The following is a 288,358-nucleotide window of genomic DNA, read 5'->3' as shown; positions in this document are numbered from 1 at the left end:
CCTTACTTTCTCTGCTCTGCTCCCAGCCAATAACTGAATAGGATAGGGTACAAGTGCTAGCGCATTCTTGACCAGTCAGGAAATATTCCAATGGGCAACATGTGCTCAGGAATCCCCATTGGCCTAGACTTTTCTTTTCTTCCCACCCCCCCCCCCCCCCGCCCAGAATTGCATTGTGTTCTGTGGCTCTTTTTATTCTATTATCCTTTTCCTCTTTTCTGTGTGTCAAACCTGCACCGTGGTCTTAATGCTCTCCCTATCTTCCTTGTTTCTTCCTTTTATGCTTTACACACATATCTTTTAATTAATTTTGTGCAGATCTAATCCAGTCTTGGTGTCTGCTTCTCAGAGGAACTTAATATACTTATCTGATACTCAGAGTGATTGACCAATCAGTATTAAAATGGGGTTTGGTGACTGGCCACCAACCTACACTTGGCAAGGAGCATGTCATCTTGAACAGAATGCGTGAAATGCACAATCTCTGACATAATTTGGTGGCTCAGTTGCTGAAAACAGAAATGGCAGTGACCTGGGAAAATTCACAGTTGCAAATCTCCTTGCTGTTTTGGTGATCCAGGCATTTAAAATAAATTAATTCAGGCATTTAAAAGAAATGAGACCGGGCGTGGTGGCTCACACCAGGAATCCCAGCACTTTGGGAGGCCGAGGCAGGCGGATCACCTGAGATCGGGAATTTGAGACCAGCCTGACCAACATGAAGAAAACCCGTGTCTCTTAAAAATGCAAAATTAGCCGGGCGTGTTGGCGCATGCCTGTAATCCCAGCTACTCAGGTGGCTGAGCAGGAAACTGGCTTGACAATCTCTAAAGGAATAATAAGAAACTGGGAAGGTTAACTCCAATTAAAGGTAAACATGAGAGCCAGAAGACCTCTTCTGTATCTTACTAAAGACCCACATCTCCTTGCAGCAAAAACACTCAACTGAAGAACAGCCATAGGATTTGGTAGTTTGAGTCAGAGAGCTTCAGTGATGTTGAAACACGCACCCTGGGCTAAGGTCGAGATTCCAGTTGAGGAAAACCACAGATCCTGAAATATGCTATTGAAAAATCTGGTTGAATGTCTCCAAGGATTTGGGCCCTTCAAATCCTCCTGTATCCTCCAACTTGCAAGAAGGGCTTACCCATTGCTGAGTAATATCTAGGCTTTCCTTGTGCAGGAAAAATATACAAGAATCTGTCTACAAAAGGAAGTATTACCCTCAGGAGCTTCCTGCACCTCCACTCTTGCCTGCCAGGCTGAAAACAAGACATAAATCCCAGATTAACCCAGCTGTAAATATGACAAAGCAGCTCTAGGAGGTAACTAGATGCATTACTGGGAACCAGGAGAAAACTCCTGGGAATGGATTTTGTGAGTGGTTGGTCAAGGGGACCAGAATCTAAGACTAAATAAGCAAGACTTCATTGACTTTGGGTCACTTTTCTGGAATATGGGATTTAACCCCCTTTATGGACTCCAGACAACTGGGCAAACTTGCAGCTAGAGTGGCCCAAAAAGCATAGAAAAAGATAGGGCTTATGCTGAGCAAAGTAGAAAACATGTGAGTTCCTCTAATGGATGGTAGAAGAAGAAATAAGAAGACTCAAGGAGGTGGGCATGCTGAGATGTATATATGATGTAAGACTAGAATACTGACAGATTGTATTTTGTAGGAGATTCAGAGGATACACCATTACTAAAAACTCTCAGAAAAGTTCTGGTGAGAAGAAAAACAGCATCACTAGGATATTCAGGGATGGATCTCTTCTGATGATAGCAGAGATGTCATCCTTTTAAATAGAAATAGGGCTGGCATCTTTATTAGAAATAGGGCTAATGGGACTTAAGTAATAGAAGCCCGGGAGTAATAGGTCCAAAGGTGCACAATTGCAATCTATGGTGATTGCCACTCTTCCTGAGTGTATAATTGGGAATGATGTATTTGAGAATTGAAATAACTCTCTATAGGATCCTTAGCATATGAGGTAAAACCTATTGTAATGGGGAAGGTTGAATGAGAGCCTCTGAGGCTGCCCTTTTCCTGCCTCCTTCCCTTGTAACCAAAGGAGTAAATGAAAAACCATATCCATAGAAATATGATAGAGATTAGTGATACCATTAAAGTTGTAAAGTATGTAGGAGAAGTAGTTTCTATTATATTTCATCTTGACCCTGGTAGAAACTAAATGAATCCCTGAGAATGACTGTAGATTCAGCCAAATAAATACCAGTACAGTAGCTATGTTTAAGTGTTTTCATTGCCAGAAAGCATGGCCAGAACAGATTAGCAAAGCCTTAGGTATATAGTATGTTAGCCATTAATTGGTGAACATGTATTTTTTTCTATTCCCATCAATGTAGAGGAGCAGCAAGAGTTCAAATTCATGTGAAATGGGCAATAATATTAATTTGTAGGTTTTCTGCAAGGCTCTGTTAACTGTCCTCCCCTTGTTAATTATATGGTTCATAAAGATCTAGATCACTTAGGTGCCCCTCAGAACATTATATGTATGTATTTTATCAATGGCATCATACTGTCTGGACAGAAGCAAAAAGTGGCTAGTTTGCCAAAGCTCTTGGTACATGTTTCAGAGATTGGAAGACAAACTACAAAGTTTCAGGGACATGCCACTCAGCAAAGACTTTAGAGCCTGATGGTCAGAGGTGTGTGAGAATATTCTCTCCACATAAAAGAAAAGAAATGTTTCACATTGCATCTCTATACCTCAGAGAAGAAACCACCTGGTAGTTTTATTTTGCTTCTGGAAACAGTACATTTTACCCATAGGTATACTCTTCAGATTCCTATATTGGGAGACATGGAGGCTGATAAATTTGGGTAAAGCTCAGGGAAGTAAAGTGCTCACCAGCAGGCCCAGCCTGCCATGCCAACAGCCTTGAAGCTTGAGCCATATGATCTGAGTGATTCTACTATTTTAGCTGTTAGTGATGAGAAAATATGTGCTTCAGAGTTAATGGCAAATTCTAGTGAAAGAATCACACAGCAGGTCCCTAGGATACTGAAAAGTGTCATGCCATTGACCCTGAGGAATTATACATCTTTTGAGAAACACTTCTGGCATGTTAACTGGGCCCCAATAGAGATAGATAATTTACCATGGGATACCACATAGTCATATCTACAGAACAGGTTACGGTAGCCGAAGAAGAGTGAGACTGGAGTGGTAGATAACAAAGGCAGAAAGGCAAATAAGAATGGATCATATGGAACATTATAGAACAGGCTAAAGAACTTCAAATGCAATGATAAGACTGGGAACCAACAGGGTCTGATATACAATTCTTAAAGAACACTCTGGCTGCTGTGGGAAGAAGGACCAAAATGGACCATGCAGAAACAAAATGGAAGTGGGAAGCAGGGAAATTGACAGGTGATGAAGAATGAGAGTGGTAACAAAGGGGACAGTAAAAAGGTCTCTCTTTTGCATTTGATTTAGATATAAAAGTAACAATAATGGCTGATAGATTTCGATGTAGCATTCCATATGAGGCAGTATTTCTCAAAATGTAATATTTATATGAATAATCCAGGGATCCTGTTAAAGTGCAGATTCTGAACCTGTAGGTTTGAAGTGGAAAATGTGATTTTGCATTTCTAAAAATGTCCCAGGTGATGGTAGTCCTGGATCACACTTTGAGTAGCAACTACTCAAGTACTTGAATTGAGAATGATTTTAGAGATTTTAAGCTGAGCAACTAGCTGGATGATAAAGTAATACAGGTAAAAGAATATTACGCTGTTGCTGGTTGGAGCAACAGTGGATTAAACATTTTGTTTTGGTCAAAATAAATATAAGATTGTCATTAAATATCCATGTTGAGATAACAAATAAGAAATTGAATCTGTAAGTCTGGAATGCAGAAGAGCAGTACAGGTTCTGTATTTTAGGATCATCAGTTTATAAATGGTATTCCAAGCCATGGCATTATAAAAGCTAATTTAGAAAGAATAGGTACACAGAAATTCTAACTGGGCCAAGTCCTGAGCTCTGAGTCATTCTTAAATATACAGAGTAAAATATAAACTAAGCTCACCTATTTTTAGGTTCAGAAGCTGTCAAAAGTATTTTTATTGCTGTGTTTTCCAGCTTTTGATGAAGGAAGAAAGCACAATATTGCAACCATCTCAAAACACACACACACACACACACACACACACACACACACACACACAGTGCTGGAGGGTTACTTTAGTTTTTGTTTAGAACAAAAAAAGGAAAGAAAAAAATGTACAAGTTATTTCATTTACACAGAAGTGAATAGCAGGTACACATTTTATTAAATAATGTTTTTCCTACCACCGCACTCCCTAAAATACATGACCCTTGAAAACTTTCTCAAATAAAACAATAAAAACTTTCAAAGTTAATATAAACCTCAGTGGTAAAGTTTATATTTCACATGACTGAAGGGAGGCACAGTAATTTCAATTGGAAGAAATATTATTCTTAACTTCTACACTGAAAGAGACAAAGATATAAAACAAGCACTCTGCCACTTACACCTGATCACAGAAGATGTTACAGTTAATTGTCTAGTGAAGCTCAATCTCATTAGACAGAAGGCCGGCTTTAATTTTTTCCTTTGTGGTTTGTAACTACTCTGACCCTTAGTTTTTCTGAAAAGCTAAAAAAACGTGATTTATATAGCAGAGTGTGAGCAATGTATATTTATATCTAATTGAAATACAGCACCATTATAAAATTAATACTGACTTTATATCATTAAATGGATACTTATACTTCTGATTTCATATTTTTCTTGATTAAAGAAAAAGATAATTGTCTATAAAACCTGAAAAAATGACAAATTATTTGAATTCCATTCTACTAAAAATAAATGGATCTTTTTTTTAAATGAAAGTCAGCTCATATAGACAGTAGAAAGCAGGAAGAGAAGAAGTGGAGAGGAAAGAGGGAAAAGTAAGGCAAAAGCAAAGGATCTTTAATAGTGAAACACTGGAAACCCTCTCATTAAAGGTCAAACAAAGCAAGGATGGCCACTGTCCATGTGTCTCAGTAACATTATTCTGGTCACACTAGCAAATGCATTTAGTCAAAATTAATGTATGTGTGTGTGCTTTGTATAAGTATGTAGTCTAAATGGATATAGTATTTTATATTACTAAATGAAGCAAAATATTATTTTTAGATTATATATTAGATCAAATGAGATATAGCTGAAAAACTCAAGAAAATCAGCTGAAAATTCATTAAAAGCAATGTGAGAATTCAGCACTGTGAATTCTTCTTTATATATAGAAATAGTATTTAGAAAAAAAAAAGAAAAAAAATGTCCTACACAAAATAAAAAATAAAACTCTGAAATTTTCGATGTTGAATTAAATAAATGTATGGAACATATAAGAAAATTTTAAAAGTGTAACAATGTCATAGAAAAATTTTACCAACTATTCATAGAAAAAATATCCTCTCTTTGGCAACTATTCAGCTATTTTATTTATATATTTTTATAATTTTTATATTTGGGGGGATTTTTCCATGATTTATTTGATAGTAGTCAATAAAATTATATTTGATTAAACTTTGCCTAGTGGCTCTTTGTAGGGTAAGCAGGATTTTACCTGAAACTCTAAATAGCACTTTTTTTCAAATTTTGTCTGAAGCAAATAAGTAATATATCAGAATGTGTTTAAATAAAGATGACCCAATTTGGCCATGGTGGCTCATGCCTGTAATCCCAACTCTTTGGGAGGCCAAGGCAGGCGGATCTCTTGAGGCCAGAATTTGACCCCACCCTGGGCAAAATAGCAAAACCTCGTCTCCACAAAAAGTTAAAATATACACATACATACATACACACACACACACACACACACACACACACACACACACACATATATTAGCTGCAGCATGGTAGCAGCTCCCCCAGCTACTTGGGAAGCCAAGGTGGGAAAACGATGTGAACCGCAGAGGTAGAGCCAGGATCTTGCCACTGTATCACTGTATTCCAGCCTGGGTGACACTGCAAGGGACTGTCGAAAAAAACAGATGAACCAGAAAGTGAGCCTTCACCAGACACTGAATTTGCTGGTGCCTTGATCTTCAACTTTCCAGACACCAGAACATAAGAAATCAATTTCTGTTGTTTCATGCTATCCAATGTATGGTATTTTGTCATGGCAGCCCAAACTGACTAAGACAAAAAGATTGTTTCAATATTCAAAAATCAGTTAATGTAATCCATCATCTCAAGAGTCTAAAGAAGTAAAACCATATAATCATGTGTGATATTAAGATATGTATATATATAGACTTTTGTCCACTGATTCTGGCTCATAACTCTCATAGCACTTGTTTATTATTTCCTTAGTTACTAAAACAATAAGCATATCTTTTGTTAAAGTATTTGGCTTTTTGTCCTTGGCTCCTGAAAAAGCTTTGAAACAGCTTTAGAGCCATAAAGGTGAGAGACAGTCTTTTGTTAAAATGTTGCAGTACTTTAGGCCTCAGAAAACAGAATTTCTTCTCTCTGACCTTCTTCTGCCCTCCTTTCAACTGTTCTTTTCTCTCCCCAGTTGAGACATGCAGTAGACACTAAAAATGTACTCTCATAATTCCCCGCCTTTCCGTTTTGGAGCTGGCAATAAGGACATTCTCTGGCTTACCTTGGTCTGACTGTAGGTCATAAGACCCCCATTTCAGGAGGGGTCCTGCCCCATACCCTGGAGGAAGAAATGCTGCATAGAGAGGCCAAGACAAATCTGAACACACAGTTCTTGCTGGGTTCCCCCCACTCAGACTGTTAGTATTAGATCATACCCTTTTTATCCACTCACATTTCTACAAAGTTATCCATACTTCAGTCATATCTATCCAATGAAGTCTCCATAAAAGGCCCAAAGGGATGGAGGACAGAGAACTTTCAGGTAGCTGAGTACATGGAAGTTCCTGGAGGCTGGCGTGACTAGCATGCGCACAGAAGCTCCATGCCCCTTCCCATACCTTGCCCTATGCGTCTCTTCATCTGTAGCTTTTGTTATATTCTTTATAATAAACCAGTAAACTTAAGTACGTGTTTCCCTGAGTTTTGGGAGCTACTCTAGCAAATCAATCAAACCTAGAGAGGGAGTCGTGAGATTCCCAATTTACAGCCAGTCAGTTAGAAGCACAGGTAAAACAACGTGGGACTTGCAATTGTCATCAGAAGTGGGAGACAGGCTTGTGGGACTGAGCCCTCAACCTGTGAGATCTGATGCTAACTCCAGGTAGATAGTGTCAGAATTAAATCATAGGACACCCAGCAAGTGTCCACTGCAGAACTGACGCTTGCTTGATGGTGGAGAAAACTCCCCACACATTTGGTCACAGGGGTCTTCTGCATTGATTGCTGTAGTGTGAGAACAAAGAAAAAACAGTTTAAGACTGAGAAAAAGGCAATGCTTTTCCCTCACCACTCCTATTCAACATCATACAGGAAGTCTCAGCTAGTGCAGTATAAAAGGTAAAAGAAATAAAATGTTCAATTGATTTGAAGAAAGAAATAACGTTCTTTGTAGATGACACTATTACCTAAAAGAATATCTCAAGCAATCATCATCAACAACAGAACCATTGAGCAATTATAGCAAGGTTGCAGTATACAAGGCTAACATATGAAAGTCAACTGACTTCCTACATGCCAGCAATGAACATTTTGGATTTAAAATGCAAAGCATGATACCCCTATCATTTGCACCAAAAAAGGAGACATACTTAGGTGCAAATCTAACAAAATATGTACAAGATCTACATAAGTTAAAAAAACAAAAAGTTTGAAGAAAGAAATTTAAAAAAATCTAAATAAATGGAGGGATATTCCTGTTCATATATAAGAAGATTTAATGTCATTAATTTGTCAGCACTTCACAAATTAATTTATAAATTCAATTCCAATTAATGCCTTGACAAATTATTTTGTGACTATCCACAAAAATAATTCTAAATATTACACAGAAAGGCAAAAGACCAAGAATAGCTAACAAAAAGACTGAAAAAGAAAGATATAGTTTGGGGACTAACACTAGTCTTCTTTATAAATTATTATAAAACTACAGTAATTAAGAGAATGTGGTATTGGTGAAGGAATAGAAATAGGTACATAGATCAAAGGAATGCAATAGAGTGAAGACATGGACCCACATGAATATATTCAATTGATCTTTGATAAAACATCAAAGACAAATTAACAGAGAAAGGATGCTCTTTTGAACAAATGATTCTGGAAAAACTGACTATCCATATGCAAAAAAATTAATCTACACACCGATATTGCACCTTTCACAAAAATTAAAGTAACACAAAACAGGCCAAAAGTAAAATGAAAAACTATAAAAACTCTAGAAGATGTCATAGGAAAAAATCTGGATGATCTTAGGTTTGGCAATACATTTTAAAATTCCCCACCAAAAGCTTAATCAATGGAAGAAAAAATAGAAAGGTTATTAGACTTCTGTTATGCACATTATATTTTTAAATTGATACATTATATTTGCATCTATTTATGGGATACATGTGATATTTTGTTACATACATATAATGTGTAATGGTCAAGTAAGTATATTTAGGGTATCCTTCAAGCACTTATTATTTCTATGTATTAGGAACATTTCATGTCCTCTCTTGTAGCTGTTTTGAAATATACAATATATTGTTATTAACTATTGTTACTCTGTTATCTAACATTAGAATTTATTCCTTCTACTTAATTGTATGTTTTTACTACAGTCCCAAAGAAAATATTTGCAAAACATATATCTGATAAAGGACTTGTGTTTAAAATACAGCACAACAACAAAAGGCTTCTTACAACACAACAAAAAAAAAATTAATAAAATAGACAAAAATTCTGAATAGTCACCTCACTAAAAATATATAGAGATGTCAAAGAAGCATATGAACAGTTGCTCAACATGATACATTCTTAGGGAAATGCAAATGAAAACAACATTGAAATACCACTACACATGCATTAGAAGGGCTTAAGTCCAAAACACTGTGCGTACTAGTTGAGGACAAGGATATGGAACAACAGGAATTCTAATTGATTCCTAATGGAAATAGAAAAAGATACAGCTACTTTGAAAAACAGTCAGTTTATGACCAGGGTAAACATAGTCAGCATATGATCCAGTAATTTCACTCCTAGATATTTACCCAAATGAATTGAAGACTTACTTCCAGGAAAAAAAAAAAAAAATGTTCACATGAATGTTTGTAGCTGCTTTGTAAGATCCCCTTCAATATGTGAATATATACATTATTTTACATATATTCATACAATGTAGTACTATTTAGCAATAACTAGAAATGAGCTATCACAAAAAGATGTGGAGGAACCTCAAATGCATATTGCTAAATGAAAGTAGCCAGACTTTTAAAAAGCTACAAACTGGATGATTCTAGTTACAGGACATTCTTGAAAAGGCAAAACTACAGAGACAGTAAAAAGGTCAGTGGTTTCTAAAAGGTCTGGCAATAGATGGTTAATAGCTGAAGTATGGGAGATTTTTAGGACGATGATACTATACTGTAAGATACTGTGATGGTGGATACCTGACGCTGTACATTTGTCAAAACTCATAGAAACCTATGACCCCAAGAGTGAACCCAATGTAATCAACAGACTTTCATAATAGTGGGTCAATTTTGGTTAATCAATGGAAACAAATGTATCACACTAATATAAGATGTTAACAATAGGGAAAACTGTAGGAAAGGGTTTATATCAGAACTGTATGCATACTGCTCAATTTTTTCTGTAAACCTAAAATTGCTGTAAAATGAGATATCTGGATCAGCACTTCCTTGGAGATGCACTGAGAACCCCCAAAATAAATACCTAATATTCCACATAGTAAAAGTTTTAGTTCATCTCAAAAACAGCCTCCAATATATGTTACAAATTTTTCAGCCTTATGCATGTGTTATGTAATAGAAAAATACAGATCAATAGATAGAAACTTGATCATATTAAAATAGTTATAAACTTTGAATTTACACAATAGTCTCAGCATCATTCTAATTATATTTATGTAAGAAATCCACACTCAATCAAGGACTCAGCATCTTCAATGAGAAAGAAAGATAAGATCTTTCTAACAATACCTAGATGAGCCCTTTCATGTCATATTATTCCAATATGACACATGTGCATGATTTCTGGTGGATTAGGAAGAAGTGCAGCTGGTGGCAACCATCAAAACTCAAATCCACATCTGTTGTGATATTGCCAAAAAGAACTCTTCACTAATTTATTTGACAAAGCATCTTTTATCCACCACCCCTTCTCACAGAAGCACAAGACATTTTCAAAAAACATCTGGACCCTCTGCTAAAAGGAGGCATTTCTTATCTTGTAAGACATTATTTTCATTAGATTTTACTATAATTTGCTATTATTATGCAATGAAACACTAAGAATAATATATTAGTGACAGATTCATGTTAATTCAAAAATAATTTTTTGGATTCTTTTGAAAATCTTCCTTAACTATTCCAACTGTCTCAGGCTTTCCAAGATAAAAAAAAAAGAGCAAATTACTTTCTTTTTCTAGTTCAGCAAAATTTTTAAAATCTCTTATTTATTTTTCTCAAGACTTGGCATTTTTAAATCTGTAAGTCTCCAAATGTTGCTTTAAAATAATTTTAGTACACAAGTATAAAATCCACTGTTTATAGTCACAGTTTTTATGATGTTTCTAAAAATCTATTGTATTTGCTATATTGCACAGTAATCATAGTGTTTATTCATTCTTAAATATATTAGACTGACCACATAGTAGATGATTGAGTTAACCTTGATCTAACAGTTTTAACTTAAGCATTTTCAAAGTACTTAGAGTTTACTACTCAATATTTATCAGTTATATATGACGCAGTATCTGTTTTAATTATCATGTAAGACATTAGATGATATAAAATCATGAGACACTACACTGAGATATGAAAAGTATTCCAAGAGTAAAAATAATTTCCTAATTAGAGATGTGTGTTAAAGCTCTGAGACTTTTCAAGCTTGCAAAATTGTTTACGCTCAGAAATGTTAAAATGATCACATGATTAAATTTATGTAACATTATACTTGTGTGCAAATCATAAATTATTTCCAGCTGTGTTTTTTAAAAACTCTTACACTGTACTTTCAAAACTGTTTTTGTGTAATTAGTTATAAAATAGCTCATAAAATTTACAAGGCTGGTCTAGTCAAGTTGGCGCTGAACTTAAATGCAAACTGTTAATCTGATAAGGAAATAAATACCCATTTTCTCTCCCAAATATCGCATTAACTATGTAGAAAAGCAAATAAACCAATAGGTTTGTACAGCAGTTTTTGAGAGGATGAGAAGTAGGAAATGAGTCAGAGACCCATGATCTAAATGAGGTAACATAGGTCCTTTTAAGGAGTTTAGACTTAATTTCAGTTAGGGAAGTAATTTGGAGAGATTTAGGCAGACAGTTTCTTCTATATTTATCTTTTTTTTTTTAATACTCTTTCTAATATTTTCCAAAAAAGTTTTAAGTAGAAAAGGGCAGAATCTTGGAGGTCAGAAAGGAGGTGATGTTCATGTCAGTGACATGTTAAGTCAAAATATATATTTTTGAGAGCTAGCCCCTCAGTATGTTTAGGTAGCACAAATAAATTACACAACCATGTGTCCCAAATTACCATGTCAACTACCTCTCTTGCATCAATATCTCTCCTGCAGCTGACATCTATGGCCTCATTTAGTTTCTTTGTGATAAGGAAAAGATTTAGGTCCGGTTTAAGATTTGGTCACATCCATACGTTAGTAGAAGCCAAATATGGGCTGCCGCCAATGACAGCCCCACAACTGAAAGACAGTGGTTAGAAGAAATAATATACAGATTTTCAAGCACTCCACCTGGTCCTCAAGTTTGTGTGGAGGAAGAGGGAGTTATTGGTAAGTTTGTACATAGACTCATGGGCAGATGTGGATGCCTTAACTGCTTGGTCTGGTCCTTGAAGATGCAAACTTGGAATTTCACTAACAGAGAAAAACTTGGGGAAAGTCTTGTGGACCAATGGGAAGCAAAAGTGTATGAATTGTTGTGATTCATATCCTGAAAGCATTTAAGCATCTTCTACAGAAGACATACATAACCATTATATACACACACAGATATATATACACACACACACACACACACATATTTATGTATAGGTATAGATATATACACGTATAGGTATATACACATGTAGGTATATATATGTTTGTGTGCACGCACACACATGCACAAACATACACAGAGGGAGAGAGAGAAAGAGAATGGCTCATTCATGATGATGTTAACCAGTCTCCATCCTTAGTTATCATTTTTGTGCTTGCATAACAGTCCCATAAATAAAGCTGTCATGATGCATGACATCAGGTACACAGAGTGTGGGTGAGTCCAATAGTATAAGCTTCCTTTCACCAAGGTTAACCCAGCTCCTGCCAATCCTAAAGTCACCAGTAGAGACCAGTTAGGCCATAGATGAGAGTTGAGGGAGAGATGTTGATGCAAGAGAGGTAGTTGACACAGGGATTTGGGACATACGGTTGTGTAGCTACATTACCTTTCTAGCAGACCAATCATCTATCTGATGATGGCCTCTTTCCCCATGGACAGAGCAAAGATTTATCTTTAGTGGAAATATATCTATTTTATGTATAAAGAAGGGATGAAAACATCAATTGTGGCCTTGTAACCTTTAATTTTTAACATTACTATTGTAATTATCATTCCAAAAGTTGTGATCATCTATCACTGTGGAGAATTAGTGACTTAACATAATGAATAAATCCAACTTGTAGAATGAGTAGACCAGAGCACAGAAGATCCTGTTGGTGCTTCCATCTGGATTGTCGTGTCACATATTCCTTGTTCAGGGTAACCCAATTGTTTCTTATTGCAAGTGAGTGCTCATCATTTCTGCAAAGATTCCTGTGGATGTCAGAGCAGACTCAGCCTGTACATTTGGCAAGCTAGAAGAGCCAAGGAGTTGATGACCCCAGAAGCTCACCTCAACCAATAACTGATAGAAACCAATGGATCAATATCCACAGTTGAACGTTGCTTATAAAACACATGCTTCATTAACTATTTTTTTTGTTTGTTTTTAGACAGAGTCTTGCTCTGTCCACCAGACTGGAGTGCAGTGGCATGATTTCGGCTCACTGCAACCTCTGCTTCCTGGGTTCAAGCGATTCTTCTGCCTCAGCCTTCTGAGTAGCTGGGACTACAGGCATGTGCCACCATGCCTGGCTAATGTTTTGTATTTTTAGTAGAGATGGGATTTCAGCGTGTTAGCCAGGATGGTCTCCATCTCCTGACCTCGTGATTGGCCCACCTCGGCCTCCCAGAGTGCTGGGATTACAGGTGTGAGCCACCGTGCCTGACTTAACTATCTTCCTTATATCTGCTTTCTGCTATTACTTTCAAACTAAAGTATTTTCACTCATATCCTTGGTTCTGGTTGGCTTATTGAAGACAATGAAATGCTTATTTCCTGCTTCATGTTCCCATAAATACGTAGGGCAATGCAAGCGAGAGGTCCCTTTCACTGTGATTCTGGTTATGTCTAACATAGCACACCTCTCTAAAGAATCATGAAAGTTCAGGGGATTGAATGCATTTTGATACATTTTTTCCTATAAGTATTCCCTTAATTCAATTTATTTCTTATTAAAACTCTAAGGTGCAAGTTGTACGTGTCTATGCGCCCTTTTCCACGATAGTCACTATATCCAACTCATGGTGACAATATTCATTCCTCTTCTAACTCAATACTACACTGGTGTCCTAAACTAAAGATTGAACTTTAAAGTTTGTATAAATATACATGTTATTTGTTACTCATGGACATAAAGGTGGCAGCAATAGAAACTGCCGACTACTTGAAGAGGGAGGGAGGGAGGAAGGCAAAGATTGAGAAACTAATTGTTGGATACTATGCTCAGCACCTGGGTGATGGGATCCTTTATAACCAAACCTCAGCATCACACATATACCCAGATAACAAACCTGCACATGTGCTCCCTAGATCTAAAATAAAAATTGGAAAAAATTCATACAGATTATATAACAGTAAAATAGGAGAGGAGAATCTGGATTTTCTGGATCACATGGTTCAAGGGGCAGGGCTTGCCAACCACTTGATACATTGCCAACATATGATATCTATTACCTCTAAAATCCAAAAACTTTGGCTCTTTTTTAGGGGTAGAGAGAGTGCAACAGTGCCACAACTGAAATTTTAATTTAAAGGCAGTATTTTTGTATGTCCTGACCACTGCATTCCAGAAGCTACACTGTACCCCAAATTTCGTGTTTTATTTCTCCCATCACTTGGTACATATATGTATGTCCAGGTTATCTACAGTACCAGCTCTGGTTTTCCAGGGTAATTATTAGGCTATACAATGAATATGATGAATCTGGATGATGGCTCCAAGATGAGAGGTGCTCAACAATCCTGTAGACTAGATTATGGCAAAGTAAAATAGTAAGAACCATTCCTGCTATCACTGGATGAAAACAAATTGTAGTACTGTGGGTTCCTGGAATAGTAAATATATGATTCGATTGAAAGCTTTGCAAAAGATGACAAGAACTATAATGATAACGGGCAAGTAAAGAGACTGTATCAGGAAACTATCTTCGATTACAGTTAATATCGGTTATGTTTATGATAATCCACTTATACCCTTCAAGGTTCATTTGCTTTTTATATACAATATGTCAACTAAAAAATCAGGGAAGAGACAGGAACCACCAGTCCTCAATATTTTAAGTTCTTGATACAAATTGAGTACCTCTAATCTGAAAATCCGAAATCCAAAATGCTCCAAAATCCAAAGCTTTTTGAACACCAACATGACATGATACCACAAGTGGGAAATTTTACACCTGACCTCATGTGCCACATCACAGTCAACATGCAGTCGAAATTTTATTTTATGCACAAAATTATTAAAATATTATGTGAAATTACCTTTGGGTTATGAATATAAGGTATATGTGAAACTTGAATTTTGGGTTTAGACTTAGGTCCTATCTCCAAGATATCTCATTATATATAAGCAAATATTCCCAAATCCTAAAAATATTCTGAAACCCAAAACACTTCTAAGTCTATTTTTGGATAAAGGACACTCAACCCATATTGGTATAAATGTCTGAAATCCAGAAGAGATGTGGTATTGCCTGTTTCTTATATTATTTTAGTAAAGAATTAAAGGGATTGCACTGTGGCTCTCTTATTACAAGGAGCCCGTGTAGATATTCTGCCAGGTTCTAACTATGGTTAATTCATATTTGTGTGAGAAGTGAAAGAAATAAACAAGAATAGAATCAGAAATGTACTCTTAATATTTTATGAGATATAATTGAACCAAAATTTCATTCATCTTTTGCCAAACCACAGTGACTTTCCATGACCCAAAAGATCCGTATCAGCTCAAAGTCCATGAACCACATTCTCTGCAGGCTGCTTCCTCTTCTCTGCATGTTTACATGTGTAGGTGGCCACAAGTCACACAAGCACACCTGTGACAATGTCAGAATGTTCTTTCTCATAGGAATGCTGTTTTCCCTTTATTTAAGGAGCTTTGTGTCTATAAACTGACTCAGGTTTAGAAATGGGGTGAAGAATCCTGATTCTTCACTGTAGTGACTTCAGTCAGGTCACTTTTCTCCAGACCTGGAGGTTTTTTGTTTTGTTTTGAAATTTATTTTCTGTAAATTTTGTATGGCCAGTCTAACAGGACTTTATTAAAAAAATTATTCATCTATTTTAGTTCTAGGGGTGTCATGATCAATTGGCCCCCACCAAAGAACCTGCAGTTGACACCATTTTGATTACAGTGCTGACCGTGCTATTCACACCAGTAGCCATGCCGGTTCTGCCTGTAGCAGTTACTTGCCGTGGTGAATGAATATGCAAGTACAGAATCATTGAAGAAGAATACGGAAAATATAAAACTGATCTAGTTATTTCTCACAGAATATAATTTAATACAAGCAATTAGGAATAGGCCTTAAGTTCATACCCATGTTGTTATAACAGAGAAGTCATTAAGTACTGCAGCCACAACTGCTATTTCTGAGACTCTCACTTTTAATACTGCCTCTGACAAACATAAAGCTAAGGCACTAGAAAACAGAATCTAGATATATCTATTTCACATTTTTACTTGCAATGATCTCTGCCTCCATTCTGCTTCACCCCTACCTCCACCTTTACAATTGATAAATAAGAATTGTATATATTTACGGTTACTCTCAGTAAATTTCAAGTAGACAGTACAGTATTTACCACGCTGTATATTATATCCTTTCAAGCCTTATTCTGTTGAATCTAATTGAGGCAATCTATTTTTCATCTAGAAGTTTAGTTGCAAAAGTTGTGAAAATGTACTTTTTGTTTTGAATCCTTTCAATATAGCAAGGTAGAGTCCTTTCTCTAAGAGTTACTTTGCCTCTAAATACTTTTTTTTTTTTTTTTTTGAGATAGGGTCTCGCTATTTCTCCAGGCTGGAGTGCAGTGGAGCAATCTTGGCTCACTGCAACCTCCGCCTCCATAGTTCAAGCTATTCTCCTGCCTCAGCCTCCTGAGTAGCTGGGACTACAGGTGCGCGCTACCATGCCCAGCTAAATTTTTGTATTTTTAGTAGTGACAGATTTTCATCATGTTGGCCAGGATGGTCTCGATCTCTTGACCTAATTATCCACCCGCCGTGGCCTCCCGAAGTGCTGGGATTACAGGCGTGAGTCACTGTGCCGGGCCTCTAATTACTATTTATTTGCTTGTGCTTTCATTATAATATCAGTAGCATAAAAAGTTGTCAGCAAGATAATTGGCAAAAAATGATGAAAAATTATAATTACTCTTTTGAAGATTTGTGGTATGCTAAGCACTGTTTTTAGTACATTGCATGTATTAACTCTTATGGTTTACAACAACTTTACTGAGTACTATAATTACTTCATTTTATAGGAAAGTAAACTGAAACATGAAATATTAAAGAAAACATCAAATATGACAGCAGTAAGTGGCACAACTGGGTGTCTAATATAACCAGTGTGTATTTCCAGAACACGTGTCCTGAACCATGTTGGGAGATGGATGTGATATACCATCTCCAATTTAATATTTTCTAAGAATGAGGCTCCACCTTGCTGGTCACTGATCATTCTCTTGGCAATCTCTCCACAACTATAGCAAGAATTCTACATTCTATAGCTTTTTGATGGGGTTGTTGAAAAGCTATAGAATGTAGAATTCTTGCTACAGTTGTGGAGAGATTGCCAAGAGAATGATCAGTGACCAGCAAGGTGGAGCCTCATTCTTAGAAAATATTAAATTGGAGATGGTATATATACACTATTCACAATATCAAAGACTTGGAATCAACCCAAATGTCCATCAGTGACAGACTGGATTAAGAAAATGTGGCACATATACACCATGGAATACTATGCAGCCATAAAAAAGGATGAGTTTGTGTCCTTTGTAGGGACATGGATGCAGCTGGAAACCATCATTCTCAGCAAACTATCACAAGAACAGAAAACCAAACACCGCATGTTCTCACTCATAGGTGGGAACTGAACAATGAGATCACTTGGACTCAGGAAGGGGAACATCATACACCGGAGCCTATCATGGGGAGGGGGGAGGGGGGAGGGATTGCATTGGGAGTTATACCTGATGCAAATGATGAGCTGATGGGTGCTGACGAGTTGATGGGTGCAGCACGCCAACATGGCACAAGTATACATATGTAACAAACCTGCACATTATGCACATGTACCCTAGAACTTAAAGTATAATAATAATAATTAAAAAAAAAGAATTCTACATTCTAAAACATTCTGAAAGTGTGGAGTCTCTTAACCTGTATTTTTCAGTTCCTTTTTAAGACTTCCTAGGCACTCTTCCCTATAATCACTAAATTAACTAATTTCATATATTCTAAATAAACTTAATACCTCACTTTCTTAATGGAAAATTTATTAAAAATAAGGATGTCCAACATGTATTCAAATATATCAAGTATTTATTTATTTATTGACCGATTTATTGTGAGTTCTGGTGACAGAGACAATCATGTTAAGTTTTTGCAGGAAGAAGAGGTATATAACTTTTGTATTTGAAGTAACTTTAGAGGTTATAAAACTAATTTTGGACATCAAAATATATTTCCTAATACATTGTTTTTCGTTCCATTATAAAAACTTATCTTTCACTATCAGAGTTGTTTTGGGATAGTATATACATTGAATTAAAGACTGAAACAAAAGAGAAAGAAGGATAAATATAAACTAAGATAATTAAAAGAGGCAGATGTTAGATAATCTGATGTAAGAAAGATACCTTTCAAGTTAGAAATTAATTAATTAACTTTCCTGTAAATATATGTAATAGAAGCATTAGGATCATGGCATATGTGTGATTCTCTCAACAGGGAGAATGTGGTCAATCAGTTGACGCTCTAATGGGGACAATGTGGGTAACCCTTGCTTGCATATCTGGGTTGCCCAAGTAACTGGTAGTAAATGAAGTTAGAAAGACAATATATATATCATTGTATATAAGCACAAATTTGCAAGCATTTACCTTATGCCCCATGAGGATAACTGTGACACAAGTCTGACTTCTGTAAGCCCCAAATGTTTCATTTCTGAAAATAGACCACTGTTTACTAGGATTCCTTAAAAATTCTCTGAAATTCTACTAGTTGATAATATTATTCTATGTAGTTGAAAGGACGGATGGTTCAATCCTCATATTTTGGTATTTATATTTCTTAAAAATAACAGAATCAAAGAATAATTTGACTTAATTCATAAAGGTGACATCTACCACTGAAATATTTGGGATTATCATACACTTCCACTCTGAGGGACTTCTTTGAACACAGTAGCTCTTATATAAAATATAGTGTTCAGCACTTCACTATCTCAAAAGCTGATTCTTACTAATTCTACTAATTGTTTTAAACTTTAGCTTCAATATTATCAACTCAGATTAGAACTGTCTGATAAACTTAATGAACAGAGCTTTTTATATTTTATTTATATTTTATATTTTATTTGATATTTCTTCCAAAGAAAGAGGACTATATTAATGTTTGATATTTTTCTATTTAGATGCAACTGTGAAACCTGGACCCTTTTTTATGTTTAACATCAAATATAGAAAATAAATTTATTTTATGAGACTGTCCTATGATATTCTTTCACTAACCAGACAGTTCACAATTTTATTAATAGAAATGAGTGAATTTAAGGCCAAACACTATGAGTCACACCTGTAATCTCAGCACTTTGGGAGGCTGAGGTGGAAAGATCACTTGAGCCTAAGAGTTTGAGACCAGCCTAGGCAACATATTGAGACCCTGTCTCTACAAAAAAAATAAATAAATAAAATACAAATGAGCCAGTTTATTGCCATTGCTTCAAAAGAGGCTAATAAGGCAAACAAACATTTAGTAATCACTGTAATAAGTAGCAGTTATGAGTAATTAAACTGTCTAGATATGATTGAATATATAAAATAACCAAAACATTTTATGCATACTCTAGAACATATAATATTAAATAAAAATTTTTGAATCATGAGCCATTGCATCAATATTCTAACTGGTATACTAGTTTGCAAGAAGTAAAAAGCAAGGTCTAACCATCCTGGTATATTGCAATAATGTGTAATAAAAATTCCCTTCCTAAACTCTTTTCGGCTATTATAGAATATCTTTCTGTGTCACAAAAATGCCCTTTTTCTGTCTTGTGACACTTGACCCAACTCTAAAAATTAAACTCCTTTAAGTTGCCAACCTTTTTGAACTCCATTTTCACTGAACACTATTAATTCAATTAATCATATCCTATTTCTATTGACGGATCGCACCTTGTCATTCCTGAGGAAGTAATGGAACTGAAACTGACATTTTTTTATTTCCTTTTATATTTTAAAACTGCAATAATTTGACATAGTTATGTCCCGTTTCCTACTTCACACATTTATGGGAACTTCATTTAAAAACAGAGATAACTAAATTCATTCTGGGCAATGCCTGTCACAGTATAAATGAATCCCTTTTGAATTTTTAGGTTAAGGAAGATTTGCAATTATCAGCTCATTAAGTATAATTTGAAAATTTTATTGGATAAATATGCTATTTTATCTGGTATATATTTTTAATTTGGTTACAGATTATTCTGGATACCTTTTACTGTTATTTGTTGAATTAAAATTCTTAACTAAATCTCCTGCTTCAGAAAAATTAACTTTGGCTTTTCTCCTCTTTTTAAATTGCAGAGAATCCAATTGAATGCTACTATAGTTTGGACATTTGACGCTCCAACCAGCATGTCGAAATTTGATCCACAATGTTGGAGGTGGGGCCTAATTGGAGGTGTTTGGATCATGGTGGTAGATACTTCATGAATGGCTTGCTACTGTCCTCCTGGAAATTAGTAGGTTCTCATCGATTTTCTCAACAATAGCTAGTTGCTAGCCCCTCACCTCCCCTTCTCTCTTGCTTTCTCTCTCTCTTGCATGTGATCTGTGACCATGTCCTGCTCCCTTTGCCTTCCACCATGAGTGGAAGCAGCCTGAGTCCCTCAGTAGAAGCAGATGCCGGTTCCATGCTTCTTGTGAAGCCTGCAGAACTGTGAGTGAAATAAACCTCTTTTCCTTATAAATTACCCAACCTCAGGTATTGCTTGATAGCAATACAAATGGACTAATATAATTACCTATTTGAAAACATGCTTAGCTATGCGTATATTTAGGCAAAACTTCCAATTAATTATCAATACTTGTTTGCATGATTTATTTTTAGTGTTTTCCTTCTTATTTTACAAATAAGATTACAAAGATGAGACTCTAGCTTTCAAATGTGATATTTATGAAAATGTATTTAAAAATTGTGGCATCTCACGAATATTAGAAAAATTTTTTAAGGAATCTACTCTCAAATTTTTTATTCTAATGTAATGAAACAAGTTTAAATACACAAAATTGAATAATGGTGGTTCTCTAGGGTTTTGTCTATTTTCACTAAAAGCTTCAACATATTTTTGCCACTGACTTTTTATGGAGAGGTGCTTTGAGCCAGTAAGTATAACTGACTTGGTTTCCTTCCTCTCTTTTTTACACACTAGTCTTTAAATGTCTTTATTAATAAGCAACTATCTAGCCAAATATGAATATGATAAAGGAGATAAGTATTTGTAAATAATTTTTTAAAAATGGCTTGTCAACTTGAAAAAAACCAAGTGTTGCATATTAAAGCAGATCAAAACAAAATAAACCATTTTAAACAATTAATTGTGACTTACAAGCAAAAACTCAAACAACGTGCTATTGCAATTGTGGACTAGACTTTGTTTTCACATATTCAGTTGGGTGGATACATTACATTCTTATTTACTGGGGTAGATTTTAAATCCCTTTACCAGAATCTTAACAATTCTTACTCTACTTTCTATGCGTTACTCTGCCATGACTCAGTTCTATAGAAGATAAAAAACAGTTGTTTTTTTTTTTTTTTTTCATTAAAGAATGAAGTAACTCCATTTACAGGCAAAACCTACAAGTAGTTGTCAAAGCAAGAGCTTTTAATCTGATAGTAAACCATGAACAGTTTTTTTTTTTATAAACTTCCTTTGCAATAATTTAGTTTCACATAAATGTTACAAAATTAGTACAGAAGTTTCCTGTATACTTCTCACCCATTTTCTTATTATAAACATCTTGCATCAATATGTTATATTTATTCCAACTAATAATATATCATTGTTATGAACTAAAGCTCTTACGTATTTAGATTTTCTTAGTTTTTACCCAATGTTCTTTCTCTGTTTCAGAGTTTCATGCAGGATATATGACATTTAGTTCTCATGATCCCTTAGGCTTCTGTAGCCTGTGACAGCTTCTCAAACTTGCCTTGTTTCTGATAACCTTGTCAGTTGGAGGAGCATTGACTAGCTGTTTTGTAGAATGCTTCTCAACGTGAGTTTGTCTGATTTTTTTTAATGGTTAGACTTTGGTGATATTTTCAGGGGGAAGGAGGAAGATTACAGAGGCAAAGTGCTATTCTCATCACATCATATTAAGAATACATGGTATGAACATGTCATTAATAATATTAACTATGATCACATGGCTGAGGTAGCAGTTCTCATTTTTCTTCACTGTAACACTACTTTTTTCCTATTTTCACACTATATTCTTTGAAAATAAGTCCTTTGAGCAGCCCACACTTAAGCAGCACTTCTTGAGAAGGTATTACCTACATAAGTTATTTGGATTATTCTGATGTTATATTTATCTATTCTGTTCTATTCATGTATTAAATCAGCTGTTTATATAAAGATGAGTATTTATTTTAAACTTCTGGTTTTAATTCAGTTCTGTTTTTTGTTTCTCAAACTCTTCTAGCTTTGGCCACTGGAAGCTCTTCCAGTTGGCTCCTGTGTCCCCTTGACACACTTTTTTGTGTCTTTTTTTTTTTTTTCGTCTTTTTGTTTTGTTAATCCTTATTTTCTGGTACTACTTCAGGCCCAGTGTCTACATTTCTTGTCTCAGTTCTAGAATTAACCATGGCCTCAAGGAGCCCTGGGTCCTTTCACTGAAATGTGTTATCAGAAGGGCTCATTGGTACTGGTATGAACTGATATTGAGGGAACAAAACAGTCAATGACTTAGAATTTCATAGATAATCTAACTCAATTGTCCCTGTTGAAACCTCTAACTCGTGTTTAGGGATAGTATTAAATGGTTAGCTTCTCTGCCCCTAACTATGTGTGTGACCATAAGGATGTCAATATAACTTTTAGAACCCAATTACTTCATCTGTAAAATAATGAGCAAAATTAATAAACAGTGACTCTCTGAGAAGACAAAACAATCTTATCTTTAGTGTTTGGTGAATTATAGAATTTGGTCTTTTCCATCATGTAAATGTCCCTAAGATAGCTGATTTGCAACTACTGATCAAAAATCTTGTAAAAATTCCTTAAAATTGAATTATTAGTTCTCTTGAGCTGTTAATGAGTCTTGCAATACAAGACCCAGCCAACAATACAAGCAAGTGATAGACATGCAAATACTCAAAAATACATAGATGCAATTCACATAAAAACAAACCACATGTGCATATGCATTTTTTAAACAATGACAAAGGTAGTTTTAGTCTTTAGCAACTAATTAAGTGTGCCACCATGGACTCAGGGAAGGGGCACCTGTGCCAATGCCTCTCTGTTCCCTTGCAGGCATTTTCCCACCCTTCTCCATCATGGTGTTTAAACCCCAGAGGAGGTACGTAAATGTCCACATTCCTCAGAACAACATTAGGGCTCCCCAAGTGTGGTTAGGCTTCCAGTGGCCCAGGAGTTACAGTTTTCTCCTGGATGAAAATTTGGATCCTGGTTCCCACTGCAGGCTTTTGTTTTTAAGGCACTCATCATGAGGTAGATGTCGAGAAGTGGCCTCAGAGCATCAGGGTCACCCGTGTTGCCTGCAAAAAATCCTGGTTGAGCACACTGCTGTCCTCTTTGACATTTGAAATGGAGAGGCTGGTGGAGGTCCATGGGGCATTTGTTGACTAGCTCCTTTTGAAAAACAAAATTTTGAGTAATGCAAACACTACTGGCTTTATGTCCTCTTTCACCAGGTCAAGAGCCACTGACTTCTAGACTTTCTTGATGGAGTTCCACTGCAGCCCTGGCTTAATTTTCTTTTTCTGTGGCCAGGAATCCTCCTAGATGATGAGATAGATGCCATTTGCTGTGTTCAGCAGCTCTTACCTGGACTTCTCTTCCAGATGCAGTAGGTATACAAACTTGTGTAATTTTATCTTTATCTATTCAGATAGATAATTATCTAGATATAGATCTATCTAGATAATAACAGAGATTATATATATGGAAAATGACTAACCAAGTTAATCAGAGAAATGAAAGAATACCTGACAATAGACCATTTCATGGCAATTTTGGCAAAATTAATATTTTTCTTAATTTTAATTTCCACTATTAGCAGAAACAAATAAGCCCTCACATGCTGCCATAAACTTAGTGAGAGAATAAATTGGTATGGCATCGTCAATGAAATATGAGGCAAAATCAGTCAAGAGTCTTGCAATTCTTCATATACTTAAATCAGTAATCTCATGCATTGATGTTATCCTAAATTAAATATCAATAAAATACTATTAATATGAAGAGTGCAGGCATAGAAATCAATATCTTAGATTTGAATCTTAACTCTTAAACCTCAATTTTTTCTTCTGTAAAACAGTTATTGATAATAGTACTGACTCATAGGATTATTCTTAGTATCACATAGTAAGCTATCAAAAATATTAACGTTTAAGTAAAGTACAATTACTATAGTTTAATTTATAATAAAATTTCTATATATAAAGGAAGAAATTTATATGATAAAATATTATGCAGACAATGAAAGCTGTTTTGAACATGACATTTATTTATTTCCTTATACATCTTTCTATTTTCAAACTTTTCTACTGGGATCATGTATTATTTTAGAAGTATATATTTACAGATAATTGTGCCATTCATTGTCAATACAATGAAATGATAGAATTAGTGCACATTATGCGCCTTCCAGCTCTTAACGCAATATTTCAACTACATTTACTTAAAAATGTGATTAGCGTATAAAATGAATGCACACTTCTTAATGTTATTATACCTATTTTGTACGATTTTTTTTTTTTTTCTCTCAAGCACCATTTAACTTTGTGTATTTTTTGGTTTCAATGTTTCCCTTTCCCTAATGAGAAACATTTTTTTTCTGTGTTCCTCTCACCTCCAGCAATGTTGGTTTCTTAACCTTTAAGACCAATGTTAGCTTGACCTTTCAGACACCCAGTAACACCCAGATGTGTTGAGCAATTATAAAAGAGACTCCCTCATTGGGAGGGCTCTCATATCATCCCACATATAAAGTACTTTCAGCCTTATTTCCCAAGTGTGGAAATAAAGGGTAGATGGAACGTCTGCTTTTCACTTATTCTCAATGCTAAAGGCACACTTTATTTTCTTCTGTGGTCCCAAGTCCACCTCAGCTTTTATGCTTTTGCCACAGGAATTCTGACATGCACGATGGCTTAGAAAACAAATAATGTCAGATCTATTTGTCATGTTGCCTCACTCTCTTACAGCCAAGATTTAAACCAAGTATATTTTTGGTTTTATAATTCATATAATCAGAATGGCTTGGAGTAAGTCAATCCTCCTTGTGCCTCCCCGCCAACCTTTCTATTTTGGCCACATTCCTTCAATTTATCCTACTCAAAATCTAAATGACAATAAAAATACTTTCATGTAATGGAAGACTACTTTCTGACTCCCTCAGGATTAGCAAGTTTTTCAAAACGCTGCTTTATTTCTGTTTACTACAGCTTCAATTTATACAGGTACTGTGTAAACAACAAAAATGTTTTAAAAACAGATTCTTAGCCAGTTGGAGGATACAATGCCTCTGATTTTTGTTTTCTATTTTTAAAATTAACGATAATCATTCACTTTGGGTTTGGAAGGTTTTAGAGAGCACAATTAAAGAGTAAGATATAAGTACGCTTGCCAGGTATCCTCTATACACAGAACATGACCTGTATTTAATGCCTTTATCTTATGTTTTGCAATGACTGTCATGACTCCATAAGCATCTCACATTCAGATTGTCAAGCTAGGTAACAGCTGTCAAAGGTAACAGCATTCTGTGTTTTACTTAGTAAATCTGGCAATCCCAAACATAGCCCATTTTACTATAAATACTGATTAAACAGGTTTTAAAATATAATTCATCTCTTTTGTAATTTCAAATTCTTTTAGGTAAGATAAAAGCATACATATTAAATATTTATCTTAAAAACATAATAGAAACAAATCGGCAAAGAAAGGGAATTTCTACTTTTACATTTATTTGATTAGGTCATTAATCAACTAATCACCCTTCCAGCTGGCATTACTATACTCTTAATATTGAAGCCTGTGATATTGTCTAGTCTCTAAAATGTAAAAGACATTGCTTCTCTCATTGGGCCACCACACTGCAAGCATTGAGATGTGGCTACTCTCTGTAGCTCTCCTGTCTTAAATTCTATGTCTCCTACATCTAGTAGTAGCTGTATGCAAGTCTAACCGAGTTTTGCAGATGCTTGTTTGAAATCTTTGTGATAGTAACAAAAATATCAAGACAGAGTGATAGACAACCTAGGAAGGGAGACTTCGAGGCCTGAAAAAAAAAAAAAGTCAGACAAGGAAAGGGTGCTTGGGTAGTTAATGTTGACAAGGTTTTAAGTTATAGGGTCTGGTCTGCCTTCCTTTATATTCCAGAGAATAATTACCATCCAGACCCCTTTCTTTCTTCCATAGCCCTTTCCAATAGGATACTTACTGCTCAGTCACTATTTTCTCACACTTTCTGCTCTCATTCTCTCTTACTGGCTGTAGGATTTTAGGAAGCGCTATGGACTAAATTATGTCCTCTTCTTTCCCCCCAAACACATGTTAAAGTCCTAAATTCCAATATGATGCTATTTGGGCATTTGGAGGTGCAGCCTTTTGAAGGCAATTAGGTTTAGATGAGGTCATGAGGGTAGGACCTCATGAGGAGATTAGTTGCCTTACAAGGAGAGACACCTAAGCGCTCTCTATTTTTCCCCCTCCCTCTTTCCCTTTCTCCCTCTTCAAGCGAGGAACCTGATGGGACATGACTGGATCATGGGAGTGGTTTCCCTCATGCTATTCTTGTGATAGTGACGGAGTTCTCACAAGATCTGATGGTTTAAAGTGTGACACTTCCTCCCTCTTTCTCTCTCTCTTGCAGCCATGAGAAGACGTGCCTTGCTTCCCCTTCACCTTCTACCATAATTGTAAGTTTCCTGAGGTCTCCTCATCCATGCAGAACTGTGAACCAAACCTCTTTCCTTTATAAATTACTCAGTCTCAGGAAGTGTAGTGGTGTTAGAACAAACTAATATAGCAGCCCAAAGGGAGCATCCTCAACTAGACACCAACCCTGTTGGCACCTTGACCTTGGACTTCCATTCTCTACAATTCTGATAAATACATTCTGTTGTTTAAGCTACTCAGTCTTTTGGTATTTTGTCATGGAAGCTCTAATAAACTATTAGGGGTGGTAGCTCTGTTAAAATTCTTTTATCTAATCACTTTTAAAAGTACAGTCAGGCTTCATACTGCTGAGAGGATCCAAACTACCATCACAAGGGACACAGCTTTGGCCTTCTCATCATGTTTTCAAAACTTGTGAGACTCTGCTTGGGACAGTTTTCATCTTTTAAGGAATTTGTGTGTTTTATGTAAGTTATTAAATTTATGTTTTTTAAATAGTTTGTAATACTTCCTTATTATCGTCCAATGTTTGTAGAACATTGCTGTATCTGCGTTCTCTCACATTTTTGGTCATTCTTGCTGGAGATTTATTTGTATTGATCTTTTTAAAACAATAGCCTTGGTATTCACCGATTTTTCTTTCCTTTTCTTTTTCTTTTTCTTTCTTCTTCCTCTTTTTTTTTTTATGGTGTCTCTCTCTGACACTCAGGCTAAAGTGCAGTGGCACGATCATAGCTAGCTGCAGCCTCAACCTCTCAGGCTCAAGTAGTCCTCCCACCTCAGTCTCCACAATAGCTATTGAGACCCTTACAAGAGTCATCTTCATTGTTCAGTCTACACTATTTTTAGACATATTGTATATAATTTGTAATCCTTGTGGTGATATCAGGCTTCTATTAGAGAGCAGAGTTGTAGGAGTTATTCTGAGATTTAGTACAAGAAATTGGTTTATGTGATTGTGGGAATTGACTAAGCAAGTCAGATAGTCTGAGAATATGAGCAAGACGAAAGTCGAGGGGGATAGGACAAAGCTGCTGTTCACAGGCATAATTTCTCTTCTTTTTTAAGGAAGCCTCATCCTGCTTTAAATCCTTTTAACTGATTGAATCAGGCCCACCTAGATTACACAGTGTGATCTTCCTTACTTAAAATTGCCTAATTTGAGGCTTTAATTACATCTGTAGAATACATTCAATCAACACCTCGATTAGCGTTTGAATTTTGATTGAATATCTAGGAACTATAGAGTAACCAGGTAAACATACCAAAAAAAACATCACAATCTTTTTGTTCTTTTTTCAGGATTTTAGTTATTATTTTTGGAAGGGATGTCTGACAGGAGAAACTTAATTATCACTGAAGATCAAACTCTTTAATTACTTTTTAATTTCACTTTTCTTTCTGATGTGTTAGCTTTCTTGGCTTTACTTAGTTTTCCGTAGGATCTTATCCTGATTGTGCTCCTTCCAAATTCATCTACGTTGTGTGATTATTTTATTTTTTGTTTCTTATTTGTACTAAGCTCTTTTAGCTTTGTTTTTATCTCACTCTCTTTTTAAAAATTTCCCTATTTTCTCTCTTTGTTTTATGTCTCTGAATTTTTATTTCTGTTTTGTGTTGTTGATTCATAAGTCAATTTAATTCATTTAGTTCTTTTAATTTATTAGAAAATAGCTACACAAAATATATCTACCACATTTGGTAGCATTTTCATATGTGGTAGCTTGTCTGCTTTTTGCTTCTTTTCACATATTCCTTTTCTATGTGGTGGCTTTTAAAAAATGCAACCTCAGATGCACAAAATTGGATTATTTATAATTCTGTGTTCATAACCCATTTTTAAAATTAGTTTTTGCATGGGTCATTTTTGTCCAGTTAAGAACTTAAGTTTAATAATATAAAATAGGCACCCAAAAGACCACATCCAAAAAGTGAGATAGAATATTGAAAGTAAGACATATCTTACTATTGCCAACCCATCTCCTGCTTCCTCTCAGCTTTAGACCAGGAGTTAGCAAACTACAACCTATAGGGTGGGCATCTGCTTTATAAATGAAGTTTATGTATGTACTGTCTGTGTCTGTATTCAGAGTTGCATAATTGCAGTGGAGACCATTTAGTCCACAAGCTAAATTAGTTACAATCAAGCCCTTTAAGGAAGTTGGGTGACCATGCATTAAAAAGCTTTATAATTTATGTGATTTTAATGAATTTTTAACTCATTCCTAAATTGCACATGTATACTTCGGTTGTTTTTAACTTTATAAAATGAATAGCATTACATATTTTTTTGGTGTAATATTTTCGCCTATAATTACATCATAAAAATCTATTTATATTAATGTGAATTATTTAAATTCACTCATTATTACTAGTGTATATTCTGCTGTGTAAATATTTCACAATTTATTAATTTACTCTCCTTTTGAAGGTAATCAGACATTTTCTGGATTTTGGTGTTATGAAAATTTCTGTACTTTCACCTACTACATTGACTATTAACTAATTCAACTGAAACTAGAATATACATTGAGTTTTTTTTCTCCTTTTTAGTAAATATATTATTTTCAGTATTACAAAATGCAACAACTTCAGAGTTCTTACATTTAATATTCGAGTGACTACAGTTTTAATGTTAATGTATAATGATCTGTAAACACAAAAATATTTAAACAATTGATTTCTATTAAGGCCTTTATAAACCTATTCATTTTGTGAAAAAATTTATGAAAATTTATCTTTATTTTCTAAACTGGATCATATTAATTTAGTTTGTATATTTCCCAAAAAAAAATCCAGCATGTGATTCTAACTCTAAAAAAAATCCTGAAGTTCTTATGAAGAATTTCCATCTCAATACTTGGATTCACTATAGTCACATCTTCCTTTGTATTTACTTTGCAAAATGTAGAAAACTTTCATTTAGATTCTAATATTTATTGGAAAAGTTTATGGTTCATGATTGTTATGAGCACTATAGAAATCAAAATATGGCAATTATTTGAGAAATAAAATATACATTTTTAAAACTCAAGTGAAGTTGATATCAAATATAGATTTATAAGTTTTTCTTATTCAGTAGAAAACATTCCATTATTTGGAATGGGTAAAACACTATTTTGAAATCTGTTTTGTACTGTATGCAGGCATTTTCTCCTGATTAGTAATTTACACGAAGTATTGTAAAACATAAAAATTTTGTTGCTGTGCAAACAGGGTATCTGGTTATAATATATTTGAACAATTATATGCATATGCCATTTCCATTGTATATCTTTAAATAAAAATTAATTAGTCATAAAATATAATAAAACATCATATTTTCATTACTGAACTTTAGTTATTATGATTTTTGTGTATTAACTTAATGACCAGAAATAATTAAGTAAAACTAGTTAAATCCTACACATGATATGGATTATGCTATTTGGTTGATCATCCAAGATAAAAATCCCAACATTCGTAAGAGCTATTTTCAGTTTTGTTAAATAACTAATATTTTGAAGCAATAGATTTGCCTTTCTTTTTCATATATGATGAAACTTCTAAAGAATTAACTCACATTTTAATAGCTGTGTTTTGATATGCGTCTGCTCATGAATGGCTGTAGCATATTATTTCTTATTATGATTTGAATATATGCTTGAATGTGCTGAACTAGACAATTCAGATCTTAAGTTCATTCATTGCATGGGCATGTGCTCAGGGAGGATACAAGTTATCTATATTACACCTAGAGCATTGTACATTATACTTAAAATAATGCAAGTATAATTTAATCAATAGTGGTCCAGTATTTTCTGCTGATGGATCTCTTTTTCTCAGGCAAATCTAAATTTTTGAAACTTTAAATGAATATTTTCTATTAGCTCTTATTATGAACTCTTCATCTGTTGCTTTAAGAGATTCTCTCCCACTGGGTATGGTCACAGCATGCCTGTAATCCCAGCTACTCGGGAGGCCAAGGCAGGAAAATGGCTTGAGCCCAGGAGTTGGAAATCAGCCTGGACAACGTAGCAAGACCCCATATAAAAAAGAAATTTTTTAAAAAAGATGCTCTCAATAAAACTTGGAATCTTTCTGGAATTTACTGTAGGGCGCTTTCAGGAATTTTTCATTCTCTGTGTTAGATATTTTTGAATCACAGTCATTTTCTCTGTTTTATTTACTCTGAAACATTTTTCACACTTAACACTTGTATCTTTCATTCAGGTCCTTAGAATGACTGTCAATACCTAGATTTATGTTTCATAATTGTCCAGCACTTCACCAAAGATTGCTACATCTCTTTCAGCAGCCTAACCAGAATATATAATACTAATTATTACATATAATAATAACACATAATTAAAGACATAATTTTAGTTTTCTTTTTCTTTGGTTTACTTTTCTACCAATCCAATTTGAGTCTGGTCTTTTTCCTGATTTTCTAAACAAACCTCATTTTTAGATAAATATATTTTGGGAAACGAGTCCTTTAAATATATTTCTTAGACTTTGAATTCAAAATACTTTACTGATTTTTAAATATCAACCTCCAAAATGTAATAGTACCTATTTAATAAAAAGGAAACATTCATACATACATCCAGTGCTTTAAATTATCCCCTAAACACTGCTTTCAATGTATCCCACAACATTTGATAAGTTGTATTTTTATTTTCATTTAGTTTTAAGTATTTTAAAAATTTCTTTGTAGACTTCTTATAATCTCTGTTTTCTTTAGTAGTATGTGGTTTGATCTCCAAATATTTGGGGATTTTCTAGCTATTATTCTGTTATTGATTTCTAATTAATTCCATTGTGGTCTGAGGACATACTTTGTATGATTTCTATTCTTTCACTTCTTTTAAAGTATGTTTTATGGCCCAGAATGTGTTCATTCTTGGCAAGTGTTACATGTAATCATTAGAAACATGTGCATTCTACTGCTGTTATTTGTGAAGTTGTTTATAAATATCAAGTAAATCAAGTTGATTAAAGGGGCAATTCAGGTCAACTATATTTTAATGACTTTCTGCCTGCTCAATGTATCAATTTCTGAAAGGGGGTTGTTGCATCCTCAAGTATAATCATGGATTTGTCTATTTCTCTTCTTGCTGTTTTGTCAGTTTTTGCCTCAGATATTTTCACCTCTGTTGGTAGGTTCATACACGTTAAGAACGATGATGTCTCTTTGAAGAACTAACCCCGTTTTGATTATGTCACATCCTTGTTGATAATTTTCTGTTTTCTAAAATCTACTCTGCTTTGTCTAATATTAATATAGCTTCTCTAGCTTTTTGTTTTATTAATATTAGCATGGAATGTCTTCTTTTATTCCTTTACTTTTAACTTATTTGTAATTTGTATATTTAAGGGTTTTTTTTTAGACAACAGAGTTATATAATATTTTAAATCTAGTCTTCTACTCTATTTTTTAACTAATACAATTAGATCATTGATATTTAAATTGATTATTGCTATTGTTACTTTAATATTTGCCATCTTTGAATTTTTTTTAATTGATTATACTTGCTCTTTTCTTCCTCTCTCTTTCTGGTTCTGGTTGTGCATTATTATGACTGCATTTTATCTTCTTTGTTAGTATGTCAACTTTACTTCTATTATAACATTTTTTAGTGCTTACCCTAGAATTAGCAGTATACATGTCCAATCAAAGCCCACCCACAAATAATATATTAAGCTTCACGTGTAATTAAGGTATATTATCAGGGAGTAAATCCCAATTCATTTCTCACATTTCTTGTAATGTTATTGTCATTCACTTTACTTATTTATTTATATGACATAATGATATATTACTGATATTAATATTTCAACAGTTATTTAGATCAACAAAATATTAGAAAAATATTTTGTTTTACCTTTCTTTATTCCTTCTCTGATGTTCTTTCTTTAGTAAGTCTGAGTTAAGATCTATATCGTTTTGTTTCCTCTGAAGATTTTCCAACCATTTTTTTTGCACAGCAAGACATTTGAGAAATTAAACTGGCAGTTAATTATCTGTTTTTTAAAGTTTGTGTGACAAGGACCATTTCTTGTTCACAATGAAAAATAATTTTGCTGTATGTAGAATTCTAAGTTGGTAGAGTTGCGCTCAATTATCTTATTTGCAACGCTTGTAAAGAAAAGTGTAATATAATTCTTTCCCTTGTTCTTCTATGTCTAAGGTTTTTTTCCTCTATTTGATTTAACATTTTTTATTTACTCTATTATTGTTTATTTATTCATTTTGCAATTTAAGCCTGATAAACTACACACTGGTGTAGATTTTTTAGTAATTGCCCTGTTTGGTTTACTCTGAGTTCCAGCTGTGGCTTGGTTTGACATTAATTTTGCAAAACTCACACCCATTATTACTTAAAATATTTCCTCTGCTTATTTCTCTTTTCCTTTCTTTTTTTAGCTTTTATTTTTGGTATTTCCATTATGAAGATGATACCTTTTGCAACTGTTCTACTGTCTTTGAATATTCTGTTCTATATTTTAAAATTTGTTTTTATTTTTGTGTTTCAACTTTACTCATGTCTACTAATATTTCAAGGACACCAATTCAGTGGTGGTCAGTCTACTGATGAGTATATCAAACATATTCTTCATCTCAGTTACAGGTTATTTTTGTTTGTTTTTGTAGCATCTCCCTGTGACTCTTTTGTGGAATTCCTACCTCTCTTGTCCTTGTAGGCTGTCTACATTTTCCATAGGGCATTAAATATTAAAATTAGTCCATTTATATCCCTAAACTGATGACTTCAAAACCCCTGTTGTAACTGAGTCTGGTTCTACTGCTTTATTTTTCTCTTCAGGCTATGAATTTTCTTGTGTTTTAGCATGTTTTATAATTTTTTTGTTGAAAGCTGAGTATGATGTATCTGGTAATGAGAACTAAGTTAAATAGCCCTCTGGTGTGGGTTTTGTGTCACTCTGGCGAGGAGTTAGGCTATGTTTTATTTCTACTGTAGCAGTAGGTGTCAGAGGCCTTAATTTCTTCTTATATACTTTTTTTCTTCTTTATTGTCATTGGGTTTCCCTAAAAACTGATTTTTTAAAAATAAATTTTGCTTTTTGCAGCTCTTTCAGTTGTATCGGCAGCTGAAATGCTGCTATGATACTGGAGTTCTGTTCATGTGGTGATATGGTGGGATGGGAGAGAAGCGTTCTGTAATACTATGATAAATCTTAGTCTTTAGTAACCCTGTATTACCGGTCCTAATCTTCATAAGTATTTTTCAGTTATTTTTCCCCACCTTAGTTGAGAAAGTAAGGCTAGAGGGGTTGGAATTGGGTAAGGTTTCTCCAATGTCTTTGACCTTTTTGAGTGGGCCTTTGCCACAAAGACTGCTCAGGGTTTGCTCAAAATGATTACTTTTCCCAAGGGTATTCTTGGCCCCTTTCATTGTGAAAAGAGGTGGGGTTACTGGAGGAAAAGCCCATGACAGATTAGAGGGAAAAACCTAAGACAGAGTTCCAGAAAATTCTCACTTTCACTCTAGTCTATACTCTGTCTCCAGCAGTGAGTCTCAGTTACCATTTAAGTGTTCCTACCAGTTTATAGCTCTAAAGGATTTTAATCTAGATAATCTGATCTCAGAGGCGGGTCTCTATTTTCCCGGATCTCTATCTTGGTGGTGTTAGTTTGCCCTATGACTTAAATGTTCTGATAGCTCTCAGAAGAATTACTGAGTTTCAGTTTGTTCAGTTTTTTCTTGGTTTAAGGACAAATGTGACAACTTAAAAGTTCCTTAGATGTCTGACTAAAACTGGAAGTCACAACATCCATTATTTTTTTCTCCCCCTCCCTTTGATGAATTCATGACTCAGCTGTGGTTGAAATTTTACTCTTGGTCTTTGAATTTCAAAATTACAGTCAAACATAATATCATTAAAAGAACAGATCCAATTTGAGAGATTATGCCTATGACTGACTAAATACTCATAGGCAGTCACAGGAATGCATGTACTGCTACTCTGAGCTCTTTCTTACCATAAAATCAGCAACTCAAAACAGGAATTAAAAAAAAAGAATATTGAAATTGCTAGACAGCTAACCTAAAGCCTAGACCTTTATTTATCAATTTATACTCTTATAAGCCATTCAGGGCTTATAATGAAAAAAATCTTGAGAAATTTTAATGTGAATCCCTCTACCATTTCTACCTTGACCAAGGATAAATTTTCATAATTATCTCTTGGATCCTAAGGCTTTTCATTTACTCTTTGTTGACTACATCACCGTCTTTTGTAATTGCATTTTGATTTGCATTTATTTGCAATGTTTGTGCTATCTGTGGACCATTTAGGAGCAGAAGCTGAGTAATTTTTTATTGTTCTTATTCTAATGCATCTCATATATCAGAAAAATAAGTATGCCTTTTTAATGTCCTTAAATGTAATACATTTCCACAGAGCACTGCTTTTATGGCTTTGAGTTACTTTGATTTAGAGGCTTTGAAATGAATTGCATATGATGTAACATATTTGAAAGTGTCTATGAAGGTAGAAAAGTTTCTGAATTAATTCACCTTAAATGTTAAAAATATTCTAGCTAATGAGAATGAACTTTTTACCAAATAAACAGAAAAAAATATGGATATACCTTTTGCCAAGGGGTTAGAAAAATTAGAATCATTTAATTATAAGTCCATGCATATATAGCACATGACATATAATTGCTTAAGTAAGGATTAATGCTGTAAATAAAATTCCATTATATAAATGAATAAATTTCTTTAACACCTTGTTATTGTACAATTCATTTTACCATAAGATGATACTAGAGAATATTTTCAAATGAAGCTCCATATTTCTAAAATATTAATAAAAATAAAATTTCAAAATGTTACTTGTGATGAAATTTCAAATATTTGGAAAGTTTGTTAAGTTACCTTGTTCTATCTAGTTGTTAAAACTATGTTCTTTGATTATAGATGTATAAAATTCTTTAACATGATTTTTAAAAATTCATTTCAATTTACTCATATATAGTAAATTCGTATGTAGAAGAAATACATCAAACAATTTTTCCATTAATTTTATCTTATTCAGGTTGAACCCATTATATTTTTGCATATTAATTGACTAAACATATTTGTAACTTGTAGCTCTTTTATTTTTACTGCTAATAATAAAAATAATATGTTAGATGCTTTGTATGTATTAAATCACTGAATCTCTCTGCAACTTTAGGAAATAGCTTATATTAAACCCATTTTATAGATGATAAAATTGAGTTAGACAAGTTAAGTAACTGCTCAAAACTTTATATACACTAAATATCAGAATTTGGCTTTATCTCAGAACTCTGTGACTACAAGATACAGGAAATTAAGAACTATTATACTGTCTCTATTTCTAAATGTAATAAAATCCATACATTTTAAATATCTTTAATGCCTTACATTAAAACAAACTACATCAGAGAAAGTTTGTTGTGTTTTTAAGTATTAGTTGGAAAAAAACTTAACTATGTACATACATATTTAAAACTATCTGGAATATGTTTTCAACAATAGAAAATCAAGTGAAGTAATCAATGCTGTTTCGAATATTTGTCCCCTCTTCAGACTTTTATGTTGCAATCTTAACCTTAAGATAATAGCATTAAGAGGTAAGTCCTATGGGAGGTGATACACTGATGGGGACATCCCATTAAGTAACCAATGGGATGAATGCATTATTAAAGAGACTAAGGGAGCTCATTTGCCATTTCTGCAGTGTGAGGATACAGCAACAAGGTGCCAACTATGAAGCAAAGAGCGCTTACCAGACAATGAATCTACCAACACCTTGATCTTGGACTCTTCAGCTTCTCAAACTGTGAGCAATAAATTTCTGTCATTTATAAATTACTCAGTCTATAGCATTTGTTATACCAACACAAATGGACTCGAAATATTAGATTACAACAATTCTCACATTACAGTTGTTTTTCTTTTCTTTGTCTTTTTTATTTTTTGAGGGTGTATGCATAACAAAGTTTATATAGCGTAAACCAAAAATAAAATTCTAAGCCCCTCAACCAACTGATGGACCCTCCCCTTGGCCAAGGGCTTTCCAAAGTTAACCTGAAAAACTAGTTCAGGCCGTGATGGGTATACCCTAGTCCCTTTGGAATTCAGGCACAACTGACCAGCATTAACATCAAAATAAAGACCTTAAGACTGATAGAATAGACTCTTTAAGTCTGATGGGGAAAATGTATAATCTATTCTCTCTGAAGCCTGCTACATAGAGGTTTCATCTGCATAACAAGAATCTTGGTCTCCATAACCTCTTATCTTAACCTGGACTCTCCCTTCTATTGATTCCGGTCTTTAGATAAAAACTCCTTCAACCAATTGCCAATTAGAAAATATTTGTATCCACATATAGCCTGGAAGTCCCCACTTCTAGTTCTCCTGCCTTTCTGGACCAGACTGATGTACATCTTACATGTATTGATTGATGTCTTCTGTCTCCCTAAAATGTGTAAAACCAAGCTGTAGCCTGACCATCTTGGGCACATACTCTCATGATCTCCTAGGGCTATGTCATGGGCCAGCAGCCCCAAACCTTTTGAAATGAGGGACTGGTTTCATGGAAGACAATTTTTCCACAGACTGTGAGGATGAGAATGGTTTTGGGGTGATTCAAGCACACTACATTTATTGTGTGCTTTATTTCTATCATTACTAAATTGTAATATATAATGAAATAATTATATAACTCACCATAATGTAAATGCAGTGGGAGTCTTGAACTTGTTTAACTGCAACTAGATAGTCCTGTAACTGGTCACTGGGTTCACCTTGCCTGCTTCTTAGACAGAGTCAATTTCTCAAGACAGAAGATTTGCAATAGACCAAGAGTAATTCACTCAGAGCGGCTGTGTGGGAGATTGGAGTTTTATTATTACTCAAATCAGTCTATCCAAGCATTTGGGGAGCAGATTTTTTAAGGACAACTTAGTGGGTGGGGGGAAGCCAGTGAAGCAGGAGTGCTGATTGGTCAGGGATGAAATCCTAAGGAGTGGAAGCTGTCTTCTTGCACTGACTCAGTTCCTGGGTAGAGGCCTCAACATCAGATGAGCCAGTTTATCGATCTGGGTGGTCCCAGCTGATCCATCAAATGCAGAGTCTACAAAATGTCTCAAGCATTGATCTTAGGAGCAGTTCAGGGAGGGTTGGAATCTTATATCCTCCAGCTGCATGACTGCAAAACCATAATTTCTAAACTTGTTGCCAATGTTAGTCCTGCAAGGACAATCTAGTCCCCAAGCAAGATTTCAGAAAGGGCTGTTATCTTCTTTGTTTTAAATGATAAACTAGGTTTCTCCCAAAGTTAGTTCAGCCTATGCCCAGGAATGAACAAGGACGGCTTAGAGGTTAGAAGCAAGATGCAGTCAATTAAGTTAGATCTCTTTCACTATCTCAGTCATAATTTTGCAAAGTCCATTTCAGTCCCATCTGGGGGTGATGAAAGACAGTGACAGATCATAAGGTCTTAGAGTCTCATAAGGAGCACGCAAGCTAGATCCTTTACATGCACAGTTCACAATGGGACTGGGGCTCCTGTGAGAATCTAAGGCTGCCACTGATCTGACAGGAGGCAGCGCTCAGGCAGTAATGTGAGTGATGTGGAGAGGCTGTAAATACAGATGAAGCTTCCTTCGCTTGCCTGCCCCTCACCTCCTGCTGCGTGGCTCAGTTCCTAATAGGCCATGCACCAATACTGGTTCATGGACCAAGGCTTGGGGACCCCTGTCATAGGTTACTGGCCACTCATATTTGACTCAGAATAAATATCTTCAAATATTTTACAGCGCTTCATTCACTATCTTTGTCATCAATAATAAAAACCATGGGATTTTTGAGTTAGGTAATATTCTAATTTTATATTCAATGTCTGTTAATCCATAGCTAGATAAGTTAGATATGTTTCTTATTGCCTTTGTGGCCCTGTGTTTTTAGTTTTTAAAGTGTTTTTAGATTTTATTTTTCATCTTTGTTCTAGGGTTACCAACTATATCACATAATGATTCTGAGGATTAAATGAAAAAAAATGCAATAAGGTAAGCATTCAGTGAATGCTTCTTTTCTTTTTCCTTTTTTTTTTTTTTCCATAAGGCAGGAAAATTCAAAGCACTGAGAGTATGTATATATATTTTTCTTCCTACCTTTACTCCTGCGTTGGTGAAAATAGTTATATATGAGGCACAAAGTACAACATATTTTATCTTGTCATTGTTTTCTGTTTGAAAGAAAAATTGTAGTACAACTAGGTAACCAATTAATTTTACTAAAATAATTTAACGATATTTATTTTATGTGAAAAAAATGTTCTCATCATGGTTAGGTTTAATATGTTGTATGATACATACAGTAAATAAGGTCAGTCTATAGATATTATGGATAATATTTCTATTTGTTTTTATGTAAATAATACACGCATTCATACATATTTAGTGTTTGTGTGTGTGTAAACTTCATGTTTGAAGTGACATATTAATAACTGAACTTTTGAATCATCTTGTTATGCTACATATAGAATAATAAGGTATATAAGGGCAATAATGGTTCAGATAACACAGCACAATTGCATATGATTGAGCTCCATAGACATGACCCGAGAGAATGGTACTCTTGTAACAATCATGCAATAGGCTAAGTGACTTTGAGAACATACAAAAAGTGAAATGACCATGAATTATACTGTCAGAAATGTTTCATTATCCTCGTAATGAAAGAGAATGGAATAGAATTTATAATGATCGCAAAAACCAAAGCTCTTCATGTTCTTCTTTGTCATTAATATGAATGAGACGTAATGAACAGCAAATTTGTCTTAGAAATACTGAGGTCACTGAAATAATTTCTGAAACATCTTGCAAGTAAATGTTTGTTAGTTTCAACAAGTTGTGAAAGTTGTTAGTTATGAACTGACTATTATGATTTATTTTCCACTGAAATTTTCTTAATGATTATTCAATATATCATTTACCATTTTAGAAACCTGGTTGAAAACTCCAACTACCTTTATTAGTCCATTTTCACGCTGCTGATTGACATATCTGAGGCTGGGTGATGTACAAAAGAAAGAGGTTTAATTGGACTTACAGCTCCACGTGGCTGGGGAAGCCTCACAAACATGGCAGAAGGCCAGGAGGAGCAAGTCCCATTGTACGTGGATCACAGCAGGCAAAGAGAAAATGAGAGCCAGGCAAACCAGTTTTCCCGTGTCAAATCATCAGATCTCATAGAGACTTATTAACTACCATGAAAACAGTATGGGAGAAACCCACCCCCATGATTCAGTCACCTCCCACTGGCTCCCTCCCACAACACATGGGAATTATAGGAGCTACAAGATGAGATTTGGGTGGGGACACAGAGCCAAATCATATCATTCTGCCCCAGCCCCTCCCAAATCTCATATCTTCACATTGCAAAACCAATCATGCTTTCCCAACAGTCCCCCAAAGTCTCAAGTCATTTCAGCATTAACTCAAAAGTCCACAGTCTAAAGTCTCATCCTAGACAAAGCAAGTCCCTTCTGCATATAAGCCTATAAAATCAAAAGCAAGTTAGTTATTTCCTAGATACAATGGGGGATACAGGCATTGGGTAAATACAGCCATTCCAAATGGGAAAAATTTGCCAAAACAAAGGGGTACAGGCCCAAGTAAGTCCAAAATCCAGTGGGGCAGTCAAATCTTAAAGCTCCAAAATGATCTTTGACTCCATTTCTCATATTCAGGTCATGCTGATGCAAGAGGTGGGTTCCCATGGTCTTGGGCGGCTCCACCCCTGTGGCTTCAAAGGGTAGAGCCTCCCTCCTGGCTGCTTTCACAGGCTGGCATTGAGCATCTGTGGCTTTTCCAGGAAAAACGTGCAAGCTGTCAGTGGATAAACCCATTCTGGGGTCTGGAGAATGGTGGCCCTCTTCTCACAGAACCACTAGGCAGTGCCCCAGTGGGGACTCTGTGTGGGACTCCAACCCTACATTTCCCTTCCGCACTGCTCTAGCTAAAAGTTCTCCATGAGTGTCTTGCCCCTGCAGCAAACTTCCTCTTGGGCATCCAGGCATTTCCATACATCCTCTGAAATCTAGGCAGAGTTTCCCAAACCTCAGTTTTTGACTTCTGTGCACTCACAGGCTCAACACCACATGGAAGCTGCCATGGCTTGGGGCTTGCACCCTCTGAAGCCACAGCCTGAGCTCTACGTTGGCCCCTTTCAGCCATGGCTGGAGCAGCTGAGTCGCAGGGCACCGTGTCTCTAGGCTGCACACAGCACTGGGACCCTGGGCCTGACCCATGAAACCATTTTCTCCTCGGCTTCTGGAGATGGGATTAGGGTGAGGACACAAAGCCTAACCATATCATTACCCATTAAAATCCATAAGTGTTTTTGAGCTTTTATTCCTTACTTGTGTTTTTACTCTTACCAAAAATAACTTACCTTATTTTGGAAGAAAAATATTTTTTAATCTAGCAAATGCCATTGGAGAACATGTTCTATTTATGTTTCCGATTCCCATGACATCGTATCTCTAACTCTCTCTCTCTTTCTCTGTTAGGCTCTACTTCTATTTCTTTCTCTTTCTCTCCCTAATCTTGTTCTTTTTTTGTCAAGATGAGTATATATTTATACAACAATATTTCTTAAATATCAAAATGTAAAATCAACTTTAATAATCTTCATACGCTCCTAATGGAAAACTTCAAAGCAGTAATCAACATGGCTTTATATTTTTATTCAAGATACTTATGTAAGGTTAGATTAAGTTGTTTGAACTTCAGCCAAAATAAATCACAGATATTGTGCTTTATTTTTCATGGTTTTAATTTAATGTTTATTATTTCTCTTAAATCTTAAAAAACCTGCCACAGTGTTCAGATCGAAATTGGGCTTTATGGTAGAATTCTCTAGTCTACATAGTAATAATGTAACTATTACTTTATCAATCATTTTCGTGAGTAGATATTTCATCAGCTTATCAGACATTATCCTTGAGATGCTTACTTAATGCCTACTTTGCTGCCACCCCTCCTTCCTATACCAGCACAATGCCGATAAACAAATGTGTGAGTGCAGATGTTTTTATATTGCAGAAACTTACTGAGTATTTCAGCACACTGTCATATAACTGCATCTGAAGTTGTATTTATATATCCTATCCAGGCTTCCAAAAGAATAAACAAAAAAGCTGTCAAATATCATGGACACATTCAATAAAGAATTATTTTATATCAGTGATAGGACCCTTTAAGGTAGCTGCCACCATGGTCATGGATGGTTTCATAGAACCCCTGCAATGCTAAAGAATCCTAGCTTTTGCATTAGTGGTCATCATCGTGTAGTTGCCCAGTGTTTTTTTCTTGCCCCCTGTCCAGATAAAGCTGATTTATCAAGGTAGGGGAAATGCAATAGAGAAAGTGGTTAATTCACAGAGCCAGCTGAATAGAATACCAGAGTTTCATTTCTACACAAATTAGTCTCCCAGATAATTTGGGGGCTAAGGTTTTTTAATGGTACCTTGGGTGAAGGGGTGGGAGTGTCTAGACATTGTATGCTTGCTACTGATTGGTTGGGGGTGCGATCATGGGAATGTTGGAAATGGTCCTGCTGTGCACTGAATCTCTTCTGGGTGGAGCCACAGGAGCAGTTGGCAGGTCCAAGCAGAGCCATCAGTCATCAGACATAAAAACTGAGACGATATCTCAAAGGGCCAGTCTTAGGTTCTACATTGGAGATGTCATGCACAGGAGTAATTTGGGGAATTTGCATATCTTCTGACCTCTGCAATAATGACTGGAAGTTGTTTATTTATACACGTTGGCAGAATGCAGGCTTCTCTATCCTCCTAGCCTGGTGGTGTCTCATTCGCTTTACAAAGGTGACAGAGTTTGTGGGAAGGGCTTTATCATTTAAACTATAAACTAAATGTCTCCCGAAGTCAGCTTAGCCCAACCCCAGGAATAATTAAGGACAGCGTGAAAGCCAAAGGCAAGATGGGGTTTGGTGAGATCAGATCTTCTTCACTGCCACAATTTTCTGTTATAATTTTTGAAAAGGTGGTTTCAATGATAACGCATAAAAAAGATACAGATTTTAGATAGTAGCATATGCTTAATTTTATTACTGATTCTTCTCTGGTTGTTCAGTAAATATCTTGTGGGACACTAATCAACCAATTTAAAAAGGCAAATCAATATTCTCAAATTGTCCTTGGATATTGGGAAGCAGAGTATAAACTTAAAAGCAAAATTACAAATAATGTTAGGACACCCCTCCCCCAAAAAACAAAAACAAAAACAAAAACAAAAACTTCTCATCCAAAAGAGAAAGTCTTGCAACACTCTCTTCCAAATGAGTAGTTGTTACTAGATTATGCATCAGCCAGATCCTCCTGGAGAGGTAAAAGGCCTCAGGCATCAGGGAAAGACAGACTCCTGGGATCATTCATGAATAAATTCTTCGCTGGCCTCTCATAAACAAGGACACGCCAATTACAACTTTATGTCTACAATCCAAGTCTAGCTCCTAATGGACACTGAAAATGTCCATTAGAAGCTTATCTTCCCAGAGGTAGAGCAGAGTCAAGACTCCTTCCTTCACCTACCTAGAACCTTCTGCATAATTGACTCTTCTTTTACTCCTTTTCTCTCTTCAGTAATTCACTTTATCTTAAGAGGAATTAACCTAAGCACCTACCTGCCCCCATCTGCCTTCCTCCTCCTCTCATTTAAGGAAATGTATGAACACTGAGCCTTTTGAAAACCTCTTCAGAAAAACAGCCACAGATTTGTCTGTGACTTATATTTTTTTCCTGGGATGTGCTCAAAAGTGGCTTAATAAACCTCCATGATGGAGACTTATGCCTCAGTCACTCATTTCCATTGTCAATCTTACTCTAAGAAGAAATTTGAAAGGCCAGTTAAATAAGAGGTATACATGCTTTTTCTTTTTTTGCTTAGTTTTGCTAAATTTTTCTTTTCTTTCATCCTGAGGCAAACTAATTTTGATACAACGGATGTAAGTAACATTCTATAATAGCTACAGAGCTAGTTTAGGGCAAATCAGCTACAAAACCCTTTCCTAAACTCTCAGAAGAGAGACTTCTCTATAGTTCACATTTGGTGGAAGAAAATACAACCAGCAAGGAGTTCAACATCATTAGAGTAATGATAATTGTAAAACAATCATGCTGAGCCAGATAATCTTTACACACAGATGACAATAGATATTCAAATGTTCTGTTAGAAGACAGAAACAACCTTAGAGGATCAAATGAATGCATTCAACTCATTTGCAAGCAGTGGGGATCACTGAGATTTCAAAAAAAATGAAAACAAAACAGAGCATTAGGAGCACTGTCATTGGAAATAAGATGATTCCCTCTAAATATACAATTGCCTGAAATTTAGCCTAAAATTCAGAGCTTCTAACAATGCCAGTCCTTGAAAATATAGTTTAGAAAAAGAATCCTGTCTTTCGTGCCCACCTGACAGGATCATTATGAATGACTTGAGAAAACATTAAATGATGAACATGATAAGGTGCTAAATAACCACCTCACCAATTGAATCAGACGTTTACTAAAATCTCTAGTTGGACTCATTGCAAAAGATGCTGATACCTTATTGAAATACTACCTTTACTGTAAACACATATACTTATATGATGGCTGTTCTGGAATAAGGAGATGCCAAAAAAGCTAAGCTTAAAATAACGCTATATACTGGAAAAGGTATTTGGCAAAGTTATCAGGAAACTTAAGTTTTGCCACTGATTAGCTTGCTTCTTAATTTATTTTGTTTTAATTTCCTTAACTGCAAAATGATTTTTACTCAGTGTTCTCCCAGCATTAAATTATGATTCCTGAGATTGTTCCAATCACATCATAACAAATTTCACAAGTGTAGGAAGAGTTGATCTGAATAAACATAAGCATAGCCTTAATTCTGTGTGTTGATATCTAATGGTAATTATCAAAAAGATCCTTGGGGATTTGTTTGGTGGCTTTTCTTTAACCAAACAGTTCATTAACAAAATCGAGTCAATGCAATGAGTACTGATGAAAGTCAAGATATTTTTAAGACATAGATAGGACCTGTTTTGAAGATAAACTGAGTGATTGAAAACTATACAACACATACATCAATTATGAAAGAAATCACTTAAATAAGTATAATCATTTTACACCTTATATCTTACTGCATTCCAGTAATTCCTTCTGATAATCTCCTGGGAAATATAGATGCTAAAGAGCTACAATAGAAACATATCTGATCTATAATCTCGAAAGAAGTAGAACAATAAAATTTAGGAAAATATTTGGAGAAGGTAAACTACTCTATTAAGAGAGCAACAGACTTGTCCTCAACTCCTTTCTCTCTCCCTTAGGTACAGAAATATGTGTCTTCCGGATGAAGTATTGTCTTTAGGTAGAAAGATTCTAGAAAAATACCAAGAATTTCCGTGGGTTTCTGGACAAGAAAAAAATACTAGCAAGAGATAGGCTTTGGGTAATTTACAATTTTCACCTCTGTAGCTGGCATCAGAGACAGATTCACTCAACATACATTCCAATCCCCTTATAGCCCCTTCCTTTTACTGCAAAGACCAGGACAATTTATAGGCAGAATAATAGAAGTTCCTGGTTTTGCTTCCCTGAGGCAGTTGTTGAGTGGATAGTTTTATTATCTGGAAGTTGTTACTGGTCCTTTGCAAGCTTGCTTTACAGATGGATACACTTGATACTGTAGGGATGTTATGGGTATTGATCCTGGTAGTTTCACACTCTAAGGTTTGGCACAGATTCATGATGTCTGAACCAACTGGCAACTGCAGACTTCAGTACATTCATTTATTGTAGTCTTATAGTAGGGCCAACTTTCTTGTTACTGCTCTGTTTCTTAGTGAATAGACATCATAAAGCACAAAAGGAATGTATGTGTACGTGTATGTACATGTGTGTATGTGTGTGTGTGTATGTGTGGTTTGGGGTGAGGATGCAGAATAAGGGAGTCCTATAAAGGAGACAGAGAAAAATAATACAGAAATAAACTAAGGGCATTCATATTAAAACTATTTAGCTAAAATGATGTTGTCTATTTAAGTCTCACTGCTAAGATTGTGAAATAGGATTAAAGTAGAAGATTCGTGGAAATGAAACATTATATCGGCTTAATTTGACCAATTAAAATGGTTTTGAATATTACAGTTCTAATTTTTAATATTTAAGTAGTAATGAATTATTAGTTGTCCCTAAATTTTCACCAATTTTTGTGGCACTTAAAAAAAATGGCCCTAGAAAAAGTCCATGCTATTTTAATACTTTTCCTCAAAAACAAGCAAGTATTGGATTAATTTCTAGATATTTTGTTTTTGCTGTGTTTTGCTGTTATGATTTCTTATAAAATATCAATGCAGTGTACAAAATGTGCGGGTATGAGATTTTAAGCCTGGCTATAGAGAAACGTATGGATTAATGTTGTGAGGGGCATGCAAAAAGGGTATAAAAAAGTGAAAAAAAAGTTTGGCAGATGGAGCTGTAATGAGTCACTAGAGGTTAGAAACCATGAAAATGTAGCAGAAGCTATTGGTACAGTTCTGTTAATTTCTCCAGAAGCCCTTACCAGTTCAAAAGTTAAAGGAGAAAGCAGATGGTGAAGTTTTGCTTGGTTCAGAAAAAAAGGGCAGGAAAGATAAGAAAAAGGAATGAAAAAGATGGATACTGTTATCCCTACAAAGCTGAAACCAAGATTTTCTCTAACTATGCTCCTTCTGAGAAGAAACATTTACTACATAAAACTACTCCTGCCCTAATGTCTGAAAAAAAGTGTATATGATACCAATTTGGGTGAACAAAATTTGGCCTGAGATGACATCTCTAAAAGCTAAGATTTGCTTTTGTTTTTAAGTTTTGTAGGCGTGGGGCCAGTTTTGTGATAATCTTTCAGTTTTTGTTAAATTTTTGAATTTTTTTAAAAAAAGAAAAACAAGGAAGACTTACTGCTGAACTAATTGAACTTTTATTTAAAGAATCCATTTCCATTTCAGAAGACAGTCCAGACTGTAGGTGTTGAAACAACTTTATTTCTCTGGGGGAATCTATGTGAGCAGCCTGGGGCTGAGACCAAGCCAAATTAGAACTGTGGAGAATGAAAATTGATGTTAGGCTTCAATATTCTTTTGGGCTTTAGTTCAGAAAGGACATATTTTGATTTTGGTTTTAACTCCTTTGGGTTCCAAATGAAACATTAAAAATTCCTTCAAGTTAAAACAAAGAAATTTTATTTTATTGAATTCTAAATTATAACATTTTGTCTCTGGGAAATTCAGAAAGTTAAAGCCATGTTCAGATCATTCAATTCTATATGTATAGGGGAGTGTGTTTGAGACACATGTTAATCTAAGTTTATTCTGTTGGGAATGCTGATTTTTGCTTAATTGCTTTTCAGCTTTACAACATGTGTAATTTTAACCGAGGAGTTAGCGTATGGATGCTGCGTAGGCCTGGTGGAGGACTTGTTTCTGATGAGTGGTTTTACATTTGTTTTGCTGGGAGCTTATAAAATGTCAATATTCAGGGCCTGGTATTTAAGATAATTTTTCAAGTTAGGCATTCTGAGTTAGCAATAAGTAGGGCATACATTTCAACTTCAAAGCCATGCATAGTATAGCTCATGGTTACAAATTATCTAGACAGATTTTTTTTAACCTAAAAACCAGGTAGTGATAGAAAGCTTCTTTGCCTTCTTCTGCTGCTTGTTGGTGAGTTATTATTTTTTTGATAGTTCGCTTTTTTACTAATTAGTAAGCCCTTCGAGGATTCCTTCATCACATAAGGCTCTGAGATCAACCTTCAGCTCCCATGGGCTCAAATCTCATATCCTTCCTCCAATACGTGTTAAAACTCAGACCCTTTGGTGACTAGAACGGTATTCTTTATATCATTCTAGATTAGCCAGTGCATCCTCCTATCTGCTAACTGAACTGGTTTCTGTTTTTCTGTATTCCTGACACCAAAGGTTTAATCTACTCTAACTTGATTTGAAGCTATGCATTTAAAAAATGTTTAAATTGTATGTAATATTTCTACATATTTGCCTGGGGAAGTGTTTCTGGCTGTCAAGTTAACAGGCTGCTGGAATCGGAAGTTTTTATTTTAGTATTAGTGAATATTTAAACTCTTAAAATAGTTTCTTCTACACTAATTAATCTATTTAAGTTCATTACTTCCTGAGAAAATGTTGATAATTGATGCTTTACAAGAAATATTCTAATTATTTTATATTTCCAAATTTCTTATTATAGAATTACAGTATATTGTTAAGTAATGAACAATATTAAGGTTTATTGAATGCCTCACATGTTCTAGGCACTGTTGTATGCACCAGGGATACAGCGATAAACTAAATAGTGCTTTTCTCTGCCCTTCTTCAGTCTCCATTCTAGCAGGGAATTTATAATGCAAACAAATAAAATATAAAAAATATAAAGGACTTAAAAACAATCCTTAGGCTACATTTTGTATTTTTGCACATATCAAAGTAATAGTGGTTTAAGACATAAAGACAGAAAACTATCTCACAAAAATATACAGAAGTAGGCAGGCAAATGTGAGGGCAGGAGTTCAACTATAAATCAAGGACCAGACACTATTTCATCACCTGCCATCTTCAACATGCTGGTGGTGATGTTTATAATAATGTTAGTGTTGATGATATGGTTTAGCATGCTTATTGCCTTATGCTGTCACAGTTTGAAGAAATTCAAGAGAGTGAAGTATTTTAGCTCATAATCAGTGTTTGGAACGTGTATTATGTATTCCTGGAGAGTCTATCACTAATCATTTAGAAAATAAATAAATATATCTGACTTTAAAAATCCTATTTGATATTTATGTAACCTATTCTTAGGGAGTATATTGTTGTCCATTTGGATTTCATAATAGTTGGGTAGATTAGTAGCAGGATTCATTGCTTATCACTGTTTCCTCTCCTCTATATTTAATTTTAAGACAAATTATTAAAATATCTGAACCTCAGCACAGATGCAAGTGAGATGAGATAGTTCCCTTGACCCCTTCACGGAACTTTTAAAGGGATGGCTTGCTTACTCAATCCACAGTGCTCAAACCCCTTGAGAGGGGAGGATCACACAGGAGCCAGGGCAAGGGCCTTTAGGCGCCGGCAGAAACAAATCCCATACCTGCCCACTATGGTGTCCAGGGTTGCCTGTGACCTCTGGAGCCCCAGAGGGCATGGATTACAGTGTGCTCCTTTAGCTTTGTCCTCTGTGGATGGCTTAAGTGTTAAACAGCTCAGTACAGAGTCAGTGTGACAGCCTCTTGCATTCACATCCAGTTCTTTGTCCGGTGTCCAGGAGGAATGAAGTCTGCAAATCAATTGCAGAGTAGTAAATGCGGAGGATTTTACTGAGCAGTGGAAGTGGCTCTCAGTGGGAAGGAGAGCTAGAAGGCAGATGGAGTGGGAAGATCATCTTCCCTGGAGTTCAGCTGTCCCCGGCCGAACTCTTCTCAGAAGTCCCGCTGTCAAGCCATCCCTCTGAAGTCAAGCTGCTTTTTTCTAACATCCGGCTGCTTCTCTTCTCTCCTTCTCTGCCTCTCGCTCTGCACTTCTGCCAGTGGGGCTTGGGGTTTTTATGGGTACAGAGTAGGGGGCAGGGCAGGCCAGGGTGGTTTTGGCAAAGGCAACATTCATGTGAGAAAACAGAAATGCATGTTCTTATTTACAGCCACGGTCCAGGCTTGAGGGTAGAGTCCTCACGAGAGACCTCACCATTTTCTCCCTAGTATTTCCCTGTCATCTCTCTATATCACATGTCAGTGAAGTGTTGTTTATATATTGATTCTAGACACATATCTAGAACAAGAAATAAGAACATTCTAAGTAAACATATGCATTGGGACTAAAACAATGAGAGGGTTTGAAGAAAAATAATTGTCAATCTGACAGGAGAAATTCAGGGCTTGAGATCTTTTAATGCATGTATTTCCAGTGATATGGAGGTTTAATGCATGACCCTGCCAGAAGGCTGCTGATGTGTATTGGAAGGGTATTATCAATAAAATTATTTTTAAAAGTGATTTTCAAATTTTAAAATAATATAAAAATACAGAACAGTATATAAATCCATTTATTTCCCTTTCTTTTATTTTTAACTTTTCTGTTTTCCAATTCAGTAATCATTATATTATTTAACTATTACATTGTCAGAGCAAAGTAGCAATATCAATATTTAATTATAAATATTAATCACCATGTGTAATTTGAAAGTTTAACATTTACTAAATATTAAGTGTGTTTTCAAAATAACTTCTAAATAATTTGTAGAAGGTTAAATAGAAGTGTAACTATAAAATATAAACTTCAACATGATTATCATTGTCATCTAAGTATCAGCAAAGTAGACAAAACATCAATCTCATGTAAGTGACAAATATTTATTCAGCCATACTATTTAAAGTAAAATGGTATGTAATTTTATTGTTATTCTTGGATGTAAATTTGTAATTTGCGTCACAATCCAATCTGGATAATATTTTTTACTACTCTTCCAGTTGCTAAAATTGTTCTTTTAACTCTACTCCACAAGTAATGATGAATTACTTATACTCTAATTCCAAATACTATTTTTTTCATTCCTTCATCTTCAAACAATACTATCTTTTGCTTGATACATCTGAGATCTCCAGAGTCATTATACAGAGATAAATATTTCAAAATAGAATTCATTATGTTACTTTTAATACCATCATGTTAATTTTTCACATAAGGAAGTCTTTACACTAGAAAAAAAGATATCCTTGTAATACACAATTTATTATCCTTTTTCCCTTTGAAAATTCTGAAATTAGAAGATAATGCACACTTTCTTGATACACAATTTTAATGTGTACTTCTGAAATGACACATTTTTAGATTTTATATATTTGTTAATATATAGAAATAATGGAATCTTACACTGAAACTGTGGATGCTGTGTAACCTGCAGTGTATACTGGAACACAGGAATTTAACAACTCTGATACTATAGTCATTATAATCAGTATTCTCATCATCATTATTATTTTTATATTTTGAAAAATGTTGCCAAAGAACAGGGTATAGTAGATCACGTGTAAGCTCTGGAGCCTTTATGAAAGAGGAGAACATAATCAAAAAATCAATTAGAAAGAGAATGGTAAAAGTAGACAGAAGTAGTCCTTACTAAAAACAGACATAGACAGTCTTACTCTGTATGTCTAACTACCTATCTACTTATCTATTTATCTATCATTTGGGCACCAGATTTTTTTCAGTCTTTGAGGATGAAACACAGAAAGACTAGATTTTTTTAATGTCTATAAGTTGGTACTGTAATTAGAGATATAAAAGATACAACAATAAGATTACCATTTAATTGTGTGAGGTAGACCTCCAGACGTGTGCTCATTCATTCCTCGTGTCTTGATGCTGCCCCTACTCTTTACATACAACTATACACAATCACAAACACACAGCCACACGCACACAAACTGTTGGAGACACTTTTTATGGGATGATTTACCCATTTTCACTGCCTCCTTGTCCTCAGTCACCTTCCAGCTAAGAATAACCATGTAACACATTTCCGGAAAGTTTCTGTTTCCCAGGTGGCAATTACATTGTCATCTCTCACTTGGATTGTTTAATAGAAACTGAACTTACCTATAATACTAGGCGCCTCCAGGGCATATTCCATATTACAGCTATTTTTAAGTTCCTAATCTGATTCTGTCAGCCTAAATCATAAAAGTGGCATTGTAAACAAATGAGCTGAATAACAATGGTAGATATATCAGAGGCAGAAAGAAAAGCATGCAGTTAATAATGAGAAATGAAGGATAATGCATGTGGATCAAAAAGGAGAGCAAAGTCAAGGGTACAAAAGGTTTTCTGATTTCAAACAACTGGCCAAATTGTGATTCTATCAAATAAATTTGAGAATAGAGGAGAATGAACAATTTGGGGAAAAGATAGCAAGTTACATAAATGGCTTCCAGAAAGAAGGATGATGAAGATAGTGAATGCTCTCCACTGAGTATAGAAAAACAGAAGTAATTTGTGATATTAGCAAGAACATCATATAAGGAGTAACAAGGCAGAAGAGACTATGGCAAGCATTGCAGAGTAACAGGAGAGTGAAAATTGAAAATTGTGAAGATTAAAATACTTTTAACATTATTAGTTGTTAAAAATGTTGGATGCAGAAAGAGTATGGGACCGAGGCAAAGATTTTTTATTGTTTGTGTTTTTATTCATTTGTTTTTAAGAGGTGACAAATATGAATATTTTTAAATGTAGATGAGGATAAGATAGAAAAGGGCAAAAGACATTGACATAACAAAGAGACTGAGTAAAAAATGTACAACTGTTAGAACATGATCCTAGAATAGGTGAGAGTCTTAACATTTCCAGAACAGCAAAATTGGGGAACTGAGATTTGAACAGGAAAAGGTACATATATTTTCAACAGTAAAAGGGGAAAAAATAAAATAGATGAGTATATGTTACAGAAATACTGTGGATTTGTGTGAAGTAGCCCCTGGCCATAGCTCTATTTTCTCACCGAAGAAGAAAGAATTGTTGTTCTTAGTGAAGAATGAATAAACTAGATGTTCAGGAACTTGAAGATTTGAAAGACAGTGTGGACAATAGGGTACTGGTTGCAGAAACATGAATGGACTCCCTGTATCTTTTTGAGATTGCAAACTGTATTTTAAATAAATTGGTACCATATTTAATGGCATATTACTTTTTCTGTGTATGCTTAATAACCCAGGATTGGATGAAAATGACATAGATCAGGGCTACTAGAATATTTAACTTTGGAGAACCATTTAAAATACGGGGTTTTTTTAAATAAAGAATTATCTGATCCAAGTCTTCATTCTTTTTTGTGTTTACTTCACATTCTATATTTATCACTGAAGCATTTTTCACAGTGTATTAGACATATTTATTTATGTCCTATCTGAGCTGATAATAATAAGGCCCTTTTACTCCTAGTGTCCAACACAGTGCTTTGCATTATCTGCTTACTACTGGTTAACAATCGACCAGCTGAAAGAAAGTACTCTTGAGATTTTTATCATGATTGTTTCTGTCTAGGATTAATCTCTCAGGTCCCCACTGGGTTACAAAGGCAAAATCTGGAGTGAATTCATATGGTAGATTATAATGGAAGCATTTTTATGCTGAACAGTAGATACTGTATTCATTGAGATATCTAAAATATAAAGCTCTGCTGTTCAGTGTATTAGTCACTGTTAAGAAGATGCTCCTGAACACTTGAAATACAGTCAGTTCAAATTAAGACGTGCTTTAAAAGTAAACTATAACCTAGCATTTAAAGAATCAGTATGCAGGAAAATCCCACATATGTATTTAATATATCAATTGCCTGTTAAAATGAAAATATGTAGATATATTGAATTAAATAAAAAAGTCATCAAAAGCAATTTCTTTTAATGACTTTCTTTTAACTTTCTTTTTAACGTAGCTGCCAGAAAATTTAACATTATATATGTAGTTCTCATTTATGGCTCACGTTATATTCCTATTTGATAGTGTTGATATAGAAAATAATACTGAGCTAAAATTTATAGCTGTCTCTTTTATTAATATTCTTATTTTTAATAATAGTGTTAATTTTCTCTCTGGTATCTTGGATAATCCAATTCCCAAGCATTACTAAAGAGTTTTCAGAGTTTCCATATTCCTCACATGACATCCCACATAACACATTCATTTTTTACACTAAATTCATTAAAATAATTGCTAGAATTATAATGAGTATCAGAGTCCAATTATTTAATTATATGCTGAATTAATATTATTCTCCAATTAATTTCCTATGTGTTTGATATACTTCAGTTTCAGCATTTTGTTCCTCTAAGTCATTGAATTTCTAATTACAATCTATAGGAAGGTTGCGATCACTCAGAAAAACGTTTATTCCTGCCCAGAATGATAAGTATGATATCTTTTTAACATAACAATTTTTAAATGTATTAAAGATAAATTTAAATAACTTAATACCATTTATTGATCATTTCTATAATAAAATACACATTTATAAATTTTATTTATGAGAAGTAACCAGGGCAACATATATAAAAAGAAATATTTATGTAACTAAACACCACCATAAAATTACAGAAGACTCTACTTTCAGTAAGTAGTCTGCAATACTTTTCATAGATACTTACAATGTTAAAAAAAAAAGTTCTATAAATTCATGTCATATAGATGAAAAAATGTTAGCTGTTTTATGAAAGAATGTATCATATTTGTTTCTATATATGTGTATTTGTTTCTATATATGTGTATATATATATAACGCTAATTATGTTTAGCGTTGCTACCACTGCTGTGAAAACTGAATTTATATATTGGAAACAATAATCTGAAACTTACTGCTAGAGTTTCATAATATATCTTAGACCCAACTTCCATTTCCCTTACACTTGCCATCTGTCTATAATGCTGTTAAGGCTGTCCAAAATGCTTTGACGCCATGAAAGAAACCATAAACAGGCAACAGAAACAATTCATGAAGACACTTTTGAATACATAATTCAGACACATTCAAAGGAATCCTCATTTTCTTATATTTTTATACTTCTCATAATTTTTAGAAGAAAGTATCTATACCACTGAAGATATTACTCAGTTTATGTATCCTAAAAATTCTTCCAAGTTAAACAAATGACATGCACAATGAATTTTAATTTTACATTTATTTTTACCATAAGGAGTAGAGTTTTGTATAGAAATGTCCTCAACTTCGGTTAATAATGAGTTATTTAACAGCCTCAACACTGTTTACTGTTATTGAATATCAAGACTGTCACATGGATAATGATTTAGGTCTTCTCTTATATACCACTGGAAGCAGAGTGAAAGAATCCATTGCAACCAGAAATGTAAAGTTAATAACGAGAAGCAACCATAGAGAAAGGAATTATGGAAAAAATACAAATTTTCAAATACCTATCATAGTGACCATTTGTCTTAGTTGTAGCCATACGACATTTTTGACTACTTACCTTTATGTTTTGTATTTTTCACATTATGTATCTCATCTTCTCAAAGGTAAAGTCAGAAAACCATGTTTTCATGACCTCCTTGCAGGAAAGCTAGGTTTCACCCATCACAAGCATTTCTGCAAGACGTAGCAGCTAATGCTCTGTAAAAGATAATTGAATTAAATGGAGCCTCAGCCACTGGCCACTTCACTTCCAAGTATTTTTAACTCAAACTTAGCAATTATATTCAATCCACCTATTTATGTCTTACAAAAATGTTTTACAATTTTTTTTTTTTTTTTGAGACGGAGTCTTGCTCTGTCGCCAGGCTGGAGTGCAGTGGCACCATCTTGACTCACTGCAAGCTCCATCTCCCGGGTTCACACCGTTCTCCTGCCTCAGCCTCCTGAGTAGCTGGGACTACAGGCGCCCACCACCGCGCCCGGCTAATTTTTTGTATTTTTACTAGAGATGGGGTTTCACCTTTTTAGCAAGGATGGTCTTGATCTCCTGACCTCGTGATCTGCCTGCCTCAGTCTCCCAAACTGTTGGGATTACAGGCATGAGCCACTGTGCCCAGCCTACAATTTTTAACGTACAAAGATTTATCATATTTATATTTTGCCATATAAATTTTGTCAAATGTGGTGCCTCTTTTGTTTCTTGTAGACTAAAATTTAGAAATGTATATTTTATGGTAGAACTCAAAGAACACTACAGACATTTATCATAAGTGATCAGGAAAGCCAAGGTTCATGTCAGAGGAAAGAACATCACACATAGTTTTATCTGGAAAATTCTTACTTAGTAGATTTCATTTAATATTTGTACAGAGCAATTCAATTTAAAATACAATAAAAAGTCCTGCTGAAAAATATATTTTATTTTCTATCCTGAATGAGACTAAACATTTTGCTAATTGATCTGTATTACCAGTAGATTGCAATAGGAATTCAATAACTTGGAAGAACAAAACACTGACATTTGATAATATCAAATATGAGGGGAGCCATTTTGACAATAATTTTATTCTAAAAATTATTAAATAATTGGGTTATGACATTCTCATTTATAACAAATTTTAAATGTATAACATGTAGGAATTAAGTGCTATTATGTGCTATATCTTATGGAGAATTAGAATATTTTCAGTCACTCTTTTACATTGGATTATTAGAAAATTAACACTATTATTGAAAAATGTTACTATTACCAAAAAATAGTGTAACCACAAATTCTACTTTGGTATTATTCCCCACATCAGCATAGTCCAACAGAAAACATAATGTGAGTCACATACGTGAGCCCAGTATGCAGTTTCCAGCTTTGTAGTATCCATATGAAAAAAACGTAAAATAAAGCAGATGATACTAACATTAGTAATACATTTTATTTAACCCAATATATCTAACCTATATGCCTTTAAAATTTAATCAATATAAAATATTAGAAATTTTATGATTTTTTTTTTTGTACAAGGACTTCTAATTCCACGATTTATTTCACACAACACACCTCTATCTGGACAAGGCATATTTCAAGTTAAATAACATTATGCAGCTAGTGTCCACTGTTTTAGATGGTGTAGCATTTGCCATGGTAGACACATCCTCATAATCCAGATATATGTCCTTATTTTTGTGTATGGATTATTAATTATGAAATTCCTGTAGCACAAAAGAATTTCTGGGGGGAAAAAAAAACATGAAAGGGTTTAAGAAGGCTGGAGAGCTGAAAAGTAAGGGATGGCCTTTGTTCCCCACAGAATCACTTGATTTTGATCTGAGGCCATACTAATAAAGAATTAGCAGGCAGTTACTTTTGCAACAATCTGGGCTAAATAACGAGGCCTTTGTGGAATGAAGAATCCTTTTCTCTCCAGTTGTACATGGAACTCATTACTCTCTACGACCCCAAAGAATTGAAGCTATAGCAGTATCAAGGAATTACCTTATTATTTAAAACCATGAAAAAAGTATTATCTTCACAAGGGCCAGAGAAACATCTTCATGATATAAGAAAACAAAACAAAAACAGGAGCTGGAACAGAAAAGGAAGAGCAGGGCGGACCTATAGTCAAGACCATAACTGACAGGTTGGTTGAAGAGATACGGTCAGGAATTCAGTGTGACATCAGATGAGAGGAAGGATGCGGCATTTTGATGTGACAGTCTGACAGGTAGAAATCCCCCTAAGAAGAATGTGAGGAACATTAAGTACCTATATACTTATGCTGTAGGTATTTGACACTAAATAGCAACTTTTTATATTACTCATATAATAACAGTAAATTGAGTATTGGGGAATGGTTTTATTTCAAGTACCAACATTAATGTATCTCCATTTCTGTAATTGATCTTATTTAAATACAGTAACAGTGTATCCTGGAAGATAGTTTGATGTTGCTGAAGCAGTACTCATTTATAAAAGTATTTGTAAACGAGTAACACCAAACTAAAGATAACATGGCACATGTATACATATGTAACAAACCTGCAGGTTGTGCACAGGTACCCTAGAACTTAAAGTAAAATAAAAATAAATTAATTAAATAAAATAAAAAAAAGAACACATTGACAGCAAACGTAGAGAAGTGATAACAGTGGCACATTCAAGAGTTGTCTGTACACGGTGAAACCCCGTCTCTACTAAAAAATACAAAAAACTAGCTGGGCGAGGTGGCGGGCGCCTGTAGTCCCAGCTACTCGGGAGGCTGAGACAGGAGAATGGCGTAAACCCGGGAGGCGGAGCTTGCAGTGAGCTGAGATCCGGCTACTGTGCTCCAGCCCAGGCGATAGAGCGAGACTCTGTCTCAAAAAAAAAAAAAAAAAAAAAAGAGTTGTCTGTGTGAAAAGATGAGGTAGTGTGACCACAAGTATGAGATATTAAAACAGATGAAATCCTTATGTCAACAAGACAGCCAAGCTCTGGCTTGTTTACAAAAATTGATGGTGAGAGTCACAACCTGGCAGTAGTTTTAATAATGAGGATTTATATTTTAAGTGAGGCTTTGAGAAAATACGAGTCAAACAAAAGCATGAGAGACAGCATTACTTAATAGAAAAATAAGGTCCAAGTAAGGTTCCGAATTGATTATTAATCAATGGGCAACATTCTATGAACTAGCAGCCACTACAAATCCTATAGACAGACGATTCCGTGCAAGAATATTCAAAACATGACTTATAATACTAACATCTTCAAGTGCTGGAGAACTGTTAATGGAAACAAATATAGACACTCCTTGAATATAATGTGTTGTCTTCTGGGTAATTAGTTCCACATTAAAACGATATGGTTTGAAAATCATTGTTCTATAGAAAGAGTACCAAAATGCTATTCCTGTCTTGATCCCAAGACATTCATGAATGTCAAAACCCGTAATATTTAAAAGAGAAAAGTATGTACAATGTAAAACATAAATATTTCTAGTCATAAGAAAGTAGTAACTTTAAGTAACTCATGTTTTCTTTAACTCAGTGAAAATTCAGTGAGCATTTCCTGCCTATACAGGCTATGAGTTAAGTTTTGTAAGGTAAACAACAATGAATAAATTTGTGATTCTAGCTTCAAGGGCTTTATTTCATATAGCACATAAATAAATATATCTCATCAATTGATTCATAAAAGCATATAAAAAATTAAAGTGTGGAAAATGGAGCATTTATATAAATCATAACAGGGCAAATCATTAGCTTTTGCTTCCTTTTTACCAGCCTGACTAGGTACTATCAAGCAAGCAGAGAGAAGTGAGGCTCCCTGGGATAACATAAGGGTGATACCTTCTGTCGATGATTTGGAGCTGCAAGGTGGAGAAATGCAGCCAAAGCCGGAATGGCAAACAATCATCCTGTTTTGCTTTCCGACTAACTGGTACAATACTAACTTTATGGATAACTGTTATGGAGATAATTGTAGGCATAGCAAAAAATATTAATAACCAATTACCCCTGTACTATCTTCAGATTTGGGCTCTGAAATAGTGATATCTTGCCTCTGCTGCAGTCTAGGGTAATAAGCATGTACTATCACAGAATGAGAGGAGGGAAAGTCAGAAATAGATAAAGAATTTCAGAACTGCAGAAAAAGAAACAAAAAGGCCTGTGATAAGAGGACTAACGGGATCATATTTTATTCATATAATACTACACTGCACTGTAAGTTTCAAGTTTTGCACAAATTTTGTGCAATTCATCCTTATTTTTTTCTCTATTAGAAAGTAAAATGAAACCTTCAAAAATTGTTGAAAATTTTTAGGATTTAGAAGAGTTTCCTTGGGGATGTTTTGCCAAGCATCTTTGGGAATACTATTGGAAAAGCATTCATTAAATGGCTTGAGAAAGTAAAGAACATAACCTAATTTGTTCTTCTTTTTACCTCTTTTTTAAATAGTCCTCTAGAAACTGAAAGTATTACTGACTTAATAGCTGGTCTTTCTTCTAAATTTAATCCTGTGATATATTTTTGTATATATTTTTGGGCAACCCATGTTAATTTATATTCCTGCTTATATAAGTGGTCTCAGCAAGTCGGTAAGTATAATTGGATGAGCACTGTATGGATCTCTCTAATTAGAATTTTCAGTAAGTTGAACAGGAACTGCTTCTACTCTGATATGCATGTGTAATTTCCACTAAAGTGAGCAAGCATAACTAAGGACAATGTTTTCCCCTTTGAGCACTTTGAATTCTATGCACTCCAGATGCTACGGAAACTCCTATGACTATTCCCTTATTCAAGCTGTTGATTTGTCATGGCAATATAATTCCTTGTGAAATCACTTTTGTTTGTTTAAATGAAGTTTTAGACCCCTCCAAAGTAATATAAGTTCTGCTTATGGAGGCGTTAACTTTTCAGTGATGGAAGAAATATTTGTTAAGTGAAATGAAAATACTTGTCAAGGCCATCCTGCTTCTAGTTTGATGATTCTGGACAGGATGCTGATACTAGCTGGCGGAAAGATACGAACATCTCTGCAGATTAAAATGCAAATTTTATTGCTGAAAACAGCAATACACAGAAAGGCCATAGAGCCTTTTAGCTTTTTTGACAGCAGCTTGCAGAACCAGTGCACTGAATCACTCAATATCTTTAAGTGTCTATCCTATTCTGGAACTCTAATAAACATCTGCTCATACTGTGCCCATGCCAAGTTCCAGTTTTAAGAATATACAAGCCTCAACATTAAATAACTGTTAGGCGAGCACTTTCTGTGAGTAGATTGTGGTTAAATATGCTCTTAATTAAAAAAAGAAGGTGAGGTAAAGTAAAAGGTGACATACTATAGAAAATCATATGGAGATCTTAAGCCTTGGAAATATAATTCTGATGATGTAAAAAAATTACAATTGGGACTTGATTGATTTATACTGAATAAGAACGTTGTAGTGCATGCAACAAATGAAATATTTTAATTCTGAAAAGGAAACAAGAAATTAAGGGATTAATTCAACAAGCACGTATGACGTGATGCTTGTTACCATGGCCCCTACTAGTTTGAGAGGATACAGTGAGAACAGTAAAATAGTCTACACTTCAGACACTTAAGAGTTTAGCAGGGAGATACCCTCATAAACAACCAATTCCAGTAAAATACGGTAATACCTTGTTTTAAGGGTGCATTCTATGCCCAAGATTGATTACTGTTTTTGCAATCTCTTGATATAGAGAAGCCAAATTTTATTCTAACTTGGTCTTCAGTGATATGTATTCAGAGAAAGTGAAGTTAAGTAGATGATCATAAAATCTAATGCTGTCATCTTTTAATGACCTGTTGTGGTTTAGAATGCAGCAATTAAGAATACCAAATTTGCTCTTGGACAGGGTTGGAAACTTAGTGATGAATTTAGGTCTCCCTTTTTCAGGCTTCATGCTGACTTAGACTTATTAAGGGGTAAACCCTGGTCACTTAAAGGAATAGTATGTTCACTCAGATACCCATTAATATATTACTTTTTTTTTTTTTTTTGCAACGGAGTCTCTCTGTGTTGCCCAGACTGGAGTGCATTGGCTATTCACAGGCATGATCTCACCACTGATCAGCACAGGAGTTTTGACCTGCTCCGTTTCTGAGGTTAATATATAATTTAATGGAAAATATTACTTCTGGAGATTACCATTAGTATCATTATTTTTGAGAAGGAGTCTCACTCTGTTTCCCAGGCTGGAGTGCAGTGGCGCTATCTTGGTTCACTGCAACCTCTGCCTCTGCCAAGCAGTTCTCCCACCTCAGCTTCCCAAGTAGCTGGGATTACAGGTGCACGCCACCATGTCCGGCTAATTTTTTGCATTTTTAGCAGAGATGGAGTCTTATCATGTTGGCCAGGGTCTTGAACTACTGACCTCAAGTGATCACCTGCCTTGGCCTCCCAAAATGCTGGGATTACAGGAGTGAACTACCACACCCATCCACTTCTAGAGATATTAAACTCATTCTTTTCATTCCCTCAAATTACATACTTAGATGACTTTAATTTCAAATATATAGAATACCTTATTGTTGCCATATGTACTTCATAAAATATTGTATTCTCCACAATAGCAAAGACTTGGAATCAACCCAAATGTCCATCAGTGACAGACTGGATTAAGAAAATGTGGCACATATACACCATGGAATACTATGCAGCCATAAAAAAGGATGAGTTCATGTCCTTTGTAGGGACACAGATGCAGCTGGAAACCATCATTCTCAGCAAACTGTCGCAAGAACAGAAAACCAAACACCGCATGTTCTCATTCATAGGTGGGAATTGATCAATGAGATCACTAGGACACGGGAAAGGGAACATCACATACCGGGGCCTATTATGGGGGGAAGGGGGAAGGGATGGCATTGGGAGTTATACCTAATGTAAATGACGAGTTGATGGGTGCTGATGTGTTGATGGATGCAGCACACCAACATGGCACATGTATACATATGTAACAAACCTGCACGTTGTGCACATGTATGCTAGAACTTAAAGTATTAAAAAAAAAAAATTAAAAAAATACCGTATTCTCCCATGTACTTCAAAACTTTTACTTTCTTCTGAACTTTGAACAGTGTAGTCAAAGCTAAGTTGGCTATAGATAGTTTAATATGTATCATATTTATATTAATTTTTATTAACCAAAATAATTATAGGTTACTATAAGCAATTCATATATCAATTTAATATGGCTGGGCAACATGTAATTGTAAATGTATGTATGTAAAAAAAATCCTTTATTTTGAATACAAATAAAAATGATTAGAAAAGTTTTTTTTATTATTTACTCTTAAAATGTATTTATGCCTCCACTTTTCTTTATCACTTCGAATAACCTAGAGGTAATTGTATTTGCCTTATCTTTAATTTCATTCATGAGGGCTTTCTTCCTGTCTCTTTCTCTTCTTTTATCTCTAACTTTGATAGAGGATTTAAGCTATATTTTACACAGCATAAGTAAGTGTTCTTAATACACACCTGACATTTCCGTACAGCATTCTTTGTTGCCAATATTTTTATTATATCACCACTGATTCTGGAAAATATAAAACATATATTAAATTTTACAGATCCATTTATAATTTACATGTAACATAAATTATTTCATGTGTATTCTGGACAGAGTGGCTAGAAAACAAATGCATATGAAGGCTATTATTGTTTAATAGCTAAGAATATGTATCTTCCCTTTACATGTGGAAAGAGGCACTATGAAAGATAAGATTACTGGATATTTACCAGTAATCTGAAGAAAGAAAATGACATAAATGAATCATAACAAACCAATGCTGACTTAGTATTTTTACTCTGAGAGAGAGTTCAAATATTAAAACTTAACAAATGTCGTCCTTATGCATTAAAGACAATAGTAAAAAAAAAATTCATGAATGTATTTGTTGGTTGCGGTATAACCCAGCTCTCTCTTAATGGTTTTTGTAATTAAAACTGTTGAATAAATGAAGGTATGTGGCCAATAAGTGGTCATGCATGTCAATGAGAGCTGGGCCCATGGTCATTGGCCAGTATTTATGGGAGTGAAAAGGCTTCAAAAATATAGTCCTTCATCTAAAGATCCTTCTATGAAATTTTTTCAAATCAAGGATAAAAAAGAGTTAGAGAGATTTTACCAATTTTGGGATTCTCATATGTGTGATATTTAAAAAGGGTTATGTGAGGATCTTGTATATGTCTATTCAAATCTAAGAGTTGGAGAAGAAGCATACACAGACATGCTTCTCACATCCCACACACACTTACATTCAGGTAGTCATGGCCTCCTTTGATATTTTCCCCTCTAAATCTTTTATTGATCATTTAAAACTCAGCCTCAATGTTCTGTTTCATCCAACTGATCTGATTGAAAAGAGGAACGAGGCCAAGCATATCATTAGCCAAGAATTCATGGTTCCGATGCCACCAGAATAAGCCTGGTCACATTCCAACCACTGCCACTCTAATCACATCGTTGTTGCAAGTCATTGACAGGGTATAATGAACACACGGCTGATACGCTTTGAATGATAATTCTTTCATCTTTGTCTTAGGGATCCAAAGGCTGTTCATTTTCTCTGAAAAAGCATCTCTTACAAAATTCTGTAGTTGTAATATCCATTTTGAAACTACACGTTATTATATCTAGGACATAAAATATATGATATTTTAAAGTAAATTCTGAGGGGATATGTGCCATTATGGCATTTTATCATAATTTGGCATCTATTTGCTGAATTATGAAGATTCAATACTATTAATCCATCTAATAAAAATAATGTACAGTTGAACTGGGTAAACAATATAAACATGGGTATAAAAGATATGTATTCTTATATTTTTAAAAGGCAATGCAGAAAAAGAGAATTTGTCAAAAAACAATACATTGTAGGCAAGGTGGTGATGTAAATAATTTAAAAATAATAATACTATACATCATATTTATATATTATTTATATATGGCATTTGACATTTATTGAATTCTTACTGTTTACCAGTCACTGGACCAAGCTCTTTGTATCATTTTACCCTGATGTATTTATAAAATATTTATAAAAACTGTATAAGTTACGTAAGTCCTATAAATTCACATCTGGAGTGATTATCCTGTAACCCTGTAATAAAAGGCCAAAAAATACTTTTGCAAAGGTAAAAAATTTGAACTGTGTTGTTAAGCGTCTGATTACTAAGACCTAAAATTTCCATCATTCCAAAGTATAGAAAAGTACATCATAAATAACATAGTTTTAGGGAAAAATGTGGCAACAAATTTGTGATGACATGATTTAGAAAATATGGACAACATCAGTTTGGCAACTGGGAAATGGTGAATGCAGTGGCTGGAAATGGGTAGAATTTAGAAATAAAGTTTGCAGACGGTTTTGTGCACTTAGCTAAGATTGCTAAATCTTATGTGCTGCTTAATATATACCAGACACTCTTTGAAAGACTGTATATATCAGAAATAATAATGCATTTTATAATTACAAGAGTCATATGAGATGGGGCTTTTATTATTCCCATCTTATAATGGATAATATTGAATCCCAGAGTTTGACTTGCCCAGGATCATAAAAGTAGTAAGAGACTAAGTATTTGGATTTTTTCAGTAGGTAATGGTGAGTCATGGTCTCTTACCATGTTGTGTAGGAGAGTGAGATATTAAAGTTCAAGATTATTAAGTTTTGAGACTAGTAAAATGGGAGAATAATGTTACCATTGATAAAATAGGAAGTCAAAATGGGAATCCAATGGGGAGAACTGAACTGAAATAGTATGCTTTCTTCGGCATTTTTAGAAAGCGAAAGAAGCAGGATAACTTTCTCAAGGGCACTATTATGAAAATTGAATCAAGACTTGCTCGTTTGTAAGTTTTAATTGTATTTGACTTTCTACAAAGACAGGGTCACCATAAGAATATTAAAAGGTTCTTCATAGAGGTGGTTCTGGATGATACATTATTAGAAATCATCTATAGTTTACCTGTGTCAAACTTTGAAACCTAGCCAAGTTATTTACATAGTCTTCAGTTACAGAGTGGGAACACAGCCCTGGGAGAGGTAGAAAAGGAAGAAGATCCTGGTAGCATATTTACACTAAGAACAATAGTCATTTATGTATTATTTTTCAATTGTTGAAAGGATTGCATGCTAGAGTGTTGGCTACGCATGTGTGCAGGTCCTGTGGCAGGGGCAAAGTTATCTGTGAAGAGAGAATCTCTAGTGTATGTCTGGTCCTGAGACTTACAAATATCATGCCTGGAACATCTGACTTATGTACTCAATATCTTCATTTTTAACATAAATTATTTCAGAGATTGCTGGATTATCAATTAAATGAGATATACATGTAAATATACTTGTACATTACTTTATAAATATACTGAGTTCTATTATAAGCCCATTTTCAGTGGGTGACCAGTGTAAGCAGCAGACAGACACATTAAACAGCATGGGAGTGTGCAGTATTGATGTTCTCTTTGCAAGATGAAGGAAACTGATCTCATTACGGCACAAGGTTGATTAATTGCCTGGGCTTTGAATTACACAATATAGAATGAAGGCAGCATTAGGTGAATCCACAGTCGTATTTAATTTTTGTTTTTTAGAAAGTTGTCTAGATCACCTCCACATTTTATTTTACAGAAAAGCAGTTTAAAATAACTTATTTTCTGCACTGCCTTACTAGCAGATGAAAAAAAAATAAAAAGAAAACCATGTGTATAGGTGAGGCTCTGTGTGTGTGCCTACCAAGCTTGTTGGTTAATCAAAATAAGTAATTAATTCTTTCTGTAATCTCATTCTTTCAACTTGGCCACCTATTTTCTTAATATTTCATTTACTGCTACTTTTAATTATTTTATTGCAGCACACTTATATTAAGTTGCTCTTTGATATCACTACTACTTTAGTAATTTCTATCTGATCTAAAATGTTTATTGTCTATTGTATCTTATTCAGAACTCTCCAACTGGGACTCTGTATAATTCAGAATTAATTATAAAAAAGGTATTGTAATGTCAGAACTCACATCCTTAAAAACACAATGCCTATCCCGGCCAGAATGCCTTTGGAGAAATGTCCTTGACAACTACATTATCAAACAACATCAACTGGGTTGGCAAAGGTTAAGACTGACAATTACCTCTGGTTGCTGCTCAAATGGCCACTGTGCATCCTGGCATTTTATTTATCTTATTTCAACAGAATGAGAGTTTAAGTACACAAAGTAATTACCTGAAGGCTGAACAGATTGGAGTGGACATTGCATCCTCATCAGAATTCAGTAGCCGTGTAAAAGAATGCGGATAAGCGCAGAATGGACAGGGATAAATGACTGGCACAGAAAAAGAAAACTCCATGTTGTTCTTTAATTGATATGAAAAAGAAGGGATGAGAAGGGATGGTGCCATCTTAAGCTTTGTTTTTTCGCCACTTTTTAGGTTGGCATATGAATATAAACTTAATTCCTTTGAAGATTTCTAATTGTCATTCATGTAGTCTAAAAGAACCAGGTCCGGTCAGAAAGGAAAAAAATGGAAAAGGCACTTCCACATACCCTTCTATAAACTTTGTCACTATGTTGTTATTCAAAAACATAAACTCCAGCATTAAAATGACATCACAAAAGGGGTGCACCAGCCATCACACTTGACCTATATGCAGTTGTGCCAGAAAATATAGCTATATTTTTAATAAAGATCCTTAACATAGTCTCTCAGGTGATTAAATGAGAAAGATTTCTGGAATAAATTCAGCATCTATTAAAAGAAAACAGATGTTTTTATATTTATTCAGACTTGGATTAACACCAAATTCTTTGCATGTGAGCCTGAGAATAATATGTACTGCACTTTATTTCCCAGAATAATAAAAAATGTTGACAAGTAGAACAAGTATTAAACACAAGTATTTCTTATAGGGAATTCTTTGTATTTGTCATAAATTTATTTATGAGGAACTCTCACTAATTTAGGAGCCTAGAAATAATTTGAATAGATAAAATTAAATGTAGGGGCCAGGCCTAGTGGCTCACGTCTGTAATCACAGCACTTTAAGAGGCCGTGGCAGGCAGATCACGAGGTCAAGAGGTGGAGACTATTTTGGCCAACATAGTGAAACCTCATCTCTACTAAAAATACAAAAAGTAGCTGGGTGTGGTGGCGCATGCCTGTAGTCCCAGCTACTCGGGAGGGGAGAATGGTTTGAAACTGGGAGGTGGAGGTTGCAGTGGGCTGAGATCATGCCAATGCACTCCCGCCTGATGACAGAGTGAGACTCCATCTTAAAATAAATAAATAAATAAATAAATAAATAAATAAATAAATAAATAAATGTAGGAAATTATTGGAGAAGAACTATGTGAATGGGTTAATTTATACTTTCTCAGAATGTATGTTATAGGTTTATAACAAATGGTGGAAAGTATACATATGTAAATTCTTTGCAGGATTCATAGCAATAGAATGAAAATATAACTGAAACGGAATAAATATCTATTAATACAAGATTGCTAAATAAAATATGGGATAACCATAAGATGAAATAACATATAACCCTAAAAATATGAACGGCAATTTATGTGCAGTTAGCCAGAGAAGACTTTTATCATTCATACTTATTGTAGAACAGAGTGTTTAGTATAATCCTAAATGTGTTCAAATAATAAAGTTAACCAAGTTAATGATTACAAATTTAAACATAAATATTAAATCCAGAAACTGATTTCCTCTATGAATTAATAATGACAATAGATGTAGGGAAGAACCTTTTAACATTTTCCTTACGCTCTTCTATAAAGTTTAAAAATTTAAGTATGATAAAGTACTATGTTTATAAAATAAGATGTTTGGTTTTTAAAGAAACCTACTCCATTTCACTTCACCCCTAGTTGTGTCCATGTCTCATAAATCTGGCTTTTTATGTTTTTAGTCATTAAAAAAATCCATAATGTTCTTTGAGGAGATATTACAAAGACTTCCTATATGGTTCTTTATATTATGTTGACAACAAACACATTTTTTGTAAGAAAATTTCTGTATCTAATTCACTTGATCGAGAAACTGATTTCTGGTAAAAAAAAATGTTAATGTTTTAAGTCAATCAGAACACGGTCATGATACACATTCTGCTTATATCTCTCTTGAAGAATGTGTTTAATGATTTTTGTGACGATTACCCTAAAAGCATTTTCAACTTCCTAAATTATTTAGCTTAATATTGTTTTAAATTTAATAGCTGTTTTTATGATCTGCATTGTAAAATGCTGCATAAATAATGATATAAAAATCATTCGTATTTTAGATTATTTAATTAAATGGAGATATAATTAAAATGACCATTGTACAATATGAATAGATTCCCATTTTAGCTTGAGTTTTAGTCTTCTTATTTGTTCCTGTGATTATAAGCCTTCAACTATTTAATACAGAAACGATATTATTTATTGATAAAATACTGTTATTTATTGAATAGGCTCTACATCTAAATCTACATGGAAGAGAGTAATGTACAGTTTTCAAACATTAAAAATAGTTTTGGAAAGACATTCAAGTTCTTTAAATTACACCAAGTAAACATTTATCTTTTATTAATTTTTCTCTCAAAATTACTGGACAAATGAACAAACAGCTATATGGTATACATTGTTGAAAAGTTTGGTCCAAGTTTTAAAGATATTAAAGATACAGATTCAAAATATCCGTGGACTACTTCAGGAGACTCCCATTCTGTCTTTTGCAATGAGATTCATGGTGACACACTTACTGCAAATGGGGAAGTTTGAGGGAGATCTGTTTTGTAGTACTCTTTCATTTTATAAATCTTAGCTTTGGGGGACTGTGAACTAATGGAGATATTCAATAAGCAAAGAAAAATGTGAAATTGAAGGCATGAAAGAAAATCAGAGTTGAGATGCATTGCAGCCCTGAACGTGTTTGGATCACCAAATGTAAAGCATGTAAAGAAAAAAGAGTAGAAAAATAAGGTATCAAGGTTTGAAAAGAAGCCCAAAAAGAGGAGGAAGGCTGAGTAAATAAAATTCTAGAGAGAGTTTCATCATGGCAATCAAGAGAGGATAAATTTTACAAAGGTATAATATACAACATTGCCAAATGCAGCAGAGAACTTTAGAAACAGACAAAAAATGTTTGTGAATGATACACAGACCTCATTTTCTTTCTTTTTTTTTTTTAAGTGGAAATGAGTAAAACATTTTTGTTTGTTTGTATTCTATGATTTCTGCTATATAAAATATATAACAAATATGACACTCAAAACATATGTTTAATAACACTGGTTAAATGAGTTAAAAACAAAACAAAAAAGTCTTATGACATCATAAAGATGGTATGCATGTATCTTTTTCCATTTACTTTAATATTTCTTTTTTTTTATTTCCCCTTACTTTTGTTTTCTCTTTTTTTTAAATTTATTTATTATTATTATACTTTAAGTTGTAGGGTACATGTGCATAACGTGCAGGTTTGTTACATATGTATACTTGTGCCATGTTGCTGTGCTGCACCCATCATCATTTTCTTTCTACCTATTTATTATTAAGTAATATTTATAAAGCTCTTGGAACAGTAACCTGTACTTAGTAAATCCGTGGAAGTGTTTGATAAATAAAGGTACAATGATTTAGAATTAGAGAGGTGACAGGTGACTTCTGTGATAAGCAGATCCAGTAGAAGTTAGATTGGATTGAGGACTAAAAGCAGAGACAGCAAATACATGCCTCACTTTTGAAAACATTTTGTATACAACAAAAAGAGAAAGAGGTCTAAGATTTCTGTCCCAGAAAAGAGAATTAATGGTTTACAAAGGTTTGGTGATAAAAGGTTGAGTGTTCATACATGACAACCCAAATTTTATCAGTTAAATTGATTTTTTTAAAAAGGGTCATCTATGCTGGAGACCTAAGGCTTGAATTCAGTGGTAAAGGAATAGAAACATGATTGGATGCAATTAGTTTTCTACAAATGAGATGCAAAAAAGAAAGAAAAAAAAGTCCTATTGTCAATAAGGGGCCTGAGAGTATTGCCTTTTTTTTTTTTTTTTTGAGGCAGAGTCTTGCTCTGTCGCCCAGGCTGGAGTGCAATGGCGTGGTATCAGCTCACTGCAACCTCCACCCCTGAGTTCGAGTGATTCTCCTGCCTCAGCCTCCTAAGTAGCTGGGATTACAGGGATGCATCACCACGCCGGGTTAATTTTTTTTTTTTTTTTTTGGTTTGTTTGTTTGCTTCGAGACGGAGTCTTGCTCTGTTGCCCAGGCTGGAGTACAGTGGCGCGATCTCAGCTTACTGCAAGCTCCGCCTCCCAGGTTCACACCATTCTCCTGCCTCAGTCTCCAGAGTAGCTGGGACTACAGGTTCCCACCACCACACCTGGCTAAGTTTTTGTGTTTTTAGTAGAGACGGAGTTTCACTATGTTAGCCAGGATGGTCTCGATCTCCTGACCTCGTGATCTGCCCGCCTCGACCTCCCAAAGTGCTGGGATTACAGGCGTGAGCCACCGTGCCTGGTCAAGAGTATTGCTTTTATCATCTGAATCTGTCTTGAAACTTCTGCTTGTCCCTTGTGAGGTGAGTGAAGGAGAAAATTTTCCAGTCTCAGTTGTGGGTGTGTACAATCATGTTAGTCGATTTGCTGTTGCAAGTATAGTACTTGTGTCCTCAGTTAACACTGAGGAAGTCAAAGGAGGCAAAACTATTTTAAATCTCTTTATTTGCCTCAAACAATTGCAACTAATAGTCTTATTTTTATGGTGGTAAAGTAGGTAAAAGAGATTTAGTGTCTAACCAAAGATCAATGTTACTGCCCCAATGTAGTTCGGGGCAGAAGCCTCCAGGGTCTCCTAATAGAATTTGTCAATGAATATTCTTTCATGGATAAGCCATTTGGTATGAAAAGGCATCACCTATGCTTTCATAAGGTTTGTTGTTTATTTTATTCAATTGTTCTATCGAAAAGAGAATACAAAGGAAAGTATTTTATACATGTGTAAAGTGACTAAGGAGATTTTGCTGGTAACAAATCTTCCTTCACAAAGTCTGTTTATTTATTTAGAGAATCAGAATTCATTATCTAAGCCTACACCTTTTTATGATGAACACTTATATATATACAGAAAATAGGACAAACTCTTCTAGCTCATGACTTACCGGAGGGAGGAAATACAATGTCACAATTGAGATGAAATACTAGAATAGAATGTTTTTTATATATGTGTTGGTAGTTTGGGCTACAAATGACACAGTCTATCATAAACAAGACAGTACAATTCATTGAGAAATAGCCAATAAAAGTTGCATAACACTTCATGGAAGGCTATAGTGAAATCTTGGGTGATTACATAACAGAGAACACAGTGCAAAACGTGGTTTGAATATTGGGAAAGCTTCTTAAAAACCCCACCTTCCTAAAGTAGATTATCTCGTAGAAATAAAAAGACGTCAACCTCTCCATAACCCTGAACATGAAATGAGAAATCTTACTAAAAATAGCTGCAGCTGCTTTTTCAAGAGAAGAAGAGGTGATGATACGGTAACAGATGCTCTGCTTCTCCCTCAGTGACAAACCATATTGGTGATTTCAAATAGGGCTGGCATCTCAAAGAAAGCAATTAAGTTCTTTCTGAATGATGGTGGTAAAGAAACCAAAGTAATTAGGACAGATTAAGCCAAAGAAAGATAACCATCTTCCCCAAACAGAGGTTGAAGTTACATGACCACAATTAGTCTGGCAGGAAAGAAAAAGTCATGCATATGGTCATGGGCAGCAAATATATGTTTATTTCATATAAAATGGTTATTAAAAGTATTTAAGATGGCATATGCAGTCACATCAAGAAAATATTTTTGGTCAGAGTATTTGCTGATGTTCTTTTATAATAGTTAAACAGTATATGGGCATGTTTTAAAGCTACTGTTCTAGAGAATTTAAAAACAATTACACTTTCTGTATATATGTACAACAGACTCAGATATTTTCTTAGTTTGAAATCTGTTTTCTGATATTGCAGACATATTATCTAGTTGAACTGTAGAAAGCCACTTTTTTTCACACATTTGCTTGTTTCTGCATTCCTGCTGGTCTGCTATTGTGACTTGGACTAACAACATCCAGAATAAAATTTGCTGGTGACATATACATCCAGAGACAATAATGTGTGTGTGCACATATTAAATTCCTTAAAATCATTAAAATTACTTAGTTCAGGCAGTACAGCCATTTATTACACCAAAAAAGTGACTCAGTCATAGAATTTTTTGACTCTTCTTAAAAACCAAAATTAAAGGTGCAAATGATTCTACGGGTCTTAAACTAGAATATTGAGGAGTTTAAAAAATATATATATGAGCTACTGTCAAATGTGCAGATTAAGAGACTGGCCTTCTTACTTCAACAGAGATAAAATTGTCAGTTACATTTTATCATGGCCAGCTTCAGATTGATATGAATAATTTGTACCTGTCAGAGAAGAGCAGACCCTTCTCTGACAATTTGCCCCTCCTCCACTACCACTTGCATGGGCCATTCTTCCTGATGGGACTGAAGATGCTAGACAATACTGATGTAATCCAAAAATATAAGCGTTAAACTTGAAACAATTTAGAAAAGCTAAACTAATAATCAAGGGACATAAACAATGATCACTGCTACTATCTCTTCCCACTCCCCTCTGTCACACACATTTTACATGCCTGGGCCCTTTGAATCCTAATGGAATAGAACAAGATTGAGACACATCTACATTACTGTGCAATACAGATAATGCCCATATCCAACGCTGAGTCTCTGAAACTGCATTTGAGTTCATATACGTTCTAATGCTTCACTATGTCCTCTAGTTCTGTCCTGTTCCATCTCATGCCAACATCATTGCAACCCACAAAACAGTAGATGCTAAAGGCAAGATTTCAAATGCTGTCTTTTAGAGACCACTTAAGTTTTCTTTTCATGACTCACTATTTATAGCACATAACAATATTGACACTAAATATTCCAAATACATCTGTTTTTCTTTTCTCTCTTTCAGAGCATTAAATTGAAGCCAAGGGAATGAAATAAACTCCAGAGAACAACAAGAGGAACTGAAATTGCAGGGTCATTAGAAGGCATCTTATTATTATTATTATTATTATACTTTAAGTTCTAGGGTACATGTACACAACGTGAAGGTTTGTTACATATGTATACATGTGCCATGTTGGTGTGCTGCACCCATTAACTCATCATTTACATCAGGTATATCTCCTAATGCTATCCCTCCTCCCTCAACCTGCCCCACGACAGGCCCCATTATGTGATGTTCCCCTTCCTGTGTCCAAGTGTTCTCATTGTTCAATTCCCACCTATGAGTGAGAACATGCAGTGTTTGGTTTTTTTCCTTGCAATAACTTGCTGAGAATGAAGGTTTCCAGCTTCATCCATGTCCCTACAAAGGACATGAACTCATCCTTTTTTGTGGCTGCATAGTATTCCATGGTGTGTATGTGCCATATTTTCTTAATCCAGTCTATCATTGATGGACCTTTTGGTTGGTTCCTAGTCTTTGCTATTGTGAATAGTGCTTCAAGAAACATATGTGTGCATGTATCTTTATAGCAGCATGATTCATAATCCTTTGGGTATATACCCAGTAATGGGATTGCTGGGTCAAATGGTATTTATAGTCCTAGATCCTTGAGGAATTGCCACAGTGTCTTCCACAATGATTGAACTAGTTTACCATCCCACCAGCAGTGTAAAAGTGTTCCTATTTCTCCACATCCTCTCCAGCACCTGTTGTTTCCTGACTTTTTAAAGATCGCCATGCTAACTGGTGTGAGATGGTATCTCATTGTGGTTTTGATTTGCATTTCTCTGATGGCCAGTGATGATGAGCATTTTTTCATGTGTCTATTGGCTGCATAAATGTCTTGTTTTGAGAAGTGTCTGTTCATGTCCTTCACCCACTTTTTGATGGGGTTGTTTGCTTTTTTCCTTGTAAATTTGTTTGAGTTCTTTGTAGATTCTGGATATTCGCCCTTTGTCACATGAGTAGATTGCAAACATTTTCTCCCATTCTGTAGATTGCTGGTTCACTCTGATGGTAGTTTCTTTTGCTGTGCAGAAGTTCTTTGGTTTAATTAGATCCCATTTGTCAATTTTGCCTTTGTTGCCATTGCTTTTGGTGTTTTAGAAATGAAGTCCTTGCTCATGCCTATGTCCTGAATGGTATTGCCTAGGTTTTCTCCTAGAGTTTTTATGGTTTTAGGTGTACATTTAAGTCTTTAATCCATCTTGAGTTAATTTTTGTATAAGTTGTAAGGAAGGGATCCAGTTTCAGCTTTCTACATATGGCTAGCCAGTTATCCCAGCACTATTTATTAAACAGGGAATCATTTCCCCATTTCTTGTTTTTGTCAGGTTTGTCAAAGATCACATGGTTGTAGATGTGTGGTATTATTTTTGAGGGCTCTGTTCTGTTCCATTGGTCTATACCTCTGTTTTGGTACCAGTAGCATGCTGTTTTGGTTACTGTAGCCTTGCAGTATAGTTTGAAGTCAGGTAGTATGATGCCTCTTTGTTCTTTTTCTTAGGATTGACTTGGCAATGTGGTCTGTTTTTTGGTTCCATATGAACTTTAAAGTAGTTTTTTCCAATTCTGTTAAGAAAGTCATTGGTAGTTTGATGGGCATGGCATTGAATCTATAAATTACCTTGGGCAGTATGGCCATTTTCATGATATTGATTCTTCCTATCCATGAGCATGGTATGTTCTTCCATTTGTTTGTGTCCTCTTTTATTTCATTGAGCAGTGGTTTGTAGTTCTCCTTGAAGAGGTCCTTCACATCCCGTGTAAGTTGGATTTCTAGGTATTTTATTCTCTTTGAAGCAGTTGTGAATGGGAGTTCACTCATGATTTCGCTCTCTGTCTGTTATGGGTGTATAAGAATGCTTGTGATTTTTGCACATTGATTTTGTATCTTGAGACTCTGCTGAAGTTGCTTATCAGCTTAAGGAGATTTGGGACTGAGACGATGGGGTTTTCTAAATATACAATCATGTCATCTGCAAACAGGGACAATTTGACTTCTTCTTTTCCTAGTTGAATATTTTTTATTTCTTTCTCTTGCCTGATTCCCCTGGCCAGAACTTCCAACACTATGTTGAATAGGAGTGGTGAGAGAGGGCATCCTTGTCTTATGCCAGTTTTCAAAGGGAATGCTTCCAGTTTTTGCCCTTTCAATATTATATTGGCTGTGGGTTTGTCATAAATAGCTCTTATTATTTTGAGATACATCCCATCAATACATAATTTATTGAGAGTTTTTAGCATGAAGGGCTGTTGAATTTTGTCAAAGGCCTTTTCTGCATCTATTGAGATAATCATGTGGTTTTTGTCTTTGTTTCTGTTTGTATGCTGGATTACGTTTCTCGATTTGCATATGTTGAACAACCCTTGAATCCCAGGAATTAAGTCCACCTGATCATGGTGGATAAGCTTTTTGATGTGCTGCTGGATTCGGTTTGCCAGTATTTTATTAAGGATTTTTGCATCGATGTTCATCAGGGATGTTGGTCTGAAATTCTCTTTTACTGTTGTGTCTCTGCCAGGTTTTGGTATTAGGATGATGCTGGCCTCATAAAATGAGTTAGGGGGGAATTCCCTCTTTTTCTATTGATTGGGATAGTTTCAGAAGGAATGGTACCAGTTCCTCCTTGTACCTCTGGTAGAATTCGACTGTGAATCTGTCTGGTCCTGGACTGTTTTGGTTGGTATACTATTAATTATTGCCTCAATTTCAGAGCCTGTTATTGGTCTATTCAGGGATTTCACTTCTTCGTGGTTTAGTCTTGGGAGGGTGTATGTGTCCAGAAATTTATCCATTTCTTCTAGATTTTCCAGTTTGTTTGCATAGAGGTATTTATAGTATTCTCTGATGGTAGTTTGTATTTCTGTGGGATTGGTGATGATATCCCCTTTATCATTTTTTATTGCAACTATTTGATTCTTCCCTCTTTCCTTCTTTATTAGTCTTGCTAGTGGTCTATCCATTTTTAAGAATAACTGTGTAGCAGAGAATGAGGACTCATATCAAAGTCTGGTTTGCTCACTCTTGGATTTTATGTAACTAAAATTTTTAGTATACTCAAACAAATATTGTCATCAATATGTTAATATTCATATTTATATTTTCATCGTGATGCAGAAGACGAAAACACTAAAGAGACTATTTGCTAATGCTGAAAATCTTTAGTATTAGATGAGAGTTATATTATACATAAAGTAAAAATGATATAAGCTAAGTATAACTGAAATGTCCTTTTAAGACCTGGGTTTTGTTTTAATCTAAAAATCAAATACAAATGTCATATGAATTCAGTGTGTAACTATGACAAAAAATATTTCGAGTTTAGGAAAATAAGCACATTGAGTGCTGTAGTATCTGGAATTTCAAGAGGTGTATATAATACTTTATGAGAAAGAGTTCTTTAAAGTCAAAAGAAGGGAAAATAATAATAATTTGAAGCTCAATAAATGAATTCAAATCCATCTGACACCTTCAATGTTTTTAACATCAGCAATTTCACTTATAAATTGTTTACTATGACTAATACATATATATATATATGTAAATATATACATATATTTTTTGAGGGGCAGAGTCTCGCTTTGTCATCCAGGCTAAAGTGCAGTGGCACTGTCTGGGGTCACCATAACCTCCGCATCCTGGGTTCAAGCAATTCTTGTGCCTCAGCCTACTGAAAGGCTTTGACTACAGGTGCACACCACTACAGCTGGCTAATTTTTGTATTTTTAGTAGATATGGGGTTTCTCCATGTTACTCAAACTGGTCTCGAACTCCAGTCCTCAAGTGATCCACTCGCCCTGGCCTCCCAAAGTGCAGGACTACAGGGGTGAGCTACTGTGCCCAGCCCATAAAATATGTCTTCTATCCTTATAAGTTTGGATTCCAGATGTGATGGCATAAGAATATGGCAGCAGTTCCATGTGAGACTGATGAAGTAAAATATTATGAAAATACATTGAGAAATATCAAATGCTGATTTTAATACAAAGACATGATTATTTTATAACCTAACTGACACCTAATATAGCTAAGTAAAATGATATTAAATTTACATGCCAAGTAAGGATATAGGCAGAATTTACTGCCTCAGGGTTTGCATCAGCTATTTTAAGATATTTGAACATTGATTAAAAATGTAAAACACAAAAATCCAAATGAGCACTTGGTATTCAATGTAGACAGGAAGGTAATCAAGCTGGTTTATTTTTTCAACATTTGGAATGATTGGAAGACACATGATGAGGGTAGTGGATAATTTGGAAGATATTAAGAGGATGAAAGTATTAGTTTTGATACACAGTTTAATTCATATTTATTAGAATAGAGTGGTGTGAAAAGAAATTAGTATATAGAAATATGTGTCTGCCACTTTATAAATCTGTCCTCAGAGTATTAGAACTGGATGAGAGTGGGCTGAAGTTACAATGAAGATAATTTTAACAAGATGAAAGCTTCACTAAAAGAGGAAAATTTATAAATGATCAAGCACATTCACAAATTTACAGAGTTTGGAAAACAAAAATGGTTTTGGTCCTCTTAATAGCAGAAGTGATTTTCAATTCACATCAAGTACCAACACATAATATCTCATATGGTTTATCACAACCCTCTATAAAAATGCTTCTGTAGATAAACACAGATATATCAAATTTGACATCAGCCCTCTAAACTTAATTAATAGAACACCATGAACCAAATTCTAGAGGAATTTGCTACTAATTGTCCAACCATGTAAGTGGATTGCAAACCATAATTTTGATTAACCATATTCTTTTTCCTGAATTGGAAGTGAATTGATATCCCCTGAAAAGGTAGGAACTTTGTCAGACAAACTTCACCATATTCCTTTCACTCAAGGACACAGTGACTGCAATAAGCAGGAAATAATTTAAACAAACCGGGCACCACTGCCCAGTTCTAATTTTCTGAGCTTGCCTGACCCAGAATCATACTTTATCCTCCTTTCACTGCCATCATTTTTCTTATTTTTTAATGTATGAGGGTATCATAACAAACAATGCATACAATTCAATAGGAAGTAGAACAAAAGGAAATGTGAAAAGCATCCTAAGTTGATTTGCCACCAAGAAGAAAATATTGACACCCTGGGCAACGTCAGGAATAACAATAGCAATACATGATAAGTGATGTAACCTTTCCCACAATACAGATGCCAAAGCACTGTAGCTGCATTTAAAGCATATCTGATGATCAGAAGAATGAGAACTCTGATCTCAGTTCCTAAGGTCAGCTGAGAAATCAATACATGCTAAGCATTACAAATTAAGCCAGGTTCCACATTAATTTAAGCTAGAGGTTTTCAACCATACCAGACACAAAGCAAATATATTATTATCCTGAAATAGTATCCATAGAAAATATAACCTATCTATGCACATTAAAAAAATCCTAACTATAGTATAGAGAATGAACAAATGTAATTATGAAAAATAAAATGTACTTAATATGCAATCTTTGACAAATTTTACCATAGCAGTAGTCTCTAAACTGGGGTAGAAATACACTTGAAAATCAACAAAGACTTTCTATATATTGTAATGTTTATTGTAGAAAAAGTTAATCTTGGCATCAAATAAAATTAATAAAATGACATCAAAATGTTTATGATCTATAAAAGATGGTCTCAAAAGCTAGGTACCTGCACAATGAGTGCACTCACAATTGTTAAACAATAATATGTATTTGATCATAATTCTTATAAAAATCTATTATTTTAACTATGCTTCATTATTATAAATTAATTAAAAAGAATATGGTAATTTTATTGTTTTTATAACATATGATAACAAAAAAACATGCTATATCTGTATCATTTTAGTCTGAATTTAAATGTCTATGTTAATCCATTTCACATAATGCATTCAATAAAGTTTTTTTCCCTTTTTTTTTTTTAGTTACTTTCATTATGTTTAAAAGTACATCAGTATGTTCATTTCTGCAGACTGAAATATGGGGATTTGACCTGTTTTAGGGAAGGTTTCTCTGGAGTGATGATGGAGCTGAGAAGTAAAAGCTTAATGAAGCAAAGAGGGAAAGGAAAAGGGCACAAAGTTAGCGGCGGTAACATTTGCAAAAGCCCTGTGGTGTTACCTAAATGAGATGTACACAGGAATAGAATGCAAAAGCAAAAGCATGATACAGATTTATTAAAAAGAAAATAATTGAAAAACAGAATTTTTAAATGCATACACACACAACCACATACACATTATTTTTTTCCTGGATATTATATGTCAAGAAATCGAGCCTAAATTTGAATCTTTAACTCTCTGTGTTTTATGGCCATGCCCCATGTCTGTTTGTGTTGCTGTAAAGGAATTCCTGAGGCTGGGTAATTATAAAGAAAAGGGGTTCATTTGGTTCATGGTTCTGCAGGCTGCACAAGAAACATGACACTGCCGTCTGCTTCTGGCTGCTTCCACTCACAGTGGAAGGCGAAGGGGAGCCATCAAGTGAAGATCACAAGGCAAGAGCGAGAAAGAGAGGAGGAGGTGCCAGGTTCTCTTCAACAACCCGTTCTTGTCCAAACGAAGGGTAATTACTATGAGTGGCATTAATTCTAACTAAGACTGAGATTAATTCACTTAATCCCAGGAGAATGGTACCAAGCTATTCATGAGGAATCCACCCTATGATTCAAACACCTCCCACCATGTCCTATGTCCAAAAGTGGAGATCGAATTTTAACATGTGACTTGGCAGGACCTAACAAACGATATCTAAACCATAGCACCACATATTATATTGTCACTTCACATTTAGCCTGGAGCATATAATTGCTTTCCTTTTTTTAAGGCAAACTGTAGTGATCGTAATCTTTGAAACATTCAATTTTGGTTATATCTCCTGGTCCTGAAATTTGCAGTTACTTTAACTTATTTTCAGAATATTACTTTCCTTCTTATTGCATTTATTTGTATTGTTTTTGAATAGGCAATCTTTTTGTGTGTTTTGCCATTCTAGTTTTTGGTATTGAAAATATTGATTAGCCTATTAATAGATCTGATAGTTTTCAAATGTTATTAGTAGAGTTCAATTTACGTGACCCAAATGTCAGTGCTATATAATATGTATTTTAAAAGGTAGTAGTAAATACTAAGCAGTAATAAAAGATGGAATAATCAAAGAAGTTTTATACAGAAAGTGAAATTTGAGTTGTTTCCCCATCTTACAAAAAAGGAAATAGATTTTTATATTTTTGCAAGTTATATTTAACACTATACTGTTAATAAAAATTATCTTCAAAATATTTAGCAAATGGTGCTGAAGATTGCCATTCTCTTGCTCCAGTGTTTTTCTTTCTGTCACAGAAAATTAAACTTGAAAACAAATACTACAGCTGAGAACAACTAAATTGAAAAATAGACATGGTTTCTCTGTACATCTGATATTAGAGAAAAAAATTAAGTTACTTATTATATGAAAGTCTAATATATAAAGCATACTATAACTTGGTTAAATTACATTTACTTTATTTTTTTCCTAATCTAGGATGCAATGGAAAAGATACATAGAGGATCAAATACATATGATGGTGGAAGTGAAGACCGTTCCTTTGTGCTTCCTTGTTTCCTGAAGGGATGCTTCTGAAATGCAGTGATCTCAACAGGCCACTTGGAGACAGAGGTCTGCTTGAACACATGAGCCCAGAAATACATGCCACTGCTTTCCTTCTTCCCATTTATTTCCAGCTTGGGGTGGCAGATATGTCCTCCCCATAACTCAGGCTTACCATCTGAGTCTTATAACTTCTTGCCATTCCAGTCCCATAACCCAGTTTGATAATGCTTACAGAGTATCATATATAGCCCAGCCACTTCTGGTTATATATTTTATTTCGTGCTGCGTCATACACCTATTTTCCGAATCGGTGTAGCAGGACTTGCTACCATTTATCACAGACTAGCACTGGAATCTCTCTTCTGGAAGTGAGAAAACTGAAGTGAAGAGGGACTACAGAATTGATCTAAGGCTAACAGGACTTGCTATTGAAGTCTACTGCGGACCAAAGGTCTCAAACCAGTAATCTTTTTATAATTCCTACTGTAGCTCATGTAATTCTAATACTTTCTGTAATGCTAATTATTTCATTAGAATTAAATTTAAAGGTTCTTTAGAAACCTTTCTAAGAGAGGTGAATCCTGTTTTAATAGCGGTAATGATTACTTTGTAACCTTATAGCTATTCTGGGATGTTTCCAATGCCTGTGTCTGATAAAACAAGAATCAAGAACTACTTAAAAATCTCAAAAAAAAATCACAATTTTAAAAATGTAGGCTACTATTATCATTAACTAAGTTCAAGTATAAAAGCCTGTACTAACATAATTGGGAAAACATTAAGCTAAAATACTTTGATTTTATTTGAAACAATCCAGCTTTATACTGCTTATTGATATGATTTGGACTAGTGAGTCTGTCATGTCTTATAAAACATAGAAAATAAGAGAAGAAATTAATAGGCTTTTAAAATTTCATATCAGTTATTAAATTATTCCATAAAAAGGTCACATCTAGGTTTATATTAAGAAAATGATCTTTCTCAGTCCTTTTTAGTCTAGATCTCCATGTGGTATACTGACAATTTTTGTGATAGTATTAGTTTACAGAACTGCTTTACCAATTTCCAACGATCTCTATTGCTGGTATCAGCATGCAGAAAACGAAACATATTTGTCAAAAAGAATAGCAAATCCAAAGCATACATTACATACTCTGAAAAAAAAAAGTATGTGGAAGAGGTATGGCAAGGGAGATAGAAATGAATATCTGTGTGGAGTGCCTCGTGCTGCATAATGGATTCTTACAAGCTGAGTGTGTTAAAGGTATCACACATTTGAAACTTGCATAAGAAAGAAAATTACAGCGCAGTCTTCCAGGAAGGAGAAGAATAGGCTTAACCTCCCATGGTTTTCTTTAGACCCTGTTGAAGAGAATTTTTCATCACTTCTATCCTCTAATATTTTTTCAGTGATACTTTTTTAAAAAGATGTTGAAACACTAGCAACAAAAAGATGCCACAGAGCTGATACTAATAGACTAGTTGAAAAGTCCTGCCTTTTCTTAGTCATTGACTGGAAAGTCAGTTTAAATAATTTAAATAGTTCCTGCTTCCTACCACCTCCAGACTCATGGAGTAGACCTTCAACATTATGTATGCCTCAATACAGCAAGAGAAAACTTATAGAAAATCTGATTTTTTTTTAGCTTTAAATCTTTTATCTCTTTAAATTATGGGACTTCAAGATAATAATTTTGTGTTAATCCATACAGAGAGAATATTTTAGAAACCAAAAGGAAGTATGACCGGACCATAGCATCAAGGGAAAGAAAGGTGAAGGTAAGGTCACCCTACAGGCCTGTGAACAAAGTGGATGATGCAGAGCTATTTTAGCGTGAAGAGAGTTAAGCATTTATGTCAAGGGCAAAGGGAATTTATTTTGAAGAGTTTTATGCAACTGTGTGGAATGTAGGGGTAAAACGTGGGAGAAAAGAGAACACATAGAGGGTATTTAAATAATTTTAGAAGAAATGGTGGTTATCGTGGTGATAGTAGAGCTAGTAAAAATGGAAAACATTAGATGTTAGAATGTATTTTTAAGAAAGAAACAACCAAGAGTCACTGATACATTGAATATGGGGAGTTCAAGGGAAGGTAAGACTCAAAGTCAACTCCTCAATTTGACAAGCAACCGATTGAAAATGGCATTTTTTAACTTAGCTGGGAGAGATTAAAGGGGAATGAGATGGGAATGTCAGGAATGGGAATTGATTTTTTGACATGTTAAATTTGAGATCACTGTAAGAAATCTGCATGAGCGTGCTGAGTAAGAAGTCTGAGGTTTAGAGAAATCAGGTATAAACTTAGGGGTCACCAACCTATAGCATTTAGTGCGGTCTATCTTCATGAGTCAGTTGAAATGAAGAAACATACTGTAGAAGAAAGCAGAAATAGCTTTTTGAGAGAAGGAGAGGGGAGAGAGTCCAGGGTGCAAGCAGAAGGGTTGCCTCTTGGTTGGTAAATGCAGGATAGTTTATCCACAGTAGTGAGATGATGGAAGGCATACAAGACAGGTGCATATGCAGGTGTATTTAATCCTAAAATGAAATTACTACTCCCAGATTACTTCTATTTTCTCAGGAAAGTATGAGCCAAAGCCATTAGCTGAAACAGAAAGAAGAGGGAAAAAGAAAATTGAGAGGAATAGTGAAAATGAATAATAGAGGTTTTGGGTCGTAGGAAATTAAAGAATATGTAAATATATACACAATCAGATTTCTGGGTAGAATGATTTGACCATTTGAAACTTTTAGTCTTAAATTTAGGGTGTGACAAGTCAGTTTTGATGGGTGCAATCATGAAGAAGGCAGAAATTTGAGTTTAATTAGGTATCACACTTTGTGAGCTAAGTAAAACAGATAGAGGAAAGAGTTAAAAGTACTTGCAAGGGTCCTGGTATAATTACAGAACATTAAATCTAAGTTAAATAAGAAGTAAAATGAATACGTCTTGGAAAAATAGTAATTCATAAAAAAGTAAATTGTAGTCATCAATAAAGTTAAATATTGGTGGGAAAAATAACTGAAGTGAAGAAAAAACATATGCAGAGTGGAGTGAAGAAAAACCAGATGCAGAGAGAAGCATTTTTTTTGTTTAGTTTTCTTCATCTGTCTGAATCCCAATAACTGGTGATTAAATGAAAACAAAACCATCTTCCTTTAAGAGGGCTACAGAGGTTGGAGTGTGGTAGTGTGGTCAGGCTACGCCCAAGTTGCTGTTATAAAGAGGTGGAGTGGACATACAAAAATAGTTTTAAAATTAAGTCGAAATTTGCCAATTAGCTATCTTGTCTCTCAAAATACATTGTACGATGTTTTTGAAGGTTGTGTAAGTTTAATTATATCAGATTAATAGCTATGTAGGATACTAAGTGGACTTGGAAGCTTGGATTTCTATTGGTGTAGGAAGTGTACGGGTTTCTATAGTGTATGGGTTTCTAAGGGTGGGAAGAATTGTATGGAGCTTACAAATTTCATCATAGTAACTAAGTCTCTTGAAGGAAGACAGAAAATCACCTCAACTTGGATGGTGTGGGACCTCTGAGCAATTTTCATTTTAGTGCTGGGGAGGCAATAGCCAAGATAGTGACTCTAATTGATGGCTTACTTAAGAAATGACGTTTTGAGACACCAGGTCATCAGAGGGCCTTTTTTTTTTCTTCATTTTTTCTTATACTTTATGTTCTAGGGTACATGTGCACAACATGCAGGTTTGTTACATATGTATACATGTGCCATGTTGTTGTGTTGCACCCATTAACTCGTCATTTACATTAGGTATATCCCCTAATACTATCCCGCCCCTGACCCCCACTGCACAACAGGCCCCGGTGTGTGATGTTCCCCTTCCTGTGTCCAAGTGTTCTTATTGTTCAATTCCCACCTATGAATGAGAACATGCAATGTTTGGTTTTCTGTTCTTGTGATAGGTTGCTGAAAATGATGGTTTCCAGCTGCATCCATGTCCCTACAAAGGACAGGAACTCATCCTTTTTTATGGCTGCATAGTATTCCATGATGTATATGTGCCACATTTTCTTAATCCAGATTGTCATTGATGGACATTTGGGTTGGTTCCTAGTCTTTGCTGTTGTGAATAGTGCCTCAGTAAACATACGTGTGCATGTGTCTTTATAGCAGCATGATTTATAATCCTTTGGGTATATATCCAGTAATGGGATGGCTGGGTCAAATGGTATTTCTAGTTCTAGATCCTTGAGGAATTGCCACAGTGTCTTCCACAATGGTTGAACTAGTTTATGGTCCCACTAGCAGTGTAAAAGTGTTCCTATTTCTCCACATCCTCTCCAGCACCTGTTGTTTCCTGACTTTTTAATGATCGCCATTCTAACTGGTGTGAGATGGTATCTCACTGTGGTTTTGATTTGCATTTCTCTGATGGCGAGTGATGATGAGCATTTTTTCATATGTCTGTTGGCTGCATAAATGTCTTCTTTTGAGAAGTGTCTGTTCATATCCTTTGCCCACTTTTTGATGGGGTTGTTTTTTTCTTGTAAATTTGTTTGAGTTCTTTGTAGATTCTGGCTATTAGCCCTTTGTCAGAAGGTAATTTGTAGATTCAATGCTATCCCCATTAAGCTACCAATGACTTTCTTCAGCGATGGAAAAAACTACTTTAAAGTTCATATGGAACCAAAAAAGAGTCCTCATTGCCAAGACAATCCTAAGCCAAAAGAACAAAGCTGGAGGCATCATGCTACCTGACTTCAAACTATACTACAAGGCTACAGTAACCAAAACAGTATGGTACTGGTACCAAAACAGAGATATAGACCAATGGAACAGAACAGAGCCCTCAGAAATAATACCATACATCTACAACCATCTGATCTTTGAAAAACCTGACAAAAACAAGAAATGGGGAAAGGATTCCCTATTTAATAAATAGTGCTGGGATAATTGGCTAGCCATATGTAGAAAGCTGAAACTGGATCCCTTCCTTACACCTTATACAAAAATTAATTCAAGATGGATTAGAGACTTAAATGTTAGACCTAATACCATAAAAACCCTAGAAGAAAACCTAGGCAATACTATTCAGGACACAGGCATGGGCAAGGACTTCATGTCTAAAACACCAAAAGCAATGGCAACAAAAGCCAAAATTGACAAATGGGATCTAATTAAACTAAAGAGCTTCTGCACAGCAAAAGAAACTACCATCAGAGTGAACAGGCAACCTACAGAATGGGAGAAAATTTTTGCAATCTGAGGGCCTTTTTATCCAGCGACATTGTTCTGTCACACAAAGCTGCTGCTTCATAAGGAGCTAGAGAACTTCCTCTTTTCTGAAGTAGCAAATTATTGTTGCAATTGAATTGTAACAGGCTTGTTAAATGCTGTTTCTCCTCTGTACAATATTGTGAAGAGAAATGTGTGTGTGTGTGTTTGTATATATATATGATTTAACATAATTTAATATATTCTACAAGTATCTTAAGGCATGGTTAGTTCATCACTTATTAAAAGCGAATTCCAAATCTTTTTATTATGTCAAAGAACTAAGATGTAATATGCATATGTAATCATGCATAGCTGCATATAAATATATAATAATATATATGCAAATACAAATATATGCATTAAGTATTAAATACATGTATCCTACATTGATATATTTATAAATCATACATATGCACACACATAAGCCCTGTATAGGTGTTTTACACATATATAAAAATAGAAGTTAAAAATGAAAATTTAATACATACAAATAGAATTTTAAAATTTCATTTTCATAAAGGCAATGCTTGTGTGAGAGAAAAACATGTAAGCTTTGTGGAACATCACCATCCAGTTTTGGAGACCACTCAGAATAGTTTATGAAACTCACCATCAAAGCTATGCTAAATTAATGCAGAATTACAGTTTGATGTCCTAGTATGCACAAAATATAATAACTAAACATACATATAATTTTTGTGAAAAATCATAGGAAAATTACCTAATTCAAAAAATAAGCAAGTAACAACCTATACAATAAACTATGTATTTTTTCAAGAGATGAAGCTAATTTTCAGCCTTGTAAAACCTCATTTCTGGACTTACTGTTTAGTATAAGATGTTTTTGTTTGTTTGTGCCTGTTTTTAGAGTTAACATGCATGCAATTAAAATATGTGACCTCATGCTCTAAATTTTATATATAAACATAAATACGTGTCTTAGTATGGCATGCAATTTGATTTATCTAGGTCTTTCAGATTCAGTCTTTCTCTTTATTTTTATTGCCTTTACTTGATATGAAACTCAATTGTTCCACATTTGGTTTCTTTCAGTAATCTGCTGTTCTCTTTACCTACCCACATTCTTTTTCACCCCAGACTCAATCTGTTATCAGTCACCACATTATTACTCTAAATATAGAATATTGCCGATGCTGAATTGGATTCCCTTGACAAAACATTTATGGTATTCAACAATTTTTAAAAATCACCCTGTTTTCTATTATCAACTTAAATGTATCTGCCTCTATATACAGACTTAATACTTTTATTTCATAAGGTTTATCTTCCTATTTTACCCCACAAACTCATTATTTTTGTTTCTTATCCTGTTTTCTTTGATTTTGTTCATTTAGACTACCGTTTTATGATTCATTCAGCATATTATGGTAATATATATCTCTGCCCAAATTCCTCTTTAAGAGAGCCATATAATTGTTTGTAAGAAATTAGCTTGAGTGAGAGTAGAACTATGAATATGTTAAAAACACACAGATGGACTCTAAAACTGCAGTAAGAGGAGGATGGATCTTATAAAATGGAGGCACTTTTATTTGAATTGGGATTTGCAAACTTAAAAATACAATACATGCTCAGTCTGAGATGTTCTGCACAGAAGGATTTGAATGTCTCCAGCAAATCCTGGAGGGGGGAAAAAGTTGCTAGTAAGGTAGCCACTATACAGGGAATACATGAGAAGAAATCTGAGTAGGGACATTGGATATCAGAAAATAGATATGTTCAAAGAAATTTTGTATAAATTTATTTCTTAGAAAATTGTGATGTAAAATATCTTCTCTATACACACACTGTTGTAAAATCTATATTATCAAACTAATTTTTACTTATTCTTTTGAGGAGAATCAAATAAATGTTTATATTTATTCTTGGAGTCAGAGTGATAAAAATAGGTTGGATGGCTTCAGAAAATAGAAGAGAGGTTAGCTGGATTCTCAGTTAGACATAAATATTCTGCAAAGCACATTAGCTACCATCTCTTTAATATATCCTTTCTTCACGTTTCTACCCTAAAATGCCTCCATCATAATCTCACTTTTCTATATAAATTATTGTTTTAGCAAATATTACAGCACTTGTTTATATACTGCTATCTGTAATAATCTAATTGTTCTACTTTACATATCATGTTTTCTTCATTATGCTATAAGAATATAGCATAGAAATTTGAAGGCAAGAATAAGGTACTCCGAATTTTCTTTATTCCTTGAGAGGTTGCATCTTGACACAATTGTCTTTTCATAATGTCAGCATTTTAGAGTTTAATAACAGAATATATATGTGTGATGTTTTACCATTAATATTGGATCATTCACAGTGTATAGCTTCTTTAAACATTAAATAGTAGAAGTACTTAAACATTAAGTTTTGACATTGGTCCTTTTTTATACTTCTTGCTTTCTAAGTGGTAAAAGAGTGTTTACTGCATATGAAGGAAATATCGTCAGAAAACTGGAATCTTACATTATTTGTTTTCATTTTGTATTTTAAGCTTGTGATTTGTAAGCTATCAGTAGCATTAACCATTGCTAAATATAAGTCCTGAGGATAATTTGGTGTGGACAGACGGATACATTCAAATGTAGCTGTGTGAGATACCAAAAGAGACTCACAGTTGTTTTCCCACCCAGAAAATCTCCTGTGTTGAAATGTCATTGCAGTTAAACAAAGATCATTGTCCAAATCCTGGCAACCAATGGTAATGTTGCCAGTAAAACATCCTAACTAACTTTGGAGGCATTATTTGAATTACTTAGCTTCATTTATTCTAAAATAATAAATAAATCTTCTTTCTTCTAAAAGTGAAGGTGAACATAAATCACCTTATTAACAAGTTTGCTTTCAAAAATAGAAAACGAAATGTTATAACTATAAACGGCTAAATCATATTTGATTAAGTAAAAAATATCAAAATTCCTTCTTTAATACATAATAGGTTTGTGAATATATACAAACTAATGAAATTATCAAATTCATGTAACAGATATTAGAGTTATGAGGAGAATCTAGCTTCCAATAATGAAATATTTTATGAAATCATTCATGATATTTCAACTTTTTGGCAACTTTTAACAATATAGTCTAGCATTGCCATATATTTTTAATTTTACATTTTTATTTCATGATAGGTCATACAAGGACTATGTTTAAAAGTCAGTGACTATTTTATTGAGGTTAAAATTCTGCTGCATTGGAAAAATCTAGTTATTTCCAGATTATTTTAATGACTTTAAGAATAGAAATTCTAGACCTCTCATTACTAATGTTAGTGATTTTATTTTCTAGTTCCTAATTTGCATGAAAGAGAAAAGTAAAATTAAATAGTACATTGAATAACTGATCAAGTATTATATAAAAGAAATTGTCATAACACCACAAATGAACCATTGGCTAGAATGTATGTTACAATGTGATAGCTTACTATTTGTTAGCTGAGATATGAAAATCTCCACTCAACCTATGTAATTCTCTTAAACGCATAATACATTAAAATGAAATGCACAAAAGTAGAATTTAAAATGCCAATCAAATATTTACTAATATTAATGGGCCAAATTAATTCTACTAAACTTACACCAAACTTTGAACCCTTTCAAGCAATTAAGTTGTTCTCATTGTTGATAGATAACTTCCAAACTCAATTGCTAACCCAATTTAACTAAATACTGATTTTGTTTATATTTGTTCATATTTGTTGTCCAAATGTATGGCTTTGATAACCATAATATTGTAGATTCATGTTGATACAGTATCCAATGATTGTTTCAAACAGGCCTTTCCTCAAATTATATATATATATATGTATATATACCTATACATATGTGTGTGTGTGTATATATATAGTAAAAGCAGGGTATTAGTAAAAATGTAGCCAGTGTCATTTGCTTCTTGATTTTGAATTCTCAGATTTGAATTGTTTTTGAATTCTCTTTTTTGAATTCATTAAATAGAGAATTAGAGTGGTAGCCTCCAGGTTCTAAATGTGCCAGAATAAACCTAAATATTTACTAGTGAATCTGTATCTGCTGAATGGATTGCTACATTTTATCATTTGAATTTACTTTCTTCCTTTTTCCCATGTTACTATATAATTATATTTCTCTGGTGTAAGTTTAGAACAGATTGACACTCAAATACATTGGCAATATCAATTGCTATTCTTTCTCTTTCACATTAAATAACTTCTTTTAAAAGGATGCTTTAATAATTTTATATTTAAACTAAATTATAAAATAGTTATTTGAAAGTCATAATTAGGTGTAGAAAATAAATTGATCACATTTCTAGAGACCTGCAACACATTATGCATGTAATAATTGTCCAATAAATGATAAATAATATCTGAATATAGCCATCTGTGAACATAATTACCAGGATATATTTATTTACTAACTATAAAAATACCTATATTATTTTTCAGTCTTCTTCTATATTTAAGGAGAGGATATGGTCAATATAAAGCTCCTGAATTACTGACCAATAACTTTCTAATGGCATTTTTATGATTTTGGTTTAAAAATTATTTATCTCTTCTGATAAATTCTGCTATGAATTGTGCACATATATGTAACATACAATGTGTGTGTACATATGTTTACGCATATGACTTTTATTAGGTATATAATCAGCAAGGATTGTTTTAAATAGTGAAAATGAGTTGAATACGGCAATTGCATCAGTAGCAAAATTTTTCCACTATTATAGAAAACAATTAGAATTTTGTAAGTGTTTTAGGGGGATAAACAAATATTTAGAAATTATTTACTGACATAGCAATAAACTAAAAATATGAAATTGCTGTACATAGCAATACAAAATAAATGTTCTCAATGTGACTGATATGAAACACTGTTGATTTTGGTTGTACTATTTTTATAACTAGACCGGAAACAACCTCTGTATGCCCAAGATTGATCTGGATGAATTAACCTTGACAGTAGATAGCAGTAGTGCCACAGGTCATATACTGCATACATTTTGCAAAGGAAATGTTGCCTGAGGCATTGTATTAAAAATGCTACAGTGCTGCTTAGTACTTTGAAATGTTAACGGTTCCATAGATTTTCCACAATTGCTTACTTCCTCCTAATCAATGCTTTTAATATTATATGATTAGACTGTTTTCAACAGTGCATACTTCATGGCTACAGACTGCTATATTATGCACTAGAAGCATTAACATTTGAAAATATTCATGTTGGCTGTTTTTTAAGATTATTGTGAGGTATTAGCTTAAATCCATTTTATTCTCATTGTTTTGTGACCTAGTTAAAAATATAGTGTCTTACGTTTTCCTCAATAAACAACCAGTTTGCTATGTCTTCATTAGTGCAAGTTCAAACTCCTTAAAAAAACTTCTTCCCATTATCCTTTAACTGGTGTATTTTTGAGAACATACAAAGTATCTTCTATAAAATTCTATCCTACAACCACTCTTACAGCACATCCTCATCACCGATTTTTAGTTTATGACTTTGGTTGTCTAAGTAAATGCTGTAAGTCTTTCCAAATATTTAAGGCTTCCCCTCTTCTCTCATTCACCATGGAAAATATTGTAGCTATTCTCCAAATCTTACACATAAATCATATTAATCAATAGATTAAATGAAAACTTTTCCTGGAAATTCACTAAGTATCTAGTACATTTTTAGCCATAAGGGGAGAAAATGAAGATCTTTAAAATAATTCCCAAATCTAAATTTATAATACTGACCTCACAAGGTTTAACCCAGGTATGTATCTTCTTGATATTTCTAACCTCTCGTCCCATCATTGCTTTGAATTCGTCTTTCTCTGATGTTTCAAAATGTCAAATGTAATATGAATTCTTCTCTCCCCTTATTTCATCAGTGGTTAAAATTCTAGTCTACCTTAACACAACTTTTTAAACCCACCTTCCAATAGTAGATGTCCCCTAACAAGTTTCCTTGCCCTCATCCTCCTTCTGGAATAAGGCATTCTTAAAATCCACCTAGAACGTACTTCTAACAGTCGAGGATAGCCCATACTGAACACCTAGATCAGCTTTTGAAGAAAAAGAATTTATTAACAGCTTCTGTGTGAAATATTAGCCTGTAATTTCTATTTCTGCCATAGTATCCATTTGCCCCACTTCATCAATGGCATCAATGGCATTACTGTATGGGTTAATCTAAGAACTACCTGCCTATACACATTGCCACTTGGCCCTAACTAGACTCTGCATTGACTTTTATGAGGTATTGTGTATTGTTCTGCCTTTTTTTTCTCTCTTTTCCTTCTAGGATTCTAGTATGTATATGCTAGATTCTTTTATATTATTATGCATGTGAATAAGGCTTTGTTAATTGTTCTCACTCTCTTTTTTCTTCACTTTAGTTTTGTTATAGTCTCAAGTTCACTAATACTTTCTTCTGCAATCTTTGTTTAGGTTTATTTGGTTATGTTTTGTAATTTTATATACTATATTTTAATTCTAAAACTTCCATTTATTTCCTTTTAAATGATAGTAGCCATGCCAATCTTCATCATCTTTATATTTTGCTTTAAATCCTTGTATTAATATGTATTATAACACGTTTTCAAGTCCTTATATACTATTTCCAGCATTTCTGCCATTTCTTGATATACTGCTATTGAATGTATTTTTTTCTGCTTATGTCTCACATTTGGCAGCTTCTTTCCATATCTAAATTTGTATCATTTGTTAGATATTATGAATGCTAAGTTAGTTGTTACAATTTTCCCTTGTGTACTTTTCAAGAATGTGGAAGTATGTTTTATCCAATAGATAAGATCATTGCCATTGAGCATAATTCTCTTGAGATTTGTTTACGAACTTTGTTCGAGTGAGTCTAGTTTATTCAAGGAATAGTCGAATAGTGGTACTAAGAAATGACACTTCTGTTATCTCTTCTAAATGTTCTGTGTGTAGAAGGAAGTTTCTCCACTCTAGCTCATTATAACTCTTAACATTTCCCAGCAATATGTGAGTCTATGAAAGTGTTCATTAGTAGCGTTACTTTCCCTGGAAGTTGTTTTATGCAGGGCCTTTTGGAATTTTATCTGACATACGCACAGATTAGTGTTCAGCCAAAACACAATTCCCTCCTATTTTGTTTTCTGCCCTTCATATCCATCCACTTTGGCTTCTTCAAACACTAATCTCTGTTTCTTCCTAATTTGTTGAAACTGTAGGGCACTTAACAGATTTACTTCCTTTTCAAGCCCAGAAATTACCTCCAGGGAGACAAATGAGGCTATTTATTGATCATCCTGTTTATTTTCTTCTTCAGGGATTGTAATCCTACGATGAGTAATTCATATTGCTTGATAATAATTGTTTTATATATTTTGCCCAGTTCTTATTTGTTTATAGAGGGAGGACTTGAACTAGAACTAGGACTATTTGTTGACAAATACTCCATTCTGACTAGAAGAAGTTGCATCAAATCTTACTGCTCTAGTTGACATAATCGTCCTCTTGGTTTAAGACATCTTTGCTCACATTATTATGGGATTCAATAATTTGTCTAGAAGTGTTCCAAGAAACTACCTTAGACCTTTTCCTCAGAATTTGCAGAGCTAAATTCATATTGCATTATCCTGCTTATTCATCTTTTGGGTAATCTTTTAAATGGACTTCAGGTACTCTGTTTCTAGCTCTTTCTCACATAACATGAAGAAATTTAAAAGCAAAATCTTTAATAGTGGGTATTAATTGGTTACTAGCATAGGAAGAAAGAGGAAACACAAGTATAGGAAATAGTGTGGGATGAGAGGAAGCATAGAAAGAATGGGAAAATAAATAGATCACAATGCCTAAAAATAAAAGTTAAAATTGGCTAGAAGTAGATAACCCCTGATGACAGAATGTAACTATATTATGGATAAGTTGAATGCATCTTTTCATTCAAATTCTTCAGCACATATTTAGTAACCTGCTAATATTTATTCTACTCACTGGAAATACTGTGATTAAAAAGTAAATACGATTGTCATCTTCTGAGATCATATGGTTTAGAGAGACAACACATTTTGAAAAATATAGAAGTAACATATAGTTGTAAAGTTTGATATGTGTAATGAAAGAAGAATATATCACACTAATGGAGAGTGCAGAGACAAATAATACAAATTGAGAGATTAGGAAGGTCTTTGATGATATGACAGTAAAACTGAGATTTGGATAATGGGTCTCATTCTGTATTTCTCCTTCTACCATATACCTCAACCTCAACAATTCACAAAATTCTGTTTATTGACCCTTCGGCATTTCTCTCAAATTCACTCTTTTTTATCTGAGTTCATGCCACCTTTATTACTCTCTTTTTACTAGAACAGTCTCCTATGTATTCCTTTCCTCCTGTAAGAGTTCAAACGTTCTGCAGTAAGTGTTCTCTTTCCATACAACAGGACTCTTTTTCCATACAGGTAGGACTCTTTTACCCACAATTATTCATAGAGTTCCTTTTACCTTCAAGAAGGACACCACAATTCTTAGCATAACTCATGATCAGTTGTATGGTTGCTTTCATAACATAATCTATCCTATAACTAATGTTTGGCAAAAAATGTTACTTTTTATCCTTCATTCAAAACCCAAATGAAACCATCAGAGACTCACTCAATGAGTTTTGGGAAAACTCATTGGGCTAGATCATACAATGGTCTAGATATACTTCATTCAGGGTGTATTTCTATGGTGTTAGATTTATTTTTATGACGTCTTTTTCATTAGTAGGTGAGGCATAGAAGACGAGTTTTTCAAAAATGCTCATTGTTTAAAATCACAAAATGAATTATTTCTAAAAAGAATGCCTAAATAGAATTATTTGGGACCTGCCTGAGAAGTTCTGAATTGCAATTTCCTGAAGCTGGGTTATGTGTCCTTATTTCAATAGCTCCAGAAGTAGTAATGAAACAGAGTCAGGGTTGCAAATCACCGTGCTAGAAGGCAGGGAATTGTTTCCTGGGTTGCAAATCACCGTGCTAGAAGGCAGGGAACATTTCCAGGGAAATGTTCCTACTGTCTAATATAGTGCCTAAACAGTAGGCAGCTGGGAAATTCTTACTGAATTTATACATAAATACAACTATATATACAAACTATAATTTAAACACATATTAACTATGTAAGTTGCTTTTATGTAAAAGTACAAAAAGCAACTTACATAGTTAATATGTGTTTAAATTATAGTTGCCTCTAATTTTTTCTGAATCATTATCATCATCAAGGGGGATCATATATGAAGTAAAACAATAAAAGTACGAATTTGTGATGTTCATGTAGATGTTAATGGATTTATTTTCCCTATAACATACTTGAATACAAAATGTTCAATTACATAAATATATTTTTATTTTCCCTCAAATTCCTTGATGATTCTGTGTAAGAGACTGATGAAAACATGTTCATATGTTTTTTGTAAGCAATTAATTAGACTGAAATATTTTTCAAATATAATGCATTATAACAAAGTTATGATAACTTTTTTTTTTTTTTTTTTTGAGATGGAGTTTTGCTCTTGTTGACCAGGCTGGAGCACAATGGCCTGATCTTGGCTCACCACATGTTGGTCAGATTGGTGACCACTCTTGACCTCAGTTGGTCTCGAACTCTTGACCTCAGGTGATCCGTCCTCCTCAACAACTTTTTATACTGTGTCTGGCTTTGTAAAATGTGCATTAGCTCAATTAACACGATCAATCAGTCACTGGCAAATAAATCAAGAATTATACAATAAAATAAACTTTCCCACCATCTCTATTCAATTGAAAAGGTAGATTTAAACCTTACTATTAAAAAGCTTTTTAAAAATTCTAATCTGCAATTATTGATGTAGATATATTATTATATCTGGTATTTGCTACCATTGTTATTATTATTTTGACAGAGTTATAAATCCTTCAACCAAGTATTTAGCCACAAAGAAAACATAGCTTAAGAACTAGTCATCCAACATCAAAGTACGAGGCAAGCCGCGCTATGCCTGCTTTGATAATAATGCATTTTCAGAAATTCAAAAGCTTCACGAATAATATATTTTAGAGATAAGCAGGTATTATGCACCAGGTTCAGTTTGCCTTATTTTATGAAGCCATCCTTGTTTACTTTCAAATTTGAAAGTCCTGCCTTATTATTTTGCCTTATTTTCCTTAGTACAAGTAAATTTAATAACTCAAATGAAGCTTTTTGTCTGTTTTATTGGTTATGTTACATCATTAATTTACATGCTAAGTGATTTTCTTCTTATTCATTCATCTTTTCAATGATTACCTATTGAATACCTAGAACGTCAAATATTGTTGGAGGTTATTTGAAATATTCATTATGTATACCCTGATCCTTTTCCACCAGGAGAATGATACTACAGAGAATGATACCAAAAACATAGCTGTAGAAAATGAATAGGCAATGAAATCATCATACATATATTCCAGGCATTTTAAAACTACCAATTAGATTTTAAGCATCGGTAAATAATTTGGTCCTTCCGGCTCACTGCTTTCTCATCTAATTTATAAAAGTAAATTAATTTCAGTTTTCAGCAGTACCATGCAGGCACAACTACAACCCCTGGCCTTAGTTGGGTTCATAAATTACACTTCTATGTATAGATTACTTGATCACAGTTTTCTCATCCATAAAATGAGAAGACTAGGTATCTTATTGTTATCCTGCATGGCCACAATCTTAGGCATGTTGAGACCGTAGTAGTACAATTTGTTGTGAAACAGAAGACACAGCATAAACTTTACTTCAAGAACTTCATTTAAGACATCTCAACATGCTCAGCTTCTAAGCATATACAGATAAAATATAGAGATAGGCCCTACATTTTATTCTGTAGCCATCACATAAAACCTTAGTTGAAAAGGTTGCAAATCCTATAAACTAATTTTTTTTTCTGAATAATCTTGCCAGTTCTATTCATGAATAAAGAAGACAAAAGATAACTAAATGAGAATTACCAGTATATGGAGACTTTTATGATAATTTAAAAATCAATTTTTATCTGCTGCTTAATATCACACTTGGCTATCAACCATCATTTATAACATTGTATATTCAAGAATTTCTCAACATTTAATTAACATTTAGGTCAATATTCAGTCCTGATGTTTCCAACTTAAATATTTTTCACTAGATACCTTCCAGAAAGTTTTCAACCCAAATAATTACAAGAACCTTAGAGTGGTCACATGTACTCAGAAATTATCACTGGTTCGTACTTGCTACAAGCTTATGGAGTGAAAAATAAAACACCACCCTCGAGGCAGCCTCTGCAATCACTGGCAGAAGGTTTGCTCCTCTGGAGCCACCAAAACCATTTGTCTCAGTGTAAAGTACCCTTATCTTGTTAAAAACAATTGTTATGTTAAGTGAGAAAAATAGAAGTTGATTCTTATATCTGAAAGTAATTCAGGAATGATTAAACAAAGGGGCCTGGTTCCCCAAATTGTAAACATGCCTAAAGAAATTCATATTTCATACTATACATGTATGTGAATTCCGTATTAATATGATACACACGCTCACAGACACACACACACACACACACAGACACACGTATCTATTGCCCCAAGTTGATTATGGTATTTAGAGCTTCTCCATCTGGATTCAGTCTGATATAACTCATCAGTGCTACTCCTAGAAATATCAGTCTTCTCCTCCCCAATTTCACACTCCCATTTTTTTAAGGAAATGTCTGTATCGTAGTGGACAAAGCCTAAACTGTTCTCCAAAGAATTGCACTTTTCTGTAATCCCTCAAGTGTGGATGGAATCTGATTTGATTATAGTCTGTAGAATATGAAAAGGGTAAAGTCATATAAAAACATAACTAAAAAAATAAATAAATAAAACATAACTAAAATACAATGTCAGTTAATTTCAGGTTATCAAAAGGGTGAATATCCTGTGTGGGCTTCACTTCACCAGGTTAAAGCTCTTAAAAAGAAGGACTGGATTAGCAGTAATCCCATTACTGGGTATATACCCAAAGGATTATAAATCATTCTACCATAAAGACACATGCACATATTGCAGCACTATTTACAATAGCAAAGACTTGGAACCAACCCAAATGCCCATCAATGATAGACTGGATAAAGAAAAGGTGGCACATAAACACCATGGAATACTATGCAGCCATAAAAAATAAAAAGTTCATGTCTTTTGCAGGGACATGGATGACGCTGGAAACCATCATTGTCAGCAAACTAACACAGGAACAGAAGACCCAAATTGAATGTTCTCACTCATAAGTGGGAGCTGAGCAATGAGAACATATGGACTCAGGGAAGGGAACAACACATCGGGACCTGTAGGGGGTTTGGGGGAGGGCAAGGGGAGGGAGAGCATTAGGACAAATAACTAATGCACGTGGAGCTTAAAACCTAGATGACAGGTTGATAGGTGCAGCAAACCACCATGGCACATGTATGCCTATGTAACAAACTTTCACGTTCAGCACATGTATCCCAGAACATAAAGTAAAATAAAAATAAAAAGAGTTACTGGGTTAGAAAGATTCTCCTTCTGGACTTGAAGAAGCAAACAGTCATAGCCATAGCTATATATGGGACACATGGTAGGACACTGGAAACAGATTAGGACCTAAGAATACCTTCTGGCTGACGGCCAGAACACAAACGGAAATCGCAATGAATTCCATCAACAGCCTGCAGGTGTTTGGAAATGGATCTTTAACAGTCTAGACTCTCATGAGAGCACAACATCAACTGACACTTGAGTTGCAGCCTGGGGAGACCCTGAAACAGAAAATTCAGCTAGACCATGTCCAACTCCCGAGTCATAGAAACTGTGAGACTATAGAAGTATGCTGCTTAAGGTGCTTTATTTGTGGTAATTTGTTGCACGGAAGTAGGAAATGAATAGAAGTAACATTTTGCATATAGGCAGGAGCAGCCTTGTTCATATTAGTGTGTGGACACTGAAGGGCAGTACCTGCAGACCGCTTCGGGTAACTCCCTTCCTACAGCATGGACATGGAGGCCCATATCACAAAGCTCCCCCGTAGGGTCCTGTGGTTGTTCTTCTTGCTTGTCTGGATATAGAAGTCTTTGCTTGTGAATTTCCTGAGGATATCTGTTTGCTTCTACTTGAAGGTCTGTGTGATAGATGACCCTCTTTCCCCATCACATTTGTATTTTATTAGTGGTACTGCTTTTTTTCAGTCTCACACTCAACATGCCTCCTTTAGCCTGTTTTTGTCATTTCTCCATGAAGACTAAAATCCAGACTCTCAGATGGGGTTGGAGACAGATGAGCTCTGCTTCCTTAACATTCCCTTAATGTTTTGCATGTTTATTTAGTGCTTTCTCAAACAGAAAATAATAATAATAATAATAATAATAATAAAAACAAAAATGAAATCTTGCCTTCAGTCAGAGGTAAGTGCCCTGCCTATGAAAAGAGACAAAATGTTGAAGGGGATAGTAATATCTTACTTCTCTCTTCAGAAGCATCAGAATTAAGATGCCTGCCCACCGGTGAGGATCTGTTTTCTCTTGAAGATTTATTATAGGATGAATCATTATCAAAATAGGAAAGTTTAATTTTCTACTCTCATGTTCAATGAAAACATTAATATTTTTACCTTAATAATGATTATGGTTATATGAAAAGAAATTATATCATTATTGGGATCTATTAAATTTGCATTATAATATTGATTCCAAGAAGTGACATTTGACATTTTAGATGTATCATTCTTGGAAGGGCCTGAAAATGGTCTATGCTTGAATTAAAAATTCAATATAAAAATATGATAGACTGACTACTTCATTAATTTGATATTTCAGTTGTGCTACCTGTGAATTAAATATAGACCTGTGCATATTTTACACATATATAATGCTGATAACCTTGTTATATTTATGCAGTTAGAATTTGAGAAATCAAGAAATTACTCAAATTTGTTCTCATTATTTTCCCATGATGTCTATACTTGGATTGATGCAGTATTGCTTAAATATTAATAGATTCATTCAATTTTACCCCTGGGTAGTGAACTAATATAATTATAGCTTTCCACAGGGAAGAAAACAAAGGCTTTCGGACGTTCAATGATATTAGTGTATTTTCACAGCTAGCGAGTAACGAAGCCATGGCCTGCTCCCCTCACTGCACCTGAGCTTAGAGGGTTTATCACTCTTCTTCATATGTCTTATAATCTATACAACAATTTTATTCAAATTTGTAATGTATTTTCTGACTTTGTTGTAACTGCCAGTCATCTGTTTACCTGACTCTTACACAAGACTGTTAATCATCTATTAGTAACCTATTTCCTATCTATATTAATACTGCTTAACATGTTGGTCTGCTTTCATGTAACTGTGAATTTTAAATGTTTTCACTTGTCATGCTAAAATGTAGAAAAATCAAGTTCTCCTAATTAATCTAGTCAATTTTGTTTTGGTTTTATTTTATGGGCCAAAACATATTTGATGACTGGTGATGCATCTCATTATTATTCCAATTGTACATGTAATGGCTTTTCTCCCAATCTCTTCAGCAATAAAGAAAATGATGATATATCCTGAATGTGTTTGTATCTGAAAAATTTCTCATTAGTTTCATTTTGGTCCTTATGGATTGACACTGTGTGTAGTATATATTTAAGTGACAGATTTGACAGGTTAAGAGAGAAACTGTAGAGTAAAAACACATTTCACTGTGGTCAATGTAAACTGTAAAAAAAATTAGTGCTTGTTCTTTTAAAATTTCCAAAGAACTTACAGTACCAGTGAATTATAATATCTTAAATAACATTAAATTTTAGGTTGTTTAAAATAAATAAATTATATTCTCCTCTAGGAAAGGTATAAACACTTTAGTTTGACAGTATATTTAAAAGAGGGAATAGAAAAGATAATTATAGTAAAATGATTCCTTCTAATAAATCTGTTATTTAATGTTTATTTTAATTTTAATTTTTTTCTTTTTCATTGTGTTCTGGTTTTAAATTTTGTGCCATCTCTGTCACCAGTTGATTAATTAAAATAAGTATAGCAGAGTAAGCTACTTAGATTGGCAATATTATCAGATAATTCTTTTCAGAATATAAGGCATTTACTGTAAATAAAATATGTGGGAGTTTTATGTAGTATTTTGCAAGACAATTTAATCAGTGCCTCTGTGATATTTTTTAAAATCAGCAAAATTAGTAGAAAAATATAATTTAATTTACAACTCAATACAGTTGAAATGTAATTTAATTTACAGTTTAATAAATCAGCTCTTTCCATCATGTTTTCTCATTTTTTACATAGGTATATTTTTAGGTTGAATGTCTTGTTAATATTCAGGACCTTTTGACTTCTTCAACTTTATGCACTTCATGGACTCATTTTCCTTCTATTATGGTCATTTTCTGCACCACCATAAAATAAAGAGAATGAATTAATACTTTATGATTCTCCCAAACCCAGTGTTATTGTCAATTACTCCCAGAAGTGAGAAACTGAAATTGCTGATCCATTAGAAAGATGACACATGTGACACTCACATAAAGAACAGCCTGTATGACACACCCACCCTCCCCCTGCCCCACGCCCCTGCACTCAGCATTAAAGTGGTTATCATAATTAAAGGGAACATATTCAGTCAAAACTAGTAGTTGGTGGTAGTAGTTATTATTCTATAGAAAAGAAAAAAAAAAGTAGTAGAAAGAGCTCAAAGTGTGAGATTTGAATTCTTGTCTTAATCCTGGTTTTTATTTTATTGGAAAGCTCTTATTCACAAAACAAAATTTGATTGGATGAAAGAAACCAGTGTTTTTCAAAACTTATTGTGCACACAAATTACCTGGGATGTTATTAAATGTAAATTCTGATTCCACAGGGTTGGAGTGGAGTAAGTGTCTGTATTTCCAATAAGTGCCCAGGTGCTGTTGATGTTGATCTATATATCATAATTTAAGTAGTAAGCATCTAAAATATTTCTCTGAGTTATAAAATATTGCTTTCTATTGCTATTTATTGACTTAAATTTAATCTATTGTGAGGCAGCATTAATGCATCCCATTTATAGGATTATTGGTTTTATAAAAGATAAGTATAAAGAATCATGGATAAAGAGGACAATTGTGTTTCTAATAAGGCTAAGGGACAAAATAATTTCTGGCTTTTGAAATATCAGTTCACATACATATACACTGGAATTAAGTAATAGTAGTTTTATTTCATTCTATGAATTAGTATCATGTAGAAAAACAATATAAAATACATATATATACGGGTATATAATCAGTTATATATTATAATATAGTAACTTTACTATAAATATAATGTGGCAAAACAAATTTACCATCCAAGGATTCCTTCCTGAAGTTCAATGAATCCATGCAACCAAACTTTCTACCTTGCCCCTCACCCACTGCATTTGTTTCCTATCACTGCTATAACAAATTATAACAAATTGAGTGGTTTAAAATACACACACATTGATTCTCTTATAGTACTGGAGATCAGGAATATAAAGTAGGCACAGAGCACAGCATTCCTTCCGGATACATCAGGGGAGATTTTAGAGGAGAATGTTTCTAAAGGAGAACTTATTTCACTGCTGTTTACAACCTCTATAGCCTTTCTACATTCCTTGGCTTGTGGACTCTTCCTCCATCTTCAAAGCCACCAGTATATGATCTGTACATTTCTCTCTGACTTGCTTCCTTCAGTTTCAGTCATCACTTAACCTTCTGGCTAACTCTAATCCTTCTGCCTCCCTTTTATAAAAACCCTGGTGATTACATTGGGCTCACCAGATAACCCTGGAAAATTTCCCCATCTAAAGATGCTTAACTTAATTACATTTGCTAAATCCATTTTACGATGCAGGGTTACCTATTCCTGGGTTCTGAAGATTAGGACTGAACATCTTCTGGAGTCATTATTCAGCCTACCATACTTGCTATATCTTCCAGAATTTTGGAAGAATTCATTCTGTCAACATCCAGCTGGAAAATGTTATTGTGTGTCATCTCAGTATGTGTCATCTCTAGTAATCATTGAAAAGGCTATTACATTTGGTCATTTATCTATTTATTAATGCATTCACAATTATTTATTGAGCATGTCTTATAAGGCATGGTCTGTGCTACATGCTGAGAGCATGAGGATGAACCAACAGACACCATGTTTCACTCAACAAATATTTCTTAAGTCCTTCCCTGTGCCAGTCACTGCTCTAGCTGCTGGGAACACAGAAGTGATCAAGAGTTAAGGTTCCTATTCATTGCAAGCTTATATTATTATGTGGTAAAACATACCCAATATAAATAAGTTAGAAATTTGTCAGACAGTGATGTCTTCCATGCAAATAGTTAAAGGAAGGTGGGATGTGATGGTTATTGGCCAGGTAGTCATTTTGTATTGCTTTGGCAGGGAGGCTTCTCTAAGCTGGTGACATTTAAGCTAAGAGATGGATGACATTAATGCCCCAGTCATGCAAATATCATGTTTTAAACAAAGAAAGAAGCTACTGCAAAGCCCTTCAGGGAAAAGAATTTGGCCTTTCCCTCCTAAGCATCAAAAGACATAAAGTGTAATGTCATTTTAAGTAAATAAGAGGAGGGCAATGAGGGAGGAATTGTCCAGTTCCCAGGCAACACTTAAGCCTTCCTGCATTAACAGGCTGGCTGGCTCACTTGCACTCGCATTGAGATCCTCCTCTGTATGATCCCTCTTGTTCCACTTAGCCTATCCACTGGGCCACCTTTCACCACAACCCAATTCTTCATTCTCTGTCTGCACATAAGGCCGATTTGGCTTCCCTCCAAAATTATTGCTCTTTCTCGCACACGTCCTCTCCTCAGTGGCAACTGGCATCTAGATACTTGTTCCTCCAGCCTTGCCCTCTGACTCATGTCATATCATGTTATTTTTCTCCCTCATCATTCTCAGTATCCATCACTAACTTCCCAATTCCTTTAATAACCTGGTTCCTGTAACCATGGGCTGTATGTTGAATTGTATACTCCCTAAGTTCATATGTTGAAGTCCTAAACCCAGTACCTTAGAATGTGGCTTTATTTGGCAATAGGGTCATTTGTGTGGCTCCCAATCCAATATGACTTTGTATTTATAAAAATAGAAAATTTGAAGACAGACACATGCACACGGAAAAAATGCCATGTGAAGGGAAAGTGCCACACACAGAGGGAAGATGATGTGAAGACACTGGGAAAAACCATGTACACACCAAGGGGCCTGATGCTCCTGCAATCTAGGAGAGAGGCCAGAGACAGATCCTTCTCTGGTGCCTACAGAGGGAGCCAGGCCCAGCTAACACATTAATTTTGGGCTTGTAACTGCCAACACCGTAAGACAATCAATTGTTGCTGTTCCGAGTCATCCAGTTTAGGATACTTGGTGACAGCAGCCCTGGGAAACTCATATGCCATGGTGAGTCAGTTTATCACTCACATCCGCAAACCCTGGGGCCTGTCCAACCTCAAATGGTTGAATTATTTGAACTTTCTGACTACAATTTCCTATGAATCCAGCATGTTTCCTTGGCTATTCTCTCGAAACCTTTTCTTTGACCACACTTGACCTCTCTACATCTACCCATTGATTTCCTTACAGTGTTCAGTCTTTTCCCCTCTACTGTCAACCCCCATATTGGCCTTTCATTTTTAACTCTGCTCTTTCTAATAATTTTAACATCTTTCTTTCGTTCTCTCTGACAAACCCTAATTCAGAATTAACTCCACTTTTTACTTTTGGCGCTCCTTAACTGTTGAATAGAGTGAAGGGAAAAAATAGTTTAAGCCTGGATAATTTTTATGTACAGTTGTTCATTTTAGGCAAAATGTATGTGAAGTGAGAATCACAAATCCTATGCATACAGCTTGGTGAGTTTTGACAAGTACATGAACCCACATAGCCCACACCCCTATGAAAACATCGTATATTCAAACACTCAAAAATGTTTCCTCATGAGACTTCTCATTCAAAGACATAGCCATACTCTGAAGGAGCCAGGGTATTGCTTTGTGGGTGGTTTTTTTCTTCCACTGAGAAAGAGAAATGAAAGTCATCCAAGCCATGGAAATCAGTGGCTCAATCCTTTTAATGGTGAGTATAATTACTTTGTATAAATCCAACATAGTTTGATTCACAATTGTGTCCTGTCCAGGTTTTGGTTACAATGAACAAAATTTCCATAAACATTCTTGTGTGTACATGCCCTCTGTGGATAGGTGTTTTCCTTAACGTTGGATTAATAAACTAGGTGCAGAATTCTTAGGTAGCAGGATAAATGTATTTTTAACTTTATAATCAATTTTCGTATCTTTACAAAAAAGGTTGAGGAATTTTACATCACTACTAGCAATAGATAAGAATTATAGTTGCTCTGCATTCTTGCAAATACTTGGTGCTTTTCACATTTGTAGTTTTGTGTATTTTTGTGGGTATATGGTGATACATAATTGTCAGTCTAATACATAAATCTTAATATGAATTGTCTTCAGTAACAACTAGGCCCCCAATTCTGATGGGAAAACACTGTGTCTCCTAAAAGATAAGAGTGGCTCTTGTCACTGGCCGCCTCCCACAAATTCCATTCTACAGAAACTGAGTATGAAGAATTGAAATGAATGAAGCAGCAAGAATCTAATCAATTGATGTTAAAAATAAAACTGAGAAACTCTCTCTATGATGTCCTGTCACTCCAACTAAAAACTTAATTCATTTGCCTGGAACTTTCGTCGACAGATACTTCTACAATTGAAGAGATACTCTTCCTAGCTAAGGCAATTCTTGGACCACATGATATGTCTTGGTGGCTCCTCTAGAGATAAACTCTATTATACTATGTTGCATAGTGTATATATAGTAAATATCTATCTATCTATATATATGTATATATTTTTAAGCAGAAATATTCGCTTTTATTAGAAACACTGACATGCAGATTGATGATCAAATACTATTTTTGTTCCATTTCCTCATTATACTTTCATTTTATCTCAGCAAATAGTTATAGCTAGATTAATTCAATAATTCAGTAATTGCCAGACTGAAAATAACATCAGAAATACAATCTCTTGCTGTCAACTTCAAAGAAATTCTATTCCTGTAATAATTAGAAAAAAAGTATAATTCAAAGATGTTCTTTTTTTTTTTTTGAGAAATACTTTACTTCATTAAATTGGAAGTAAGTAGGACAGAAAAAAATAGTTGGTGTCATTCTCTCAACAGGGTGCATAGCAAAATATAAAAATTAGTTATTAAGTCCAGTCAAATCAAACATCGGCCTGACAGAATTAGATTTTCCATTTGGGGAACAAGCTAAATGCAGGTAATTACTAATAAAGGACTAATTCCAAGTTCTTTAAACCCTAATGAAATATGAAACATATTTCAAAAATAAGATTTCTTTGTGAAAGATACAAACTGTCTATAAAGCACTTACCAGGAATATTATCTAAATTCAAATATTTTTTGAATAATATCCATTGTAAATTCATAGATATTTTTATCACTTTATGAAGAATGTTATAACATTGGCTTTGAGAAATTAAACATTTTTCTAAAATTCTGGATATATATTTCCTCATATAATCATTTGATATTATATTAAACAGGATAAAATGAAAACACAAGTATTTATTTTAGTGCTCCCTTTTTTTACCTTTTAACATCTGTAAAACTAAGGCGCTTTTAAAATTTGGTAATATGCCACAATTTCACTGGGTGCTTTGTAAATATTTGGTCTACAGACTGCAAAAAAGTGTAATTTCTCTTGGAATAAATGGCATTTTGAGGTTCATTAAAAGTGGTAGGGATGATGAAAAGTAATTACAAGAGTAAGAAAATTATTTTTCTTAGATCATGAAAAACTCCATATTTTAAAGCTTAATTCTTATATATTAAAACATCTTAAAATATAATTGAAATATAACCAATGTTATGAAATTCTGTTTCATGTTCTGTAGAGCAGTTATTTATTATAATATAGACAGAAATCAGCCATAATATATTTGTAAGCAGAAAAATAGCTAATTGGATTATGTAAATTGGTGTATTTTGAATCTTGCTGTATAGTAGTTAGCCAAAAGCTTCATGAAGAACTACTGTGCCTGAAAACTGCATCAGATTTATTAACATGAAACATGATTTAAGTGATTTTCTAACAACGTTTTAAGGTCGCCTCCATGATTCTCAAAATAGTTGTCATAATAATATTCCTTTATAATATAATTAATATTTATTTAAAGAAATGTATGAATTTATAAGTGGCATGTTATAAACATACACGAAATGAAAATAAGGTAATAATGTTCTTATCGATTACTTTTGATAGCATCCTTAATAGACACATATTTCTATCTCCTTAGTGTGTAAATACAAATATTTTATATATGTCTTGAGGGAAGCTTTAGAGAAACAGATATGTAGGACATTTTGTTATTGAAAGTGAATTGTCATTTTGGAAAAGCTATTTTGAATGAATTCATTCATAAAACAAATACAAATGTCATTTTAAAATTTTAATGATGCTGGGCATGGTAGCTCATGCACCACTTTGGAAGGCCAAGGCAAGAGGATTGCTTGGGCAGCACAGTGAGAGACTTCATCTCTAAAAAACATTAAAAAAATTAGCCAGTGTGGTGTCATACATGTATAGTCCCTGCTACTCAGGAGATTAAGGTGGGATAATTTCTTGAGCTCGGGAGATCAAGGCTGCACTGAGCCATGATGGTGCCGCTGCACTCCAGTCTGGGCAATGGGGCAAGACCCCATCTCCAAAAAAAAAAAAAAAAAAAGTGTTTTGATGGGAATTGATCTGTAAAAATAAAAAATATTTAAAAATTCTATTTACATTATATTTAATACATTTTAGCTTATAATAAATTTTTTAAAGTGTCAAATGAACAGAATAATGAATTAGGTGCTAAATTTTTTTTGCCATAGGTTTCTGACAATACTAGTAAGATAAATCTTCCTTCACTTCAGATTGAACTTTCATAGTCTGATTACAAAATGTTTATTTTGCCAAAATATCTGAAGGCCTGATGCCTCTATTATTCATTCTAATGTTAACTGACTTTCTTTTAATTTTAATTTGTAGTTCCCTGATAATTAATGAAGATAAGCATCTCTGTGTATATCTATTGGCTATTTTTAGATCATTTTTGTGATATTTACTTTTAAATATTTGGCTTACTCATTTAATTGAGCTTCTTGTCTTATTAATAAATTATAAGAGTTCACTAAAAAATACTTTAATTATAATCTTTTAAAGCCATAAAAAGATATACAGATGGCAAATAAGCATATGAAAAGATGTTCCACATCATATGGCAATAGCCAATTGCAAATTAAAAATTTTTAAAAATACCACTAGATGTCTTTAGAACAGTGACATTTCAAAACAAACAACATCAAATGTTGGTGAGAAAGTGGAGCACCAGGGACTTTCATTTGTTGCTAGTGGGAGCACAAAACGGTACAATGATTTGGAATAGCGTTTGGCAGTTTTTTTCAAAGTTGCCATATGATACAGCAATAATACACAATTAGTGTTTACTCAAATGAATTAAAAATTTATGTCCACACAAAAACCTAGAAACAAATGTTTGCAGTAGCTTTATTCACAACTGCTAAAATTTAGTGACAACTAAGATGTTCTTCAATAGATTAATAGATAAACTGTGGTGTTTTCATACAATAGCAGTGATAAAAACAATATGAGCTATTGATATGAAAAAACACAGAAGAAGCTTAAATGCATCAAAGTGCAACAGGCTAAACTGAAAAGATGAGTGATGGGCCAGGAATTCCCTCCCAGAAAGGAGTGAAGTAAGAATGAATAGGTGAAGCACAAGGAAATGTTAGGGCAGTGACACTATTTTGTAAGATATTGTAATGGCAGATGTATGCCATACATTTCGCAAAAAAGAAATATGAAATGTACAAAACAAAGAGTGATTCCTAATGTAAACCATGACCCACAGTTAAGAAATGTATCAATATTTGTGTGCCAATTGTCGTAATTGTGCCACACTAATGCAATACCTTAATAATAGGGGAAATTGAAGAACAGGAAGTTCTAATTTTTTTTATAAACCTACAACAGATCTCACATATAAAAATTTAATTTAGATTAAAAACAAAATACATCCAAAAGAATTCTACATAATTAGAAATAAAAATAATCAATTCCATCAGACAATTGCCAATAGTTAAATAAAGCTGGATGATGATTACAACATTCTATCTAATGGGGAAAAAAGGAAGAAAGGAGACAACTTGAATAAGCAGGGCATTGCTCAAGACTAAGTTCCAGCATATATAAAAGGTTAAATAAAATTATGTTTATATTTCCTCAGAGTTTGACTTCTTACCACTAATGACGGGATGATGAATAAAAATTAAACACTGACAAATAATTTTCAAGATTACCTTAGATTTATATTTGATTTGCAATTTTTTGAATAGTTATCTCCTAGTTCTCCCACTAGCATCTGACTTCTTCTGTTTCTAATCAGTTTTCTTCACTGCTTCAACCTTGTATCAAAAAACAATTTTCTTGTTTTGATTTTGGAAACCTTTAAAAATTACTGAACTTGTATGTATTATTTTTTTGAGAATGTATCCAACATGCATCCATATTCATCCCCTTCCTAAATCTAAGTCCCTTTGCAACAGTTCCAGCCATAAAGAAGTGGTGCTTCTTTCCCTCCTATTGAATTTGGTCTGAGATTTTTTGAGAAATAAAATACAATGGAAGTGGTGGCATGCTATATGTGAGCATTGACTTTTAAAGGCTTTGTATCCTTCTACTTTGTCTTTTAAAAATATTGACAACAAAATTGATAGATTGCTAGCAAGACTAATAAAGAAGAAATTAGAAAAGAATCAAATAGTTGCAATAAAAAACGATAAAGGGGATATTACCACCAATCTCACAGAAATACAAAATACCATCAGAGAATACTATAAACATCTCTACACAAATAAACTAGAAAATCTAGAAGAACTGGATAACTTCCTGGACACATACACCCTTCCCAGACTAAACCAGGAAGAAGTTGAATCTCTGAATAGAGCAATAACAGGCTCTGAAATTGAGGCAATAATTAATAGCCTACCAACCAAAAAAAGCCCAGGACCAGACAGATTCACAGCCAAATTCTACCTAGAGGTACACAGAGGAGCTGGTACTATAGAAACTATTCCAATAAATAGAAAAAGAGGGAATCCTCCCTAACTCATTTTATGAGGCCGGCATCATCCTGATACCAAAGCCTGGCAGAGACACAACAACAAAAAAGAGAATTTTAGACCGATATACCTGATGAACACCCATGTGAAAATCCTCAATAAAATACTGGCAAACTGAATCCAGGAGCACATCAAAAAGCTTATCTACCACAATCAAGTTGGCTTCATTCCTGGGATGCAAGGCTGGTTCAACATATGCAAATCAATAAACGTAATCCATTACATAAACAGAACCAATGACAAAAACCACACGATTAACTCAATAGATGCAGAAAAGGCCTTTGACAAAATTCAACAGCCCTTCATGCTAAAAACTCTCAATAAACTAGGTAGTGATGGAATGTATCTCAAAATAATAAGAGGTATTTATGAAAAACCCACAGCCAACATCATACTGAATGGGCAACAGCCCCATTGAAAACCAGCACAATACAAGGATGCCCTCTCTCACCACTCCTATTCAACATAGTGTTGGAAATTCTGGCCAGGGTAATCAGGCAAGAGAAGGAAATAAAGGTATTCAATTAGGAAAAGAGGAAGTCAAACTATATCTGTTTGCACATGACATGATTGTATTTTTATAAAACCCCATTTTCTCAGCCCAAAATCTTAAGCTGATAAGCAACTTAGCAAAGTCTCAGCATACAAAATCAATGTGCAAAAATCACAAGCACCAATTATTGGCATAATCCTATACACCAATAATAGAAAGCCAAATCATAAGTGAACTCCCATTCACAATTGCTAAAAGATAATAAAATACCTAGGAATCCAACTTACAAGGGATGTGAAGGACCTCGTCAAGGAGAACTACAAACCACTGCTCAGTGAAATAAAAGGGGACCCAAACAAATGGAAGAACATTCCATGCTCATGGATAGGAAGAATCAATATCGTGAAAATGGCCATACTGCCCAAGGCAATTTATAGATTCGATGTCATCCCTATCCAGCTACCAATGACTTTCTTCACAGGATTGGAGAAGACCACTTTAAAGATCATGTGGAACCAAAAAAGAGCCTGCATTGGCAAGAGAATCCTAAGCAAAAGGAACAAAGCTGGAGGCATCACGCTACCTGACTTCAAACTATACTACAAGGCTACAGTAACCAAAACAGCATGGTACTGATACCAAAACAGATATACAGACCAATTGAACAGAACAGAGGCCTCAGAAATAATACCACACATCTACAACCATCTGATCTTTGACAAACCTGACAAAAATAAGAAATGGGGAAAGGATTTCCTATTTAATAATTGGTGCTGGCAAAACTGTCTAGCCATATGTAGAAAGCTGAAACTGGATCACTTCCTTACACCTTGTACAAAAATTAATTCAAGATGGATTAAGGTATTAAATGTTAGACCTAAAACCATAAATACCCTAGAAGAAAACCTAGGCAATACCATTTAGACATACGCATGGGCAAGGACTTCATGTCTAAATCACCAAAAGCAATGACAACAAAAGTCAAAATTGACAAATGGGATCTAATTAAACTAAAGAGCTTCTGCACAATAAAAGAAACTACCATCGGAGTGAACAGGAAACCTACAGAATGGGAGAAAAGTTTTGCAATCTACCCATCTGACAAAGGGCTAATATCCAGAATCTACAAAGAACTTAAACAAAATTACAAGAAAAAAACAAACAACCCCATCAAAAAGTGGGCAAAGGATATGAACAGATGCTTCTCAAAAGAAGACAACAGACACATGAAAAAATGTTCATCATCACTGGTCATCAGAGAAATGCAAATTAAAACCACAATGAGACACCATCTCACGCCAGTAAAAAAGGCAATCATTAAAAAGGCAGGAAACAACCGATGCTGGAGAGAATGTGGAGAAATAGGAACACTTTTACACTGTTGGTGGGAGTGTAAACTACTTCAACCATTGTAGAAGTCAGTGTGGCGATTCCTCAAGGATCTAGAACTAGAAATGCCATTTGACCCAGTGATCCCATTACTGGGTATACACCCAAAGGATTATAAATCATGCTACTATGAAGACACATGCACATGTTTGTTTATTGCGGCACTATTCACAATAACAAAAACTAGGAACCAAACCAAATGTCCATCAATGATAGACTGGATTAAGAAAATGTGGCACGTATACACCATGGAATACTATGCAGTCATAAAAAAGGATGAGTTCATGTCCTTTGCAGAGACATGAATGAAGCTGGAAACCGTCTTTCTGAGCAAACTATCACAAGGACAGCAAACCAAACATCACATGTTCTCACTCATAAGTGGGAATTGAACAATGAGAACACCTGGACACAGGATGGGGAACATCACACACCAGGACCTGTCGTGAGGTGGGGGTCAGTGGGAGGGATAGCATTAGGAGAAATACCTAACATAAATGATGAGTTGATGGGTGCAGCAAACCAACATGTCACATATATACCTATGTAGCAAACATGCATATTGTGCACAAGTACCCTAGGACTTAAAGTATAAAAAAACACAAAAAAAATTGCTGACACTGTGTATACAAACCCAGGCTAGCATGCCAAATGATGAGGCCACATGAACAGTAGCCCAAGTTTTCCAAGCTGCCCCGTCTGAAGCTAAGTAAATGAGCCAGATACTGCCTACCCACTAATTTGATGGAAAGTGCATGAATGGATCCAGCTGAAACATGTTAAGAACTCCTTACAGAAGAACCAGTCAGATGTTTTCCAAACTGGAAAGAGCATGAAATAAATCTCTCAATTGTTTTAAACTGCTTAGTTCTAAAATGGTTTTTTACACAGCAAAAGCTAACTGATATAAGCAGCTTAAAAACACACAAATTTGAAGGTAATAATGACTGTCAAAGCTTCTTTTGTCTCTTATGAGTTCACTCCAAAAATTCCTATTATTTACTTAATAACTCCAAGTGGATACTCCATTGATAACTTACATCTTCTCAATACTGAAATCATTGTTTATTTTTTAGCTGTTTGTTTTTCTTATATTTATTTTCTTCAATCATATTACTGCAAAATTATATACATTTTAAAAATTATGATAATTGTGACAATTTCACCTTAATACATGAATTCAATAATTAAGCATCCCAAGTGTCTCATAAATGTATTCTTTTTTAAAAATAAATTTCATAACGTATGTTTGAGGTTTACAATATGATGTTATGGGACTCATATAGATAGTAAAATGGTTACTACAGTGAAGTAGATTAATATATCTATCATATCATATAATTCATTTCTTGTGACAACAGCAGCTAAAATATGCTTATTTAACAAAACTCCTTAATACAATACAATTATATCAATTTCAGTCCAGACAACACATTATACTAATTTCAGGTGGTACATTAAGTCTCTACACTTGTTTATCCTACATATCTACTGTTTTGTATACTTCAACCGACGTCTCTCCATTTTCTTTCCCCCCTACTCCACTTATGTTATATACTATTTCATTTTCTATTTTTTGTATTTGAGCTTTTTTAAAATACTCCATATATAAGTGAGATCATGTGTTATTTTTATTTTGTGTCTGACTTATTTCATTTAGCATAATGTCCTCCAGGTCTATCCACATTGTGCAAATAGAAGGATCTCCTTATTTTTAAAGGCTAAATAATATTCTATTGCATGTATATACACACACACACACACATATATATGTACACACACACAATTTTATCTTTCTATTGCCTCTCTTGAAATACTGACATCGTGTAAACATATACGCACCACATTTTTAAATCTATTCAACTCTATATAGAAACTTAGGTTGTTTTCATATCTTTTACTCTTAGGAATAAAGCTGCATTGCTCTATGTTTCTGTCTTTATGTCAGAATGATACTGTTTCATTTACTGTAACTTTGTAATATAATTTTTAATCCAGAAGTATGATGTCTCTTTGTTTTTCTTTCTCAGTATAACTTTGGCTAGCATTTTATTTATTTATTTATTTATTTATTTATTTATTTATTTATTTGTGTGTGTCTGTGTGTTTGTGGTTGCATACTTATTATAAGATTTTTTTTTCCTATTTCTGTGAATGATGCAATGGGAATTTTGATAGTGATAGCATTAAAACTCTATATTGGTTTGGGTAATCAGGACATTTTAAGAATACTAATTCTTCCCACATATGAACATGGGATATATTTCCATTTATTTGTGTTTTCTATTTCTATCATCAATGTATAGTAGTTTTCAGTGTACAAATCTGTATCTCATAGTCCAGAAGAGAATGGGATAATACATTCAAAGGGCTTAAGAAAGAAAAATTCCATCCAAGAATACTATACTCAGCTATTTCGTCTTTCAGAAATAAAGAGAAATAAATTTTCCCAGGCAAGCAAAAGCTGAGGGAATTTATCACATGATCAACCTTACAAGAAATACTTAAGACCATACTTCTACTAGACATAAAAGGTGATAATTACTTTCATAAAAACATATAAAAGTATAAAACTCTTTGGTAGAGACAGATTCATAATCAAATTTAGAATACCCGATTACTGTAATAGTGCAGTGCACATATTTCAAATGTCTATATTAAGGGTAAAACTCAAAATGGTCAAAAATAACTGTAGCTGCCTGGGCACAGTGGCTCACACTTGTAATCCCAGCACTTTAGGAGGCTGAGGCAGGTGGATCATAATGTCAGGAGTTCAAGACCAGCCTGGCCAACATGGTGAGACCCCATCTCTACTAAAAATACAATAATTAGCCAGGTGTGGTGGCAGGTGCCTGTAATCCAAGCTACTTGGGAGGTTGAGGCAGGAGAATTGCTTGAACCCAGGAGGCAGAGGTTGTGTGAGCCAAGATCATGCCACTGCACTCCAGCCTGGGCAACAGAGCAAGACTCCATCTCAAAGATAAACAAATAAAATAAAAAATAACTGTAGCTACAATAAGTTGTTAAGAAATCCACGAACTAAAAAGATGTAAATTATGGCCATCAAAATATAAATTGTGATGAGGGAGGGTAAAATTCTAGGGTATTTTTACCAGACCAAAGTTAAGTTATCATCAGTTTACAATTGCCTATTGTAACTATAAGATATTTTAAATGACGAGTTAATGGGTGCAGCACACCAACACAGCACATGTATATATATGTAACAAACCTGCACGTTGTGCACATGTGCCCTAGAACTTAAAGTATAATAAAAAAAAAGAAAAAGAAAAAGATGTTTTATGTAGGTCCTATGGTAACCACAAAGCAAAAAAAAATTCATCTGATACATGAAAGATAAAGAGAAAGGAAACAAATCTTAACACTGTAGAAAATCACCAAATTATGGAGGTGAACAGCAAGAGGGGAAGAAAAGAACAAAGGATTTACAAAACAACAAGAAAAAAATTAACAAAATGGTAGAAATATGTCTATACTTATCAAAAATAACTTTGCTTGTAAAGGGATTAAATTCTTCAATCAAAGGACAGAGTGGTTGGATGTGTTTACAAAATCAGCATCCAAATACATCCTTCCCGCAAGAGACCTGTTTTCACTTGAATGACATACTTAGGCATCTTTTTTCTAAAAGAAAAAGTTATGATGGCCGGGTGCAGTGGCTCATGCCTGTAATCCCAGTACTTTCGGAGGCTAAGGAGGACGGATCACGAGGTCAGGAGTTTGAGACCAGCCTGGCCAATATGGTGAAACCCTGTCTCTACTAAAAATACAAAAATTAGCTGGGCGTGGTGGTACGTGCCTGTAGTCCTAGCTACTTGGAAGGCTGAGGCAGGAGAATTGCTTGAACATGGGAGGTGGATGTTGCAGTGAGCCAAGATTGTGCCACTGCACTCCAGCCTGGGTGACTGAGTGGGACTCTGTCTCAAAAAAAAAAAAGGTTATGATATTACAGTCTTCACCCAGCACATTTTCAGCTATAATCTAAATAATTTAATCACTGTTTAACTGTACTTTTGAATCTGCAGGGATTCCTAAGCCAGTCCAAATCTTATAGAAATATATTTTTATATTGTAACCAACATTATGTAAAATATCTCATAAAATTAATTGTATGTTGATACATTTTGAGGAAAATCATACTGTATCTTTTTGCATAAAAAAATTATTGTAATTAGATTCTAGACTATGTAGCTTACATTTCTATCTTTAGTTGAGTCCATATTTTCTTAGTCTCTATTCCAACTATGTCAAAATATGTCAGTTTATTAAATACCTCCTTGTCTTTGTAAATGCTGTTTCCTCTGTCTTGACTTTCTTAAATTGAACACAATTGTATATTTGGGGTTGTCCTACCTTTTCCTCAAGTGCCAGATCATATATTATCAACTGTCATTAGAGATGAATCTTATTAGACAGGAATAAATAAGATGCTACCTTAACACATAAACATACATGATTATTGAGCCAATGATATCTTCCATGATTTTTAAAAGACACTTAGAGTCACTCATCTAATAATATGAGACTATTTTTGTCTTCTATGAGATTATAGTAAAAAAATTACCAGCACTTTTTTTCTTTCCAAAGCATCTACTGCCTTCATGTTAATTTAGTAATATTTGTTCTTTTTTTGATAGATCACTATATGTAGCTCAATTGTAAGTTTTTATAATGCTTTAATAAAAACAAAATTATGGATAAAATTTGCTTTGGGAAAATGTCTGATAACATTGGAAGTAGTGTTTTTTTTTGTTTTTGTTTTTTTTATATTTGCTCCCTAGTCATGGAATTAATATTAGTTCTACAGGGCTCTATATTCTAAATAATTCCCATTGTCTTTTCTTTTGACTATATTGATAAAAATAGAAGACTTAACTGAAATTTCTTTTCAGTGTAGCCTTCCTTGAAAAAAAAAAAAAAAAAAAAACACCCTCTTTGATACTTCCTTGCCAGTTGTCATTCCATCACATTTTGATGTAAACCATTTATTCTGCATTAGTGTTAAGCTCCCATATAATTGGCAGATGTATCATATCACGGTGTCCTTGAGCTTCTAATTGACTGTCAGTTCCTCAGTTCCATCACCCTGAATGCCACATTTGGTGACAGTGCTCAGAGAATACTCAATTTTATTGATGTTGTTTAGAGACCATCGGAGGTGCTGGAAATCATTTGACGTCTTTTTTATTCTCAGTTTGTCATCCCTATGCAGGATAGAGCCATCACTGTACCTTATCAAAAAATAAAATAAAATGTGGTGCTAAATGGCATGCTAAAGGCTTTAGGAATTATGATTTAGTTCCATAGTTGATTATAGCTAATTAAAAAACATAAAAAATTGCAAGCACTTCTGAAATTATAGATGACAGTAGCTACTCTGATAAAATCAATAAATCTAATTGTAAATTTGTCTTTAAATATTGAATAAAAACCTTTGTGGAAAAATTTTTCTCATTTCTAACTTTCGTTTTGAAGCATCTATTTTTATAAGAAAATTTAAAGAATTCTTAATTGGAATTGACTAAATTTTCTCTCTCATGTATATTTATAATTCTACATGTCTTAAATATCTGTTTCTAATTTTTAAACTTTATGTAAAAACACAATTGTTGATTTAAGTAAACACTTCAATGATTTTCATGCTATTGTTTTTATTTTTATAGTTTCAGCATTAAATTTATTTATTAAATAAAATACTTATTATATAAATATCCTTATATTCAAACCACAGTCAATAATTTTCTTGTTTGATGTATTCCTTTGTTATCTATCCATCACGTGATTTAAAATATTTTCTTTCCTTACCATTACAAAATAGTATTTCCTTAGGAATCTCTTAGTTTAGTAAGCTCTTTCGTATACATTGTCATTTATTCCTCCAACAGTGATGTCTGCTTCCTATTTGTTATATAAACTTTGTCTTTTATTTCTTCCATTATTTGTTTTTCATTGTATACAAATGCATATATATGCAATTTACAATAGGATATGCTTTCATTATACATTCCAAAGTCTTTAATATGTTTATTCTATGCAAAGCATTGTGCTATACTTATTGAGAAGACAAAACTGCCCTACTGAATGCATGTATAACTTAAAAGCTTAAACATGTATAACTTAAAAGCTTAAAACAGTTATGCAGCGTTAAGTGGCTTATAGTTAAAATGACTTCTCTATCTACAAAATTTTCATTGAAAGCTATTTCTATAATATTCCCTAATGCTATTAATTTGATAGCCAGTGTATGTGTGTGTGTATGTATATGTATATATATTCCCTTAGGCTGCATTCAGTAGGGCAGTTTTGTCTTCTCAATAAGTATAGCACAATGCTTTGCATAGAATAAACATATTAAAGACTTTGGAATGTATAATGAAAGCATATCCTATTGTAAATTGCATATATACAATGGAGATGTTATTATTGTATAATTTTTATGAAAACAATTTCAATGATATAAATGTGACTATATTTTATATAATTTAATATTTGTTATTTCTATAGAATAGTAAAAGAAACATTTTTAAAGCTCTATATTTCAAAACACTAGAAATTGTGAAAGATTAAAAATATATAAATATGATGTTTAAACATATTTATAATTGCAGATTCTGCAATTTCTTTGACTAATACACAGGTATATTAGTCAAGGTTGTCTAGAGAGAGAGAGAAAGAAAAGATTAGGAGGTATTGGTCCATGTGATTATGGTGGCTGAGGTGTCCCAGTATCTGCCATTTGCAAGGTGGAAATGCAGAAAAACCTGTAATGTAATTCAGTCTGGGTTCAAAGGCCTGAAAACAAGGGGAGTCGATAATTGTAAATCCCAGTTCAAGAACAGGGGAAGAAATAAGATGTACCAACTCAAACAGTGAGGCAGGATAAAAGAGGAAAATTCTTCCATCCTCCAGGTTTTGTTCTATTCAAGCCTTCAACAGATTGAAATATGACAGACCACAATGGCATGTGCAATATACTTTACTGAGTCCACTGATTCAAATGATAATCTCTTCTGGAAACACCTTCATAGACACATTCTGAAACAATGGTTAATCTGGGCACCTGTGGCTTACTCAAATTGACACATAAAAGTAACCATAGGTGACTGTCCAACTTTAGGAGATTTTGAATATTAGCCTGCAAACTTATTGAAAGGCAGATTTCTGTGCCAACATCTCAACTATTCCAGATAAATAAGTCCAGGATAAGGTCCAAGGACCTATGTTTTAAATCTTACAGGATTCTTATAATCTATAGACTCACTCATAGATGAAGAAATTTAGATCAACACTGCTAATGGCCTTTATTTGCCTGTTGGTCTTTATTCATTTTCATCAGACATTAAGGTATGCTAAAATTATAGGAGTAAATCAATTTAGCAGTTAAGTAATTTTATATAATAGAGTCAAAAATATTAAAAAATGGTTTCTCAAAACCCCAGGGAAACAAAACTCTTGGAAATTCGGAAATGGCCCAGAAAATGGCAGAAGGCTTGGGTTTAGGGACAATTATGAAGGATGAGAAATACAAACTGGCAAAGTTGAAGGATATATAAGGAACTTAGAAGAATATTGATCATAGTATAGTTGATCCTTGAAAATCATAGGCTTGAATTGTATGAATCCACTTCCATAATTTTTTAAAAATACACTGGAAAATTTTTTGGAGATTTGCAAATATTTGAAAAAAAAACTTGCAAATAAACTGTGTAGCCTAGAAATAGCCAAAAAAAAAAAGAGAAAAAAAAATAGATCTGTCATGAATGGATAAGGTATGTGCAGATACTAGTATATTTTATCATTTATTATCTTATCATAAAATATAGATTATTATTAAAAAGTTAAAATTTATCAAAACTTACAAATACAGACTGTATGTGGTACCGCTCACAGCCGAGAGAAATATAGATAAATGTAAAGATGCAGTATTAAATTATAAGTGCATACAATTACCTGTAGTGCATACTGCATACTGTACTACTGTAATAGTGTGGTGGCCATCTCCTATTGCTATTGTGGTGAGTTCTAGTGTTGCAAGCATCCCCTTAGAACACCGTGTAATGCTAATGATCTTCACATGAGCAATTTGTCTCTAGTAAATTGTGTATGTTAGTAAAATGTGATCCCTTGCAGTTCTAGTATATTTTATGTTGTATTTAATGTAATATCATAAACCTTGAATAACACCATGGAACCCATGTAAAGTGCCACAATGATACTGAAAGTTGTCTCAAGAAGCAAAGAAAAGTCATGACATTACAATGTAAATTTGAATTGCTTGATGTATGCCACAGATTTAGGTCTGCAGCTACAATTGCCCAACATTTCAGACAAACGATTATTTTTTAAACAGATGATGTAAACTCGTAGTATTGTTAAATACAGTATACTACTGAAATATATTTACTCTTCCTTTGATTTTCTTAATAACATTTCTTTTCTCTAGCTCATTTATTGTAAGAATGCAATATACAATTAATATGTTATCTGTAAGGCTTTTGGTCAACAAGAGGCTATTAGAAGCTAAGCTTTGGGGAAATCAAAAGTTATATCTGAATTCTCCACCATGGAAGAGGGTGGGTGTCTGTGTGCCCCACCCTCATGTTTTTCTTTCTTTTTTTTTTTTTTTTTTTTTTAGAATTATAATTTCTCAATATTTTTTTAAAAATTTATTTATTATTATTATTATTTTACTTTAAGTTGTAGGGTACATGTGCATAACGTGCAGGTTTGTTACATATGTATACTTGTGCCATGTTGGCGTGCTGCACCCATCAACTTGTCATTTACATCAGGTATAACTCCCAATGCAATCCCTCCCCCCTCCCCATGACAGGCCCCTGTGTGTGATGTTCCCCTTCCTGAGTCTGAGTGATCTCATTGTTCAGTTCCCACCTATGAGTGAGAACATGCGGTGTTTGGTTTTCTGTTCTTGTGATAGATTGCTAAGAATGATGGTTTCCAGCTGCATCCATGTCCCTACAAAGGACACAAACTCATCCTTTTTTATGGCTGCATAGTATTCCATGGTGTATATGTGCCACATTTTCTTAATCCAATCTGTCACTGATGGACATTTGGGTTGATTCCAAGTCTTTGCTATTGTGAATAGTGCTGCAATAAACATACGTGTGCATGTATCTTTATAGCAGCATAATTTATAATCCTTTGGGTATATACCCAGTAATGGGATGGCTGGGTCATATGGTACATCTAGTTCTAGATCCTTGAGGAATCGCCATACTGTTTTCCATAATGGTTGAACTAGTTTACAATCCCACCAACAGTGTAAAAGTGTTCCTATTTCTCCACATCCTCTCCAGCACCTGTTGTTTCCTGACTTTTTAAAGATCGCCATTCTAACTGGTGTGAGATGGTATCTCATTGTGGTTTTGATTTGCATTTCTCTAATGGCCAGTGATGATGAGCATTTTTTCATGTGTCTGTTGGCTGTATGAATGTCTTCTTTTGAGAAATGTCTGTTCATATCCTTTGCCCACTTTTTGATGGGGTTGTTTGTTTTTTTCTTGTAAATTTGTTTGAGTTCTTTGTAGGTTCTGGATATTAGCCCTTTGTCAGATGAGTAGATTGCAAAAATTTTCTCCCATTCTATAGGTTGCCTGTTCACTCTGATGGTAGTTTCTTTTGCTGTGCAGAAGCTCTTTAGTTTAATGAGATCCCATTTGTCAATTTTGGCTTTTGCCGCCGTTGCTTTTGGTGTTTTAGACATGAAGTCTTTGCCCATGCCTATGTCCTGAATGGTACTACCTAGGTTTTCCTCTAGGATTTTTATGGTATTAGGTCTAACATTTAAGTCTCTAATCCATCTTGAATTAATTTTCGTATAAGGAGTAAGGAAAGGATCCAGTTTCAGCTTTCTACTTATGGCTAGCCAATTTTCCCAGTACCATTTATTAAATAGGGAATCCTTTCCCCATTTCTTGTTTCTCTCAGGTTTGTCAAAGATCAGATGGCTATAGATGTGTGGTATTATTTCTGAGGACTCTGTTCTGTTCCATTGGTCTATATCTCTGTTTTGGTACCAGTACCATGCTGTTTTGGTTACTGTAGCCTTGTAGTATAGTTTGAAGTCAGGTAGCGTGATGCCTCCAGCTTTGTTCCTTTGACTTAGGATTGTCTTGGAGATGCGGGCTCTTTTTTGGTTCCATATGAACTTTAAAGCAGTTTTTTCCAATTCTGTGAAGAAACTCATTGGTAGCTTGATGGGGATGGCATTGAATCTATAAATTACCTTGGGCAGTATGGCCATTTTCACGATATTGATTCTTCCTATCCATGAGCATGGTATGTTCTTCCATTTGTTTGTGTCCTCTTTTATTTCACTGAGCAGTGGTTTGTAGTTCTCCTTGAAGAGGTCCTTTACATCCCTTGTAAGTTGGATTCCTAGGTATTTGATTCTCTTTGAAGCAATTGTGAATGGAAGTTCATTCCGGATTTGGCTCTCTGTTTGTCTGTTACTGGTGTATAAGAATGCTTGTGATTTTTGCACATTAATTTTGTATCCTGAGACTTTGCTGAAGTTGCTTATCAGCTTAAGGAGATTTTGGGCTGAGACAATGGGGTTTTCTAAATATACAATCATGTCATCTGCAAACAGGGACAGTTTGACTTCTTCTTTTCCTAACTGAATACCCTTGATTTCTTTCTCTTGCCTAATTGCCCTAGCCAGAACTTCCAACACTATGTTGAATAGGAGTGGTGAGAGAGGGCATCCCTGTCTTGTGCCAGTTTTCAAAGGGAATTTTTCCAGTATTTGCCCATTCAGTATGATATTGGCTGTGGGTTTGTCATAATCCCTGAATAGACCAATAGCAGGCTCTGAAATTGAGGCAATAATTAATAGCCTACCAACCAAAAAAAGTCCAGGACCAGATGGATTCACAGCTGAATTCTACCAGAGGTACAAGGAGGAGTTGGTACCATTCCTTCTGAAACTATTCCAATCAATAGAAAAAGAGGGAATCCTCCCTAACTCATTTTATGAGGCCAACATCATCCTGATACCAAAGCCTGGCAGAGACACAACAAAAAAAGAGAATTTTAGACCAATATCCCTGATGAACATCGATGCAAAAATCCTCAATAAAATACTGGCAAACCGGATTCAGCAACACATCAAAAAGCTTATCCACCATGATCAAGTGGGCTTCATCCCTGGGATGCAAGGCTGGTTCAACATTCGCAAATCAATAAACATAATCCAGCATATAAACAGAACCAAAGACAAGAACCACATGATTATCTCAATAGATGCAGAAAAGACTTTTGACAAAATTCAACAGCCCTTCATGCTAAAAACGCTCAATAAATTCGGTATTGATGGAATGTACCTCAAAATAATAAGAGCTATTTATGACAAACCCACAGCCAATATCATACTGAATGACCCTCATGTTTTTCAAGGGTCAATTGTATTTAATTTGTTCCTTGTTTTGATTTGGGTTCTAATCTCTACTTTCCTATCACACCCCTACCATCTGAAACCTTTGGTAAAAGTGCCAACACTGTAGACTTGCACTGACTTTTCTCTGAAGAATTAAAGTTGAACAATACGCACATGGGCAGAACTGAAAGCGAAGAATCAACTTTGACAGGTGATAATAGAGACAAGCTCTGGGAGCAGATATCAGGAGTAAGGAATTACAGATTAATGTAACCAACTGTTTAGGCACCCTCAGAAGTATAATGACACGATACTGGGAGATTTTCAACAGGATCTGGGATGGAATCTGTGGCCATTTTTTTTTTTTTTCCATTTGGGTTATGGAAAAAAAGTAATTGTAAAATACTAGAGGACCAGGAGCCCAAAGGGTTATATATTTTTAAATATTGAAAAAACTTTAAATGTTTTTAAGCATACGTGGAATGCTAACAATTTGAACAGGTGTGTTATCCTTCTTAATTATTTTAATTAAAACATCCTTAGAATAGTGATTCTGATTAAAGCTGGCAGATAAAACTGAAAGGGAAAGAGACATAAAGAATGACAATTTGCTAATCCAGAGTAGAGCAGCTGCTGCAAATGAAAATTTTACAGCAAAATTCAGAAATATGGAGGCGGTAATCAGATGAGGTAAAAATACCAAGTAGAAATTCATGAATAAATTACATAAAATAACAAAAATCCAGCCCACTTCCCTCCTACTCCCACCCCTATTTTCCTTGTACAACCTACCTGAATTGAAAGGAAAGTTGTTTAAGTAACTTCAAGAATTACAAGAGGGTTTACTTAGTTATTAAATCTGACATTGAAATTGGAAAAATAATTTGTTCCATAACTGTAAGACATCATTTTGGAGACATGCATGTGAGATGTGTAGTTGTGATAAAACCTCTGCATCACAAACTCTAAAAGCTGCAGCATGGTTTATGCCCAACAGATTTATCCATAGTCTAAGTACTTTAAAAAAGAAAGACGATAATATCTGCAATGTTGACACCTAGTCAGAGAAATCACACAAATCACTTTTGAATTGTTACCAGAGATGACAGAAGAACATGCGCTGAGAAGTGATGAGAAGTTCTAAATTGTTTACTTACTAAGGAAATTGACTTGCTTGACCTAACGTCTGGCAGTTTCTATTAATTCCTCCTTTTGTCTAGTTTCTTTGTTTGAGGCAGGTCAGGGAACAAAATCTATTATATCCTATGAATTTGGTAAACACATCTTCACCCCATTATCAGATATTTTTGTGTTCAAAGGATATTTGATGTATGTGGCAGTGAACCGTAAGGGTGAATATAAAAAAAATCAAACAATACCTTGAATTCACATCAAATACACATCAACGTTTCAGAAAATAAACTGATTAGAGTTTGCTAAATGCCACAATAAATTTATTTTGGGTTAGAGAAAGTAATTAAGCCTGAAAAAAGTGTTTTACCTACAATTGACAGAATAAACCATTACAGGAGATCCATTCGATATGTTCTATCCCAATTAAAAACAACTACTTCTGATCAAATGCCTGCAGAGACCTAAAGATTGCCATCATTTTACCTCACTCAGTTTGTGTTTTTCCACAAACCATTTTTTAATAAAATTTTCTAATTTGATAATAAAACTACTCATATTTATATTAAACTCAACCTCACTTATCTATCACTGCTGCTTCAATTGACTGAGACCTTTCCTTCCCAATTAAGAACAAAGATTAATGTTGCAGGCTTAAAATGTTTGGAAAAATAGAACATAAATATCAGATATATTTCTCTATACTTAAATATATACTTATAAGCTTATAAGTATATAAGTATATAAATATATACTTACAAGCTTGTATACTTATATATAAATTATATATACTTATATAATTATAAATATATACTTATAAGCTTATAAGTATATATTTATATACTTATATACTTACAAGCTTATATACTTTATATATAAATTATAAGCTTATATACTTATGTTTAAGTATGTCTCATAGTTTTTTCTACAAATAAAAATCAAGGAAAAGGATATAATTAAAATATATATTAAGTTTATTTCTTATATTTCTCAAATTACTAATTTAAATAAGTATTTTAAATTTTAAAAATAAAAACATATTTTCTTTGTTACTAAATTTGTTACTAAAATTATGTCATGCTTTGATTATAAATAGCAAAGTAATAAGCAAATAAACAAGCAATAAAGATCTATGAAAAAATGTTACTAAAACTTTAAATGTCAAAATGTGCAGCATTAACTTTGCATTAACATTTTAGTATTTTTAAAAAGCAGTATTGATCACTTTCAAATGTACATTCATTATTATCCTACAAAGGTCTTAGAGAGATCTTTTTAAACTCTATACTTAATTTTGTGTTTGATATTCAATGATGTGAAGAGAAAGATATTTTTGATTAGTGATATCAGGGCAGAATGTTCTGCATGTAAAATTTGTGAGTGGAATTGTTGGTTAGAAATGGATCACGAGAACTAATATGTCTGTGTATTAATTTTTATTAAATGATAAATTAATGAAAATCACCTTTATACATATAACAATGGTTTAATAAGTACATCCTTAAGGAATGATCATCTAGCATTGCCTAGTATGGCCTAGTTGTATCATGGGTCGATGAAAAGAGGATTCAGAGAAAATTAAGCTGTTAACCAAGTAATACAAAGAGAATGTGACTTCCCAGGTCCACAGATTTTACTCTAATCTTTCTTCCTTTTTAAAGATTTAATGATAAATCTGATATTTCTAAGGTTTGTTTAAGCATTACTTTTATATTGGTTTCAAACATTCTTCCTTTCTACTTTATAGTTACTCTGAAACCATAAAACCCATAAATATATACTTCAGCGAATTCATGGCTTTCATACCATAAAGCAGATCTTAATGTTAACATGTATTAGTGCTTAAAAATAGCATCATTATTTTGTAGCAATTGTGAATGGGAGTTCACTCATGATTTGGCTCTCCATTATTGGTCTATAGGAATGCTTGCGATGCGATTTTTGCACATTGATTTTGTATGCTAAGACTTTGCTGAAGTTGCTTATCAGCTTAAGGAGATTTTGGGCTGAGATGATGGGGTTTTCTGAATATACAATCATGTCACCTGCAAACAGAGACAATTTGACTTCCTTTCTTCCCATTTGAATACACTTTATTTCTTTCTCTTGCCTGATTGCCCTGGCCAGAACTTCCAACACTATGTTGAATAGGAGTGGTGAGAGAGGGCATCCTTGTCTTGTGCCTGTTTTCAAAGGGAATGCTTCCAGCTGTTGCCCATTCAATATGATATTGGCTGTGGGTTTGTCACAAACAGCTCTTATTATTTTGAGATATGTTCGATCAATACCAGTTTATTTAGAGTTTTTAGAATGAAGAGGTGTTGAATTTTATCAAAGGCTTTTTCTGCATCTATTGAGATAATCATGTGGTTTTTGTCATTGGTTCTCTTTATATGATGGATTACGTTTAATGATTTGCATATGTTGAAACAGTTTTGTATCACAGGGATAAAGCCAACTTGATCTTGGTGGATAAGCTTTTTGATGGGCTCCTGGATTTGGTTTGCCAGTATTTTATTGAGGATTTTTGCATTGATTTTCATCAGGGATATTGGCCTGAAATTTTCATTTTTGTGTGTCTCTGCCAAGTTTTGTTATCAGGATGATGCTGGCCTCATAAAATGAGTTAAGGCAGAGTCCCTCTTTTTCTATTGTTTGAGATTGTTTTAGAAGGAATGGTATTAGCTCCTCTTTGTACCCCTGGTAGAATATGGCTGTGAATCCATCTGGTCCTGGGCTTTTTTTGGTTGGTAGGCTATTAATTACAGACTCAATTTCAGAAGTTGTTATTGGTCTATTCAAGGATTTGACTTCTTGCTGGTTTACTCTTGGGAGGGTGTATGTGTGCAGGAATTTATCCATTTCTTCTAGATTTTCCAGTTTATTTTTATAGAGGTGTTTATAGTATTCTCTGATGGTAGTTTGTATTTCTGTGGGATCAGTGGTGATTTCCCCTTTATGATTTTTTATTGTGTCTATTTGATTCTTCTCCATTTTCTTCTTTATTAGTCTGGCTAGTGGTCTATTTTGTTAATCTTTTCAAAAAAACAGCTCCTGAATTCATTGATTTTTTTGAAGGGTTTTTCGTGTCTCTATCTCCTTCAGTTCCGCTCTGATCTTAGTTATTTCTTGCCTTCTGCTAGCTTTTAAATTTCTTTGTCTTACTTCTCTAGTTATTTTAATTATGATGTTAGGGTGTCAATTTTAGATCTTTCCTGCTTTCTCCTATGGGCATTTAGTGCTATAAATATCTCTGTAAACAATGCTTTAGCTGTGTCCCAGAGATTCTGGTACGTTGTCTCTTTGTTCTCATTGGTTTCAAAGAACTTATTTATTTCTGCCTTAATTTTGTTACTTACCCAGTAGTCATTCAGGAGCATGTTGTTCAGTTTCCATGTGGTTGTGTGGTTCTGAGTGAGTTTCTTAAACCTGAGGTACAAAGAGAATAAAATACCTAGGAATACAACTTACAAGGGATGTGAAGGACCTCTTCAAGGAGAACTACAAACCATGGCTCAAGGAAATAAAAGAGGACACAAACAAACAGAAAAACATTCCATGCTCATGGATAGGAAGAATCAGTATCATGAAATGGCCATACTGCCCAAAGTGATCTATAGATTCAATGCTATCCCAATCATGGTACCATTGACTTTCTTCACAAAACTAGAAAAAAATAGTTTAAATTTTATATGGAACCAAAAAAGAGCCCGTATAGCCAAACCAATCCTAAACAAAAAGAACAAAGCTGGAGGCATCATGCTACCTGACTTCAAACTATACTACCAGGCTACGGTAACCAAAACAGCATGGTACTGGTACCAAAAAAGATATATAGACCAATGGAACAGAACAGAACCCTCAGAAATAACACCACACATCTACAACCATCTGATCTTTGACAAAACTGACAAAATCAAGCAATGGGGAAAGGATTCCCCATTTAATAAATGGTGTTGGGAAAACTCGCTAGCCATACAAAGAAAATTGAAACTGGACCCCTTATTATACCTTATTCAAAAATTAACTCAAGATGGATTAAAGATTTAAATGTTAGACCTAAAAGCATAAAAACCCTAGAAGAAAACCTAGGCAATACCATTCAGGACATAGGCATGGGCAAAGACTTCATGACTAAAACCCCAAAAGCAATGGCAACAAAAGCCAAAATTGACAAATGGGATGTAGTTAAACTAAAGAGCTTCTGCACAGCAAAATAAACTATCATCAGAGTGAACAGGCAGCCTACAGAATGGGAGAAAATTTTTGCAATCTATCCATCTGACAAAGAACTAATATCTGGAATCTACAAAGAACTTAAACAAATATACAAGAAAAAAATCAAACAACCTCATCAAAAAGTCGGTGAAGGCTATGAACAGACAATTCTCAAAAGAAGACATTTATATAGCCAACAAACATATGAAAAAAACCTCATCATCACTGGTCATTCGAGAAATGCAAATCAAAACAATAATGAGATACTATCTCCCTTTAGTTAGAATGGCAATCATTAAAAAGCCAGGAAACAACAGCTGCTGGAGAAGTTGTGGAGACATAGGAACACTTCTACACTGTTGTAGGAGTGTAAATTAGTTCAGCCATTGTGGAAGACAGTATGGCAATTCCTCAAGGACCCAGAGCCAGAAATACCATTTGATCCAGCAATCCCATAACTGGGTATATACCCAAAGGATTATAAATCATTCCACTATAAAGACACATGCACATGTATGTTTACTGAAGCACCATTCACAATAGCAAAGACTTGGAACCAACCCAAAGGCCCATTAGTGATAGACTGGATAAAGAAAATGTGGCAGATATGCAGTATGGAATGCTATGCAGTCATAAAAAAGGATGAGTTCATGTCCTTTGCAAGGACATGGATGAAGCTGGAAACTATCATTTTCAGCAAACTAACACAGGAACAGAAAACCAAATACCACATGTTCTCAATCATAAGTGGGAGTTGAACAATGAGAACACACAGACACAGGGAGGGGAATATCACACACTGAGGCTTGTTGGCGAATGGGGGTCTAGGGGAGGGATAGCATTAGGAAAAATACCTAATGTAGATGACGGGTTGTTGGGTGTAGTGAACCACCACGACACATGTATACCTATGTAACAAACTTGCTTGTTGTACAAATGCATCCCAGAAAGTATAATAAAAAAATTAAATTAAATTAAATTAAAATTAAATTTAAATTTAAAAAAAGGAAAAAATAGTTTTTTGGCTTTTGTTTTTGTTTTTGTTTTTACAGAGAGTATCTCTCTGTTGCCTAGGGTGGAATGTGATGGTGCATTCTCTCATTGCAACCTCTGCCTCCTGGGTTCAAGTGACTCTCCTGCCTCAGCCTCCTGAATGGCTGGGATTACAAGCATGAGCCCCCATGCCCAGCTAATTTTTGTGTTTTTAGTAGAGACGAGATTTCACCATGTTGGCCAGGCTGGTCTCGAACTCCTGGTCTCAAGTGATCCACTTGCCTTGGCCTCTCAAAGTGCTGGGATTACAAGCTTGAGCCACCCCACTCAGCCAAAAATAGCATTTTGTTGATATTTTTTACATAGTTAAAATAGTCACAGAAATACTCATCCTTATTTAATACATACAATTAATCTTTAGTGTTTTCTTGAATATGCACTCATGATTCAATTAAATGTTGAGTTGATTCATGCACACACACGTGTGTGTAGGTGTCGGTATGTTTTGTGTTTTATTTAGCCATTTTAATGCTATTATTGATAGGCTATTCAGTGAATTAAAGAAAATTATCCTAATACAGGCTCTCAAACATTTATAAAGATATTTTTATACACAAATGCATTTTTTAAGAATTATATTAAATATTTATTTTATCTGTTCATTAATTTATATTTTTATTTTATTTTATTGAGTATAATTTGACACTAGGATGATCAACAGGCAGATAATACAATTAGTAAATAAAACAGATAATTCCTGAACTTCTTGTGATTATAGTCTAGCTCAGCAAGACAGATGCTAACACAATAAGTAGTAAAATACACAGTATATAGAAGCAATGAATACCAAAAATAAATAAATAAAGCTGAAAAAGAGGACATTAAATATTGAGGGCTATTTGCAATTTACTAGAATGCTTCCTAAGAAGTTGTCTGTTCATCGAAAATGTAGTAAGGATGAGAACAGGGGCCAAACAGAAGGATATTTGAAAAACACTGTTTAGTGAATCAATCAGTATTGTACTTATAGTGAGGGAAGAACAAAAAGAAGGTGAGAGGTGCTGGGATGGATGTAAGCAACAGAGAGAGAGAAACTGATATCCAAGAGGAATGCTGTGTGTTGAGGAATCTGATTGTGACAACCTTTCAAGGAAATGTTCAGGAGATTTGACTGTCAGTCCAAGGGAGGTTGGAAGCTATGGGAATATTTTAAGGAGCCATGTACCTCTGGCTTCTGATGAGTATGTACTTTGTTACTCTGGCATTGAGAAAACATATAGATGTATTGTTTTCTAGCCATTTACAGTAAGTATGGCCATGTCCATAAGGGCAATGAACCAACTTTGGTCATCATGCTGCACAACATACAAAAACAGCTTAACTCATTTTATATCCACATTGGCCAGGGTGTCTTGAAGGAAATCCTCAGAATTACTGAAATTGATTATTTCATACTAAGAATAAGAAAAAAAAAAACTTCAAAATTTTAGCATGAAAAATGGTCTAACTTCTCTGTCCAAACCATAAGGAAATTTATCTGCAGATGTATGTGCCTAAGCAGAAATTTCTTTCTCTAAAAATAATTTTATCAGCTTTTTTAAACCCAAAAGATGACACATTAATGTGGATTAATTTATTGGCTGAATTTTGTAGTAGTTCCTCTACTATTGTATTTTCAAGTCACTGTACATTCTTCTTAAAAGGAAACTGTGGATTGTACTTTGGGATATTATCTGGACCAACTCTCCTATATCAAGGAGACAATGCTTGATATTTCTAAGCTGTCCATGGAACTGCTCTAAGTTCACAGCAGTGAGAGATGTTTTTGCTTTTCCATATTTTTATGGCTTATTTATTATTTCAAAGGTCATATAAGAGTAAAGGCTATTTATGAGTGAAGGAGCTAAACATATTAATTTGCAATGTATGTTCACATTGTTATCTTTCTCCAAGTGTTTTCATGACATAAGAACATTTTGAATCATAGAATAACCTCCTTAGATCATCTAATATATAGTTGCATTTTCACTTTTTTCCTCTAATATATATATATATATATATATTTTCTCCATAAATGTACTAATAGAGAGATAGGAAACTTTATTCAATATATAATCTGATCATATTTTATAACAGAAAAATATGCTACTCCATAAAGTAACATGATACTTAAAAAAGCAATGAATGAACTGTTTTTTGGAAGATAACAAAACATTCAGAATGTCCAAGACATTCTTGATAATCTCAAGAGAACTGCCAAATAAAAGTTCTCTGAAGATGAAAATACTTGAATATTTCATTACCATCTACTATATGACGCCAAACTGAGCTTAGAGACTGAAATATATTTAAAAATTTCTGAAACAACTCAACTAGTGATATCAACACGTTACAAATATATTTTCATAAATCTCCAAACACGGGAACATGTTTACCTAAACACATTTATGTGTTTGAAGATACACACACACACACACACACACACACACACACTCACAAAATTATTCTAATCTATAAGCAAGCCATTATTTGAACATATATGCTATTATTTCATCCTTGACTCCTTATCCTCTCTAAAGTCACCTGTCCTCTATATCAAATTAATCAAAAGTACAGCAAATGGTAAAGTGAACAGCAACCCAGGCTTGTCACTGAACAAATTGTGCAATCTCAAGTAATTTATTAATATTCCATCCTTTGGTTTCCCCATAAAGTGGAGATAATAATAGCATCTCTTACACTGGTCTTTTGTGATTGTTAATTACTAGTGTACAGAGAGCATTTGGAATTACACCTGGCACACAGTAAGCTTTTGTAATGATTAACTGTCATTATAATTACCTCTGTTGAGCCAAAATAATGAACAAAAGGAAGAGTTAAAAGGGACTTTTGTTTTTGTATTGGTGGAGGGCACCCCATTAGGGATTGAGTCAGTAAATTCAAAGGAAACTACACAGAGCTGCTAGATTCTATGGAAGTGAGAGACAAAACTAGCATAATTTTATGGAAATAATTTTTAGTTTAGATACAAAGATGAATGTAGCTAAAAACAAAATTCTTACCAATTAGTGATTTTGTCTAAATGGAGCTTCATGACACAGAAAAAAGACTAGTTATTTCATGAATATTTCTGGGCTCTCATTTTGTGCCATTGATATATGTGTCAATTCTTTTACCATTACCACACCGTCTTGATTACTGTAGCTTTATAGTAAGTTTTGAAGTCAAACTGTGGCAAGTGCTCTGACTTTGTTCTTTTTCAACATTGTTTTGAATATTCTGGGTCTTTTGCCTTCCCCTATATTTAAAATCAATTTCTCAATATCCACAAAATAGCATACTAGGGTAACCAGGAAACAACTGTAAAATGCAATAAACAGTGTTATATCTAGGATCTATCAGTCATGCATGCTACAGGGATGTGGGTAGCCTCACTGAAAAATCTTTCACCTTGTCAATCATGTTTCTGCAACTCCTGCAACATTTACTATAACAAATGTTATAGTAAAACATTTTCTGTAAACGAGTTGATTTTCTAGGAGTATTTTAGAAAATATTAATTAATTAATGCATTAAATAATGAATTATTGATTAGTGGATAAATCCTTGTAATGAATTATGCAAAGCCATTTTGTAAGAATCAAAAGCAAAGAAATTTCTCTAATAGATCATTTAATAACATATTGTTCATGACATATGTAAATATTGTTTATATATTTTCCAAATCTATTTCTTTAGTTTCTTTAACAAGTTTTTTTAAGAGAAGTATTAAACCTCTCAATACTTTTCATTCGAAACAAAAATGTTTCAATCTTACCCATTCACAAGGAATCATTATATTCTATCTAACATTGTTTCTATGAATGTCATTCAAAATGAAGTTTGTCATTGGTTTAACTAAATTTTTAAACTCTACTTTCATCAACTAAAAACTTCAGGCATTTAAATACTGAGAGTGAATGTCATTCTTTCTCAACTTTAAACAATTGGTTCTTTTTGAGCATGTTTATTTCAGTAAATGTTTAAAAAAACTATCTTTAGAATTTGAAGTGTATTTTTTTTAACTGCTCACACTCTCAACTATTTGTTTTGTTGTTCTTTCTCCATTTTCTCGTACAAGATAAAAATGAACAGTATAAATGAACATATAAAATATATATATATATATATTCACACACACATACAGACAAAAGAAAGAATTAAGAAGGCAATTTTTTGTATGGATAGTGGACATATAATGGAATACAGTCAGAAAATTCAAAAGAAACTGGATAGAGCAGCTAGATTCTGTGGAAGTGAAAGACAAAGCAAACAAAAACTTCATGGAAATAATTTTAATTTTTGATATAGGGATGAATGTAGCAAAGAACAATAAAAATTCTTACCAAGTATCGATTTTACAGCTTTGACTGCATTGTAAATTGTTTACACTATAGTTCTAATTAATCTTTAACTTAATATTTATACTGTTTTTTTACAAATTTCTTGAGTGATTGTAGCTTCTTGGTTTTCTTTTTGTTGATTTCCAGTTTCATTATATATATAAAAATTTATTGACTTTTATTGAGATTTTGTGACATTATGTAATTATGTTTTTTTCTACGCTTTTAAGTATAGTTAAAAAAAAACCCAAAAAAACAAAAGGTATATTATTTGTTTGCAAAATCCCAATAGATTCTAAGCCCTAAAATATAAACAAATAGTTAAAATATGTTGTAGGTCTCTAAGATTTTTTTTTAATGAAAATCATAATAACATATGTGCTTTAAAAGCTTAATTGGGCCAGGCGCTGTGGCTCACACCTGTAATCCCAGCACTTTGGAAGGCCGAGGAGGGTGGGTTACTTGAGGTCAGGAGTTGAGACCAGCCTGGCCAACAGGGTGAAACCCCGTCTCTACTAAAAATACAAAAATTAGCCTCACTTAGTGGTGCATGTAATTCCAGCTACTAGGGAGGCTGAGGCAGGAGAATTGCTTGAACCCAGAAGGTGTAGGTTGCAGTGAGCCGAGATCATGCCACTGCACTCCAGCCTGGGAGACAGAGTGAGACTCTATCTCAAAAAAAAAAAAAAAAAAAAAAAAAAAAAAAAAAAAAAAAAAAGAGGCTTCGTTTTATTGCCTTCTACTAATAGATAATAATGCAGTGACAGTCTGAATGTAATTTTGCTGAAAATCTGCATTTAGATAATTTGCAAAGAACTAAGATTTAGGAACTAAGATTAGAGAAAAGATTAGCTGAGTCTCACCACTGATTGTTTAATTATGTTTTACGTCTATTGATTGATTATACGGTTGTTTTTTCTGGCAAAAATATTCATGATTTACGATTATTTTCTGAAGATTTATTTTATGGCTTCGTGTTGTTGTTTTTGTTTCTTTATGTGCCTTGATAGTTTGAGTTGAGATCTGTGAATCCGAAAACACAACCACCTCTCTTGGTCTTTGTGAACTGACTTTATAGAAGGAAAGATCTTCACAAGCCAGTCCAGCTGGGGATTCTGGGGGCCTCCCATGCTTTATCTGTCAATGTGCTTTCCCCAGACTTGTATATGTAAATTCTCTGTTATAGTGAATTTGCTTCTTTCTTTTTTCAGGTGCTCGTATTTCTTGCCCCCTCAGTGTGTGTCTATGGTCCTGTAGGTTCTCTGGGTCCACTGTATGCCTCCCAATTCATTTTCTTTCTCATCAGCTCCCAGGCATGTAGAGTCCTGTCAATGCTTTAAGACAGGTAAGACTGAGACCAGTTCCTCAGGAATCTCTCTAAAAAGATAGAATTTGGAACAAACACTCCATTCTTTTTTTTTTTTTTCCCATTCCTCCCATTACCCCTTGAGGGAGAAGCTGCCATGCTCTAACAGCTTTGCCTGCTGTACAGCAGGGCCTCTAAGCAGCAGCAGGTCATCTACCTCTGTTTTGTTCTCAGTGGTCCCCAGGCCTCTAGGGTGTGTTGGGTCTTATCAGTACTCTGAGACAGCTGAGACAAAAAAGAGTCCCTTGTGTGATTTTCAAGAAACTAGAATATTGGACCCATGCTACATTCTTTCCTTCTCCCCCTCCAAGAGAAGTTGTTGAGAAGCTGGATTTTCTCCCCTGGCTAAATTTTCAGCCAGAGGGGGGAGGCGATGATCAGTGATTGGCATGAAATTTCCTACAAACATGTAGACAGCTAGTTTTGTACCTGCCTGTGGTGGTGCAGAATCCTCTCCCTCATTCCCCGAATTTTCGCAAAGGGAATTGGTCCACATACTGTTGAATCCATGTCTCTCTGTGGAATAAATGGTCTAAGTCTCACAATTCTATCATCTCTCTGACATCATCTCTAATCAATGGCTATTCCTGACTTGGACTTTGAATGTTATATTTTCTTCTAGCTTATACAGGGTGGAGAAAAACGCAGTCTGTGTCTGTAGCTATGTTAAACAATAAAAAGATGAATAGGCTACAAGAGGGAGGGAGAGGAGACAGGCAGAGGGAGAGAAAATGGGAGCAGGGCAGGAGGAAAGAGACAGCTCACTTGGTAAAGCAAGGCAGGATATTTCTGGCATGCATACCAAGAGGTTGAAAATGAGGCAGATTTTTTGTCTGGAAAAGAATTGAAGGATGTGTTATGACCCTGTGCAGTTGCCAAAGAATGACATTTTTATTTATGAGCATCAATACACTGTGTTTTTCAACAGTGTTCTATCATGAATTAGAAACAGAAAGACTAAAAGAAGATACTTGTGAATCAGAGCCTAGAATTATGGCATATTCTCTAATCAGAAATATTTCAATAAATAGGCACAGAAGGCCTACAGATTAACATTTTATCATATTTGGAATTGAGCATAACTATCAGATTTTGCCGTTATTATAACCAATTTAAAATCAGTTCTTAACTTTTAGGCAGAAGTATATAACTATAGAAGTTTCCTTAAGTAGAAATATGCAAGCAACAGCAGAAGAATCTAGACATAAGAAAGTGAAATAATAATAGTAAAATTATTGAGAAAGGAAAGATTTTTTAAGATTCTAATGTCTTCCCAGAAGTTAAGACTCTAAAAGTCATGGGGCTGTTACTTGAAAATAAAATATAATGAGATTAACCTTTATCTTCTATAAGAGATTGCCTTTTAAAGAGGAAAGATTGTAGTTGAATTTTGGACTGTTTAGTCATAACTTTTATTTATTGTGATCTGGGAGGCAAAACGGGGCCCAAGGATTTGAAATTATATTATACATTTATCTCATGTTCGTGTTGGCTGCAAAATGTTCTTAAAAATCTCTAAACCCAGTGATGTCTACCTCAAAGTTTAGGTAGATTTTAGTGGTTGTCAGAATGTGGTCTATGAATCAAATGTATTTCTGATGAGAAGCCCAGAGATTACTTTAAAATGTAGTAATTTGGATCTTTATTCAAACTGGCCATCTACATTGTGGGTTGTTGTTCAGGTGGGGCGGGGGGCAAGTCAGGCTTTAAAAGTTGACTCAAAAAGTTCATTGAATGAGAAATTTGACTTCCAGGTGAAACAAAATAGTATAGCATGGTATATTCTAGTCATCAATAACTAGGAATGCTGAATAAAATAGGAATATATTAGCTTAAAGTCTTCCTTAAGTGCTAAGTCATTAGATATTGTAGATGCTATAAAACTAGAAAAGAAAGACCCTTACAGGCAATCTGACTTCTGTAGCCATTTTACCCTGGGGACATTTGCTTATTTGGGTGTGGGCAGGGGTTGAGGCTCTGAGCACAAAACTATATATGAACAATGTAGGGGAACAGAAAAACCAGCAGAATTCTGTTCAAACAATTTGAGATCTTAGAGAATTTGACTAGTTTTTCTCTCAGGATAGTTGCTAAATTCTGACCAAGAATGCAGCCTACACTTAAGTTAGCAAAATAAATCCCTGGTTGAATTAAGATGTTCAGAAACCATACCATCTGACTAGCAGAATGACTTTCTTTCATTGGGGAGGAAGATTCTATCATTTGAAACTCTATAATTTTTCTACACAATGATATCTATATAATAAAATCACCGGGTATGCCAAAATACAATGCAATATGATTTCTTAAAATTGAGAGTATAGACAAACACTATGAAAACTTCTTAAGGGATCCAGACCTTGATGGTAACTAATGAAGATTCTAAGGGCACTATGGTAATGTATTCAAATTATGTAGAAAAAAAATTCAAGAAAACAGAAGAAAAAATGAAGAAGGTAACCAGATGAGACTGTACAAAATTATTAAACAGAAGTTTTAGAAATTAAAATTACAATAAGTAAAACTAAAATTCCATTACAGCAATCTACCGCCATTATAGAAAATCTTCTGGAAATGATCCACCATTCTCGACGCCGTTAAGGACATTTGTGACTTATAGGAGCAGTCAGTATATCGCTATTAATAGGAATTGGAAGAAGTTGATTTTACCCTTCATAAATGGCTTTGAGGGGTTCACAAATGTCATAGAGGATGGAACTGCAGATGTGGTAGAATTAGCAAGAGAACTAGGATTAAAAGTGAAGCCTGAAGGTGTGACTGAATTGCTGAAATCTCATAACCAAACTTGATTGGATGCTTTTCATGCATCCAATCAAGTTATGCATCCAATCAAACTTGATTGGATGCTTGGTTGCTTTTTATGGATGGATGGGCAAAGAAAGTGATTTGTTGAGATGGAATCTACTCCTGGTGAAGGTGCTTTGAATATTGTTGAAATGACAATAAGGGATTTAGAATGTTACGTAAACCTAGTTGATAAAGCAGCTGCAGGGTTTGAGAAGATTGACCGCAATTTTGAAAGAAGTTTTACTATGGGTAAACTGTTATTAAATAGCATTGCCTTCTACAGATAAATCTTTCATGAAGAGTCAATTACTGTGACAAACTTCATTGTTACCTTATTTTAAGAAATTGCTACAACCACTGCAACCTTCAGCAGCCACCATTCTGATGATTCAGCATCAATCACATTGAGGCAAGACCCTCCACCAGCAAAAAGTTTTCAACTACTTGAAGGTTTAGATGATTGTTAGCATGTTTTAGTAATGATGGATGTTAATTAAGTTATGTTCATTGTCTGTTAGACATCATGCAGTTGCACACATAATGGACTGCAGTATCATGAAAACATAACGTTTATATGCACTGGAAAACTAAAAACATTGAGTGACTCATTTTATTGTGAAATCCACTGTATTGTGGTGCTCTGGAACCAAACCTGCAATATTTCCAAGGAACGCTTGTACTAAGTACTTTCCTACTCCCAGACTTCCCTTCTCCAACTCAACAACTCCCAGGTCTATAAACCTACAGAAGCCTTTAGTTTGTGGCTCCCTTGGAAGTGAAACAACCCTTTTGTTTGTGCAGATCTAACTGCACCACTCAGTGGGGAAAAATTGGAGCTGGTCAGGAATGGAGAGGGAATGGGGACCAGTGTTTTCTCAGGCTTAGCCTCTTGCTTATTTATACTATCACAGTAAGTGACTAAAGGCTTGACCATTACATTCCCTTTTGCTTGTTTTCTCAATTGGCTACTCCAACATCTGGCAGCTCAGCTCTCCTGAATCCAGCTGAGCTTCTGACATTGTACATTAAGGAAAGAGACATTCTAGAAATAATGAGGGACTGTCATAATGATAAAATCCTCTCTGAGGTAATCCTTATTCCAAATCTGTAAGCACATTTTTTGTAAAGTAAAAATTAAAAAAAAGAGATAATGGGGGCCATCTTCATACCTTTCTCAACAGCTAATAGAACAAGCTTTGGGACAAAGTGTCAGTAAGGATATAGCACATCTAAAGAATGCAATTTACCAACTTTACCTAACTGGCATAAATGGAACACAGTACAAATCAATTTTGTAAATGATTTTACAGTAGTAACTACAGCTCAATGTATGAATGGCGTATGACCTAGCTATTTCACTCATAGAAAAATACTCTGCAGAATATGTATACATTTTCACCAAAGATATGCACTAGAATGCTCATAAGTTTGTGGTAACAAAAGCATGAAAATTAGTAAATGCTTAAGAGTAGAAAAATGGAAAAATTATGGTAATATATGTTTGTGCAATTGATTATAATTCAGCAAAGAAAATAAATCAGTCACTCAACAATTTGAGTAACTTGCAAATATCTTAAGTGAAAGAAGACAGATATTAAAGCACATATACTTTATGATTTCACTGATATGAAGATCAAAAACTGGAAGAATGAATCTCTGCTGTTAGAAGGCAGGATAGTTGTTATCCATTAGCAGAGGATGCTAAAGGGGGCACATGTGTACCTCTCTTGAGCAGGTAATGTTCTTTCTGCTATGTGTAATGATTGCAAGTGAGGAAAAAGATTGAGCTCTTGATAGGTACCTTTTTTCTGCATTCATATTATACTTCAATAAAAAAATTGAAAATAATAATATTGGAGTTTAGAATTCAAAGAGTTTTTAAAAAGTAATACATTACAAATAATTACAGAAGAAAAGTTATTGTGTAGCCCTCAGTGTCCATCTAAGATCTATAGATGGGGTTTTAACCTCTCAATGAGAGTCGGTTACATGAAGATAATGCTGTTACTGGATACAGATACAGCGAATTGTATTTCTACTGCTATAAACAAGAAACTCTTGACAATAAAAAATCTTGATATAACCATTGCTACTGCTGCATATAGAAAAGTAGTGCAGTTGTCAATGCTCATTCAACCCTTTCCTCCTTCTCTCCTCCCATCCACTTCTAGAAAAAAATTTATTCAGTTCTTAGTCTTTCATGCCACTGAGTTCTGATTCAGTGTGCTGGAGGGTGATTCGTAGCCTCATTTTCTGTCTTTAAGGGAATCTTGCACACAGAGTCCATAGCGTCTGTGTAGGGAGATTTGCTCTGCCTCATGGAGACAGAACTTGCCCATGTATAGGTACTGGGGCCTGAGAAATTGTTAAATAGTGAGTTTCATTCTCACAAGTGCTGACAAATGTCCATACCTTAATGTATCTATGATGGATTTAATTTCAATTTGGTTATGCTAAGACTACATTTCCCAGAATCCTTTTCCTCATATACTTCTGGGTTACAGTTTACTAAAACTGAAGTTGAGAAAGGCAGGAGGGTTAGGGAAGCAGCAACAACTATGCTGTATTGGTTACTGGTGGTAAGAGACGGAGCTTTAGAACACACAGAAGCAATAATCATGAAGAGCCAGCAGCTTTCTGTAGGCTTCTGCCCTTTCTCCAGCAGCAATCACTACCCTTTTTTTTTTTTTCGAGACAGGGTGTCCCTCTGTCGCTCAGGCTGGAGTGCAGTGGCACCATCTTGGCTCACTGTAACCTCGTGGCTCACTGCAATTCTCCTGTCTCAGCCTCCCAAGTAGCTGGGATTACAGAAGCCTGCCACCACGCCCGGCTAATTTTTGTATTTTTAGTGGAGATGGGGTTTCAGAATGTTGGCCATGCTGTTCATGCTGTTCTCGAACTCCTGACCTCAAGTGATCTACCTGCTTCGGCCTTCCAAAGTGCTGGGACTACAGGCTTAAGCCACCATGCCTGGTCAGTAATTACTATTCTAACAGGACATCGCTAGCTTCCAGATTTGCAACAAACCCAAGGAAAACTAGTTTAGATGCCCCAACGTGAAAGAATGTTGTATTATCAAATCTAACTAATGCTATGGCATTTATTGATTAAAAACTTGTTTAATTCTTTTAAATAAAATAGTTCATATTTAGTGAAAATAAATATTAATAGTTTTAGAAACAAATTTTCATTCTTAACCAAAGTAGTTTAGAAAAAAAGTAGCTTAAGAGTTACATTATCATCTGTTAAAGGAAATGAGTTTTAATTTGAAAAATAAAATTCAGACACTTGCTAATCTTGACAAAATGAATAAATAAATATGAAGCATAACATATTTTGAACAATTTCTAAATGAATTCCATTTTGAGAACAATTTTAAAACAATAACCTTTTGTCATAAAAATGGGAGTTGATATTTAAAATATTTAGATGCTTCTAATGCATAGAATATGGAAGGAGAATGTTTATTGCTTTGTCAATTGCAAAAATACTATATTAAATTATTATTTAAGCTGATTATATAAGTAACTGTATCCCTTAAGTATTTCATTGTTCCTCTGTAGCATCTTTATTACATTCTGAAAATGTGGTCACCGAATATGACATTTACCTGAGGGCAATGTTTCTATTCCATTTTATGGCTACAGCTTAGGTGTCCGAGAGTGAATATGAGAATCATAAAGCATTTCTCACTCAAAAAGGAAGGTCGAATTTATGATCCAGTGTAAATCCTCAATCAATTGGAAATATCAAGAAATATGTTTCTTACATTTTTAAAACCTAAATAGAAAACAAGACTACAAAAAAAGATGAAAATCATTTGGTGAGTTTATATTTTTAACTATAATGTTTGATTTTGTTAAAGAACACATATGGTCAATACCATTGGTATTTTCTGAAACAGGTTATTACTATATTTTCTTAATTATTTGTATTGCACATATTATTATGACTAATTGTTATTCAAGGTTTCATATGATTGAAATACTAAACCACTTTGTTTTATTATCTCTCTTTAAGTTCTACCTGGATGTATAATATCTCAAGATAACATTGTTATTACTCCAAGTATTATGAAAACGTTTTTAAAATTATTGTGAAGGTTAAAATGGATTTTCAGTCAAACATAACAAATAATTGCTGTGAAAATACCTAGACAATGTGTTGTAAGGTAAGGTATTGTGAGCATTACAAATTTGAATAAGGCACTGCCTTACTATATTTTCATTTTAATTCATTAATAAAATACCTATAGTTGGTATGCAATGAGTTTCATTCATATGTTATTTTAACAACGCATCTAAATCTTTTTGTAACTTAATGTGTTATAAAAGACCTTGAGTTACACTGTCTCCAAAGCCCTTTTTTCTTTGATTTAGAATTAAGTACATATCCTTGAAGGAGGTGGTGTGGGGTTAACAAATGGGTAATTTTCTTTTCTTTTGGGAAAAAGCAGTTTAGTTTCATAAAGACAGTGTTTGTGTTAAAAGAAAAAAATTATTTTGTTTTCTAAATCCATACCATATTTAAATAATATTACTTTACTTCTGAAACACTGGAAAGAAAATGAGCTAAAATTTAATAGCAAATATTTCCAAAATAACTTTGTGATGTAGTGCAAATTGTAGGGAGTAAGGGAGACTTAAAATCCAACAACTTCTTGAGATTGAGGTACAAACAGCTAACAAAATACAGTCCCTCAGGCTTCAAAACCTTGCACACTCTCCGAAATGCTAGAAGCACTATTTATTTCTTCCCTTTTTGCCTTATTGCACACTGTTCCCAGATGATGTTGTATGTGGTATAAATTAGACAGCCAGTTTATTGAGTATACTTTTAGTCCATCTTCTATAACACACAAGGCATCACTTTCAAGGTGTCACTTCAGAGGAATAAAGGCAGACTAGAGCAATATTTTAAGTCTGACTGTGTAAAAAATGGTTTGGAAAAGTTCAAGTACAATATTGTTGTGATAGCTCAGTAAGATACACAGAACACTGAATGCAATTTTAACATGACTATGAGTCAGTATTTTGTATTTGCATAAAATCTGGTGTAATAGATGCATTTCACTCATGAAAAATTTGGGGGTTCAAGTATACATTTATTCCATTCAGCTTATGCTTTGCCTTCACTATCATCATTATTTCCAAATCATGACTCACACAAATCTCTCCATTTTTGGTGGATCATGGAGAGAGACAATTAATGGTGAGTGTGGAATAATTCACTTATCTTGTGTATATGATGATTATTACAAGTCAGACTCTACATACTTTACATTTTTTTAAATTTATTTTTTATTATTATTATACTTTAAGCTCTAGGGTACATGTGCATAACGTGCAGGTTTGTTACATATGTATACTTGTGCCATGTTGCTGTGCTGCACCCATCAACTCGTCAGCACCCATCAACTCGCCATTTACATCAGGTATAACTCCCAATGCAATCCCTCCCCCCCCCCCATGATAGGCCCCGGTGTGTGATGTCCCCCTTCTCGAGTCCAAGTGATCTACCATCAGAGTGAACAGGCAACCTACAGAATGGGAGAAAATTTTTGCAATCTACTCATATGACAAAGGGCTAATATCCAGAACCTACAAAGAACTCAAACAAATTTACAAGAAAAAAACAAACAACCCTATCAAAAAGTGGGCAAAGGATATGAACATACTTTACATTTTTAAGAAAATAATGCTAAAGTTACTTTTAGAATGAGTGGGACTTTCAAACTCACGTATTCAGTCATAGCAGGTAACACTTCCACAGAGATATAGATTGTAAGAAGAGAGTATAAATGGCTGTTTCAATTCTAACAAATGTACCAGGAGTTATATAGTAGTGTCTCTAGTGTTTACCATACTCAGGCAATTGAAAGAAAAAAAAGACTTTGTTTGGTCTAAACTAAAATGTGTTTTGAGAATACATACCTACTTGTAAGTAGGCTTGGATTTCCTTTCAGAAAAAGCTAAGATAGATGTAAATAATATGAAAAGAGAAATGCATATAGATTTTTGAGATCAAAGAGGGGAGTGCACAGCATCCTAAATTTTGATATAGTTTTTGCCTAAGCACCAGGGGTTTTAGGGAAAAAGACACGTTCACTGAATAATACCGTGAAATAAATTCATTGAATGTTTGTTTTTAAAATTTAAATAAATCCTGAAAGTTTCTAGTGAAGTATACAAAGAATATTGTCTATTCTAAGTCAGTAGAGAGAGTAAGCCTGGAACAGAAATTGTCTGCTGACTACAAGGTTCAAGGTTTCTTACTCAATTGTATGGAAGAAATAATCTGACTAGAGAGAAGATTGAGATGAGGAAAGAAATTTCTGAATCAGTACCATGCCTTTTCTTTGTTTGTTTATTTATTTGTTTTTCTTTATTCTCAGGATTACTAAAAGAATAGAATATCAAAAAGGGAACAATGATGGCCAAGTTTCCTCTTAGAGGAGAGTACTGATCCATCTGTGTCTTTGTGTATGGTTGTGAAGGTGATACAGGCCAAGTTTACCATCTGTCTGACCCTTCATCATAACAAACAAATCTATGTTCCTCTTTGAGTGAAGAAATACAATGTAGGCAGTTGTGATTGTCTCTCAGTGAAAGGTAGGCACTAGGATACTGAGTAGATTCACTGAAATGAGTCCTCAGAACAGCACAACGTGGAGTATACAAGTCAGACATGTCTTCAAAGTTCTGGAAGACATTTCATTAAAAGCAGAAACTTAAACCCAATTTTAATCTACTTTGCATCCATTATATTTCCTGTCTGCTGATGTGGAAAGCTTCCTATCCTTTTCTCCTGCACCTGACTTATTACAACAAATCTAGGTCTGAATCAGTTATTCCACCAAGAATCCTAGAAATGTATATTTTTGAAATAATCACCACCTTTTCAAATTTCAAATATCAGGTCATAGATTTGACAAACTGAATTCAGAGCTCTTTTGAATAAATCCTTATTTTCTGGTTCTTTCATCTCCTGTAACCTCAAGTGAACCTTATCCATCAATTTTTCACTTATGCCTACATCTAAGCATGATGTGCTGTCACTCTTGACTGAATTAAACAATACCTAGAAGACTGATAAAGCACTATTTTGTGTTATGTCTGGGACAACGTTTTCAGAGGAAATAATGTGTGAACCTCAAAGACTAGCCTGTCATAGGATTTCTCAGCCTCCATAAATGTGTAAGCCAATTCCCTTCACAAATCCCTTCTTATCTATCTATCTATCTATCTATCTATCTATCTATCTATCTATCTATCTATCTCCCATTGGTTCTCTCTGGAGAACACTAATACATGAAGTCACTATAATTTGTGGATTTCTGACTCTCTGATATTCCATTTGATTAGTCCAATGTATTGTATTTTTAACTCCTACTGAGAAGTGAAGCCAGCTGGACTTCCGGTTCGGTTGGGGACTTGGAGAACGTTTCTGTCTAGCTAAAGGATTGCAAATGCACCAATCAGCACTCTGTAAAATGGACTAATCAGTGGGATGTGGGCAGGACCAAATAAGGGAATAAAAGCTGGCCACCCCAGCCAGCAACAGCAATGCTCTTGGGTCCCCTTCCACGCTGTGGAAGCTTTGTTCTTTCGCTCTTCACAAGAAATCTTGCTGCTGCTCACTCTTTGGGTCCACACTACCTTTATGAGCTGTAACACTCACTGTGAAGGTCTGCAGCTTCACTGCTGAAGTCAGCAAGACCACGAACCCACCCGAAGGAAGAAGGAAGAAACTCCAGACACATCTGAACATCTGAAGGAACAAACTCCGGACACACCATCCTTAAGAACTGAAACCCTCACTGCAAGGGTCCACGGCTTCATTCTTGAAGTCAGCAAGACCAAGAACCCACCAGAAGGAATAAATTCCAGACACATTTTGATGACCATGAAGGGACTCTCACCAAGCAGTGAGTACCATCAGACCCCTTTCACTTGCTATTCTGTCCTATTTTTCCTTAGAATTTGGGGGCTAAATACCAGACACCTGTCAGCCAGTTAAAAGCAACTAGTGCAACCACCAGACTAAAGACACAAGTGTCGGTATTTCTGGGAAAGGGCTCTCTAACAACCCCCGACTCTTTGGAGTTGGGAGCGTTGGTTTGCCTGGAACCAGCTTCTGCTTTTTCTGTGCTTCCGGGCTGAGCTGAGGGTCAACAGAGAGGAAAGCCATTCAGCCCCGGGGTCCCGACAACAATTTCGTTGACCCTGTGACCATGAGCGCCTCTCAAAGTCATGTCACCCAAGTGAGACTCGCGTATCTATCCTATCTATCCTGACCCTTGCCTCCTGAGTCCTAATGCCTGTCAAACAAACTTCCTCTCGCCTCTCTTCTCTGAGGCTAGTCCCACTTCTGAAAACCACTCCCTGTTTCTGGTGCTTCTCTAGTTTCTCCTATAAGAATGATTTCTAGTATAAACTCCAGGACTCTATTCCCTTCTTTAGGCACCCAGGCTCACTAATCAGAAAGACATAATTTTTGCCCAAAGCCCCATTGGGGTAGGGGGGACTATCTTATCTGGAATTTTAGGATTCCTCCTCAGACTAGCAGGCCTAACAAAAACTATTCCTGGAGCTAGGATATGGGGAGCTTCAGAAATGGTATCTTTCCTATTCAAGTGAGGACAAAAGGTGTCATTCTTCCAACCCTGAAGATCCCTTCCCTCCTTCAGGGTATAGCCCTCCACTTCATTTTTGAGGCATAACATCTTTATAGGACAGAGGTAAGGTCCCAGTACTAACAGGAGAATGCTTAGGACTCTAACAGGTTTTCGAGAATGCATCAGTAAGGGCCACTAATTCTGACCTTCCTCAGTCCTCCTTGTGGTCTAGGAGGAAAACTAGTGTTTCTGCTACTGCATTGGTGAGTGCAACTATTCCAATCAGCAGGGTCCATGGACCATTGCAGGTTCTTGGGCATGAGGTGTTTCTGCTGCTGCATTGGTGAGCGCAACTATACTGATCAGCAGGGTCCAGGGACTGTTGTAGGTTCTTGGGCAGGGGAGAAACGAACAAACCAAAACCATGGGCAGTTTTGTCTTTCAGATGGGAAACACTCAGACACCAACAGGCTCACCCTTGAAATGCATCCTAAGTCATTGGGACCAATTTGACCTACAAACCCTGAAAAAGAGGCAGCTCAATTTTTTTCTGCACTATGGCTTGGCCCCGATATTCTCTCTCTAATGGGGAAAAATGGCCACCTGTGAGGAGTTTTCTGGGTCAGAAACCCCCAATCCAGCAACTTGACCTTTTGTGTAAGAGGGAAGGCAAATGCAGTGAAATACCTTATGTCCAAGCTTTCTTTTCATTGAAGGAGAATACACAACTATGCAAAGCTTGCAATTTACATCCCACAGGAGGACCTCTCAGCTTACCCCCATATCCTAGCTTCCCTATAGCTCCTCTTCCTATTAATGATAAGCCTTCTCTAATCTTCCCCACCCAGAAGCAAACAAGCAAAGAAATCTCCAAAGGACCACAAAAACCCCCGGGCTATCAGTTATGTCCCCTTCAAGCTGTAAGGGGAGGGGAGTTTGGCTCAACCTGAGTAAATGTCCCCTTCTCCCACTCTGATTTAAAGAAGATCAAGGCAGACCTGGGGAAGCTTTCAGAGGAACTGTTAGGTATATAGATGTCCTACATAGTCTAGGGCAAACCTTCGATCTCACTTGGAGAGTGGCATGCTATTGTTAGATCAAACCCTGGCCTTTAATGAAAAGAATGCAGCTGTAGCTGCAGCCCAAGAGTTTGGAGATACCTGATATCTTAGTCAAGTAAATGATAGAATGACAACCAAAGAAAGGGACAAATTCCCTACTGGTCAGCAAGCCATCCCCACTATGGATCCCCACTGTGACCTCAACTCAGATCATGGGGACTGGAGTCACGAACACCTGTTAACCTGTGTTCTAGAAGGACTAAGAAAAATTAGGAAAAAGGCCATGAATTATTCAATGATGTCCACCGTAACTCAGGGAAAGTAAGAAAATCCTTCTGCCTTCCTTGAGTGGCTATGGGGGGCCTTAAGAAAACATACTCCCCTGTCACCCGACTCACCCGACTCACTCGAGGGTCAATTGATTCTAAAAGATAAGTTTATTACCCAATCAGCCGTAGATATCAGGAGAAAGCTCCAAACGCAAGCCCTAGGCCCTGAACAAAATCTGGAGGCATTATTAAACCTGGCAACTTTGGTGTTCTATAATAGGGACCAAGAGGAACAGGCCCAAAAGGAAAAGTGAGAGCAGAGAAAGGCTGCAGCCTTAGTCATGGACCTCAGGCAAACAAACCTTGGTGGTTCAAAGAGGACAGAAAATGGAGCAGGCCAATCACCTGATGGGGCTTGTTATCAGTGTGATTTTGCAAGGACACTTTAAAAAAGATTGTCCAACGCGAAACAAACTGCCCCCTCGCCCATGTCCACTATGCTGAGACAATCACTGGAAGGTGCATTGCCCCAGAGGACAAAAGTTCTCTGGGTCAGAAACCCCCAACCAGATGATCCAACAACAGGACTGAGGGTGCCCGGGGTAAGCGCCAGCTCATGTCATCACCCTCACTGAGCCCCGGGTACATATAACCATTGAGGGCCAGGAAATTGACATCCTCCTGGACACAGGCACAGCTTTCTCAGTGTTAATCTCCTGTCCCAAACAGCTATCCTCAAGGTCCATTACCATCCAAGGAATCCTGGGATAACCTGTAACCAGGTATTTCTCCCACCCCCTCAGTTGTTATTGGGAGACTTTGCTACAGATAGTAAGTATGCTTATCTAATCCTACATTCCCATGCTGCAATATGGAAAGGAAGTGAGTCCCTAACCTCTGGGGGAACCCTCATTAAATACCACAAGGAAATCATGGAGTTATTGCATGCAGTGCAAAAACCCAAGGAGGTGGCAGTCTTTACACTGCTGAAGCCATCAAAACGGGGAAGAAGAGAGGAGAACAGCAGCATAAGCTGCTGGCAGAGGCAGGGAAAGACCAGCAGAAAGGAAAGAGAGAAACAGAAAGTCGGACAGAGAGAGGAAGAGACAGAGACAAAGAAGGAGTCAGAAAGAGAGAGACAAAGAAGAAGTCAAAGAGAAAGAGAGATGGAAGTAGTAAAGAAAAAACAGTGTATCCTATTCCTTTAAAATCCAGGGTAAGTTTATGACCTATAATTGATAATTGAAGGTCTTCTCTGTGACCCTACAACACTCCAATACCACCTTGTTTTGTTTTTTTTTTTTTTTTTTGAGACGGAGTCTCGCTCTGTCTCCCAGGCTGGAGTGCAGTGGCCGGATCTCAGCTCACTGCAAGCTCCGCCTCCCGGGTCCACGCCATTCTCCTGCCTCAGCCTCCTGAGTAGCTGGGACTACAGGCGCCCGCCACCTCACCCGGCTAGTTTTTTTTTGTATTTTTTAGTAGAGACGGGGTTTCACTGTGTTAGCCAGGATGGTCTCGATCTCCTGACCTCATGATCCACCCGTCTCGGCCTCCCAAAGTGCTGGGATTACAGGCTTGAGCCACCGCGCCCGGCCCAATACCACCTTGTTATCAGTGTAAACAAGGGCATAGCCTGAAAGCACTGAGGCCACTGACAACCCATAGCCTTCCTGTCAAAAATCCTTAACCGAGCAGGTTTCCTAACAGGGGATCTAAATCTTAAGGTCCAACCAGACATAGGAGGAACTCCCTTCAGGAGAGGACGATAGATAGTTCCTTCCAGGCAATTAAGGAAAAAGACACAATGGTATTCGGTAAGTGATAAGGAATATCTTATAGAAGCAGAGTTAGGAAAATTGCCTAATAATTGTCTGCTCAAACGTGAGAGCTGTTTGCACTCAGCTAAACCTTAAAGTACTTACAGAATCAGGAAGGAGCCATCTGTACCAATTCTAAGTTAATATGGACTGAACGAGGTTTTATTAATAGCAAAGAAAAATTAAAATCCCAGATTTACAAGGTTTTCAACTAAAGTAAAGTTTTGCTAAAAGTTAACAGTGTAACACGTATTATCCTACTGCCACACAATCTCAAAGGATTTCTCAGACAGTTTTCAAGAAATAACGAACTCTATCCTTACTCTACAATCCCAAATAGACTCTTTGGCAGTAGTGACTCTCCAAAACCACTGAGGCCTAGACTTCCTCACTGCTGAGAAAGGAGGACTCTGCACATTCTTAGGGGAAGAGTGTTGTTTTTACACTAATCAGTCAGGGATAGTAGGAGATGCCACCCGGCATTTACAGGAAAAGGCTTCCAAAATTAAACAATGCCTTTCAAACTCTTATACCAACCTCTGGAGTTGGGCAACATGGCTTCTCCCCTTTCTAGGTCCTGTGACAGAAATCTTGCTATTACTTGTCTCTGGGCCCTGTATGTTTAACCTCCTTGTCAAATTTGTTTCCTCTAGGATCGAGGCCATCAAGCTACAGATGATCTTACAAATGGAACTCCAAATGAGCTCAACGAACAACTCTTACTGAGGACTCCTGGATTGACCCACTGTCCATTTGGCTGGTCTAGAGAGATCCCCTCTTAAGGACACAACCACTGCAGGGCCCCTTCTTCACCCCTATCCAGCAGGAAGTAGCTAGAGTGGTCATCACCCAATTCCCAACAGCAGTTGGGGTGTCCTGTTTAGAGGGGGCATTGAGAGGTGAAGCCAACTGGACTTCTGTTTCAGGTGGGGACTTGGAGAACTTTTCTGTATAGCTAAAGGATTGTAAACGCACCAATCAGCACTTTGTAAAAATGCACCAATCAGCACTCTGTGAAATGGACGAATCAGCAGGACATGGGTGGGGCCAAATAAGGGAATAAAAGCTGGCCACCCCAGCCAGTAGTGGCAACCCTGTTGGGTCCCCTTCCATGCTGCGGAAGCTTTGTTCTTTCGCTCTTCACAACAAATCTTGCCGGGTCCACACTACCTTTATGAGCTGTAACACTCACTGCGAAGGTCTACAGCTTCACTCCTAAAGTCAGCGAGAACACGAACCCACCGGGAGGAACAAACAACTCTGGACGTGCCACCTTTAAAAGCTGTAACACTCACTGCGAAGGTCTGTGGCTTCACTCCTGAAGTCAGCAAGACCATGAACCCACCAGAAGGAAGAAACTCCCGACACATCTGAACATCTGAAGGAACAAACTCTGAACCTACCATCTTTAAGAACTGTAACACTCACCGTGAGGGTCCATGACTTCATTCTTGAAGTCAGCGAGACCAAGATCCCACCGGAAGGAATAAATTCTGGACACATTTAGGCAACCCAGATGGGACACTTCTAGTTATTAAGAAACTTCAAAACAGTAGTCAACGTTTTCCCAAGAACATTTCTTTAACTTCATCAATCTAATTAAAACACATTTTCCCCCAAATGCAACACCACTTTTGGGGTTATATTTAAAAGTAGAATCTCATTATCCTCATTTATAAAATGTATCTGTCCAAAGAAGGTAAAATTTTCTCTCTCCTCTTCATCCTGGCACATTTCTCATTTTTTTTTAAACTCTCAGTCAATAGTTTTTCCTTGACACACACACACACACCATATTAGATATATATATTATATTATATTATATATAAAAATATAATATATAATAATATAATATATAAACAATATAATATATATTAAACAATATAATATATAATATTATATATTATATACAAATAAAATAGCATATATAGTAACCAAATTTGTTGAGAAGGTTTGCAAATGTTTAGGCTTTCTCAAAGCCACTATTTCCAAAGTGAATTTCTCTATCACACTTCAGTGTATGGCATATAACTCACTCTATTTCATGATGAATTACTACCATAAACATTGATTTTGAGGTTCAGCCATTGATGCCCATTCAAGCTTCTAGGAACTTAATGGAGGGTCTCTATGACCTCTAGGAAGCAAGAGAGTAAGAGGGTGAAAGCATGATTTGTAAGCAGACTTCTCAGACTCTCTTTTTCTAACCAATCACATCAGCACTTTGTTAGGGTACTTTCTGTTGGTATACTATATCTGGAACTCCTTTTATCCACCCTAGAGTTTCAAAACATGAGACAAAAAAACAGGGATCAGGGACTGATTTTAATGTCTAGTATTGATTGATTTCCTCTTTCAGTTCTTTTCAAAGAACTCCCTGTTACCTTTCTAAAGGATAAATATATATAAAACACTTATATACATTTTATCTGGGGTTGCACTTCAAAATCTGGCAAGAATGGTAATTCCTCCATCAAAAGTCCATTTCAGAAATCAATAATTAAACAGCTAGACAGGGGTCCCATATTTTGTGAAAAGACCAAATCTAGAGTCTGGTTTCTAGAAACATACCCAGAAATTAAGGTGATGATGTTTTATTTTGTTTTCCTCATTCACAACATTTTGCTTTTCCATAGAACTGCTACTTTGTTTCTTTAACTTTATCACATATCATTTCAAGTTAATTTATTTTCTTTTTTTATTTCTACTGCTTCGGCCCCTTTTTGCTTTCCCTAGAAGTGGTCTCTCAGGTACCAAGAATGTAATAAGCCTCCAATAATATTAATTGAATAAAGGAATAAACCACCCATGCTTCTGACAGGCAATTCAAGTCTAATTATTCTACCATAAAACTAGACTTTGTAAATCAATTCCATTACTTCTTCTGAATATCCTTTGTTCAAAATATTCTTAATAATGTTATTTCAAGTATGTTATCTAGCAATTATATTTAGATTCATAACTGCTTGAGCCCATTTTACAATAACAGAAACACATTTTTATTCATAATTATTCTTGCATATTCATTTGATATGTTTGATATTTTTAAAGTTCTTTATCATTTTCACATAAATAATTGTGAGCCTGCATTGTGTTTTATTGGAAAATCTAATCTATTCATTCTCTGGATTATTTTTATCAAGGACAAAACAGTCTTTACATATGTACTTGATAAATTGGGCTAGTTTTTCTGTAATAACCCAAATAGTAATTCTAACTCAGTACTATTGGTTGTGTGATCAGTACTATTGATTCATTGACATACTAAATCTTAAATTATTACAGAAATCTAATGCAGTTTGAATGATATTGACAGACTAGACTGAAGTAGAGGCAGTGAGTAAAATAAGGGATTATGACATGGAAGAGTATTTGAGATATTTTTGTTGGAAAGAGGTATGCATAGCATACTTGAAGATGATACAGAAAGCCAGCAACAAAATTGTAAATGACTTAAGTGTGTGTTTGAAGTGATAAAATTCCCCAAAATAAAATTGTAAAAAAAAAAAAATGCTCACATGCAAACTGAAAATGATTGTTTAAAAGTTATGTTGCACATCACCATCTCTAAATAAATATATTCAAATTATATTTTTTCTTATCACGGGGAATGCCTACACAGAAAACAAAAAAGAAAACTAATGGACAAGTGGATACACTTAGAAACAATTTTAGAATAGCTTACACTGGGGAAGAAACTGGAGAATCCAGACTAAGAAGAAAGACATAGCTAAAATGTTAGAACAAGATATCGAAGGTACCAGATAATTTTTAGTGAGACTACAAGGAATTATAGTCAAAATAGCTCTAGAAATTAGCACAAAGGTATCTGAGTCTAAGGTTGCAGGGATCGTAATGCTCACAGACTACACAGAAAAGCACGTGGGTTCTTGGAATTGGTAGCGTCACATCACAGAATGTCAGTTCCAGGGAAGGACATATGTAAGAGCAAAATGAGTCTCAGTCTACAAAGAGGATTTAACTATTATTACAGATGCAGACTAGAAATCCATATACAGAAACCAAGAGAATAATAGCATCATTTAAACTGGGACTTCCCAGAAATCTGGAATAGAAAGCTTACAGCTGGAAAATCTGTAATCTCTTATGCAGGGTAAAGAAAGAGGTAAGCATCAGTGATATCTGGAGTTTGCTCTACAAACTTGTAAGAACCAATGGTTAAATTTTCAGGAACTTGGAAACTAGTTGTTAAGCATGGCATTTTGTGAAACACAGATAAAGATGAACTCAGAAGAGGACACCTAACCTCTCTGAACTTCATGTAATACATACTGTTTTATTTTTACTTTTACTTCGGATATTTTGCCATAATAAACGTTGGCTCTGAGTATAACCAGAGTTATACAGATGTGAGTCCTCCTAGATATTTCCCCGACTTTCAGATGGTTGTGGGATCTCTGAAACAGACTTAAATACTCCTCTCCTCTCCTCTCCCCTCCCCTCCCCTCTCTTCCCCCCACTTCCTCTCTCTCTCTCTCTCTCACTCTCGCTCTCTCTCTCTCTCTCTCTGCCTTGCCTCTTTTGCACATTTTCCCCCTGCCTCTTTGGATATTTGCAAAATACCTTCAGAATAACACATAGGTTAGGGATTTAATCAACCTTGTCTCTCTCTTCTTTTCTTTTCTTTTTCCTTTTCTTTTCTCTTTTCTTTTCTTTTCTTTTCTTTTCTTTTCTTTTCTTTTCTTTTCTTTTCTTTTCTTTTCTTTTCTTTTCTTTTCTTTTCCATATGGATTGGTTTCTCACTCTGTCACCCTGGCTGGAGTGCAATGGCACAATCTTGGCTCACTGCAACCTCGACCTCCTAGGCTCAAGTGATGCTCCCACCTCAACCTCCCGAGTAGCTGGGACAGCTAATTTTTGTAATTTTTTGTAGAGACAAAGTTTTGCCATGTTGCCCAGACTGGTCTCCAACTTCTGAGCTCAAGTGGTCCACCCTCTTGGCCTCCCGAAGTGCTGCGATAACAGGCATGAGCCACTGTGTCTGGCCAGTTCTTTTAAAGTGTAATGTACCTTGTTGCAGGTCATCTTTTGTGCTTTAGCCTTGAACACCTGCTGTAACTTGAATCTGATTATAGGTCTAGAAGTAGACCTACCCGCAGGGGTGGGTCCTGAGGAGAATCAGCAGTGTGTGCAAGGTACTTGCGGAGGCCATATTTCAGGGGAGGCTCACATGATCAGGCAGGAGTGAAAGGGCTGCTTCTCCAAAAGAAGGCTCAGCAGAATGTAGGAGTTTGATATCCCCAGCTCCATTGGGATTCACCTCTACGTCCCCAATCCAATTTTCAGTATCAAATTCCTTCCTAATCAGTGCCCTGCCTTTAAAAGAACACAACCTGTGAAACTGGGACTTGAATTTGCTTTATCATTTATCCACTCACAGGATGAGAGTCTTGATTTGGTTTTCATAAATCTCATCCCTACAGCTACAGGTCATAAGGGATTTTTCTGGGAAAGATAAAGAAATTTTGGGGTCACTCATGAGGAGCTTGTGTGGGGAATTTTAATACCTGAGCTGATTAGCTCATTATTTTCTTTCATCATTTGTTTCCAACACATTTATGAGCAAACAAAAAAATACCATGATATACCTTAAGTTTAACTAAAATGTTCTAAGGTTACAAATACAAGGACACCCAGAAGTTTACCATACATATATATATATATATATGTATATATATATACATACACACACACATGTATAAAATAAAATATATTTTATGTAAGTGTATATATTATGTAAAATAAAATATATAAAAATTTTATACCTTATATTAAAGTATAAAATATTTGATTAGGCATATCTAACAGCAATATTTTGTGTATCTTGATTGCCACAATATGCCCTGTACTACAAATGTCTTCTTTATCACTGGAAATAGAGTTATTAGTACCTTTAAATCTAGTCACATTATAGAGCAAATTTTTATTTATTTATTTATTTTTATATATTTATTTTTTTGAGATGGAGTCTCGCTCTGTCACCCAGGCTGGAGTGCAGTGGCATAATCTCGACTCACTGCAATATCTGCCTCCTGGGTTCAAGCAATTCTCCTGTCTCAGCCTCCCGAGTAGCTGGGACTACAGGCTCACACCACAACAGCCGGCTAATTTTTGCATTTTTAGTAGAGACGAGGTTTCACCATATTGGTGAGGTTGGTCTTGAACTCCTGACCTTAGAGGAGATGATGATCCATCCACCTTGACCTCCCAAAGTGCTAGGATTACAGGCATAAGCCACCGCACCCAGCCGGCTATGGAGCCAGGTTTTAAACAACTACAATGAATTCAGAACATATAACCTCAAGATTCTGGTCCTCTAGAACAACCTCCAGTACTTAAATTTGGATTAGAGTTCAACCAGAGAAGAATAAGCAGTAGGAGATGTATTTAAACAGATTTATTGCAGTAACTTGGTGGGTGTGATTGCGGGACTGTTCAAAATTCATAGAGCAGACCATCTGGAAGGGCAGGCTAGCATTCTTGGGCATGAGCTGAAGCTGCCATAGAGAGGAAGCATTTTTTTCTTGTTCAGGAAAAACTCAGCTCTGATTTTAAGGCCTTTCAACCAATTGAATCAGGTCCACTCATATTATTCAAGTTAATGTTCCTTACCTAAAATCAATTGCTTATGTATTTTTATCACATTTACAAAATATCTTCAGAGTAACTCACAGATTAGGGATGGATTGACTGAATCACTGGGTGCTGTAGGTTAGTTATTTTGACACATTAAAAGACCATTGCATGTGTTTAAAAGGGAAGTTATATTCATGTTACTGTTCTCTTCACTAGTCCCTGGTTTAAATATGACAGGGGTTGACAATGTAAGACTTATATTTTTTCATGTATAAGTACTTATATTGAAGATGGAGTTACATTTGCAAGCTTAGATTGGCTTCAAAATGTCTTTTGAAACTTTAAAGAAATGTTGCAATTCAGGCTGGGCATGGTGGCTCACATCTGTAATCCTAGGACTTTGGGAGGCCAACACAGGAGGATCCCTTGAGCCCAGGAGTTCGAGAACATCGTGGGCAACCTAAGAACACAGGGAGACCCTATCTCTTAAAAAATAAAAGAAGAGAAAAAAATACTGCAAGTGATATTGCCACAAAAAAGGCCTTATTTCTGTATAACCTGCCAGACAATCTATATCGTTTAAGAGCCTTCTCTTGAAAAAAGTTGGGACCGGGAGAAAGTAAAGCAATTGCTAGATTAAGTAACTATTATAGCCACTATTCCCCTAATAAAAATACTGCCTTTTCTAATTCCTGAATGAATACTACGGTATATTTTTATGTTTCAGTCGTATGTCATGCTTCTCTACCAAGTCAATATGCAGTGGATCTTTAAGACTAAAGCAACAGAAGGAATACATGTGGTGAAGTTTTCTATTGACATAAAAGACATCCATTTTTCACAATTCTACGATTTAGAAAATAAAGAAAATCATTATTCTTTTTCCAATAGAATATTTGAGGCTTTGACAGAGAATATTGGTATTTTGTTGTCAACAATGGATTAAGAGTGTGATGACACTCCAGGTATTAAGTTAGTTGCAGCAAAAAGCAAATGGATACTATTTGATAAAGCTTAAAGTGTTTGCAGTTTGTAGCTCTTAAAATCGGTAAAATAACTTTCACTTTGACTACAGTAGAAATTTGACCAGAGCAAACACACAGAAGCCATAAACCCCTTTGAAAGTAAAATATTTAGCTCAAATTAGAGTTGACCAGATAGTAATACAAGTGTGTGTAAATATATATGAGTGTGTGTATATATACTCACATATGTATATACATATGTACGTACTATATATGTGCACACAGAGAAACATATAATTAAAATATTATATTGAATTTGAGGTTGGGACTGAAATTTCTTGAAAGACATTATTTCCACATTTCACATTAAAATGCATATTGTGATTTAATGGAGTTATAGGAAAGAAGTGAAACAATTTCTCTATCAATCAATGAGACACGAATAAAAAAAATACCTGCTGATGAAGAATAACCAAAGGGAACTAATTACAGAGACAGAATCATAGACATATAGCTGAAAAGATTTAAATAAAATATAGTTAAAACATTCAAGATTAAGGAGAATTTAGGTCTTTAACTGGTTATTTGATTGATTTAAAATAGATTAATAATTAGTGATACAATAAGAACACTTACAGGTAACTAATAATATTATGATAATTTTAAAAGAAGCCAAAAAATGCCCCCCCCAAAGCAAATTTACATAAATATGTGGAAAATAATTCATGTAATTTTCAACACTGTATTTTAATTGTATAGATTTAATGGAACATATTTTAAGGAAAAAGAGAACTGCAAGACAATCTTGAACTTTATTTAGTATTCTTGTTGGTATAGTATTCATTTTGTAATTCTGAAATCACTTCATTGGTACTGAATGAAACCTCAAATTAATAAAGATATATTGATAAGGATGGAAACCAAAATTTTTGCTGTAAAAGCAAGGAAATAAAGAAAAATTTGGTAGGGTAGCTGAGGCTGGAGCATGAATATGAAATATATATAATATATAATATTTTATATGTTTTATATAATATATATATAAAATATATATATAGTGCTCAACAAGTAATAGGGTCATGTCCACAAGAAAAGCAGCCAATTTGTAATGGTTTCTACTGGTCTAAGTTTGGATACTATAAGTCTCAAAATAAGGTTCATAATAATAATATTTATGGTATATTCAATAATAACTTGAACTTTCAAAATCTGTGAGTCTATAGTTATACTCAATAAAAGATGAAGGGGGAAAGAAAAGTTCTTCTTTACTGACAAATATCCATTAATTAATAGATGAGGAATGATAAAATGAGAAACTCCAATGTAGTTTACTTAGACAAAGGTCACCAACAGATGTTAAAACCATGGAGTGAAAGATTGCTGGGGGACAGGATATATATACAGTTTCAAAATGTGACCTCACAGATTACTCAGTAATTACAAAGGGAAGTATATGCTTTTTCCATGGAGATATCTGTCACTTACCATCTTAACCAAGAAAGAGATCAAACTTGGCACCACCTAATCACCAGTACCAGAATAGCTTGACACTACATAGCTTTAGATGTGATGCAGAAGGAAGTACGGAATACCTACTCTATGGTGTTTTGTCAGCAATGTTGGACCTAAATCAAGCCTCAAGGCTTGGAATAGCAAGATGAGTCCGTAACGCAGAATGTTGTGGAATGGCCTTGATCCTTAAAAAAATGTGCCATTAACAATAAAGAGAAATTGGGATGGGGCATGGAGGTTTCAGATATTTAGAAATTAAACAGTCATCACAGTCATAAAGCCTTATGTGAGTATTTATTGGTTTCTGAATAAGAAAGCAGGTAAAAATAGGGGAAAAATCAGTGAACTTTGTTGATTTACCATATATTGTGTGCTGTTAAATAAAAGTTGATGTTCTTTGGTGTGCTAATGGTGAATGCATTTGTTTACAGACATGTCCTTCTTTAGAAATTTTGCTTAATTATTTAGAAGTGATGTTGCACTATGTGTGCATCTTAGCCTCAGATAGTTGGCAAGAGGGAGTGGTTTATGTGAGATGGTCTATAAAGAGAATGTGTTTTTTCCAGTATTGGCCGTTAAATTGCAATATGAAGAGAATAAAGATATAATGGAGGAAGAAAAAACTTGGTCAAGGGGCATGCATCAGCATTCTTTTAAGGAAATTTTCAGTAATTTTCTTCATGATACCTCTGTTGATTCCATTGATCAGAACTTTGCCATACACCTACATGTCCACAAGAAAGACTGAAAATGTAGGGCTCTACTCTGGTCTTGAGCAAAGATAAATGTGAAGGGTCTATCATTGAGATAGAAGAGATAATAGATATTGGGACTAAATTAGCAACACTAAGACCTGTATAGAAATTACAAAACTTGGCCGGGCATGGTGGTTCACACCTATAATCCTAGAATTTTGGGAGGCCGAGGTGGGTGGATCACAAGGTCAGGAGTTTGAGATCAGCCTGACCAATACGGTGAAACCCCATCTCTACTAAAAGTATACACACACACACACACACACACACACACACACAAGCCAGGCATGATGGTATGTGCCTATAGTCCCAGCTACTCAGGAGACTGAGGTAGGAGAATTGCTTGAACCCAGAAGATGGAGGTTGGAGTGAGCTGAGATTATGCCATTGGACTCCAGTCTGGGTGACAGAATGAGACTCTGTCTCAAAAAAAAAAAAAAAAAAAAAAAAAAAAAAAAGAAAAGAAAAGAAATTACAGAACTTACTAACAACTAAGTGTTTACAGATGTTCTCTCATATTCCTCCACTTTCAACAAAAACTCTTGCTCCTTGGTTAGGTCCTATGCTCTGTTTCTAACAAAATTCAGGTAAATGACTAGTTCATGGCAGTGCTTTTCTTATTTTTGAAAAATCAAGTTGATTCTTCCACAGAAAACGTATTTAAAATAGATTTAATTCCTCAGGGGCATGACACGGCACATAAGAAGGAGACACAGTGCAGTGAAGGAAAATGAGGAGTTAAAGAGAACAGCGGTGTTCTGAGAAGGACTGAGAAAGAAGTTCTTGTCCATTTCCACGAATGAGAAAATTTAGAGGAGGGAAGAAAAAAGGGCCTGACACAAACTAGATTTTCTGGGAGATTTTTGAGTTAGTATTTGGAAGAGAGGGAAGGAGGATGGAAGGAAAGGAGGAGGACAATTTTTTTTCTCTCCCTATCTACCTCTAACAGTGGTTGTGGGTTATGCCTGTGGCATAAAATTCCTAGAGCTCTAGTCTACTAAATTGTTGAACAGCTTAGAGTTCATCTGAGATGGTAGCCTTTATAATGAGCAGTAGTTAGAAAGGATATAGTCCAACAGTCTTCAATTAGTGAGTTAATTGTGATACCCTTGATTTAATTTGATATTTACTGATTGTCTGCTGGCATTCTTGGTGTAGTACTTATTTGGGAATTTGCAGACTAAAAATATGCATTTCCAGATTTTAAATTGCTTACGGTCTACTGGAAGAAGCTCTACTTCCAAATATAAACAGCCAAGTGTATTATGAAAGCACAGAATTAGATATGTTTTGTGAGCAAGTAAAGAACCAGAGACATGCTTTAAAAAATAGAAGCTGAACTAGACTATAAAAGGATGAAAAGCCAACTGTGGTGGCTCATGCCAGTAATCTCAGTGCTTTGGAAGGCTGAGGCCAGAGGATTGCTTGAGGCTGGGAGATTGACGCTAGCTTGAGCAACATAGTGAGACTTCATCTCTACAATAAATACAAAAATTAGCTGGATGTGGTGGCACATGCCTGTGGTCTCGGCTACTTGGGAAGCTAAGGTGAGAGGATTGCTTGAGCCTGGGAGAATCCAAGGCTGCAGTAAGCTGTGATCGCATCACTGCTTTCCAGCCTGGGTGACAGAGCAAGACCTCATCTCACATAAGTAAATAAAATAAAGGATGAACAAAATGAGCTAGGAAAAAGAGCTACATGTATAGGAACAGGAGACAAATGACATGAAGAGAAAGGATCATATGTTAGAAAAAAATGTAAGTGACTTGGTGTGGGTACAACGTGCAATATTAGACACAGACTGGCAAAAAATAAAGTTGCATAATAAAGCTGTGACAATGTAAAGACAGGCTTTGAAGTTATTCCAAAATATTTGCCTGTGTGTGTGTGTGTGTGTGTGTGTGTGTGTGTGTGTGTGTGTGTGTTGTTAACTCCTAATTTCTAGGTCTCTGAGGCATAGAATTGGGCTATTCATCATCTAATTTCTGACATTATTTTACCATTGATCAATGCATTGTTCACTTGCTTGAATATAAGTATGTTTATATTTGTTTGTTTTTAAGAATATAATTATCAATGTAACACTCATCCAACAGGACAAATAAAATACTGACAATAATTCATTTACTCCAATATGATACAACCCAACTCTATTTTCCTACCTCCAAGCACCCAGGATAACCATGATCTTAAATCTGTCATTGTCATTGTTTCTCTTAAAACTTTTACTTTGGTTGTGTTTCTAGGTATTACTATGAGGTGTCTTGGTTTCATATTAGATATTTTAATTTTACAAAAATAGTATCACATTTTATGTAGTCTTTCATGATTTTTAAACTAAATACTATATTCATATGATTCATCAACATTGTCATAGATAGTTGTGGTTAATTTTTAATTTTTCATTATTTTAAAGTCTCATACTTGTTTTAGCCATTTTCCTGTTGATAGGCATATTTCTGTATTTCTGAAGAATGCTGCTATTAACTTTCTTGAGTATTATCCTAGAAAACATTTATATTTGCTTTTCTATGTACTAAACAATGAAAATCATGGATAGTAACAAGTATAAAATATAAAATTTCCAAGCTAATGTAAAATTATTTTTAAAAATGGCTATACAAACTGGCTATGTACAATATCTGCACAGTCTATGATAAATGAGTTTGTGATTAATCACATTCTTTCAGGCACGTGAGGCTGTCATACTTGATTTTTGTCTTGAAAAATGTGTGAAATTAAATCTTGTTCTGGTTTCAATTTCCATTTATCTGATCAAAAATATGAGTTTTTTATTTTCATACTGATCTGTAAGAGCTTTATTTATATTTCTTTATTGGTTATATGTATTGCAAGTATCTTCCTCTACTATGGAACTTGTGTTTTCAATTTCTATAAAATGCTTTTGATTTAGAGCTTTTTCATTTCAATGTCATCCCAGTTTTAATTTTTTTTGTTTTATAAATGGGAAATATTTCTTATTTAAGAAATGCTTCACTACCACAAGCTCAGAAATACATCAATTAAATTTTACAAAATTTCTTAAAATACTATTTTTACAGTTAAATTCTTGGTTTATGTAGATTCAACTTTGTTAATGACATAAGAAAGGAATCCAAGTGCATTTACTTCATAAGAATTTTTTTTTGCTGTATTTATTGAAAATAATTTTTCAACTGAACTTCCAGGCTAACTCTGCCATGCTACAAAGAGCCATAAATGACTGTCTCTGAATTCTAGTCTGTAAGTAAAATTATTCAACTGTGTTCCATTAATATATTATATTATAATTAATACCATATTAATTACTGTGGTTTAATAAGTCTTGATATCCTGTAGTGCAATCATTCTTTCCTTGCTATTCAGAAATGTCTTGGTTTCTTGTCTAATTTACCTCTCACATAAATCTTTGAAACATTTTATCAAATACTACAAAAAGTGTATTAGCATTTTTTACTTGAATTGCATTAAATCAATTAAATGGAAATAATTGTGAAAAATCAGTATCTTTACAATATTTGTTTTTTCTATTCATAAACATGAATCTTTTCCTAATTCCTTAGATTTTTATATTATCTATGAAAATTTACATAGTGTGTCACATAAAAATATTAAAAATTTCTTATATTTTTTCAAAATATATATATATTCTTTGGTGTTATTCTCACAGTTTATTCTTAGTTTGTTTCAAAAATATAGAATTGCAATTTACATCTGTATATAAATCACATATTAAGAAATGTTACACATTTTCTTATTCTAATAGTTTTATTTAGTTTTAAAATGTATACTATTGATTTTTTTAGAACAAAGACAATTGAATTTCCTCCTAACCAACATTTATGACTCCAATATTACTGAGATAGTTATTCTGCAATTATGAATTTATATTGCATTTTGTCATATATATTTTTGTTTATTGAAATTATCATACAAGTTTTCTACTTAATCTCTTGTTATGTGAATTTCATACTAAATTCTTTACATAATAAAACATCCTTGTTCTACTGAGATTAACCTAACATAGTCATTGTGTATTTACTTTTTTATAGTTTTGGAATCAGTTTGCTACAATTTTGGTTAACATATAAACCTTTTTCATAAAAAATATTAGTACTGTGATATCAGAAGTGTGTTGGCTATCCAACCTATGAAAATAATGCATCTGTCCAATTATTTAGGACTTCTATAATTCCTCTCAGCAATGTTTTGAGTTTTCAGTGTAAAGATCTTGCATATACTGTGTTAAATGAATCTCTAAGTATTTTATGTTCATGCTATTTTAAATGATACATTATCAGCCCCATAAGACAGAGTAAGAAAAAAACAAATGCTATATTAAAATTTTAATTTCCCTTGGTAATTGTTACTGTAAAGAAAACTGAATTTTTCACATTGACATTAAATCTTGCAAACTTGATACTAGTAACCTTTTTTGGAGATCCTTGAAGAGTCACTAAGTATACAATCATATCATCTACAAATAAAGACTGTTTCTTTATTCCTTTCAATCTGTAAAACCTGTACGTCCTTACTTTCTTTTTCTTGCTTAATTGAAATAGCTAGTATCTCTAATATAGTGCTGAGTATAAGGTCTGAGAGCAGATACTTGTGCCTTGCTTTTGATCTCAGAAAGAAATCACATTGTATTTCCTCAAGTGTATAACATTAGCTATGAGATTTTTATTGATGATCTTCACCTGTTTGAGAAATTTCCTTTGTATTCCTAATATGCTGAGAGTTTTAAAATTATATTTTTATTTAATTAGGTGGAACTTTATATTTGTGGATTATATTGATAAATTTTCAAACAATAAGCCAATCTTGATTTATTATCCTTTTTATTTATTATTGGATTCTATTTGGTAATATTTTGTTTGTGATTTCTACATCTATTTTAGTGGTTTTCCTTACTTTGAACGATTCTGGTTTAAATGGTAGTGTGAACCTTATGAGTGAGACAATGTATTTTCTGCCTTTACTTTTCAGAAAGAGTTTTTGTGTGATTGATATTCCTTTTTCTCAGATTTTTTCATAGAAGTCACCAGTGTATCATCTGACTTACATGTTCTTTGTGAGAAGCTTTTTAATTACTAATATAACGTTGAGTTTCTTTTTAAGTTAATTTTGTCTATTTGCATCTTTCAAGGAATCTTTCCAACTCACTTATCAAGTTTACTAGAATAAAATTTCTCATAATTCTCTCTTATGATTCTTCTATAATCTATAGGCTTGTTGTGAGATCTTTCCTCTTATTATTGATACTGCTTATTTGTGTCTTCTCTCTTTTTATCTTACCAGATTAGCTAATGGCCTAACAATTTTATTAATTTTTGTTTCAAAAAATAGCCTTTGGGACAATTCATAGTTTTTCCTCTGTCTATTTTCTGTATCAATTACTAATATTTTTAATTATTCTTTTCTTCAAAAAGCCTTGGGAATAATTTTTTTTTATCTACTTTCTAAGACAGATGGTTTGATTATTGACAGATACAGTCCTCTTTTAACATAAGAATTTAAACTATAAAATTTCCTTTAAACACATCGCTAGCTATATCCCATAAATTTTGATATGTTGTGTTTATATTTTTAATCAGTCCAAAATATATTCTAATTTATTACAGATTCTCCTTTTTTCCATGGGTGATGTATTATGTATCATATATTTAAATATATGATAATTTTCTAGGTAAATTTATGTTACTGATAATTTAAATCAGTTGTGATCAGCATGATCTGTATATTTTAATTTCTTGAGTCTTGTGTTATGGCACAATATATAATCTATCAGAGTGAATATACCATGTGCAATATAAAGCTTATGCATACTATAGTTTCAGGTTTAACATAATGAGACATCTGTTGGTTAGGGTCAATTGAAACAACTGTTCAAATACTCTATAGGTTTACTGATTTTCTCTTTGTTCTATCAATTATTTGTTATATCAATTATTGAGAAGAGTATTTCTCAATAATTGAGAAGAGTAATTGCCAGTGTGTCTATTTTTCCACCTGTTAATATTGCTTTATATATTTTGACATCTGTAATTTCATGAAACACATTTAGCATTGCTGTTGCTTTTTTCATTATACATCATTTCTTCTCTAAAAACTTTTTCTTAAGTCCACATTATCTGATATCGCTATAACCATTTCAGATTTCTTGGGTTTAGCCTTACTATAATAAATGTTTTTCTTTGTTTTATTTTTAATCAGTTTATATCTTTATGTTTTAAATGGGCTTCTTAAAAATATTATAAAGTGGAGTTTTTTCACTCTGGCAAATTATTTCTTTTGCTTGGATTTATGTGATTTATATTTAATGTACAATTCAATATAGTTTCATTTAATCTAACATCTTACTCTATATACCATATATGCTGTAAACATTTTTAAAAATTTTTTTCTTCACTTTTATTATTGTAGTAATTTTCAAAACTGTTTCATCTCTAATATTGGATTCTTGAATATACTTCTTTTTCTTTTTATTCATTGCTCTAGGGTATATAATTTTTATTTTTAAGTTTTCACATCTTACTTTCAAATATTATATTACTTTATCTATGATATAATAGTTTATTGTGAAAGGTTAAATACATTTCTTGCCATAACATTCTGACCAGAGTGAACATTCAGGATAGCTATGATTAATTACAGTGATACAATTGACAGAACCATAGAAGGTAAATTACAAATACAGGCTGATAAATACTAAATTTGTTAAAGTAATTCTTCAATTCCTAAAGAATTTTTAGTATTTTATTGTTTTAATGTTCTGTGTCTTTTAATGCAGACACTATATCCTATATAATGAATAGCTTTTAATAATGGTCCATTGAAACCTGGAAGTCACCTGGTCCCCAACAAAGTTAGAAAAGAGTGGTCCTTGTAAATACTATAGACACTCATCGGGGTCCTGAAACAACTGATAAGGAAAGCTCTGAATTCACTTCACTACATAACAAAAGCAGACTCATCCTATATTGGATGTAGAACAATAGCATATATCTTTAGCTACTCTATGAGTTTGTTTATATATTTTCCAGAAAAAAATATATATGTCACATTAAAATGATGGAATAATAGTTTACTTGAGCATTATACATCTAGGATACTGGAGTAAGAGTTCTATAAGAACTTTTTTTGGTTAATTTTACCTGCCATGCATATTCAGTAGTTATAGAAGTATCTAACATACAGTAAACACTTAATGTTTATGATACATGTATGAATGTGAATAATTAAAAGTAGATACACAGTGAATAAACCTTGTCTTAATCACAAAATTGTCTTTTTGACAGCAACTTTTGTTGGATGATCTACGTACCTAAAATATAGGTACACACATAAAATATATCTGTAACTACATATGAAAGTTTAAAATGGTCAAAACAATTTAATTCACAGACGATGACATATAAAGACTCATTAACTGATATGTTGACAGTCTCTGGCTAAATTATTGTTTTGTAATCTTCAATCTACCTAAACAAAATTCTCTACTTCTGGAAAATTCTTGTAATCAATCATAGCACTAAAGTTTGATAGTCTGTGATAGGCAATTTTCATTTAGTACTCTTCTATATTTCTTTCAGGGGGAAAAGATATTACAATAAGAAAGAATCTGGGACAATTAGCAAATCAAACTCAAGGATCAATCCAGTCCAATTTTACTTTTAATAGTGTGGAAGATGATTACTTCTACATTTGTCTTATAAAAGAGATAACAGAAAAGAAAATTGAACATGACAGTTCCACTTCTGTGACAATTACTAAGTGAAAAAAATGTTGAACGTAAAACTTTCCATTCTTCTTGTTGGAAATTTAAATTTGATTTTCTAAGGATAGCTTTTTTTATGAAATCATACTTTGGGTAATCTCCAAGATGAAATAGAAAAGTCTTACAAATTAATTGCTATTGTCATCCTTAGTGACCTAAAATAATGTGTAAAATGGCTCCTTTAATGTAATATATTTTTTAAATGATATTCTATTAGTATACATAAATTATTGGTACTATGAGAAAAAGAGCAACTATACATTTTTTTAAATATTGCTTTTTTATATAAAATATTACATTTAACCAAATAATGAAATCTAGGAATATTACCTAAATAATTATTCTTTTTATAGGCAATAGGAAATAATCAATAATAATTTTTGGTGTTGTGAGTTAAAAACAAAAACTAAAGATAGTATATTAAGCTATTATTTTTTATTTCATTGAAGTATAGCACACATACTAAAAATTGCATATTATAATTGTTCGATGTAATGTATTTTCAAAGAATGAACAAATCCACGTAATTAGCACTTAGACCATGAAAGGGAAATTGCCAGCATTTCCCAACCCTCTCCTACATGTATGTAATCACAACTTGTGTAAGGACAATCACTCTCTGAAGTCTAAAATGATATATTACCTTTGCCTATTTTTATTTATATATAATGCTCTCATATAGCCAGCATACTTTAATGTCTGGTATCATTTCTTCAACATAACTGTGAGCTTTATTAATGGTGTTGTTGAAAATTTTGATTTTCAAATTCTCGATTCTATATACTATCACATTACATTAATTTAAATTAAGTTTCCATACAGCTTCTAATAGAGGTTTGAGGCAATTTAAATATTTGGTTTCTGTGAGTAGTGGTGCAATTAAGATTTTTGTGTATGGGGTTTAAATAATACACACAGTTTTGTTGGGTTAATATTGCTAAACACTTTTCTTGAGTTACTATACTACTTTTCACTCTTTTCTTCAATGTGGAATTACAGTTGTTCGACATCTTTTACAGTTGATGTTAATTTCTTTTTATCTATTTACTAAAGACTTTAATAGCCATATATGACATCACAAACAAATTTAAATTACACTTTCATAAAGACTAATACAGTTGGGTATTCTTGTTTGTAAAATATCTGTTCAGGGTTATTTTTGCCAAATTTTCTATTGATTTTCTACATTTTTATTACTGATTTGGAACATTCTTTATATTCTGTACATGATTATTTTCCAAAGAAGGAAGAGACAACAGTGAGGAATCTCACCGAGTTTCACTGAAGGAGAAAAGCCAGAAATTTCTAAATGCCAGAAAGAAAGATATATGTGGTTTTGATAAACAAGTACAGAAATGAGCACACTGGAGAGCTGCTTTGACAGGTGGTAAGGGCAGAACTCCAGGCATTGCAAAGCCTAGAGGGTTTGGTGCAAGAGTGCCTGTAGTGGAACGCAGCCTGGGATATCCACCCCAAGGTTTGCCATGATTCCCTAGGAGACTTTAGCCTTAGGAGAATTGTCAAAGCTGAACAGAGCAAGGGCTATCTTTTCGATGAAACAGATCTGCTCTGACCTGAGCACCCCTTCATCTGCTGGCCTCTCCTGGGGCCCCAGTCAGGTCAAACTTGCTTGCAGTATAGCCTTGGGTGCCCAGCAAGGGTGCTTCCTGGGGGCCTGCATCATAGCTCCTGCAACAGAAGATTACACCTCCCCATCAGAAAGCCCCAGCACAATGGCAAGTGCCATTGTGCTGGCATCAGTGCACCCTGCTATAATTCCATTGTCAATGTGAAAGTGCACCAGGAGACCAACAGCCCTGCCCCCTGCCCTGTGCCACTATTGCTACCCATGTGATCACATGCATAGAGACCACCAGTCCCATGCCCACTGGTTTCCTGCTTCGACAGACACTAGTGGCCCCGTCTCTTCACCCTTCATGCCATGTCACCATTGCTGCCACTGTAAACACCCACAAGAGGGTTGGCACCCTATGCCTGCCAGCAACCCCCCTCAGCTGACAAGTGTGCACCAGACTGCCCTGTTACTGCTACTAACAAATGCAAATGAGCACAGATTCCATTGCCACTACCAGACAAAGCACTTTCGCTAGCCCCACCCATCAGAGTGTTGTGACCAACAATCAGAGAACACCTTGATCTCTGTAGAATAGCAGGTTCCCAACTTCAAGGTGCCAGAGAACAAATCAGGGGGCCTAATATCAGCACCCCAGATTTAGAACACACAGCACAGGAATCCAGAACTGAGCCTTGACCCCCTAAAATCTTCCAGAAACAAAGCTAGCCAACTAAACCTACCTTATTCAGTGATCAAACCCCCAAGGACATCAAAGAAGATAAAAGAAACAACAAAAAAATAAAATCTATCCATTAAACATCAACTTCAAAGATTGAAGGGATATCAGCCTACAAATATGAGACAGCATCAGCACAAGAACTCTGGCAACTCAAAAAGCTAGAGTGTCTCCTACCCTCCCAAGGACTCCACTAGCTCCCTATTAATGGTTCTTAATAAGACTGAAATGGCTGAAATAACAGAAATAAAATACAGAATATGGATAGGAATGGAGATCACTGAGATTCAGTAGAAAATTGAAACCTAATTCAAAGATTTTAAGGAATAAAATAAAACACTAGAGGATATGAAGGACAAAATGGCTACTTTAAGAAAAAACAAACATCTGATAGAGCTGAAAAACTGACTTCAATAATTTCAGAATACAATCAAAAGTATTACGAGCACAATCAGCCAAGCTGAAAGAATCTCAGAGCTTGAACACTGGCTATTCAAAATGACTCAATAAAGACAAAATAAAGAATAAAACAATAAAGAAAAACCAAAACCTCCAAGAAATGTGGAATTACATAAAGAGATCAAATCTATGACTCAATGATGTCCCTGAAAGAGGAGAGAAACCAAGCAACTTGAAAAACATATTTCAGTATATCATCTATAAAAGGTTCCCTAACCTCTCTAGGGAGGTCAACATTCATTTATGAAACACAGAGGACCCTTGCAAAATGCTGCACAAAAAGATCATCAACAAGACACATAGTAATCAGATTCTCCAAGGCCAAATAAAGAAGCAAGTTAAAAGCAGCTAGATAGAAGGGTCAAGTTACCTACAAAGGTAATCCTATCAGCCTAACAGCAGATCTTTCAGCAGAAATCTTACAGGCCAGAAGAGATTGGGGGCTTATATTCACCATTCTGAAGGAAAATAATTTCTAACTATGAATTTTATATGCAAGCTAATTAAACTTCATAAGTGAAGGAGAAATAAGAGCCTTTACAAACAACCAAATGCTAAGGGATTTTTTTTTTTTTTTTTTTTTTAACACAAGACTTGCCTTAGAAGAGGTCCTGAAGGGAGTGCTAAATATGGAAAGACTCATAGTGACCATTACAAAAAACATACTTAAATGCATGGATCATTGACACTGTAAAGCAGCCACACAAAGAAGTCTGCATAATAACCTACTAACAACATTATGACAGGATCAAATTTTCACATATCAATACTAACTTTGAATGTAAATAGGCTAAATGCCCCAATTAAGAAGCACAGAGCAGCAAGCTGGATGAAGAAGCAAGACCCAATGGTATGCTGTCTTCAAGGGAGCCACCCCACATGCAATGATATCCATAGGCTCAAAGTAAAAGGATGGAGAAAAATCTAGCAAGAATATAGAAAAAGGAAGACAGAAAAAGATTGCAATTATAGTTTCAGACACAACAGATTTTAAACCAAGAAAGATGAAAAGAGACAAAGAAAGGCATTTCATAATGGTAAGAGGTCACATCAAGAAAACCTAACTAATCCTAAATATATACAAACCAAACACAGGCGCAACCAGATTCATAAAGCAAGTTCTTAGAGACCTACGAAGAGATTTAGATGACCACACAAAGATAGTGTGCAACTTCAACATCTCACTGACAGTATTACACAGATTATTGAGGCAGAAAACTAACAAATGTATACAGGACCTGAACTCAATATGTGACCAAATATACTTAATAGACATCTATAGAACTCTCCACCTCAAAACAACAGAATATATATTATTCTCATCTGCACATGGCACTCTAAAATTGACTACACAATAAAGCAGAAAATAATTCTGGGCAAAATATATGAAAAAAGAAAGAAAGCATGAGATTATACCAACTATACTCTCAGACCACAACACAATAAAAATAAGTGCTTAGAGAATTATACAAAACCATATAATTGCATAGAAATTATTATTTAGCATGCAGTTGAGAGTTAGAGGACAAACTTTCAGTGTTAGAGTGTACTTATGTCAGCAAAAAATAATTAGAAAAAGTGTAATTCCCTAAAGCTACACTAAACAACATTTTTTTTAAAAGTAAAAGAAAACTGTTAATAATGCCTCTCAGGCTGCCTTAACTGACATAGTAGAGATGCAATAAAATGTTCCTGAAAGCTAAGAGAAGCTAAATGACTATAATAAAAATACAGTAGACAGCATATTATGCTAACCAAAAAGATTAAATGCACTACTTTTAGAAAAATACCACTTTGAGAAAATAATTTTATATATCTCGATTGACAACAAAATAACTGTATAAACTGCTAATAATACATAAGTCATTAATAATGAAGAAGGTGATGATGATGATGATGGTTAATATTTCCTAAGCACTTTGCGCTATTAGATTTTAGATTATTCATTTACTCTTCACAATAACTTATGAGGTTGTTATTATTATGCCTATTTTACAGATGAAGAAACCAAGACACAGAGGAGTTAAGTCATTTTTCCAAGGTCACAAAGCTAGTAAGTGGCAGTTGCAGAAATCAAATCTAGGCAGTCTGGTTCTAGAACTCCTGCTCTTTATCAGTATACTTAAATTACTCTTTGGAAACTGAGGTGACTGATATTGAAGAGTAAAACAAAGCTGCATTTCTTTTTGTTGTTGTTGTTGTTTTGAGACAGTCTTGCTCTGTTGCCCAGGCTGGAGTGCAGTGGCACAATCTCCGCTAATTGCAGCCTCTACCTCCCGGGTTCAAGGGATTCTCCTACCTCAGCCTACCGAGTAGCTAGGACTACAGGCGCATGCCACCATGCCCAGATAATTTTTGTATTTTTAGTAGAGACAGGGTTTCATCATGTTGGCCAGGATCATCTCAATCTCCTGATCTCATGATCTGCCTGTCTCAGCCCCTCAAAGTGCTGGTATTACAGGGATGAGCCACCATGCCCGGCCTTTTTTAAAAAAACAAGTTTGATATACTGCTCAATTTGAAAATAATAAGAAATCTAATGTAGTGATGGACTTCAAACAAATAAATAATATATAATTTTTACTCTCTATTTGATGGGATAGTTTGCTGACGGGACAATTTACTACATAAATTGTCTACAAAGTAAAATTATGCATGCTAAAAAAGAAGAAATTATATAACCTGCTCCTATATGACTTCTGGGTAAATAATAAAATTATAATTACAATCAATAAATTTTTTGAAACAATGAAAACAAAGGTACAACATATCAGAATCTCTGAAACACAGCTAAGGCTGTGTTACAAGGTAAGTTTATAGCACTAAATACCCACATCAAAAAGTTAGAAAGAATTCAAATTAGCAACCTAAAATCACAATCAGAGGAAATAGAGAAACAAGTACAAACCAACCCCATAGCTAGCAGAAAACAAGAAATAAGCAAAACTAGCACTGGACTGAAGGAAATTGAGATGCAGAAAACCATACTAAAGATCAAATAATCCAGAAACTAGTTGTTTGAAAGAATGAATAAGATTGATAGACTGCTAGATAGACCAATAAAGAAAAAAAGAGAGAAGATCCAAATAAACATAATCGGAAATGAAAAAGAGGACATTACAATTAACCTCAAGTAAATACAAAAAACAAAATAAAATCAGAGATTACTATGAACACCTCTGTGCACACAAGCCATAAACCTAGAAGAAATGAAAAAAATTCCTGGAAATATACAACCTACTAAGACTGAACCAGGAAGAATTATATCCTTAATAATGAGTTCCAAAATTGAATTAGTAATAAAAAGCCTACCAACAAGAATGAACCCCTACCAAACAGAATAAAGCCTGAGACCAGATGGATTCACAACTGAATTCTACCAGATGTATAAAGAACAGCTGGTACTTTTCCTACTGAAATATTTCAAAAAATTGAGGAGGAAGGTCTCCTCACTAATTATTTGAGGCCAACATCATCATAATAGTTCAATGTGGCAGAGGTACAATAAACACAATAAAACTTCAGGCCAATATCCTTGATAAACATAGATGCAAAAATATTCAATAAAATACTTGCAAACTGAATACAGCAGCACAACCAAAAGCTAATCCACCATGAACAAGTAGGCTCTATCCCTGGGATGAAAGGTTTGTTCAGCATACACAAATCAATAAATGTGATTCATTACAAAAAGGGAACTAAAAACAAAAACCACATGATTATTTCAATAGACGCCAGAAAGGCTTTCAAGAAAATTCAACATACCTTCATGTTAAAAGAACATACCTCAAAATAATAAGGACCATATATAACAAACCTACAGCCAACATCATACTGAATGGACAAATGCTTGAAGAATTCCCCTTAAAAACCAGAACAAGACAAGGGTGTCCTGTCTTACCACTCCTATCCAACATAGTACTGGAAATTCTAGCTGGAGGAATCAAGCAAGAGAAAGAAATAAAATGCATCCAAATGAGAAGAGAGGGAATCAAATTATCCCCATTTGCAGATAATATAATTCCATACCTAAAAATCCTTACTGTCTCTGCCCAGAAGCTCCTTGATCTGAAAAGCAACTTCAGCAATGTTTTAGGACACAAAATCAATGTACAAAAATTAGTAGCATTCCTATACACCAACAACATCCAGGTTCAGAGTCAAGTCAGGGATGCAATCTTATTCACAATAACCATAAAAAGAATAAAATACTTAGGAATACAGCTAACCATCAAAGTAAAAGTTCTCTACAACAACAGTTACAAAACACTGCTGAAGGAAATCAGAGAAGACTCAACAAACAAAAAGACTTTCCATGCTTATGGTTAGGAAGAATACGTGTTGCTAAAATGACCATACTGCTCAAAGCAATTTACAGATTCAGTGTTATTCTTATCAAACTGCCAATGACATTCTTCAAGAACTAGAAATTTTAAAAAGAATTTCATGTGTAACAACAACAACAAAAAAAGAGCCTGAATAGCCAAATTAAATTTAAGCTAAAGAAAGAAAGTTGGAAGAGTCACATTACTTTACTTCAAACTATACTATAAGGTTGCAGTAATCAGAACAGTATGGTACTGGCACATAAATAGACTCATAGACCAATGGAACCGAATAAAGAGCCCAGAAATAATGCTGCACACACACAATCATCTGATATTCAGCAAACCTGACACAAACAAGCAAGGGGGAAAGGACTTATTATATAATAAATGGTACTGCGATAACTGTCTAGCCAAGGGCAGAAGATTGATATGGGACCCCCTTCCTTTCATTATATATAAAAATCAACTCAAGGTGGATTAAAGACTTAAATGTAAAACCTAAAACTACAGAAACCCTGGAAAATAATCTAAGAAATACAACTCTGGACATAGGACCATAATGAAGATGACAAAAACAATTGCAACAAAAATTAAAATTGACAAATGAGACCTAATTAAAGAGTTTCTGCAGAGAAGAAGAAACTCTCAGCAGAAGAAATAGACAACCTACATAATGGGAGAAAATATTTGCAAACTATGTTTTTGACAAAGATCTAATATCCAGAATCTATAAGGAATTTAAACAAATTAGCAAGCAAGAAACAAACCTCCCTATTGACAAAGGGGCATTTTTCTAAAGAAAACACGCATGCAGCCAAGAAGCATATGAAAAAATCCTCAACATCACTAATCATTAGGGAAATACAAATCAAAACCACACTGAGATACCATCTCACACCAGTCAGAGTGCTCTTATGAAAAAGTAAAAAAGTAACAGATGCTGGCGAGGCTGAGGAGAATAGGGAATGACTATACATTGCTGATGGAAATGTAAATTAGTTCAGTAATTGTGGAAATCAGTTTGGTGATTTCTGAAAGAACTTAAAACAAAACTTCCCAGTGGGTACTGTGCTTATTACCTGGGCTACCCAATAATCTGTATACCAAACCCCTGTCACAAACAATTTACCTATACAACAAACCTGCACATGTCCCTCTGAACCTAAAAGTAAAAAATATATAAGTAAAAATTAAATTTAAAATAAAAAATAAAATAAAACTTGTATTACCATTTAAAAAACAATTAAACAAAACTGACAATATGATCGGTCTGAGATGCATGACTAGTTAAGAGTGATGTTTGTGATATTTATGTGTGAATCAAGGCTCAGGGATTGAGCTATCCTCCATATGCTAGAATCATATAATAATATGGTTTTGTGCTATAATCATTTATAGCATTATGTTATAGTATTATAGCACATCACAATATAGCATGATATTAAAAATGTAGCCTGCAAGTCTTTGAAGTTGAAATGTAATGCCAGAACAGGATATTTTTTATGTAACAATAAGTCAAAAGTATAAAGTGGCATCAAATAAAGGGGAAAACACTTTGTTCCAGGAGGTATTACATCTTCGTTTCTCTATTTCTTCATTTATTCAATACACATGCCACATATCTTACTTTCTTCATAAGCAACCATTTGGGCCATAATAGATAGCATTGTTGAAACAATAAAATACGTTAAACACTAAAAAAAGAATGAAATATCTCTAAATACAGCAAACTAAAGTGCCATTTTTATCAAATCGTGTCAAAGATATAGATGATCTCTATAATTTTTTTTATTTTTTTTTTGAGATGGAGTCTCACTCGGTCCCCCAGGCTGGAGTGCAGTGGTGTGGTCTTGGCTCACCGCGAGCTCCACCTCCCAGGTTCACGCCATTCTCCTGCCTCAGTCTCCCGAGTAGCTGGGACTACAGGCACTCACCACCACACCCGGCTAATTTTTTTGTATTTTCAGTAGAGACGGTGTTTCACCGTGTTAGTCAGGCTGGTCTCAATATCTTGACCTTGTGATCCGCCTGCCTCTGTCTCCCAAAGTGCTGGGATTACTGGCTTGAGGATCTCCATGATTTTTGAGTGTCGATGCCAACGTCGATCACTTGCCTGAAGTGCTGTTTGCCAGTTGTCCTGCTGTACTGTAAAGGTATTCTATGCTGCTGTTGTTGTTTTCCTTCTAGTACAATTTGAAAGGAAGTCACTATGTGCATGACAAATTTAAGGGGCGGGAATTATGCTCTGCCTCATGTAGGATGGAATATCTACATAAATTATTTGGAATTTTTTGGTATAGAAGAATTATCTCTTCTTCATTTTAAAATGTATTTAGTCATCTGTTGTTATTAGTATGGACTCATGAATATCTTACCTGATTAAGCATGTTTGACGTAATTCCATAGTAAACTTTTAATATCAACAGAGTTCTATTTTTTTTTAGAATCAAATTTATATGCAATTATCTTATAAGTATTTGAATGACAGTGTATTTGTTCTGTGTTAATATACATATTTAACTACAGACATTTGAACTAATACTATATAGAGGTAATCAATGGGTAATTTTTTAAAAAACGTAAGTGAAAACTGTGAAAATAATTTAGTCTTCTGAAAACAATTGTTATCTTTGTGCTCTTGTCTATATGCAAATATATTAGCTCTTCATAACATTTAAATTAAGGGGCAAATAGGTGTAAGAAACAGACATTGTCATACATATATTTTCCAGATTATATTTATAATTTTATAAATGATATCTACTATTATTTAGTATGTACTATTATAGTGACTTCATAAAAGTTTAAAATTAAACTATGTGCATATTAAAATATATTTTAGTTTGTTTTCATAAAAGAGGGAAGTTTATAGGTAACAGAGTAGAGAAGACTGGTAGCACATTATAAAGTGTTCTTTGGATTATAAAGAGAAGCTAAATTTTCTAATATATGTGCATTTATTTGACTTTACAAATTGATTGTAGGACCATCTACGCATGCACTATCCATAAAGCCTTCTAAGTGTTTACAAAAGAGTTACAGTAAGCCCTCGTCTTATGCACTACACTCCCAGTAGAAGTGTCTATGCTTTTCCATTTTCATATTGCTATTTACAAAAACATGTTAACTGAATCATTAAGTCTTATCATCATCTGCTGATTTTTGTTCTTCTCTAACACTAACCTGAATTTTTCTGCTATACATTAAAAGCCACAGACCAGATATTCTAGAAGAAACATCAGAAGTATAGTTTTTCATATTATATTTTGTGATAAGAATACAATGAAAGTCCTTTTCCTTTCTTTGTTATTCTGGTTTCAATTGTGCTTTTATAATGGGTTAGGCCTATAAAACCCACCATTGTCCTTTGATAAATGCCACTGAGTTAAATTTTTAAAATTCTAACAGCAACAGATTTGTGAAAAATCAAACCAAATTTTCAGATAGTGTCACTGCTAGACTTTATATTGATTCTAATGAAAATATTATTTATACATGTATTTATTTTTTTATTTTTTTTTAAATTTATTTATTATTATTATACTTTAAGTTGTAGGGTACATGTGCATAATGTACAGGTTTGTTACATATGTATACTTGTGCCATGTTGGTGTGCTGCACCCATCAACTCGTCATTTACATCAGGTATAACTCCCAATGCAATCCCTCCGCCCTCCCGCCTCTCCATGATAGGCCCCGGTGTGTGATGTTCCCCTTCCTGAGTCCAAGTGATCTCATTGTTCAGTTCCCACCTATGAGTGAGAACATGCAGTGTTTGGTTTTCTGTTCTTGTGATAGTTTGCTAAGAATGATGGCTTCCAGCTGCATCCATATCCCTACAAAGGACACAAACTCATCCTTTTTGATGGCTGCATAGTATTCCATGGTGTATATGTGCCACATTTTCTTAATCCAGTCTGTCACTGATGGACATTTGGGTTGATTCCAAGTCTTTGCTATTGTGAATAGTGCCGCAATAAACATACGTGTGCATGTGTCTTTATAGCAGCATAATTTATAATCCTTTGGGTATATACCCAGTAATGGGATGGCTGGGTCATATGGTACATCTAGTTCTAGATCCTTGAGGAATCGCCATACTGTTTTCCATAATGGTTGAACTAGTTTACAATCCCACCAACAGTGTAAAAGTGTTCCTATTTCTCCACATCCTCTCCAGCACCTGTTGTTTCCTGACTTTTTAATGATCGCCATTCTAACTGGTGTGAGATGGTATCTCATTGTGGTTTTGATTTACATTTCTCTGATGGCCAGTGATGATGAGCATTTTTTCATGTGTCTGTTGGCTGTATGAATGTCTTCTTTTGAGAAATGTCTGTTCATATCCTTTGCCCACTTTTTGATGGGGTTGTTTGTTTTTTTCTTGTAAATTTGTTTGAGTTCTTTGTAGGTTCTGGATATTAGCCCTTTGTCAGATGAGTAGATTGCAAAAATTTTCTCCCATTCTGTAGGTTGCCTGTTCACTCTGATGGTAGTTTCTTTTGCTGTGCAGAAGCTCTTTAGTTTAATGAGATCCCATTTGTCAATTTTGGCTTTTGCTGCCGTTGCTTTTGGTGTTTTAGACATGAAGTCTTTGCCCATGCCTATGTCCTGAATGGTACTACCTAGGTTTTCCTCTAGGATTTTTATGGTATTAGGTCTAACATTTAAGTCTCTAATCCATCTTGAATTAATTTTCGTATAAGGAGTAAGGAAAGGATCCAGTTTCAGCTTTCTACTTATGGCTAGCCAATTTTCCCAGCACCATTTATTAAATAGGGAATCCTTTCCCCATTTCTTGTTTCTCTCAGGTTTGTCAAAGATCAGATGGCTGTAGATGTGTGGTATTATTTCTGAGGACTCTGTTCTGTTCCATTGGTCTATATCTCTGTTTTGGTACCAGTACCATGCTGTTTTGGTTACTGTAGCCTTGTAGTATAGTTTGAAGTCAGGTAGCGTGATGCCTCCAGCTTTGTTCTTTTGACTTAGGATTGTCTTGGAGATGCGGGCTCTTTTTTGGTTCCACATGAACTTTAAAGCAGTTTTTTCCAATTCTGTGAAGAAACTCATTGGTAGCTTGATGGGGATGGCATTGAATCTATAAATTACCTTGGGCAGTATGGCCATTTTCACGATATTGATTCTTCCTATCCATGAGCATGGTATGTTCTTCCATTTGTTTGTGTCCTCTTTTATTTCACTGAGCAGTGGTTTGTAGTTCTCCTTGAAGAGGTCCTTTACATCCCTTGTCAGTTGGATTCCTAGGTATTTGATTCTCTTTGAAGCAATTGTGAATGGAAGTTCATTCCGGATTTGGCTCTCTGTTTGTCTGTTACTGGTGTATAAGAATGCTTGTGATTTTTGCACATTAATTTTGTATCCTGAGACTTTGCTGAAGTTGCTTATCAGCTTAAGGAGATTTTGGGCTGAGACAATGGGGTTTTCTAAATATACAATCATGTCATCTGCAAACAGGGACAATTTGACTTCTTCTTTTCCTAACTGAATACCCTTGATTTCTTTCTCTTGCCTGATTGCCCTAGCCAGAACTTCCAACACTATGTTGAATAGGAGTGGTGAGAGAGGGCATCCCTGTCTTGTGCCAGTTTTCAAAGGGAATTTTTCCAGTTTTTGCCTATTCAGTATGATATTGGCTGTGGGTTTGTCATAAATAGCTCTTATTATTTTGAGGTACGTTCCATCAATACCAAATTTATTGAGCGTTTTTAGCATGAAGGGCTGTTGAATTTTGTCAAAAGCCTTTTCTGCATCTATTGAGATAATCATCTGGTTCTTGTCTTTGGTTCTGTTTATATGCTGGATTATGTTTATTGATTTGCGAATGTTGAACCAGCCTTCCATCCCAGGGATGAAGCCCACTTGATCATGGTGGATAAGCTTTTTGATGTGTTGCTGAATCCGGTTTGCCAGTATTTTATTGAGGATTTTTGCATCGATGTTCATCAGGGATATTGGTCTAAAATTCTCTTTTTTTGTTGTGTCTCTGCCAGGCTTTGGTATCAGGATGATGTTGGCCTCATAAAATGAGTTAGGGAGGATTCCCTCTTTTTCTATTGATTGGAATAGTTTCAGAAGGAATGGTACCAACTCCTCCTTGTACCTCTGGTAGAATTCAGCTGTGAATCCATCTGGTCCTGGACTTTTTTTGGTTGGTAGGCTATTAATTATTGCCTCAATTTCAGAGCCTGCTATTGGTCTATTCAGGGATTCAACTTCTTCCTGGTTTAGTCTTGGAAGAGTGTAAGTGTCCAGGAAGTTATCCATTTCTTCTAGATTTTCCAGTTTATTTGTGTAGAGGTGTTTATAGTATTCTCTGATGGTAGTTTGTATTTCTGTGGGGTCGGTGGTGATATCCCCTTTATCATTTTTAATTGCGTCGATTTGATTCTTCTCCCTTTTCTTCTTTATTAGTCTGGCTAGTGGGCTGTCAATTTTGTTGATCTTTTCAAAAAACCAACTCCTGGATTCATTGATTTTTTGGAGGGTTTTTTGTGTCTCTATCTCCTTCGGTTCTGCTCTGCTCTTAGTTATTTCTTGCCTTCTGCTAGCTTTCGAATGTGTTTGCTCTTGCTTCTCTAGTTCTTTTAATTGCGATGTTAGAGTGTCAATTTTAGATCTTTCCTGCTTTCTCTTGTGGGCATTTAGTGCTATAAATTTTCCTCTACACAGTGCTTTAAATGTGTCCCAGAGATTCTGGTATGTTGTATCTTTGTTCTCATTGGTTTCAAAGAACATCTTTATTTCTGCCTTCATTTCGTTATGTACCCAGTAGTCATTCAGGAGCAGGTTGTTCAGTTTCCATGTAGTTGAGCGGTTTTGATTGAGTTTCTTAGTCCTGAGTTCTAGTTTGATTGCACTGCGGTCTGAGAGACAGTTTGTTATAATTTCTGTTCTTGTACATTTGCTGAGGAGTGCTTTACTTCCAATTACGTGGTCGATTTTGGAGTAAGTATGATGTGGTGCTGAGAAGAATGTATATTCTGTTGATTTGGGGTGGAGAGTTCTATAGATGTCTATTAGGTCTGCTTGCTGCAGAGATGAGTTCAATTCTTGGATATCCTTGTTAACTTTTTGTCTCGTTGATCTGTCTAATGTTGACAGTGGAGTGTTGAAGTCTCCCATTATTATTGTATGGGAGTCTAAGTCTCTTTGTAAGTCTCTAAGGACTTGCTTTATGAATCTGGGTGCTCCTGTATTGGGTGCATATATATTTAGGATAGTTAGCTCTTCCTGTTGAATTGATCCCTTTACCATTATGTAATGGCCTTCTTTGTCTCTTTTGATCTTTGATGGTTTAAAGTCTGTTTTATCAGAGACTAGTATTGCAACCCCCGCTTTTTTTTGTTCTCCATTTGCTTGGTAAATCTTCCTCCATCCCTTTATTTTGAGCCTATGTATGTCTCTGCGTGTGAGATGGGTCTCCTGAATACAGCAGACTGATGGGTCTTGACTCTTGATCCAGTTTGCCAGTCTGTGTCTTTTAATTGGAGCATTTAGTCCATTTATATTTAAGGTTAAGATTGTTATGTGTGAACTTGATCCTGCCATTATGATATTAACTGGTTATTTTGCTCGTTAGTTGATGCAGTTTCTTCCTAGCCTCGATGGTCTTTACATTTTGGCATGTTTTTGCAATGGCTGGTACCGGTTGTTCCTTTCCATGTTTAGTGCTTCCTTCAGGGTCTCTTGTAAGGCAGGCCTAGTGGTGACAAAATCTCTAAGCATTTGCTTATCTGTAAAGGATTTTATTTCTCCTTCACTTATGAAACTTAGTTTGGCTGGATATGAAATTCTGGGTTTAAAATTCTTTTCTTTAAGAATGTTGAATATTGGCCCCCACTCTCTTCTGGCTTGGAGAGTTTCTGCCGAGAGATCTGCTGTTAGTCTGATGGGCTTCCCTTTGTGGGTAACCCGACCTTTCTCTCTGGCTGCCCTTAAGATTTTTTCCTTCATTTCAACTTTGGTGAATCTGGCAATTATGTGTCTTGGAGTTGCTCTTCTCAAGGAGTATTTTTGTGGCGTTCTCTGTATTTCCTGGATTTGAATGTTGGCCTGCCCTACTAGGTTGGGGAAGTTCTCCTGCATGATATCCTGAAGAGTGTTTTCCAACTTGGTTCCATTTTCCCCCTCACTTTCAGGCACCCCAATCAGACGTAGATTTGGTCTTTTTACATAATCCCATACTTCTTGCAGGCTTTGTTCATTTCTTTTTCTTCTTTTTTCTTTTGGTGTCTCTTCTCGCTTCATTTCATTCATTTGATCCTCAATCGCAGATACTCTTTCTTCCAGTTGATCAAGTTGGTTACTGAAGCTTGTGCATTTGTCACGTATTTCTCGGGTCATGGTTTTCATCTCTTTCATTTCGTTTAGGACCTTCTCTGCATTAATTACTCTAGCCATCAATTCTTCCACTTTTTTTTCAAGATTTTTAGTTTCTTTGCACTGGGTACGTAATTCCTCCTTTAGCTCTGAGAAATTTGATGGACTGAAGCCTTCTTCTCTCATCTCGTCAAAGTCATTCTCCGTCCAGCTTTGATCCGTTGCTGGCGATGAGCTGCGCTCCTTTGCCGGGGGAGATGCGCTCTTATTTTTTGAATTTCCAGCTTTTCTGCCCTGCTTTTTCCCCATCTTTGTGGTTTTATCTGCCTCTGGTCTTTGATGATGGTGATGTACTGATGGGGTTTTGGTGTAGGTGTCCTTCCTGTTTGATAGTTTTCCTTCTAACAGTCAGGACCCTCAGCTGTAGGTCTGTTGGAGATTGCTTGAGGTCCACTCCAGACCCTGTTTGCCTGGGTATCAGCAGCAGAGGCTGCAGAAGATAGAATATTTCTGAACAGCGAGTGTACCTGTCTGATTCTTGCTTTGGAAGCTTCCTCTCAGGGGTGTACTCCACCCTGTGAGGTGTGGGGTGTCAGACTGCCCCTAATGGGGGATGTCTCCCAGTTAGGCTACTCAGGGGTCAGGGACCCACTTGAGCAGGGAGTCTGTCCCTTCTCAGATCTCAACCTCCGTGTTGGGAGATCCACTGCTCTCTTCAAAGCTGTCAGACAGAATCGTTTGCGTCTGCAGAGGTTTTGGCTGCGTTTGTTATTGCCCTGTCCCCAGAGGTGGAGTCTACAGAGACAGGCAGGTTTCCTTGAGCTGCTGTGAGCTCCACCCAGTTCGAGCTTCCCAGCAGCTTTGTTTACCTACTTAAGCCTCAGCAATGGCGGGCGCCCCTCCCCCAGCCTCGCTGCTGCCTTGCCGGTAGATCACAGACTGCTGTGCTAGCAATGAGGGAGGCTCCGTGGGTGTGGGACCCTCCCAGCCAGGTGTGGGATATGATCTCCTGGTGTGCCTGTTTGCTTAAAGCGCAGTATTGGGGTGGGAGTTACCCGATTTTCCAGGTGTTGTGTGTCTCAGTTCCCCTGGCTAGGAAAAGGGATTCCCTTCCCCCTTGCGCTTCCCAGGTGAGGCAATGCCTCGCCCTGCTTCAGCTCTCGCTGGTCGGGCTGCAGCAGCTGACCAGCACAGATCGTTCGGCACTCCCCAGTGAGATGAACCCAGTACCTCAGTTGAAAATGCAGAAATCACTGGTCTTCTGTGTCGCTCGCGCTGGGAGTTGGAGACTGGAGCTGTTCCTATTCGGCCATCTTGCTCCGCCCCTCACCTGCATTTATATCTATGTATAGGTGACCTTGTTTGCAAAACTACTCAGAATGATTGCCAGATATTTTATAGTTATTTTGTTTTTATGGAGATATAACTACTCACATAGGTGAATATAAATCAGCTCTCCTTCACACCAGGGTCTAATTACATAAAACCACTTGGGTAAAACTGAAGATGACTGAAGCATAATAGTCAAAGATAAGCCTTATTTAATGAAGTATTTTAAAGTCCCTGTTTTATGTATGAAAAAAAAGTGTCTATAAAGTCCTATCCCTCATACTTGTGCCTGTTTTGTTCTGAGTGTGTGTGTGTGTGTGTGTGTGTGTGTGTGTGTATAAACACACACCATCTTCAATTGTCTTAGTGTATATATATACATGTCATAATGTAAATTAAGTCATCATGTAACACTACTATGTGTATATATATATGTGTGTGTGTATATATATATACATACACACATTGAAACAATTGAAGGAATCCAAAATCCATTTCTGAAGTTTTATAAAATATCTCCAGAAGATAGTTACTTTCCTGTCTTTGGTATGTTTGACATTTACATATGGCCCTTGATATTTTTATTTTATTTTATTTTGAACATCAATAAAAATTGTTTTATTAATAAAATTTATTATATCTATACTATAGAATCTATGTGTATTTTTAAAATGACAAATATAGCAATATATATGCTAGAAAAAGCCCAAGTATGAATAAAAATTTTCCTGAAACTAAGTCATTCTCACAGTAATAAGAATTTGCCTGGATAATCTGCACTAATGAAGCAAGAAGCTTAAATAATAATATCAGTTCATCAACAAATTTTGTTTAGTGTGTGTTGTTATATAAATAAGTCTAATTTCCACAACTACAGGAAATGTTAATATAGATTGACTCAAATTCAATTCATGACACCAGCACAAAACGCACACACACCTTTCTTTACAAAAGCAAATTTATCTGCATTAAAAGAGGAACTTCAGATATATAAAAAGGTGCTCAATATTATTAATTATTGGGCATATACAAATCAATTCCACTAACGATATCATTTCACACCCATTAGAATGGCTATTATGAAAAAGTCAAAAGATAGATGTTGATAAGGGTGTGGAGAAAAGGGAAGTCTTGCATACTGTTGATGAGAATGTAAATTGATACAGTCATCGTAGAAAGAGTATGAAGGTTTCTATAGAAGCTAGAATTAACATATGACGTGGCAATCCCTCTCCGAAACATACAGCCAAAGGAAATAAAATTATCACCTTCTAAAGGTATCTACACTCCTATCTTTATTTCAAAATTTTTCACAATAGCCGAGATATGAAAACAACCTAAGTCAGTCGATAGATTAATGGATGAAGAAACTGTGGTACATGTGTACAATGGAATATTATTCAGCCCTGGGAAAGAATGAGATCTTGTCATTTGTCACAACATGGATGAGCCTGGAGGACATTATGCTAAGTGAAATAAGACAGACACAAAAAGAGAAATATTGCATGATCTCTCTTATAGGAGGAATACAAAACAAAAAATGTCAAATACACAGATGGTTTCTGGCTTATGATGGTTTGACTTACAATGTTTTGACTTTATATAGGTGCAAAAGTGATAGATATTTGGTAGAAATTTCATTTAAAATTTTGAATTTTGATATTTTCTGGGCTAGCAATATACAGTATAAGACTCGCTGGGTAGTGGCTGGGCAGTGGCAGTGATGCTGGGCAGTGGTAGTGAGGCAAAGCTCCAAGTAAGTCCTATGATCATGAGGGTAAATATCAGGTACTGTACTCTGCCGTATACTGTATTCAATAAATTATATGAGATATCAAACACTTAATTATAAAACAGCCTTTGTAACAGATGACTTTGCCCAACTGTAGGCTAAAATAAGCATTCTGAGCATGTGCAAGGCAGGCTAAACTGAGAGCCCATATTTGGTAGGTATTAAATGTATTTTCAATTTAGGATTTTTTTCAATTTATGATGGGTTTATCAAGGCTTAACCCCATCATAAGCTGAGGAGCATCTCTCCAGAGATAGAAAACAAAACAGTGGTTACCAGGAAAGAGGAGTTACGGTAGAAGGAAATGAGATGTGGGTCATAGGATACAAAGTAGCAGATATGTAGGATGAACAATTCTAGAGATCTAATGGTACAACATGAGGACTACAGGGAATAAAACTGTACTGTATTTGAGATCTGTGCTAAATGAGTAGGTTTAGCTGCCCTTGACTCAAAATCAAAACCAAAATAATTGGTAACTATGTGAGATGATGGATATGTTAATTTGCTTGAGTACGGTAAATTTTTTACTATATATAATGCATGTATTTCATAACATTATGTTGTTTACCTTAAATATACACAATGAACGTTATTTGAAAAATAAAAACTAAAAGAAGGACATTAAAAATTGTTCCAGCCTTAAGATGGGATATAACTTTGTGGTCTAATGTGATTAGCTGATCCTCTGGGAACAAAATTAGCATCTGAAATGATGCTTGAATGATTTCCTGATGGACTCTAATGAGCATGCTAGACCTTCTTGGAAATTCATTCAAAGAAAGTCCATTTTACTAAGATCCTTTAAAGACCTTTAACCATTCTTGCAAGGAATCTAATGACCTTTAGGCAGATGTGTTTTGTTCTTAATGCGGCCTAAAAATTGATATGTAACATTTTTTTACTCCCACGATAAATACCTTCCAAAAGGGGATCTTTTTCAGTTAGATTTTACATAATGCCTCTACTTTTAGCAAATTTGAAATAAATTGATTCATGAGCAAAATTAACTAAGACTTAGTAATCTTTAATGATTACATGTCTCACCATTATTAACAATTACTTTAAGTATCTAAATCTTTTGCCTGCATATGCTTTACAATATTATTCCAAATTATGTGTTTTCAAACTTTATTATTTCCCAATTTATAACATTTTATTTCTTTGATTTACAACAATTTAATTTCTAAATCATGCAGTCCCTGTTATGGGTATACAAATAAAAATAAAATATTTTTTCAACCAAATTCAATTAATATAGACTGCTTTAAAAACAAACAAACAAACAAAGATACAAATACAAACGAGCAACAAGAACAAATGAGCTAACAAGAACAAATAAAGCACAACCTCCCTGTCTAAGGACCTATGACAAATCACAGCGCACCTTGTTTTTTCCATTAAGTAGTGCATATACTCCGTTAATGAGATAAAGGCTTTTCTGATAATAATTCTGACTACCAAGATAACATAAATAAACAATATCACATGTTCTTCACACAAGATGATATAAACTACCCCAAAAGTCACTCACCATCATTATGAGCAAAATAAATATTTTTGAGTGATGTTCAAAATCAGAATAAACCAAATTTTTCAGTTGATATTTTAAAACAGAATATTAATTAGAAATCAATTGTAAAGAAAGCAGTAAAAGAAAAAAGTGACAAAAAGAAAGAAAAGAAACAGAAGTATTTTGAAATGTGAATATATTAGGTAGGCTAAAATAATTTATAGTTGCAAACTGTTGAAACTATCACAAAATGCTAAAAAATTTCTTCTAAGTTAAAATATTTTACTTTTAGAAATATCTGTAAGAAATGATTTTCTATAATGAATATTAAAAGGAAACATTTTATGATTATGTGACACTACGCAATAAATTTGATTTCCTAATACAGTAATATTATACTATATTACTCTATGGTAATACTATAGAGTTACATATTTATATGAAAAAATAAATATTTGTACTATGTTATTCAAAGATAGAAAAATGTTTGTCTTTCTCATGTCAATTGAGCAATGCTTTCTTCTACTACTCCCTTCTTGCACTCTCTCTTGTTCTACTTTTATTTTCCAACTTCTTTCTTGTATTTACCTCTTCTTCCCTTTGCCAAAGATATCCCTCTTTTTAGGAAAAAACTTTAAAGCCATTTATTGTAATTTTAAGGAATCTACTGATGTCTAATCAAATGTTTTATTTATTTGTTTTACTCCAGGTTAACAGTTGATTATAAGATCATCTTTTCACCTATAGTTTTGTTCTCTCTTTTCTATTATGCTTCTTCATTCGCTCTTCTCCTGTTTGAATACCTTATGAAATCGTATTGTCTCTTATGCCAAATACAATTCTATTCTATCTGCTGAGCATGATTTATGAAATTTGGAATTTTGAGCTTTTGAAATTGTGGTAGTCTTTACATTATGATTTAGCTTATTTTGTATCTATATACTAGCTATTAATTTTATAGTAATGTTATAATCTACAAATAAAATAAGGACTGTTTTCTAAAACTTATTTGTGTAACTTCCTATTTGCATTCATCATCTAGACTTTCTGGATGAATGCGGTAATGATGTAGTTGAACAGACGCTCTTAACTTTGGGAGGCCGAGGTGGGCAGATCACCTGAGGTCAGGAGTTTGAGACCAGTCTGACCAACATGGTGAAACCCCGTCTCTATCAAAAATACAAAAATTAGCCAGGCGTGGTGGCGGGCACCTGTAATCCCAGCTTCAACCTGGGAGGTGGAGGTTGCAGTGAGCTGAGATCACAGCACTGCACTCCAGCTTGGGAGCAAGACTGTGCCTCCAAAAGAAAGAAAAGAAAAGAAGAAAGAGAAAGAAAAGAAAGAAAGAAAGAGAGAAAGAGCGAAAGAGAGAAAGAGAGAAAGAAAGAGGGGAGGGAGGGAGGGAAGAAGGAAGGAGAGAGAGAGAGAAAAGGAAGGAAGGAAGGAAGGAAGGAAGGAAGGAAGGAAGGAAGGAAGGAAGGAAGGAAGGAAAGAAGGAAGGAAGGGAGGGAGGAGAAAAGAACAGACATTCTTACAAATTTCCTGAAATTTTATTAAAGGCACTCTTTCAACTGCCCCCAAGGTTTTAAAAAATCTACTTTTCTCAAAACTTTGGCCTTTGAAAGAAGACAGTTTCTCTTGTAGCCTTCTACAAGGTCAAGTGTGAGCCTCAAAGTTAGACAATGACATCTGGAATTGTTTCCATCTATAGTTGTTAAGAAGAGATCAGAATGATCATCTAAAATTCTTCTCCAGAGCTTACAGCCTTCTATCACCACTTGTGTTAAAGACAAACCACTGTAATTTTATTACATGTTTTATACTTGCTTTTTCCTTCACCCAAGAAGGATTAAACTCCCTTCATTTGCTCCAATCTGGTCCTATACTGTCAACATAATCTCTTTTCTGACCCTTCTCCTTTTACCTACTTCTAAAATCTTTCCCTTTAGTCCTTAGAAACCAATGATTTGTTATCAGAAAAATAATGTAACCAGGCAATCTCTCTTAACTTTAATATTCTTCCTCAAAACCTGTCTTTCTCTGGAGTCGCTTTATTCCCTGTAAGCCTTATGCAGTAGACATTTTTTCTTCTCCCTTCCACATTGCCATTGGAGTTTAGGAGAGATAAGTACTCTAGATTTTACATAACCGCTACCTGGGGTACCTTAAAAACAATAATGTCCAGGGTGCACCCTGGACTAATTTCATCAGAATCACTAGGGATGGGACTTACACATTCGTATATATTAAACTCTTCAAAAGAGAGCTACTGCCTAGGTTCTCACTACCATTTGAAATTTATTCTCATTCTACATCCTCCAAATGCGCTCACTTTTAATTTAGTCTCAAAACTGTACAGTGCTGTCTGATTTTTTTTCATTTGCTCTTACCCACTCTCCACCAGAAATTTTCCTTCATTTTTCGTAAGATTTTATCTCCTGGATCACTATCACTCTTAATAGCACTACTATTTCTCAATATTGGTTAATTTTAATGTATATTTTGTAATTCTTATAAAAACTTGTCTTCTGCTTTACATGTCAACCATTCATTTTCATAATAATTTCTAGCTTTTTATTACCAATAATAAAAACACCTACATAATTTTAATTTCAAGTGTTACATTCTCCAGCCACGCTGTTTGGTCCTTCTTGTTCTTTCTGTGTAGTATTCCAAACTGAGCAATCTATTTTTTTTCTAAGTAATCTCTATTGATTCTAATTTTATTCTGCCTTTCACTCCTTCATCACCAGGTAACATATGTGGAAACAGGAGAGAAAGAGGAACAAGACTCCAACATTTAGAGTAAGAGACTTGAAAGGAAATTGGCAAAATAATAATAATAATTGAGAATCATCATCCAGTCAGAAAGAGAATAAACAAGGACAATTAAGTGGGGGAAACATTTCATGGAGGAGAAGGAAATCACTCTGTCAATAGCTACTGACAGGGTAAATAAGAAAAAGACCTAGAAGAAATTAATTTGGTTTGTCAATGTGAAAGTAAATGTCTTCAGGATAAAAGACGTATTTAATTGGTATAAAACAGGGATTAAAATGAGTTTATAAATCAATGTGGGGAGAGAGATTGGAAATAGTGAATAGAGATAACTTATTTGAGATTGTCTATAGATGTTTTTATGCTGAAGAGAATGACTTAGTAGAAGGAAGGATTGCTGGTGCAATATACTTTATTAAAGTGATAGGAAGATATTTGTGGATGCTCTTATTTAGAGGACATTTATATATTTTACAACCATTTCTGTATTAATAGATCTGATATGAGGCTTATTTTCTTTACTCATGATTTATCCCAAGAATGACCCTAAATCCCTCTGGTAGCGCATATGGAAACACTTGGAGTCATCTTTGAGTCCCTTCTTTCTCTCACATTCTAAATCTAATTCATCAACAAGTCACATTGGCTCTTATTTAAAATATATTCAGAATAAGATGACTCCTCTCCATCTGCACTATTATCCTGATTCAAGGTGTCACCAACTCTAACCTAGATTTCAACAGAATTTTAAGCATTGTTTCCGCTTCCCCATGTAAATTCTAGTCTCAACAAAGCTAAGTGAATCAGGTAAACTGTAAGTTACATAATATTATTTTTCTTCTCAAAACACTTTAATGGCCACTTTGCAATCAGAGTAGAAATCAAAGTCCTTACACTGAGCTCTAATGTCTCGTCTAATTTGTCCCCAATCAATTTCTTCTATGTGCACTTGGCTCACTTACCTCCATTCACAATGACTTTCTTAATGTTTCTTTAACTCACCAGGCAGATTTTATCTGCTTCGTAATCTTTGCTCTTGTTTTCCTCTGTGTATAGGACACTCAGGTTTTTATAGAAAAATGCCACACACTGAGTGGCTTTTAAAAAACAGAAATTTATGTCTCATAGTCCTGGAAACTGGGAATTCTAAGATCAAAGTCCCAGGAGATTTACTGTCTGGTAAGAGCCCTCTTGTTTTTTCATAGATGACTGTCTTTCTGCTTAGTCCTTACAAGGCAAAAGGGAGCAAGGAAGTTCTCAGGAGGTCTCTTTTCTAAGACCACAAAACCTGTTCATTAGGCGCCACCATCGTGATCTAATCACCTCTCCAAAACCCCATCTTCAAGTGCCATCACATTGGGGATTAGGTTTTAACCTATGAATGTGAAGGGGGCAGAAGCATTTAGTCTACAGAAAGTCTTCATGAAGCAATCCAATCTTTCATCTTCTTCACGTCTTTGTCAAATATCTTATTCTCAGCTGGGCACGGTGGTTCATGCCTGTAATCCCAGCACTTCAGGAGGCTGAAGCGGGTGGATCACGAGGTCAAGAGATCAAAAGCATCCTGGCCAACATGGTGAAACCCTGTCTCTACTAATAATATAAAAAAAAAAAAAAAATTAGCCGGGCATGGTGGTACGCACCTGTAATCCCAGCTACCAGGGAGGCTGAGGCAGGAGAATCGTTTGAACTCGAGAGGCAGTGGTTGCAGTGAGCCGAGATCGCATGACTGCACTCCAGCTTCATGACAGAGTGAGGCTCCGTCTCAAAAAGCAAAACAAAACAAAACAAAACAAAAAAACAAAACAAAAACAACTATCTTACTCTCAAAAGCTTTTCTCGACTGCCAATTCAGAATTGTACTATACATTTTATCCATCCTCTCCTGTCCTTACTCTTCTCAAAGACAACTATGTCTTTCTAAATAAAATTTACTTTTTAAAATTATTTTCTGTCCACCTTGTACCCTGTATAATGCAAGTGCAATTAGGACTTAAATTCTTTTGGCTACCTTTTCTTTTTCACTGCGATAACTTAAGCTCTTAGTGCCAGTGACTATGTCATGCCTTTACAAAGCTATGTTTCAGCAGTTGCTGTAAGAAAAAGTGAGTGGCACATGAAAATCAGTGTGGAACAGGAAACAAGGTTTTCAGTGAATAATTGGATTCCAATGTTTGTTAAACAGAAGCTAAGTTGTTATTAGTATGTAAGTACATATTAAATTCTGTGGGCTAACACCATAATACACACAACTGTAATACATCATATTTATTTTGGCTTAGTAGTTTCATGTAAGCATTATCTAAATACTAAGGACTCTTATCTATTAGTGTTCTGGGAAACCTACATCAAGATCAGTTCTCCTAGAAGATGCAACCTACGGAATAATCATTAATGAGCTTGGCTGGCCATTGGGTTAGAAGGATTTCTGTTTGCCTGATGCTTATAGAAATCCCAGAATCATGTGTCTGGCAAGTTGTTTGATGTCTTAAATGAAACTTACACTCTAGTGTGATGAGTACATCAGAAAGACCAGAGAGCTGGGACTTCTTCAAGTCAGATAAGAGGTTATACTTACACGTTTTTTTTTTTCCCTGATTATAATGATTTGAATAATAAATATCAAGGCTTCTTAAGAGTTGTCTATGTCCAAATAATTTTTAAAAAGCATGCAGCATCTGATTGAAATCTAACCATCCTTCAGAAAACAATTAAATATTTCTTTCATAAATAGTAAGTTGTACTTATTACATACTTAATAGAAAGAACAGAGTACTTCTATAGCATTGCACAATTGGAAACTTTATGAACTCTGTACCTGACATTAGAATTCCTTTTAGAAAGGGAAATTCTTTAGAGAAATACTTCTTGAGTTTAGATTGTTGTTACCAGTCCAGCTAATAAACTAGTGCGATTGTACTGTGAAATTCAAGAATCAAATTTTTTTATGACAGAAAAAGGAAGAAAAGACAGAAAGAACAAACATTGTGACTGTGTTTCAGAAAAAAAAAAAAGATGTAGATGATTCATGGATGGCCATGAAGTGCAAAATTTAGATGTGTTTTAAGAATCATAATGTGTAAGGTGTCTGCATGAAGGTGATCTACAACCATACAACCATTTTCCATATCTTCATCAGTATTGAATCAATTCCACTCTATTCAGAAACACTTTTTGTAAAAAGTTAGATTAATTTTCATCTCTTTATTTCTATATATTTAGTGTGGAAATTGTGGAAAGGAAAGCTCTTTCTTTGTTCGTCAAGTACTAAAGCATAAGCCCAGATATAGTTCTGAATTCAAATAATTTTTGAGAATTTAACTTCTATACATTTAAAATTGTTGCAAGGGTGTAAGAGTAATCAGGATTACACCATTTTCACATTTTATAGGTATTTCACATGATATTTGATTGATTCTATTTTCCTGAATAAACTCTAATTTCCATGAGAAAAGAACTTGTATCTATTTGCTAACCATTTTAACTCTACCGACTACCACACCCCTGGTATATTGTCAGAATTACATTACCTCAAAGGGATATCGAATGCTGTCAGTAATTTTTGTGGCATTATCAAGCCCTCAACCATCATGTTTTCAAGAATCTAATATTATTTATAAGCCTGTTATAGTACAACATCCATGTAAGCCAATTTCTCGTATTTAAAATACAGTGAAAGCTGCTTGATACCCATTAACCATGATCGATCAATCACCCTATCTCTAACACTTAATGCTATACCTGGCATTAGCAGGCCTCTATTAACATTAGATTATTAAAATGACTTAAAAGGGGGAGGAACTATGTCATTATTCTCACCCACTGGACTCTGACTTCTTTTGTATTTCTCAGAGTTTATGATATAGTCATTGTTCTCTACTTATTATAGTTTCATATGCTTTAAATGGGGTATGGTATTTTTTTGCAATATATTTTAGTAGAAGTTAATCTACGTCTCAGTAGAAACACAGCAATTTTAAATGACATGGCTATGAAAAACTCATCTTTGGGCATGAAGAATTTTTATTAATAATAATAAATTAAATTGAATGATCCTGGAGGTCATTTCCAATTATACATAAGAAAATTATTCTGTAGCACACATATTAACTAAAGAAATAAATGAATTTACTATATAGATGAAAATGATGCAAATTAGACAAATTTGTCTCAATAAAATTTCACTAAAGAACAGATTTTTTCAGATAAGCTAATTGAGCATAAAAGGAAAAAAGTAGAAGTAAAACAAATACTTGCAAGCTTAGCCTGTATTATTCTAGTTCAGACAATAGTTTCTGAAATTATTGGAAATTTTTTTAATGAGAAATAAACTTTATAATAAATATTGTTGAGTTTTGGCCGGGCACGGTGGCTCAAGCCTGTAATCCCAGCACGTTGGGAGGCCGAGACGGGCGGATCCTGAGGTCAGGAGTTCGAGACTATCCCAACATGGGCTAACATGGTGAAACCCCGTCTCCACTAAAAAATACAAAAAACTCGCCGGGCGAGGTGGCGGGGGCCTGTAGTCCCAGCTACTTGGGAGGCTAAGGCAGGAGAATGGCGTGAACCCAGGAGGCGGAGCTTGCAGTGAGCTGAGATCCGGCCACTGCACTCCAGCCTGGGCGACAGAGCGAGACTCCGTTTAAAATGAAAATCTGAATGTATTTGTCATTAGAAGTGTCAAATAAAGTTAGTTCTATTTCCCTTTCATTCTACACTACCTAATCTTATTGTTTTAACATCACACTAATTTGCAAAACTGATGATAAGGAAAACAAAACAAAAAGCAAACTTCTATTTTCTAATTATGTAAGACTTATTAGAATTAGAAATTAGAGCGTTTCTAATTCACGAACAGAGTAATGAATACATAAGGAGAAATAGATAACATTGCTTGTAATACTTGAAATGAAAAGAGAACAGCCCTTTCTACTTAACAAGTAATAATGAGTGATCATTAAGGACACTTTAACCCATTATTTATGAACGTAGCTATCTAGTGACTATTTATATTTAGCTAGTTATAGCTCTAATTTCAAGGGGCAAAACAATGTTTTATGGTCATTTTATTAACAACCAATACAATAGTATAAAAAGTTAATGAATTATGTTGAACAGTACTACATTTTAATAGATGTATTCACAAATCTCCATCCAAGCAATTTGTTTATTAAAGCCATTGTCCTTTTAAGTTGCATTTTGCAATATTAACAAAAATTGAATATTAATTAAATGCAAGTGTGCCCACTTCTTTGTGCGTTTTCCCCTGTCTCACGGCAGTCAGCCACAGTAGTGCTGGCTTTCATTCAATGTGAAACTTTGCTACTGTTAAGCTTCCAGACACTCATCTCCCTGGATCCTTGTTAAGCAGTTAAATCTTATGTTACAGGGCAGTACTCAAAACAAAAGCTTCTTATCCAATTTTATATTAACTCAAGTGTTTAGGATCTCCCCAAGACAAACTTTCCTGAAATGTTTGAGCTGGGTCCTGCAGAAACATTGCCTGAGGATCCCTCTTCTCACTTTAGCATTTCCAGCACTTCCCAAGGCAGGTGATGATGAGATTTGGCCCCCCAACCCCAACATTGCAGGTGTGATGGCTAGGAGAGTACATAGGAGCAGATCCTAAAGAAGATTATCATTGTTATAAGACATCAGCTTTATTTGAGTTGTCCTTATCGAAATATATATATTTAAACATGTCTCTACCTTTCAGCAAAAAGGAAGGAGCCAGTTCAACAGGCTTGGAGGATCAAAGAGATTCTGGGGATTTAATTTTCTTTTTAAAAAGTTCTATACATGTCTCCATCACAAATGTTAGTATCTCATAGTGGCACTGACTTTGCCATAAGAACATTCCCTAGCCTAGGAATTCAGCCCTTTTTGAAATTCTGCCATTCTTAACAATTATGTTATGTATCTGACTTTCAGTTCAGTTGACTCTCCAGCTGCAGGAAATGAGTGTCCTTAAATGCTGCCCCAGAAGAGTTGTGGCACTTATACTTTGCTTCAATTTGCTGATTGATTGATCTAAGTCTGACATTTTATCTCTTAAATGCATCAGTGTCACTTATCCAAAGTCATTAAAAGTGACCCAATCCCACAATCCTTGCAGTTGCTCTTCCCTCTATACTCCTCCAACACAAGAGATAATGCACAAGCTCTTGTAAAGAGTATCTCTTTCTACTTCTATTCCATTCCAGGTCACCACAGATGAAAACTGTACTTCTACAAATCATAAGACTAGCCATATTCTACCCACTACTTGTGATTTGGTCCTCTTGGCAATCGAGCTGGAGAATGACCCACTTCCAGATCAGTCTCATTGTTTGAGTTTGATCCTAGAACTATTTGAGATTTCAATGGTCTCAGATCAGATTCCTTAGCAGTAATGTCTTGGGGCAGTATCATGAAAGGGATCTAGTGAGGGAAAGATGTCTAGGCTAAAGGAAGTGACAGGTGCAGAACAGGGTGACAACGCCAAGTAAAGATTTGTCTTGTCTAGAGGGTAACATCACCCTGGTCCCACAAAGAGGTCTCAGCACAGGGTCTTCACACTTTGAGACAAAGGAGGTACTTTAACTCCTGTCAGTGATATTGAAAGCCTAGATGAGGGCTAGGGTACTTAACTGCTCAGGGTATATTATCCCAACCCGATAGTGGATAGTGAGTCTTTAGGAAAGGAGCATCTGTATGCTCTAGTAGACAACCTGCACATCATCTAGGGGATGGGTGCACAGTGCAGGGATGGGGGTCTGCTTAGGTGACACAGCATACCCCAAAGACTTCACATCTGAAAATGTTTTGGCCATTGGAGACATGACCAAAAAATCCCCTTAGTTTTCTCAAAAAGATAATAGAAGAAAGATATCCAGTAAAAAACTTTTCGAGGATTCAGAATACATTTCAAAGATGTGTCAGTGACATAAAAAGATGAAAGTTATTGTAAAACACTAGAAATATTTTTAATGCTAGAAATTCTTATTAAGCATGCAGAACTTTACAACATAACATTGTCTCTAATACCCCGATTTATTCATTCATCACATATTGTGATCAATACAACAGACACATAGAGTGACAATTATGTGCCACTTGCTGGGCAAATCCCTGGGGTGAAAGCAGTAAATAACATGCCTATGCCTGTCTTTGTGTAGTTGAGAGCACAGGAGGATTATATTCAAAGATACAGATTTTAATCATAAATAGAATATAGTATTAACAGACCTGTGAGTGGAGACAGTCTGGATGGATAAAATGAAGCCCAAAGGATGGGATATTCATTTTCTATTGAGGAGAATGAATAAATTTATTAAAGATTAAATGCAAATTTAAATAACTTGAAAAATAAGAGTTTGCTATTCAAACAAGTCCATTGTTTTAGAAACAAAAAATACTTTCTGTGAAAAGATAGTGTCATAAATGTGGACATGCAGCCATAGCAATTATAATAACTTTGTATCCTCTAAACTGAAAGTGTTTTCTTATGGTAGCCTCTGAGATTCCTACTCAATACATTCATGCATGCATGCATTCATTCATTCACTCATTTGTTTTCCAATAAGGATATACAAAGGGCATTTTTGTATAACTATGTTTTCATGAGGTTCAGATTTGACAAGAATGTTATTGTAATTAATCAGTATATGAAACCAATTTTTAAATTGTATATCCATTTTTTTTAATGTGGTAATACTAATGTCGTAACTCTGAGATTTAATGCTCAACATGATAAGCAATTCTTGTTGTTCCTTTCAAGGCTCAATACAGGGTGGCAGCTTGGAAAATTATTTCCAAGCCAGCTCTACACTGAAACACTTGAAAGCTCACAGAAAGAAGGCAGAGAAACCTCTGCAATTTCAGGGATTTGCAAACAGAACTCTGATGTGATTTGTTTTTATTTGACAAGTAAATGCTCGGAACTGGTCTCAGCTTAAAATAAGATATGATTTTTTTTTTTAGTTTTGCATTTAATGATTTGAACAGAAGTATTTGTATCTTAAGATCTGTTTACAACAGATACTCCTGTGATTCTATGAGAGGAAAATTGATGTTTATGTGCAAAATGGCATCAATTAACCCCAAACGACTTTAATTTGTTGAATTACTATAATTTTAAAATAGTTTGATACTTTCTCTTTTTTTGAGACGGAGTCTCACTCTATCGCCCAGGCTGGAGTGCAGCGGCGCGATCTCGGCTCACTGCAACCTCTGCCTCCCAGGTGCAAGCGATTCTCCTGCCTTAGCCTCCCCAGTAGCTGGAACTACAGGCGCATGCCACCATACCTGGCTAATTTTTTGTAATTTTTTTTTACTAGAGACGGGGTTTCACCGTGTTAGCCAGAATAGTCTCCATCTCCTTACCTCGTGATATGCCCGCCTCAGCCTCCCAAAGTGTTGTGATTACAGGGTGAGCCAACGTGCCTGGCCTTAATAGGTACTTTCAATATGTTATTCCAAAATTCTGCATAAACCTGGTGAGAAAGTGCCAAACTGGCCCTGGTCTGTCATCATACTGTTTCTCACTTTATAATTCCTACAGAGTTTATTTAAATTGTTTGTGGCAAATGTATTGATTGTTAGAAAATCACACTGATTATTCAAAAATAAAAATTAATCACACAATGAAATTGACTACACCAAAAATTTAATCTGGTTATTTTTGCCAGAGGCCTTACTCAATATTTTCTTAAATTTTCTTATCACACTTTGGTTTAAATTACCATTTCTTTCTTCAGAAGCTAGGGGAGAAAAGTAAGTATTGTACGATTTATTTTACATGGCACACTCATAATAAGCAAATCCACAGAACAGAAAAAATGATTAGTGTTTGCCATAGAATGTGGGAGGTTGGAATTTGGAGTAATTACTTCATAATGCAGAATGTTTTTTCTAGGTTGAAAATGTTTTTAAACTAGAGAAACGTGGTAGTTGCAAACAATTGTGACTAAACTGAATGACACAGAATTGTACACTTTACAATGGCTAATAATGTTACATGAATCTCATTAAACTAAATAAGAAAATATATGTAAATATACATATTTGCCTGTCTATGGAAGTTTTTCATTATATATTTTTAAAATTACCTATTCAATGAAAACTAGTTGCCTTAAAAGTTACTTCTCTTTGCCTTTCACTTCTTAAAATTTCAATACAGTATTTACCTTGTTTTAAAAAAACTCAGAATTTATTCTCATATACTGCAATATTATTTTTAGATAATCATATAAATATGATTTTGACACCACTTTGTCTATCTACTTATGTTTTTAACATACCATTCCTCATAAAATACAATTTTTCTATTCCATTCCCAAAGAGAATATTCTAGCTTATTTTTTGACTTGCCTGTTCACTGTCATTTGGAAAAATCTTGTCACTCAATTTTTAGTATTCTAATCATTTCTTTGACTTTCCTGTCTTCTGAAAATTATGGTATAAAAATATTCACACTTTCCTGTCATTCATACCTTATCATATCTCTCTCTAAATTCATCTAGGGACTCCTCTTTGCTATAAATATTATTTTAAAGTCAAATCTCTGCATTTTGTGTAAATATGATCTATTTTGACAGAAGCTTTCATCCAAGAGTTCAAAAAAACTCAAATGAAATAAGTATAGTTATACATAATAAGATTGTATATTTTTTAAAGACATCTGAATTCATCAGGCAATGTATCAACACAGGTTTATGAATTACCTAATTTGAATACTTCATGATTCTGAGCTAACTAACAAAGTAGTTCAGAGTTAGAACTAAAATGATACAAATAACTACAGAATAACACAAATTTATTCCAGGATATTTGACTTTCAAACTTTTATAATAACAAATATGATATTTCTTAAAATGCAAATATGCCTCTTCATTTGAAATAGTAAACACTTTGCAATATAGTATTTACATGTAAGAAATAAAGATTAGGTTGATTGGCTAGAGATTATTTATTCAACTAGTTACTAGATGAAATAGAAGAAGTAAGGGAATAGAAATGACATTGATTGTGGAACCCACAATGTTCCTATCTTTATAATATGTTTACCTTGAGTCTTACTCCATTTGGTTGCTATAGCAAAATACCTCTGGCTGCTTAATATGTCCTTTGCAGGGACATGGATGAAACTGGAAGCCATCATTCTCAGCCAACTAACACAGGAACAGAAAAGCAAACATCGCATGTTCTCATTCATAAGTGGGGGTTGAACAATGAGAACTCATGGACACAGGGAGGGGAACATCACACACCAGGGCCTGTCGGGGGTTGGGGGCTAGGGGAAGGATAACATTAGGAGAAATACCTAATGTAGATGGTGGGTTGATGAGTGCAGCAAACCACCATGGCACATGAATACCTATGTAACAAACCCAACCTTCACATACATCCCAGAACTGAAAGCACAATAATAAAAAAAGAAATAATGACAAATTATTTCCCATGCTCTGGAGCATGGGAAGTCCAAGATCATGGTGCTGGCAGATTCAGTGACTGGTGAGGGCAGCTTTCTCTGCTTCAAAGATGACACCTTTCTATTGCATCCTCACATGACAGAAGGGAAAAATACTTGCTTTCTTAAGCCCTTTATAAATACCCTAATCACATTCATGAGGTAGGAGAGCTCTCAAGGTCCCACTATTTAATGCCATCACCTCCCAAAGGTCCCACTACTTAATACCATCACCCTGGGGGTCAAGTTGTTTCATATCAGTTTTGTTGCCAACATTCAGATCATAGCACCTTGGGTGAGCTTGGACTCTAAAGACTTTTGTTTTGTTCTGTTTATCTTTGCCTTTCATGTGGAACATAAAAACAAAAATACACTGTATTTATATTTTTCATATTATTTTTCTTTAAGGAGATGAAATACTTGTTTTACTTTGAAAGACAACACTTACTTTTGGAAAAAAGTATATACTCAATGAGAGTATATACTTATACAAAGTATATACTTATGCAAAAATACATCAAAGTATATTCCAAAATGGAGAAATTTAATTAAAAATAGCAAAAGCTAACTGTCTCTGCCTACTAATGTAAAAGCTTGCACAAGCAGTATATCTTTTATAAAACATCTATATTTATTATACATTCATATGACTGCATATTTTCTTGGCAAGGTGGATATTGAATTATATGATTTTTGTTTCTCTTTGTTCAGTTTTTCTTTTTTTCAAGGACTCAATTTTTTTAATAAATAACAAAATAAATGAAAACAAAATAATACTCAGATTTTACAGCCCTTTGAAAAAGACATTTAAATGTTGATTTGAATCGTTCAGACATTGTGAAATCACAGAGTAAAAATACAATCAATGACTAAAATTTTAATTTGCTATTTTCTTGCAATTTTGGCCATGTTAGGTAGAAGGTCCTTTAGACCTTCTGTGCACTTTTTGAAATCTCATATTGTAGTGAGAGTAAGAAACTGACAGATACTGTTGCAGACTCAATCTAGACTATTTTATATTGTTGTTGATATTTAAATTACATAATTCTAAAAGTGCTAGATTTAGACTGCTACATTTTCTTTTTTTCTTACACAGGCCAAGCGCTAGGACTAAATCTGTGTGACTTGAAAATAAATGCTCCTTAACTGAAATAAACAGCTGTCATTTTGTTACACTAGGGTTTAATCCAGGGTGTTTATTGCAGGCTGCTGACATGCTATATATGTACATTTTTGTATACTGACTATCTTTGTCTATGCTAGGCCAAGTAATTATCTGTTCTGCTTATTGCTGTATTCTCTTGTCTAGAACAATACTTAGGACTGCAAAGACAATTCAAATGTACTCTTGAGTGATTATCAAAGGGAGAAATGAATGACAGATACATGGTTTACTCTTTAAATCTGTTTTTTGTTTGTTATCCATTAGTTTTAATATTTATTTTGTCTTAAAACACACACAGACACACACACACACACAACATATTCCCTGACTAACAAAGACAAAAGATAGTTTCAAAGATATCCTTACATGAATATGTCATTACTACATAGAGAATTAGAAATGTTTAGAAAGAGTGCATATTATTAAATGGAAATATAGTAGATATGAAATGAGTTTTGTGTGTGTTGCATTGAGGAGATAGTAGGGTTCAAAGAAATAATTTAAAAGCAGTTGCTGAGATGGTTGAGAGCTGCAAAACATGTAGTACTAATAAACAGTTGGAGTTTTAGATCTTTAAATCTTATTATTTTATAGTATAGGTAGTTTTCTTTGTTTAACCAGTTATATAAATTTTTTAAATGCTATATGAAAATATTAAAATTAGAAGTATGGATTTGTACATAATATAAAAGCAGTTTTAATTTTAAGACTCCACATTGCATTTGTAAAGCCCAAGTACTAAATTGTAATCAATAAATTTCCTATAAAGATAGATACCTAGATAGTGCCAAAAAGTGAATCACTGGACTCATAGAAATAAGAATATATAAATCAAAATGAAAGAAATAAAATATGAATACTCTATGAAGGAAGCAAGATCAGGATAATTATACTCACTCTGAGATAGCCATTTTTGAGTGTCCCTAACAGTTCACTGAAATCTAACATGGTTATCACTTATAAACACCTTTCATTTTGTCAAATTTTCAGAATAACTCTTCATATAATTATTGAAGTTGTACCTCAAAACCTCAATTTTAAAAGGTTCAGTCAATTGCAGTGAAATGGGAAGATTCCAGGGGTATGTAACTAGATCTAGACCCCTTTAGAAGTTAAAGCTGAAGTTCCCAGACCAAAACATCAAGAATGCTCTGGACAAGAGTGGTCAATATGCAATAATGAAGAAAAATGTTTGCAGAAGCCCTGTAATTTTTGAAAGTTCATGATGACATTTTCAGAGACGCACCGAGAATCAGAAAAGACCAGCAGCTGATAGTTTCATGCAATGACTGAAGTTGAGAAGCAAGTCTCTAGTTTGTCTGGAAAAGATGTGAGAACAAAGTTGAGCCCCATCCTGGAAACCACATGGAATGTGACCCACTAGCAAGGATAAACTGAGCTTACTTGCCCAAGCAAACACTCTTGAACTTGTAATACAGAAAGTAAAATGACACGAGGGAATCAATGAAGTTGAGCTGCACTGAGGTCAGTATTTGAGGTCAAAGAGAAAGTAGAAATTGAGAATCAAGCAGAATTTGAATTCAGAAATTACTTGAAATAAAATCATTGTTAATAAAAATTGTCTAGTAGGTAGCTTAAAAATGCAAGATTATAATTATGAAATTTCATGTATGGTTAATAGAGAGTAACTGCATTCAAAATTATAGACAATATAAATAAATCACAGAAATGCAATTTATGAATCTATCAATGTAATTGGATTTTTTTCTTCAATTAATGAGGTACTGCTGAAAATAAATTTTATAAGAATATAAGACTTTTTGTGGCTTCTGGTTTTATGTCATTTATATATTACTTTTTAAAAAATTTATACTTTTTAAAAAAGAATCCCTCGAGTTGATGTGCTTTACTTCAATGACATGTACTATTCACTGGCACTATCAGCCTTTATTTTAATGAAATGAAGACACACGTTTCGAAGGAAAGTCTTGAGTGGGTAGCTGTGGTTGGGGAAGCCGCCTTTCTTCTTTCAGACCAAATAAATAATACTGTTTTCTCCCTATTTTTGAAGATACTATAGTGTTAAGATTCAAGTAAAAAATACTAAGTTCTGATGTTGTCCTCTAATTATTAAGGACTTCAACTCATAGCAGTATTTATTCTAATAAAATAAAACTGCTATATGCACTAATTCCCAAGATTGATGCATAAAACAGAGTAAACATCTTGACCAGAAATAAGACTTTAAAAAGTTCCACTCACTATAACACTTCTGGAGAGCTAAGCCCTCAATACATATTGCATCCACTAACATCGTTTCTTTACTGTATCATTTTAAACAATAACCCACGTATCAGCTCTCGGGCAAGAACGAGCATCACAGAATTGTAAAACAAAGCTTCTACATACTTTTACAAGAAATGTGGTTTTATATAGCTTTTATATAGCTTTTTTATATAATTCTTAGAGTGTTCATATTCACTTATACATTAATTAAGGTTACAAGAAATAACGAATGCACTAGATACATGAATAATTTTGGTGATATCTAACAATGAGCCAGAAATGACTTGTGTTCTGGTCACAAAAGATGTAACACATAGTTATGACTCAAACGTTATAGTTCATATGACTAATTATTAGTTTATGAATCTTCATTATTTTAACTGATCCACAGTATTGTCAGCTTTGTGGTTTTCCATTCACTAAGTCTCTTTTCCAAGTGGGTACTTGCTTGCACAACAGTGAAACCTGACATTTACATGATATTACATGCACCAGAGGATCTGCCAATTTTTCTTAAGGGAAAATAAAAAGAAAGAAAAAAAAACCTGAGAGGAATAATATGGCCAACAACTAAAGATAGATTTCCTATCATGATCTAACAGGAACCCTTTTATTTTCAATTCCCTATAAAATATCCACTAAAATTCAATCAAAACATTAATGACCAAATATAGTTCCTTTATGTCCATTAGATGCAAGACACTCTGTTCAAGGTTCTGTGTCATAAGAAAGGCTCGAGTATGATATTGCCCTGAAAGACTGTAAATTCAAACTTCTATGCCTAAATTCAGGCATAGCAAAAAGAAGAAGAAAAGGGCAAAAGCAAAAAAGTATTCTAAAATATGATACTTAAAATGCATTTATAGACATAAACTTCAATAAAAGTTTAGGGATAAAAATTTAAAACAGCAGAAGTGAAGTCTTGAGTATATGGAAAACACTGAAATATTTGATAAAGAAGACCCATTATGTTACATCATATTTAAATATTAAAATGAGGACGGTTGTTTTTCTTCTGTAGTTAATAGAAATGAAAGTTAACCATAACTTAACTATTATATAGTTCATATAAATGAAAGTCAAAGTAAGCAAAGTTCACAAACACACTAATACATGATAGAGAAAGAATGAAACATATATATTTTGATTCCAATACACCAGTTCTGTTTCCATGCTTTTTAGAAAATTTTGATTTCACATATTCAGACTTCCCAAAGATCAGTTAATACAATATCTATAAATTTTATGTTCTAAAGTACTCCTGAAACACTTATTCATTCATTCAGAAAGTATATTTTATTTATATGATAGTTTTATTAATTTTACACTAACTGAAAGAAACAGCCTACTGAGTTATTAACATACTTATTCTAAGTTAGTAGAAAGAATGCATAAGAGGTAAGGCCACAACACATGTCTGCAACTTGTAAGATGCAAGACGTAAAAGATCAATTTCGAGCAATATTAAATAGGTACATCTCCAAGGAAAACCAAGTTAGAATTTATGACTTATAGAAACTAATAGATTTCTGAAGGGAAAGTGGATTTCAAGAAAGAGAAATAAAGTACAATGTGCAGTAGGTGGCCTATGTGAAATTTGATCTGATCATAATGTAGTGCTGTTTTCTAATAAATTGTGTGTATACGTGTGTGTATATTTAAGTGGAGTTACCTGGTTAATAGACCTTGTTCATTAGAAAGAAAAGTAGACTAAATACAAATAGAAATAATTTAAGTTGTAAAAGCATGGATTGATAAAATAAAGAAGGTATGTTAAGAAGATAAATGAATCATCATTTCAAAAATCATTAGCACTACTTGGTGTAAGGTAAGACTGAGTGTAGAGATTCAAACATTTTGAAGACAGAGAAGCAAAACAACACACAGGATCCTCTAGGTTCTCCTTGTTTATAGAAAATGTGCTCAGGCCAAGCAGTTAGGCGCCCCATTCACAGGACACAAAATAGGGGACTTTTCCCCATTAGTTTTTCAGATTTATAGACTGATATGAGAATGCGTAGCTGCCATCTATTTAAATATGTAAAATCATAGCTCTCCGAGTCCAGAAAGGCAGTTGGTAAGTAGGCATAAGAAGCCAATACTGTGCTGAGTTCTCGTACAAATACTGAATGCTGATACTAGGAGGCTTCCTGCGTGTTAGGAGTGGGATCAAAATAGCTGAAACTCCCTTCCTGCCAAGCCCAAGAAAGGAAAGGGTAGGAGTTGTTGATGGCATCTGGTTAATTCTTCTCTTCATTCTCTATAGTTAGATCACTAGATCACAATTCCTTCCTTCCTTCCTTCCTTCCTTCCTTCCTTCCTTCCTTCCTTCCTTCCTTCCTTCCTTCCTTCCTTCCTTCCTTCCTTCCTTCCTTCCTTCCTTCCTTCCTCCCTCCCTCCCTCCCTCCCTCCCTCCCTCCCTCCCTCCTCTCTCTCTCTCTCTCTCTCTCTCTCTCTCTTTCTTTCTTTCTTTTATTTAGATGGAGTCTTGCTCTTGTCACCCAGGCTGGAGTGCAGTGGTGTGATCTCAACTCACTGCAACTTCCGCCTTCCGGGTTCACGCCATTCTCCTGCCTCAGCCTACTGAGTAGCTAGGAGTACAGGTGCCCGCCACCATGCCCGGCTAATTTTTGTATTTTTAGTAAAGACGGGGCTTTGCCATGTTGGCCAGGCTGGTCTCAAACTCCTGACCCCGTGACCAGCATGCCTTGGCCTCCCAAAGTGTTGGGATTACAGGCGTGAGCCACCAAGCCCGGCCAGATCACAATTTCTAAGAGGCAAGGAGGTTGTCTTTGTTGTTTTATTTTATTTTGAATCCTTGGAATCTAGCAATAGGCTCAGTGAGTGTTGGAAGAAAATAAGGAATTCAGGGTTGAAAAAAAAAACAGGTTAGGACATTTATTTTGTTTTCCTGTTTTCAGTCTTGATGTAAATGAGCATCTTTAACCATTTCTGTTAGAATATCTCTAATGTACTGTTAAGGTCTGAGAATCTATGACTTTTACAAATTAGCTATGACATTCATAAGCTAATGTGAACTAGATTCTTGTTAAAATTTTGAACACAGAATTTTTTATTCTTCTACATTTTCTAACAAATATCAAGAAAAATAATAATTTGTTCTCTTTATGTAGGATAAGGCAATAATGTTAACATCTTTATATACTAGACTATTTTAAAATAGCTTTTCAGGGAAATATAACATTTTCTTAAATTATAATCTGTTTTAAAAATTAATCTTGTCATAACTTTGCAGAAATAGCATTTTTCATGCACACATATATGGAACTGCCCCAAAATATGACTCTTCTAGACAACTATACTGAAAAATAGAAATAACTATATTCAAACTAAGAAACTGCATCCAGGGAAGAGGTTAAGTAAATGATGATATTTATGGATCAAATATTATTTTATCATAAAATAATATTTATTGTATCAAGTATTATGTTTTTGTTACATGTGCTTAGAAGTTAAGTACACCTGGTTATAAAATCTGTACCATGTAATTACTGAAATCATTAGGTACTCAAGGGTATCAAATATAAGTTGGCATAATACAACTTGTTGAATTACATTGACTATTGCAGATAATTGATTTCAGTTGCTTAGTACAGTTCTTGGCAAATACTGTAGAAAACCAAATTATATTATTTGCTTCCATTTTATTAATACACATCTAGTCATCAAATATGATTATGAATATCATATAATTCAACATTGGATAATTATTAGATTGGTTAATCTAAGAGGCATGTTTGTGCTAATTATTAAAAACAAAGAATGTGTAGAAAAACTAGAAATTTGTAAGCCAAATGGAAAAATGCATCTTCTGTAGGCTATGCATTCTGTATCTGTTATTTGCAAATGCCTTTTTTAAAATAAGAAAGGTTGTTATAAACAAGCAATTAAAAATTAACATAGCAAACAATGGTTGCTATCATATTCCTTGTTGTTTTCTTCTATTTGTATAAAGAAGTAATCAATTCTTTAACAAGAATTACAAAATATACTATTTAAATAATACAGAATTGTATTTTTTTAATGTCTAGTGTAAAGCTGCAGTATTCATGTGGGAACGCTGTCAGCTTCGGTAAGAGAACTGCACCAACTTCAGAAAATAAGATGACAAGTGTTCTTTCTTCTGTGTTTACTGAAAGTATGTGAGTAATGTTAGTATTATTTCTTCCTTAAAAAATTGTTGGACTTGAATACTAAACTGCAATGGCCTGCATTGTTCTTTGTGGAAGCATTCTTTAAATTGTAAGCGCTCAGATCAGGTGCAGTGGCTCCTGTCTGTAAACTCAGCTACTTGGGAGGCTGAGGCAGAAGGATCGCTTGAGCCCAGGAATTTGAGGCTACAGTGAGCTATGATCACACCACTGCACTCTGGAAGGCACAACAGAGTAAAAACTTGACTCACACTTTAAAAAACAGAAAAAAAAAAACTGTTAATAACATTGCCACATTATTGCCAATGAGCATTTTCTCTCTTTTATCCCGTATCAGTCTAGTTAGAAGCTGATTCATTTTATTTATCTTTTCAAGAAATCAGCTTTTAAATCCATCAGTTTCATTCCATGTCATTCTCCTTTTCAAAGGTTTCTGCTTTTATCTGTATTATACCTTCATTCTACTTACTTTGGTTTTAATTTTATCTTTTCTTTCTTAATATCTTAAATTAGGAGCTCATTTTTCATTTCTACTTTCTGAATTTTAGATCTTTCTTCTTTCCTCCTGTAAGAATTTAATATATTTTTTAATATCTTAAATTAGGAACTCATTTCTCATTTCTACTTTCTGAAATTTTAGATCTTTCTTCTTTCCTGCTACAAGAATTTAAGACTATCAGCTTTCTTCTAAGCACTGCATTGTCTCTCTTAACTGTGATATACAGTATTACATTTTTAATTACTTGATTCCATTTTTTGTGAGTTATTTAATTCATGGATTATTTAGAAGTATGCCGTTTAATTTCAAATTTAATTTCAACTTAAAAAAATATATTCTGGGCCAGGCATGGTGGCTCACACCTCTAATCCCAGCACTTTGGGAGGCCGAGGCGGGCAGATCACAAGGTCAGGAGATCGAGACCATCCTGGCTAACACGGTGAAACCCTGTCTCTACTAAAAATACAAAAAATTAGCCAGGCATGGCGGGGGGCACCTGTAGTCCCAGCTGCTTGGGAGGCTGAGGGAGGAGAATAGTGTGAACCTGGGAGGCGGAGCTTGCAGTGAGCCGAGATCGTGCCACTGCACTCCAGCCTGGGCGACTGAGCGAGACTCTGTCTCAATAAAAAAAAAAAAAAATATATATATATATATATATATATATATATATATATATACACACACTGTATAATTTTAATATTTTAATGATAATTTAAAATAGGAAAATTCATATTATCTAGCCATATATATATATATATATATATATATACACACATACAATGTACATTAAGAATGTACAATCTGATAATTTTTGGTGTGGAATTCCACAGATATAATTTAGTAATGATAGTTAATAATGTACTTAGGTCTCTCTGTCTTTTCTGATATTTTCTCTAGTTATTCTATTGATTCCTAAGAAAGGATTTTAAAATTTTTTCTGTTTATTGATTATTTCTTCTTTTAATTCTATTCATTTTTCTTCATATATTTTAGTTCTGTTACATGTAGACACATTTATTATTGTTATATCTACTCACTAATGGCCTATTTTATTATTATGAGATGTCCCTTTCTATATTTAGTAATAGTATTAGTTATGACACATATTTTACCTGACATTTTTATAGCTATTCTTTACTGCTTATTCTTACTGACTGATGGACAGGCATGGTGGCTCACACCTGTAATCCCAGCACTTTGGGAGGCCGAGGCAGGTGGATCACCTGAGGTCAGGAGTTTGAGACCAGTCTGACCAATATAATGAATCTCCATCTCTACTAAAAATACAAAAATTAGCCGGGCATGGTGGCATGCACCTGTAATCCCAGCTACTAGGGAAGCTGAGACAGGAGCATCACTTGAACCTGGAAGGCGGAGGTTGCAGTGAGCCAAGATAGCGCCATTGTACTCCAGCTTGGGCAACAAGAGTGAAACCCCATCTCAAAAAAAAAAAAAAAAAAAAAAAAATTCTTACAGATTGAACGATTTATCTTCTTTCGACTATTTACTTCTAGCATGTCTGAGCCGTGTATGTGTATCTCTTAAAGACAGACTATCATTATGCGTAAACTCTTTTATTCTTTCTGGGAATCTTTAAATTTAAACTGGAATCTTTAATCAATTAACATTTCATGCAATTATTCATGTGTTTGGATTAAATGGCACATAATGCCATATTTTTATGTCCACATCCTTCTTCATGTTAGAATCTGCATATGTACTATAATTACATTGATTGTAAAGTGCCGTAACAATTTTTAATGATTAAAAAATATATCTATTATCCCACATACTTACTTTTTTTGTGACAAGAGCAGCTAAAATTTACTTTTTAACAAAAATCCATAAAGCAATACAATTTTCTTTACTTCAGTTTCCATGTTGTACTTTACATCTCTAAAGCTGTTTATCCCACATATATACCATTGTCTGTACTATGACCTGCAACTCCCCATTTCCTCCCCGACTCCTGTCCTGCTACTCATGGTAACTACTGTTTCATTTTCTGTCTTTGTATATTTGAGCTTTTTTCCCCTTATTCCATATATTATTGGGATTATGCAATAGTTTTAAGTCTGTGAGCATCTTATTACAATTAGGATAATGCCCTTTAGACCCATTCATTTTGTAGGAAATGACAGAATCTCCTTTTTTAAAGTTAAATGATATTTCTTTCTTTTTCTATTTTTTATTTTTTATTTTTTATTTTCGTTGGAGATAGCGTCTTGCTGTTTTCCAGGCTGGAGTGCAGAGGTGCATGCTCAGCTCACTGCAATCTCTGCCTCCTGGGCTCCAGTGATCCTCCTACCTCAGCCTCTCAATTAGCTGGGACTACAAGCACACACCACCATGGCTGGCTAATTTTTGTATTTTATGTAGAGACAGGGATTTGCCATGTTGCCCAGGCTGGTCTCTGAGCTCAAGTGATCCACCCACCTTGGCCTCCTAAAATGCTAGGATTACAGAGGTGAACTACCATGCCTGGCCAGTAATATTTCAGTATATTTAAAAAACATTTTCTTTAGCCATTTGTTTGCGAATGGGAATTTAGATTGTTTCCATATATTGACTATAGTGAATAATGCTATAATGAAAAACGCTCTGCATTTTTTTATTACTTTATTTTATTTTATTTTATTTTTTGAGACCGAGTCTTGCTCTGTCGCCCAGGCTGGAGTGCAGTGGCGCGATCTCAGCTCACTGCAAGCTCCCCTTCCCGAGTTCACGCCACTTTCCTGCCTCAGCCTCCCAAGTAGCAGGGACTACAGGTGCCCGCCACCACGCCTGGCTAATTTTTTTTGTATTTTTAGTAGAGACGGGGTTTTACCATGCTAGCCAGGGTGGTCTCTATCTCCTGACCTCATGATCCGCCCACCGTGGCCTCCCAAAGTGCTGGGATTACAGGCGTGAGCCATCGTGCCTGGCCTCTGCATTCTTATTGAATACATTTTGGCTGCCTTATATGGAATATGGTAGAAATTGCTCCATTATTTTCTGGTATCCAATTAATGATGAAATACTCAAGCTGAAGATAATAGAATACTCTAGTTTTTGTAATTGACATGATATTTTTGTTAGTGTTGTTACTTAAATTGTCCTTTTCTGATTTTTTCAAAAAATATTATCCTGTAAAACTATTTAAGTTTATTTACATATTGTCACTGATCTGAAATAGTGCTACTGTGTATTTAAATGTGTTTCTCTGCTAGTTCTTACCTCTAGTTACTTTGTTTTCTTCTCAACTATTCGGGAATTATTTTGTGTGATCACATGCTGTGATGTCTTACTCCCTTCCTTGCAAGGTTCACTTTAAGCTGTTTTCTTCTCTGTAAAGCCCCTTTGAGGATTGTAAGTAGTCACCCAAGTCCAACTTTATGGTGCTGCTTAAATAATGGTTTTTAGTGATCTAGCTTCTATAGTTAAGTGGACTGTGTACCAAAGTAAAACAGGTAATAACCACCTAATTGTTTGTCTTATATTTTGAATAATTTCTTGTAACTTATTGTATTTTAATTTCTTATAGCATATTGGTAATTTTCTTGGGCACTTTAAGAAATGTCTGATCATTTCTTTTTCAGTATTTTCCTATTGTTCTACGAATAGTGTAGTGTCTCTAATTATTTGAGATTGTTAAACACATTTTTTAAAAATGTTATGTATCCTAAACTGCCTCTTTTAAAAAATCACTTGATTTTTTTTCTATCTATCTATCTATCTATCTATCTATCTATCTATCTATCTATCTATCATCTTCATCATCATTATCATCTATGTTATCTATTATTTATTTATTTTTGTTCCTATGTTTAATTTAATAATGTAGACTTTCTTTATATATTTAGTCATCTTTATTTTCCGTTTCATATTTTTAAAATGAAGCAGAAAGAAGTTGATTCGCCTGTGTGAAGGTGAGTGGCTCTTATCACCTACCGATATCCTGCTGTAGGGTTGGTAGGGACCCGGTCATCATCCCAGAAGGTCTCAAATGTCATAATGCAAAGGTTTTAGTCTCATGCACTTTTACCAACTAAATGTCCTGGAACCAGAGGAGCGTTTATATAGTTTTCAAGCACAAGAGGTAAACACATAGGATGTTAAGAGTAAATATTTGACCATTATTTCTTCTGTAGAGATGAATGATAAAGAGGTGGTAAGAATATTTTGTAATATCTTGTTGAGATATTTCATTTTTTTTGTCACTATTTTCTCCCCAATTTTCTCCTTCCTCTGTCATACTTCTACCCTAAAAGGATACTTAGGGCCTGTGGTGGTTTTGATGGAATGACCAACAGCTCCTTCTATGCATGTTTAAACTTAAGCTTCTGCACTTTTGCCCAAGTAGCCAATACTCATACAAATGTTGTTATTCTGCTATAAATTTATTGATATATTCCAACCACTAGTAGTCATTTTCCTAGACACTTTATTGTTATGATATTATCGTGTTATACTCCTATGTCAAATATTATTAGGAAAGAGACAGATAGTATATAAAAATATGTTCAGAATTTCACTTGAATATATTCATCTATTCATATACACATCACTTATATTTGATTAAATGTGATGGGTAGAAGCAAATTTAATGTAGAATATAAGTAAATGACACAAGAAAACATTAGCACATCGACAATACAAAAATGGTTTATGTAAGCTTGTGAATTATTTAGATATACAACTTAATTTATTTTATTTGTTGTTCTGAACCAAACACTAGCCTCTGGCAGAGGCATGTCACCAGTTGCCACCACTCTACCATATTTGAGGCATAATCATTTTTTTATAATTTTTGTTCAGACTTCCAATTTAAAATGGAGTAGCAGAACAGATGTTATCATGTCATCAGTTTACCTTGAACAGAAAATAAAAAATACTGATGTAAAAAAACGATTGGAATGGATTCTTACAAATTCATCCTAAATCCCATTTCCCCAAGCTTTGATCGTCATTGAACAGTGAGCAGAGAGATTGAGGATTTTTAAAAACAAAATCCCAGGTTGCAATTCCAAACTCCAAATTCCAGGTATTACAGCTAGATAGATAAATCGATATGAGGGGAATATATATATAAATATATATACTGTATGTACCTATATATTTATATATATCTAAATATGTATCTCTAAAATATTGAGGGATATATATTTAACACATAAATATATATGGATACATACATATATATATTTAATGTTCTTTAAAGAAAATTAACCATGTTTCAAAACTAAATGCAAACAATTTAAGTTATCAGAGAAAGGATCATTTTATGCCCAATGGAAAAGAAACATATCTTTATCGAAGACATGTGTATCTCTTCATAAATATAGAGGAATTAGTGACTGCAGTTCCAAAATTATATAAGCAAGACGTGAAGGTTTTTATTATTGTTATTATTCAATGCATAATACTTTGATATTTTCTAACCTTTACTTTTATTACTTTAAATATCAAGACATAGATCAATTTTCCTAAGTCCACTGTGGTTTGCTCTTTTTTCTTTTTTTCTCTATAACAGCTGTTAGTGTTATTAAAGATACTAATAATCTGTAATAGTAACTAAAAGTTTCATCAGTTTGTATTTTATTTTTCTAAAATTTCATAGTAAGAGAAGATATATTTATTTTAATAATGATTTTCAATGTTAAGAACCTTATGTGATAAACAGAATCTTTAAAGGTCACGTGGTTCATATTCTATATTTTTAATTCTTTTGAAATCTAGTGGATATACAATAAACTGCACCCATTTTGAGTAAACAGCTGCTTTTAGAAATTTTTCACTGAAATAACTGCCATAGTCATCAAGATATAGACAATTTCCTTAACTCCAAACGTTTCCTTATGCCTCTTTCCAGCCAACCATTACCTCAATTGCAGGACCCAGGCATCTATTCATCTAGTTTTTGTTACTATAGAGAGATTAGTTTTGCCTTTTTGAGACTATAGGTTTCTCAGTTTGCCTTTTTTGAGAATTTGATGTAAATAGGTTGAGACAGCATTTACTCATTGAGGTATGACTTCTTTCACTGGGCAGAATGTTTTTGAGGCTTAGCTGTGGCATTGTGCGTGTGTGTGTATTTCAATTGTGAGGACTATTTCATTATGGGAATCTAGGCACTGTTTATCTATTAGCATATTGATAGACATTAGGTTGTTTCTTATATTGGGCTATTAAAATTTATTTTTTTGTCAAAATAATAAATATAATTGTAAACCAATAGATCAAATAATACTCCAAATGTCAAGAAAGTAGAGTGAATATCTATAATTTATAAAAGCATGTACAGTTAAACTTTGATCTACTAAATAATAGTTATATTTTACCTGTTAAATATAGCACAGTAACATTGATTTGAAGTATAAATATAGAATGTGATTTCACAATGTTAACTAGGTTACCTATAGAAGCTACATTTATATTCACCAGAATGACATCGTCCTTACCTTGCCTCTTCATCTTTGAGATGTTGATATGGATAAAGAAGACAATAAACCAAGGCAATGTACTTTAACCTGCTGAGGGTGGGGAGGAAGTTACCAGAATCGCACTGGCTGTGTTACTAATGAAAGTATACAGAAGTAATTAACATATTTATCACATGTATTAGAGTGAAATACATTACCTTATTTAAATTCTAAAGAAATAAAATTTAGAAATTAGTCATGTTACACTTAAAATGAGAACCCAGCCATTTGCATTTTAATGCTCCTTAATCATTTATATCACTAATATTTATTAATTAGATTATAAAGCCTATCAAAATGTGTCTAGGTTTGTATAACAAACATCTTGCAACCTTACCAAGGGCCTCATATTTTCATAGAATTATTAGCTTTTTGTTTCCATAGAACTTATCACTTATCCTTTGAAAATAAAGTTATAATTTATACTCTAAAAGGCTGACATTGCTCATATATATATATATATATATATATATATATATATATATATGGCCTTACCTTTATTTTAGTCATATATTATAGAAAATTTGTTCAGGTAAGTTTATGTTATCTAAATGTGTACACATTTATGTGCACATATTGTAAGAAACATAACAAATACTAAAATATTTTCTGTCATTTTAATTTGGTTAATAAACATTTGAAATATATTTATTATGAAAGAGTGTATGCACATATGTGAGTATAATTTTATGCAGGTACTTCTAATACAAATTCCCTTTTTAGTAACCAAGACAGTCTTGATGTTTCCCTGAGCTTGACTAAATGTAAACAGGCTTTATTCAATCCACAGGCCCCGACTCCCTCCCACTGCAGGTGGTTTAACTGCAGAGGTCCCACAATTCTCTTTTCTTAGAGCGTGCAATTAGAAAAGTTGTAATTGAAAATTATTTCTTTTCCCCTTTGAAAGTAAACATTTTAATTTTTTGTTTGTTTTGTTTTTGCCCATTCTACAACCCAGGACTGTCTTTCTCAAGAATCTGGGAGCCATCTATTTGAAATGTAATGAGTAAAGGATGATGGCACCCCTATCTCTCAGTCTCCATAGTTAGGTAGGAGCCTAACTTCAAATTTGTGAGTACCTTGCTCCAAATTGTAAAACTACCTCCTGTCATGTAGGTACAAGAAAGCTTATGTTTTCTTTGAATAAGGCCAATTGTCAAACCAACATGACCTAGATACTCCTACTCCATTTCTTAAAAATCTCTTCTGTCTTTTGTTTTACTGCAGTTCAGACATCATTCTGGCCTCTCTCTTTATTGGAGTAGCCTTAAATAAAGTATTCCTTATCTGTTTATTTTGTACAGTGCAATTTTTGCTTTGTCACTAGTAGGATTTTTATTTATATTTTCTCTAAATCCTCAGGATTTTGTAATTTTTTCCCAAACCCTTCCTACTTTAATTTTTTCTTATTTTTTATTTTCCTCTTGTGTTATTCATGGAGAGCTGGCACTGAAATTCATTTCAGTCATGTATCTGATGCTGTATCTACAATTGTGTCATTATGAAAAGCAAATACAACAGATTAAATACTTTTTCCTAATTCACGATGTTTAAAAACTGGAGATATTTCCCAATGTTATAGATGAATTATATTTACTTCCATGTTTCATTATGACTGCTCGCAATATAAATTTACATTTAGAGATAGAAACCTAAAAAAAAAAAAGTTTAGAATATACATTATTTTTCTTTTTAAGTTGAATATTTTTGTTTAATTCTAGCATCCTTCAAACTTCCTTACATTTCTTCTCACCATAGAAAGCACATGATTTCCTCTGGGGAAATGAGAAGACACTGCAGAAAAAATAACAGTGATGGAGCCCATGTGTTCCCACTCTTTGTCAGTCACATTTTATGGTTTCATTCCTGATGCCATATGGGACTGGATTGAATCCCCATAAAACTAAGAATTACAGAAACATCGAGACCATCCTGGCTAACATGGTAAAACCCCATCTCTACTAAAAACACAAAAAAAATTTAGCTGGGCGAGGTGGCGGGCGCCTGTAGTCCCAGCTACTCAGGAGGCTGAGGCAGGAGAATGGTGTGAACCCAGGAGGTAGAGTTTGCAGTGAGCTGAGATCGCACCACTGCACTCCAGCCTGGGTGATAGAGTGAGACTCTATCTCAAAAAAAAAAGAATTACATAACATATTTTCAAAAAATTGCCATGATTTCATCTTTCTCATGTATTTATCAATGCTATTTGTACAATTATAGAATATTGCTTCAAGAAGTTTTGGTAAACAGATGTGTGGTTCCTATATAGAAACAGCTAACTATACAAATAATGACACATTTGTAAGGAGAAAAGTCTTACTTTTCAGGAAAGATACTGGGGGATGGTAAGTGAAATATAATGCTTCCTTCATAAAAAGTGTAATAGTTCTTAGAAAAAGAATAAAATTGCAATGGAGAGAAACCCACAAGCGATATAAATGACCATAAAAATATGTGTGCTTTCTAAAAAGCAAAAATAAAATGAAAGTATTTTAGACAAATGACAGAAATAAATATATTGAAAGTGATATTTTCTAAAGATATATGGGTACTTATTATTAAATTATTAAAATATTCTTAATACAATATGTGCTTACAGACCCAGAGAAGAAGCATGGGTGCCAAGAACTTTGATTAAAAACAAATCGATTATGATATTAATAGTCAGAAACTGGAAGGTGATTTAGGAGCATGTAAATTTAAAAAATTACTTATGCTGACCATTCATCACTTTCTGTCTATATATTTTCTTTCTGTAAAGCTATCTTTTAGAAAAGCATTTAATTTCAGTATAAAGAGAGTTCTGGTTTCCGCTCTGAAATACAAGGAGCTTGGAAGTCATCACTCCCATTCTTACCAAAAAAAAAAAAAAAAAAGTTAAAAAAACTGAAAACCAATGACGTTTCTCAGACCCACTAGATAACTTATGTCACAGAACACATTACCACCTGAAATACAGAGAGACTAATACAATTGAGATTAGGTTATTTGGGAGCCTCTGCCTCTGAAAGTTCTGGGATTACAGGCGTGAGTCACCAGGCTCAACCTAACAATTTCTTCTATTTAAGACCAAAGAAAATTCCACTGTATGCATGTATTGCAATATGATGATCCATTCACCCTCAGTGGAAACTTGGCTTGCTTCCACCTCCTAGCTATTGTGAGTGCTGCTACTATTAACAGCGGCGTACAAGTATCTGTTCGAGTTTGTTATAGACTAAATATTCATACCTACTCCCTACATTTATATATTGAAACCTAATCCCTAATATGGGGTTTTGGGGAGGTGAGTAGATCATAAGAATGAAGCCCTCATGAATGGGATTAGTGTTCTCATAAAAGAGACCCCAGAGAGATCCCTTGCTCCTTCCACCATGTGAGAACACAGCAAGAGACAGCCATCTATGAACCAGGTAGCACACCCTCACTAGACATTTAATCTGCCAGAACCTTCATCATGAACTTTCAGCCTTCAGAACGGTGAGAAATAAAATTATATTGTTTATGAGTCACACAACCTATTTTATTTTGGTTATAGCAGCCTGACCAAATTAAGACACATTCCTTGTTTTTACAGTTTTGGGGCATACACCCAGAAGTGGAATTGCTAGGTCTCATGGTAATTCTACGTTTAACCTTATGAGGAATCACCTCCAATTTATTGTTATGCTTATTGAAAATATATCGTGCGGGGACCAGCTCCGTCATGGAGACCCTAACCCAGCGGCGCTAGAGGAATTAAAGACACACACACACACAAGTACAGAGTATGGAGTAGGAAGTCAGGGGTCTCACAGCCTTCAGAGCTGAGAACCTGGAACAGAGATTTACCCACATATTTATCGACAGCAAGTCAGTGATAAGCATTGTTTCTATAGATTATAGATTAACTAAAAATATTCCTTACAGGAAACAAAGGGATGGGGTAAAATTAAGGGAAGGGCTCTGGCTAGTTATCTGCAGCAGGAACATGTCCTTAAGGCACAGATCCCTCATGCTATTGTTTGTGGCTTAGGAACGCCTTTAAGCGGTTTTCCGCCCTGGTGGGCCAGGTGTTCCTTGCCCTCATTCTGGTAAACCCACAGCCTTCAGCTTGGGCGTCACGGCCATCAGGAGCATGTCACAGTGCTGCAGAGATTTTGTTTATGGCCAGTTTTGGGGGCCTGTTCCCAACAACATAGTGTTCTAAGTAAAACAAATCCCAATAATGTCTTACAGTTTGAGGAAACTGCTATTATTTCCTATGTATATCAAATGTTTTATCATTTGAAATATGTTTAAGACAGCTACTTTATTTACATTTTAGCTTTTGATAAATATTAAAATAACTAGCATATGGTCTCATATGTTTACTGGATATTAAGCTAATACATTCATTTGATTACATTTAAAATACTTATTTGGCTGTGATAATATACTGATCCATTAAGTTATTTTGCTTCTAAATTTATGAATTATTTTAAATTTATCTTAATTTATACTGCATTACACAGTAAAATGCTTTTTTTAACTTTTTGTACATCTTATATATTACATATAATCTCTAAATTATTTCCATATATGATATAAAAGAAATATTTTCTCTTGTTGTCTTTCTATACAAATTAACCATTAACTAAAGAAATTTAGAATAAAAGGACACATTTCAAAGATGTAATTTACATTTGAAGTGGACGATGAAACCATTTTAGGGTGTGTTAAGCCTACTCTATGTATCTCTGATCAAATATCTAACTGTCTAGTGTATAAATTCTCACATTTCCATTCAACAACAGTCCACATTTTTCCACATGGTTTTTTTCCTCTATTTTTATATGTTCAACTAAAACGACTTTGATATCAAAACACCCACAGTATTGGCCTTACCAGTATCTGAATAATAGATGGGGTCTTTGAATAGACACATCTTCCTTTTTAGTTTTGATGCTTTGATGTTTCCCCAGGTTGTTAACCTCACTAACTTCACCTCTTTATTTCTTATCTTTTATCTTTCATCCTCCATAATAACTCCATCTGCTGTTCAGTGAACTTGTTAAGTCATAATGATATCTTCTTTCTGTTCTTTATCTTTCTTCTCAGAAAAATGTTTTTATCTCATGTTCTACTATAGTTATTTTCTCAAGTCTAATAGCCATAAGCCTAAAAAAACCTTACATAGTACTATTCAGTTTTCAAAGCTTTTTAAATACACATGATAAAAAGGCACTATTTTACTTTTAAGTATTTCTCAGTTCTCATTTACTATAAAACTTTGGATTATCACATTGATATTATCTTTTAATTTCTGAGTCTAGACTATGAACATTGACATCAGAGACAAAGGCAATTTTTTCACTCAAAGTAATCCTTAATACATATTCTTATATTCTTTTTGATGAACACTCTTTATGAATCACAGGAAACATTAGCAAGTAAAACATTGTCAAAAAAATGCTAAAAGTCAAAAAGTTATTATTATTGATGGTTTCACCTACTCATTAATACTATTTTATTTTTTAACCTTGAATTATTTTATGCAAATATTTTCCTTTTTTAGCCTTTAACAGAGAGATTAAGTCTCATATAATAGTGTATAATCTAAGAAAAATTCTAATTTTAATACACCTCTAAGCAACTTTCAGAGACACTATCTTTTTGCTGAAAATCATATAGCATTAATTGCCAAGCAACCAGTATAGTGTCAAAGAGGAAAATTCTTTCAGATATGAATATTGCTGCTATAGCAACAAAAATATTTTAAAAGTTTTTATTCATTGTAAAGTGCTCAAAAAATTAAATTGTTCTATTTCAAGGAGTATCTTCTAAGGAGTCTACATACAAGAGAAAAGTAAACAAAGAAAAACAAATACATTTTATTCTCTGTTATTTGCTTTTCTATTATATGTATATGTCATATGGAATCAATAATTCCCAAACACTTTAACTACATGAACTCAACGAATCTATGTCTGAAAAGTACTCTATGTTTGCCTACATATTTCATGAAGAATATTTTTCAGAGAAAATTATTAGATAAATTAATAACTTTCAAACAATTTTTAAAAAATAAGTCAAATTATTTAGCTAATCTGTCTTAGGTCAGAAAATGTTAATTAAATATTTTCTAATAGGAAGAGAAAAAGTGTTCTCCTTCTGCTTTTTTTTTTGAAGTGGAGTCTTGCTCTGTCACCCAGTCTGGAGTGCAGTGGCACGATCTCAGCTCACTGCAAGCTCCACCTTCTGGGTTCAAGTGATTCTTTTGTCTCAGCCTCTGGGTAGCTGGGATTACAGGCACATACCACCATACCCAGCTAATTTTTGTATTTTTAGTAGAGACGGGATTTCACCATGTTGGTCAGGCTGGTCTTGAACTCCTGACCTCAAGTGATTCACCTGCCTCAGTCTCCCAAAGTGCTAGGATTACAGGCATGAGCTGCTACACTCAGTCTGCTTCTGTTTCTTCATAGGCCTTGAGATTTTCGTTTTTGTCCAGCATAATATTACTTAACAGAATATCTGTGTGTTTGTGTGATGGGAGATGTATATAAAAACGATGCTGTTGTTTTAAGTAACTATTGCTGCATAACAAACCAATCCAATTTGGAATGGCTTAAACCAACAATATTTGTTTTTAGCTCATGTGTTGGCAATGTAGGCAGGGCTTATAGGGAAGGTTCATCTAGGCTTTATACAGTAACAGCTGGGGCAATGTGACTGGAACTAGAGCATCTGCTTACAAGATGGTCCAGACATGTGTTCACAACTTGGAGCTTGCTGTAGGATAGACGCTTAGCTGGAATTGTGCACCAGAGCACCCATCTATGCACTTGTTGAATGGCCTGGATTTTCTCAAAGCATGACAATAGCAGGGTTCCAAGGATGAGTGCCCTACGAGAACCATGTGGCAGCTGTATCACTTTTTAATGACTTAACCCCAGGAGTCACTTCAAGTGTAGTCACATTTTCACCCACATACTAGAGCAGAAAGCACAAACCTCTTCTCTCTCACTGAGAGGAGTATCAGCATCAAAATGTAACAAAAACATGATGTATAGGAGAACTTGTGAGACCATGATAGACAATACACCCCGCCACAGATACCTAATATATGAGAAAATGAGCGTCTTATTTTCTAAATCTGGTCCAGTTCCCAATTACGCCTTAAAATGCAGTTTTAGGCTGAGATTATTAATATGAATTTGAAACCAGATGATGTGAGATCAAATACTGGCCCATTAAGATAATGGAAGTTATTAGATATGATTTCCTTTTATTTCGCCACTTCTCCCCAATCCCTCCCTAAAAACTTGTACATAGTTTTGTGTGGTTTCTTGTTTGCTTGCTTTTTTTGTATTTATCCAAACTCCCCTTTACTTTCTTTGCTAATGGCATTTCTTCCCAACAGGGAATTGCCCTCACTATTAATTACTTTTAATTTTTCCTTTGGAATTTTCCATCCCTCTTTCTCTCTACTTGCACCTTCCTTGTAACTTAAAAATATGTGCAAATTTTCCAGATTCAAAATTGCTATCAAAATACAATAATAGTATTATTTGATCTCACTTCTCGCTATAACAATCCTATAATTTCTTCAGTTCTCCACTCATATTTTCCAAACTAGCCTGCACTCTCTTAATTTTCTTTTCCATTTACTGTCTATCCAAGTCCACTGCATTGTGATGTTGTTTTATTCACTGTATAGAAATCATTTTAGCTAATATCCACGAGGAACCTGTTGCCAAAGCCAATTGATTCTCGTCTTCACTTACAGAGCACTTCCATTCCATTTGAACTGCAGAGTTTATTACTTACCTATTTAAACTCTCCCTTCCATTACTTTCCTTGATACCACACTTGCATGATTCTCCTTAATTTCTCATCTATTCTCTCATGGTCATTTTTACATGTCCTTCTTTCTCTGCATTATTTAAATTTGTTCTGGCTTTAAGATTATCTTTTTATCCATTTCTTTATTCCTTGATTTATTAAAAAATGAAGCTCTTAAAATAACTCAGGGCTAAGGTAGGCCGTAAAATTAGAATGGTAAACATAACATTAAATTCTGTTCTGCCAGAAGGCCAACAGAAATACATAAACAGGCACCTAAATAACCTTCTTAAAATGTAGAGCTGTGGTAAGTGCTATTTTGGAGGAAGGAAATAATTTTATAAGAACATATGCAGGAATACCTACTGTCATTTTCCACTTTACCCACTCCCATTACTCTGTAATGGTGCCTGCTTTCTCCTGCAAAATCATAACATCTTCCTACATCTCTTCCTTTAATTTGAGATTACATCAAAATATTTATTGGAAATATGTTCCTACCTCTCTCCCAGGAAAGTTGAGCTCAACATATTTAACATTTTAATAACATCTCTTGCTAAGCCACAGTCCTGCATTTCCCATCTGTGTCAGTAGTTTGACCTTCTGGGCCATCAGGCATAACTTTATGCCTCTCCCTCCCTCTCCACTCTGAATCAAACAGCCCTTTGCTTTTACTTCTTAACTGATTCGTGATTCTGCTCCTTACTCTCATCTCTATTACCTTCCACTGCCATATTTATGGCACTTATCACTTGAGTATTCTTATGCTAACTTAAAAACTACTTTCTCTGATTGTAGATTTGACCTAGTGTAATCCAACGTCCAGTGTCTTCAAGGCAATTTGTTTAAAAGTTCAGATTAAGTCACTACTCTCTGTAAAATCCTCAATAGCTTTCCATCATATGAAGATCAAAGCATAAGCTCCTTAATCAGAAATTCAGAGTAGCTGCCACCCACTTCTGCATCCACTGTTACTTCTCTTTACATTTAAACACATTTCAGTAAAATTTAGATAAGTTTACACTTAGTTTTTTTTTTTCCATCTAGATATCTTAGATCATGCATGATTTTATTACTAGGAAATATTCTCTCCCTTCGCCTTTTAACTAGGTTGCCTACACTGTTTTGTTTTGCTTTATGTTCAAACAATTGTAACCTGAGCCTATCCTCAAGGCACACATATAAGCTTACTTCAAAATTTATCTTCAAAAATTCTCTTTCCATATCCTACACAATTTACTTTTATATTTTTCTATTTATCTATTCGTGTATATTTATCTCTTTCATGAAACTGGAGCTCCAAGAATATAAAGAACATGTATGTATATAGTTTAGATATACATCCTGAAAGATAGGTTAGAGCTTGAATGTACGTGTATACAAATAGACAATGGCCAGATCACAATGAAAATGGAACTCTGATCCATAACTTTTTCAGCCACCAGCTGAAGATGCCAGCCACACACTCTGCACCTTTGCAGCAATCAGTTCAGGAAGTAAAACATAGACTACAGTAATCAACCCAGAGTGATTAGAACTTGTTGGCTGACTGTAAGATTCCTATTTTTTGTCCCAACTTCCAACTCAGGACCAACCAGAGAATTCAAATATATTTATCAAATCAATTACATTGGATGACCAACTTCTACATGACCTGTCTTCAGCTTCTCCATGTCAATCACCTACAACCAGGGCATACCTGAGGCCATTTTATTTTTTTCTACCATAAATCTTTCCTACTTTCCTGCCTGCTTTCAAGTCTCTGAAAAATATAAGTGATAATGATTGATTCCTTTGCTATAGCGAACTCTGAAAATATGTTGTTTTCATTTGGGCGATTGTCCTTTATTTCCACAGTGTTCCTGGAGAGTACACCAAGATGCCATCGGTGTTATTTTCTACCATGGAACCTGTGTACTGGGTGTGGTACACATGGAGGCATCCTTTGACTTCTCCTCACAGCTTGATGAGTCTCGACTTTCATGATAAGTTAGCACCAGATCTAAACTTCACTCTGTTTGCATGAAGTTCCTTGGCTCCTTATTCTTTTCTCACTGCAATAAAGAAATACCCGAGACTGGGTAATTTATAAAGAAAAGAAGTTTAATTGACTCACAGTTCCACACAGCTGGGGAGGCCTCAGGAAACCCACAATCATGGCAGAAGGCAAAGGCACGTCTTACATCACAGCAGAAGAGAGTGCATGAGGAAGTGGCACACTTTAAAACCATCAGCTTTCATGAGAACTTACTCACTCTCGTGAGAACAGCATAGAGGGAACTGTCTCCACGATCCAATCACTTCCCACCAGGTCCCTCCCTCAACATGTAGGGATCACAATTCCAGATGAAATTTGGGTGGGGGCACAACCAAACCATATCACCAGAGTTTTGTTATTGGTTTACATTTGTTCAGCATTGGTGGTGGAAGAAGGGCATTTCTTCTTCGCATTTTTTGCTGTGTTTCATGGTTCCATTTTGTTTTGTGCTATGTAAAAGTGTTGCTTTCCATACAAAGATTAATGAGGTAGAACTAAGGTATTAGCATTATTAGCCTGTTGGAATGGGTCTCACAAACCACTGAGTTCTCTATTCTCACCACACAGATGTCTACTTAGATAACTTTGCTGTTTGTCACCAATAAAGCTGGATGTGATTCTCTTCCTGTTTTGGTTCTTTATCTTGAGGTATTGGCTTTGATCCAGAGAACATTTTCTCTGGTTTTCTGCCTTTCAAAAAGTATGAATTGTTGGGTCTGCATTCAGAGCATGTGACCAACAGGTAGTTGGGCAGCCTAAGACACAAAGTGTCCAAGCCAGACTTTCAATCAACCATTGCTGGCTGTCATGGTAGTCTCCAAATTTAAATTATCTTCTACAACAGGAAAAACTCCTGCTTCTTACATGCACTCATTACATTTTGAATTCTTAGGAGTATCTTTCCAAATGACATAATTTCACTAATAGAATTTGGGCTTTCAATAGGGTTATAGGCTGAATTGTTGCCCTCCTCCCCAATTTATATGTTGAAGGCTTCATTTCCAGTATCTCAAAATGTGACTGTATTTGGAGATAGGACCTTTAAAGAGGCAACTAAGGTTAGCTGAGGTCACTAGAGTGGGTCCTAATTCAATGCGAGTGGTGTCCTTGTAAGAAGAGGAGAGTAAGACATAAACACAATGGGAAGACAAAGGGAAGAGATGGCCGACTACAACCTAAAGAGAGAGCCCTCAGAATGAAACCAAACCTGTTGACACCTTGATGGTAGAATTCTAGTCTCCATCCTCCAGAACTGTGAAGAAAATGAATGTTTTTGTTTAAGCTACCCAGACTGTGCTACTGTATGGCAGCCCTCAGAAGCTAATATTCATGGCCATTCTAAGGAAGAAATTGTTCATTTGAGAAGTGCCTTAAAAAATATATGGAATCACATTTCTTAGGCCCATTGTGCAATTTTTCTTTCTTTCTTTCTTTCTTTCTTTTTTTTTTTTTTTTTTTGTATACAGAGACCTGATTTCCCCAAAAAAATTGATTAAAAAATTGATTCACTAAAATATTTATTGGCCAAAGCTAATGAAACATTTGAAAAACATAAGCAGCAATGAACTAGATAACTTTCCTGGTAAATTCTTTCTCTTTGTCCTCCGGTTGCCTTCTTTTATCCATGTCTGCTTCTTCCTCCTTAGCCTTTCAATCTCTTTCCCTCTGAACCTCTGAGAACTCATCCCCCCCTTTCCCTTTTCCAGACTTCTAACCTTTTCCCACTGGGTTCTTTGAAAACCCCAAATGACACTTTCTCCTAAAAATCAATTCTGCTCATGAGCCAGGGATGCAGGTAATTATACAATTTAAACCTTGGGCCCAGACTGATAAAGCCTATAATTGAGGGCATCTCTAAATCCAGATGTCATCAGAAACTAATAATTGAGGAATTCAGCATTGCTTCAGGTTACCTGACCTATATCAACTGGTACACATGCTAATCTGAACCTCAGAAACTAAACTATGGATGGCAGAAGCTGATTGTACTAGCTTGGAAAGGCACCTATAGAATCTCTCTTTTCTCAGTAAACTTGAGGCTAAAAAAAAAATAAATAAAAAATAAAAAAAAAATAAAATCCTAAAAATTAGACAAAAGCATTTTAAAAGGCATACACAAACATTTCTGATAAAAATTGATTGGATCACATCTCCCACAAAGATATTCTCACTACTAGCTTTAAGGGCCATAGTGGTACACTCCCGTGGAAACACATTGGTTATCCTCCTAGTAATTGGAAACTTGGAAGTCCCCTATATTCAGGAATACTGTACTCTGTCCTGTAACAAGTAGACATGGCAAAATTTCACAGGGGACTCTTGTACTATATCTATCCTATCACCAAAATGTTAAGGCCATGCTTCCAAAACATCTTCCTAAACAATCTCTTCATGATCTTCAGCCAGTAATTTTGTCAAGTTGAAGGGATAAGAGAAAAAGTGCTCTTGAACATGACTGGAAACCACCTTATCAGGGACTGTTAACAACAAATACAGCCACGAAACTCCAGATACAGCAGTGAAGCCCCAGGGCATCAGTCCTTGGGTACATGTTTTACAACGAAATAAACAATCCAGAATTCTAGAAAATTTGAAGGCTACTACCATAGGAGTACTCCATTTGAGTATTATCAGAAATGCTCTAGAATCAATTGATCTTCAAGAGACAGCTGAACCAAGATCTTCTGAACAAGTAGTTGTCCCTGGATAGTAGAGAGTTCTGCCTAAGATATCATACTAAGACCTAGGGGTAATTCATGGTTTTGTTGTTGTTTTGAGACAGGGTCTCATTTTCCACCCAGGCTGGAGTGCAGTGGCAGAATCTTGGCTCACCGCAGTCTCGGCCTCCCTCCCAGGCTCAAGCAATCCTCCCACCTCAGGCTCCTGAGTAGCTGGAATTATAGGCGTGAACCGCTACTCCCAGCTAATTTTTTTGTATTTTTGGTAGGGATGGGGGTTTTGCCATGTTGCCCAGGCTGGTTTCAAATTCCTGAGCTCAAGTGATCCACCTGCCTTGGCCTCCCACTGCTCCTGGCCATGTTTTACTTTATCTGCTTTTTATAATCATTCTCCTTCTCATTTTATGTAGGTTCATGATCATGATCCATTCACAAATGTCTCTTTTCTCTAGTATTTACTCCATATTTGAATTATTAGCTCAGGACAGAATTGTTTTAATGCCATTTATAGATTATCCAAAAGAATAGTCACTACCCTAATATTCCTGAATGTTGGATACACCAACTATTTTTAGAAGCTTATGATAATAAGCTCTGGACAACTGTACTCTTATCAAATGGCACCAACGAATGACCTTAAACAAATCAACCTGTGAACTGGCTAGTGTCCCTCTTTCTCAGAAAAATAACCAATTACTGTTATCTATCAACCAGACCCTAGATCATTCTAAATTTTAGTTTGGTAAACTTCGTAGGGTGTGGAATCAATTACTACCTGGAAGTGACAAGTGTAGACCCAAATATGTAACCCAGATAAGGTAAGGCCTTGGTTTAGACCTCATGTCATGAGTAACTTCCTTTTTGCTGTATCCCCATGTACTTCTATGGAATACTACTTTGACTGTGGTCATGCCTGATCTTGTGTGTGTCAGACGAAAACCTCATTCCTCTTAGAACTCATATTCTGAGACTTACATATACATAGTGACCCTAATTCTATACATCACACAGGCTGGAAATTCAATCTCAGACCCAAGCCCCAAAAGGGGACCACCTTAACTAGTCAAACACTCTGCATAGATAATTATTTACTGGTTCATGCAAACAGAGTAGTGTTCTCGATGATGGGATTCAGACAAACAAAAAGAGTATAAGCTTATCAAAACTTTTGAAAAAGTTATTAACAATACTATCACTGCCACAAATGTAATATAGGCCAATATACACTCATTAGCATGAGTAGTGAGTAACAGTCACATAACTCTAAGTGTTCTCTTGACTGGTCATTGTGGCATTTGTAGCATTGCTGTTCATGGTTCAATGAAACATGCAAAGTAGAATGATTCATATAAAACTTGCAGGAAAAATCTATCTGGTCCTCTACATTTGATCCTCTCTTGGCCTGGGTTGGGGAATGTGAGTTCCATGTTCCATATTCCTTAAGCTTTTTCTTTTCTTTCACAACAAAGCTTTCCTACTCCTCTACCTGCTTTTAGAGTCTTAAAAACACAAATTATTGTGACTCACTCCTTTGTATAGTAAACTCTTAATAAATGGCTTCTGTTCTTATTTGTGTTGTTACTTTATTTCTTTATGTGCTTGTATAAAATATTATGATATTTATAAAATATATTACTACTATATCATACACATATATGTGTGAGTATAGGCATATCTATATATGTTTACATAAAATGTGTCTAACAACCAATATTTATCTCCATCAATTGATCAATCTATCAATCTATGTATCTATCTATGTATCTATCTATGTATCTATGTATCTAATTTCTCTGAATTTAGAAGTTAATACTAGGCATTTAATTGGCATATATTATATTTTTTGAAAGAATAAATGAATGCATAACTGAGTGAATAAATGTTTTTATTAATAATCCTCCATAATTGTAAATTTTTCCTATTATTAAAATTATTTCAAGATTTAATAAAAGATATGTGCTCAAAAAATATAACAATCAACCTTTTTAAGTTTATTTTGTATTACATCTCCTCTTCTTCCCTCCCATGGCTGATACCTTTGTGTACTGCTGGGTTATTATCATCTCTCACTCAATGTTATTGCCTTTTCTTGTAAATATACCTACTTGCCCTGTATTTTATTGTAAGAATAATTATTTAAAAATTGGGCTTAGTAAAATAACCCTGCAAAAAGCAAAATCAAATCATGTTGACTAATATAACAAAGTGTAGAAATTCTTAGATCTTTGTGAGTGTAGTTTTTTATATCAAACTACATTCTAGGTGGTAAGTATAGGTAACACACAATAAATAAAACACAATGTCTTGAATTCTGTGTGAAAATAATGCTAAAATAAAACTTTGAACAAACTACAATGAGAACACAAAGGGAGAAGATTGCAGGTAAAGGAAAGCATGAAACAGAAATAGTTTTAAAAAGACACATATTCGGAATATAGGAACAACTCTGGTCTGCAGCTCCCAGTGTGACTGACACAGAAAACAGGCGATTTCTGCATTTCCAACTGAGGTACCTGGTTCATCTCACTGGGACTGGTTGGACAGTAGGTGCAGTCCATGAAGGGCGAGCCGAAGAAGGGCAGGGCATCGCCTCACCTGGCAAGTGCAATGGGTCGGGGGATTTCCCTTTCTTAGCCATGGGAAGCCGTGACAGACTACCTGGAAAAACAGGACACTCCCCGCCCAAATACTGCACTTTTCCCTAGGTCTTCGCAACCAGCAGATAAGCTGATTCTTTTCCACGCATGGCTCAGCAGATTCCATGCCCATGGAGCCTTGCTCACTGCTAGTACAGCAGTCTGAGATCTATCCTCAAGGTGGCAGCCTGGCTGGGGGAGGGGTGTCTGCCATTGCTGAGGCTTGAGTAGGTAAACAAAGCAGCCAGGAAGCTCAAATTGGGCAGAGCCCACCACAGTTCAATAAGGTCTACTGCCTCTAGATTCCACCTCTGTGGGCAGGGCAGAGCTGAATAAAAGGCAGCAGACAACATCTGCAGACTTAAACGTCCCTGTCTGACTGCTCTGAAGAGAACAGTGGTTCTTCCAGCATGGTGTTTGAGCTCTGAGAATAGACAGACTGCCTCCTCAAGTGGGTCCCTGACTCCCATATAGCCTAACTGGGAGACACCTCCCAGTAGGGGCCGAGAGACACCTCATACAGGTGGCTGCCCCTCTGGGATGAAGTTCAAGAGGAAGCATCAGGCAGCAATATTTGCTGTTCTGCAATATTTGCTGTTCTGCAGCCTCCACTGGTGATACCCAAGCAAACAGAGTCTGGAGTGGAACTCCAGCAAACTTCAACAGACCTCCATCTGAGGGGTATGACTGTTAGAAGAAAAACTAACCAACAGAAAGGAATAGCATCAACATCAACAAAAAGGTCATCTACACCAAAACCCCATCTGTAGCTCACCAATATCAAAGACCAAAGGTAGATAAAACCACAAAGCTGGGGAGAAACCAGAGCAGAAAAGCAGAAGATTCCAAAAATCAGAATGCCTCTTCTCCTCCAAAGATCACAGCTCCTCACCAGCAATAAAACAAAGCTGGATGGAGAATGGCTTTGATGAGCTGACAGAATTAGGTTTCAGAAAGTCAGTAATAACAAACTTCTCCAACTAAAGGAGGATGTTCAAACCCATTGCAAAGAAGCTGAAAACCTTGAAAAAAGATTAGATGAATGACTAACTAGAATAAACAGTGTGGAGAAGACCTTAAATGACCTGATGAAGCTGAAAACCATGGCACGAGAACTTCATGATGCATGCACAAGCTTCAATAGCTGATTTGATCAAGTGGAAGAAAGGGTATCAGTGATTGAAGATCAAATTAGTGAAATAAAGTGAGAAGACAAGGTTAGAGATGAAACAGTAAAAAGGAATGAACAAAACCTCCAAGAAATATGGGACTATGTGGAAAGACCAAACCTACGTTTGATTGGTGTACCTGAAAGTGATAGGGAGAATGGAACCAATTTGCAAAACACTCTTCATGATATTGTCCAGGAGAACTTCCCCAATCTAGCAAGGCAGGCCGACATTCAAATTCAGGAAATGCAGAGAACACCACAAAGATACTCCTTGAGAAGAGCAATTGCAAGACACATAATTGTCAGATTCACCACGGTTGAAATGAAGGAAAATGTGTTAAGGGCAGCCAGAGAAAGGTCGAGTTACCCACAAAGGAAAGCCCATCAGACTAACAGTGGATCACTCTGCAGAAATTCTACAAGCCAGAAGTGAGTGGGGACCAATATTCAACATTCTTAAAGAAAAGAATTTTCAACCCAGAATTTCACATCCAGCCAAACTAAGCTTCATAAGTGAAGGAGAAATCAAATCCTTTAACAGACAAGCAAATGCTGAGATGTTTTGTCACCATTAGGTCTGCCTTACAAGAACTCCTGAAGGAAGCATTAAACATGGAAAGAAACAACCAGTACCAGCCACTGCAAAAACATGCCAAATTGTAAAGACCATCGACGCTTTGAAGAAACTGTGTAAATTAATGGGCAAAATAACCAGTGAACATCATAATGACCTTTTCTGCATCTATTGAGATATTCATGTGGTTTTTGTCTTTGGTTATGTTATATGATGGATTATGTTTATTGATTTGCATATGTTGAACCAGCCTTGCATCCCAGGGATGAAGACAACTTGATCGTGTTGGATAAGTTTTTTGATGTGCTGCTGGGTTCGATTTGCCAGTATTTTATTGAGGATTTTTGCATCAACGTTCATCAGGGATATTGGTCTAACATTCCCTTTTTTTGTTGTGTCTCTGCCAGGCTTTGGTATCAGGATGATGCTGGCCTCATAAAATGAGTTAGGAAGGATTCCCTCTTTCTATTGATTAGAATAGTTTCAGAAGGAATGGTACCAGCTCCTCCTTGTACCACTGGTAGAATTCGGCTGTGAATCCATTTCAGAGCCTGTTTTTTTTTTTTTTTTTTTTTTTTTTTTTTGAGACGGAGTCTCACTCTGTCGCCCAGGCTGGAGTACAGTGGCCGGATCTCAGCTCACTGCACGCTCCGCCTCCCGGGTTTACGCCATTCTCCTGCCTCAGCCTCCCGAGTAGCTGGGACTATAGGCGCCCGCCACCTCGCCTGGCTAGTTTTTTGTATTTTTTTAGTAGAGACGGGGTTTCACTGTGTTAGCCAGGATGGTCTCGATCTCCTGGCCTCGTGATCCGCCCGTCTCAGCCTCCCAAAGTGCTGGGATTACAGGCTTGAGCCACCGCGCCCGGACTCAGAGCCTGTTATTGGTATCAGGATGATGCTGGCCTCATAAAATGAGTTAGGGAAGATTCCCTCTTTTTCTATTGATTGGAATAGTTTCAGAAGGAATGGCACCAGCAACTCTTTGTACCTCTGGTAGAATTTGGCTGTGAATCCATCTGGTCCTGGACTTTTTTGGTTGGTAGGCTATTAATTATTGCCTCAATTTTAGAGCCTGTTATTGGTCTATTCAGGGATTCAACTTCTTCCCAGTTTAGTCTTGGGAGGGTGTATGTGTCCAGGAAATTTTCCCTTTCTTCTAGATTTTCCAGTTTATTTGTGTAGAGACATTTTTAGTGTTCTCTGATGGTAGTTTGTATTTCTGTGGGATTGGTGGTGATATCCCCTCTATCATTTTTTCTTGCATCTATTTGATTCTTCTCTCTTGTCTTCATTAGTCTTGCTAGCAATCTATCCATTTTGTTGATCTTTTCAAAAACCAGCCCCTGGATTCATTGATTTTTGAAGGGTTTTTTGTGTCTCTATATCCTTCAGTTCTGCTCTTAGTTATTTCTTGCCTCTGCTAGCTTTTGAATGTGTTTGCTCTTGCTTCTCTAGTTCTTTTAATTGTGATGTTAGGGTGTCAATTTTAGATCTTTCCTGCTTTCTCTTCTCGGCATTTAGTGTTATAAATTTCCCTCTATATACTGCTTTAAATGTGTCACAGAGGTTCTGGTATGTTGTGTCTTTGTTTTCATTGATTTCAAAGAACATCTTTATTTCTGCCTTCATTTCATTATGTAACCAGTAGTCATTCAGGAGCAGGTTGTTCAGTTTCCATGTAGTTGAGCAGTTTTGAGTGAGTTGCTTAATCCTGAGTTCTAGTTTGATTACACTGTGGTCTGAGAAACAGTTTGTTATAATTTCTGTTCTTTTACATTTGCTGAGGAGTACATTATTTCCAATTATGTGGTTAATTTTGGAATAAGTGCGATGTGGTGCTGAGAAGAATGTATATTCTGTTGATTTGGGGTGGAGAGTTCTGTAGATGTATATTAGGTCCACTTGGTGCAGAACTGAGTTCAATTCCTGGATATACTTGTTAACTTTCTGTCTCATTTATCTGTCTAATGTTGACAGTGGGGTGTTAAAATCTCCCATTTTCACCATATGGGAGTCTAAGTCTCTTTGTAGGTCTCTAAGGACTTGCTTTATCAATCCAGGTGCTCCTGTATTGGGTGCATATGTATTTAGGATGGTTAGCTCTTCTTGATGAATTGATTCCTTTACCATTATGTAATGGCCTTCTTTGTCTCTTTTGAACTTTGTTGGTTTAAAGTCTTTTTTATCAGAGACTAGGATTGCAACCCCACCCCACGACAGGTCCTGGTGTGTGATGTTCCCCACCCTGTGTCCAAGTGTTTTGTTTTCCATTTGCTTGGTAGATCTCCCTTCATCCTTTATTTTGAGCCTATGTGTGTCTCTGTACATGAGATTGGTCTCCTGAATACAGTACACAGTTGGGTCTTGACTCTTTATCCAACTTGCCGGTCTGTGTCTTTCAATTGGAGCATTTAGCCCATTTACAGTTAGGTGTGAATTTGATCCTGTCATTATGATGTTAGCAGGTTATTTTGCTTGTTAGTTGATGCAGTTTCTTCCTAGCATCGATAGTCTTTACAATAGGCATAGGCATCATTGTGCTCTCTCCATCATGAGGGAAAACATTCCATCACTCACTATTAAGTATTATGCTGTGTTTTTGATAAATGTCTGCCTCAGGTTAAGTCTTCTGAGTAGCAGAAATCAAAAAGAATTAGATGTGCATAAGATTAAATGTGCAAGAGATTTTCAGGAAAAGCTATCTGTGAATGGCAGATTCTGAATCTTCATTAGGATTACTTTCCACTCTCTAGAGTACGTGGTCATACCAAAGCCTCTCATAAACTAGCCATCATTTCTGTTCTGCCTGATCAGCACGCTAAAATCAATATAATGAATTAATATAATACTGTATAAAATGTGCACACAAGAGAAAAACAAACAACCCCATCAAAAAGTGGGCAAAGGATATGAACAGACACTTCTCAAAAGAAGACATTCATATAGCCAACAGACACACGAGAAAATGCTCATCATCACTTGCTATCAGAGAAATGCAAATCAAAACCACAATGAGATATAATCTCACACCAGCTAGAATGGCAATCATTAAAAAATCAGTAAACAACAGGTTTCCTGAGAGGATGTAGAGAAATAGGAACACTTTTACAATGTTGGTGGGACTGTAAACTAGTTCAACCATTGTGGAAAACAGTATGGCAATTCCTCAAGGATCTAGAACTAGAAATACCAATTGACCCAGCTATCCCATTCCTGGGGATATACCCAAAGGATTATAAGTCATGCTGCTATAAAGACACATGCACACGTATGTTTATTGCGGCACTATTCACCATAGCAAAGACTTGGAATCAACCCAAATGTCCATCAGTGACAGACTGGATTAAGAAAATGTGGCACATATACACCATGGAATACTATGCAGCCATAAAAAAGGATGAGTTTGTGTCCTTTGTAGGGACATGGATGCAGCTGGAAACCATCATAATCAGCAAACTATCACAAGAACAGAAAACAAAATACCATATGTTCTCACTCATAGGTGGGAATTGAACAAAGAGATCACTTGGACACAGGAAGGGGAGCATCACACACTGGGTCCTATTGTGGGGAGGGGAGTAAGGGGGAGGGATAGCATTAGGAGATATACCTAATGTAAATGACGAGTTAATGGGTGCAGCACACCAACATGGCACATGTATACATATGTAACAAACCTGCATGTTGTGCACATGTACCCTAGAACTTAAAGTATAATAAAAATAAATAAATAAATAAATAAGTAGAACAAGAAAAAGGAAAAAAAAAAAGAAGTGTACCAACCCTGCAGTGTAAAAAAAGAAGAAAATGTGTACACAAAAATCTCTTTAGACTACATATGACAAAGAGCTGATAAATAAACAGCCTTAGGGTGAAACTCTAAATAAATATTGTTGTATGTCTCATGCAAGCATTGCCTGCTTCTTATACTCTTTTTCTGATTATTATAGAAAATAATGCACTTGCCAAACCAATGCCTGTAACTCCTGTACTTAAAGCTGTGTTCATCATCTCTAGTTGTAGTACAACATCCAATATAGCAGCCGCAATTGGAGCTACAAATGGCTGAGTTAATAGTAGCCTACAGAAATTCCCCAGAATCCAATCATTACTGCAGGAGACAAACTGGAGAATTAAACAAAGATATAATGGGAACTGACATCCCTGTGTCTTTCAGCTCTATAAAGGTGGCACTAATATCCATATTTCCAACTGGAAATTGTTAAAAATATTTTAAATTTACTAACTTAGGGTAGGAGGTAGTTTCTGAGGTTTTCCTTTTGGCATTTCGCACTCTGTACTTTGTACTCTTACATAAAGGACCCAATGTTGGAGTTACTCCAATTTCCAAATTTGTCATTACCATTTATGTTCTGAAAGTGTGAGGAAAATATTATTGGGTAGATCTATGAACCTACTTGAACCACTATAAACCAGGACCCATTTATTACCTGACTTGTATAAATCTATACTCTAACAAGAAATTATTGCATGGGTCAATGTTAATTCAAAACCTTTATCAAACCATCCAAAAAAAGGCTGAGTATATGCTTTCTTCACTATACAGTGACCTAAAAAATGACTATAGATCCTATTGGGGAAAAAGTATAGAATCATTACAGTCTATACTTGCTCTGATGTTGCAAGGTCTTCATCCTAGGGATGCAGGCACTAATTCAGTTAATAAGTTATGGGTCTTAATATTAGCTCAGGTCCAGGGCCTGAGCAAGACATATCTGTTTTTATGGGAACAACCTCTTGGAGCCACCCGCTCCATCACTTTTCCTTCTTTGGATTGCAGATAATAAGCAACATTCTCATTGGTTGCCCAGGGGGTTTGTGCTTACAGACACCATGTTCTGTTAGCCATTTCCATGATTTTCTATATGTTATGTCCCCTGGAGATTCTTCATTCTTGACTGCCATTATTGTGACTGCAGGTTCCTGACTTATGGGATTTAAGCACTGCCACCTGACCTTTATTATTTCATGGTTCCATGATTCCCATGGCTATTAATAGAGGAAGCTTAGCCCTTACCTGGTGGGAAGAGCCATCATTGACTATCACAGAAATAGATGGTATCCTTCTTACTCTCACAAACCCAATGGTATTGGTGATTGATGTTTACTCTTGGCCCTTCCAAAGAACATCATGTTCTGGGTGAGTTTTCTGAGCTCAAATATCATATTCATTTCAGCATGTCTATTTCCCATTCATTTCTATACTATCTGTCAGGCTTTTCCACTTTTTTCAGCATGGACCATAACTTTCTCCAGGCTTCTGAGATCCATGCTAGGAGTATGTCTACTCCATCTTTTATGGTCCTTGCCAGGGTATGAAATACCAAAAAAATTGCCTCAAGTCAATAAATTCTTGCTTATGCAGTCGTATCATGAGCCCTCAAAGTTCAATCCCAGGGATACACTCCTGGATTCTGACATACATGCTAGCTAATTCTTAAGCCCTTTGTTATACAAACAGTTTTTACATACATCAAGCTAAGCATATTCAAAACTGGGTTGTATTGAAATCTAACTTTTATTTTCAACTTATCATGTGAGAGAGATGAGAGCACCTCCTCACATGGGCACTTTTTGCCTCTATTGGAGAGGATGGAAACTGGGGTTTATCAGTTCTTTTCTTCACCGGGGAAATGCTAGCTCTTACTTGGTATTCTTAGGTCACCTCTAAAATCCCTGCAGACGTTTTTAGGCAGGTTTGCACACACCAAGTCCTTAGTAGTAAGTATGTACTCAAAGGTCTCCATCTTGTGTTTTAGGAACATAGGTTGGACTCATGAACTAGAATTATAGACTCATCTTTATTGAACTTTTACATGGGAATTCCACCATGCTATCTGACCTGAGTTTACCCTTTAGTTGTGTACTTTCTCACACTGAAGGAGATAAAGCCTTCTTTATTAGCCTACAAAAGAAGCTCTCTAGTGTTTACACTTAGGCTTTAGCTGCTGATTAACCACTCTCAGTTTCACCTTATTTTTATGCATGGAATGTTTACAACTCAGTAATTATCAGCCAACTGATAGAAGTCCCTTCTTTCCAACTTTCCTTAGCTCCCTATATCTTTCAGAATCAAAGTCATTTTCCCAGGTCACTGCAGGTATAGTTTATTACTCAGTTCCCCTGCACTTACTAATAAGTACAGGTAAACTTGCATGCAATTGTGTGGAGTTAGAAACACTAATGTGAAGGTCTGGGTATTTGAGATATATGGGAAGAGTAGTGACAACAGTGACAATGGAGTTGACTTGTTATAACTAAGTCGTATAAATCCTTTGCAAAAGAATAAAGTGAAACTGAGATTGGTTAATAAGCAGCTAAGGCCTACATGTGAAAGTAAGATAACTTCTTTTATAGTTTTAGTAATTGGTTTGCCGCTTTGTTCCAGCATCTTTTCATATTCTACATACCACTGTAATCATCTGTCAATTGGTGAGTCTTCTAGTCCATAAACTCTCTGTAACATTGATTCCCTTGGACCCTCCTGTAATCATTGGTGTATATTTGGGATCTTAGAGAAGAAGATGCTAAGATACGATTAGACGTACAGGAGATGTCTTGAGAAAATGTTTGTGAATGATAAAGAAATAGGCAGGGAGAAATTCTAGTCTGATAATATGGATCTAATACTTAGGAAAGGAGGAAAAGAATGAGAGAGAGAAAAGAACTTCAGACTGAAGTGCAGTTCTGAGAAATTCTTGGCCAGGCCAATGGAAAGTCCCTGTCCATTAGAAGAATCCAATATTACTCAGGAGTGACCAAGATCTAGTACCCTATCATTAGCTGGGAAACTCCTGGAAAAAAAAGTCATTTTCTACCACTCTTTCTCTGACCTTCATTTCTCATGCCTAGGTTCATATCCTGCTTAGGAAAAAGTTCAGAGTGATTTCAGAAACAAACACTGTTTGTTTCTCTTAAGGATCTTCACTCTGTACTCTTTTCTAATGCCATAAAACAATTGATTTCTAGATTGTCTCAAGTTTGGTAGTTGTGTGCAGTATAAGGAAGAGACTGACACATTGCTACATCAGGAATAATCCAGATTCCATTCATAAATGCTTGTACTATGTATTAACAGGTGCCTTATATACATAGTGATAAACATATTTAAATTTAAGAAAATAAATGTAATAAATGCATATATAAAATGAATATAAATGACTCTCCAAATTGCAATAAAGGCAATTTTCATATATGATTTATGGAATCATTCAACTGGAAGTGCTGGAAACAGAATGCTGCAATTTACTCTGTTAGTCTAGTCATATGGATAATACTTATAAATATTCTTTCTCATCTTTATGTTCTTGTTTAATCTATATAACTCAGGTCTTCATGACCTCTTTTCAGTAACCCTACAATGCACAATAAGTTGTTTTAAATTGTTGCACACTTTCATCTGCCTTCACAATGCTAACGAAAAGTAAAAATTTAAAACTATGTTAATCCTTCCTTTACAAATTTCCATAGCATCCTATATGGAAAACCAAACTCCAAACTATTGCATATAAGGTAATTTATGAACTAGCTCCTGTACAATTATGACTCATTAAGAAATTCATTAAACTACTTACAAATTATCGTAAATTTTAAGGAACTGGCTCTTCTTCATATTTTTCTCTGTCAACTTTCATTTTAGAATCGTGGGGTGGGTGGGGTACATGTGAAGATTAGTTACAAAGGTATATTGTGTGATACTGAGGTTTGGGGTGTGACCCTCACCCTGGTATTGAGCATAGTACCCAACAGGTAGCTTGTTAGCCCTTGCTCCCCTTCCTCCCACTTCCCTCTAGTAGTCCCCAGTGTGTATTATTGCCATCTCAATGTTGATGTGTACCCAATGTTCAGCTCCCACTTACAAGTGAGAACATTCAGTATTGCATTTTCTGTTTCTGCATTAATTCACTTAGGATAATGATCTCCAGCTGCACGTATGTTACTTCAAAGGACATGATTTCATTTTTCCTGGCTGTGTAGTGTTCCAGGGGGTATATGTATCACATTTTCTTTATCCAATCAACCATTGATCTAATTGATTCCGGTTGATTCCACATCTTTGCTATTGTGATTATTGTTGCAATGAATATATGACGGCATATGTTTCATAGTAGAACAATTTATTTTCTACTAAAACTAAAATTACTGTGCTGAATGGTAATAAGGTTACTGAGTTGAATGGTAGTTCATTTTAATTTCTTTGAGAAATCTTCAAACTGCCTTTAACAAAACACTTATGTCCATAATCTATACAGAACTCAAATCAGCAAGCAAAAAACATAACTCTATTAAAAAGTAGGCAAATAATCTACAAATAAATAACTTGAACAAATCTATAAGAAAAAAAACCCATCAAAAAGTGGGCAAAGGATATGAACAGACACTTTTCAAAAGAAGACATTTATGTAGCCAACAGACACATGAAAAAATGCTCATCATCACTGGTCATCAGAGAAATCAAATCAAAACCACAATGAGATATCATCTCACACCAGTTAGAATGGTGATCATAAAAAAGTCAGGAAAAAAACAGATGCTAGAAAGGATGTGGAGAAATAGGAACATTTTTAGACTGTTGGGGGAAGTGTAAATTAGTTCAACCATTGTGGAAGAAGGTGTGGCAATTCCTCAAGGATCTAGAACTAGAAATACCATTTGACCCAGCCATCCCATTACTGGGTATATGCCCAAAGGATTATAAATCATGCCACTATAAAGACACATGCACACATATGTTTATTGTGACACTATTCACAATAGCAAAGACTTGGAACCACAACCCAAATGTCCATCAATGATAGACTAGATTAAGAAAATGTGGCACATATACACCATGGAATACTATGTATCCATAAAAAAGGATGAGTTCATGTCCTTTGCAGGGACATGGAAAAAGCACGAAACCATAATTCTCAGCAAACTATCGCAAGGACAGAAAACCATACACTGCATTTTTTCACTCATAGGTGTGAGCTGAACAATGAGAACACATGGACACAGGGTGGGGAACATCACACACCAGGGCCTGTCGGGGGTGGGGGCCTGGGAGAGGGATAGCATTAGGAGAAATATTTAATTTAAATGATGAGTTGATGTGTGCAGCAAACCAACATGGCACACGTATACCTATGTAACAAACCTGCACATTGTGTACATGTACCCTAGAACTTAAAGTATAATAAAATAAAAATAAATAAATAATAAAAAGTGGGCAAAGATGTGAATATGCACTTCTCAAAAGAAGACATATAAGTGGCTAATACACATAAAAAATCTCATCATCACTAATCATCAGAGAAATGCAAATCATAACCACAGTGAGATACTGTCTCATACCAGTTAGAATGGCTTTTGTTAAAAAGTCAAAAAATAGCAGATGTTGGTGAGGCTGTGGAGAAAATAGGACACTAATACATTGTTGGTGAGAATGTAAATTAATCCACCCACCATGGAGAGCTGTTTGGAGATTTCTCAAAGAACTGTGATTTGGGCTACCATTTGACCCAGAAATCCCATTGTATATACACAAGAAAAATAAATGGTTCTACTGAAAGAATATATACACTAATCTATTCATTGGAGTGCTATTCACAAGAGCAAAAACATGGACTCAACCATCACACTTTTCCACAAGTTTTGTCCTATGCCAGAAATGATCCTCCTCCACCCCTTTCCTCAATCGTTTGCTTGACTAACTCCTACTGACTAAACTTAATGATATAATGCTTAGGCACCCATGAACCTCCTTAAATGATGAAAGTGTCCCCATAGAACTCTGCTTATTCCTATTATAGCTAATGTTATTGCATTTATTGCTTTGCATGGAATTGTTAACTTGTATTTCTCTTCCTTTAGCCTGTGGAAACTTTGAAAAGAGTAACTATTCCCTTCATCTATGTATATCAGAGCTTATTGGTATCTGAGATACTTGTTCAACAATATTTATGAAATAAGTAAACACAAATTATTAAAATAATTCATATTAAAATTAGTCATTCAAAATGCTAACATGGTCACATATCTTGAAATCCAGTGTCCCTTTGGGTATTTCAAAAATAAAATCCACAGTTTTTTATATGATACAATCACTGGGCCTTAAGCAAGCTATGATGATACATTATTATAGAACATTATAAGTAGAGAAGTAGAATTCTACTTCAACCTTGTGTTCCCAAATTTTACTTTCATAAGAAATCAAATAAGACTTACACTTCCAGCAAGACTTTTTGACTAAAAGTTTGATAAAGAAGAATACGTATTTAAATTTGATATACTAAATTTGTTCATATTTGTAATTCATTTATTTAATCTTCTATCTAGTAGACATAGTTATAAATGATTTTAATAATATATATGGCTCCCTGTCATTTTTGTTTATTCGAAAGTCAAGAAGAAAATGGAAAGCAGTTAATATATCACAGTGAAACTTTTAGATAGGGTGAAATTACCCCTTGGCTGGTTAATATGTATAAATGTAATCTCATTTAGAATGGCATAGACACCTAGGAATTTGGAAAATGCCTTGCTTTATTTTAATCCTCCTGTCATCCATGTAATACATTGTCTTGATTGATGAACTTGATTTCCCAAAAAATGCTATATCTAAACCTGGTTACTAGTTAAAATACACCAACCATCGGAAGTTTAATGAAGCCAGTTCTTTCACAGTTGATTCAAAATGACTAAAATCCTATCCAATTTGCCTCCAATTCACTTTGCTTCCTAATAAGAAAAAAACAGTACACTTTACCATCTATCAATCTGCAAATTGACTCTGCTAGTGGTTTTCTTGTGTCAAGTTAACGGATAATAAATGAAGTTTGTAAATAAGTTCTAACAATAACGGTAAACCTTTGACAAAATGTGAAAAGGACAGCATCATTCAGGGCATCAAATATTAAATTACATAAAGAAAGAGATATAAAAAAGTAAAATAAAGAGTTACATAATAAAGTTAATTACTTCATAATTGTTAGTTCTGGGTAGTGAGACTAAGATCCTTTTTTTTTCTTATAACCTTAAGATATACTCTATGTTCTCCAAAAAATATATATTCTTTTTAAAATAAAAAATTATATAAAATTAATATCTTGGAACACAATATATAGCCTTTGCAAATAATGAGCTAAAACATGTCTGTAGCTGAAAATTCCAGAATAGTAATTACATTACTCTAACTTTACCTTTGATTTGAGATATATCCATGGATCAGCCTGTTAGAAGTTATTTATTAAAACGAGACCCATGGTTACCCTAACTTCTCATTAGTGAGCTATAAGGGGACCTCATAAACATTCTGAAATTATATGCTCTGTATGCATGTATATGCTTATGAATATTATTTTTTGGCTTGCAGGTGGTCATAAATATAACCTTGTATGTAAAGCGGTATGACATAAATGAAATTTAAAATCTGCGATCTAAGACAGCAGAATAAAGTAGAAAAGTCACCAAATACAAACTTTAAATAAATATTTGGAAAAAGTTAGAAAAAATTCAACTCTTTGGACTCCTGATTACCTCACAATAAAATTATATTTGATTATTCCTATCCTTGGAGTCTGCATTTTTAGATTATTTTCAATAACCACATCGTTGACTACTTTGCTTCTCTCCATCTTCAACATCTATCTTTCCTTCCTAACCGCACTCTGATTTCCTTTTCGTTATACAAATTAGTGTATTGTGCAATTTTCAGCGAGATATTATAGCCTAGTGCCTGCCATCCTTTCTGGTAGCCTATGCCTTCCCAGAAGCTCTTTGGCTCTGCTTACTAATCATGCCAAAAGAGCCGTTGGAGAGTAACATATTCTTTCTTTTTTTTTTTCTTTTTTGAGATGGACTCTCGCTCTGCCGCCAAGGTTGGAGTGCAGTGGCGCGATCTCGGCTCACTGCAAGCTCCGCCTCCTGGGTTCAAGTCATTCTCCTGCCTCAGCCTCCCCAATAGCTGAGACTACAGGCACCTGCCAGCACGCCTGGCTAATTCTTTGTATTTTTAGTAGAGACGGGGTTTCACCGTGTTAGCCAGGATGGTCTCGATCTCCTGACCTCGTGATCCACCCGCCTTGGCCTCCCAAAGTGGTGGGATTACAGGCATGAGCCACTGATCCTGGCCCTGGATAGTAACATACTCTTAACTCTACTAGTCAAATGACCTCTCCTCAGTCTTGGAATCTTAAGCAGATGATTCAAGACTAGAAGAAGCTGTTAAGACTTGTTTATCTCAGCATAAATGTCCTAATGTTGCTGGTGGTATGACTTTTCCCAGAGTTTAGTTTGAGAAGCACACCAGAGCTCCCTCTGTTTTGCTCCATTTTCAAAATTGCCATCTTTGCATTTTTATAAACTTTTAGTACTCGTGGTAAATTTCATTACTTCCAACTATATTCAGGCTTGTTTTGGCAATTTTTAACAAAGAATACTAACTGATAAAGAAATTGCTTCCTGAGAAGGGTTGGCAGACAATGAAAAGCCATGAAAATATAGTATTTGGAATTAGTTTCTTAGCTAGGAAGGGGAGCCATTCATATTCCAGGACCAGACCTATAGGAATCTGTGATAAAATAACTAAATTCATGGACAGTTGCAGATGCATGGAAACAGGGGATAAGTCTTTTGGCAAAGCAGTTAACTATTAAAATAAAACACTATGAGATCTTGCTAAAATGGCTGCGTCTGATAATTGGCCATAATTCAATATAAGAGAGTGACAAATTCAAATACCTAATTTCTCATCTCAGAGAAATTTGATCTGTATAACCTCGAGCAATTGAGTCACTTGACCCAGAATTAGATTATTAGTAGAATGCTATATCCCCTTAAGATTTGGAATGGATGACCAAGAATACAGTCTGATGTGGGTGAGTGGAGCTAAGAATTCATGTAGATTGCGCCCCGTTCATCCTATTGAGCTGTAATAGAACTGAGGGACATGTCTTAATGAGAAGGTGAGAAAATAATAGCTAAGAGAAACTGTAAGCTTCTAAACAATTGATGGCACACGTCTAGTATCTACGAAATCAAATTCTACTTTATATTCTATGTCTGTTGTAGTCCAACGGAATCTCTATAGAACAAAATCTTGTACCAGAATATTATATTTATGTGTTTGCTTCTCAATGCAGAAATTGAAAGACTCAAATATTCTGTGATGGTCCAGATTACATCTTATTTTTATAGATTGATATTTGAGTACTGAAAACAAAATTTCAAATTTGATTCCACAGGTTGTGTTAGTTGAGTTTGTAACTTTGCTTGCTCACTGATCTGAATATTAGGGCATTGTTTGGGGGAAGACAAGGCTCTTTTTTCATTAGGATATTATTGTTTACAGCAATATGGAAGTTTACTAAAACTTAAAGCACAAAGAACAGCTTTCAATGATCATCCTCTGTCTTTCCAGGATGTTTCGCTGTGGATTGAAAAGTGTTGACTCATTTTCCTAAGTAAAGTTAATGATAATTTACAAGATAAGTAACTAAAATCAGATCCTAACACTTTCCAAGGAAGCACGTGGAAAACTCCTATTTTTTGGTAATAATCGACTTTTTTTTTTTTTTTTTTTTTTTTTAAGACAGATTCTCCCTCTGTCACCCAGGCTGGAGTGCAGTAGCGTGACATCTGCTTACTGCAAACTCCGCTTACTGCAACCTCCACCTCCCGCCTCCCAGATCCAAGCGATTCTTGTGCCTCAGCCTCCCAAGTATCTGGAATTACAGGCTCGCACCACTGCACCAGACTAATTTTTGTATTTTCATTAGAGATGGGGTTTTGCCATGTTGCCAAAGATGGTCTTGAACTCCTGGCCTCAAGTGATCTGCCTACCTAGTCCTCCCAAAGTTCTGGGATTACAAGCATAAGCCATCACTTCAGGCTAGCTTCTTATTTTCTATCAGTATGTATCTGGGGAATAGTTCTGGTGGTAAATTTCAGGGGACTTCACTGAGAAAGAAAGCTTAATTTAATTTTCAATGATGTCTCAAGTGGATACATTTTGTAAGTTTCTTCATTTAACATCAAGTCCTGCAGCTGGGTTTGTATGACCTAAAGATTTTTTTTTTTTTTTTTTATTGCTTATGAAACCTGAAACACTACACTTCATCCTGACAACAGATATTCTCTGAGCTTATGAGGATTTATAGTCCTTAAAACTGGCTACAAATTAGCAACACCTAGAGGGTTAAAAACAACCTTTCTGCATCACATGTCCTGATATTCCAATTTATTTATTCAGGCATGGGTTCTAGGAATTTGTTTTATTTGTCCTATATTTCGCCAGTGAAACATTCTTCTATCTGCTTCCATGTTCTTTTAACATGTTCTTATCATTCTTTCAAAACTCCCTTTCTTTCAGGAATAAGATATTCCAGGCTCACTTTGTTTCTTTCTGGAACAACAAGATATTCCAGACATGGAATCAGATATTTCTCCAAACAGTTCTGCTTTCCTATAGAGGAAAATCATATTTAGACACCCAGCTCTGGCCACTAGGTGTTCTCATGATTCTGGATTTTGCTACCTGTAGGCATTCACAGTGGGAAATCCATATCTAGGTGTTAGATCTTGATAGATGATAAAGAATATAGATATAAAGATATAGATATATAGGAAAATCATATTTATAAACTAAGATAGGACTGATAGTCATTCTTACACTACTGGATATCATTGTCCCCCAGAAGAAACTAGTCTACATATAGGACATATAGATATAGAATTATGAATATGTAGATAGAAATAGAGATACAGGATTTAGACACATACACGTATTTTCCCATATGTGTACTTAGATCTACTATATCTAACTTTATTTATCTATCTCTACCTGTATAATCTATCTATACATGAACAGGAGTTCATACTGATGACTTTTTTTTTTTTTTTTTTTTTTTTTGAGATGGAGTTTTGCTCTTGTTGCCCAGGCTGGAGTACAATGTCATGATCTCAGCTCACTGCAACCTCCACCTCCCAAGTTTAAGTGATTCTCTTGCCTCAGCCTCCTAAGTAGCTGGGATTATAGGTGCCAGCCACCATGTCCAGCTAATTTTTGTATTTTTAGTAGAGACAGGGTTTCACTATGTTGGCCAGGCTATTCTCAAACTCCTGACCTCAAGTGATCCTCCTGCCTCGGCCACTCAAAGTGCTAGGGTTACAGGTGTGATCCACCATGCCCAACCTCATACTGACAACTTAATAACAATTCCACAACACATGTTTTATTCTAGTTTCCTCATATCTATACATCTCTTACATAATAGTGAGAAGCCTGATTCTCATCGTTAATAGATTCAGAAATTTGCTCAATTCTCCTGTATACAATGAACCTTCCAGCCACACCAGGGCACTGTCTTACTCTTATTCCTAATCCAACTGCCTGGACCTCATCTATACTGTAGGGTGACTCCAATGAGTATTAGAACTGAGGTAGGGTAGAAGAAGAAAGGGTTTGAATGGCTTTTGATATTGTTTAAATACTTAAGAAGGAAGTCAAGAAGAAAGGGAGGGAAGAAGAAAGAAAGAAGGGAGGGAGGAAGGGGAGGGAGGGGAGGGAGGAGAGGGAGGAGAAGGAGGGAAAGAAGGAAGGAAAGAAGAAAGGAAGGAAGGAAGGAAGGAAGGAAGGAAGGAAGGAAGGAAGGAAGGAAGGAAGGAAGGAAGGAAGGAGGGAAAAGGGGAAGAGGAAGGGAAGGGAAAGGAAGGAAGGAAGGAAGGAAAGAAGGAAGGGAGGAGGGAAAAGGGGAAGAGAAAGGGAAGGGAAAGGAAGGGAGGAAGGAAGGAAGGAAGGAAGGAAGGAAGGAAGGAAGGAAGGAAGGAAGGAAGGAAGGGAGGGAGGGAGGGAGGGAGGGAGGGGGGGATGGAAAGGAAGGAAAAGAAGGGAGGGAAGGAATGAAAGGAAGGGAAGGAGGGATGGAAGGAAGGAGAAGGGAAGGGAAGAGAAGGGAGGAATGAAGGATAGGGGAGGGGAAGGGAAGGGAAGGGAAAGGAAGGGAAAGAAGGAAGGAAGGAAGGAAGGAAGGGAGGGAGGAAGGAAAGGGAAGGGAGGGAGGAAGGAAGGAAAGAAGGAAGGAAGGAGAAGGGAAGGTAGGAATGAAGGAGAGGGGAGGGGAGGGGAAGGGAAGGGAAAGGAAGGGAAGGAAGGAAGGAAGGAAGGAAGGAAGGAAGGAAGGAAGGAAGGAAGGAAGGAAGGAAGGAAGGAAGGGAGGAAGGAAGGAGAAGGGAAGAGAGGGAGGAAGGAGGGAAGGAAGGAAAGGGAAGGGAAGGGAAGGAAGGAAAGGGAAGGAAAAGGAAAGAAAGGAAGGGAAGGAAGGGAAGGAAGGAAGGAAAGGAAAGGAAAGAAAGGAAGGAAAGGAAGGAAGGGGAGAATTAAGCAGAGAACTGGCATTTAAAATAAATGTTCCCAAAGGTGAATCAAGAACTAAAGGGCACTGAAATAAAGGATGTGATTTAAAGACTTTTCCAGATAGGAATTACTTATTGACTCTATAATGTTGGTTTAATAATCTACATAAAACATTATTAATCAAATAAATGATAGACTGAATTAAATATACCTTCTCAAAGAGTAATTGAAATCTTTCCTTGATATTAGTGCTTCCAACAGGCATGGAGCCAGAAGATCCTTTAATCACTTTGGATTTGTTGAGTGAGAAAAATTGTATTATATATACAATATAATTATTTGATATCTGTTCCTTCAAGGATAGGAAATCTGATGGAAAATATCCCATTTGAAATGATCTATTTGGAAAGATAACAAAATAGAAGATATTCAGATAAAGGCAATGAACTAGTAGTGTAAGGAACGTGACTGTGCTTTGGCCAAGGATACGCTGAGGTAGGATGTTTACATCCTCTGTGACTCAGCAAGTTTAGAGCGCAGGCACATAACTCATTACCACAGCCATGTGATATGGGAAGGCCATCATGTGGCTCTAAGCCACTATTGTCTGTTAACGGTATAATTGTTCTGCCAACGCAGTACAATCATGATGGTGCCCAGAGAAAGAGAGCTCAAGCTGTCCATCTTTGCAGATGGACAGAGCGGAGCCAGGACACAGCTTAGCTCACCTGTGCCCAGAGAAAGAAAAAGTTAAGCTGCTGACCCTGAAGGCAAATGAGAGCCAGCTGTGTGTGGGAGCCTCCAGACTAAGCAGCTGAGACAGGGAGGACAGTGTGAGAAAGCTGTTGATGAGAGCTGCTGCAGAATAAAATTATCTTTCACCTGCCTACATCCCCCCTAGTGTTCTTTCTGCTTATCCAATGACTCCCTCGACACCTCAGCATGGGCTGGAACCTAACCCCAAGGATAACAATTAGCATAAATTTGACTCTAACATTGTAAGTCTTTAGAGACAGTTGGAGAGTCAGAATTTTTTGACCAATTGAGAGTATTGATTCTGATAAATTAATTACCAAATCCATAAAACCAAATTAAAGTGCAAATTTCTGAGGAATTTGTGTTTTGAAATAATAGGAATGCTAATTAACTGTATACCTGGTGAGAAAATCTAAAGTTGAGTCATCACAGTGGAGAATCTCTCTGATTCCCAATCAGTTTACAAGCATAAAGGCCTGTGAACAGAAGGCCAGCTGTTTAGGGAGGGACCTGATGTAGCACAAGAGAACCAGACTGTGAATGTTGCTTCTAGGAATAGTTCTATTACTAACACCGTACAAAGCTGTCACCCAAAGTCTGAGGAGATAGCAGGCACCAAATCTGAACTAACACAAACACCTCGATGCCCAGAATAGCACTATGGTCCACCAGAAGGGCTTTATTTTATGAATGGAGTCGTCTCATTAATTAATTCAGGTCAACAAACTACCAAATCTGGCCCATAACCTATTTTTGTACAGCCTGCAAGGTAAGGATGATGTTTAACATTTTAAGTTTTTTCTTATTTTTTAAGAGGATGAAGAAAAAAAAAGATTACGTTGGAGATCATTTGTGGCCTGCAAAGCATAAAATCTTTACCATTTGGCCCTTTGTTTTTTAAAAAGAGTTGGCTAACTCTGCTATTTAACCAATATATACTTTTCCCAGGTGTTTGAGAAAGAATAAAGGAAAATTTTGCATTAGGTCTAGTAGGACACCAAAATCATTGAATGTTTGTGCCTGGTTTCTGGTTGTATATGGTAGAATTAATAGCCTCAGTAACCTGGTAGGATCCCAATATTTTCATATTCCATGAAGAAAAAGTAACTGTGGAAGTGGTGAGCTAAAAACAGTACACTAAGAGGAATTAATTGAATATTAAATATCTCTACATGTATGTATGTACTTTTTTTTTTTTTTTTCCCTGAGACAAGGGCTTGTTCTGTCACCAGCTGGAGTGCAGTGGCAGAATCTCGGCTCACTGCAACCTCCACCTCCCAGGTTGAAGTGATTCTCCTGTCTCAGCCACCCGAGTAGCTGGGACTACAGATGTGTGCCACCACGCCCAGCTAATTTTTATATTTTTAGAAGAGACAGGGTTTCACCATGTTGGCCAGGATGATCTCAATCTATTGATCTTGTGATCCGCCCACCTTGGCCTCCCAAAGTGCTGGGATTACAGGTGTGAGCCACCGCACCCGGCGTATATACATTTTTATCTGGATATGCAGCTGACACACAAAGGCAGGTAACATATGTTAGCCATTATTTTTATCCTTGGGTTTCCAAATCTTTATGTCTTTCTATTTATAAACTGTTTCTCCTCGTTCCTTGCTGATTCTCTGAGATCTTAATAAATCCATTATCTACATTGCGTGCTAATAAAGAATTTTATCTATTAAACAATAATTGCTTAGATATTTGTACTTACATTTAGATTTTAAAATTAGAGTGTTTGGAGAAGCCACAGTGCTCAGTCAGCCTACATTGCAATGCTATACCATGAGGTATAATGTTTTGTGATGTGTATTTGTCTGTTTTAGTGACTAGTGGGACACAGGTAATAGCTCTGTAAGCAATTTTCTTCAGCAAAATTATCTGTTAAGATTCTTTTTTTGTGCATTTGTTATTGAGGTAGAGTGAAAGAGATGGCATGAAACGTAGTAGATTTTTTTTTGAAATGTACTATTATGTATATAAATTCTTAATAAAAAAGGTATGTATTTGAAATAAAAGAAAGGCACTTTCACACTTTTCTTTCTGTACATCAAAAGAGAGAGAAGTTCTAAAACTGAATCACCTTAGCTGGAGCTACACAGAGGCTTAACTTGAGAAGTTTCCATCTTCAACATTTGGAATACACACCATAAATTCTCTATAAGCATATAGTTCTTCCACATCAGTGATATCACTTGCTTTTTATCTTCAGAGTGTCATTTTTAAAACTTGAAGTGAAAGACCATTTCGTACATTTTAGTCTTCATAAACTTAGAACTCGGGCATAAGATATTTTAGCATTAAAGTTCCAAGTGGTCATAGAGTCAACACATAAAAAAACTGTATAACTAAAAGTGGTATTTTATGAGTTTAAAGGCATTTACTTGCCTTTGATATAAATTATAAATTTTTTATTCCTCAGGACATACATCACAAAATAAAATATAGAGTTTTTTTTAACCAGACCCGTAAGTCAAATTATATAAGACTGGATTTTGAAAGCAATGAAGTGAGAAATGATTTAATCTATACCTCGAATTTTACTGTACATATTGAATAACTGAATTATATAGATTGAAATATTAGTGTGGAAATATTGTTGAAAAAATATGAAATAGTTTCATTTTGGAAAACATAAACAGGTATTATTTGAAGTGTGAGATTTCCAAGAAAGCAAAATAATGTTTAATATTTTATTATGCCATTAAAATTTTTCTCACTAAAAATATTTACTATTACTTTCCCCTAAAGGTAAGTTTTACAAAACTAATTTCATTAGTGTAGCTATATTATACAGAATAATTTGCAAATGAAGAAAATCATATTAATTTAAAGCATAAGAAACATTTTGGTAATTTATAACATCATTGTAAAATAAAGGATATCTGGATATATAGAAACCAAATTCCATTTTTATTTTTTGTTTAAAAATTTAAACATCATCTTTGATAATAAGTAATTAAAATATTACACCATATGAAATCATGTTCATAGTCATGAGATAACTTTGCAGATATTTTGCTGGCAGTTTATTCCTAAGAATAAGACTGAGATTCCAATTGCAGCTTTGCCACACTTGCTTTAGAGACCATGGTTAAATTATACAACTTAGTCTTTCTATTGGCAAAAAGGTTCTATGCCTGAGGCTTAATCTTGACTCTTGTTGATAGAAGCTAAGAAATGTTGGAAAGGAAAGTAACTCTGGATTATATGGGCCTCCCTTTTGACACATGTTATGAAGGATAGAGATATTTGTAAAATACTAGTGAGAATCATGGACTGAATCTTCTTATGTGAGCCAGAATTTGTCTTTACCATTTAAGCTATGAGAGCATAGAAATATAAAATTCGTAATAATAGCGATAACACATTATGCAGCTTTTTAGATTATACAGTTTCTTTCTTCCTAAGTGATCAAATATTTGAAAACCTTTATATTATTGAAAACAAATTGAAATTCATGGAGAAGTTGTAAAGAGTCTATAGGGGTGTTTAAAAATCCACAGTGAGTGAGTTAATAGTAAGCTGAATCTAAAACATCAATCTCTTCCTGAATTTCAGTTCAGGACACATTTCAGTGAAATATCCCGACACTTGGCATTATGGAAAGTCCTTGGAAAAATATCTTTAAGATCCTACATGTATCTTTTTCATTATTTTTATAAATTTCATTACCCCTTCAAAAGAGGGAACAAGTATCCTTCCAATTATTTCAAATACGTATAAGTTAAATAGCAATGTATGCCTAATACTATTTAATCAGCACATTATTTATTTTTATTTTCTTTTGAAAAATATATTGAAAAAATAACAATGAAAATTGTTATGAGTTTATTCTGGTATACAACAACAATAAAATTTAGACCTTTTTTCTGAATGGGTATTTTTATTTTTAATTAAAATATTATATAGGATTTATTTTACATAAAAGTTACATAAACTTTTATATAAATATTGTTGACTAATATTTCAAGCAACAAAATGCCATAAACTATAATAAGTTATAAGGATCAACAATGACAGTACTATTTTCTTTTACCCAGAAGACCACTTCATGAATACCTTAGAAAAAGCACTTTTCAGTAACGATTGTCATATTGAGGTGGAATTATTAAGAGTCCTGGCCGGGCTTGGTGGCTCACGCCTGTAATCCTGGCACTTTGGGAGGCCAAGGCAGGAGGATAACAAGGTCAGGAGTTCGAGACCAACCTGGCCAATATGGTGAAACCCCATCTCTACTAAAATTACAAAAATTAGCGGGGTATGGTGACACATACCTGTAGCCCCAGCTACTCGGGAGGCAGAGATAGGTGAATCACTTGATCCCAGGAGGCAGAAGTTGCAGTGAGCCAAGATTGCGCCACTGCACTCCAGCCTAGGTGACAGAACAAGACTCTGTCTCAAAAAAAAAAAAAAAAGAGTCCCATCCCATGTTTGTTCAGAAATAGATGTTTTTCAAAGTAATTTGTAGACAATATAACTGGAATTTTTCATCCTAAACAAGATCTTCTAATTGTTTCCTCCAAGTACTTTCTAATAAAATATACATATATTGATATATTTTTGTCACAGAAGTACACATAGCAAGCAGATGGAGCTCTTAATATATTAGCATTTAGCTAATACTTCTTCTATCCCTCATTTAATTTTTAAATCTCTTCTAGAAGTATACTTCAAAATTGACTTTTGAAATTTCATATGCTGCAAATTCTCTCTACTACAATGTTTTTGCTAAGTACAAATTGTTTCATTCCATATGTCAAAGCATAAAAAATCTGGAAAAATGTTTTAAAATAATTTTTCAGTGCACTAATTCTTCCTGCTTTGAGTTCACTGATTTTTGTCTTTGGCAATACAACTCTAGAGGTAAATGGTTGCTCTAAATGAGTGAAAAGGATACATTTTCTAGCCCATATAGTGTTTCTTGAAAAGCAATTTTTCCTAGGCATAAAAATATTTATTGCCTTTTTAATAAAAATAAATATAAATAAATGTATTTTAGAGAATTTTTATAGAAACATATTAAATATTTGCAGAATACAGAGTATACTGAAGTGGGTATATATGCTTCCTTGTAATTTCTACCAAACAGGTTAAGGGTTTAGTATCATTCAAAGATAACTGAACAACATGAATTACAAGAGTCACATTTAAATGTAAGGTCTAGTTACCTCTAATTTGTAATAAATATAATAATAAAGAAAGAATCATTTAAAGTCTACTGATAATCAGACTTAAAATCTTTGCTCACTTTAACAATTGAGTAAAGTGGAAGTAGTACTGAAATTAACATAGCATTATATATTTGCTGAACTTGGTTCTAGATAAATGGTTTGAAATATCTAAATGTATTTTAATACTTAGGTTGCCCATACATAGCTACTTAATGTATGAAAAACCTCTTTAAAACATATGTTTTCTCTCTTCTTTCTTGTTGAATTATTCCCTACTCTCCATAGTCATATGAATTTCAGATCATATGTTTTTCTCCTTCCGTGAACTTAGCCTTTATGAAGTTCTTACAAAATCACTTTGCCTGGTTGTTATCTAACTTGTTATTTGACTTCCTCAAACATGCCAAAATTCTTTCTACCTGCTGTCTTTGTTTTAGCTGCCATCACCGCTTGCTCTCCCCTGGCGTCTATATTCATCTTTACCTGGCTGCTCCTTGTCACCCAGGTTTCAACTTACATATTATTATTTAAAGATGATTTTTCTTGTATATCTAAGCAAAATAGCTACCCAGTCCCTGCCATCACAACCATTACTCCGATGTATTTTTACTTATTTCAGACATTGTGTTATTTGATTTTGCTTAACATCCTCCCTAGACTCATGAGTGTGAAGGCATTATTTGACTGGTTGAATGCTGTTGTCTAGTGTATACAGCATCTGGATATTCAATCAATGCTTGCTGAAAGAATACCTAAAAGTCAAAAAAATGAGCAAATTAATGAATTAATGAATAGAAATATGCCTTGTTTATCAGATTGTAGATATAAAACTATAATTATCACTGCTGAGAATTTTGAAGAAAAGAAATCTGTAGGAGAAATATGAAGTGGTACAAGTTGTTTCAAGGGTAATTTCCAACACTTACTAAAAGTTAAAAAGTACATATTTTTATTTCTTGTAATGAAACTATAGAAAATAATTTAAAGGAGAAAATCATTAACATTTACAAATTCTTCTAATATTCATATCATTAATCAAAATTTATTAAAAAATATAACCATTAGAGAAAATACATTCATGCATGTATGCATTAATTTATTCAACTTTTTAATATATTTGTAGAATTTTTTTTTGGCAGATGCAGGTCTGGTACTTGGACTACCTAAAAGAGAAAAGGATGACTGTCCTCATGATACTTACATTCTAGCAGAAAAAAAATTTCTGTCTTCTATTAGAATGTAAGTATCACGAGGACAGACATCCAAGAATAAATGTAAAAGCTTGGTAAATGGATCTGAATTCCAGTGAAAAAAGATAGCTATGTTCATTTAAGGTGATTGTGAAGCTTCCTTAAGAGAAAAGTGTTGACCCAAAAGACCATCTGAGTTTCTCAGGCTGAAAGAAGAGATTCTGAAGCAAGAATGTGTCTGGCATGTCCAATCCAAGATAAACGAAATTCTCAAGAAAATCTGAGGCTAAATATACTATGAAAGACAGTATTCCATTGTTCTAATTTACATAAGACAGGACTTATAAAGAAATATACAAGAGTAAATGTAAGAGCAATTAAGGAAATATTTACCAAAAATTTATGATAAAAGGCAAAATAAAATTGCTATATTTTATACGAAAATTTCATGGATATAGAACCACTATTAGGTATATTCTGGTAATACATTCAAGCTGTAAAATGTTAAAGCACTCATGAATGAGTACAAGATAAAATAAAAATATGTTATAAATAAATCAGAAGGTTCATTAATGAAAGCTATATGTATCCAAAAATGATATTTCTCAAACATTCTATGGACAGTCAAGAGGAATTATAGTATAAATGCAATATGAACATGTTCTTGGATTGATTTTCAAGGATTTAGACTACAACTTCCTAAAATTCTCTATGAATCAACAACTCAAACACCTGTTTCTTACATAGTGAAAACTAAACAAAAAGTATGAACCAAATGATAATAGATGGAATGCCCTCCTTTGTAAATTTTTATTAAGAAGATTTCAGATATTTCTCATACCTTTACTCATTCTTCTCTGAATGACATTAGGTATTTGGTGAATTTGGAAATGAATATTTGAATTATAAAATGTTAATAAAAGCACTCATCAATAAGTAAAGGATAAAATGTAAATATAATAGAATAAGTTCATTCACAAAAGTGATATTTAATATGCAAAGCTATATTTAAAATTTAGCCAATGAAATTACATTTACTTTCATAGTTCCCCCTTTGTCAGTAATCTTTGCCAGTAAGGAATAAGCCTTTATTTCTAATAAAATGGCTGAAATATAAACAAGTAATGTAAAATAAATAATTGTTGTCCTTTACCTTATTCTTTATTTCTCCAATTTTTCAAAATCAAAGTATGAGAAAGGGCCACCATTAATTGAGGACTTTCTCAGTGATTACAAATCTGTGTTTATCTGAAATAAGAGGATATAAAATCGTAAGAGTGGAATTTCGGGTGCTAAATATATATGAAGAGAAGAGTTTGTGCAGCCCAGATCCGTGACTCATTCCCTGGGCTTGTGAACCTTCAGCCTGCTTTCTACTTTGCAGCCTGGAGGCCAGATGGGTTTTTCAGTTGTGCAGTGTTTTTAGTGCTATGGCTTGAATATAAAACTTTAGATGTCATAGAGTGACTTCAGCTTATGGCGGTTATATCCACAAGAGGATGGATACTTCAGGAGCATGCCCTGGGCCTTCAAGGAGTAACTCATAAGCCTCACCTAACTTTTTACTTCAGAAGATAGAAGCAACTGAGTTAGAAAGGTCAACACGTGGCCTAAGAGAAGAGAAAAATTACCTAATAAGCAATGAAAGATAGGCTTAAGCAATACCTCTAAGCCTCAATGTTCTTAAGCCTAAAAGTGGGATGACCACGCAAGATGTGGTCCCTGGCAAGCAGTCTCCAAGCCACAGTGTGGACTGTTTACAAGTCATGGGCCTGCCCAGGTACAGACACTGTCAAGTTCTGGCTACACTTTTCCTAAATAGGGTGACATGGTAAAGTTAATTGTGTAGAAAATAGTCTTTCTTGTCTTTTAGGATTTCATGTGCTGAACAGTATTTTCAGGCTTTAAGCTAAAGGCGCTGGGTTCTGTGGATGCTAGAGAGCATTTGTGATGCTCTATCTTTAACGTTTCAGTGCCTGGCATAGATCACTGCTGCGAATTCTTGTTCAAGTCTTGTTCAAGTTTCAGTTCATTGTTTAAGTTTTGAACTGCCTTTACCTCTAGGAGAAAGAGGTAAGGAGGAGCTAGCAAACCTTCGTTTATATGACTTTATACAGGCTAAAATACATCCCTTATCAAGAACTTCATTTGGCTCTGGATTTTTAAATTATATGAGCTCTGATTACAACCTCTTTTTCTTTTCGGTACTGAATATTGGTCTCACCTATAAAATACAGTATATTTTATCAATTAATAAATAAAAAGAAAAACAGCAAGCCTTATTTTAAAGGGAATATTTCTATTTATTAGTTAAGACAAACAACCTGGCAACATTTTCACAATTCCAAAGTGCAAATGTAACATTCAAAGTTTTTGTTACTAGGAATCAGCTATACTCAGGAAACAAAAGAGAAATTAGGCTGGTTAAAACAATAAATGAGAAGAAATGGAGGCAAAATAAAAAACAATAGGCTAATTAAATAGCAGAGGAAGAAATACAAGCCGTAGAAGAAATCTGAGTTCTTAGAAGACAAACTCAATAAATATAAGGGAAAATGTCTTCTACTTTTTCTTTTTTTTTTTTTTTTTTTTTTTTTTTTTTGAGACGGAGTCTCGCTCTGTCGCCCAGGCTGGAGTGCAGTGGCCAGATCTCAGCTCACTGCAAGCTCCGCCTCCCGGGTTCCCGCCATTCTCTTGCCTCAGCCTCCCGAGTAGCTGGGACCACAGGCGCCGCCACCTCACCTGGCTAATTTTTTTTGTGTGTTTTTAGTAGAGACGGGGTTTCGCCGTGTTAGCCAGGATGGTCTCGATCTCCTGACCTTGTGATCCGCCCGTCTCGGCCTCCCAAAGTGCTGGGATTACAGGCTTGAGCCACCGCGCCCGGCCTACTTTTTCTAATAGAAAGCCAGTTATCAATCAAATCACCACTTTCTTTTTGCTTTTTTTTTTTTTTTTTTTTGACTTTCTTTTTGCTTTGTTTTGTTTTTTTTTGACTTTTTTTCTGACTTTTTTTTTTTTTACTTTCTTTTTGCTTTGTTTTGTTTTCTGAAATTTCACTATTATGTATGTATAAAAATGTATATTTCATGTCTCCAGGAATAAAAGGATATAAGGAATATGGTGAGGAAACAAGTTGAAAGAGATCATTAGGAAACAGAGAGCTTTACTGTTGTTAGATGGCAATGAATAACAGATCAAACAAAAATTATATTTCAGAGAGCAGCAGGAAGTAACAGCCTGGAGCCCCAAACCAAAACCAAGAGCTAGAAGATGAGAGTTTGTATTTAGGAATCAGGAAAGTATTACCAGACAGTGTCTTATAACTAAAAGTAGGGAATCCATAGTGATGGTAACTGGGAAGCATACTTTAAATATTATGGTGTCTTTGTTAAGTAGATACATAATAGGTAGACACACTGGAGAATTAATATGTTGCTCTGTGAGTTTCAAGGAACACGGCCATTGTAAGTAGGACATAATTATTATCTGTGCTCCAAATAAAGATGCCCAGAAATCTGTGGAATTAGAAACCCAAGGCACAGTATATGAGACACACTAAAACAGAATGAAAATGATTGAGTTTTTCGTTTGTTTAGGTAGGGAGCCTAATGGAAGTATAACTCCTCGGTGGGATTATTCACCTCAAGACTCCTAAAGTGATTATTTTGTTTAAAAGACCCAACATGAGTCTTTGACAAACAATCTTAAATTAGTTTCCTTCTGCTTATTGGAAACTCTAGAGAGATGCACCCTAAAGATTCATGTTTCACCTTGTTGGCCAAGCTGGTCTTGAAATCCTGACCTCATGATCCACCTGCCTTGGCCTCCCAAAGTGCTGGGATTACAGGCATAAGCCAAGATACAAAAACTTAGCTGTGCACGGTGGCATATGCCTGTAATCCCAGCTACTCAGGAGGCTGGGGCAGGAGAATCACTTGAACCCGGGAGGCGGAGGTTGCAGTGAGCTGAGATCGCGCCACTGCACTCCAGCCTGGGCAACAGAGAAAGACTCCATCTCAAAAAATAAATAAATAAATAAATAAAGCTTCACATTAATGTGGACAGTTTTAGGCAAACTCTCCAAAGTTGTCACTTACTAAAATAATTTTACTTTAATTCTTGAAAGCCATTTTTACTGGTTATAGAATTCAAGACTTGAATTTCTTTTTTTTTTCCACCTGTTGAAAGTATCTTCCCACTATCTTTTGTCTTCTGTTTTTCCTAATAGAAAGCCAGTTATCAGTCAAATCACCACTTCTTTGAAGATAACTTTTATTTATTTCTTTTGCCTTTTTATAACTTTCTTACTGCTTTGTTTTCTGAAATTTCACTATTACATATGTGTAAAAAACGTATATGTAGATGCATGTCTTTCTTTAGGTCTGAGAAATTTTCAACCATTTTCTCTTGAATTATTATATCATTTAGTTTTCCATCACTTTCTGTATCTATAATACAGCAATGACAGAAATAAATAAATATACATATATACACATATAGATTAACATAAAATTCATAAAATAATATTGTATGCTTAAAAGGTATATGCAGTGAATTCAAATATAAAAAGGATAATATATTAGTAGGAAGCAGAGGCATACGAAGTTAATGTATTCTAAGTGTATTGCATTATTCAAAACAAGAATGTAATTTTTTCATTAAAATGCACTTGGATAAGTCAAAAGAAGAAGAAACCAGACAAGTTAAACTCACCGGGAGTATATTAGAAATGCAAATGGATTGGCCAGAAAACCATGAAAAGCAAAATGAAGGCAGGTGTTCAATTCCAGCAAATGATACCAGCCCTACATTCTTAGAGAAAGAAAAAGGAAACAGATTTACACAGCAGGGTAAACTTAACCTAGCTATTTAAAGACACTGGGTGTAGCAAAGAGAAATCAGTTCTAGAGGTTTATCCCATTGGTTCCCCTCCTCCCCGCCAAAAAAATGACATAGCTGAAAGCAATGCTGGAACAGTCAAAAATACAGAAAAGACAGAGTTTTGTGATGTGCCTGGCAACACTATGGGTGGTAATTTCAATCCTGTAGAAACTACAAAAGTAAATTCAGTTAGGAAGTTTGTTGAGGGAAACTCTCCAGTTGATCAAAGTTGTAGGTTAGAGTAAACTGTTCCCTAGAAGGCAAGCTTTAAAGGTCTAAATCACTGCATAAAAAGTGGCAGTGGAAACATCCACTGGGTCTTAGAATTTAAAAAATAAAAATAAAAAGTGACTTACTCACAAGAGTGTGTAGGCTAAGATACTAGCTGTACTAGCTGGAGACCACTCTCACTGTAATATAAGGTGCCAGAAACACGGGGCTCAGAAAAAAAAAATGGAAGTTAAATTCTGAATATACTGGATATAAAACAAAAGTATGTAGAATTATTATTTCTGCTAACTGGTGCTTTGCCAACATGACAAATTTCTAAACTTTGTAGAAAAGGCAGCTATGATTCATCTGCATAGATGGGATCTCCCCACAGATGTTTGTACTTGCCTGGTACAAAATTAGCATGCTGTTGACAGATTTATCAAAATAAGTTTAATTCAGAGGTTGTATAGTCTTGACAACTTCTATCAACTGATTGTCATGCCAATGAGTCTGAGAGAAAGTTTTTCTTCTCTCAGACATCAGTGAATTTCTGTCATTATGTACTGTAATATTTATAAGAGTTTGGGGAACATTATTTCACCTGGGATAAGTGCTATCAGGCCTGATTGGTTAATACATTGCTTCCCTAAATTTTAAAGCTATGAAAAGAGCAAAATAATGAGTTTCCTTTTCTATTTCTGTACTTTATAATTTGAAGTGTATCAGGGACTTGACATTTGACCAATTCAACTTCTAGAAAAATTAGATATTCACAATGCTCTGTTGTGTAACCACCACCTTCAACAGAAAATAAAATTGGGGAGGATAATTTTTTGGACTTTAATATAACTTAAGAAGCTTAACACTTGAGCTTAATCTCAAAGAGAAAAGATGATTTAATTTTGAATGTTAATTACTTTTGAGAGGCACTATAGCATAATTCCTTTTGAGAGACATAATTTTATGCTAAGCAAGAACCAAACTCTTGATCTATTGTGTGGATTTAAACTCAGGAACCATGGTTCCTGCCAGCGGGGCAACCATGGACAAGATGACTAACTATTGCAGAAAATTAGATGCCATTGAGATATAATTCAAAGTATTATTGTGAGAATTAAACGATATTATTTGTAAACTCTTTTGATTACATGCTTGCTATTTCTAGCACCTTTGGACAGTTCACATTGGTCTTTAATTTTGTCCTGGAGTTTGATAATGAAAACAATTTTTACTTGATGAAGACTATTTTTCATTCCTCATTTGTTACATATTTGAATACACTTAAGTGGTTAAAAGTGTGCAAGATGCATTAACAAAAATACTTTAACTATCTCTTAATAACCTTTTCTATTTACCTGTTGCAAAAAAACAATTTGTTTAGCATACATAATTCATGGTTATTTAATTATTGAAGTAATTCACAGCTGTGAGGATAAAATCTCAATTTCCTTGAAATAAAAATTTATACTGACACTTTTTGATCGCTTAACATTTTTCTCTAGCAACAATTAGTCTGTAAACCTCTTTAATCCTGATGCTTATATTCATTTTCCTTTAAACAGCACATACTCTTTGTCCTGTTCCCATAAAGCAAACTTTTTTGCATGCATTAATACAAAAGTTTATCTTATACACTTATTTAATATCTTTACTTGATAAAGATATTTTACTTTATCAAGTAAAGATATTAAATAAGTAATATTTAATATATAAATCTTTATAACTTACCTGTGCTGTTTTATCTTTATCATACTCATAAAAAATAACTTTGTCAAAATTGTAAATTGAATATATGATTTCATAATTAAAGGACTATAATACATAAAGCATAGAACACTAAAAGCAAAACTCTGTAAGAATGAGCTTTTGAGTATATGTCATCAATTGAATTTGAAAATGGACTCTTTCAATTACAAATTTTAAATTATAGAATTTAGATGTTTTCTATCGTAAGCATAATTAGAATTATTCTTACCAATAAAAACCAAATGCTAGTTGTTCATTTGAATTCTGCTAAATAATTAATGAAGAAAATATAATAGTTGATTTTTTTCAGTTTAAAACGTCTATTCTTATTTATAATCTGTGCCTTAATTTGGGACACCCAAAATACTTGAGTTTCTCTGATTAGAAGAAATTGGCCACAGCCATAGAAGAATTTGTTCTGTTTCCCAAAACTTTATGAGAGTCAGTATGAGAGACTTTTAAAGTGAATTATTTATCTCACCATTTTGCCCTTGATCCAGTGATGAACTGAAATATTGCATTTTCATTAATAACATGACAACGCAGTGAGTTTCAGCTATCCTTTCTTAACCTCTAACAGAATTCACATTTAGAGAGTTTCAAACTCATAGTTGCCTTAAATTTTTGCTGAGTTTTACCTATTCACAGATTTATATGGTAGTGCACTTAAGTATATTTTACATACCTGAACTTAATAATGGTCATCCATAAGTTGAATAATTTATTAAAATTAGGATGAGAACAACTGTCTTATGATATGTAGTGCTATATAAGCTTGCATACTATTTTAGAGTAAATGAAAATGATGGAAAACTATAATACCACAGTCACTTATTTTTCAATTTTATTGATATTTTCAAAGACTTAACTTTTGGTTACATTGATTTTCCCTATTGTTTTCCTATTTGCAGTTTAGTTTATTTCTGTTTGAATTTTTATCATTTATTTTCTTCTTATTTCCTTAGGCTTACATTGCTCTCTCTTCTCTAGTTTCTACATTGGGAGTTTATATTATTTATTTCACATATTTTCTGGTATATGCATTCAGTGCTACTTTTTTCTTTTTATGCACTGTGTCCTTGGCATCCCACATATTTTGTTAAGTTCTATTTTCATATTAATTTAACTCAACCATTTCTTAAAAATTTATCCTAAGACTTTTTGACTTACATGTAATTTTGAAATGTATTCTTTAATTTCCAAATATATTAATATTTTCAGCTTTCTGTTATTAATTTTTAATCAATTATATTCTCAGATCATACTTTGTATGATTTTTACTCTTTATAAATTTGTATAGGTATGTTTTATAGCTCAGAATATGATGTATCTTGATGAAGTTTCCATGTGAGCTTGAAAGGACTCTTTATTTTGCTGTTGGATGGAGTATTCTATAGTTGTCAATTAGATCAAGTTGATTAATAGTTCTTTTTAGGTCATCTATATCCTTATTTTTTTGCCTGTTTGATCTATTAATTATTGACGAGAAGATTTTGAATTTTCTATAACCATGATTTGTTTGGTTCTTATTTCAGCACTATAATTTTTGTTTAACATATCTTGACTTTCTGTTGTTAGACGCATATACTTTTAAAATTGCTGTTTCCTTAGAAAATTAATTTTTTAATCATTATGTAATGCCTTATTTTTTATCCCTGATAGCATTCCTTGGTTTGAAGTCTGATATATTTGAAATAAATATCCCTATGTCAGTTTTATTTTTACTACTATTAGCTTTGTATATCTCCATTTCTTTACTTTCTAACATGTGGCTTTAAATATTTAAAATGGGTTTCTTATATACTCTGCCTCTCTAAATATATGTATGCACATATGTATGTGTGTGTGTGAGAGCATATTGTGCTTTTTAGCCACTCTGTTAGTCACTATCTTAACATGTACATTTAGGTACTTAAAGTGTTTATTGATATAATTGAATTAATATCTACCATGTTTCTAAAAGTTTTCTAATTATTGTATTAGCTGTGTAGCTATTTTTTTCCTTCTCATTCTTTCCTTCTGCCTTCTCTGGTTTAATTCTGCCTTCTGCCTTCTCAAATTTCATTTAATCTTAAGGATTTTATGAGTCCATTTTATTGATGCTCTTAGCCTATTGAATATATTTATTTTTAAAATAATTTTAGTTGTTCTAATATTTAAAACATATTTTAAACTAATCTAACTTCAACTCCGAGTAACATAATACCTTATCATGTGTAGTACAGATATCTTGTAATGTTGTATTCTCAATTTCTCCTTTACATCCTTTGTGATATTGCTGTCATTTATTTTACTCATCCATTTGCTATAATTATCCAATACATTCTTACTATTTTTACATTAAATAGAGTTTTCTTTTGGAACAGTAATTAGTAATAAAATAAAATATTATATCTGTGTTTATTTATTCTCTGATGCATTTCCTTTCTTTATCAAGTTTCTGACTTATAATGTTTTTCTTCTGCCGAAAGAATGTTTAAAATTTCTTATAGGGAAATATTACTGGCAGTGAATTTCCTCAGTTTGTATTTGTCTCAGAAAATCTATTTCTGCTTTGCTTTTGATGAATAATTTGAATAAATACAGAATAATAGATTGATAGATTTGTTCTCTGAACACTTTTTTTTATGGTTTTCTTGGGTGATAGTCCTACTAAAATCTCACAAATCACCACTAAATTACTTACTTATGTAAGCAAACACCACCTGTTCCCCCAAAGCCTATGGAAAATTAAATTTAAAAAAGAAGTCTGCTATAATTCTTATGCTTCCTTCTTCCTTGACATCTACGGTGCTAGCTTTCTCCCTGGTTTCTTTTTAAATTTCCTCATTGTCTTTGGTTTTCTATAATAAATGTGATTTTTATAGGTATGTTCTTTCTTTGCTCTGTTTTGTTTTTGTGTTTCTTTTCTGTTTAGTTCCCTCTAGAGTTTTTTGAATCTGTGGTTTGGTGATTTAGTATCAGTCATTAATTTAAAAAGGTTTTGGCCATTTTAAAAGTCCACACTTATTTCTAACAGCTTTATTGAAATACTGTTTATATAGCATATCATTCACCCATTAGAAGTTTTTAATATGTTCCCAAATATGTTCAACCACCACAAAAGTCATTTTAGAACATTTTTGCCACATAAAAAAAAAATTACATGCCCTTTATCTATTACCCTCTATATTCCCAGCCCGGCCCACATCCCCCAAGCAATCACTCATCTACTTTCTGTCTCTGTAGATTTTCCTATTCTGGACAATTATGAATGAAATTATATGCAATATATTTTGTGACTGGCTTATTTCACTTATGATAAGGTTTTGGGCCATTACTACTTTAAGTATTTCTTTCTACATCTTTTTTTTCTCTTTTCTCCTTATTTTATTCCAATTATTCATATATTATACCTTTTTTTTGTTTTTTGTTTTTGTTTTGTTTTGTTTTGTTTTGTTTTGTTTTGCAATTGTTCCACTCTGTGTATGGTTTTTGTCTGTTCATTTAGTTTGGGAAGTTTCTGTTGGCATATTTTTAGGCTTAGTGTTACTTTCCTCAGCCATGTAAAATGTACTGATATGTGTAGCAAAATATTCTAGATTCTTATTATAGTGTTTGTTTTCATTGCTAGCATTTCTTTTTTATTATTTATCAGAGTCTTCAAATTTCTGCTATATTACCCATCTGTTCTTGCTTTTTCTCTACATTTTTCCATTAGATACTTCAACATATTAATCAGTTATTTTTAAATATCTGACAATCCAACATCTTTGTCATATCTATATCTGGTTCTGATGCTTGATTTCTGTTTCCCTTTAGAGTGTTTCCTTTTTCTTGCCTTGTTTGAGGTTTTATGTTAAGGTGGTAGGAGCTGAACTGTGTTTAAAGTTTGCTGTAGCAGGAGATGCAAGAAACTTCAAATTTCGTTTTTGTCCTAGTTTTTATCTCCTCTCTTAACTTTGGGGTTCCTTAAGTAGTCCTTCTTAGAGATAGTCTATATCTTGCAGCTCTTTCAGATATAATCCTGAGGACAGCAACTCTTGGCACACAATAACTTTGTTTAAATTTCTGCACTAAGAGACAACCAAAATCTTGCATGGCTGCTAGCAGCATAAGGCCTTGTCCCTAGAAAAATTTCAGCTCCCTTTTAAAATGCATAACTACAAAAATACAACACTGTCAGAACTTATTGTTTGCTTTAGCAAACACTTGACAGTAGGCCCCTGCCCCACTGTTTTAGTGTGTTTACTTTTATTGTTGTTATTGTTGTTGTTGCTGTGACAGAATACCCCAGATCGTGTAATTTATCAAGGAAAGAAGTTTATTTGCCTTATGATTCTACAGACTGGGAAGTCCAAGGGCATGGCTATGGCATCTGGCAAGAATCATTCCCTATCAGATAGGTGAAAGGTCAGGAGACAGCTCATGCAAGAGAAAACTCACTTTTATAACACAGCCAATTCCTATATAACAAACCAAGTACCATGATAATAACTTTAATCCATTCATAAGGGCAAAGCCTTCAATATTCAATCACCTTCCAAAGGTCCCACCTCTCAACAATTTTACAATCACAATCAAGTTTCCAACACATGAACTTTTGTTTATCACTTTCAAACTATATCATTTAGCCCCTGGAGGCCAAAATTCATGTCCTTCTCACATTCAGGATACATTTATTCCATCTTAATAGTTCCCAAATCTTAACCCATTCCAGCACCGACTGAAAAGTACAAAGTCTCATCTAAACCAGATATGGGTAAGATTCAAGTCACAATTCATCCCAAGGCAAATTTATCCAGTTCTGAGCCTATAAAATCAAAACAAGTTATCTACCTCCAAAATTCAATAGTAGGGCAGGCACAGGACAGACATTTTCATTTCAAAAGAGAGAAATAGACAAGAAAGGAGGAATTACTGGTCCTGAGAAAGTCCAAAACAAACAGTAAAAACAACTTTAAGTTTCTAAGCTGGAGAATAATCTCCCTGACTTCATGTCTAGCATCCTGAGCATGTGAGATGGACCCTGGGCCTCCAAGGTCCTAAAGGGAACCAACTCCCACAGCTTTGTTGGGCTCAGTCCAGGTAGCAGCCCTCACATGTTGGAGTTGTTATAAATAACAGTTTGGTGCTGCCAAAGAAATAGCACTTGAATATAAAATTTTCTTTTTAATTCTCATCAAGTTACTTCTATAAAAAGGTGCACCCTTACAGATGGAGCCATGGTGAGCACACACTTGGACAAGCGAGGGGAAGGGGTTCTTATCCCTGATGCATGTGGCCCTTGCTGCTGTGTCTTTCCCCTATTGGTTAGGGTTAGATGGCACAGGCTAAACTAATTCTAATTGGCTAAAGAGAGTGATGGGGTGAGTGGTTTGGTGGGAAAAATGGTTATGACAGAGCAGGTAATCGAATGAGTCAGGGTGGAGCAGGTAATCAGAATGAGTCAGGGTGGAGTAGTTAATCAGCATGAGTCAGGGTGGAGTAGGTAATCAAAAAAGTTTGCTTTATGAGGAAGTTAAGTTTAAAAGTAGAAGGCAAAGAATTGAACACACTGACATATTGATTCTTTGAAAAGAAATTTAGAACTCATATCTAACAGAGTCTCATCTGTGTAGTTATCCTAGTTAGTGCTACAGTTCTGTGGTCTCAGGGGCTGCACATGGCTCCGTTAGGCATTCCCTTCGTTGGGACTCTTTGGCAGCTGTGCCCCTGCAGTGAATCTCTGTCTGGGTCTCCAGGTGATTTGAGACATCCTTTGAAACCTAGGAGGAAGTAGTCATGCCCCTACAGCTCTTACATTCTGCAGGTCTAATAGACTTAACACTATGTGGCCACAACAAAGGCTTACCACTTGTACCTTCCATGGTGGCAGCATAACTCACAACTGGGGCTGCTTGGGCCACAGAAGGTGTGGCTGAGAGGAGATGTGCTGGAATGCGGGGAGCAAATTGCCAAGCAGGCTATGGGCAGTGATCTGTGAGGGGCACCCTTGGCCCATCTCATGAATCAATTCTGCTGTCATAGAGCTCTGGGTCTGAGATGGGTGGGGAAGCCTCAAAGGTCTCTGAAATGCCTTCAGGGTCTTTCTTCCATTGTCTTAATAAATAGCACCTGGCTTCCTTCAATCCGTATTAATCTGCTTAACAAATAGTCTGTCGGCTACACCTTTAGTATTCTCTCTTAAACATCTCTTTTTACTCTGCACATGGCCAGAATGCAAATTTTCCAAATATTTTCATTCTGCTTCTTTTTTAAGTGTAAATTCTATTTTTAAGGAATTTATTTGCTCTCACATCTCACAGTAGGTGTGCATAAGTAGCCATACAGCAGACTAAATTTTTTGCTTATCAGATATTTATTTCATCCAGTATTTTAGTTCATCACTCTTAAATTCTGCCTTTTGTAAAGCCCTTGGGCACGCATATAGTTCAGCCAAGATCTTTGCTACTGTGTAGCAAAAATGGCCTTTGCTCCAGGTTCCAATATCTGTTTCTTTAGTTCCATCTGAGATTTCATCAGAATGGCCTTTGCTGTCTATTTCCACCAACACTGTGCTCATGACAACTTAAGTAATCTTTAAGAAAATTCAGACTTACCTTCTAGCACTTGTCTTTTTTGATGCTTCACTACAATTCCTCTTAACATTCTATTTATGACAAAACAAGATTTTTCTAGCTTCCCTTTCAAATCTTCAAGCCTCTACCCAACTCAGTTCCAAAATTGCTTCTTCATTTTCAGGTATTTGTTAAAGACACAACCCTGCTCCTGTTATTAATGTTTTGTTAGTTTGTTTTCTGTTTCTATAACATAATGCAGAGACTGGAAATTTTATATGAAAAATACGTTTATTCAACTCACAGTTCTAGATGCGGGAGGTCCAAGAATATAGTGCTGCATTTGGAGAGGATCATCTCATGGAGAACAGGTGAAAGGTCAGGAGAGCACAGGAGAGAAAGCTCACTTTTATAACAAAGCTACTCTCTCTATAACTAACCTACTCCTCCAATAACTAACCCACTCCTGAGATAACAGTATTAATCTGTTAATGAGGGAAGAGGCCTCACGCATGACTCAATCACCTCCCAAAATTACGTATCAACAGTTTGTAGAAAATGAGATAACAATTTCTGATTCCTCCCCTGCATTCTGAATGAAAAATATCCCAAAAAGTTGATAGTTTCTTCAGTGCTTACCCCTTTTATCTTGGAGGAAAGACATGCTATGAAATGAAGAGAATGTAAATTTCACACATGCCAGCCTACTACTGCTTAGGATTTAATTAGAACTATAAGAATACTGAACTTTTAGGGGGCACATTAAATGCTAGCATCTCCTTTTCTTACAACCCTTAGTAAAAATGTCTTAAAATTGTAAATATGTATCTTTTCCAACTCTGTCGTGTCTTTCTCAAAGAATTGAGAAGCCATTTCTTTGAAATATAATCACTGAAAAGAATAAAATCTCTATTTCCCAGTCACTATAGAAGAATAGAATCCTAATTTCTGTATCTACCAGGTAGCAAAAAATGTCAGTCTAATCAAATTTAAACTGACCAAGCCTTTGTAATTTTTCGGTTTTCTTACTTTACTGAGCCACCTCTTGTCTTCTCCCTCATTCTCCCTTTAGAACACCCAGTCACCTCTGCATCAATCAGAATGAACCTTAGCTTTTTTCCTACTGTCAGTAGTCACTGCATGTATTATGATGTCACTATTTTAACTGTCTTTCTGTGTTTATTTTTGACAATCCACTGCTTTATCCTAAAGCCCAGTTTGTGTGGTACTGAGGTAAATGGAGAATATTCATTAAAGATTTCTTTCAATTAACAAATTGAGAATAGGAATCAGATTGAAAGAAATCTTTTTCTTTTATAGAACAGTGTCTAAAACTTTTCTCCTGGTATGCCAATTAGGATATAAGACACTGTCTTTAGACACTATCATTTTTATAGACAGAGGTCAATGTTTCAAGTTCTCAGAGGAAATAATCATGATCGTTATTTGAATCCTCATAAGATCTTGCCAATGGCATCTCTGAAGGATTACATACATTTTATTTCCTTAGAGGAATTTTTATGGTTACACCCTAGCTGTCATTGCCCTCCTGCAAACGGTTCACTGATCATTCCCAGTGTTTCATTTTATGCTGTTTGAAACCAATCACAAAGAAGTTTCTGTTTTCAATGATACTGCTTTCTACTTTCCATCCCAAACTATTTTTTTGTAGACATTTATGTCTTTCATATCTACCAGTTTTACCAGTTTTGACATGTATTCGAGATAGGAATTAATGTTATTACCACCCAAACATATTTCAGTAGTTATGTCATACAGTGTACTATGCAATGATTCTTTTACAAATGGCTGCATAGACACATAAAAAAATCAACATCTAGTACATTTGGAATAGACGCATTCTTTTGGCTTAGAGTCTGAAAAATTTTGAGAAATTTCTCTTTTTGTTCAGGTAAAAAATAGTTAATGGATTTCTTTTGCAGATGAGTCATTTAGTAGAGAACTTTTCTTGAGACATTCAAATATGTTGACAATCATATTTGAGTAATTCTGTGAGAATGAGGATATTTGTATTGATTTACTTTCCCTGGTTGAATCTGAATTCTTTCTGAATGAAGAGTTGTGTCTCTGAATGCTGTCTATGGGTTCCATTGCTTTTTATAATCCATTTAATTGGTATTTTATATTTTACCAGGCCCAGTTAGGTTTATTCTAGCCAGAAGCTAGACCTGTATCTATTTGCTTTTAGTAGACCAGTTAAAATTTTGTATTCCTTTTTACATTATTCATGATCTTCTGTATATCTCTTTTGCATGTAAATTTCACAATTTTTCTTTACCATATGAACATTTTTGATAAATGCAATCTAAATTACAGAATGAATAATTAATTCTCTATATTCCCAAAGATGATCTGAGTGTAACATAGTAAATTTGTACATTCAATCACTCTTTACAAAAGACCCCTAACATTAGATATTTTTGGTCATGAATGATAGCTCATCAGCTATCTAAGAGCATGGTCACAAATTTTCTTAAGTCATTGGTAAAATATAGAGTTATATAGATTTATATAAATATAGATTTCAGTCATAATGATGTTTAAAATTTTTTCCTACTGTAGGTTTCTTTCCAAACTCTCTAACAACACCAGTGGTCCACCATGGCACCTTTGTATTTATTTAGTGGTGGGCTACTCTGAAAATGTTAGGCAACAGAGCAAAAGCATTATGAAGCCAAAGGGAAAATAATAAATACAGAATGTGCACCATATACAGCCTTCTACTGAATCCTCAACAAGTAGCCTTGTGCCTGATATGATTTGACTGTGTCCCCACCCAAATCTCATTTTGAATTCCCACGTGTTGTGGGAGGGACCCAGTGAGAGGTAACTGAATCATGGGGGCACTTCTTTCCCATGGTGTTCTCATGATGGTAGGTGGGTCTCATGAGATCTAATAATTCCATAAGGGGGAGTTTCACTGCACAAGCTCTCTTTGCACTTGCTGTCATCCATGTAAGACGTGACTTGCTCCTCCTTTCCTTCCACCATGATTGTGAGGCTTCCACAGCAACATGGAACTGTAAGTCCAATTAAACCTTTTTTTTTTTTTTTTTTTTGGTACATTTCCCAGTCTTGGGTATATCTTTATTGGCAGTGTGAAACAGACTAATACAGTAAATTGGTACCAATAGAGTGGGGTGTTGCTGAAAAGATACCTGAAAATATGCAAACAACTTTGGAACTAGATAACAGGCAGAGGTTGGAACAGTTTGGAGGACTTGGAAAAAGACAGGAATATGTGGGAAAGTTTGGAACTTCCTAGAGACTTGTGGAATGACTTTGACCAAAAGCCTGATAGTGATATAGACGATATGGTCTGGGCTGAGGTAGTTGCAGATGGAGATGAGGTAATTGTTGGGAATTGGAGCAAAGGTAACTTTTGTTATGTTTTAGCAAAGACACTGGCAGCATTTAGCCCCTGCCCTAGAGATTTCTGGAACTTTAAACTGGAGAGAGATGGTTTAGGGTATCTGGCAGAAGAAATTTTTAAGAGGCAAAGCATTTAAGAGGTGACTTGGATGCTGTTAAAGGCATTCAGTTTTACAAGGGAAACAGAGCATAAAAGTTCAAAAAATGTGCAGCCTAACAATGTGATAGAAAGGAAAACCCTTTTTCTGAGGAGAAATGTAAGCTGGCTGCAGAAATTTGCAAAAGTAATGAGAAGCCAAATGTTAATCCCCAAGACAATTGGAAAAATGTCTCCAGGGCCTGTCAGAGATCTTTATGGCAGCCCCTACTATGACAGGCCCAGAGGTCTAGGAGGAAAAGGTGGTTTTGTGGGCTGAGCCCAGGGTCCCCATGCTGTGTGCAGCCTTGGGACTTGGTGCCCTACATCCCAGCCTCTCCAGCCATGTATGAAAGGGGTGAATGTAGAGTTCAGGTCATGGCTTCAGAGGGTGCAAACCTCAAGCCTTGGCAGCTTCCATGTGGTGCTTAGCCTGTGAGTGCACAAATGTCAAGAGTTTGGAAATTTCTGCCTAGATTTCTGAAGACATATGGAAAAACCTGGATTTCCAGGCAGAAGTTTGCTGCAGGGACAGGACTGTCATGGAGACCTCTTCTAGGGCAGTGTGGAAGGGAAATGTGGGGGCTCTGACATTAGGTGAAGAGTCCCTACCTGGGAACTACCTAGTGGAGCTGTGAGAAGAGGGCCACCACCCTCCAGACGCCAGAATGGTAGATCCACTGACAGCTTACACTAAACACGTGAAAAAGCAGCAGGCACTCCACACTAGCCCGTGAAAGCAACTGGGAGGAAGGCTATTCCCTGCAAAGCCACAGGGGTGGAGCTGTCCAAGACCTTGGGAACCCACCTCTTGCATCAGCATGACCTGGACATGAGACACAGAGTAAAAAGAGATTTTTTTACAAAAATTTGCCCCACTGGATTTCAGACTTGCATGGGGCCTGTATTCCCTTTGTTTTGGCCAATTTCTCCCATTTGGAATGACTGTATTTACCCAATGCCTGTATCCCAACTGTATCTAGGAAGTAACTAACCCTGCTTTTGATTTTACAGACTCATAGGTGGAAAGGACTTGCCTTGTCTCAGATGAGATTTTTGACTGCAGACTTTTCAGTTAATGTTGAAATGAGTTAAGAATTGGGGGACTGTTGGGAAGGCATGATTGGTTTTGAAATTTGAGGACATGAGATTTAGGAGAGGCCAGGGGTGGAAAGATATGGTTTGGCTATGTCCCCACCCGAATCTCATCCTAAATTTCCATGTGTTGTGGGAGGGACCTGGTGGGAGGTAACTGGATCATGGAGGCAGGTCTTTCCCATAGTGCTCTTGTGGTGGTGGGTGGGTCTCATGAGATCTGATGGTATTATAAGGGGCAGCTTCCCTACACAAGTTCTCTTTTTGCTTGCTGCCATCCATGTTAAGACATGGCTTGCTCCTCCTTGCCTTCTGCCATGATCATGAGGCTTCCCCAACCACGTGGAACTATAAGTCCAATTAAACTTCCTTTTTTTGCGGGGGGGAAATTACCTAGTCTTGGGTGTGTCTTTATCAGCAACATGGAAATGGACCAATACAGTACCTAATATGGAATTTCTTAAAGGAGTAGCTGACTGAAGGAACACATTGATGGTTGAATTTCAAGGTATGTATACATTTAATAAATATTTATTATCAGGTGATAAATATTTGGATATCATTATTGAATTAATTTAGACTAGGATTTCCCAATCCCAATCATATTAACATTTAGTGACAGATAAATCTTTATTGTGGGGGCTGTCCTGTGTTTTGTAAGATGTTTGGTACTATCCCTGGCCTTTATCCACTACATACCAGTAGCACACCTCCTGCCCACTTTGTGACAATCAAAATTGTCTCCAGATGTTACCATATATCCCCGGTAATCAAAATCAACCCCAAGAGAACTACTTATCTAGGATGACCCCATATTATCATAATAATTATGACATAATACATAATAGGGAGTTAAGGAGAAACTCCAGTTAGATTTTTTTTTCAAATTATTATGATTATTATTATTTTTTGAGTCAGGGTCTCACTCTGTTGTCCAGGCTGGAGCACAGTGGCACAATCTTGGCTCACTGCAACCTCCTTCTCCCAGGTTCTAGTGATTTTCCCACCTCAGTCTCCCGAGTATCTGGGACTACAGGCACACACCATCACACCAAGCTGGCTAAGTTTTTGTAGTTTTTTGGTAGAGATGGGGTTTCATCATGTTGGCCAGGCTGGTATCGATCTCCTGACCACAAGTGATTCACCCACCTCAGCCTCCCGAAGTGCTGGGATTACAGGCAAGAGCCACCACCCCGGCCCCATTTTTTTTTTCAAATTCTAGTAGAATTCATTCCTAATAATATGCTATGCTTGGTTTTTCTTATTAATAAAAATCCATTAGAAAATTATTTATATTTTTCAAATATTTTATTTAATAAATAATAGTTTCAAATGAGATGATTATGATCTTCATAGTTATTTAATACACCTCCATGTTTCCTATGCAAAAGTAATTTAATATTTTATGATTCTGCTTTGTTTGGCATTAAAATTTTTTAAATCCACCTTAGTTTTAGTAATACCACAGAATATCTGACATTAATTCTGTTCTTAATATGTTTTGTGAGTTTCAATGATTAGTAAACTGATAACCTGGACTTTATTGCAAAACACGTTGTTATTTCTCCCTCCACCCTTCCGACAGTGCTTGGATATTTGTCCTAGCATAAATCTCATGCCGAAATGTAATCTCTAGTATTGGTGGTGAGGCCTGGTGGGAGGTTATTGGATCATGGGGGCAGATTTCTTATGAAAAGTTTAGTACCATCTTCTTGGTGCTGTTTTCAGGGTAGTAAGTGAGCTCTCACAAGATTGGTCATATAAGTATAAGCCCATCTGCCCCCACTCTCTCTCTTGCTCCTGCTTCACCATGTGATGTGCCTGCTCCCTCTTTGCCTTCTACCATAATTGTAAGCTTCCCGTGGCCTCCCTAGAAGAGGAGTAGATGCCAGCACTCTGCTTTCTAGAAATCCTACAGAACTATTAGCCAATTAAACCTCTTGTCTTTATAAATGACCTACTTTCAGGTATTTCTTTATAGCAATGCAAGAATGCCCTAATACATCTTACTTCCCTCATTTAGGCAAAAATTGTGCCTTCTGTTTTTTAATGCCCTCATAATAGGGTTTATAACACTGGAATAATGCATATAATAGTATCTAAATTTTCAGTCTTGGTTGTTTAAGTATATCTTTTGTATAATGACAATGGAGACAGTGGTCTTCAAAATCATATTTTTCAGCTTTTGCCCATTCAGTACGATATTGGCTGTGGGTTTGTCATAAATAGCTCTTATTATTTTGAGGTACGTTCCATCAATACCAAATTTATTGAGCGTTTTTAGCATGAAGGGCTGTTGAATTTTGTCAAAAGCCTTTTCTGCATCTATTGAGATAATCATGTGGTTCTTGTCTTTGGTTCTGTTTATATGCTGGATTATGTTTATTGATTTGCGAATGTTGAACCAGCCTTGCATCCCAGGGATGAAGCCCACTTGATCATGGTGGATAAGCTTTTTGATGTGTTGCTGAATCCGGTTTGCCAGTATTTTATTGAGGATTTTTGCATCGATGTTCATCAGGGATACTGGTCTAAAATTCTCTTTTTTTGTTGTGTCTCTGCCAGGCTTTGGTATCAGGATGATGTTGGCCTCATAAAATGAGTTAGGAAGGATTCCCTCTTTTTCTATTGATTGGAATAGTTTCAGAAGGAATGGTACCGACTCCTCCTTGTACCTCTGGTAGAATTCAGCTGTGAATCCATCTGGTCCTGGACTTTTTTTGGTTGGTAGGCTATTAATTATTGCCTCAATTTCAGAGCCTGCTATTGGTCTATTCAGGGATTCAACTTCTTCCTGGTTTAGTCTTGGAAGAGTGTAAGTGTCCAGGAAATTATCCATTTCTTCTAGATTTTCCAGTTTATTTGCGTAGAGGTGTTTATAGTATTCTCTGATGGTAGTTTGTATTTCTGTGGGGTCGGTGGTGATATCCCCTTTATCATTTTTAATTGCGTCGATTTGATTCTTCTCTCTTTTCTTCTTTATTAGTCTGGCTAGTGGGCTGTCAATTTTGTTGATCTTTTCAAAAAACCAACTCCTGGATTCATTGATTTTTTGGAGGGTTTTTTTGTGTCTCTATCTCCTTCAGTTCTGCTCTGATCTTAGTTATTTCTTGCCTTCTGCTAGCTTTCGAATGTGTTTGCTCTTGCTTCTCTAGTTCTTTTAATTGCGATGTTAGAGTGTCAATTTTAGATCTTTCCTGCTTTCTCTTGTGGGCATTTAGTGCTATAAATTTCCCTCTACACACTGCTTTAAATGTGTTCCAGAGATTCTGGTATGTTGTATCTTTGTTCTCATTGGTTTCAAAGAACATCTTTATTTCTGCCTTCATTTCGTTATGTACCCAGTAGTCATTCAGGAGCAGGTTGTTCAGTTTCCATGTAGTTGAGCGGTTTTGATTGAGTTTCTTAGTCCTGAGTTCTAGTTTGATTGCACTGTGGTCTGAGAGACAGTTTGTTATAATTTCTGTTCTTGTACATTTAAAAATTCCCTTTGAAAACTGGCACAAGACAGGGATGCCCTCTCTCACCACTCCTATTCAACATAGTGTTGGAAGTTCTGGCTAGGGCAATCAGGCAAGAGAAAGAAATCAAGGGTATTCAGTTAGGAAAAGAAGAAGTCAAATTGTCCCTGTTTGCAGATGACATGATTGTATATTTAGAAAACCCCATTGTCTCAGCCCAAAATCTCCTTAAGCTGATAAGCAACTTCAGCAAAGTCTCAGGATACAAAATTAATGTGCAAAAATCACAAGCATTCTTATACACCAGTAACAGACAAACAGAGAACCAAATCAGGAATGAACTTCCATTCACAATTGCTTCAAAGAGAATCAAATACCTAGGAATCCAACTTACAAGGGATGTAAAGGACCTCTTCAAGGAGAACTACAAACCACTGCTCAGTGAAATAAAAGAGGACACAAACAAATGGAAGAACATACCATGCTCATGGATAGGAAGAATCAATATCGTGAAAATGGCCATACTGCCCAAGGTAATTTATAGATTCAATGCCATCCCCATCAAGCTACCAATGACTTTCTTCACAGAATTGGAAAAAACCGCTTTAAAGTTCATATGGAACCAAAAAAGAGCCCGCATCTCCAAGACAATCCTAAGTCAAAAGAACAAAGCTGGAGGCATCACGCTACCTGACTTCAAACTATACTACAAGGCTACAGTAACCAAAACAGCATGGTACTGGTACCAAAACAGAGATATAGACCAATGGAACAGAACAGAGTCCTCAGAAATAATACCACACATCTACAGCCTTTTGATCTTTGACAAACCTGAGAGAAACAAGAAATGGGGAAAGGATTCCCTATTTAATAAATGGTGCTGGGAAAATTGGCTAGCCATAAGTAGAAAGCTGAAACTGGATCCTTTCCTTACTCCTTATACGAAAATTAATTCAAGATGGATTAGAGACTTAAATGTTAGACCTAATACCATAAAAATCCTAGAGGAAAACTTAGGTAGTACCATTCAGGACATAGGCATGGGCAAAGACTTCATGTCTAAAACACCAAAAGCAATGGCAGCAAAAGCCAAAATTGACAAATGGGATCTCATTAAACTAAAGAGCTTCTGCACAGCAAAAGAAACTACCATCAGAGTGAACAGGCAACCTACAGAATGGGAGAAAGTTTTTGCAATCTACTCATCTGACAAAGGGCTAATATCCAGAACCTACAAAGAACTCAAACAAATTTACAAGAAAAAAACAAACAACCCCATCAAAAAGTGGGCAAAGGATATGAACAGACATTTCTCAAAAGAAGACATTCATACAGCCAACAGACACATGAAAAAATGCTCATCATCACTGGCCATCAGAGAAATGCAAATCAAAACCACAATGAGATACCATCTCACACCAGTTAGAATGGCAATCATTAAAAAGTCAGGAAACAACAGGTGCTGGAGAGGATGTGGAGAAATAGGAACACTTTTACACTGTTGGTGGGATAGTAAACTAGTTCAACCATTATGGAAAACAGTATGGCGATTCCTCAAGGATCTAGAACTAGATGTACCATATGACCCAGCCATCCCATTACTGGGTATATACCCAAAGGATTATAAATTATGCTGCTATAAAGACACATGCACACGTATGTTTATTGCGGCACTATTCACAATAGCAAAGACTTGGAATCAACCCAAATGTCCATCAGTGACAGATTGGATTAAGAAAATGTGGCACATATACACCATGGAATACTATGCAGCCATAAAAAAGGATGAGTTTGAGTCCTTTGTAGGGACTTGGATGCAGCTGGAATCCATCATTCTTAGCAAACTATCACAAGAACAGAAAACCAAACACCGCATGTTCTCACTCATAGGTGGGAACTGAACAATGAGATCACTCGGACTCAGGAAGGGGAACATCACACACCGGGGCCTATCATGGGGAGGGGGGAGGGGGGAAGGGGGAGGGATTGTATTGGGAGTTATACCTGATGTAAATGACGAGTTGATGGGTGCAGCACAGCAACATGGCACAAGTATACATATGTAACAATCCTGCACGTTATGCACATGTACCCTATAACTTAAAGTATAATAATAATAAATAAATTTTTTAAAAAATCATATTTTTCAAGAAAAAATTTCAAATGTTTTAGAGAAAAATGGTTTTTATACGTAAAATTTCCTTTAGATATGGAAGCTGTAGCATAGTTCTGTGGTTAGTCTAGGGTCTATTTGCATGTTTGGTTAACTGACTCTTTCTCAAGTTCTTAAGCTCTAAGTCCGGGAATATGGTAACCCATGTGCTTTGGACTGGGAAGACTAAAAGCTCTGAATAAAGCCCAAACTCATGCCTATATATTTTTAATCTACTGTATACCGCACTCTTACTATATAATGAAACATGCTAAGATTGATGACGTGTATTTAGCCTAGGTGAGATACTGAGACAGTTTCTGCCATTTTCCTGCCTCTTATCTAATCTCTTCTCTCTTTCTCCTTTCTTCCCTCAAATACACAAACACATGCACACACATTCACACAATCATGAAGACTGTGAACTTCTCAGCTCTTATATCTAGAATTGAAGTACTTATTCGCTCAGATTTCAGGAGTGATGACTACTAACAATTCACAGTTTATATCACCTCCAAGACTTATCTTTAGCCAAAGAAGTTCCCTCATATGAGTTCTCCTCACTTCTACAGGTAGCTTGCATCTAAAGGTTTTCCAATTTAAGGAGAAAAACAGCCTGATCTATTATCTTAATGTGTGACAACTATGTGAGTAGAATTTTCAGAAAGATTACAAGACACTCAGTTAAATCTTAATTTCAGATAAACAACAAATAATTGTGGGACATAAGTGTGCCCAGAAAATATTTAGTACATACTTAAACTAAAATATATCTTTACAATAATTGTTTATCAGAAATTTAGACATAATGTGAAATCCTGTATTTTTTATTTGCTAAATCTCGCAACACTATCGGAAAAGCTGTGTCAGAGATTTTTGCCCAGTCTTACTTCCCTCACTCTCAGGCAGGTGTTATTTCAGTGAACTCACCTCAATAAACTACCTTCATTCTAATAACTATCTCAGAGTTTGTTTCCCAGGGAATCTTATCTATGTCAGTTGATGCTAATTATGTTGCAAGAAAGAAGACTCTGAAATTAAATTTTTGGAACTGAAGGATCTGCCTACCAGCTGGCAAGGAAAACCCTATGACTAGCGTAGCCGGGGTACTAAGAACTTCTGACATGCAATCATTAGAATTTCTCTGGTAATATACCAGTATGGGATACTATTAGAAAAAACAAAACAAAACAAAATAAATTCTTGTTGAAATATCTCAGATCTGGGGCATTTTAGAAATTCAGGAGAAATAGTAACTATAAGGACAATGGAATATGATAGCTATTGCTAAGGGTCATTTATACATAGGGATTTTAAAAAAACTAAGAAAGGCTTAGAGTGATTAATCACTAATTTAAGGTAATACAGCACATAAGTACATACAAACTATCATCTCCCATGTCTGGAGGGTAGGTAAAGCTAACAATCAGACCTGAGTCTTCATTAGAAGAATAATAAAAGTACAGAAAATACAACAATCTTAATCCTGAGTGTTACGTCAAGAAGACTAAGACTGAAAAAAAAAGGATGATAAAACATAGAATAGTGAAACCTTGGTCAGAAATCTGAATCCACAGAGTTTTACCCCTCAGGGCCTAAAAATATGAATTTTGTTGTCTAAAAGCTAGTCCTTTTCCCTTGCTTGAAAGAAATGCCAAAACCTCTGCCTTGTAAGACCTGTGTCTTCTCAAGATGTATCCCAATCTCCCTAACAACCATTAGACCAATATGTAAAGATTGGTTTCAATATAAACTGTCCAAAAAGGTGCTATTAGTAAGAATTCTACTATAGGATGTAAGGGATTATACTTCAGAGAAGATGTAGCACGTAGCCAATGTGTACTGTCAGGATCTAGGCGCATGCACATGGAACAGAGTCCTATAGAGATTAGATCGAAACTGGATGAATATAAGGTACAATAAAGAAGGTCTATTACTATGAAAGGACTCTTCCTGGTTAAGAATTCATTACCATGACAAAATCTTGTAATATAGGACGAACATACTATTAGTGTGGTTTTGGAAGACTGAAGAAAGCAATGGTTCACACAAAGTAAAGTAGAAATGCCATAATTTTCATATTAGGTGGGACAAGGAAAAAATGAAAAGGTTCATTGAAGTTGACAGGCTAAAGTAGATGTATTATTGCTGACTAGTTTCCCCAAAAGGGCCTACACATTTCTCCATTTATCAATGTGATAAGGAATGCATTGTGAGAAGGTCACCATCATCATGGGATCAATGGTATATCCCTACAAAGGACATGGCTGATAGTAGTTCCTTGATAACAGTGAGGGTGCTTGGATCTCAGAATAACAGAGTCAAGATGGCAACACTTGGCTGTCAGACAATAGGTAAGCAAAACTATTGAAATAGGAAAAAAAAAAAAAAAAAAAAATTAGAATGGAAACCAGAATCCAGTTTCAGAGCTAGAGAAATTGTTGGTAGAACATAGACTTCCTAGGAACAGAGTAAAAAATCAACCTATAAGACAATTCTCAATTCAGGCAATCAAAAGAAATGAAATGTAGATGATTATAATTCCAAGAGCAGCCTATATAATGAAAAATCATTTTTCCCTGCACAGTTTTCAGACATGTGTCAGTTTAAAATCCAGAACCCACTTGTGGAAGAAGAGTCCAATTTCCCATGAGAAAAAAATTTGCCACTACAGCAAGCTTATACAGTAATGATTACTAACGTTCTTGCCCATAAAAGGCATATGGTAATTTATTCTGATAACTGGAAATTGAAGAAAGGGAAATACCAAGACGTTTCAAGAATTCCTACCCACAGATCTAATTTGACATTGATATTCAAATATGCCAAGCGTTTTTACAGCCCTCACGTTAGTGGGGGACTTGCAAAAATAAAATCTTTTTGTCTTATGTCTAGTTCATAGAAGGTCCATTGAGTCCATGGACCACTCAATGATGATTCCCCTGATCTCTTGAGTGAATGGTACAAGAGAGGCAACTGGTAATTTTTAGAACCCCAATATTGGTCTGTTAAGTAAGGGCTGTCATGATTGGAAAGATCAAAAAGATCAAATAGAAGCTGTTGAGCTGATCCCTGGCTCTGTCAAGACAATAAAGTGAAAGCAATGTTGCATCTCAAAAGGAATGGCAGAGCATTCTTAAATATATTCAAGGTATGCAGTGATGTTCATCCCCATTATCTCTCCCCTTTAATTTCCAAATTTGGCCATGACAAAAGTCAGATGAACCCTAGACAATGACAATGGGCTACTGAATATTCAACCAACTAGTGATCAAATATAATACCTTTGCTATATCTCATTAATATAATCCAAGGTATGTGATATATGACCATTGATCTGGGATGTGTATTATTTTCCATCATGAAGAGAAATTGTACTAGAAAGCAGCTTTCATCAATCTATGATGAACTACAGAATATATTTTATTTGTCCCAGAGCTATATTAACTCTTCTGCCCACTGTCATAATATAGCTCAAAGGGAGCTATATTATGTACATCTGTACACTGTGCACAATATTACATTATCTTGGCCTATTGATGACATTATGATAATTGGACTATACTTGCATTAGTACAAAGTGATAGGATCAGTGCAGTCCTGATAACACACAAGGATTCCTAAGGATAGGTAATAAATTCCAAAACACCTAAGGACTCATTAGATCAATGAAGTGTATTAATGGGTTTAACAGTCTGGGGCATGCTAAAATATGCCCCACAGAGATATGGAATACATTATCAAATTAATGCATTTCATATGTCTCATCATTTTTTAAAAAAATATACAACCAAAATACTTTCTTCCCAACTCATACTTATGGCTACATGGCCTGAAGTTATTAATTTCAACCTGATGAAAATGAATAATGTCCATGATTGGTTCACAAATAAGTTGGCTATGTATTTGGATGCAAGACAAAAATAGACTATTATTGCTTTTCTGTCCTATTCAGAGGTGGCCCTGTAATACTGCATTGAGGGGAAATCTTCTCAAGGATTAGAGGTTCATGACATGTACCTGGTCATCTACTTTGTATAAAAAGAAAATCCAATATTAGAATATACATAAACTCACGGACAGTGTCAAGTTGCTAAGCTCCATGAACAGGCTCTTAAAGGAATCAAGATTAAAAGTTAAAGGAAAAGAAGTTCTGTAGAAGAAACATGTGCACAGACTTTTGGGAGCACACATGAATTGTGAAGATCTTTGTATTGAATACTAAATGCCATAAAATAAGTTATTTTTTAAAAGTGCTTTTAAAAAGCAACTACATAGTTGCTTTTAACATCAGCCAGTTTCTTTCATTGGGAATCTCCAATGCTGATATATCGGACTCATGAAAAGAGCACCATAGTGACAAGGATGGAATCTGTAGATAAACTCAATAGCATAAACTCGCAGTCAATAATGGCAGTGAACTTACTATTGCTGTTTAATATCAAAGCAAATAGCTCAACACTGAACTGTAAAGGCAACATCATTGCTCAAAGAGAGCAACCAGCCCGTTGATTACAAATTGGTACAGTAGGCCCATTCCACTCTGAAAGGAGCAGAGATATTGAATGGACAACATATGCTTGGGTATGGGATTGCCTTCCTTGACCACAGAGCTTTAGAGATCACCTCTACCCAAAGGTTTATTGAGTGTATATTCCACCGATACACAACCCTGTAAAATATCACAAAAGAGCAAAGGACACATATTATATCAAATGAATGATGATGATGTAGATAGGATCTTGGAACTCACTTCTCCTATTACATACCATGCCATCCAGAAGTTTCTAATTAGCTAGAATGATGGAAAGGCTTTTGAGGCATAAACTGACGTGTCACATTGGAAACAATTCCTTCAGTAGCTTGGAAGTCATCTTCAAAAGTGCAGTTTACAGCTTAATCCATACCATTACATGGTGTTTTATCTCTAACAGGCAAAAACACATGGTTCCAGGAACAAAATTATGTTACTAGAGGTAATATTTTTACCTTAATTCTCAGTGACCCACTTAGGTAATTTGTGTTTTCTACACCTGGAATTCCAGGATTTGCACATCTAGAGTTCTTATTCCCAGGGAAAATACTACTTCCAGCAGACACAGCAATAATCCCATTATATTGTAAATTTTGTGTCTTCTGGTCACTTTGGGCTTTTCAGTGATGTCAAGAGATACGAGAGCATGGAAAGGAATAAACATCCTGGTAGGAGTAATTTTCCCTGATCATTTCTAGGAGGTGGGGGCATCTGAGTTACAATAGGACAAAGAAAAATACATGGGCACCCAGGTGATCCACTGGGAGTCTCCTGTTACTCCCTTTTCTAAATCCCTTTTCTAAAGTCGGTAGACATGTCGAACCGCTTAAGAAAAGCATAACAACTAAAGGCTTAGAGCCCTCAGGAATACGTATTTGAGTCACCTCATCGTGTAGGCCATCGTGTTAATTTGAATTTTCTAAGAAGCACACAGCAAGAAGAAATACAATATATCAAGGCTCTTTTTTTTTTTTTTTTTTTTTTTTTTGAGAAGTTGAAGAATAAGCCTGTGAAGGTTAAAGGAGAAAGGTAAAAAAATTAATATCATTATTCGAGTTTAATACATAAGAAGAAGGAAAGCATCAAAGAAAGATCATGCAGAAAGAACCTCAAAGAGCAGTAGAGCTAAAGAAACTCCTCAATAGTCTAACGGGGAGCTCCCAAGCAATTAGCATGATGACATTTCAGAGGAATCTCCCCTCACCCAGCTTAAGCACCCCAGTTATGACCAATCCTATGAGAAAGAAGTGGAGAGAGTGTGGCTTAAGTGTGAACACTGAAGTGGAAGTGAAGGTAAGGTGGCTTAAAGTTGTCAGGAAACTACCTTAGTATAGTGGGTGCTCTTGAAGACACGATTGAGTAATATCTCTCCATGCTTGCCACAGCCATCTGGACCAGCAGAGGTACTAGCTAAAAGGGAAGGAAATCTAGAATGTGTTGTGAAGGAGGAGAAGGATTATTACCAGCTGCAGCCTGAGATTAATTGCAGTGACAGGGTCTCTAGCTCATCCTGCCAAATATTTTTTGAGTTTTCACAGAAAAAGAGAATAACCACAGGATCTTTGAGCTGTTTGCAGATGTGTGAATTTATTATATGAATCGACGCATCAAGTGACATAGGGGTACACTTAGTGATTGCTGCAGGTGTCTCAAGATTCCCATTCTGGGGTGCAGGGACTGATTTCTTAGATTCAGAAAGAAATAGCTTACAGTTCACAACTGTATCTATCCTTCTCCATGAATAGTCTTTGCCTAGGTGTATACCCATTCTGGGATAGAGGCACTTATTTCCTAGATACAGAAAGAAACAGCTTACAGTTTACAACTGTATCTGTCCTTCTCCATGAATAGTCTTTGCCTAAAGAGTTAAGCAAATCTCCATTTCTGAGATTTGTGTACACAAAGATAGACAGAAAGACAATAGATGTATATATGTACAGACACATAGTACACTTACACAAATATATAACATGAGGACAATCATGAAAAAGGGAGTTTGAATTTACAGGATTCTGAAATAATTCTCACACTCATATTTATGATCTGAATTCCTGTTGAATAACAATTTGTGTGCTTGATTCCTTACTTTAAGAATCACTGCTTTTTATAATACTTTGAATTGATGTATTTTTTTTTTTTCAGAGCTCTGACTAGGTCAAGCATAGCAAGAAGCTAGCTCTTTTCATTGTATTTAAAAGTGTTACCATTATGTGCATGTGCAGCATTTTTTCTTACTTTTCTATTTCTGTATTTCCTTCTCTTCAACATGTCATTTTGATTTATTATGTTGTAGTTGCTTATAAAAAAAACAAATTCATTGGCATATAATAAACTGAGCATACATAAAGCATACAATTTGATAAATGTTCACATATAAATATACCTGAAACAATCACCACAGTCAATGTAATGAAAATATTGTATTACATGGGGAGAAGTTGAAAGCATTTCTCCTGAGAGCTGAAACAAGACAAAGAAGTCCATTCTCACCCCTTCTATTCAACATAGTACTGGAAGTATAAGCCAGAGCAATCAGGAAAGAGAAAGGAATGAGCATCCAAATTGGAAAAGAGGAAGTCAAACTATCACTGTTCACCAGTGATATGATCATATACCTAGGAAACCCTAAAAATGCCTCCAAAAGACTCTAGATTTGATAAATTCATTAAATTCTCGGGTTACAAAATTAATGTACACAAATCAGTAGCACTACTGCATACCAACAACCATGCTGATAATCAAATCAATAACTCAATCCCTTTAATAATAGCTGTAAAAAAAAACCTAGGAATATTCTTTTTTTTTTTTTTTTTTTTGAGACGGAGTCTGGCTCTGTCACCCAGGCTGGAGTGCAGTGGCGCGATCTCGGCTCACTGCAAGCTCCGCCTCCCGGGTTTACGCCATTCTCCTGCCTCAGCCTCCCGAGTAGCTGGGACTACAGGCGCCCGCCACCTCGCCCGGCTAGTTTTTTGTATTTTTTAGTAGAGACGGGGTTTCACCGTGTTAGCCAGGATGGTCTCGATCTCCTGACTTCGTGATCCGCCCGTCTCGGCCTCCCAAAGTGCTGGGATTACAGGCTTGAGCCACCGCGCCCGGCCAGGAATATTCTTAACCAAGGAGGTAGAAAATCTCTGCAAAGAGAACTATAGAACGGTGCTGAAAGACATCATAGATGACACAAATAAAAATACTTCCCATGCTCATGAACTGGAAGAATCGATATCACAAAAATGACCATACTACCCAAAGCAATATACAGATTCAATGCAATTTCTCTCAAAATTGCAGCATTACTTTTTGAAGAATTAGAAAAAAAAAAAAAAAAAAAAAAAAAAAACCACCTAAAATCCATATGGAACCCAAAAAGAGCCTGAATAGTCAAGGCAATCCAAAGCAAAAAGAACAAATCTGGAGGCATCACATAACCTTACTTCAAATTATGCTACATGGTTATAGTAACCAAAATAGCATGGTACTGGTATAAAAGTTGACACATAGACCAATGGAAGAGACTAGAGAACACAGAAATAAAGCCAAACTTACAAGCAACTAATCATTAACAAAGTACACAATCACATTAATTGGTGAAAGGATATCCTATGTAATAAATGGTGCTGGGAAAACTGGACAACCACATGTAGAAGAATGGAACTGGATTCCTGTCTCTCACTGTGTACAAAAATCAACTCTACAAATATTTAAAGACTTAAATCTAAGACCTGAAACTGTAAAACTTCTGACATAACCTAGGAAAAATTCTTCTGAACACTGGCCTAGGCAAATAATTTATGACTAAGATCACAAAAGCAAACACAACTAAAACAAAAATAAATAAATGGGGCCTAATTAAACTAAAAAGCTTCTGTACCGCAAAATAAATCATCATCAGAGTAAAGAGACAAGGTAGAGAATAAAAGAAACTATTTGCATACTCTGCATCTGACAAAAGACTAATATTCAGGATCTAAAAGGATCTCAGCAAATCAGAAAAAAAAGAAAAGAAAAAGAAACAATCCCATTAAAATGTGGGCAAATCACATGAATAAACAGCTCTCAAAAGAAGATAGAGAAATTGTTAACAAACATATGAAAAAATTATCAACATCATTAATCATCAGGGAAAGGCAAATTAAAACCTCAGTGAGACACCGCATTACCCCTGTAAGAATGGCCATGAATATAAAGTGTCAAAAAACAAGAGATGTGGTGTGGATGTGAAATTATACACTGCTAGTGGAAATGTAAATTACTAAAACATCTGTGAAAAACAGTATGGACATTTTTAAAA

The 288,358-nt window shown here is 34.9% G+C and overlaps 1 long non-coding RNA gene across 3 annotated transcripts; it reads right to left on the bottom strand.

The window, feature by feature from the left end:
- Positions 1–62,477: 62,477 nt before the first annotated feature.
- On the bottom strand, positions 62,478–270,365 carry LOC105488647 (uncharacterized). 3 transcript variants are annotated; one of them, XR_011620500.1, is made up of 4 exons: positions 269,604–270,365; positions 257,074–257,168; positions 215,527–215,595; positions 213,635–213,937 (listed from the first exon to the last, which is right to left on the bottom strand). It is a non-coding gene; the product is annotated as an uncharacterized lncRNA (long non-coding RNA). The 3 variants fall into 3 exon arrangements; XR_011620499.1 differs by lacking the exons at positions 213,635–213,937; positions 257,074–257,168 and adding an exon at positions 62,478–62,501 and having other exon boundaries at positions 215,527–215,598; XR_011620498.1 differs by lacking the exon at positions 257,074–257,168 and having other exon boundaries at positions 215,527–215,598.
- Between the last annotated feature and the right edge of the window lie 17,993 nt (positions 270,366–288,358).

The sequence above is a fragment of the Macaca nemestrina genome, chromosome 3, assembly GCF_043159975.1.
Source record: "Macaca nemestrina isolate mMacNem1 chromosome 3, mMacNem.hap1, whole genome shotgun sequence".
NCBI classification, from domain to species: domain Eukaryota; kingdom Metazoa; phylum Chordata; class Mammalia; order Primates; family Cercopithecidae; genus Macaca; species Macaca nemestrina.
The sequence above is the reverse complement of the archived record's forward strand: the minus strand, read 5'-3'. Positions and strand labels throughout refer to the sequence as shown.